General features: G+C 31.9%; 17 protein-coding genes across 31 annotated transcripts; 11 read left to right on the forward strand and 6 right to left on the reverse strand.

Annotated features, from left to right (window-relative positions):
• The first annotated feature begins 26,529 nt into the window (after nt 1-26,529).
• LOC126774123 (uncharacterized) lies at nt 26,530-28,650 on the forward strand. Its single transcript, XM_050495460.1, has one exon. The coding sequence runs from the start codon at nt 26,586-26,588 to the stop codon at nt 28,635-28,637; it is 2,052 nt and encodes a 683-aa protein (XP_050351417.1). The 5' UTR covers nt 26,530-26,585; the 3' UTR covers nt 28,638-28,650.
• A 204-nt stretch (nt 28,651-28,854) lies between these two features.
• On the reverse strand, nt 28,855-167,867 carry LOC126774017 (ras GTPase-activating protein raskol). Of its 11 annotated transcripts, XM_050495313.1 has the most exons (19): nt 144,541-144,616; nt 140,890-141,833; nt 119,091-119,212; nt 115,906-115,935; nt 108,196-108,379; nt 41,892-42,117; nt 39,824-39,893; nt 38,379-38,506; nt 38,013-38,156; nt 35,787-35,932; nt 35,141-35,380; nt 34,563-34,971; nt 34,088-34,200; nt 33,415-33,581; nt 33,036-33,272; nt 32,766-32,860; nt 30,690-32,688; nt 30,469-30,584; nt 28,855-30,304 (listed from the first exon to the last, which is right to left on the reverse strand). In XM_050495313.1, exons 2-19 carry the CDS (start codon nt 141,707-141,709, stop codon nt 30,055-30,057), a joined length of 5,496 nt encoding a protein of 1,831 aa, XP_050351270.1. In that variant the 5' UTR covers nt 141,710-141,833; nt 144,541-144,616; the 3' UTR covers nt 28,855-30,054. The 11 variants fall into 11 exon arrangements, with proteins under 11 accessions (XP_050351270.1, XP_050351293.1, XP_050351278.1 ...); XM_050495336.1 differs by lacking the exons at nt 140,890-141,833; nt 144,541-144,616 and adding an exon at nt 167,537-167,867; XM_050495321.1 differs by lacking the exon at nt 115,906-115,935 and having other exon boundaries at nt 144,541-144,615.
• Nucleotides 167,868-168,967: 1,100 nt separating this feature from the next.
• LOC126774156 (protein ROP) lies at nt 168,968-177,770 on the forward strand. Of its 2 annotated transcripts, none has more exons than XM_050495518.1 (15): nt 168,968-169,040; nt 170,675-170,824; nt 171,072-171,227; nt 171,353-171,456; nt 172,171-172,319; nt 172,511-172,571; nt 172,877-173,031; nt 173,209-173,360; nt 173,489-173,643; nt 173,760-173,840; nt 174,032-174,199; nt 174,612-174,701; nt 174,919-175,016; nt 175,764-175,846; nt 176,811-177,770. In XM_050495518.1, the coding sequence occupies exons 1-15, from the start codon at nt 169,013-169,015 to the stop codon at nt 176,942-176,944; spliced, it is 1,764 nt and encodes a 587-aa protein (XP_050351475.1). In that variant the 5' UTR covers nt 168,968-169,012; the 3' UTR covers nt 176,945-177,770. The 2 variants fall into 2 exon arrangements, with proteins under 2 accessions (XP_050351475.1, XP_050351484.1); XM_050495527.1 differs by lacking the exon at nt 171,353-171,456 and adding an exon at nt 171,578-171,681.
• Nucleotides 177,771-179,052: 1,282 nt separating this feature from the next.
• LOC126774171 (argininosuccinate synthase) lies at nt 179,053-182,102 on the forward strand. Its single transcript, XM_050495565.1, has 10 exons — nt 179,053-179,191; nt 179,325-179,430; nt 179,570-179,730; nt 179,932-180,016; nt 180,147-180,292; nt 180,412-180,533; nt 180,768-180,919; nt 181,228-181,319; nt 181,517-181,665; nt 181,888-182,102. Exons 1-10 carry the CDS (start codon nt 179,127-179,129, stop codon nt 182,049-182,051), a joined length of 1,242 nt encoding a protein of 413 aa, XP_050351522.1. The 5' UTR covers nt 179,053-179,126; the 3' UTR covers nt 182,052-182,102.
• A 2,992-nt stretch (nt 182,103-185,094) lies between these two features.
• On the forward strand, nt 185,095-187,044 carry LOC126774238 (mediator of RNA polymerase II transcription subunit 22). 2 transcript variants are annotated; one of them, XM_050495670.1, is made up of 4 exons: nt 185,095-185,218; nt 185,295-185,451; nt 186,266-186,367; nt 186,457-187,044. In XM_050495670.1, exons 2-4 carry the CDS (start codon nt 185,355-185,357, stop codon nt 186,672-186,674), a joined length of 417 nt encoding a protein of 138 aa, XP_050351627.1. In that variant the 5' UTR covers nt 185,095-185,218; nt 185,295-185,354; the 3' UTR covers nt 186,675-187,044. The 2 variants fall into 2 exon arrangements, with proteins under 2 accessions (XP_050351627.1, XP_050351620.1); XM_050495663.1 differs by having other exon boundaries at nt 185,137-185,451.
• Nucleotides 186,841-187,862, reverse strand: LOC126774227 (NADH dehydrogenase [ubiquinone] 1 beta subcomplex subunit 8, mitochondrial). The gene is made up of 3 exons (XM_050495652.1): nt 187,689-187,862; nt 187,395-187,612; nt 186,841-187,147 (listed from the first exon to the last, which is right to left on the reverse strand). The coding sequence occupies exons 1-3, from the start codon at nt 187,777-187,779 to the stop codon at nt 186,935-186,937; spliced, it is 522 nt and encodes a 173-aa protein (XP_050351609.1). The 5' UTR covers nt 187,780-187,862; the 3' UTR covers nt 186,841-186,934.
• A 534-nt stretch (nt 187,863-188,396) lies between these two features.
• Nucleotides 188,397-192,772, forward strand: LOC126774132 (protein-associating with the carboxyl-terminal domain of ezrin). Its single transcript, XM_050495474.1, has 7 exons — nt 188,397-188,843; nt 188,930-189,115; nt 189,214-189,353; nt 190,242-190,351; nt 190,436-190,765; nt 190,938-191,125; nt 191,200-192,772. Exons 1-7 carry the CDS (start codon nt 188,631-188,633, stop codon nt 191,986-191,988), a joined length of 1,956 nt encoding a protein of 651 aa, XP_050351431.1. The 5' UTR covers nt 188,397-188,630; the 3' UTR covers nt 191,989-192,772.
• Nucleotides 192,773-192,820: 48 nt separating this feature from the next.
• Nucleotides 192,821-194,248, reverse strand: LOC126776046 (1-acyl-sn-glycerol-3-phosphate acyltransferase alpha). Its single transcript, XM_050498308.1, has 5 exons — nt 194,057-194,248; nt 193,855-193,988; nt 193,474-193,655; nt 193,239-193,404; nt 192,821-193,157 (listed from the first exon to the last, which is right to left on the reverse strand). The coding sequence occupies exons 1-5, from the start codon at nt 194,245-194,247 to the stop codon at nt 193,003-193,005; spliced, it is 828 nt and encodes a 275-aa protein (XP_050354265.1). The 5' UTR covers nt 194,248; the 3' UTR covers nt 192,821-193,002.
• A 375-nt stretch (nt 194,249-194,623) lies between these two features.
• Nucleotides 194,624-197,436, forward strand: LOC126777018 (60S ribosomal protein L5). Its single transcript, XM_050499841.1, has 7 exons — nt 194,624-194,718; nt 195,179-195,292; nt 195,366-195,515; nt 195,734-195,894; nt 196,086-196,244; nt 196,546-196,663; nt 197,214-197,436. Exons 1-7 carry the CDS (start codon nt 194,716-194,718, stop codon nt 197,400-197,402), a joined length of 894 nt encoding a protein of 297 aa, XP_050355798.1. The 5' UTR covers nt 194,624-194,715; the 3' UTR covers nt 197,403-197,436.
• Nucleotides 197,437-201,158: 3,722 nt separating this feature from the next.
• On the forward strand, nt 201,159-203,349 carry LOC126775831 (zinc finger protein 660-like). 2 transcript variants are annotated; one of them, XM_050497968.1, is made up of 4 exons: nt 201,159-201,639; nt 202,005-202,268; nt 202,341-202,656; nt 203,060-203,349. In XM_050497968.1, the coding sequence occupies exons 1-4, from the start codon at nt 201,216-201,218 to the stop codon at nt 203,304-203,306; spliced, it is 1,251 nt and encodes a 416-aa protein (XP_050353925.1). In that variant the 5' UTR covers nt 201,159-201,215; the 3' UTR covers nt 203,307-203,349. The 2 variants fall into 2 exon arrangements, with proteins under 2 accessions (XP_050353925.1, XP_050353916.1); XM_050497959.1 differs by having other exon boundaries at nt 201,160-201,639; nt 202,005-202,656.
• A 49-nt stretch (nt 203,350-203,398) lies between these two features.
• LOC126775822 (ATP-dependent helicase brm) lies at nt 203,399-219,653 on the reverse strand. 2 transcript variants are annotated; one of them, XM_050497935.1, is made up of 30 exons: nt 218,862-219,653; nt 214,419-214,948; nt 214,186-214,332; nt 213,845-214,004; nt 213,678-213,764; nt 213,497-213,597; nt 213,285-213,423; nt 212,942-213,131; nt 212,710-212,848; nt 212,455-212,629; nt 212,338-212,358; nt 212,009-212,116; nt 211,802-211,919; nt 211,524-211,662; nt 211,240-211,321; nt 211,009-211,166; nt 210,195-210,372; nt 209,777-210,019; nt 209,310-209,476; nt 208,918-209,106; nt 207,324-207,482; nt 207,042-207,213; nt 206,568-206,677; nt 206,164-206,284; nt 205,890-206,075; nt 205,507-205,703; nt 204,826-204,954; nt 204,532-204,658; nt 204,220-204,400; nt 203,399-204,060 (listed from the first exon to the last, which is right to left on the reverse strand). In XM_050497935.1, exons 1-30 carry the CDS (start codon nt 219,318-219,320, stop codon nt 203,924-203,926), a joined length of 5,049 nt encoding a protein of 1,682 aa, XP_050353892.1. In that variant the 5' UTR covers nt 219,321-219,653; the 3' UTR covers nt 203,399-203,923. The 2 variants fall into 2 exon arrangements, with proteins under 2 accessions (XP_050353892.1, XP_050353903.1); XM_050497946.1 differs by lacking the exon at nt 212,338-212,358.
• A 467-nt stretch (nt 219,654-220,120) lies between these two features.
• On the forward strand, nt 220,121-222,751 carry LOC126775983 (protein-serine O-palmitoleoyltransferase porcupine). Its single transcript, XM_050498232.1, has one exon. The coding sequence runs from the start codon at nt 220,411-220,413 to the stop codon at nt 221,734-221,736; it is 1,326 nt and encodes a 441-aa protein (XP_050354189.1). The 5' UTR covers nt 220,121-220,410; the 3' UTR covers nt 221,737-222,751.
• On the reverse strand, nt 222,745-224,070 carry LOC126776001 (DNA repair protein XRCC2-like). Its single transcript, XM_050498255.1, has 2 exons — nt 223,887-224,070; nt 222,745-223,577 (listed from the first exon to the last, which is right to left on the reverse strand). Exon 2 carries the CDS (start codon nt 223,562-223,564, stop codon nt 222,767-222,769), a length of 798 nt encoding a protein of 265 aa, XP_050354212.1. The 5' UTR covers nt 223,565-223,577; nt 223,887-224,070; the 3' UTR covers nt 222,745-222,766.
• Nucleotides 224,071-225,380: 1,310 nt separating this feature from the next.
• Nucleotides 225,381-227,672, forward strand: LOC126775992 (torsin-like protein). The gene is made up of 6 exons (XM_050498243.1): nt 225,381-225,719; nt 225,787-226,058; nt 226,167-226,318; nt 226,635-226,780; nt 226,965-227,112; nt 227,263-227,672. Exons 1-6 carry the CDS (start codon nt 225,587-225,589, stop codon nt 227,390-227,392), a joined length of 981 nt encoding a protein of 326 aa, XP_050354200.1. The 5' UTR covers nt 225,381-225,586; the 3' UTR covers nt 227,393-227,672.
• Nucleotides 227,673-227,677: 5 nt separating this feature from the next.
• LOC126776012 (autophagy protein 5) lies at nt 227,678-230,627 on the reverse strand. Its single transcript, XM_050498266.1, has 5 exons — nt 229,946-230,627; nt 229,579-229,784; nt 229,381-229,505; nt 228,017-228,217; nt 227,678-227,935 (listed from the first exon to the last, which is right to left on the reverse strand). Exons 1-5 carry the CDS (start codon nt 230,099-230,101, stop codon nt 227,829-227,831), a joined length of 795 nt encoding a protein of 264 aa, XP_050354223.1. The 5' UTR covers nt 230,102-230,627; the 3' UTR covers nt 227,678-227,828.
• Nucleotides 230,628-230,918: 291 nt separating this feature from the next.
• LOC126775766 (ribosomal RNA small subunit methyltransferase NEP1) lies at nt 230,919-232,586 on the forward strand. Its single transcript, XM_050497857.1, has 3 exons — nt 230,919-231,247; nt 231,583-231,826; nt 232,194-232,586. The coding sequence occupies exons 1-3, from the start codon at nt 231,104-231,106 to the stop codon at nt 232,514-232,516; spliced, it is 711 nt and encodes a 236-aa protein (XP_050353814.1). The 5' UTR covers nt 230,919-231,103; the 3' UTR covers nt 232,517-232,586.
• Nucleotides 232,587-244,989: 12,403 nt separating this feature from the next.
• LOC126775628 (proline-rich protein 36-like) lies at nt 244,990-246,068 on the forward strand. The gene has a single exon (XM_050497688.1). It carries the CDS (start codon nt 245,085-245,087, stop codon nt 245,775-245,777), a length of 693 nt encoding a protein of 230 aa, XP_050353645.1. The 5' UTR covers nt 244,990-245,084; the 3' UTR covers nt 245,778-246,068.
• Nucleotides 246,069-266,678: the final 20,610 nt, after the last annotated feature.

A 266,678-nucleotide genomic window follows, 5' to 3' on the forward strand; every position in this document is an offset into this window, starting at 1 on the left:
CACTAGTTAATCGATTAATACTAATCACGGAAGATGAATCTCCGAATTAATCTACGGAACATCGCGGAGAACAGCGCGCAGTAAATAAACGCACACGATTCGGAGTTCACTCGCGGCCGACCGTGGGGCCAACGACCGTCCTTAGCACGGCTGCGGAGCTTACAGACGTATACCCGTCTCTCTCTAGCGGACATTGCGCACCACGTTCCACGCTATTACCTTTATACGAACCAATTGATGTTTTCGTACCGCTAATTTATTCAAAAGTATGCATAATGCAATGTTTTGAGTCAATTATTTTTATTGAGTGCATTTCTCGAGTCGATTTTTATTTATGTTTCATATTTGAATATTTCCAGCTTTCCTTTCCGCGTCATTGGACGCGTTCATATGAAATCATCAGTGCGTTCGGTCAAAGCATTGTGCGATTATTGGACGTCGAAATTAAATTTGTCTGTCATAAATCAATAAACGAGCAGCAAAACAAATATCCTAGTATACTAGTATATGATGCTACCTACGTTGTTTGCGATGGGCCGTCGCGTCATTGTTTGACTGGCGTGTATTGTGCAATACCGTAGAAATTTAATGCATAATATTAAAGCAGAGAAATCAGCAGATCATTAACTTAAACGATTAATTCCGTCCTAACTTTCATTGATTCTTTGATACAAGATTTGAAGAAAATATATAAAAATATAATAATTGTGTTATTTTTTTAAAAATCCGTTTAGCATATTTTTAGTGAAATAGACACCGAAGCATAATTTTAAAATACACCTAGAAGGGTTTCATAATAAATCTCGAAATAGCTTTAGGCTTATGTCACGCTAAGGATGTGTTTTATTCAGTGAAATGATGAAATCAGTCTTTGTGAAAGAAGTCTGAGGCGAAAACATAATATAACAGTATAATTATAACTCTATTATTTATCCATTTCACAGTTATATATGGTTTTCTAAAATTCTGTATATAATTGCTTTAAACAGATATAGAGACATATAGGGATATCTTAGTGCTTCGTGTCGTGTAAATGTATTATGTAAGTATATTTTTAGTATTTGAATATTAAAATAAATGTATGATTTAATAAATATTGTACAATCAGGTGGCATCTAAAAGATGTGAACAAAAAAGGTTCTATAAGTAAAAAAAAAATTCAAATCACGTAATATGCTGAATTAGTGTTTAATTCCTTGAAATTTCATTATTGATGTCTAGTTTCAAGATTGTTCTTATAGAATAAATCTTCAGTTCCTAAATTGCCAAAATCGTGGAAGGAAGTCGTACACCTGGCGTAGCAACACGTCATCGAGGCATTGAACCACTGACGTCGACTTTTTAAGATTTTTACTAGACGTCACATTGCGAGACAATTGGCTACTTGTAATGTCATTGGGCATCAACGGGCTTCTTATATAGGTATTATAATATATACTTACATAATAAGACGTTTACTTATATATTACTTATTATATATATATATATATGTTTTCAACATATATATATATATGTTGAAAATGTTGGTGAAATTGTATGAATAGCTAAATTATTAAACTTTATTTAATTTTCCATGTTATCAAAGTATATTGATAAAATATTTTGTTTGTACGTAAAGCAATAAAAAGTAATCCAACAATATGTTCTAAAATCTAAAAGACTCAAAATACAGCTCAGTCGCGCGGCGACGGAGACGCGCAGTGCATTTTAAACATTTTCTGAATTAAGTTAAAATAGGTTCAGGACAGTAACACAATAATAATAATAATAATGTCCTGGGACATTTTTCACACACGGCCATCTGATCCGAAATAAAGCTTGCACAGAGCTTGTACTATGGAAACCAGACAACTGATATACTACATATACTACTTTCCTTTTGTAAATACATACTTATATAGATAATTACACCCAGACTCAAGACAAACAGACATGTTCATGCACACAAATGTCTGTCCTGGGTGGGAATCGAACCCACAATCTTTGGCGTGAAAGGCAAGTATCTACCAACCACGCCAACCGGCTCGTCAATAAATCATAACTACGTGTATTTTGTTTAAATCGGATTTTTAAGGAATTTATTAAATCGCAAAAATTAAAAGCAATTCAAGCGTTTCAAACTAGAAGTAGTACAAATATATGTATAGTACGCATATAACGGAATTAGAGACGAACGTTTCCGTATGTTCCGCGTTTAACTTTTTGTTTTGATTAATGTGTTATTTTGTTGTTGTTGTTGTTGATGATGTTGTTTTGTTATTTTTAGTACATATTGTGGCGTTCGTATAGCAATTTACATAGCACATAACTTTTTAACAAAGGAAAGTTGTAACTAAATTTATTATTTTATATTATTTATCTATAAATAGTAGTAGTATAAATAGGTCAAATATAGACCTCAAGGCGAACATTGTTAAATATTGAAATTTTTAACAAAATACAATTTCTATAAATAACTGCCTGTTTGACAGATAAAATTGTTAGATTGACGTCACTAAAATTTGCTTTATACTTCAATCTTTCTTTAGTTTCATACCAGTAGTAACACAGAAATTAAAAAAAAAATAATGGACTCGAGTTTAATATATTATTAAATATTTATAGTAGAAGGACCATACGCCAGTAGTAAGTAATAATCCGGCTTCGGCTTAAATTGCTGTCTGAAAAATATTCTATGAAAAAAAAACCAGGTTCGATATATGACAGAGGTACGAGCAGTTACTGTTCTACGCTAAGTTAATGTGTATAGGATATAAATATTACATTTAATCCCGCTCCAGCAAAAATACTGTGATTATGTCTTTAGGTATCGCATCAAGGCGGTAAAAGAAACTAGAGTTTTACTAACACATGCAAGCACTTGAGTATCTATTGACTCTAAGAGCTTGTTATTTAGAATTTTAGTTTGTAATTATGTACATTGTTTGATCTTTCAAAACAATCTTTATTCCGAAGTTTTAAACCGATCTGAAATGTTTTTATTAGGTAGCCATGTCCGCGAGTTTCCTTTTGTGGAACTCGAAAGCTGCATGTAGATAAATGTTACGACCATCTCCATGTTTTAAACCTTTCGTGTGCTGAACACAACGAGTGGAAGTATTGAATGTCTAAGTATTGAAGCGTAAAGGCAGAACAAATAAACTGTCTTTTATATTTACGATATTGGCGTTGTTTGTTTAAGTTAACAAGTTCTTGTTAGAAATGTGAGTAAGCAAACGGGACTTTGGAGAGGATTTCCTTAGATGCTAAAAATTTTAACGGATTTCAAATATGAGAGCTACTCAAATAAAATAAATTCCTGGTTGAAAAGATGTTATAATCTATGGCACTGTTTTCCCTTTTTTACAAAAAGTTATTTATATTTTATAAATGCTGTGACTGAAAACTTTTTAGTTTTAAGCCAACGATTACAGTATTATGTGATTTAAACAAATGCAAAAATCCCTAAGTAAAATAATTTGTTGACGTTTATATGTTCTATCTAAGGAAGCCGCGCTGACGATATCCGCATTGTACCTGATATGAACGCAATGACCAAGAAGCAGGAAGTTACGTTTAATATATCGCTTTACTGCAATTACGTGTTTAAGAATCCTGAAGACAACGAAGACTTTAAATTGTTATAAATTAGTGCACAGATTATCAATTTTTAATAAATTTATTTACGATATATTTATAAAGTATGTTTTTTTTTAAAATCAAGTTTTAATATTAATAAATTGTGTAACATCTTGAGGTTTCTATATAAAACTCAGTTTTATGTAATAAGGTTTAATTCAGTAGTAGTTTTTAGTTAAATAGAAAATCTATAAATAGTAACTAATCAATTTAGTAATTTATTAACAAAATCTTGATTTAAAATCTTTTTAAGGAAGCAAAATATTTATCATTATGTCACATAAAATTATTTTAAACACTATGTTAAAGGTCCATCTGTACATATTTTGTCGAAGCCAAATCTGTATTATAATTAATTCTGTTACAGTTTCAATGAATCTGGACGTGGAATATCAGGTCTTTTAATCCCATTCCGAGCAGATTATCAAAGCAGATAAGAAAATAATGAAGTACTTATGAAAATTAGACCATTTATTTTTTCTTTATATATCAAAACTTAAGCTCGTAACTTCCATCAGAATAGAGCCATTCCAACCTAACCATGTGGATGTTGGAAGAGTCGAATTTTAGAACACATTAGTGATGTTTTTATGTTACATTAATTTTATATCATCACCACTATACACTATTAATTATAAACAAAAAAATATTTGATATCTCAATAAATAATATTGATTATTTGTCACTTTATGCGTTTAACACTGTACACTTTTTAATTTGAATATCGCTATAGTAAAGTAAGAAATTGTGTTCTTTTTGATTGAATATAAGCCGGACACCAGTTATAACCATCAAAATGCATGCTTGTCATGTTTAACAATTACACGATTATTTTATTATTTATTTCATTGATTTACCCTAAATATAATAATAATATAATAATTAAATATTATAAATTCAATTCGCAAAAAGTTACAATATGCATAAGTGTCGTTTACGAATGAAATAAAATATATAACTTTCTCAAAAAGCTTCGTGGCTTGTGATTATCTGTATATATTATCAAATGTCAAGTTCAGGTGAAATCTCGACCTCTAGTCTTGCTACGTGGTTTCGAAAAGGCGGAGAAAGTGCATCCAATGCGGAAGAGTTAATCCTCAGTGCCGCTAGACGGTCCTCTTAATAACTACACACCCCCCTTATTAATAAACGTTGTATATAGCTTATTACATCATGATTTGTCTACTTTGTAAAAATGTGTGTGTTCAAATTAGTGGTGACAGAATAGAGAAATCAGTGTGTAGCTATTCAACCGCGATACGACGTTTATTAGAAAAGATATATATATAACAAATACATACCATGTATAATTCGCTTGTTTATTTACAATGATGTAAAATGCTTCTTTTATTCTAAAATTGATATTTCAAACAAAGAATGCTGATTGATAGCAAGCTAGCGGATGTATTTTTTTTTAAATACTTGCGATACCTTTTTCCTTTTGATTTTCATATTTGATTTTTTTTTTATATTATAGGTAGGCGGACGAGCATATGGGCCACCTGATGGTAAGTGGTCACCAATGCCCTTAGAATGCCAATGTCTATCATTGGCATTCTAAGAAATGTTAACCATCGCTTACATTCTCAATGCGCCACCAACCTTGGCAACTAAGATGTTATGTCCCTTGTGCCTGTAATTACACTGGCTCACTCACCCTTCTAACCGGAACACAACAATACCAAGTACTGCTGTTTTGCGGAAGAATATCTGATGAGTGGATGGTACCTACCCAGACGAGCTTGCACAAAGCCCTACCACCAGTAAATTTCTATTTATTAACAGCTCTGATATCTCATACACAACAAATAGTTATTGATATATTTATTTTATCTTATTTAATAGAAAAAAACACTTTTAGACTTTAATTTTATTTCCAAAGTTCCAATAACAAATTCGCAGATATTTAAAACGCTATTTTTTATCAATGACATCACGTTAATTCAATGTCAAAGCTGTTTATTTGTTTTTACTCCTCATGTGGTCGGAATAAGATATACTCACGAGAACATCCAGTTTATCCTCAAGTAGACTTTAGAGAATATTTAAAATAATATTACATATATGCGATACATTATCGATTCTAGACGTTTTTTTTAGTACTAATAATGAGTCCTATTATTGTAATTTATGAAAGTTATAATTTAAATTTCTGTATAAAATAAATCCTATAGTACTGATACTATTCGAATTACATATTCACAGCAGACTTTAAAGACTCAAAAAATAATTATACTATTCTATTAATTATTATTATTTATAGTATTAATTTTCTATTGTATTATTATTATTGATATGATAATAAATTAACAAAACACTGGTTAACTTTACTTATTCAACAACATACAGCGAGAGTAACGAACGTCATCCGAAAGTAAAACTGAAGATGCATCCGGGTTTACTATCACAACATCTGAACGTCAAGTTAAGTAATTTATAAGTATTACGAGTTAGCATGTTGTACGTAGACGGTTATAACGCGGTCTAGTGACAGCACTTCCGCATCAGTAAGAGCATTATTACTCGTGTACTGTCATTCATGTTTTCAATTATCATTAATTATTTTAAAAAACCCAGTTAAAAACTTTGTTAGTATACTAAAATGCAACTGTCATGTGGTCATTTGTTAATATGTACATTTTAGTTTATTACGTAAGTCGATAACGTTTAATGACCCTGAATTGTTGATAATACTTTGATACAATTAAGCAGTATTTCGATAATAAATTATATCTGTATACTACGAAATACATATATTAAAATAACAAACAATGCGTCTACGATGGATGATGTTGTAAGTGCAGCAGAGCGAGCGGCGTATGCGCATGCCTCGTCGCGAAATGCAGTTACGTATAAGTACCAACTAATAGCTTCCGCGTGCGAGCAGGAAGCGAACACTTTCCCTTTTGCCCGTGCGCAGCAGCCCACCACACTATGCATCACTATAACCCGACTAGATCAACGCGACCCTTTTTAACTTTACCGGCGCGAAAGTGAACGGTTCATCTAACGTAGCCGCTTTATAATGCAGTTAACCAACTAATGAGGTTAAGTATTCGCTGCTCTGTAATGCATAGCAGCTGCATTTAAATAAGGATATATTGCCTGTCGAAGGAAGAGTAGAGGAAGCAACATCAAGGCAGCCTTAATTAGCAGCAGCGAGTCCTTCGGTTATCAAGCCGATGGAATTCGCGCATGTATCAAATGTTAGGCCTGTCTTCTATAACAATACACGTCACTGTCGCAACTAAATTTTGACCTGGCGAAATGAATTCGATTTGCATAAGCTATTTTTAACCCTTTTCACGTTTATTATGGACTATTGTTATTGCGATATACCGGTTACGGCAATAAACTTGTAAAATGATGAAAGAATAAAAGAATGAACTCAAAACTTCTGAATGCGATACCAGTTTAAAAAGTAGTCTATGAAATTTTAAGTGATTTGCTAAAGCACAATACAGACGCCAAGGCGCCTTTAGTTGACCCATATACCATTCACGGACATTGACTCCATGGCGTGGACTCGCTTCACCCGCAACCGGGTGGCCGGGCCTTTAGAATTAAATCATTAGCGCCTTTTTAACCTTTTCATCGTAACGGTTTTTGCAATTCATTCAGATGAAAGTTTCACAATTTGCTAGGGTTAACCTTAATTATGAAATTGCAGAATAAATATCGATGTTTAGAAGTTATATTGAAGTAAGCAACTTGAATAGAACTTCTTGAGTCATTATTTATTATCTAGAATGATTTGTAGTCTTTTGCTCCATTAAAGCCCAAAGTATTTATCGATTTACTCTAAATACTATCGACTAAATACTATCTATTTAAAAAAAAAAATCTTATACAATGTTACAAATATCTTATTCTTCAATCTATAAACATCGCTAGACTTAACTAAATATTCTTGTAAATAATTGACGTCTAATTCCTATCGAGCTTCGATATTTAGAGTGATACTAAAACAAACATGAACATTCTTTGTTACGCTCAAGTAAAAAGTGTTGTGATACGGGCAATGCAACGTTATTGTTTTTCAGCTGAATTCCGGAAAGGCCAGGAAAAATGGCGACGATCGAACAGTGCAGAGTTCACGATCGGGCGGTGACCCCCGAAACTGGGGCGGGCCTAGTCTGGTCTTTGCGGACATTTTCTAGTATAAACTCTTTGGATACAAATCTACAACATAAGGTATGTTTCAATGTATAAAATATGTAAATGTAAAAAAATTGTAGTTTTTTTTGGATTCAGTAAATTATTAACTCTTTCACATATTTTGATAAAAACACTTTTTATTTCATGAAAAATATTAGTAATTCTTTTAAATTTATAACAAAAACTAGGAAATATATAATTGCTTTATTTTTATTTTCTCGGTAAAGTATATAAGATAAAAGTACCGATATAATTATAAGTACCTGCATACAAATAGGTTAATATAAGATTTTTTTTTATATTCACCGGGACCTGATCTAATACTAATAGGGAACTAATAGGGAAATGACTACTCCACCTAATGGTAAGTGGTAGTAGAGTCCAAACGCGACGACTGCCAGTACAGACGGGAAAAACGTTCTGCACTAGGAGCCTAGGCCTCGTTTGAAGGAACCCGGGTTGTAAGAGGAGGGGAACACGTGAGTTGGTAAGAAATTCCATTTTTTGGAAGTGCGACAAAGAAAGGAGTTGCCAAATTTCTTTGTTCGCGATGGAATTGATGTCACAGTTAGGCGGTGACATCGAGAACCAGCTCGCGTGGACTTAAGAAGGAAGGGGGAAGCAAGAATTTAAAAAAAGGGGGAAGAAGGATATAAATTTCACAATGGTGTTCTGCGGTGAGTTACGAGATTATTCTTCTACTAATAGCTCTACTGGCATCTACTACTGCACGAATTCATTCTTCAAATTTGTTCATTATTTCCGAGCTAAACATATTATCCTTTCGTATTTATAAAATATAATTGTTATCGCCGATTGAGACAATATATCTATCTCAGTAAATATATATAAATATACAAAGGAACTAATTGTATTCTATAAAAAAAATATTATGAATGTGTGTAAAAATGCTCATTTTTATAAACATCGAGTTTGCAAGTCATAGAGAATATTAGTTAGTAGTAGTAAAATGTACATAAGTCTGATGACTATGTATATTTTACAATTATAAGTTCATATTAAACTTGTTTAAGGTGAATGACATTTGAGTTTAATGAAAATTTAAAACAGAAAAACAGGAAAATGAATGTTCTAGATGGAGCGCAAGAAAGCCGTAAATTAAAATAACACAATATTACGATAACATAACAATACTTGCAGTATTGAGGCCGCGAGACCTTAGAGATTACCGCGCAAGGAAATCGTTAACCTACTAATACTGAATTTACTGCTATTTTTATTTTAAAGTATTTATTAGTATGGCAATATGTTAAGAAAAACAGTATAAGACAACGTCTATACAATTTTCACTTAATATAAAAATACAATCAATAGAAAATACAAGTTTGATTTAGTCTTGATTTAAATCATAAAAAGATCAGTTGGTATTAAAAACTCCTTATGATAGCGGTAAAATAAGGCAACCTTAGCACAGTTTGAATACTTTAAAGTTATAATTTTAAGACTTCCTTGGTCGATGTAACAACAAGTGCAGGCCACGATTTCGATCGATCGGACAATTCGCGTGAACGCGAGCCGCGAATGAAAAATAGCTTAAAAGTCATAAGTTCGTTAGTTGTGGCTACGGAGAACGTTGCTAATCTAACTGACCTATATTATGTGGGTGAAAGACCTCGTAAACTACTGCCGCCAGTGCATTATTCCCGCTACAATACTTTACAATACGAACAACAGACGATTTTGCCCTGTATTGCCGCTGTAAATAGGATACAGTTGTCTGCACCTAGTGAGCTACGTAACTAATGCGTTTCACGGAATCATTTTGTTTAAAGCTCATTTATAGCTCAAATAATATCTAAAACGAGAACAAGCAATTACATCAATGAGCACATTTCACTTTTGCACACCATATGTGCTGAATAATAATGAAATGAATGAAATAATAGAACCGCTGCCTTAACGATATGGACAGTGTTTTATTATGCTTTTAAAATCCAATAAAAACCTATAATTTTAAGCGGATTCTTCAAAATCGGTTCAATACTTATCTAAAATAAAGAAATATGTGGAATAAAAATAAAATTAGTTTTCTTATTGGCTCTACGATATTACATGATGACTACATTTTATAATAATGCATGTTTGTATGTTTAATCAATATTTTCCTATTAAACATCATCTGTTGTTGCATTTTCGGAATTTTCTCATTAGGCCACTAACCCCTTCAACGTAAAACGAGGTGGTAGAGAAAATTTTCCAGAGTTCGAAATTTTGGTGGTGATGAGTCAATGTATGTATGGTTTTCCACGTATTTTAATATAGATTACGCAGGGTAATGGCCTGTGTGCTGCGATACGAGGGGGCGGGTGTCAACATACTGTTGCCTAAAAATTTGTCATTATTACTTCTGACAGTAAGCGTGTTTGTTTCTTTGAAATTAGTTTTAGAATTCTTTTTAAAACGAACTTATTTATGTGAACACAATATATAGATAATAATGAAAAAACACATTACAAATAAACTATTAACAATTATAATATTCCTATTTTTTTGTCTTAAAATCATTATAGTGACGTAGGTATTGAGATTATCAAGGTTGTCATAATATGCAGTCGTATTATGACAATTAATCTTAACTAATACTAGTTCAAATACAACTTACATTTTTATTTGTAGACCGTTTGTGTATCTGTTCAACCTTTTTCCTTCATTTCTACAGGAGGGAAGCGAAGACAAGGTGATCCCGCGGCTGCGAAAGAATAGAATTATTCAATATAAATTATACTATTGAAACTCACATGAGTGTATATGTACAAGTTTTTATTCCAATATTGTCGATAAGCGATCAAATGAACGGAAAAGAAGTTTGATCCTATCTAGCGGCGAGTTATAGCAAACTGAATAGTATGAAATCCTTTCAATTTAAAAATTTATACAAGTTTATATGCCAACCGTCATAATTGACCATTCAGTTTATTAATCAATCAATATCAAATAGATAGATATCCTGTACTTATTATATATATATTAACGAAGGAAACGTATAAACTTGGAAGTATATTTTTTATGTTACAAACTTATAATTTATGAAATTGTAAATTTCATCTACATTTAAACTCCACCTTGAATAAAGTATATTTTGATTTACAAATTTTATTATTCATCATTATCAATGCTGTCTTCTTCTTTCGAACGTAAAATCAATAGTAACAGAAAGAGCGAATTCAATGATTAACTAAACAGTCGCTAAGCAACGTTTACAAGTCTCTGTTAGTCAATATATTAAAAAATCGCAAAGATACCACTGATGGTAGGGCTTTGTGCAAGCTCTGGGTAGGTACCACACACTCATCAGATATTCTACCGCAAAACAGCAGTACTTGGTATTGTTGTGTTCCGGTTTGAAGGATGAGTGAGACAGTGTAATTACAGGCACAAAAGACATAACATCTTAGTTCCCAAGGGTGGTGGCGTATTGTTGATGTAAGCGATGGTTAACATTTCTTACAATGCCAATGTCTATGGGCGTTGGTGGCCACTAACCATCAGGTGGACCATATGCTCGTCCGTATCTCTATTCTATAAAAAAAAGATTGATTTTTAAGATATAATAAACAAACAAACTCGTTACACTGGTAACGAGTTTGTTTGTTTTAATTCATATGATAACAGTTTATCACATGAATTAAAATAAATGTTTGTTAATATCCTGCGTTTCTATACAATTTTATACGATTGCTATTGATAGTAACGTAAAGATTTTTGGATTTTACCAACAACGTAAAATAGAAGGCGCGCGAGTCTAAACAGATAACTGCTTACAATAAAAGCTGAAATCATTAGCAATTTAAATGTATTAAATGTAAATTGTCAATTATTTATATATGGTTATATACGAGTATGTACGATTAAAAATTTTCCTATTGTGATACAAAATTGCAAGCAAAGTTTAACATCGGAAGTTCAGAAATCCGTATTAAACCTGGTTCGGATTACGTTTTCAGTAAATATATTCAAAATATCCTTTAATAAAATAGTCTTAACAATAGTTTATGAAATACTTGCATGCGTTTAATTGAACTACCAAATTATTATTAATTTGTTCTTAAGATATTTACATCTCTGATTCACATTCCTCTGATTATGGACAATGTAATATAATATACTACAATAACTAACTACATAATTTTTAAATTACTGCACTGGTTGCTGCTGCCGACATTGCTCAGTGGCAACTTGTTCTTAGCATGTGAATCTTAAGCAAAGATTGCGGGTTCAATTTGTATTTATATTTCATCAAGTACTGAACGGTAAACGAATATATCGTGATAAAACATGCTTGTGTAGCTTAAATTCTGCTACATGTAATCCAGCAACCCGCAATGGGGTAGCGTGTAATAAGCTCCAAAACATTGCCATAAAAAATAATTTGCAATTAAATTGTCATGAAGCCTAAGAATAAAAAAAAATAATAGATTAATATCTATATTTTATTTTAATTTTAATTATTAGATTAATATTGCATGTGCAGTCTTATTGTATAATCCTTCATACTGAATAATCTGACTATATTTTAACAGGCTTATAAAATTATTAAAATCGAATACAAATTTGATTGTCGTGTTAATTAAAATTAAATAAAATGAATTTGGCTGCATATTTAAGTCTTTCGCAAAATCAATTAAGCAGCTAACTCACTATTAATAAAGTAAAGTAATACTAAGCTATATATATTATATACGAGTATAATTCTAGCTTAAGCTTTTGACCGTCGAATCTTATGTAACGATGCATTTCATCTTTCTTCCGGAGTTTATCTGTGTTGAGTTAGATTGGATTGGAATATTTTTAGTAATTATTATGTTATTAATAACGTTAAATATAATGATTTATTATCCAAAAGTTTTTTATACTAAGTACTTTTATTTTAATTATTATTAATAACTGTATTTTTGCTTAATTTATTCAACTTATTATTATGTGTTATAGTCATAATCTCATAATTATAGTGAATCTTAACCGATGATCGTGGGTTCAAACCCGGGCAAGCACCACTGAATTTTCATGTGCTTAATTTGTGATTATAATTCATCTCGTGCTTTACGGTGAAGGAAAACATCGTGAGGAAACCTGCATGTGTCTAAATTCACTGAAATTCTGCCACGTGTGAATTCTACCAACCCGCATTGGAGCAGCGTGGTGGAATAAGCTCCAAACCTTCTCCTCAAAAAGAGGAGAGGAGGCCTTTAGCCCAGCAGTGGGACATTCACAGGCTGTTACGGAAATAGTCATAATCGCAGTAATCATTTCATTGTTTCTTTATTTCATGTTTCAGGGTTTTCCATAAATTAAATAAAAAAGTTACTTTTGTAAGCTATTCATAAACAGACGAAGTCATAAACATTTCAAAGAAAAGTCATATTGTTAAACTTACAACAATCAACAGAAACAAAAGTATAAAACAAATTATTAACAAATTATTCAGTGCACCGAAAAATGACGATGAAATTTAACCTGAACTTCGTTTGATTCGGCAACATGTAAGAGGTTTCTTTTTATTGTTTCAGTTGTGTTTAAGTACTAATTCTCATAAGTTTCTTAATTTTTAATTTACAATTAAAAGGAACATCTCACGCATCGCAATTCCTATAGGTTGATTAACAAAATTAAACAACTTGTATTGGAACTTTAATAGCATAGTGGAAACTATTAATTTATTTCGGAACAAATTTTTTCCAACCTGAAGTATTTAAGGAAGCGAGATCCTCAGCAGCAAAATAGACCGGAGCCTTCAAAACAACAATCCTCGCTAGTAAGTCACTCTTCACTATCGTACACATAAACGTTCACAATCCACTGAAAAACGTATCACCATGAAAATCAGGAACACGTCAGTTCATCCGAGGGACGTGTCTACAGACCGGTGTATACACATGGAGGTGTCGGATCGGAACGATACGGACGTGCGGCGCAGGGGACAGCAGCGAGCGCACGGCGCGCCGGCAGAGCGGTGACTGACCGACACACTGCCGCACCACCCCGCCTGGATCGCTCCTCCGGGACCGTTCCGCCGGGAATCGGACCCTCGAGGGCCGCTTTCCACACGCGAACTAACCACACGTGCTCCCCCGGATCCGTGACTCATGCTCTCAACAGGTTCTGCTCTTCATTGCACCTTTCCACAGTTCCATCTCTGCGAATCGTAAGTGTCTTTGACCTTTTCATATATTGAGACAGTGCATCGATTGTCAATATAAACCACGTGTGTATACAATGCAATATTGTATTCACGCGATGGTATTTAGTTGGAATTAAAATCTGAGCAGTATATTGAATACATAAAAAAATGTATATGAATAAGAGTGTTTTGTGGAACTCATTGAATAAAACTTGAAATATTTGAAGTTATAATAAGAGTATGAATAACATCATAAGTATCGTACATACGTTTACGGTCATTGGTAATCGTCGACAGTGAAAGTGCCGCAGAATAAGCGAGCTCACTTTGCAAGGCAGTTGCGCCTCTTGTTAGATTTTCTTCGTTATTAGAAACCCTACCTTCAGTGCTTTCTATTGTTACGAACAATCACGATTCCAATAGTAAACCAATATACAAGCGCTTAAACAATAAATTTATTAGCTATCACTGAGTCGGGCTGCTCGATAATTGAAAATTAACAATTGTTTAATGAAAGTAAGGCTTACAAGTTAAGATAATACCTAGCACTTTATAAGATCGTCGATAAATATAGGAAAGTGTATAAACTAAACATAACATAGTTGTGACATGATCTCGTGTATTATGTAGTTTTGATCATTAAAGTAATCATATATTTTTAACCTCTATTAAGAAAAGTGTTAGGAAAACCGGACCACATTTTTATGGGTAGTAGAAATGTCGCTGTGCAAATGAGATGGTAAGTGCTACTTCGACTATTAATATTGTAAGCGGGAATAGCCTTATGTGCTGTCAACCGCTATCTACCGTAGTTTTGATTCTTGCAACTGTAATTATGTACTAGTTTTTATCCTTGCAGCTTAAGATGTAGAATATATAATTACATTCATATTTTATACAATAAAGAATGTATAAACATAAGCATTTAATCGCGCATCGCGTACAAAATATTACGATTTCTGAGTAATATATTGTATTTCTGAGTAGTTAAGTGAATCAAACTTGTATGTATATAAGATAATATCTTTAAAAAATAAATGAATATTATTACTTAGTAAAATAACAAATTGTTAAAAGTCACTAATAAATTGAATCTATGTCTAAAGGGTCGCATATAAGTGTAGCCATTGTTGCCTTGTCACTACTGTCAGTAGCGGCATATATGAAGTACTACTGCAATGACAATGTGATTCTAATTTCCTGTAGCAGTTCATTCACACATTTAGATTTTTTATCATTTAAATGTAATCCTTTAATATGTTATGTTAATATATGTTATGTTAATATATGTTATATAAACTTGGGACAAATTTAACAAAAGTTTCATAAACTTTTATCTTCTGGGCAAAGGTGTTTTTTTCTATTTAAAAGGTTCGCGACAGTATAACGCTATGTATGTTTTGGCTTCTTTTGCAAGCTTTTATGGTATGGATGCCACTAATAATAAATTCGAATTAGAAACGATGATAGCCTTAACTAACGGACGAAGTAAATCTTTTCTCTGTTGCCATAGTAGTACTATATTTAATTAAAAAAACCAGCAGCATTAAGAGTTCGATTGTTTATTTTCACACTCAATATTCTAAAACAAATCAAATAAATCATACCGCTTTTGTCAATTTCACATCATAGCATTCAAATTTTCGTTGCTTTAAATAAAAGAAGATTAATTCTACATACATATTTTATATACATTACCCTAATAACATAATTTTATTTAGTACAATTTCCTACTAACCGAGGATATTTCCGTTACAGCATATTTCCTGACATTACATATATTTAATATGATTCATTATAAACAACAGACACGCTGACTATGATTTATCGATACGAATTTTATAAATACTTTAAGCACATTTGACGGGTCGGTTGGCGTGGTTCGTAGATAATTGCCTTTCACGCCGAAAGTTGTGGGTTCGATTCCCACCCAGAACAGACATTTGTGTGCAGGAACATGTCTGTTTGTCCTGAGTCTGGGTGTAATTATCTATATAAGTTTGTATTTACAAAACTGAGAGTAGTATATGTAGTATATCAGTTGTCTGATTTCTATAGTACAAGCTCTGCTTAGTTTGGGATCAGATGGCCGTGTCTGAATAATATCCCAGAATATTATTCTTCTTATTATTATTATATTATACGTTTAACTAATTAATATTCTTAGGTCTAAATGGTTACCACAAATAAAATGGAAATTACAAATAGATGGCCCGTTGGGGGCCCGTTTCTCATATCTTAACCGAATAATGCAGTTTTTATGCGTGAAGAAAAGCTTCATGAGAAAACCCGGATGAAAATCATTGATTATGAGTATTCACCGCATTACAGCAGTGTGGTGGATTATCCTCCGAAACTTAAGCAGTGTGTGGTCAACATTTACTGACTGTGACTTTACTTTTTTTATTAAGTTTTAATTTTTTTTTAATTTAAATCCATTTACATACCGCAATTTATGTTACATCCATTTACCGTATTTTCTGAAGTGGATGGGCGTGGCAATCCCTGCCTCTACCTACGTTCAAGACGTTAGACGGATTACTGAAATGTATTCGAAATGTCAAAAGTTTTTAAAGGAGATTAAATTTGTTTCAAGCAGTCAAAGGTAGTTCACATTGAAGTATTTTATTTGTAACAGTAGCAGAAATTCGAATAATATTAATTTTATTCGTTGTTATTTTTGTATTTAAATACATAATATTACTATATTTATTAATTTTATTATACATAAAAAAGACAATTATTTAAAAAATTTAGTCTACTAACATATTACATTTGAATTTGATACTCAGTGGAATGATGGCCAAATTGCACTGGCAATTCCCTTATGACATGACAGTTTCAATTTCATTGTCGTAAAAGAAACCAGTCACTCTTAGTCCGTACTCTTATTTTATTGTAAAAGTCAAACAACCAATTTGGGTACCGGATGATAAAACGTTGCTACCTCCCCCCTGTTTGTAGTTTTCTAACGATTGGACTCAAATTATATATTTAAATAAGGTTTCGCCTTCAAGTTTTTCATGTAAGTGTCTTTCTGAAAAAAAAAAACGCAGATTATAACAAAAATATATATTTTATATAACCGTTTATTAGATCCAAGCAGAACTCGGTCACTCAGTTACTATTAGCCAAATGAACTGAAATGTCATGTCCCTTATGGTAGCTCATAATGACACAGCTTTACTCACCCTTTAAACTGAACCACAACAATACAAAGTATTGATGTTTAGCTCTAGAATAACTGATAGTGTGGCTGGACCTGGAAGTTCTACCCAGGCTGTCATGCACGAAGCCTTAGCACTAGTATTTTGTATCATCTTAAAGTTTTCCTTAAAAGGGCATACATATAAGGATATTTTTATTTTATGGGTTATATATATTATTTAAAAACAAGCTGTATATTAAATTGTCTTTTGTTTAACTTAAATGTAATTATCATCATCGTCATTACTAAACTTTGATTCAACAATAACACTTCTTGTTATAGATTTGAATACTAACAATTATTTATAATGATATTAACTCTTTATATTTGTGTTATTCTAAATTAATGATTAACAGGGAAATTACTATTATGCTTATCTTCAAAATTTAATTGACTTTGCTTTCTCGACAGCACCGATTTTATGACATCGGCAAAATAATCTATGCCCTTCGTCACAACAAAAAGCCATTTAGCTAAGAATTGAATTTAAAATTCTTCATTTAAGTTATCAACGTTTAAAGCTTATGTTATATGCAACAGAAAAAAATTTCTCTTTTTTTTTAACTGTCAAATACCATTTAATAACATTGAATAATAATTATTGTAAACATTATCGAGAGCAAAGTAACGATCCCACGACGAATTTTAATAACATTTTTCATAACAGTGTCTCACATACCGGGTAATATGCGGTACTGTTTATTCTCTCAAATTGAAAGAAAAAACAGTACATTGTATTAATTCATTTTATTTAAAAACTAAATTTACCTATTTGTCGACAAATATCTACGAAATCGTAGAATTATAATATTATTCATAAGCATAATTCTAAAACAAAAAAAAAAATTCTAAATATTGCAAAAACTTGTATACGTAATATAAATAGTTCTCTTGTAATTCAGACTCTTAGGCTTTGAGCCCTTCGCTTATAGTCAGAGAGTAATGTAATTAAATTTTATTAAGATTTGTTATAAATATATCCTTTTAATACTTGACCTTTATTTTGGTGCATAAAACACTTAACAAGAATCACAGAAATTTACAGAACAAAATAAACAGATTCCTATAAAATTAAAAATAGAATGAAAAGAATGTACATTCAGAACATTTATGTTCATATAAAGAAAAATACTTTATATAGCAGCGGTCTTGATTTTAACAATAGGAATTATTAATTATAATCTGTATATTTTAAGTTCAACAATTAATATTATTTAATGAATTAATATAATTCTAATATAAATAAATTTATATTTTATTATGACATTGATAAAGAAACTCTAAACGTATATTGATTATGAATAGTTCGGTAAGACTACTATGAGGTCATATTATCACAATGAAGGGCGTCTTTAACATGATTAATATAGCGAGCGTACATGCGCCTGCACTTCCCCATTCCTTTACGTGTGTGAAAGATTGACTGATTGGTGATAGATGTGCGTGTGTGCGTCGGGTTCGATGTTGATGTACGCAGGAACGATTACGCAAACCGCGGAGCTTCCCCGAGGAGCGAGGTCGTTGGCAATGGACTCAGTTCAATGTCACCAAATATATCACCGAGCGGTGCACAACGGGCGTGCGCTCTTGATACTTGGATAAGAATGGAGCGATGTACTGTTGAGTGATTTTAATCGTAATACTGCTGATTGATGTTATTACTTGTATCGCTTAAAAGTAAATTGTACTCATATAGAGAATGAGATGATAATAAAAGAATGAAGTTAAGTACATTTTCTGAATTTACATATGATTTACTGTATATTATTTAAATTTGAATTGGAAACACATACACAACATACTATAAAAACAACACAAACACAGACAAATTTACTTAAGTTTTATAAGAAATATTTTATAATAAAATTAAATTTTACCTGAAGGCCATTCTAACTTTACTCCCGTCCACTGAAAACGTATAACGTGCAATTAATATTAATTCTGTTAATAGTATTATCAGTAATAGTATTATCAGTAGTATCTTTCAAGTAAAAATCGAAGAATATAATAATTATATAAAACTTGTATTTTTAGCTTCATAGCTTATGAAGCTAAAAATACAAGTTTTTAAAAATACACACAATTTCACTATACAAACAAAAACCTTGTAAAGAAAATAGTTAGACAGAGTATCAAGACGTAACTAGTGCACTCTACGGCCGGGCTCCTGACCGGGTCGATGACCGCACTTTTCGGCAGGCGCCCTGAGTTTCAGCTGTAACGCGATCCTGCGCGCACACAGACACTCTACGTCCGTATCTACAACGTTCTCACGCATACACGGCTACACCGCGATAATATGGAACCGGAAAACCATTGTCGAAACGTCATTCGTATCGATAAATAATCAAGCGTCGGAGTCTCTAAAACGGTCACGTGACTTGGAACTGAATGTATTAATTCAATACATATTAATGCTTACAGAGAGTACCTAAAATATGAAAAACAGATTAAAAATTATAAAAATAATATCGAAAACAAAATCTATGACATTACATAACACTAAATTTGAAAATTGTTCTCTTATCAAACGAGTAAATTCACCCTAGTGCGTCAGACGAGCTAATGTTAGTGTAATTTTTATAAATTTTTTATTTATAACATTTTTCATTTTTAATTTTCTATAAAATATAATTATTATATAAAAACCGAGACATCTTATCACAAATTTTTTGACTACATAGGCGTTTTGGAAATTTACTGTGATAGTTATCTAAGCATCCTGACTAAACGTTTACTCTACGCTAATATAATCATATTACATATAACAAAAAAATTACATTATGTAAACTTACCCCTTATATATTATATATATACCCTTTATCCTTCCTGAATATAATCTTTTATAATGTGCAAATCCATTTTAATTAGATTAGCAGTTGTAGCGTAAATCCAGAAGCAATAAATTTGCATAAAAACTAACCTTTCAAAGGTTATTATGGTTTTGTTTTGTATATTGCTAAAGTTATGAATATGACGTCACAAAAAATTCTGTATGTGTTTTTTGGACGAATACATTTACTTTTAAAAGGTTTGTAATTTAAGATAACGTTGAAAAACGTTAATGCAGTTTTAATTTTGGTTTTGGCTAATTTTGAATCAATGTTATTTTATAAAGCTCTACCCAATGAAGGTATTTAAGAAATTTTATAATTAGTTTGTCTTGTATTGTTTGATTAAAGTTATGTCTGGTTATTGTTACACGAGGACTTTACTTGTTTTTATCATACATACATATGTATGTATCTCGCGTGGACTGAGATTGGTAGATAGCTGATAGGAGAACACGTGGATTGTAAGTGATGTTTGTCAGGTGAAAGTGCTTATAATTCATCTGAGAAAACCTGCATCTATTTGAATGCAGTCTTAAACATGGAAATCCACCGAATTGCAATAGAATAACGTGGGGGAATATAATCAAAAGCCTCCTTAACTGTATTTAGAGTTAAGAAGGATGGATAGCCTATCAAAATTACAATTAAGAGGTCTTACTTCTAAGAATATGTTAATGCGGCCTTCGAAATCGATTTGTATATCTCACAGCAATAATCATGGAATAAATATTTAATCAACAGACATACAGTTACTGAATCGTTGTGTTTATATAAAAATATTTCAAGAATTACGTTTTCGTAAACACATAAAAAAATATGAACGCGTCTGACAAAATGATGTCTAGGCATTGACCTTCATCGATCGGCTGCTTCAAGGCCAGTCTGCCAAAACCTTCAGCCGTGAACCTTTGAACTTGAAGTGAATGTACCCTTGACTGGAGCAGCGAGGTCTTTGCCCGGCTATAATTAAACTGATAATGATAACAACGCTCGTACGAGCTACATATGTCGTAGAGATATGAATGCCTACATACTTTTATGTTTAAGTATTGAATGACATTTATAATTCACAATCGTAGGTCTAATTTAGAAATAGTAATAATGTTTAATACTTTATTACATAATGTACTTAATTTAATATAATTAATAATATATATTATTTTAAAAGGGTTTTTATTTAAAAGGCACCAATTTCAAACCTTTTTGTAATGCGTAAAAGTCATTGAACCTAAACTCCAATTGAATTATTTTTCAATTTTGAGTGTATATTCTGTTATTTTGAAAGTCGGTTTATTGTTTTTTTATTTTATTTGTGGTTTTTTACGTTTCTTTTTTTATTAGGTTTCCGTTTTAAATTTCCTGTGCACTTGATTGCGCTGACTTCAGAGACTATCTCGGCTATCCAAGTATTGCTTTGAGGTCCTAACGGAGAGGAGATCATTTAATTTAATACACATACATAATAATAACATATTATTTCTTTAGTTAATCTTGTATTTTTATTCTAACTTCTATGATCACACACTTCAATTAAAATATTCAAAGTGGGCTCCAATAACGGCTCAAAGTACAAGGGCTCATATCACTAGAGGGGATCGAAATTAGTGGCCATTATATACAACGGGTAACGTTTTAAAAATAATGGAATTTCATTGTTTCTTTGAAAACAATACAGGATTTCTTTTATTCTTTCATGTTGAAAAAAAACTTACATATGACTTTTTGAATTAATTGATAAAATATACTATTTAAACTCTTATATGAATCAACCTTTTACTGATATCCCATACTACTGTATTTTTTTTTCTATGATTAATTTGCATTTTGATTGAAAACTTATTATTTTACCACAAATTTAACGAAAAGTAATTAAAAACTTGTTTTACTCATAAAAATATGAACCCAAGAGTTGATTGTTGGAAGCCACTTCCGGTATTTAACTACATATATAGATTAACGATATATAAATACATATCTCCAATAAGAATAAAACTCTTTTTTTTTAAATATAGTTTATTTGTTACAAGATGTTGCTTGTAATATTAGGTATATATGTACCTCTCAGCTGCTTACAAATTTTCTTTGTCAAATGGTCACATTTGAGAAAGAAAAATGGTAGGCAATTACTCAATAAATCTACGTTATTAATTAACATAACTACTAAGTTTCTTATATGTTCATCTCGGTAAAATCCACATTTCGAATCAGTGGTAATTTTAAATTTAATTTAATCTTGTCAAATAACGATTCAAAAGTCCTTGTAAGAGCCTACTTAAAATAGTATATTTTGATTTTTGAATAAGTAACATATATTATTTATTAAGCTCTTTAAAACTATCCAAAGGCGAACATAGATACGTGGCTGGTTAAAAATAAAATGTCTCCTCTAAGCATTAAAAGGTTGTTCACCTAATATTTGGGCATCGTTCCTCAGTTAAAGGACTATATATCAATGAAATCCCGTTTATCTAGATTTAATACGCGAACTTCACGGCTCTATCGAGAACTTCCTTATTGTATTTATGTAAAGGTTAAATACTTTTGAAATCATTTTTAGTGTTTAATAATAATATATTTCCAAATTGTTTTAAATTAAATTTAATGATTTTCTTTTCTTTAAATTTATTTTTTTCCATATTTAAGATGCTTAGGCATGCAAAAGAGTTGCATGTCGTAGTTACCTACATAATAGTATGGCAACTTGCACTCGTAGATCTTATTTGTATACTGTTTATTTATAATTATTAATGTATGTAATATTCGTAATCCTGAGTAAATAAAAAACAATATAATAATAATAATAATTCTTTAATATCCTAGGTATAAGTATATTTTTATGTAAGTGTATGCTGCAATGACTTTATAATTGTGACATCTAAAAGAGATGGTTGCAATTGGATATAACATGTCCATAACATATATTATAATTACCAATGGCACTAGTCCATATATTGCACACAATATACAAAAATGTATGCTAGAAAAAAAAGTGATGTACAATTGTACATAAACTATAAATAATAATACATTTATGTTTAATTGTTATGCAGATGTTGTATTTGATAATAAACTGATGTAGCCGTCCATTGCAAATGGAGAAATTTATGTTTGGAACGATGAAAGTTACTCTGCTGTATATCAAAGTTAAATAGAACATGTTTTGTGCGTGGTGTACTGCTAGTTACATTCTCACGACATAATAACTATCTCCCTTCCTTATATATTATAGTTATTATATTAATTAAGATGTATCATGCGCTGCGATATGATATGATTTAAGCACATCGTTATTACTTCTAAACGTAACGGTCACTTGTTACTTCCTTTCCATAATAATTTTAAAAATCCTATTCTCTATTCGGTTGAGGAATTCACGTAATTTTTTCTATCGAGTTGCTATTTAATTTTTAATATCCCATTAATGTTCCATCAATTTTTTTTTCTTTTAGATCTTACTTATCTTAAACGTGAATGGACGACATCGTAACCGCGAAAATAAAACATTACCTAAACTATATGGTATATTTTCAAATTTTTATATGCTCTTCGATATGCTTATCCGCTTCTCAGAGTTGCATAATAATGTGCGCTTACGCTTGCATGTATGTACATACATAATAGACGCAGGCGCAGCACTCACACTTCCAACTGGCACACGTGTACGCTCACATGCACACAAGATAAGAGTCCGGTCACTGACCCTGGGGAAATGGCGCCTGAAACCGCTCTATGAAAACAATCGCTGAAACCGGTTACATTTTATGTAAAAACTTTCGTACGATAAATAGAAATAATAATTAATTTTATTGTATTATAGTAACAATCAACTATAACAATTTAAAAAGGACAGTGGTTTTCAAAGTTCCGTTTGTAAAGCCGAAGCTCCTTTCTGAGTAGTTACAAATAATTTAATATAAGACTATGACCGATGGAGAGTACCTAGGTCGTAAACAATAATATTGAGTTATTGTTAGGAGCAACGCTTGGCGGAGCGGTCTCTGATCTTGAATGGAGTGAAAGTGCTGCAGATACCTACTTCCTGACACGTGGAAAGTGAACGTCGCATGCGCCGGTTAGCCCTGCCTAGGCAATAGATAGTATCTTGTTCAATAGAAAACCAAGAAAGTCGGGTTCAACGCACCCAAAAAGGTATTGCTACGGCAAAAAATTATACGTAATACCACTCCAATGGCATCGTGTCACTTAAATAGACATGGCATTGCTATTTCTCTTGCGACTTACGGCGTTTTCGGAAAATTATTAGATGTTACGTTGCCTTATATAACACGTGAAATATTAGATTGTTCAAACATTCACATATCTTACACAAGCAAAGATTTATCAAATTCTCAAGTGAGGTATTTAATACATTTACTATTATCATTTTGAAATTTTGATGTATTTTTTATTTATTGATTCAAAAATTTTTGATACTGCTGATAAGTTGAAAAGTATAGATGATGTTTTATGGTCTTACAACGAATAAGCCCCCATCATATCAAGATCAAAGCTATCATAATTCATAATTAAGACAATGAGCATCACTCAAGTGTATTTAAAATTCTTTCCTACGACATATTGAACAGTTAGTTCGGATAGTTCGGACATATTGTAACTTATGAACTACGATTAAAGGTCATACAACGGAATTTGAGAACCAAATACAACTATTAAAATTATATTGATTTAAGAAACGATAACGGTCTTAATAGAATTGCTAACTCGTGAAGAATTTTGATTACTTTATACCATCGTATTCACTTTATATTACGCCAAAACCGTAGTGAGTAAGAAATTTTCAGTTATTTAATTAATTACTACATACTAATAAAAACATGCTCGCCTGTATTTTATTTGTTTAGTAAATTCACAACTTCTTGTAAGATTTCCATAATATTGTATATATTATACTAGAAATAAAAATTATCCTTAAGTAATTGCTTTAAGTATAATTATTATAGCGCCTTATTATAAACGATCTAGCTAAAGAAGATTATAGATTTTTCGCTAACTTCTTCGCTAATTCTTTAAAAATTCCTACAAACCAGACATCCTGTAAAATGCAAAGTGCATTTAGTAAAACGTTCATTGACAAGTGATATTTACGTTATCTCAATAGATCGATTTTACATTTGCGGTAAGAGTTCCTTTGATTGATGGTTTCCGGATCAATGTATGGACTTAAATATTGAGATGAATTCGCCGGTGCGTATGAATGAGGTGAGGAATTATTCAGGTGATGGATGGCAGGGCGTTCAACCCCGCGGGTCGGAGACCGGCCGAGTTTCAGACAGCTGATCGCGACCGCACGTCACCGATGTGTATGACTAACAAATAGTTTCGCTCCGATATCGATGTCCGTTACTTGTTAATTTAAACGTGATTTATTGACGTAACATCGACGAGTAAGTGCGATTTTATTTTACATAACTGAATTGAAATTGTTTCCATCTTTATATTCAAGTTTTATTTTTAGCTATTAGTAATTTAACTTTATATGGTTAGCTTTTAAACTACTGTTCCTTTAAAAATGCTTATATATTTATTTTAATGAGATTTTTCCTTTGACAAAAGGTATGTAGGGTAAAAAAAAAACAACCAATACCTACAAAAAGCATATTAATAGAAATGCTAAATCAAACTTGTGTATTATTGTTGCTGATTTATTCTGTAAACGGCCCAGTTAGCGCAGTTGTCGTGTTTATATCATTAAAAACATGTTTCCGTATCCGTAACAGCCTGTGAATGTCCCACTGCTGGGCTAAAGGCCTCCTCTCCTCTTTTTTTTTTTGAGGAGAAGGTTTGGAGCTTATTCCACCACGCTGCTCCAATGCGGGTTGGTGGAATACACATGTGGCAAAATTTCAGTGGAATTAGACACATGCAGGCTTCCTCACGATGTTTTCCTTCACCGTAAAGCACGAGATGAATTATAATCACAAATTAAGCACATGAAAATTCAGTGGTGCTTGCCCGGGTTTGAACCCACGATTATCGGTTAAGATTCACGAGTTCTTACCACTGGACCATCTCGGCTCTTATAATAATCAGAATTATTTTTATTACAATTGCAAGATAAGGGTTAACACATAGCAAGTTCAGCTATGCCTATAGTTTTAAAGTTAACTATATTATATATAAAAAATGTTATTGTTTTGTATACTACTAAGTATGATTCGTACTTATCAGATTTATTATTACCACAGTACACAGCATCATATTTAACTAAAATTTTGGGATAGAATAATTAATTTATATTTTATTATTGGGTAAATAAAAAATATAAAATATTTTACAATTATTTTTAACACTTAAAAAGAATAAAACTAAAAGTAGATTATAAAAAAACGTAAAGACAAAGAAATAATTTAGTTCTAGCTATTCGACAACAGGTGGCAGTAATAAAATAATTAACGGTAATTTACCGGAAAGAAATTAAGCAAATGAACAATTTTAAAACCATTATACCTATTTTGTATTTGTATTAATATGTCAATTTATAAAAAAAAATGTGTTGACATTATAATCTTCATTTTTATAGCATGTGTATTTTTATGAATATATTATTTTTTTCAAAATTTTGCTGTTAATTTAAATATTTTGTGGTAAAATATAATTTTGCTTTAAAATGCAGCATAAAGGGAGCGGTCCTGAGGAAAGCCATGAGGTGCGAGAGCATCGCCACATGCAAGTTCTATATTCTAGGCATACTCAGGAACGACAAATTTTTATGCAAGAACTTAATGACTTCCGCAGACGAAAAGAGAAAAATGTGTTAAAAACTGTTAAGGAACTGATTGGTCCGACTTGGTTGCAAGCCCTTAGTGTGCCTCAAAGAAACGCATTAAACTCTTTAGAATTCTCTATTTATCAGGACATACTTGAAGGTCGTCCGGTAAGAACTGCAAATGTTATGCGTCAACTCGGATTATACCCAAGGCCAAACAATGTAGAACTTATGAATTGTATTATTGTTGGTCGTAATGACCCGAAAAAAATGTTAGCTCAACTGTTCCTCATAACCTACGGACATCCAATAGAAGGCAAAAGAGCGTCTTACTGCCTTAATTCAAGACTTATCTTATCGGCTATCCTTTACCTGGGTCTCGATAACTTACTGGATCTGTTAAAAAAAAGATTTCGTCCGACAGCTGTAAAAGAATCTCCAGAGAAAAAACCAAAATCGAGGAATCTCACTCCATTAAAATCACCGTATTTACAAGATATGATTGCAGTTTTATATTTGCCCCCTAAAAGAAAACCATTTAAACCACTTCCTCTTCCAAATTTAGACGATCTTAACAAACCATATGAAGAAGAAGAACCTACAATACCCAAACCTCCTCCGTCTCAAGGAGGCCCGCCTCCGCCACCTAAAAAGAAATACCAACATTCGTATTGTGATAAGTTAGCAGGCTTCGTAAAAATAGAACCATACTCATCAATCACTACAGTCGCTGTAAAAACGGTTACTCAAAGAAGCCAAATTCACAAACTTCGAGGATCTAAAATGTGTGTAGAGGTAAAGAAAAGTTACGGTATCAGCTTGTCACGCCCGAGTAAAAGTGTTAAACGAAAAAAACTTGTTGCTCCTAATACTGGTATATCAAATGCGCAATATCAAATTAATGGAGTTTATAAAATAAACGGTAAAACAGTATTCGTACTTGGAAATGTTTCTATATTACCCCCAGGTGGTGATCTGATTAATGGTGGTTATAGATATATCGGCGGAGAATACATTAACATACATTGTGGTTTTAAAGCGAAACCACCACCTCCGAAACCCGACCCTTGTGATTGCGTCAAGCAATGGCAAAATGCCGTGTTTAAATATATGAAGGAAAATAAATGTCAATGTGGACATCATTATGATTATGGAAACGAAGGCACATTTGGTCCAGAAGAACTCCCATACTTTCAAAAAGCAACGAAATTTTCCCCTTATCAGTTCAACTATCAAACGATTTACAATCTCGATCAAAAGCATCTTTATATCGAAAAAGAGTTTAAGAGAATTTGGGACACAGACAGCGCGCTTCATGTAGGTGATGGTGTTATTCTCGAAAAGAAAGATAAGAAGAAGAAAAAAACGAAAAGATCTTCCGTGACTTGTCTCGGTGAATCTCCGAAACCTGAAGAGTATTTAAAATGTGCCTTGCGACAAATGAGGCAGTTAAATATTGCAGCTAAATTACCAGATATTCATTTAGTACCAGAACTGAAGGAGTGGATGAGAATGCGCATTTACGGTCCCTTCACGCGATATGCGAAAAGAGAAATGTTACGCAAAAGTACAGTTTATTGGCAGACGTTCTTGACGCTTGCACAAAAGAGTTTCGGGCATGTTTCTCCTAAGAAAGACCCAACGTATGGTGGTCACACCAATTGGATACATAAACAAGAGTTGAATGATAAATTTCGAAAATTTACTTTACAATATAAATTGGAGCTATATAGGTCATATGCAAGAATAAACAATTTGTTGTGGCCGACAATGTGCCAAGCAGAATTCCCAGATAAAAAGTTTCGTGAAATATATTTTTCATATCTTTTTGGTCGTTTAGAAGATTTGCATATAATGCATCCCTATAGCACAAAAGAGACGATGGAACGTAAGCGTACTATAGCCAAGAAGAGATATTGTTGTCCTCCCAATGGTGTTGAGCCAGAAGATTAGTTTCTTGTAATTAAATCACTGGATATTGAAATGAATTTTCCTTTTAACTCTTGAGTCAAATTTTTAAATATAAATCGTAAATCGGTTAACATTAAAATAATTAACAAAATAAGCATTGGCTTATATTTGCTGTTAATTATAATCGCTAAACAGTTAATTACTTATTAATATAGATGATTATGTAGGACCATCGAAAAATAAAAGTCTTCCATACGTAATCCATAATTTAATGTGATAAGTATATTATAATAATATACCTATTTAGGTATTTTACAAAGTTATGGCTTAAAAATAATTTTCAATGTAAAACAACTAAGTTGTTGATTCCGTATAAATTGCAATGCATAAAATTAATTTAATAGAAAATAATGGTTATCGAATTTGTTCAAAGCATTTCCAAAATGCATTAATTATTCAATCATAATTTTATATCAATTTAATTTTTACTCTACACTCATACTAATACTCCGAAACCGATTAAAAAAGAGAGTATTAAAAATATCTCTCTTTTTTAATCGGTTTCACTACAAATAAGCATATTTGCTACAATATTATGATACAAGTCTTACATTATTATAAAATCTATAACATTTTAAATGATAAAACTAGAACTTGACATAGGGGGTGCTAATGTTCCCGCTACAACACTAGTTTAGAACATGCATAGATGCTAGTCAGGACACTTTCCAAATATGAAGGAGTAACGTCAAAGTTACAGATAATATCTCAATAGCGACTTCAGTATGTCATCAATAGGACACAATCTTCCAAAACTGTCGTAACTAGCAACTCTACTGTCCAGTGGATATTCAACGTCTTTGGTATCATTGTTACAAAAAAAAAAAAACAAAACAATAATTGTCACTTGTGAAAACATTAAACCAGAATTAATCTTACAGAATACTGATATAGAACGAAATGTTAATGTCATTTAAAGCATTTTACATTAAAACTAAAGAAACAACGTTCAACAAAAAAAGTACACGTAAATGGCAGAATAAATGGTTGTGATACAAAAAATATAGTTTATAAAAATGACATATATAACAAGAATCATTGCAAATTACACGAAAATATATAAGCTTATTTTAATTGTAAGATTTATAAGAAATGCTAAAATTCAATCGAATAGAAAGTTCTGATTTGTGCAGACGCTTGTTTGTTAGTCTGAATAATAAATATATCCTGTCTATCGAGGAAGTTAACCACATCTAGTTCTAATGAATGCCCTAAAAGTTTATCGAGGGGCAAGCAATCATATAAAAACTATTTTCATATATTGCAATCCATTATTATAAAAAAAATCGTGAAGGAATAGCCTATTTTATAAGTCAGGAGCAAGGGCAGTTGTACCAAAACCTACACAAACTTCAAAACTACAAGATACTGCAATACTATCTCATCTCTAACTGTAATTTCATATCTGCAATTCCTGATGCGAATGTTGCGAGTGGGGTGAGTGTGAGTTGTTGTGGTTGGTGTTGTGTGCGGGGGTGGGGTGTGGGGCTCGTTGCTGTAAATGTACGAGTGCGGACAACAGCCTCGTGTTTGCTTCGTCGAGAGCTGCGATGCGATGTTCCTGCGCCTCGATGACGCGCTGCTTGTGTGACAGCGCGGCCGCCATCTTGCGCTGTTCTCGCCGAAGCTCCTCTTCGACACAAATCAGTCTGGAAATATACATACACACTTACTTCACTATCATAATAGAAATAGTAGCTTCGGTCCGAATTATAAAGATCACTGGTATATCGTATTATAATTTAACTGTTGAATAATATCGACACTTCATATTCGGATCAGTTTCAATAAAATATTTATTCTTTTATCTTACCTGGATATGATAGCCTTCATCTTGGCATCAGTGTGGTCCTGGCCAGAGTCAGTTGGCCCCAGACGTCCTCGCAGCATCTCCACTGAACATTTTAGCCTCTCTATTTCGCGTTCATACTAAAAGATAATATTGTTTTATTAATATTAATAATATTCAATTCACAAGCCTAAATTGCTCATGTTTTTCAGAATACTGATAACTTTACTTAAAGATAAACCAACCTGTTCAATGGTTCTGTGGTGCTTAGTGCGTCGTCTACCAGTTGTACTGTATAACGTGTCGTCCACTTCGTCGGAGCTGTCTGTGAGTTCCCTCGCAGACTCTAAGCTGAGCCGTCGCTGCAACTTATCTCTCGCTGGCAAATCCCTTTCGGTCCTCACCGGCGCCCTTTCACTAGCCTCACTAGAATGCGACTCCCGATTAAACATTTTGGAAGGCGACTCTCTTCTTTCTCTCACCCCATAGTAATCCTGGTGTCTTTCTAAGTCTTCATTCAACCTGCTACTCGATACTTTCGCGCCAGAGTACGTTCTATCCAAAGGATAATTCGTTTCTGGAATAGAACTCTCCGTCAAAAACTTTTCGGGTGAGTTTTTCGAGTTTTCCATGTTGAACAACGCCTTTTGACTTCGTGATATTTGAAGTCGGTACATTTCTTTATTTACCTCCTCCACGTTTGATTCAGATCTACTCATTGGATAACCGGAATCCGTGGAAATGTGGTGTGGTTTACTTTCATACAACGACTCACCTCTTTGGCCGAAATGCTTAAGGTTAAGCTGATTTTGATTAGTTGAGTAGGAAAGCATAGGATTTGTTCGAGGCATTCGTGTTTTACTGCTTTTTCTTAAACTTGGAGAATTACTAGAAGATTCGTCTTCCCTTATCCTGGGAGAGTGACTTTGATTACTCCTCTGGTACAAATCTTCGTAATTACAATTATCTCTGGTAAGTTTTCGGTGGGTATTGTTGCGATTCTGTTGGTCATAATTTCTACCATCATCGTTGAAGTTGGTAGAACCCTCTTCAGAGTTAGTCTCCACGTTGTCAGTGCTCAAGCCCTCCTCATCGATGGATGAACTGGATGAGCCACATGGACATCGTTTGGAGTTTCTGTTCTCATTGGTTTTCTTGATTTCCTGCGATTGTCGATTATCCTCCATGTTGTAGACAGGATTCGTGAAAACGAGAGGAGCTATTTTAGTGTTGGCATTTGTGTTACTTTGTACGTTGTCAGCTGTTGTGAAATTTTGTATACCATATTTCTGAATATCGTATTCAATCTTCTGTTGCACTGGACTCTTTGGATAGAACTTTTCATTTTTACTGTCGTAATACTGTTTATCCCGCTGTTTTTGGTAATTTAGCTGTGAATAACGACTCATCGGTTGTCCGCCGTTTTCGTAAGGCTGGTGTAAGTGAGCTGTGTTTTCGATGGGACTGGAGCTTTGGCTATATGTTGCAATACTTTGATATCCAGAGCTCGCAACATTCGATAACCCGCTGATTGAAACGTTTGAGCCGTTATTTGTATAAGAATTTTTGTTTCCGTTAATAATATTATTGTTGTTTGACTTGGATTGTGACATATTTTTCTTATTCATAATTTTTTCATCGACTATGTCAGAATCATCCGCGTACTTCAAAAGATCTGACAGCTCGTCCAACGTCGCAGTTTCCTTCATAATATTTTGCATATCGTTGGCGCAATAATTATGATTGATACTGTCACTGCTCGGAGATCTTTCAGTACTGCTATAGTTAGAATTATGGTAGTGCGTTTGCTGGTTGAAGCTATTTGGTTTATATCTCTCCTGGAATCTCCTCTCCAAGCTTTCGTTGATGCCATTGCTGATGCCTTTGGGATACTGATCAGACCCGAAGCCGATCTGAACGACCTTTAAGTTAACACAGTGCTCTTGATTATTGTACTGAGAACTATATCTGTCCGGGTTTACGTTCTGACTGACAGGACTCGATCCGTATCCATTTCTCGGAAGCGTCGCTGAGCGTAAATTGAAGCTAGGCGATTTAGATACGGTTACATAAGAACCTTTGTACTTAGATTCTTCAGCGTTAGATTTAGATGGACTTATATTGAACTGAACGCCGTTTTTGTTCATTATGGGTGAGCTGTGAGCGAAGTTGTTGTTCAGTGGACCATTAGTAGGTACATCGACGTTTTGTTTCGTTGGTGTATTGCAAGTGGGGTCGTTGAATCTGAAATAAAATGAAAAAAAGTTTATTGATTGCGATAAATTGTTGTTAAATAAGGTTTGCTATTTATAAATATTTACCTAAAAATATTATCACCTACGGGTGTAGGTCCGTTATCATTGCTCATCAGTCTCTTATTAAGGTCCTCTAAGATTTCAGACAAAGGATCCAGCTCCTGCAAAAAAAAAATAACATTAGTCTCTTTTTATTGATAATTTGCTTGGTTTCCCTTTATCATTTTTTAACTTGGTACTTCAAAGAGTAGAGAATTTTTGGTTTTATATTTTGGGTCAAAATATTTTATGTATTTCTTTTTAACGTTTTAATAAGAACATAGTATGGATATAAACCTGTATCTTTCCAGCAGGCAGTTTGGGTAAGCTATCAGCCAACAATCCATGCAGCGTTGCTAGTTGCTTCCCCAAGTCAACATGCGGTGCCCATTCAGGATCAACTTCTACTGCTACTTCGCTTCTAGAACCTTCTGAACCAGTAATGGACCCTTGTGATGCTGACGAGTTACGTTGGCTGCCATCTTGTTGTTGTTGAAGTTGAGATTGTGACTGCTGTTGTTCTTGTGGTCGCGTCTGGAATATATCAGATATTTATAAGTTAGTCTTATTTTTACAATTTCACACATATATTTTTTAATAAAAAAAGACACCAAAAAAGCATTACTAAGTTTAAATTAAAGTTTAAATATTTAGAATATAAGTCAAGAGAACTTACAGATATCGCTCGAAGGAAAGCTTTCATATTGGGCGCTTCCTGTTCGAGGAAGTCGTTGAGGAACTCCATAAAGGCCTCTTTGCCTTGGAAGCGCGTGAAGTTAGCCAATGTTTGAAGTGTCTTCGCTACCAACGTCAAGTTACGCGCTGCTCGCTCGTTCGGGTATTCTGATAAAAATATAATGTAATTAAATATTACCTATATTTATAAAAAGCCTAGATGGCCTGGTGGTAAAGCCGAGATGGCCTAGTGGTTAGAACGCGTGAATCTTAACCGATGATCGTGGGTTCAAACCCGGGCAAGCACCACTGAATTTTCATGTGCTTTATTTGTGTTTATAATTCATCTCGTGCTTTACGGCGAAGGAAAACATCGTGAGGAAACTTGTCTGATTTCATTGAAATTCGGCCACATGTGTATTCTACCAACCCGCATTGGAGCAGCGTGGTGGAATAAGCTCAGCAGTGGGACATTAACAGGCTGTTATTGTATGTATGTATGTATGTATGTGCTGATATTTATACACCGAAACAACACCAAAATCGGACAAAATAAATAATTATGTAGAAAGGATTAAAGATTTATATATATCATATAGAACAATTAGTGTTACTAAATAGTAATATTGCTTGGTAATATTTTTTATCGGTTCGATAATATACAGCTTACTTACCATGAGTTATTCCAAAAAGACTTGGAGAGAGAATAGCGGGGCAGAGGAAACGAAGGAAAATAGACGCGCTGATTAAGTTATCCGATATGTCTTCACGGCCCATAGACGATAGCCTGTAAAAATATTTTTAAAGTTAGTAATAACATTCTCGTAAATAAAATTAAATAATTTAAAATATATTTTAACATCAAACAAACAGAAAATATTTCAAGTCGATAGTATTCAAGATATATCTTACTTATATTGTTACATACTTTTTACAGTTTTCTACTAATTTCATCTGACAATAAAACCGTTCATTATTTCATTAATATCTAAATATTAATCAAAGATTGACACTATATGGAGTGCAGTTTAGTAGAAAATTGCCTTTGGTATTTTTATCCTTGTATTTAAGAAAATAAACTGAATCATTAAATTCAGTCTATTAACTTTTGAATTAGTATATAAGTCGTCCTCGGTATAACGGCATCACCTCTCGCGGAACGTGGCGAAGCAGTCCCGGAGCGGCGGCGGGAAGCGCGGCGCGGAGGCGGCGATGGCGCGCCACGCCAGCGACACGGCGTCGCGCAGCGCGGCCTGCTGGCGCCGCAGCGCCGCGCCGCCGCCCGCGCGCAGCGGGTCCACCTCGCACTCCGCCGCGCCCGCGCCCGCCGCCGCGCACACCGCCTCGCCCAGCGTGTCCTGCAGGTACTGGTCGCCCACGAGCTTCAGGTACGCCTCCATGCTCTTGGTGGCCAGCGAGTTCCCGCGGAACGTGAGCGAGTGGTCGCCGGTGCGCCGCACGTCGAGCGCCACCACGTCGGCCAGGTAGCGCGGCGCCAGCCCCGCGCCCGCCATGCACAGCACCAGCGCGCAGCCGATGTCTTCCTTCGCTTTGACACCTGAAAGTAAGCCGCGGTATTAATGACTGAGACTAATTTGACCATATCGTCAGTAGTCATCCAATCGGTCAACGTGAGCACAAACTGATACTGTATTTATTTTCTCACTCACGCGGCAAATTAAAAACAAAAATGATATTAAAAGAAAAAATACAGTAGCATAACTGACCGATAACGGGCTCGAGGTACTCGCAGAGTCGGCGATAGTTCTTCTTGAGGTAGTCGAGGAAGCGCGCGTAGTGGTCGAGCGGCAGCACGTCGACGCACTGGTAGCGGCACTTGATGCGCAGCGCGGGCGGCGGCGCGGGCGCGCGGCCCGGCGACTGCGGCTTGTCGCCCTCGCTCACCGGGTACCAGCGCTCGTTGAGGTAGCGCGACGACACGTCGTCGACCGGGATGCGGACTGTGCCTGTTCACGCAAAAACATTTCATGTTAGTTTTTTTACAAGCTCAAATATTTTGAATAATATTAAATCAGTAAAATAAAGAACGTCGTCCAATGTTTCTTCGATTATATTGTTTTGAAGCTCAAATTTTTAATAAGTTTCATAACTACTATGTATGTCCGCTTTGACCGTAATCGTGACCGTATCTACTTTTTTAGAAATCTAAATCAGGAAGTAAACTAATCGCGTCGCGTTGTATGATAGTTAATTGACGGACACAAATACGAAGGAACGTGCTGAAGGGTGCTGTCAGGCTTCTGGTAGGTTAAGTATATACTGAAGTGTCTAAACATCGCAGGTATTTTTAATTACCATTAAATTTTAATTATAGACGCGAAATTTTCTTAATAAAGTCTGAAGAACACTGACCGACGAGCGCGTGTTTGTCCCGCTTGCGCGCGCGCCGCTCCGGCTCGCGGTACACGTTGACGTGGATGGCGCGCACGGCCGGCAGCGCGCTGAACTCGTACACCTCGCCCCAGAAGCACAGCTCTGTCTTCAGCTTAGATGATGATCTGAAGAAAATATATTTCTTATTAAACACTAGTAAAAAAACGCACAAACTTAGTTCAATAAATTTAATTAAAATAAAAATTACAACAATTCGTAAAAATTGAACTTCCTTGTTCTCTTTATCAAAATTCATACGTTCACGAAAATCATATTTTTAATACATGTAAATATTATGCTTATGTAGGGCTAAGCCACGTTGTTACTCTTTGAGGAAATAGCACAGATGTACCAACACATTTCCTTTAAAAGAATATTAATTAATTTTAACTCTTGTACATAAACTGTAGAAACATTTGTTTATAATTTAGAAAATTATACAAAACGCGACGACAAAACTATACACGCTCAGACATAAATTTCGACTTTACATACCAACCCGTCAATTAAAAATACCTTCTACAAGTCCGTACGGAAAGTCGATCAATATTCAATAACAAGTTACAAACATAAAAAGGTAGATAAAATTAATTGAAACAAGTATTATTAATTAAATTGCAGTACACTATTAGTGATTATTTTTAAATGATAGAATATAATTTGATTTTTGTTAAATAATTATAATGGAGTTTTTAAAAAAAAAGCTTTGAAATGAGGTTGAAGACTAATTCTAATATAATAAAACTTATTCTTACCAATGTATGCGTTATATACACATTGTTGATTGCAATAAATGATCGAGTATTGAGTATTCGAAGATATTTTTTCTTTGAATTTAAATACCTAAATTGATCTTGCAATTCTCTTAATCGATCTCAATTGGTTAGTCAGACAAACAAACGTTATATTATAATAAATTCGTAATTAGCTTCTTCCATACTGTAACAATCAAAGCGAAGAATAATTTTGTAACATGTGAGAGGATGATGGGATGGAATTATTCATATATAATATTTAAAAAAATTATTGTTACAAAATTATAAGGAAAGCTAAGTACTTTTAAAATGAAAAAAATAGTGTTAATCACAGCTACCAAAACAAAAGACGCGGTTCCTGAAAGAGCCGTGCCTAGGTTTATAAGTTTGGCCTATAATATTGTAATTACTGAAGTAGCCTAAGAGAAATAAGTGGAAAATGAATATATATAATATGCGCAATTATATAGAAAATTACAATTCTGTAAATTTTATCTAACTAACATTTCCATTATACACTATTATAATTATTTATTACGGAAATAAAACACTACTGTGTTTAATAGTCATCATATTTGTTCTACATCGTATTTATAGAAAAGCAAATACCGACCTTCTATCAATTAGACTTTTACATTTTTACGTTTATGGCTTTTTATATAAAAAATATTTTTTTTTTATATCATTTTGTATCACGGCGAGTGCTCTGAGGAATTATTCTCTCTAATTCTTGCTTCCCCCTTCCTTCTTAAGTCCACGTGAGCTGGTTCTCGATGTCACCGCGTAACTGTGACATCAATTCCATAGCGCACAAAGAAATTTGGCAACTCCTTTCTTTGTCGCACTACCAAAAAATGGAATTCCTTACCAGCTCACGTGTTCCCCTCCTCTTACAACCCGGGTTCCTTCAAACGAGGCGTGAAGAGGCATCTTGCGGGCCGGCAAGGCGGTGACGGCTAGTACAGAACATTCTTCCCGACGGCCAGTAGGCCATCGTCACGTTTGGACTCTACTACCACTTACCATCAGGTGGAGTAGAGTCATTTCAATCAATCCGCAACCTTCAACTAGCTTTGATCTGGACGTTGTCCAATCAATCAATCAACAGCCAATCGTTGTCCACTGCTGAACATAGGCCTCTCCCAAGGTGCGCCAAAGCTCCCTGTCCTCCGCCTTCCGCATCCAGTTGGTGCCCGCCACCTTCTTAAGGTCGTCGGTCCACCTGGCTGGAGGGCGCCCTACGCTGCGCTTGCCGATTCGCGGTCTCCACTCTAGGACTCGTCTGCTCCAACGGCCATCGGTCCTACGACATACGTGACCAGCCCACTGCCACTTCAGCCTGCTAATTTTGCAAGCTATGTCGGTGACTCCGGTTCTTTTCCGGATAATCTCATAGTAGAGTCATTTGCCATCCCGGAATTAAAAAAAAAAAAATCATAAATGGACTGACCTAGCATATAATGTGTCATCGAGGAGTATTTCACAGTAATATCGTTTCTTAGGAGGAATGGCTTTCGCTTCCAACAGCCATAGTTTTACTGTCCTCTCACATCTGCGAGTGCGAATTTCATCCGGTCGCGCCGCTTGCCGTAAGCTGAAATTGGAAATTATTGCTTTAGTATATATTATATAAAGATCAAAAATAACGGTTTATCAAATACTTATTTGTATATTCACCAACCTATATTGGTGCAACTGATATTTTTATTTAAAATAGTATGGCAGTCGGCATCGGCTTATGGTAAATATCAACCTGTTTTATATATTACATACAACATTGTTTTGTTATGTTAAAATCTTTGTAAAAAATATATACCTGTATATCCAGCGGTCTCGTTCTTTTCGTGAAGCACACGCGAAATATCGCGGCGCGCGATTCTCGGCGCTCAATGCGAAACAGTGTGGCCTGCCCAAAACCGACGAGTGTAGAGCTCGGATCTCAACCTATAATTTAAAGACAAAACATGATTTTGATGAAACCAATGTGTTACCCAAACGAAGTATTATAGTACACATTTTCTTTCTTATATTAACGTCATAGTTTATCTACAAAATATACCGCATTGTTTACTAATTTAATTTGGTACTACTAACACAGAACTAATGGCATTTAACCTCGTTCACCTTAAAGAGCAAATCACTAACTTTTAAGATAGATAATCTTCGACTGGCAATTGAACTCTTTGGACCTTGCCGTAACGAGCAACCTGGCGACTATTAGACTTAAAAGATCTTCATAAATTTACTTATTTCTGTGAAAAAATCACTCACAGGTACTAAGTATCTACTGAGAAAATAAAATAACAATTAGTGTGTTTGATTGCAAGCTGAGTCACAAATGTAACTCGTTTTAGTTTTTTACAAAATTGAAACTATGCGTCATATCGAGATCCAAGATAATGTTGCGATACAGCCCAGCTATTATTTAAGTATGATTCAGAATTTCGAAAGTGTCTGTGTGAGTGTCATGTTTAATTGTTACCTATAATCCATTAAAAAGATTCTGAAGATTTTTTTATGTATTTTGTTCGGTTGAATATGTCTGCTCTATACTTTAAATATGGACAGAAGATAAAGTGTAAGGAGCTTGATGTTAATAATAGACTGTAGTGTATTAAAATTAATGCATGGATTGGAACGTCATTTCTTAGCCATAATTTTTTTATGTATGACGTACTTCCTCCCTTCTCGTGTGGGCTGCGTTTATGTTACGAGCGCCGTGTTTTAAAGTCAGCTAGTTTAACAACAATTATCCTTCTCCTATCCCACAATACTATCACCCATTCCTTGACTTGTGTTGTTCCAGTGTGTGTTACCAAAGAAGTGCTCCCAAGAAAAAATGTCTTCACAAAAAAGAGCAGGGTTTCGAGGAAATCCTTTTCTATTCACCTTTATACAGTCCACTTACCCACTAATGTTCTACGTATTGGTAGGTAAAAGTAATCCAAAAAAATCCAATTTTTAAAATTCAATTTTTATATATAATATTTTTCAAAGCCTTTGCACAGATCACACCGAAAAAAACTCGCCATCGCCACAGTCACAACTAACGGAAAATTTAAATATTACCTTTCATACTTCTTATGAATGATTTCATAGAGATCAGGCAAAAAAATTAAACTTCATATATTACCAGTAACCAACAAATTAAATTTAAAATGTAACAGATTATATCAGTGTCATAATTTAGCCGCACATTAAGTAATCATATAAAGTATTCTTAATGTTAGCTTTGATATTTGTTGTGATCGGATCATTTACCTGATTTGGTGGTCCGAGGTCCATTGTGGAGACAGCCGGTGAATGTGCTGATAGAAGACTTTCGTGAGATCTGAAACGTAACAAAACATTATGTTAACATTTATACTTAGAAATTACAATATTTTTAGTATTTCAGTTTGTTAAAATTTATCATCACAATATAATGTAACTTGCTCATTTAATTTAGCATAATAGTTGCTAAATAAGATAGTAACTCTTTTAAATAGAAACTATTTCCTCTATTCTCGCGAATAATATTTCGCCCTTTTCATTACTTAAATAACTTGTGCCGTGGAAGTTTGCCATTTGCATATTGTTCACTAATTAAATATAGTAACATACAGCTACATTCCCTTTCTCTAATTAATTTGTTGGTACATCAAGGTAGTTGTTTCGTGTTTATTGTCGAGCGAATACGTAGAACGCCTCGTTAAGTAAGGGGGGGGGGGGGGCGACACTAACTAAATTACTACACCCTGTCTAACGTTTCGGCGTCACGACATAATACTCTAAATAGATTTTTATTTCACTCTATTCAAATGAATAAAGTGAAGTAAATACTTTCGTTAAATTAATATTTCTATTTTATTAATTTTAATTTTATATCAATTAAATATAATATATTTTCATTTTATTATATATTTTTCTTTCAATTTGAATTTAAATATTTTAGTTTATTTTATAATCATATGCATAATGACGAGATGGCCTAGTGGTTAGAACGCGTGAATCTTAACCGATGATCGTGGGTTGAAACCCGGGCAAGCACCACTGAATTTTCATGTGCTTAATTTGTGTTTGTATTTCATCTCGTGCTTGACGGTGAAGGAAACGCATTGGAGCAGCGTGGTGGAATAAGCTCCAAACCTTCTCCTCATAAGGGAGAAGAGGCCCAGCAGTGGGACACTAACAGGCTAATACTTGTTATAATCATACAATTTGCTTTGTATGCATGTTGTAATTGCATTTAAATGATATTGTTTGTGTATTTAGTACCTTAACTTAATATCATTGTACGTCACAATACATATGTTGGTGGTTCTAATAAAATAAAAAAATATATGAGACAGATAATTTAGTCCAGTCAGTAGGGATAAAAAATACCTTTAGTTTGCAAAATGTGGTTTAGTAACAATTTTGAAATATGTCGTTTAGGTTTGATTGATTATCAAAACGTTATATACAGCAGGTATACCGGCAGGGATACCTATAATTGAAACCTTGATGCTGAATATCATATTATTTATCAAATAATAGCCATTTCAATTTCGGAAAAGCGGTAAGAATAATATAATGTTATTTATTTAATTGAAATTTTAAGAAAAACTAATTTCACGATTTTATTTACAATTTTTCATCTTTACGCTGCTATTATAACTCCATACATATGAGATTTACAAAAAAAATTTTGAAACAAAAAATGTGAAATTTTATTCTTTTCAACTTTTATGAACGTTTTTAAAGTAGTTAGTTGTAGGATCAACAGTATTATATTAAAAAAAATAGTTTTTGGCGCCTTTCATACAAGATGGCGGCGCGAGCAGCAACTCCTCAATGTCACAAAGTTGGATTTTTCTTCACAGTACAAACGTAAACGACATATTTCAAAATTGTTACTACACCACCTTTTGCAAGGTAAAAATCTCCACTGACTGGACTAATTGTGTCGCATTATCGCTAGTGCTGTGTGCGCTGCATAGAGGTTGTTTATATATTAAGCGTATTAATAAATAGGTATTACTCAAGTCAGTAATAACACTGGTTTACTCATTGGTAAAAAGTATAAAATCTCATTGTACAGCGATAGAATAAATTGTATCGTCTATCCTTGCCAAACTGTATACACACGATATAAGGCTAAGATATACATCCCTCAAAAGATACATTTAAGGATTGAGACACAACAATGAACACGACTGAATTGATAACTTTCCCGCTCGTTAAAACATTTTAAAGCGAACTGTACTTGGCATTAGTCGGATATACATTTCCAGTAACAGTATACAGCCACTGTAAAAATATTACTTTTTAACAGACGTGACCTTTCATTGTTAGAAATTACAATTACCTTGAGGTTCGTAATGCGTGTGACGCTGGGTGCGTGGGCACGGCCGCCAGTGCCCGCTCCCTCTCCAATTTTGTTGCTGATTTAGTCCGTTTGAGAGGATTACTTCTGAACGATCTCTTGGAGAAGAAGAATGAGGCGAGACGTGAAGGACTGTGTTGCGCCTGCGCACCGGGGACTGGTGTGCTGGGCGCTGAACCTCGCCGACATGCCTTCTCGTATGATGTGTCTGTAGAAGATTAATAATATTAAACATTTTATAACAGGTACATTTTGGCACTTGCACAGAAGAAAATCCGGCCTACAAAAAGAATACAATATTTAAAATCAATATTGACAAACTAAGAACAATTACTTAAAAATATACAGTGACAAATCACACCAAGCCGTTTGTTATCGATTGTTTAATGCATTTTACTTAATACTCAGAATGCGGTTATTTGCAATAACACAAATATTAAAATATTATAAAATAAATATTTTGAATATTTTTCACCCCAGCAGGACAGCACTGAGCGTAGGTAAAATTTCATAAGTATTCCTTTCAGTCGTAATCAAAACCGATTTAAAGTAACCTTGTCAATAAAATGGCCGTGATCAAAGCACGTCGGTAATATTGTTTATGATGTATGAACACAATAAGATTAACACAATACTCCACTGCCTAGCGAAAAAATCTATCAAGAAAAAATATTCAATTAATTAAATGTCAACCTGATAGATAATGTTTATAGAACCGATGATATTTTCAATAGATGAATGCTTAATTAATATGAAGTAAATTTCTCATTTATATTCTTCAATTGTACGTTTTACCGACTACTGATAAGAATATATCATGCGATGAATTAAAAGCTACCTAGATATCTTATTTGCATTGCAAAGAAACATCAAAGCATACCTTGTTTCTTAACATTATTTATTGAATATGATTTTTGCGTAAATTTAGCATTCGCTATGCTACCAGTAGCTATAAAGTTTTACGTCTCGTATTACACACGTCATCAAAACGATAGTTCTCTATCGCTAACACAGCGATACTGCAGCGTGGTTTCCGGCGGACGTTGCGCACACGCCGGCCGTGACCGCTACACATGCACCGTTGTAAATAATTTAAATATGTACTTAGAAGAAACTATTTGTTGTGACATCAATTTTTCGTTAGATCACACATATGTTTACTGTGGTTAACATTAAGAATATGATGCTTTTTATAACTATAAATCTAATTTTTTATGCCGATATAGAAATTGGCACTGCCAAACGAAATCTAGTTTAATTGTTTTTTTTTTTTTATTAGATCTTATAAAATCTATGACGTGTGTTAACTAAATAAGTCCTGAAATCTCTCCCACGTAGCTTAGATTATTTAAAGTGATCACACCAAAAGTTATTTTTTAAATATTGTTCAATAGAAGTCTATACTCGATCTTGTTTACTATATTAATGATAATAAATAACTTTTTTAGTTATATTGGAGCACAAATGTCCCTTTTTATGATCATACATTTATCTTTACTCAAATACAGGCTGTTATGGTACGATAAAATAAATAAACACGACTTTTTTAAAGAAATATCCGATAACCCGACTATACAATAATGACATGTCAACACGACGACGTGTGAACGAAGCAGATGTGCTTCAAACCTATTACCATTATTACTTCGGTTGTGGGATGTATTGTTGAGTTATGGCCGCACCCTGTTTACAAACGTTTTTAGTTGTTTTTTATATAAAATTTGATAAATCCTTTACGTAAATAGACTTTTAAGAATGGTTACTTATGTATTGTAAATACTTCATTGTTAATTATATTTATAATTATTCCAACTGTAATTATTTCATTATATGTAATTATGAATTACACAAAGTTCAAATTAAGGAATATGTTACACAAAATTCAGTCATTGTAATTAACGGATCGTAAATTGTTTTTGCTGGAGTTAAAAGCAGAATTCGAATACTTTTAATAAGAAGCAAATGTTTATGTTATATAGGCATGTTATAATCGAGTGGTAAAAAGTCGCTAAAAAATTACTCGATACATAAAAAAATATCGTTGCACCCCTCCAAAGGTGAACGACCTAAAACCAATAAACTTCCACATTGCTTGGTTCCAGTGAGTCATTGCAACATAATTATTGCAGTTCGCCGCGCAACACGGAACACTTGCAAAGGGGTTTCTGGAATTTTAAGCAATTTGAAGAGAAAACATAATAAACTACATTATCTGTTTCGTATTCTAGAAATCACGATTTTATTATCAAAGTTAAATTGTAATCGCTGTAGTGTCTTTTCATATTTCGTCTAAGTAATTTTTATTTTGTAGTTCTACAAATTGTTATATTGTCCTATTCAAGGATATACACCACCCGAACTCTACTTACCCAAGTAGTTCAATTTAAATATAAGTTAATAAACTGGTAAACTTATGTACTAAGGCATAACATATTAAGTAGCATTAACAAAAAAAAAATTGGTTTTGATTTTATTTCATTAGATGACTGGAATCACTATTCTTTATGGGTTATTTGGACAACCTGTGTTAAGGATAGCAATTTACCAACCCCCAGAATGAGTAAGTATTAGCTTTTTTAAATCTTAAGCAATACATGTAAATAGCTATTTAAATATATCAGGCATTTACACAATTCAAGGATAACTTTCATTGTTTAGATATTTTAACTGGAACGTCAATATTAATGAAAGCAATCACGCCTTTGTACTGATAAAAGCGAGATAAGCTCGCACGAGGAAGCACTACGATATAGTAACACCGCCAAATGCATTTTATTTATAAATATTTATGCAATCAAATAATGTTATGTTATATGTAATTATGCTATTGTATTATGCTATTATATTATATAGCTAACCATTTAGTTTTATGTACCCTTATTAAAATAAATGAAATAGTTAAAAAAATATTTATATTTTCTTCTTTTAAAAAAACATATTTATCATTGGCAGTACATTGATTTTAATACACGAGACAAATTGAATTAAATTTATGGTTTATGGGAGTCTTGAATTGTGCAAAACAAGATTCAGCCGAACACGTTTTATGGGCTTTGAAAGTAAAGTATTGGGACGTAACACGAACAGAATACTAACTTTGTAACGGTGAACGTCTGCAATTTAGGATTCCATACATCGTCCTTTGGTCCGTAAATTTAGTAAATACTGTGCCAAATTTCAAAAACTCTATCGCATATTCATCGGTACTGAATAAAAATATTTCCTAAGCTTGTTTATTTAGATATCGATAATATTTTAGTCTTTATCAATATTTTTATTTGAATATTTTTTATAGATTGCGGTCATCATTATCCGATATAGCATATTTCCTAATAAAAAGAAAACAAAGAACAAATTTATCAAAAATTTATCTTTAGACAAGTATTAACTTGTAGCTTTATTAATCTCAAAACACGATTTTTCGTTTCTTAATATTATCGCCTGGACATGACATAATGCTTGTTACAAAGGCGCTGTTAGCGTCTGCTCTTAGCAGAACAATTAGTGTGCAAGTACCGTCTACCATTTTGAATAGTTGAACAACAATGCGGATCAAAAGCGGCAAGTCATTCTCATTATCTTCCAAGGCACTAGGATGGAGTCATATGTCTACTACTTTAGATATGCATTTACTTACAACAAATGAGGTTTGCAAGTCAGTCCAATTAAACAACCGAAACATAATAAATAAGTCCATTAACTTTAAGGCTCACATTTGACAATCCTGCGTCACTTGTTACCCTTGTATGTACATAAAATATATAATCTTGAAGAATATGACATATTTGTTACGCTGTACAGTAAATATATTTTGGATTGTTCCCGTGACTTAAGTTAGCCTTAGAAAATGGAGATCATTTCGTGAATATTCCCAGTAGTCGATACGAAAAGTATTATTTATGTTATGTAAATAAACGAGCTATCGTAGTTCTATCATAAATTTTGCAGTCAAAGGTACGTGTACAGTTTTTACATATTTTTGACAATTGTATTTTGATATTAATATTCCAGAGAGTAGCGGACAACACTGCATTGTTTAAGATTGTTTTCGTTTAAAAAAATGCATATAATATAAGTTGCACATGGCCTATTTTATTATATACAGTAAATAAGAATCTTACATAATTTGTTCGCATATATATATCTGCATTTATTAAAGTATATAAATTAAATATACTATATCTAAATACATAGTTAATATAGACAGAAAAATAGTGAGGGGTCGTATTACTTAAAAGTAAGTAAAGAGAGCCGCAGTTTAATTGAATATTGATGTTCAATTGGCATAATACGTAATATCAATATTTTGCATAATGCGGTTTAACGACCTCTTTTGTAATGCAAAATGATGAGAGCAAAACAATGTGAGACTGAGAACATAGCAATAAATTAAAATAATTCGCGTCCATAAATCTATATAAAATTAAACAAGTTTATTGATATGGTTAATTTTACACAATTATCTTACCAGAGTGTACAGCCACGTCATCGTCGACGTCTAAGTACGCCCGACGTATGCTAAGAGGACTATTTGCAACTTGTTCATCGTTCTTCTTAATTAGGGCACCAATAACTTCTTTATCACCGCCGTGATTACCAACAAACTTATCATAATCTTCAGTTAAATCAGTCACTATAGTGACATTATCTTCAAGTCCTTCTTCAATATGTCTTGCAGTTATACTTCGAAGCAATGAATTACTTCTTGACAATTTTGTACTTCGTGATCGTCTTATGAAATTAAGGCCTGACATTTTTCCCGGGCTTTTATTTGGACTTTCAGGTGTGACAGTTATTTTTGGAGTTTTAAATATCGATGACGAACTGCTGCTCCCTCTAATTGGCGTTGGAGCATTAAGATTTTGGGGTAAAGTTTTAGACTTTTCTTTTCCCGGTGTTAAAAGTTTTGGTGAATCAGGAATCAAAGAAAGATTCGAAGTTCGTATTGGATGTTTAGATGGCAATCTGGCGGTTATACTTGACGTTGATGTATTGAGTCTGTTCGTAGAAATAGATGACCCTATTGGTGAATATATTCTGTCATAACGTAGTTCAGATGATGTGGTACTCCGTAATCTTGGTTTGGAATTTCTTACGAGACTGCTTTCTGCTACGAGCTTTGGGCTCATGAGATCGCGTTGACCTTCTCTTGTTAAGCCCTCGCTGGAATTCATTCTTGATGACAAAGGTCGACGACATCGCCTTATTGGACTGACAACGCTTATGTCACTTTCAGTTTCTATCAAGGATAGATCTCCGTGTGAAGGGATTTGTAATATTTCCAACTCTGTATTTCTTCGTTTCGGTTTTATAGGAACATCGTCTATATGCTGTCCACATATTATCGCTTCTTTTTCTTCGGGCGTCAAAGGCAAGTAATTGTCAAAGCTTTCGAACAATGGCACATAAAATACTGAGCGGCGCCTCCCCTGTTCGTCGCAGGTGGCCGAAGAGTTCGGAGACAACGCTCTAGGCATGGTGGTCATCCTGTGTTAGCGGAAACACACCGAGTTACGGCCTTTAGCCTTTCACACAGCCGTCTCGCCGCATCACTGCAGCCATTCGTTTCACTTTAAGTAATTTCTTAAACTATCCTTTTTTTATTTCATTTCACATAAACAAAACGGATATTTTTTCACATTTTATTAATTTGATATACGAAAAACCTAAGAGAACATTTATTGTTGGAATATATACCCAAAACAAACATATGCGTGAAAAGTTTGTTTTTAAATTGGATAGCCCATACGAAATCTTTGCAGGGTAGCAAGTTACAACTGTTTATTGATCGCGGTAAAACAAGTACTGCGAACAGTTTCACTTTATCACGAGGCGATAAGATTATATCGCAAAAGAACCAATCAAATATCCGAATCCAATCAAGAAAACAGGTCATCGTGTATTACTTAATCATCAATTTTTCTTTATTTGAATAGCTAATAGGAGTACCTCCTCTAGATAAATTTAAATCAATCGAGTGCGCCTATTGTACACTTTATACATGTTGTATTCATCAAAAATATTAATGTAACCTACAGGAAAATCGGTTGAAGATTAATAAGGGACATAAAGGATTTGAAAATGTTAATTCTTAATTAGGTTCTTAAAACAATAACTACTATTAAAGAAAACTATTCTTTAAAATAAATGATAACCTTTTTTCAAATTAATGATGATGTAAGAATTATGTTTTTTTAAGTGTTCTTTAAAAAAACAATTACAGAAGTGTGTAGTACACCAGCAAGTAATTCAGTGGAAATTTAAAGTTATAACAAAGCACACACATGTGTTTTTTCGGTAACAGGAGCGGCTTTCGTGCTAAATGTGAACATATTTAAAGCAATCTCATTAGTCTGTAATGTTCGAGACATGGCTGGCTATCACGTTTGCGTTACCGAAACTTTGTTTAATGACGTTTCTTCAGAAATTTTTTTAGGTAACGTAAATTTGACGGTTTTGTTAAAATTTCGCGCTGATAGCAGAGTGTAGTACGTTAACACGAGTACATTGCATTACATGATTTAAAGAGTTTTTTTTATTTATTTTAATGAATTATTAATGCAAACATTTCGTTATAACTTTCACATATTAGGTCTGATCTAAGATAATTTACGAATATGGCCACCACACCAAACAAACATTTGTTTTATATTTAATATTTGACTTGTAGTTAAGATCACTATTTTATGATAAATCACGAGAAATAATGTATTATTAATTAAGTTATTATGTTACAATACTGTTATCCTTTAACAACAGTCTGCATTTTGCTGAGAGCCAGTTTGCTGAGAGCAAAAAAAATAAAAAACACGGCAATTTTAGCGTAGATTAAAACGTCTTTGTTGTGTATTCATAACGAAATAAAGCACCGGATGTCGTGATACAGAGAGATCCAAGTAGTTATATAGTGCAAGACGAAACGGAGCAAACAAAGCTTGCGGAACGAATGTTGTTAACCCGCCACCGCTTAAGAGGGCATTTATAAAACGTGTTCTCACACAAACATTAGACAAATGCTCAATCAACTTTATTGCTATTTTTCGTTCCGTTACATAGAGCTGACTAATAACATATACACTGATTTGCTCTATCGTAATATTTAAAAAAAATAATTAAGCTTTGCACTTATTTCTTCTACATAATATAGTTATTACAAATAACAAGGATATAAATCAATCCTTAGACAGACTCATATTGACCATTGGCATGTTCAGAAATAAAATTACACGAAAAAGAAATTAACGGAACGGCGAAAGTATGCCTTACTCGGTATGATTAAAAATAAAATGAGAGAAGAAACTTGATCCTTCATGGCGTTGATGCAGTCTGTGGCGTGACTAACGCGCGCAATCACGATTCAAGGCAGCGCAGGTGATCGAGACTGCAACCGTGCCTACGGCCTAGGTCCTTCAACTTACGATTTTATTCTTAGTCAAAACATTACTTTAATGACAATTTTTAAATCACAACACTTTGTAAACACAACTCATAATTTAATAAATGTTAAATTTTGCGTTCTGTGATAGTCAATTACACTCAAGAGATCTTGACAATTTCTCATAAAACGAAGTATAGAAGTCGATTAGGTTGTTAGCGTCAATTAAGTAGTTATTATTAAAAATACTTAATGCCGAGTGAAGCGGATGAGTAATTTAAATAATTTGCACCGTAATAAATGGATTTTAAAAACAATTAAATGGCCTGCTTTTGAAACTGTTCCTATCAATTTACAAGCAAAATATTTAAATCTAACAATATTGCCACATGTTAAATAACAAATGTCTCATATCCCGACCACAATATGTCGTCTCCAAGTGTGCCGTGTGTGAAGATAAAAATAAATAACTTATTGTGGTAGCGAGGAGATATTTTTCACACGCAATCCTCGCAAATTATTCAAGGGAATTATGAATGTTCTTTACTCGCCGGTCGTTGAGTAGAATGATAAATTCTACGCGATCCCATACCAACCCCTGGCGCCGTTCTATGAATTTTTATTGGACATTAAATATATTACGCTTATGTTGCACCCTAAAATATTAGTCCTTTTATGTTACAAAATTTATCTTTGTAATCATCAATTTTTTCCTACTTCTGATTTGTAAATGACAAAATCATGTTGTAAGAGGTAACAGCTATCTATACCAGCTGTTGTTCAACGAAAATAATAGTTGTGAAATTTGTATGTCTTTCGCAAAGTAATTGTGACCAAGCACGCCAAAAACTTGTATGACTTGGAATAACATATCCTTACCAATATAAATGCGAAAGAGAGTTATTTTGTTTGTAACACTTTCACGTCTTAACTACCCAGCTGATCATGACGAAATTTTGAATAGTTTTATTATCAAAAAGCCCCCGGAGATGTAAGTCCTGATTGTAGTGTGAAACAATTTGATATAATATATATATTTTTTACTCAGTATGTACAGTTTTCTCTTTAAATTAATAAAAACGTATACTATAATTATACATACAGTTAGAATACAAATGAAAGAGAACTAACACAGAGTACTCGCAAGTAAACAAACGAGTTTTCTAAGAAGTAATCGTAACAGTTGTGTTTGCGGTCGTCGCTTCTGTTTTTATTATAAAAAAAACATAGATCTCTACATTATTAGCTTGACATGAAAGAGATTGTATAATTGTAACATACAACTGCAAATCAAGGAAAACTAGCATTACAGCACATAATATCTGCAACACGTTAATAATTACATCCGTCGTTAATATCAAATCGTAACAGAAACTATCTACAAGATCATGTTTATTTAACTCACAAAATATAAAACCTTTTCTTTTAATTTATTTTACAAATTAAAAAATACAAAGTATTGAATTAAGCCGGTGTCTGACTATACTAGGAACTTCCTTCTATTTTCAAACCCTACAGACACACGGAAATGTATATAAGTAAGCTTCAGTTTTAATATAGACGCACCATTTTGTCTATAAGCAATGAACAGTGTTCAACGGATGTGAACATACTTCCCTTGCGAAGCTGGACAGACGGGTTTCCTAGTCGGATACAGGTTCCACGACCGGACCCGCATGGCATTATATAGGTTTATTTGAACAAGATCCTATCTAACTCTTAACATTATAAATATAAGAGCTTCGTTAATGAAACGGAAATGATCGATGTGTAAACGATTAATGAACATCTAATACGTTCTATGTAATGTGTATTAAAAAACTTAACTCCTTTATGGTTTTGAGAAATTGTAAAAAAAGAATGGGACAAAATATTCATTTTGTTTTTTTTTTATCCAAGAGTTGTATTGCAGCCTATATACAAACATTTTATATCTGTAACGATAAAATTGTCCCTAAAATTTGGCGTTATATAAAAACATTGATGTTATATTTAATTATAAGTGCAGATAAGCTATAAAAAACAATATGAAACTCCTATCAAAACTTTTGACAAACCGTTCCATTTACTTATCAATTCCAGTAAATGATGGTTACAACAAAACACATTTAGTATATTAATGCCCTAAAATAAAGCGGAGATTGCGTTTGTAAGTACAAATTAACGATAATGAACTGTTAGGGAGAACATTAATCAATCTCAAGCAAAAGGGATCAATCCAGTCAATGTGTCAGAGCTTGGAATCACGAAAAGGACAGCGATCATTTAGGTGAGATGTTTTAAGCGCTTTGTTAAGACTAATTTAGTAATTTAATCTTTACAATGTAATAACAGTAAGTAACCTTATAATAATTGCTAATTAATGTTTTTATTTTACGTATTTTTAATTAGTTAGAAGACGGTTAAATGAATTCTAAACAAATATACAGCGGAAAAATGACGATCCACAAAATGCGTAAAATGTCTGTTTTGAAAGATTTATTTTTGATTCTTTTAAGAAACGATTTAAATTTTCACATTTCGTCTTGTCTTAATACTTATTGCCTTCATATTAGTTCAAATGACAAGTTGTTTAAGAACATAAAAATAAACGCTATTTCGTTTTAATAAAAGATTAAAGGATTATAAAGGAATATTTACAATATTTAAAGTAATCTTCGAACCTTTATAATCAAAACTCAAATGTTCGAGGCTACACGATGACTAATATAAAAAGCACTGGTCGGATCCCGTTAAGGGAAATACTGTTTCACGATTGACCTGTATAGCTCACTTATCATGAAGCCGTGCATAATTACAATAACTAGTTGATTGTATTACAGAATGTTATATTATATATATATTTCTGGGGGACAGATTATAAAATGTAAACAGGACAAATTGTAGTATATAAAATCATAAATCATATACATACAAATATAAAATATTTTTTAATTGTTGTAAGCACATTTTAAGTAGTAGTATAGTTTCTCAATGATATACTATACAACATACGTACGTATATTTGTTTATACCTGTACTTGTTATAAGTTCAATCAAATGATGAAGGTAACATATAAAAACTTGGTGTGATTAAAATTAAGATACTTGTGTTAAAATAAATCAATTTAACCTTCCAGAATCAGAGAAGTGGCAATAAAGATTGTAGGATGTATATTTCAGCAGGAATCGCTTACATTCTTAAATTTATGTCAACATTACTGACCCTTATAAGAATGATGAGTTACGCAAGATTTATGCGACACTAAAGTTAATGTAGAAATGATCGCAGAAGCAATAATAAATATATATTTATTAAATACATCAAAAATGATTCCCTCTTGAAAATTAAATTAACAATTTAAGTACTTTGTAAAAAGGGTGAAGGACTATACAAATTTAATAGCATATTGTTATCTCTCACAACGATACTCCTTCAAAAGTACTCGAGTACTTGATTTGGTATCTTTTGGTATAATACAATCTAAACCAAGAAAGGCAGTTACTATCAAGATCAAAAGAATCGTGTGACGCAACGTCAAAGGGAAATTTTTGTAGAGAAGCGGCTAAGGTCAGATAAACTAAACGAGAATGAATTCAAAATGATGCAAACATTGCTACGGACGGAATGTTTATGAGTAGAACACAACTATATTTATAGTACTACTGTAGAAAATGTTCAATGACCCATTCCTGCGTATATAAATTCATAATATAGAATTTGCTTTTGTTCTCATATATGAGTTAAAGTTAAGAAAGTAAGCGAACATGTTAAAAGATATATATTTATATATATTATTAATTCCAATCAAGCAAAGCTTAAATATTATAAATATTTTGTTCAAAATAAAAATATGTTATTATGACTCAATTCAAACTCATTTTATTCTGGTATAAAATATCAAGAGATTTTCATCGCTACCGAGGCTGGACAGACAAAGAAAACTATTAAAGGCAAACGTTTAAAGTACAGTGTCTCTTTGTTGAAGTGATATGAGCCGTGCTGTTTTGTCTTACTCAGTCTACCCAGCTGAAATTACTAGTAACACCAAGTATTTAAATATTTTGTTCTTCAAATATCTTTATATGCATCATTTGCAATGTTATAGTACTGATCATTATGTATTATTTATTAGGACAATCGATATAAATGCAGTAGCGAGTTGGAAATCCTAGTACATTCACTTTACCAAGGTCATGTGCGTTGGGACGAATATTATTATCCATAATGTCTCTTTGATCTCTATTAAAAACCATTCACCATACACTTATTTCAATAAAATTATTTTAAATTTAAATTTTATTAACTTTTAGAATTATTTTAGTAAGTGTAGCATTCCTGATCGTCTTTCTCCGTAAAGATAAATTAGCTTAACAAAGCTAATTCATAATATCATCTTATGAAGACGCTTTAAAGTATCAGTTTCGTAAGATCGAAACGAGTTTCAAATACACAAGTAAGGAATGTAAGCTGTATGTAAATTGAAGCGCCTTGATGTTTAAGATAAATTCTGAATATATTTTTTTTCATAGCAATTAACAATATAAATGGCAGATAGATAAATAAATGTATTATAAATGCGAAGGTAAATTTTTGTTGGTTACGCCTTTACGTCCTAACTGCTCAACTGATCATCATGACATTTTGCATACACATTGTCAAGGAGACAGAAAATTACATAGGGTACTTAACATCTGGCCCTCACACACAGCCTAAGCCGAGGGCGGACAAAAATACTCCTAACACTACTAATTACAATGATGCAGTTAATGTTTTAGTATCAGATAAATTAAAGAAAATTTCATATTTTATGGTTATTATGATATCCTTTAATAATATACTAAGCTAATTTTCTTAATGTTTGTCATTAGCAATTCTATAGTACAAATATATAATAATGAGCTTATGTTATTATAAGTACTATTTGAACAATTTTTAATTTTTTAATTTATAAAAGATACTTTCTTAATAGTTATTTGTATTCAAGTAATAATTATAGAATAAATTTTAGATTATGTTAGTGTACTCATTTAACAATCTATATTTAAGTAATTTTTAAAATATAATAGAACGAATATTACATAAAGTACATAACACTTGAGGTTTCATTTTCGCCGTCATGCTTCAACATAACATTTGTACAACTGAATTCAAAGAAAATTACCAATTAAAGATAACTAGGAGAAGAAATATTTGTTATATTTTGATAAACACTAATAAACGTTAACAAATATATACATATAAACGTCCCTGGTTATATCATTAATCGTATTAATTTGTCAATATGTAAAATGAAACTAACTAAGAGCATGTTGTTTGACATTCAGATAAATTTATTTCCTGTATAAAATGATTTTACATCAAACTCCAATGTTAAAGATAATGTATGTTATTTTATATAAGTACCAAAAAACACAGTAATGACAATAAGTAGCACTATTAGATATTTTTTTTAATTTTCATTTTAAGTATAATAAATATTAATGTTTATTCTATTTTCAAATTAAACTTCTTTATATAATTCTTAATTCACGAAGAGTAGCTACTGAACGTCGTACATATTCTAGTCAGTAGCGTCCATTTTCCATATATCGAAGACCGACGAAGTGTTTGTAGCATGTGTTGTTACAAACTTTGAAAAAATGATTTCAAAATTATTATCATAACTTATCACAACATGCTTAGTTTTTAACCTTCTGATATGAGTTGTGTGAAATAGGATTACAGATTTGGTGTTCTTTAGAAGTTAAACGAAAAAACGTATTTCATAAACGATTTTTATTGATCGGGTCTCTCCCTTTTCACTAAGCAATCCTATCAAATGAGGCGTAAAATAGAGACAATGGGCAATAATTTACTTGTTATATGCACTATTGCACATTGATTTCCAAACGCTTTTAAGTTGTGTACTAGGGGCAGACCACAGATGCGCTCGTGTATTTCATTACTTATATAAAGATATAACTTTTTATCCTGTTCAAATTAAAATCAATCATAATATATCTAGAATATAACAAAACAAAGTTTCAAAAGACTTTTTTGTTGATTTTTAGTTTAACATATTTTGTGATGAGTCAGTGCGTGGAATAATTATTGTACATAGTTTGTATTTTATTTATTTGATATTTAATCTGAATTATCTATTTTTTTTTTTCATTTAAATCAAACACTAATAGTAAATAAATAAATAAAAAAGTTGTGACCCACAACAATATGACAAATTTTCATGTCTAAAGACTTCTTGTCCCAGATGATTTCTAAGAATTTTGCACGTATACATTATGCGTTTTAATTGGACAACATGATTAAGTATAATTTACATAAACAGGAAAAGTGTCCAGATGGTTCTGGAACGATAACCCTTACTTTGAAAATATAACGTCTACAGCGGACGTGAATATATAAACATAGGACCGTAAATGACATAATGAGGGTGATATACGAGTTTATTATACTTAGTGGACGGGAAACTTGAATCTATATTGAACTTAATTATTGATAACAAAGCATATATATATAATATAATATATTCCTTTATAATAATATATAGGAATAACGTTTTAACATTATTAATAATAGGGCGCAAAATATCAAAAAATATCACGTACACTTGGGTTATAATAAATATTCAATCATATATAAAACATTTATAAGCTAATTAAGTTTAGGTTTGTAAACGATTTTGCCGGAGTTAAAACGTCACGGACATCTCATACCAAAAACATCTGTTTTAATTTTTTCAAATCTCAGAACCGATGGCCATATGTTGTAAAAACATGCTAAACATGTAAAATGAGTAGAAAGGTGAATTGAAATCACCTGCTTAGTATGTAAAGCAACACCTGCATACCGACAGATGGTGGACAAAAAATATACGACCCTCTCTGTCCGGAAACTGGCATATGAGAAGCGAAACTCGTAACCCTGCGAGATTTCAGAATTTGTTGACTTGCTACGAATATAAATTAAAAAATGATTTATTAACAAACAAAATATTATATTTCATCAGAACTGGATTTTTTTTTCCTTAAAATATTGCCTGATTATAGTAATTATTTTAAAGTTTATATATTTACATAATCGAACTCCATAATATGTTTTTAAAACTTTGAATGACCGTTGATATCTTCATGTTTTCCAAAGCGTTGTAAAACGAACTAATTTGCATCTAACAAGGTATTTATCAATTAGATCTTGATGTAATCACGAAAAACATTTTAATAGTTTAAAATTAAATTTAAAGACAAAATATAAATATCGTTTTTAACATACATTAAATAACACTAGCGATGCTTAAACCATAAAGTTGTCAAAGAAAAAAAAAAGGAAGAGCGCAAGTCGCAGAGCTATAGAGTCCGGTTTCCAGCGGGCAGGCCTGGAATGTGACCCACACGGGAGACTCGAATCAGTGACTCACGTGAATTTACTTTTTAAATAACACGATTCAATGACTGTTAGAAAGTCCACTGACTGCGTGGGTGCTTAGAAAAACAGGATTATTTGACGCCTACATCACATTACATATAATTCACTTCCCACATGTGTAAAGCATGTGAGATTATATGAATAAGTATCCTTGCATTGTAAATTATTTTGTTAACAAAACAATCGTTATTACAAGGGACTTCAAGGCTCTGCGCGGAGCCGTAATCAACGCTCCACAAACAACGATTATATATACTAACTCGTAACAATATTTTTTGTTACGAATTCTTAATTACCATATATATAAGTTTTATAAATGGAAACTGTTTTGGTTTATGAATTGTTTTATATTTTTTTTTTTTTTATTGTAATTATTTCACTGTTTGTTTCCTGTACACTAAATAAATAAATATTTTACACTCTTCCGCGTTTACTACTATTAAAATATCCTAAGAAGTATATAATTTCTAAATTGCATTTTAATTTATATGTGAATTCTTAGAGAGATTATTTTTTTTGTTGGCCGACATAGTTATAATAGACTAGACTTTATACAAAGATGACGCAGAGGCTGCGGATTCTTGGAGCGCCAATGAAATAGTGCTCTGGAAGGGTAGTTGAGGAATTCTTGTGAGGTTCCGATTATTAAACCTAAGCATAAATAAATATGTACGACCTTACTTATAGCCGTTGCTTAGCGGCTGTTTAGCACTGATTCCTCATTTTCTGTCATTATTGATTTGACATTCGCAAGAAGACAAGCATTGTTTACCGATTATTTAAAATTATAATAGTGTAGTTATTAATTATAATAATTAGTGTGTTTATTAATTATATATTTTATTGAAAATTTTTATAATTTTTTTTTTTTATTCTCTCCCACAGACAATAATGTTTACATTTTCTTTTTTTATAATATATATATATAATATAAATTTAATATACATAGAACATATTTTTTTATGTTTTTTTATGATTAGTATGATATAATTATATACTAGACTAGACGTGATTAGTGTAAGGTTTTAATTTTGTTAAATAATATTTCACTAGCGAAATAAATATTATTTGTTCTTTATACAAAATATGAACCTTAGCTAACAGATTTTTGTCAACGTACAGTATATATAAAATACTTATTATTTGATTATGTAATTTTGTTGTCTAAAAATGTAAATAAAGGCCTCATTACGATATATGAAAGTGCCCGTAACATATTATTTTTTTAATAAGCTACGATATAGCTATACATCATAAGTTGTAAGCCTTTGTCTGGGACAAATCTTTTGAAACCTTGGTAACTATTGTTTGACAAAACTTGTCTAGTTTCTCTCGCAACAAGTTTCAGCACGTGCAGCATTTAACTGAGCTGGTTCAAAATTCAATTCCTAATATTTATTTTAACCGAAATTATATTTATCGATTTTTTAAAAACATATAAAGAAATGTTTATTTGTATGTTGCTAATGAAGACATTATGGATAAGATTTGATGGACCTTATCTTTGCGTAATTAGTCGTTAGGATGATTAAATAAAGTTATGCTAAGACTATGGATAATACACAATAAAACAGAACTTAGTTCGATCAAGCGAAGTCGCAGGAATGATTCCATATTCTATGTCAACAACAGTAAAACCTTTTTACCTATAAATTAAATTATCTTTAAAAAATGTATAAAGGAAAGCTTTTTTTATTTTAAGACTCAAAAAACTACTAATTTATATTGATTTACATAATTTTAATTTTATTAACCTTATTAATAGTAATTTGGTTTGTTTATTTACAGCTTTTGTTTGATATCGCTAAGAGGAGAAACTTTATATAGTCGATTATGGCGTAACGTATAAAGTTGTGATATTATATAAGTTATGTTTCCGGGTAAAACCTTTGCCTCGAATAAGTTTGTTTTATTGCAGTACAATGCACTCGCTCTGCTACTACAATACTTAATATATATAAATATAAATCGTTTATAATTAAGACAATCTACCGACCTTAATAGAAATATAAACAAACTCAATAGTAACAAATAATCGTTACAAATTATCCATGGGCATATATTCCAACATTACACTTAAATAAAACAAAACACAGCTTAAATAACATTGCAACATTCACTCACTTTCACAAAGTCACTTTTACTTAAAATGACATTTTAAAACGTATTGAATGTTTGATCGTAAAGTATTTTCGCGGTACGAACTACAAATGCGCGCGACGAGTACACTACTCGAAGTCAACTAGAAACTTTGTTGACAAGCGCTCCCGCTGCCATGTTTGAAAACCTTCGGCTGTCTTCGGCTAACGTCGACTATGTTCGGAGTATCACACCACTCTTTCTCAGAACAAAAAGCTCGCGAGTCCCGACTCGCGATTAGAGTAGACAAACTTGTAGAGACACGATCGCATAATATAAACGTTTTATATATTCATTTGATGATTTAAATCTGAATCATGTGTTTTAAAGCAAATTAAAAAATATTTGTTTATTATCCATGAATTCAACACTCAATATTAAAAGTTATATTTTTAATAAGTTATTTTATAAATATATTTTTTATATCTTTCGTATGACTTATAATTAATAATATATATTTATAGGTGATCTCATTCATCATTAACGTATGTATTTTTTGTATGCTCATATAAATAGACAAAAAATACTACAACTTACCATAACCTAAATTTAGTAGAAACAAAAAAAAATCGACAAAGAAAAAAAAATCATTAAATAATTACATCTATTGAGTAAATTACTAACATGAAATCATTTTATGATACGCCACGAAAAATTATTTAGAATAACAATCGCAATAATATGCAATAACAATATTTTTTATTCAAGTAACGGATGTGCTTTTACTAGATATCAGGGAACTGATTCCAGCAAAATATTCCATTTGTTTATTGTAAAAATAAATATGTTAATGTTACTCAATATTAATTGTAACCACACGTTATTAATTACTCTAGAAGTGCAGGCGATAATTCACTAATTTGTTATTAACATGTATACAAATTATACACCTTTAAATACCATATCGATGAATAAACCAAATCATTAAGTAACTGAATATTTAAGTATGTCGAATTGCTTAAACTTCTTTATTAAGTGCTTAAGTAACCTTAAATTAAAATTTTAAAAGTTCTGACGTAAATTACACAACTGTATAAGCTATGATTACTTCGTTCATTATTAAAATTAATGCAAGAGTTAACCTTTACGGAGTACATCCTATATTACAGTTAGAACAGAATGGAGGTCGCTGGCAGATCTTCACAGCCTGAAGGCATACCATGTTTTAAAACGTAAACAAAGCAAATTTATCCCTTATACCCAAAAGAATAAGAGTCAGTCCTATATCATAAGTACATTGAATAAATCACGATACAAAGTCTCGGCATTACAAGGCGGATTGGTCGTGAACTTACAAAACTGGTTATGGTATTGTTCTGAACTTCGATTGAATAAGTAGAGGGCTTTATTATTAAACATTGTACTTTTCTTTACATTACCTATTTTACGAATCATATTAAATCACAAACAAAAGCATATTAGTCTAGTAAGGACAATTTTTAAATTGTTACCGTAATCCTTACTACTCACTTTTATTTACAATATTATAAATGCGAAAGTGAGTTTGTTTGTTTGTTACCCTTTCACTTCTTAACTACTCACCCGATTATCGTGAACGTTGTTAGGGGCACAGAAAAGGACACAACCTAACACATGCCTCCGTCTTTGAACTAGAATACAATACATTTACTAAAAGCTGTAGTTTTTTCATTTAAATATTATACGTATTCTATATTCCGTAATGTAAATATTAAATATAAAAACTTGTATATTTATATATTAGGTATATTAAATATATGAATAACTAAATAATAAAACATAATTATAATGTAGTAATTAAGAATAATTATATATTATGTGAAAAGACACAGAGCGACCTCTTGTGGCAAGTAGTAGAACTGGAGTGAACTACCATGTAGTTAACTTTACCATTAGACAGAGGGCACTGTTTACTGAGAGCCGTTACATTATCATTAAAACTTTTTATTTTTCAATGATTCACTATTTTTAATTTGAATTAGAGAATAATTAAGAATAAACTATACAACATTGTTTTCGTTACTAACAAAAAACATGGAATAAAATTAATTAAATACTAAATTTTACAAAATAACTAATTTTGTCGCTAATATATTTAATATATAGAAATATACCTAATTACTATTATAAAAAATATAATTTACGTGTTGTTAAATAGAACTATCATTTCCTGATCACGGCATACATTTTACAAACGATAACATATTGTTGCCTACGCTAATTTGCCTTCCGTCTTTTAAACATTCAATACAAACAGAACACTATACGATATTTCTATTAACTTTTAAGTACTTAGAACCCATGACTCATACTTAAAGTAAAAATATCAGCGGTGATGATAAATTATCGCATGAAAGTTAAACTGATAGCATAAAATGTTACGTAAGAAGTTTAAAAATTATGAATGGCAAAAAGTGTCGTTAGTCAGCTCGGTGGGGAATGATTGCCAAGAACGTGTCAGAATATTATCGATATAAATAGACTTCCGAGAGTGCAATGTACGGGATAATTCAAGCCGGCCACCTTAAGTACATACACATGAGCGAACTTTCCACTCTTTGTCATGAAAACTCTGTACAAAGAGCGAACTCTATAAATATTAACCGCGTTATCAAAATTTAGGACAAATACTAGGTCGCGAATAAGAATGTCTTTTTTTATTATTGGTGCCGATTCTGTCGTAGACAATTTCTAGACTAAACTAATTTGTCGGAACTAAAAATATTGTTACTCATTCATGTCTGGGTTTCAAAAGAATAGAAAAGAATAAAGTTTGCCTGTTAAATTTGTTTCTTTTGTAATGGTGCACAGAATGAGCGCTATATTCGACATTTTTATCCATGTTAAGGCAAACAAAAATGTTATTTTCAAAGACAATTAACGACAAGTACATTTACATTGAGAAATTAACATAAAAATAACGGTTTAGTGCATCCTTTATTGATATACACCTACAATTAAACTAATTGTTATAACAAACATTCCCAGATGCGATATTGATAATTTGATGCTAATCGACGTTGTGCAGCCTGTAGCGTAATTAAACACATTGGTGAAGTCATCAATGATCTCATGTCATCACAAACGAACCGAACACTAGCATTAATAGTCATTATACATGTATGTTTGCTAATTAAGAAGTACCGAGTACTGTATATAAATATTTACAACTATTTATATGCTATATCATCTATTGTGATTTCTTTTTGTTAAAAGCTTTTAAATCAATGAGTCGCCTTATTAAAAGTAATCATCTTCGCTTAAATGATATTGGCAATGTAAGATGAACTATTTCTTACACCACCAATGCTTAGCCAACTAAGGGATCTAAAATGTTAAGTCCCATGTTCCTTTATTTACGCCGGCTCACTAATTCTTCGTTAAATTGGAACACAGCAATGCAAAGTATTTCCGTTTCGCGTAAGAATAATCACTGCGTTATTTTAACTATAATTGTTATTATTTGTTTGTATATTTAACGCTTTGTTAATGCCCCGTGTTTATATTTTTGTTTATTGTTTAAAATCGAAGTTGAAATAAGCAGATCGTTTTGATTGGCTAACTTTAGCAAACGCCTTCTCTATTTGTTTGAATGCTATTCTGTTAAAATGTTTTAAACAACGTCCATTGTGATACATATTACACGTGTTTAATCCGAAAAATTAGGATTACAGATTTTAATGTATAACACAAATATTTTCAATGGACAATGCTATTTGATTAAAATATTATCACGTAAAATATTTCCTGCTCCTCAAAATTTCATTCACCCTTCGTACTACAATAGGAAAACACAATGCCCCTCAACCTACTCAACTTCCGTCCGTGGGGATGCTGTACACAATGCAGTCAGCGAGATCACATTCCAACGGAAAAGTTTAGAGGCGATAAGATACGACGATAAAGCTGAGATTTCAAAAGATGACGTTTAACTTTGATTTATTCATATTTTAAGAGAAGTATCTACTTGTCTTTATGTACATACTAACTCTTACTGGTATTACCCGTCATTTGTTTTTGCTGCATTTCGTCTTCCACATATTAATAATAATATATAATATAAACTAAAAAATATTTTAAATATTAATCTGAATACAATTATTAAATAAAAATAATTAGTTACAAATAATTGTTTGCAAACGTTAACATTTAAAACCATTTTAACTTTAGATTAATTTTAATAAATATTCATATATATATATATATATGAATATTATATATTTAAGACGTAAAATAATTGAAACCAATTACTAACGTAAAAGTTAATAAAAGTAACTTTGGTTTGTATTATATTACAGCATGGAACGGAAGCATCTAGTGGAACCGAAAAGGGTAGTAGTTCGTTTGTACGGGAAGCGGATGCGAGCGGTGACGGTGGCAAACGCACAGGTGTGTAGGACACATACTGAATAAACTTAACCGTGATACAGACGTAAACAATCAACTTTTGAAAACGTGCAGGGAATTGTTATAATTATCGTGTCGCCTCATTTTAACCCGGAAACCATTTCAGATATATTTTTTTAAACAAAAAACATCTTAACACAAAAAAAAAACATATTTTAAAATTTCAACAATAAAACTTTTTACGAAAAAATGCGTAATAAGCAGGTATGATTTATCTTTTCCATTATTTGTTTAAGTCATGATCAAAGTTCTTATTTCTTTATGGAATATGTATGTTAATATATCAAAATTAAATTCAGCGACGATATTGCTTTATTGGCAATGCCACGATTGTTTAGGTATTCCATAACACACTGTCGAGAGGTATTATGTATCCGGCGATATATGACTCACTCGTTGAAGATATTACGTACTTTATCAATGTCAAGATCAAATCAAGAATCATATACTTTGTGCAAGTTGTCATTTTTGTATTTAAAATAACTACTACTCAAAAGAAATAAGTAATGAATATCTATGTAAATACATAAAGGAGGTATACAGGATATATACACACTGGTCGTTTCTAACGTACAAGCTGCTCCGCTACTTTCACCCACGGTTAACGTTTCTGTTCCGCCCCCGTGAGCCCTTGCATGATGATAACTAGCCTAACCTTCCTCAAGGATTAGGCAAATTCGACTGGTAGTTCCAGAGTTTATTAAGTATTTTTATTGTTAGGATTGTACAGACGAAGAAACTGTTGCGGTGTCTTTCGAGTAATCTTTGTGTCATGAGTATTCAAACTTTCTGAATAAGTTAGTTTAAATTACTCGTGGTGATCAGGTGATCGTACGATCACCCAGAACGCGAAATTAATTTTATTAACAAAGCCAAAATAAAGTTTCAATTGTATTACATTTTCATTGTATTTTTTATGTCTAATCATCGATAAAAAATGCGTGTTTAATTCTTAGTAAGAGCGCATTATCATAATTTGTTACTTGCAAGCGATCTCGAAACTGACGTCACTAATGTATTCACTCTGGTTAAGGATATATGAATTACACATTTCTATCCTCCTAGCATTATAATAAATTATGGTTTATCATAATATTATACTAGCTATTATAATGGGTTTCAATGCAAAGGGTACATATTATTTCAATTTCGATATTTACATGTATCCTTTAAATGTTACAATTATTATAGTCAATGTCGCTTATTCTTTCTAGACACTTCAAGTTCGTGTGGTCGACTTCGTGTTTCGAATTTGTGCTTCCAGAATAGCTCTACTGAACGCTAGCAAAAACTTCTTATTGTCAATCTCAATTAATTTGACATTAGACATAACAATGTAATTTGTGTACAGTGGACATAATGAAGTGTTAAAGACAATTTTAACCATCACAATGCCGATTTATCTGTATTAGAGAAAATGACCAATTAAATACACGCATACTTCAAAGACGCGTGATGTTATGTGCCTGTCAACTTCATGAATGACATTTGAAATTATAACAATCACAATTATTAAGTTAATTAATTTGACGTGATAAACGTCTAGTACGTTTAGGATAAATATAACTTTCCTAATAACTCTTTAATTAATCACAATAATATATTGTAAATACAACAATTTATCATGTTGCGTATTTAATTTTTATTTTGATTAATTAGTTTTGTAGAATAGCATCTGTTAATTTAGTTTTACATTAATAAATATACGTACCGTCGATTTCATCTTGCGAAGTATCAAAGTCGGCGAGAGTGATGTTGGACAAATCTTCAACATACACTTGCGGCTGTCTATTTAGCGTGTGGCGACCACCGAGGGAGTGGTAGCAACTCTCCTCATCGTCCGCTGCTTCCTCCGTCGAGGAACCTTTCAGGCACGAGTGGAAACTCCGAGAGAGTCGTCGCTCCGTGCTCATTCTAATTCATGTCCCAATTAACTAACAGTGTTAACTCCACTAACAACAGACGTGTCAAAACGTGTCAACCAATACAAAACTTCACCACACTTTATTCACTTTAAACCTTTCACTTTGATTGTCACTTTAGCTTAAACACTAATTCATTGATTTTTTTTTCACTATCGTAATTTCATCAAGGTAAATATTGCCATTGGATATATAATGTTATTTTAAGTATGAAGTACTTCATATGATTTATCGCATCACGTGACGTACTCGTCTATCTTATCGAAGAATCTGAGATTGCAAAGTAATAATTGATATTAAAAAGTTGTGTGCGTATTGAATAAATAAACAAAGGTATAATGATTTATATGATACAGTAGCGATTTCGGTTTTGTAAACAAGTCACCGTTACTTTTTGCTATTTCGCCGATTCATTCGTTGCCGCCGGTGGCAAAAAAAACTCTGTTAATGATTACAAGATCCTGGATAACCAAAAACACGAGAGCACAACTCGTTAAACACGTTAGCGCAAAGCCTCGTATGACGCCTGGAGATATGACAGCGTCGGTTCAATGCACTCCCGAAGAATGGGGTCTACCAATGTGACATTCGACTAATGAATGGCACTCGAACAAAAGAAAACATCTTTGTAAGGAACCGGGTACATACTCACGTGTACCTGCCATTTGAAACGAATGTTTAAATCTCTCACTTTAGTCTAGCGACATGTATGAAATAACGCTCGATAGATTAAAAAAGCCTAAACGTGTTTGTAATTAATAGTCAATAATCACAAACAACAACCATTATCCAAATTCATTATCGATCAAATATATTTCAACAACCGCAAATATAAGCACTTTTTTTCATTTTGTACAATGAAAAAAAAAGTGCTTATATTTGGAAAAAAGGACTTGTTACTAATAACTAACTGTTCACTGGTGGTAGGGCTTTGTGCAAGCTCGTCTGGGTAGGTACCACCCACTCATCAGATATTCTACCGCAAAACAGCAATACTTGATATTGTTGTGTTCCGGTTTGAAGGGTGAGTGAGCCAGTGTAATTACAGGCACAAGGGACATAAAATCTTAGTTCCCAAGGTTGGTGGCGCATTGGCTATAAGCGATGGTTGACATTTCTTACAATGCCAATGTCTAAGGGCGTTTGGTGACCACTTACCATCAGGTGGCCCATATGCTCGTCCACCTTCCTATTCTATAAAAAAAAAAAAAAAAAAATAATAATTAATATTTATAAATAACTATAAAAAATTTCATTGATTAAACAACTTTAGAATGTTTTATTTCTAATTCCTAACATACTAGTATATGAGAATAAATTATAACAGTAATTAGTGCCGACAGATCAATATTGGACACGCTTAAAATTTGAAGTGAGCTGTATTGTGTTATTACATTACGAAGTATATAATTATTTTAAGTTGCAACATTTCACTAATTAATAAACGACAATGTATCTTCAGTATGATTGATTGAAAACGTCACTATAATGAAGGAAGAGGAAAAGTGTTGTTTTGTATAGTTACATTTACGTGAGCTTCGTTTGTTGACAAAAAAAGTGAAATCTCAAACATGCTATTGTTTAATGGAAAGTTCAGCGTGAGAGAATCTCCGAGACGGAGGCTCGTCAGGAGAAAATCGCGGAAGCTGTAAAGTTTTATTTGGTGTGAATGTTTTAGTATTCAGTAACTTATACGACCTATTGAAAATAAGTTTATACGAAATGCGTTTTTACCAGTGTCCTATTAGATCTTACTCAAGAACAATGTGGAATAAATAGACCAGAATTAATCAAATTGTGTTATTTTCATAGTGAAACCATTGGTGGATTCACGTGTAAAATTACACATTTTCGAAATACGTATCACTATAATTAATTCTTCGCTTCTGTTATAAAAAAATTATATACATTTATCTCGTAAAATGTTAACCGGTTAAATCTGATGGATACAGTTATAGTAACGCATAAGGCCAGGCTTGGCAGATAGCCAGCATTTTCCGCCACGAGACTGATGTTTTCTCAAGATAAGCCAAGGCTCCCAGTGGGACCAACACAGTGGCGCGATAGCTCCAAGGAATTATTTGCACGCAAGATTTCAATTACATAATATTAAATTATTTACTCGCGTTAATGTATCATTCTTACTCATATCAAGTGACCTTGTCTTGAAATCATGATAAGTATATTGATCGCCTTAACTCCCTAAACCGCTAATGTAGGTCACAATCATGACTATCAAATTAAATTCGTTTTATAAGTTAATTTTATACATAGCAGTCGTTTTACTATTTTTCAAGTATATACCGTATATTGGAAATGTAATCCAACTTCATAAACATTAATGTTATTTAACTTAATTAAAATGTTTAAGACTTCTTTACCCCCTTACAGTTAACTAACAGTGTTAAGCCGCTTGAAAGCTTTTGTATCAAGTAGTGTCATTAAATAGGCTGTCGAGGCAAATAAACGCATCCGCCAGTGACAGGCGTTGACATAAACTAATGACGTGGCAGGTATAAATCATGTTCATGAAAGACTCGAGCGACCATCTTCGAAGGAAACCGTCGATTTGCAACGGATATGACCATTGGGACTAGTACAGACTGGACAGATAAATCGAGTTAAAGACTCATTAGACAGGTTAAACTGGATCTTGTGATGGAATTAAAGGTAATGTGTAAAACAAGCCAGTGGTGCTCTTCTAACATTCTCGCCTATAAACGAAATCGAATATTCGATATTTGAAATCCTACAATAAAAAAAAAAAAACATTTTTAGTCCGCCAGTTATTTGATTATTAATATGTTAAATAAATATTATGTACATGTATTCATTCTACATTATTTACTATAAAACGTATAATCAAAAGTGAATATCGATTATCAAATCGATGTATATACATTATCGTGTCAAAAAAATAATTCGTAACATTTCGTATATAAATTAGTAGTTTAGTTTTTAAGGTAATATAAGCATTAGTGCTCAATACTATTTAAGAATCTTACTCAATAATAATTAAGAATGAAACTATGTTGCATATTGAAAAAAACTTATTTATAACTATTTGTCATCGAAGGATATAAACACCGTTTGTATTATTCCGAACATGCTGTTTATCCACACAGAGAACATATTTACTGAAATAGCACGACATCAAAATAAACCTACACATAAAAACTATTAGGAAACAACAAATAATCCATCACAAACTTCACTTAAGTAAATTTTGAATAATACACTATATTGTAACTGATATTGAAATTGCAAATAAAAATTAGGTCATCTTTGTGTTCGTAGTACGTACGATAAAATATAAAGAATGGAAAGCCGCGTGACTGCCTCCATTCAAAGACATTAACACACTGAAGCGAGTTACAAGACGCGAAGCGCACGCGCACGTTCGCTCCGCGCCGCCTATGTCCGTTTATTTACTATTCACAGTTTAAAATTCGAACGTGCTCCAATAATCCTCACCGCACAGATGAGCCAGCAGTAGAACAGTGATTAGCGAATAAAAACTAATTTACACAACTAGATTTGTAGACAATTTATAACTGTATGTAATATAAACTATATCATGTAGTTATAATATGGTTATGTCAATACAGCAAACAAAGAAAATATTGAATATTTTATATAAATATTCTTTACGTATTTTAAAACTATTTTTAGAAATATTTTCATTACGAAAAAGTTAAAAACAAAATATTAAATAAAATAAAACAATATAAGCCCAAGGTAGACGACGATCGAGTAATACGAGCTGGTTAAGTCAGATTATTTTCAATGCAATAAGAACACTTTCAGCATCGATCATATTTCATAGTTAAAGTATATCGAAAATTGAATCGAATTTATAAATTTTTTAAATAGTACAAGAAGTAAATGTATGTTTATTAATGCGCACATGACGCGTAAGCCCTGAATGAATTTCATTTAGCTCAGCTTAATGACGTGGTAATACTATCTGTAAGTAGGTAATCTGTTTGTAGGGTAAGCCGTAAGTTATATACCACCACCCGCAAAACAATAATGTTTCCTAAAGTTGTATTCTAAAAAAGCGAGCGTGGTAGTGTAATTACAAGAGGCTTATAAGGGTAATATAATGACTTACTAATGTCTCTTATTTGGATACAAGTGTTACTTGTCATTAGGTAGTACATGAATACCCTTTTCTTTATAAAAAGTAGAATGAAATAAGCAACCCGTCGCAAATAAAACTTGTTTCTTTATAACAATATATTCGAAGTGCAAACCATAAGACTGTATGCGAAGATAGGTAATCATTATATAAGAGAAAGTGATCATTCGTCGTTCGCCGCAGTCAATGCGATTCAGAAACCTGTTAAAGAAGAACTTTTACTCTCCAATGTTGAAATCGAGCAAGCAAACGAAGGAACAACGAACTCCAGAGGGTTGTCTTAGCTCGTAGTACACTTGTGTAATTATTTTAAGCCCGCTAGACGGGCCGAGCAAACAGTACGACTGGAATGTCGACCGCGTGCTCGGAGTCCTGCGTATGTACAACTAGAGTTGAGCTATTACAGTTCCTTCTCGTATATAAATATTTTTTACAAAAATACATTTTTAAAAAATATTTTTAATTAGCTTATGAATTTTTTTCATAAGGGAACTAAATTTTCAATTGATTTTTTTTGTCTCTATGAAAAAGGTATGTTATCCAATACGCAAAATTGTAAGCAAACATGTTTTATCATTTCATCTTTTCAATTAATAACATTAATACCTTAAGTGAATTCATTAATATTGGGTTAACCATGTATACCTCTAAATTAGATTATAAAACGAAACTGTTGTGCTTAAGTCTCATTCAGTAGTTACAAAATGTAAATATGCTTAATTTTTTTATCAAATTCATATCTATTCTTGGTATTTAAGCACTTACTTCTTATAATTAAACAAAATAATAAATAAAATGATAAAAATAACGAAGGACGACCTTGAGTGTGCACATCGTCTTAATGTTTCTTAATTGCTACGGTTACTTGATCATAGCCATGGGAGAACGTAATGTACAAAATTAATAATTAACCACTTCTCGTACATTTTGAATCATGACGCGACTTTAGTGTAATATATTACTTTAATTAAATTAATAAATATTGTATACGGTAACAGCCTGTTAATGTCCCACTGCTGGGCTAATGGCTCCTCTCCCTTTTTGAGGAGAAGGTTTGGAGCTTATTCCACCATGCTGCTCCAATACGGCTTGGTAGAATACACATGTGGCAGAATTTCAATGAAATAAGACACATTCAGGTTTCCTCATGATGTTTTCCTTCGCCGTCAAACACGAGATGAATTATAAACACAAATTAAGCACATGAAAATTCAGTGGCACTTGACAGCACTTGAATCCACGATCATCGGTTAAGAGTCACGCGTTCTAACCACTAGGCCATCTCGGCTTATAAATATTGTATAAAGAGCTGATTTCTTAGAGAAATTCAATAAAAATAGATATATATATTTTTTTTCGTTTTTTAGGAAGTATCACATATACATGGGAATAATGCCAATACTTATGTTATTTATTTGTATTATTTTTAACCTTTTCATAAAAAGGAGGAGGTTCTCAAAACAGTTGTATATTTTTATATATGTTTGTTACTTTATATATATATACCTGTAACCGATTTGGATTTTTTTTTCTATTTGGGAGGGTGACCTCCTATTGAAATCTGAAAATAAGTACCACCCCTAAGGGTTAATAAATTGGTATCAAATTATTTATGCGCTCGAATTTTTATGAATTTTAATTTTTTTAGGCAGATTATTATTCAACACATCATAAGCCGCAACAAATAAATGATCGTGTAAGAACTAGCATTCGGAAAACTATTTCAGTGTTTATCACTTTACTTAAATAATCAAGGATCGCATCATAAATTTTAAAAAGATCCATCTAAATTTAATACCTATTACTAGAGTTTGAGATTATATCATTAGGTATTGTATAATTGAGTCACAATCACTGATTGCAGTTTGGTTTATGTTATGAATTCTGCGTAGGAGCTGCTAAGGCGGGCGGTGGGCGAGTGATCTTGGAGAGTTGGCACGTCGCTGTTTTGCGCAATCTGCAGTACACTGCCCTTCTATATTGATAACTGGACGATTGCCTATGTCTACATAAATTTGGAATTCATATTTTAGATTTATCTTATAATTATTGCAATTATACCGTAACCTCAAGAAATTACCACGTAAATATAATTTTTTATACTGCTTTATTAATGAAATAAAACATTAATTATTTATGTTTTATTTCATTATTTTTATATTTTTCGCTCATTAAACGACGAATATTGCTTATCTCAAAATATAATTTCATAATAATTTGTTTCTAAAAACGTTGAATACAAAAACAAAGGCCGTTCGTATAGCCTTGATCTAATGACGTACGAAAGCGATGGTGAAAACATAAGTACCCTCTGTTGCTTCATTTGCTGTTGGTCTGTTTATTCATTGTTTCGATTTATTAATAATAACAATACACCATGCACCTTAAATAAATACAGCGGCGTGAGTAACAATACCATTAAATAATATTAATTTTGTTGATTAAAAAAATCCTAATTTTCTTGCACAAATAAAAGTAAAAACTTTGCAATTAAAAGTTACTTTTGCAGTTGATGTTTTTTAACTTAAATTAAAATTTATTCTATCTTAAACTATTTGTGGCTTGTGGTAACAAAGTTTAATCGTTTTTTATATTAAATATGGATACGACCTTCTAAGCTACTCGCTACTCAAATGAGACAGCTTACTTATCTTTAGAAAAGAATACTATGTTTATTACATTTTTATTCTTTGGTTTTGGTTTGATCGGTCCCATATTATTTGATATGGAACCGACCAAAAGCTATAATATATTCAATAAAAAAGAATCATTAAAATGAGGAGAATATCGGGAAACAAATACAAATAAGCCTACATATAACCTTCTATTTAGAGAAAAATATAAATCACAAAATAAAAACCAGTAAAAACATCAATTAGGTACTTACATAATCGCAGTATGTTTCTCTAAATACTTAACTTTTATTAATTTTGACCAATGATTATGCAATGTGAACAATATGGCTTTCAGATTTGCGCAACCGAAGCTGCAACAGGCCCGTCACTAATTTTATTACCAATATAATATATTTTTAATACTATCACAGTTATATCGTTAGTCTAATGATTATAACGTAATATTCAATCATTATAATGAATAAGTCCGTTCACCAGCTATAACGGTAGAAGTAGCTCATCATAACGGGGTAAAATAATCAATAGCATAATTTCGTTTTATTCAATTACAAGCTGTATTGGCTTCTTCTAGGAAAGGTTCGGAAAATAATAATACAATAAAATGAATATTTTAAGTGTTGGGGTGCATTTTCATCATTTTAGTTTATACTAAGATAATATTTAATTTATTTTAAATTTATGAAATTCATATTCACAATCATATTTTACAAGGTTAAAATACTACGAGTATTTTCGTCACGCAAGATAAGGTTACAGATTAGGTATCTATCACAAAATCTCAAGGAAGCCGAGCCACGTATGAAAAATTAAAATTTACAAGTGGTTGCGCAAACACAGGTGCATTTTCTATTCTCTCACTCTCATAGTCCGATAATACGCCAAATGAGGGTTTGCGACTTTACGTGCTTTCCGAGGTACGGATACATATAAACACGGCTTATCTTAAAAAAATCCGGGTTGATGAAAGGAATTTCTGAACAAAATAAATCAAATATTTTGTATTGACCAGATCTAGGATTTAAAAAAATAGCATCGGCTAAGGGCCATTATTTTATAATATTTAAAAAAATAGTCTATTTAAAATAGGCTATTTAAAAAAATAGTCTTGGAACTTGGGGATTTTCCAAAGAGCGTATACAGTGTGTTTGACTTTTATTAATTATTTCAATTATATGCCGATCGCATAGAGTCCGTGGACTTAAAACATATAATACCTAACTGTGTATAATATTACAGCAATTACATACAGCGCTCGTTAATGAAACCGATAGTACTTGCTCGATTATTTAAATAAATTCATTTTATTTGATATAATACTGTAAAAATTCGCCTATAATAGTATTGTGATATATTTGTTTAGCATTTAATGCAAATATTTTGTTAAATTTTGACACATTCCTTCAGACTGTTTTACGAGATAAAGCTATTAGTATACCAAATACCTAAGTGAAAAAGATATATCGTCCAATGTCTCACAAATGCTCAATGGGCAAGATTAAGCACGCAGCGCGCTCACAACGGTGCATTACCAGCCTACACATACTGACATACTTTCCGGCATCGATGTAATGAGATCATGTCTCGCTAAAAGGAATTATGGTCTCAGCTTCACAGACGGGTAAAGAAAGGTAACGTTTCCAGACATATGGGTCTCGACCACGATCGTGAGAAGATAGTTTGTTCGCCAGATGGTTGTAAATTTGCAATTAAAAATTTCAACGATTTTAACGTATGTTAAAATTTGATACCAAATACAGTCAAATTGACAGAACATCACAATAATCACTTATATTTATTCAATCAGTCAATATATTCTATTATAACGTTAAAAAAAATAATTATACCACTAGTTTTGTCGTTGTTGCACAAGTTATAAATCCCACTATGGCTCGACATCGGGAACATTAAAAATAATATTTATTTAATCAAAATTGCGTCAATTTTCACTACACAATTTTCATTCTAAAACTGACCTTGTGTAGAGGTATAAATAAAACGTCATATAAAAGTTACAGAGTGCGCTTAAAAATTCTGGAATAGCTAGAATACTGCAGAGGCATATTTCTGCTGCAGCGGATCAGTAAATTATGCTATAAAGCACTGTTTGGAAGGTCGCCAGCAATCCAGATCACAGCTTCCACCGCGTCCCGTTCTAGAGAATCGTTATCGATAAACGATTTCGTGTATATCGTTTAATATTGAATAATAGATGTTTTGAATTATAAATGGTAAATATCAAAAATTGTCCAACGGTTATTTAATATTTATTATTTATAAAATATGTTTTTATAATAATAAATTTATTATAAAAACATACTTTTCACTTGACAATAAATTAATCAAGTAGAAACTATCTATGCAGTATAGAAAGATATCTGATTTACTATAAAGATAAATAAAAATAGCATAAAAAATTAAATTGACACTCCGATAAATTTCTCTTGAAGTAATACTCGCAAGTACTAGTACTGGATAAGTAGTACGGTATGTCCATCGTAAACATCGAATGCCTTACCAAGTAGCTACCGTCGCATTGAGTTATATTATGTAGGGCTATTTCCGACATTTACACAAAGAAACCGGGTTACTGCTTTCTGCCTATCCCCCTGCGACTTTGTGTTTGTAACTTGTTTAGTTTGTAAATATCTTTGTGATACTTTGACTTTTCAAAACAAACAAAAATATTTAGCATTTCTAAAATTAATCGGTACATTATTTTCTGTAATTAAAGATGTTTTGTTCAATTATTTTTTATGTCATAAAGTTGATTATTGCATAAAAAAGTTTATACGGGTTTCGCAAAAAGTCGCGTGATTAAGAGAAAGTTATTGCGTAAATCTCGGAACATGAAAACAAAGCCGAATACATAAAAAAACATCGTAAATAATCTAATTAATATATTTATGGGATAACTTTCAAATTTATATTACATCATCAAAAGGAAGTTTTACATATTTTTATACTAACTAATTAATATACCTATGTTGTATTTTCGAACTTAATTAAAAAATTTAGAACCAGTCTATATAAAGCGTAGTTCCATCAATATCATGTTTTAAAGAATACTTATACTTTCTAATCATTTAATGCAATAGATTATGTGTAAGCTCTTATTGGTCTATAATACAAGCCTCGACTTAATTCGATAAATTAATACATAAACTATGCTGTATATAAACTGTGCATTGAGAGAAATTTAATTCAACGTAACGATATTTATAACATTATATATTGCTATGATAATTTGTATGGCATACATGATGTATGTATATGCTTGCTTCAATTTCTATGAAACGCATTGTACGTTATGAACATTCAGTATACGTTTGCCAAAGTATTGGCATTTGCGTATCGGTTTCCGTCCCCTTAATTGGCACCGGAAGTGTGAGGGAATGACTGCGGATATGCAGACCACTTAATGTTTTGTTGGCGGAGTAATGAGAATCAGTACCTATAACAATACACTAGTTTTGTTATTTGCCTTCAAATTTATGTCATGCAAATATTGAACTCTTTGTTCTTTAACTACGAATTTGATCTATAGTTGAAATACATGTTTAAGGACACACTTTACTATAAACTACATTGTTTTTTGTTATGTGACAAGACTGTCTATCTTTTTATATAACTTTATAAGTTAAAAGGTCACCGTTTTTTTTACAGATATTAGACACTTGAATTGGCAGAATTAAATTAACTCTGTACAAACTCGAACAATAAATTGAGGAATTTGAGGACACGTCGCCACTCAACCGCGAAGACCACCTCTCAAACTGGATCAAGTGTCGCTTACAGGAAAACGCTACTTAAATTTATATTTAACAGTGTCGATTTACTTATATTCTTACATATTATTAAACTCATATCTACAATAGTTGAAGACATGCCATATATGTATACAATTTTTGAGATCATATATCAAAACCTCAGTGTGTCCGATATGCACAGATAAATCTTAACAAACGTTACCTTTTTTTATATTATAGGTAGGACGAGCAAATGGGCCACCTGATGGTAAGTAGTCACCAACGCCCATCGACATTGGCAATGTAAGAAATGTTAACCATCGCTTCCACCGCCAATGCACCACCAAACTTGGGAACTAAGATGTTATATCCCTTGTGCCTTTTTATTACACTGGCTCACTCACCCTTCAAACCGGAACACAACAGTACTAAGACCTGCTGTTTTGCGGTTGAATATCTAAAGAGTGGGTGGTACCTACCTAGACGAGCTTGCACAAAGCCCTGCCATCAGTAAAGCCCTATCACTAGTAAGTCCTATACCTACCTAACTAGACGAGCTAGCACAAAGCCCTACCATCAGTAAAGCCCTATCACTAGTAAGTCCTACCCTTAAAATATATAAAAGGTAAAAACACAACAAATAGTTAGAACTTAGTACATAGAAAACATTCTCTAACACATTTTTATATATGTCGTTCATTTCATCTTGATATAATAAAAATCAAGATTATTTTCTTCGTTGAGTATTCTCACGGGTCGTTATCGGCTTCGAGGGGAATTCGGAGATGATAACCGTTAACTTATCAGTCGCCAACCAAGTCCCTGATTTATAGCAACATGTTGACTTGACTATTAAAAGCATAAGACTATTAAAAAAAAAATAGCTGAATCAAAAAAAAAAGCAATAAAAAAAGATACGCAAACCAGCTGTAAATAAAGATATATACAAGCATGGTTTGACATTTATTTGACGCTCTGACGGTGAATTCCGATGACTTAGCCACGAGAAGTTGTTTTCTCATTTTTTTAAAACCGGAAGTCAGTACTGCGTCTAACTAATCTACGTAATATATCAAATAGGTTTTGTATTTTCTATATTAATTACCTATTTAATATCATATGCTTTATTAATTCCCTTTTGTCGTGTAACGGTGATTAAAATTCCAGTCCACGGGGCGCTTGAAATCGAATTCTCATCGCATTCAAAAGCTGATGCACGGTGTGTTAGAAACGTGGTCGGGGTTACAAATTTTGCATCAACATAATACAGTCTGTTATGAATCGTTTACCTGTATCATAAATTTCAATCGATATTCTAAAAATCTGTTGCTATGTACAATTTTCTTTCAAACATGAGTTTTGTTTTAGGACCACTGCACATATAAATTGGAAGGAACGGGGCGAGGTGCATTTATACTTAACATTCCCAACTCAAGTGCTGCAATAAGCGCACTTGAAGGACGACAAAATGTTATTCTTGTTCGTGGAACAAAACAGGGTAAGCAAGTCTATTGTAGTGTACAAGGGTACAGGGTAACAATAGTTGCGGGGCAGGTAGCGGGATGCGGGCTCCGAGACAGCGACATGTGCGTGATTTCTTGCCACCCGGCCAGGCAGATGCTCGAAATCCAATTTTGTGATCGGAATTTGATAGGCGCCTGTGGTAAATATCGATTACCCTGCAGGTGTAAGGATAATCGTATTCGTGTATCGCAATGTACGCAAATATTACGTTTTAAGGGTGACGATATCAGTCAAATGCGTTGGCGTATATATAATTGTTACAAATATATTATTATTCCCCTATTTTTTATTTACCGTAAAATAAAAATACGTTGATGTCTAAAACATTTATAGTAATGATTATAAATATTTCTTGTTACAATTTTAAATGTATGTAAATGTAAATTTCAGCCTTTAAACTTGAATATCCTTTGATTGTGAACATGTAGGCCAGTGCGAATAACGCTCATTAGGGTAACAGACACATTTTTAAGGAGTAGGAGTACCCTCTTTTAATGTGACTTCATGACTTGTTAATGCTGACTACGAGACACCTGCTTACAACAGTTATAAAACAATTTATATTATTATGTATAAAAAAAACTAAATAAATTAGTTTTAACGTTTATTAATATCGCGACACATAATCGGAATATTTATTTTAATTTGTTATTGCAATGAGTGTCAAGAATTTGTTTATTCTGATCTAATTAGGTGTGATATGAAGTTTATGGTTATCATCACAAGGGTGGCCTGACACGCGTTGGAAAAGCTATATTTAGGTATCTGCAGCAGCGGTTCACTGATGTGTGATGGGCTAAGGCCAAGTTAATCAATAATATACGAGATTATAATAATTATTATAATATTATATAAGATAACGTACTTCATAAACCACTATTAAATAAACGCAATTTAAATAGTTTTCGTAGTAACTCAAAAGGTAGACTTGTTACAAACCGTTTTGTATACGTTAAATTTAAAATAATATTAAAAACTCTTACGCACACAACTTCAACAGAACACAATCTCACAATCACAAAAAAGGATACCTATTGCACTGAAACACAAAAGTTCACGCTTGACTCGGAACAAGCCGCGGAGTTCCTGCGTATTGTGAACTACTAATGTACACTGAGGTAAAACTGTCACTGTATTTTAACTTTTTTTTTAACGCATGCAACGCTGCGGTACGACACGCGCGCTGCCCGGGCACGTAGAAACTGTTTACAAACTAAACGCTTCGCTCGCTGCACCCACCACCGTACACACGACAAAATCTTACAGTTCACCTGTGCCTTATTTCTATACAAATAAAGTCTTTTTTACAACTGCTTTTTATCCAAGCTTCGGCCTACCGTACTGCGTACAGAGTCGCTTTCATAGAAAAAAACGGGCACGTAACGATAAGAATTATCATATCGTCCGGGCCTACTTGTGTCGTGGATACTAACTTCAAGTATTTTTATTTTTTGTTATTTTAAACAAATATTAAATGTGCTTAGTGATAGTTATACCAAGTACATAATATTTACAAATTCGACAAAAATGCATGCATATAATAGAAGGCGCGGTAGGTACTTAGTTTATATTAATAAAGAGTAGTAAAATGATGTTAGGGAAAGCCATTATTTTAGAATTTCACTAACGTACGTTTCGGGGCATAATTAATACAAACTAACATTTATAAAAAGTACAAGTTAGTGAGTGTTACGATAATTTACTGAATACATTAACACTGATAGCCGAAGAATGAGGGCAAACGTACGCGATAATTCACAACATACGCTTCCCTTTCGTTACAATATAATAGTACGAAACAGTTAAGATAACATCTATAAAAGTTAAAACTTTCTATTTTGTAATGTGACAACCTGAGCCTAGAATAAGTTCTATGAAACAAAACTATCCTTAAAATAACGCGTTACTATATCCATGCAGTACTTTGTTTAAACCTTAATGCAGCAATGGGATATTTACTAATGTTTTAACTGCTAGTTAATGTTTTATGTATAATTATTAATTTTAGTAAATTATAGCCCTTAAATTTCTAAATTCTGGGCATTGGCAAACGTAGCTGTTACGTCTCATATCTTGTAGCACTAATCGTCTATTTCTCTCGGTATTTTCCTTTTCATCGCATACCAAAAGCACAAGCGTTTGAGCTTGAAGTTTACTCAGATTCGATATTCTACGAGGTAAGCGTATTACGAACTCCCACAAGTTTATCAATATTTTAAATTTAAAAAAAACATCTTCTTTGAACAATGTTTTTTGAGCACAGAGCAGTGTTGAATTTCAATTATTGTATCAAATTGAAAAAACTTAAATTTTGCGCTTATAAAACAAAAAGAGCCTTGTAATTTAAAATCTGGTACGGTTCTGTATTCTCGCTTGACTAAATATTTAAATTTGCGTGACTAAATTTAAATTCAAGATACGCGGTGAATCTAAATAATCCATAATTTTCGAAAAAGTATATGATGTAGTAGTATAAATTTGACTAGGTGCTATTTTTAAAGCGTGTCAGCGTAGAACACTCGCATGTCTATGTTAAAATCAAATGTTTTACTACCACGAGTGCAATTATTGAGCAATGGAGATAGCGCGGTTACGATAATAAAAGTAAGGCAGCTGTCACGTAAATATTTATTTACAATGTGATTTTGATTGTACAACAAGAACATTCATTATTTTATACTGCTTGATAAAAATCGACTAAGGTTCGAATATTCTAATCAAAGTCTATTCATAATTCAATACACTCGACAAACATGTGTGTCAAAAACAAATGTTCTTGAATAAGATATACGTTTAGGTCACAAATCGATTTATACATAAAGAATGTTTTTCTAACTCAATTATGAAGATAAAAACATTCGAGTATAGAATATATTTTAAAGGGTTGCCTCATTATGCCCGTAAACACATCTATATAAAAATAGATCAACGACTAGCGTGTTGATGTTAACAGCGAAGATTGAATGCCAACAAGATATAGAAAGACTGTTTAAACCTCGGCGAGATTTATCGCGGCAACCACCGGAAGAATGAAATAAACAGAACACAGAGCTATTATTAGCATAGTAAAATTTAACTTTGTGTCGTTAAATGGAAAACGAAATAGATAATCATAATGGCGATATTGTATATACGAGCGTCGATGTCGCACGTGGGCACGGCAAAGATAAAATACGGATACGTGATACATGACACTCCTAACATAAACATGCAAGTAGATTCTTAGCAAAGAGATAAGCAAAACTCGCTTTGAACTACGGAGAGACAGAAATGTTACACGTGTTAAAAAAATAAATAATACAACAATGATATGAAGTAAAACAAAATGTTTATAATATTTTATTCATTCTTTCTTTCTCTCTCTCTCTTTTCCTGTTGCTAGAATTGTTTATTTATCTACTAAAATATTATGTAACGTATATGCTAACCAGTGATAGTTAATCGTTTATCTCATTTAATTAAATTAGTATCTGTGATCTTTACATAAATTTATTTAAATAGTTGTGATATTTTCAAAATAAATCAAAAGTACATGTTACATATGAATTGATGTAAATACATTATGTAAACTTAATAAAGCTTTTGGCACAAACATTTAAGTTGCTTTTAAAAAAGACTTTTTCAAATATTAGTTCAGAGCAACCTAAATTTTGTTTATACGAACAAACACAGATTTCATTTGCCTGTTCTGGTATACATAAATACAATTTAATATCTACGCAGTGATAGAAGCTGAGACATTAATGGTTATTCTTGGACGTTTGTTTATTAATAACAAAGAAAAATTGGATATTTTAGATTTTTAATTTTAGTTGTTAGTTAAAAGTTGTTTAAGCTGATGAGTAAAAATAATAAGGACTTCCTAATTGATTGTGTAACCCAGAAATCGTGACGTATCGGCCGATAAGAAAAAAACATCTCAGAACGAAGGCGTCGAATTCAAAATAACTTCATAAACAAACAATGTTCACGCGTTCTGAATGGATTTTAACAGGGTTGTCGTAATTTAAAAAAAAAAAACTTTTTTTGAATAGAATAGGAAGGCGGACGAGCATATAGGCCACCTGATGGTAAGTGGTCACCAACGCCCTTAGACATTGGCATTGTGAGAAATGTTAACCATCGCTTACATCATCAATGCGCCACCAAACTTGGGAACTAAGATGTTAAGTCCCTTGTGCCTGTAATTACACTGGCTCACTCACCCTTCAAACCGGAACACAACAATACCAAGTACTGCTGTTTTGCGGTAGAATATCTGATGAATGGATGGTACCTACCAGACGAGCTTGCACAAAGTTCTACCACCAGTAGAGAGTATCGTTGTTAATACGAAAAACTATAATTATTGTTCGCAGAAATAAATGTGCAAAATATATTGCTTTGATCAATAATTTAATAGCATTTCATTGTTTTCAATCTTATATATTAAATTTAATCTTAACATTGCAATTAATTTATTGCTTAAAACTTCTAACTAACAAAAACAACGTGAATTTGTACAACTTAAAAAGCACAATTTATATTGAAACAGTCTATTAAAAACAATATTTATTGATTACATTTTGTAACTGACGTGAAAAAATCACAAAAAATGGCAATATGAGGCAACCCTACGCTAAACGGATGCACCGAAGTCCGCAGTCCGTAACGGTTCACGATGCAGCATCAACATTAACACCAGCATCCGGTGACCACTGTGCGACGGTCAACTATTGTGGTACATTCGGCAGACATTAATCAACTAACTAAAAAACATTTCCAGCATAATTCCGGATCAGTGACAAATTTTCTTCAGGCAATTCAGGAATTCCAATCTTAATAGATTATGTTACAACGAAGCGTGGGCAGGATTTTATATGAATGACCTCGAATGAATGAGATTCCGAGTTTGTGAACGAATGAATAGATGAATGGTTTAAGCATCACCTTTAAGAATATCTTATATAAAAAAATCATGATTGTTTTTATTCGAATTCTATTCATCTACGCACCATCTATAGCTTTGAAACTATACAGATTACAATTGTTGTTGGTACTTTTATGAAGGTTTTTGGTTTAGTACCGTATCAACCTTATTACACACGTGAGGCGAGCGTCGTATGTGATATTTTTTTACAATAAATTACAACACTTGAACGCATTAGATAGGTTTATGGTACAAATATTGCATATTTTAAGTGCTCATGAAATGTACTTTGCCAACGTATTTAAATTGAATTACAAATTCAAAACGTTACTTTGTCCTTTATAAGAGGTACGGACCTGTACCTGTGCAATGAAAACATCATACTTAATTATTTTCACTTTTTTATCTTTTCTCAGCCGTCCTCAATGAGTAATAAAGCGAATAGATATGTATCGTTGTGTTAGACATTCGTGTATTTAATTGTTTTATTTTAATTTGATGGTGCAAAATAAGCACTCAGAACTTACTTTACATATAGAAGTACATATTAGCATAATTAATAGTTGAACTTGCTTTCGAGAGCGTAAAATTAAAATGAAATTTTGACGTTTCCAGTAGTACTTACCTCGTTTCTAATTAACTTAAACAAAACGCCAATTCACTTACCTGAAACAAAAAAAAAAACAAAACACATTAAAATGTTTATCACGTAATGTTTATTGAAACTCATCGTCCTATATACAACCATTGCGTCTTATAATAAATACTGAAACTAAAGCTATTCGCATACAAATGATGACAATAGCAACGTATAAACCACCTCGCAGAGATGGATGAAAGGCGTATTTTTAAAATGGAGGAATACGACAGCTCGTCTGTCTCACCAGAAGTAATCCGGCCTCCACAGCGAGTCAGTGACTCATTCACTAACGAGCACTCCGCTGAATCATTGTTTTCATCGGTATAATGGAAAGGTCTATATTAGCAACGAGACGTGTAGGCTGAATAAAGATGGCTACGAGACAAGACGAGCGAATGTTAATCGCAAATTAACTTCCAATACTTAATATTCTCTTGTACGATCGGAGAAAAACTAGCGAGCACTTCCAGCTTTTAAAATGACTTCTCAGAGCTTTGCAGATAAAAAACATCGAAGAATTTTGTAATGGTCGCTTTCCGAACGCCCGAGTAACTAGTTTTTTGTAAAAACTTGCACGCTTTCTGTCTTCGACGTCGACATCCATACCGAGTTCCAGTTTGTCTTTATATATGATGAATGTGCTATTAAATACAATAATTACATAAATTAAAACACAAACTATTCAAGATTCAAACACCCTATCTTAGACGGGTTACGCGGAGGTCAAGTACTAAGCTATTTTATTCTAGGCACGTTTCTCTGCATCTATGACTATGTATAAGATGGAAATAAGTACTTTAAGAACGTTGCTAGGAAATACGATAATTCAAATGTCTTCATTCAATTCTCATATAGAAAACGAAACGTTTAGAATGTTAGATTCCGCTTAGTAGTGCCATAAATTTAAATACGAGTATACAGAATTACGAAATTATATTGAATTGGCAACTTTTCAGATTTACATTTAACTTTCTATATGACGTCATTGCACATATAATCTAATAGAAATCAAAGGTACGAAATTCCTACTTTATATATTTTACAGATTTCGATATGATTCATACAGATGATTTCATTTTCAATAACAAATGAAATATTCAGTTATGAAACTTTAAATAATTTTGAAAATATGCAACGTGCTACCATCTCAATTATAAAAAGTATTTCGGACTTCAAGGTCAGTTGTAATAAAGTTCTTAGAAGCGGATGCAATGAATTGGATCAATTGATATTAAGGCCAGGATTTGTTAATTGTCAATGCCGCGTTGCCAACGAAATTTTTATATCCAGAACTTTCTTTAAATAATAGGTGTAACATTAACATTCTATGTATTAATATTTAATGTGTATTTTTATTGTTTGGGCGGACGTGCCACATGTTGTGACAGAATCCAAGCTTATTGTTATTTAGACAGGGTTGCTAGATCATTTAACATTTTTTGGAAACATCCTTTTTTATTTGTATTGTTATTTTTTTTTTGATAAACTCACTTTCATCTTGAAAAATAGATGTTTGGTTTGTTTTTTATGTAATAAAACAGCTTAAAATAAAATATATCATCTATACATTAACTACTACATTTAAAAATAGACAATTATGTCTTTTCCAAAAAAACGCGTATAACTCTGTACACAAGACATATAAATATACTTTCTCAAAAACATTTCGATTTCGTTTCTCTCTTTACTTTAAAATGTTACTGTCAACTCACCCAAAGTGTCCCACCCAGTTTCTTATCAAAAAGAGCGCATGCAACTGAGAAAAAGTCACAAAAGTGAAACTTATAACAGTTCTATCTTCTCTTTTTCTCTTTTTGGAAAAGTCGCTAGCTTAGTATTTTTGCGCAAAAACCTTTTAATTTTAAAAATAACACACAAATACGAACTTGAAATTTCAACCATATCGCACCCAAAAACGTTTCAATAAAAAAAAAAGTATTTAATCGTGTGGTCTCTATGTTTAAACCTTAGATAACCCTACTACAAGTAGGCCAAACCTCTAAAGCATCTAGCGTCGCGGTAACGACATTTGTTCCGCGTGTACACAAACTGACACGCTGTTTACCTCATAGCATATGCGATTTATTTGAAATTCGAATACATGGTATCGTACCGAACATCATTAAGTAACAAGCAGATATCTAGGTGAGATAGCAGTCATTTCTCTTTTTGATGTATTTTTTTTTTGTCATTTATTATAACGACTTAAATGAAAATCTTATAGGTATTATTATTTTCAGCGAAAGTGGCTTCCTTTACATTGTTTTTGAATATTAGGAGTTGGAATGAAATTATATTATTTTTACTTGGATATTTTAAATTTTATTACTAATTTATATAAATAAAAAAATATGTTTTCTTCACATAATTACGAAGTCAATAAGTTGTCATAATTATTTTAAAAGGAAAAACCTTGTAAAAGCCGTAATTGCTTTGTTGATAGGTTAAAATTTTGTTATTAAGATCTTTAACTGCTAACAATGCATTCAATACAATAATTATTTAGGAGGATTTTTCATAATGTTTACTATTGTGTACGTTGAGAGCGGAAATATTTCGTAGAGTTGAGTAAATTTGTTGTAATTAGCGGATTTACGTAAAGTCATGGAAACTGTGTCGTGAGACGTGCATTGTATATATTAACAATGTGACTATAGATAAGATGGAATAAAACATCTTTTTACATTAAAGAAAAGAGTAATAATATTTTGTAATAAAAGAAATAAATTGAGTTTTTTATAAGTAGCGGACGGGCAAATAGTCACCTGACTGTAACTGGTCACCACCGGCTATAGACATTGGCGCTGTAAGAACTATTAACTTACATGTGCCAATGCGCCACAAATTTTATGCCCCTTGTGCCTTAGTTACACTGGCTCACTCACCCTTCAAACCGGAATTTATTCCTGTTTAGCGGTTGTATTAACAATATTCTCGAGAAGTAAAGATATATTTATAACACCACTTACTGGTGGTAGGGCTTTGTGCAAGCTCATCTGGGTAGGTTGGTACCTATCATCAGACATTCTACCGCAAAACAGTAGTACTGGGTATTGTTGTGTTCCAGTTTGAAGGGTAAGTGAGTCAGTATAATTACAAGCACAAGAGACATAACAATTTAGTTCCCAAGGTGGGTGGCGCATTGGCGATATAAGCGATGGATAACATGTCTTTCAATATCAATGTCTATGGGCGTTGGTGCATACTTACCATCACGTGATCCATATGCTCGTACGCCTACCTATTCAATATAAAAAAACCATGTTTCCAGCTCCACATGAGGACTTATTGAAGTCCTGCCTTAGACAAGGCATTAGATTTTGTAATAAAATTCCTTAGACGTTTTAAATTTTGCCAGTGAAATTAATGCATTTAAATCTCACATTAAAGAAGAGTTAAAATTTATTATTAGGCATATTATGCACAATACAAAATTATAAAATTATAGATGACAATAAGCATTGTTTAGAATTTGTTGATTTTCATGAAAGATATTTATCATTTTATTTACTTAACAAATAAATCCATGTAATTTTATTATTGGAAAAGAATAATTACCTACTGTGTTACTTGACGGTTCTTATAATTTCGAACAGGAAGTAGCTTTCAACTTAATTTATCTCAGAAAATGGAGATTCAAAATTGTTGATTAAAGTATGTTTTTGATGTCATTTGTTGTTGATAGTAATAGTCGTGGATGTCATTTTATATATTTTATTCTACATATATTTTATTCTACATATATTTTATTCTAGATTTGTTTATGGTCATGTCATTGTTTCTCTGTTTTACAAACAGGGACTCTGTTAGTGCAGGATTGCCAGCCGTTGTCCTTTCACGCTTTTTGCTTTAGACAAAGACAATTGTGTTCGTATAAGTTTTCAAGGCTTATACAGCGGCTATTTGAAGCGAACGTCATAATTTGTAGCAGATAGGCATATTTGAAACTTGATTAGGGTATTCTGATTACTATTAAAGGATTATCAATCCAAGTAGATAACGCCGAATCGTATAAGGCTTTGTATACTTAAATGATGTAATTGTTTTTATTATATTGATAATAAGAACATGAAATTCACGCTTCTCCATTAATCTGGTATAAGTTTTATTTATATAGATTTAGTAGTTTTTTTTAATTCTCATTTATTAGTACGAAAGCCCACAATCGTTTTTTTTTGTCTCACAGTATATAATAAGTCAATGGATTGAATTTCTTTAAGCCCTGATATAAATTTCAGACATTATCATAAATAGAAGCATGAAATGGAAATCAGGATATAACGAGTACGGTTAAAACGTTTAGCGATTTTTTTCGAAATTGCTCATACAAAATTTTCCATGTATGACGACAAAATATATATTTACATTTTGAATATCAGTCGTATTATGATAATATTGACAATTTTCATTACAATCACAATAAGTTTTCTATGAAGCTGCTGTTTCTGTCTGTACGTTTGGCTGTAAAACAGAAAGACCTTGTGTTGGCCCTTGTACTTGTTATTAGATAATTATTAATAAGCCAAGGTGAATATTTGTTTTACTCTGGTAAAATATAACTATTGTTATAACACGCTATTTTCTACGATACTTCTTGCTATTAGAGGCTAAATCTACTTTTAATATTTTTTTCCAGAAGCAAATTGTAAATAAAAATACATATATTATTATTAATATATATATATATATATATATATATAAGGTAACTCAAAAATTAAAACTTAATGAAATATTTGTTACAATAACACAATTCTTGATAATATTTATTAAATGTAATTATGTTTCGTTATACATAAAGTAATGAACATACTAATTAATAAAAATATTATACTTATATTAACTTACGAATGAAAATGTTTAAATAATCCAATCCATTCCGTTATGTTCGCAAATATTGCGAGTATTTGACAAATACCTATTGGTCATCCTAATAATATAGACTCGTGGCTCACGAAGTCAGACTCAACAAATGTCACGCAGATTGACCTTTACCACAGGACAGCTTTTATCGTGTTCAACACCATAAACACAATGGAGTGATTCATATTTTTCTAGTTTTTAAATTGTAAACACGAATAATTATTTAGCTTTTGCCAAAGGCAGCGCTAGTCGTGCAATATTGAATAGATTCGCCTCTGACTATTTTAATTAACTTAAAATAACATAACTGGAAGTAGACAACGTCAATTAACTTTATGCATACTTTCCATTTATAATTCACAATCGAATAAATTAATAAAATTATTAACTGATTTATTTATTAAAAATGTATCATATAAATCAATTAAAAAAACAAAAGTATTCAAATTCTCTTGTTTGCTTGTAACTTTTTCTATAATACATAAATCTTAATTTGATTTTAACGTGCCTCGCACCTTAGTTATACGAATACGTATAAAAGTATTTCTTTATAAATTATTGAAAAGTGAAGAAGCATTTTCTGAGAGTATAGTCCGGGAATAGATATTATTATTTCATGTTACATTACATACATTAGATACATTTTACATGTATCAGTCAAAACATTTAAATGTAATAAATAAATTTTGATAACGGTTTTATGTTGATGTAATTTGCGCCATCTATTGATGAGTAGTCAAAATACTTACAGGCTCGTAATGCGTCGAGAGATGGCGGTAACGTTGCAGCGTTGCCTCCCTGCATCGCCGCTAGGGCGGCGTATGACTCAAGATCGCATGGAGGTACATCACTATATTTTCTTTTCTTGTTAATGATTGCTTTCCACATTTTGAATTTATTTTTTTTCGGCCTTTGTAAACTCATTTACATATTTGTCACAAGCACTCACAATTAATCAAATACAACAAAACTACGTTGTTTTATTTATCTACAAAAAACATTTATCATTGATCATAGAATTTGGATTATTACTGTTCTGTTGCATGCGGGGACAGTTGCGATTGAGTGCGTTACCGACAATTGACGAGTAAATCACTGGACATTGGAGCAACAAGACGTAACGACCTTAAATGAATATAAGGGGCAGTGCCCTTTTTGACATTTGCACACATTTCCTTATACTTCGTCTATCAAGAACTATTATGCAGATTTATTTAAAAATTAAAATCCTGTATTACACAGCCCAAAAATACGATCTATATTGAGCTTATAGTTATTCGTTCATGCACACTTTAATTAAAACTATTAAAAGTAAGCGAGAAAAATCCCAACCAAAACTGATAAAATGTTGAGCTATAAATCAAAAATCAATATTCCTTGTCACAGTGCTCCGTTTTTATTTAACAAAACGGGCCCGCCTCCTTATGGAACTGTGAAATTGGAGTCCACCGAACGGTTCGTGATACTTTCAAAAATAAAGTACACGTGCTTTAAATGTTTTTAATTACAAGTCATTGTTAATGCGATAAGAACAGTGATTTGACTTTCTTTAATATATTTGTCAGATGCATAAAACTATTGTAACGTATAATTTTGCTAAATTGGTAGGTATATTTTTTAACCTTAATAATGAATAACTCAAAGGAGAGTAATCGCTAATTTTAAATCATGTTTGATCCAATTACAATTTCAACTTTAATACATTTTATTAATAAAAAAATATAAAAAAATTAAGAAAAAATAATAACAAACAAAGTAATAAACAAGCTAGTATATGCAAAATTTTAGATCAAATAAAATTTGTTAAAAATGCAGTTGCAAGATTTGATAAGTGAAATTAAACCATATAAAAAACTAATACAATTTACCTTATAATCGCTGAATAAATAATACAAACGTTTTTAAAATTAAAATCAAATTTTCTTTTCATGTTCAATGGGAAAAAGATAATATCAGAATTATTGTCTGTCTATCACAGAACATAGTTCTTAGACTGCGTGTTCCGTAGATAATATTTAACATGGCTAATTATATTTTATGCTTAAGCAATAAATGTGATTTTTTGTTGGCCTCTGATTGTTGTCTAAACAATGATGGGAACGTAAGCTCGTGAATTTTAAATGCGCACCATTCAATCCCCGTTATACATCAGCAGCAGATTTCATTTGCACATGTTAAAAAGTAACAATTGCAAATTAATTTAAAAAATTAAAAATATTTAAGAAATTTTGGTACCACTTTTGATATTTAATAACACAGAAATCATAATAGATATATAATTTTATATTAAGGACTTACTTGAAAATTTAGCGATTAACATTAAAAGAAAGTACTGTAGAGATCATAATTATTAGCAACTACTATACAAATTATGATCGCGTGGAACGGTGGAAAGAATGCTAACAATAGCTTCCCATTGAATCACAATTTCTATTCTCTGGGCAAAAAATAATCAGCTGTCCTATCACCAGTACGACAAGACATTGAGGATGTAAGCGATTGTTTTCTGTAAATGTTTGAATTAAATATGGAAACAATTTATTGATCTGTTAGTATGCCTGATAACGTTAAAACGGGAGCAGGCAGGAGAGGGAGGAAGAAGTCATGTCGTTAATCTTTTTGCAGTTACAAATTGAGGATATGATATTCATTTGAAAGTATGATTAAACAGAGAAATGAATTGAGGTTAGTTATAATACACTTATACCTACGAATTTGAGCTTTGCACTAAATGTTTGATATTATATTCCGAACAAATGTCTTCGTTGAATTAAAATAAACAATATAAGCATATGTAATAAACAATAATAAACATAACGAGCAATGCTCATGTTTTCCTTAATTAAATTTTAGTTATTATATTGAAATAAGAATAGTTTTTCTAAAGTATATAATTAGTATTATTCGCATTTCACAGATTAGTTCCATCGCCGATATGTATTGACTATTTGTTGGTTTATTGTGCCGTGTGCGTTATACATACGTTTCGAAAAGAAATTTGTACATATGTATTTGAATACTCTATACATAAAACTATTTTAATATTATAAACATAAATAGTTCGATTTTTTTTATGAAAACGCTTATCAGAATCTCAAAATCTACCCGTATGATTTGATATTTTGCTTAAGATATATTTATTGAGAAATGTTACTATACAACGAGAGCTCATGTGTGAGATGCAATATTTGGGTAGCCATTTCAAAGCGAGCATTACATCTAGTGCAATAAATAAATTAAATTTGATTAAATAATTGATTTAATCTTATCGACTCGAGGTATAAGACTTTAATGGTTTCTAAAATTATTTTTAATTATTAATATTAAAAACGAAGACGATCAAGTAACTTTAAACATTGGCATTGTTAGGAAAATAAGCAGTTCCTAACAAACCCAATGCGCTGCCAATCGGGATCTAAGATGTTATTATAACCTGCGCTGCAATTATACTGGTAACTATACTCCTCATGTAAATTGGAACACAGAGTATTGATACTATTCATGTTTATGACAACAATTGGTACCCAATCTCATAAGAATTCTAAAAATATCAGCACAAATACAGAACGTTTTTGTCATCAAAGACCAAAAACCAAATACAGGGGAATAGAAAACCTTGTTTTGCACCGAAAACGTTTTATACATAAAACCATCTTAACTCTAACTACACTTTAACGGTTTTTGTAATGCGTTTATAAGTGGCACGATTACATTTAAATTTCACGAATTTCACTTTGAAAGTGTGTCAGGTATAGTAGGGCATAAATCGCGAATGCATCAAGTGATCATGTTTTCAGCTCTAGGGATATACGAGTTACTTCTATCGACATGTCCCTATTGTTTATTGAAACGTAAGCTAAGTTTGGCTAGCACGCGTCACTGGTGAATACAATAGCATAAATTATACGCTGATTCAACGGTAACTTCATACAGTCATTGCTTGCAAGTCCGACACATGACCCCAGGATATTACTAACGTAAGTCCATATTTCGTACCTATTATATATATTTAAAGCCTGGATTCGGGGAACTACATAACTCGTATTTTTTGTCTCTTGATAATCAATTATTTTTCGAATTGTTTCGCAATTATTAAAAAAAAATGATAACGTATATTTTATTATTATTTTACTGTGATTAGCAATACATACTAGTTATATATAAAAATATTTCTATGCCATTACATATGTAATAAAAGTAAAAGTGAGATAAATTATAGAACGCGTTTTCTAAATAAACGAAGTAATTCTAATCTTACTAACGTTATCTTATCTTTATTTCCAGCATATAGCGAGGGTTATCCACGTCTTAAGTTCCAGCATCGCCTAATTAGTTTTGCTAAATTTAATCTTGGCTAATTTCATGTAATACAAGCTGCGCACTATTTGTATTTACCTTACGTTAGCTGTACATTACTCATCTCGCCTTCGCACGTGGATGTAATCTTAGCGCTCATCCCACGCGTAAGACATTCAATCACTAACTTGTAATACGAGAATATTCTTCATTTAAAACTAGATAGTGTCAAAAGATCCGACTCGTCATGAAAAAGCATTTGTACGTCAGCAAATAAATCATTTAACAGTAAACTTCTGATTAATTGCGCACAAATTGACTCAAATGACGGTTAGCCGATTCTTTCGTTAAAAATAAATTTGTAAGTACAAAATATATTGTTCATCATGTACATATAACTTTATTTATTGCTATTATTGTGATTAAAACATATTATAAAAATTTAGCCTTGATTTTGGTTCTTTTTCGATCTATTATGGATTGAGGCCAATTTACTTCAGTTATCAAGAAAACTTAATAAACTCAAAAGTATTTGTTGACGTATAGAGAGAGACCGTCATTTTGTGAAACGAGCATTATAAATACACTCGATATTTTCTAAACATTTACAAAATATTTAATATAACGATAGCAGTAATTAAACATGATTAACCTTGCATTGCTCATCAATATAAAATACATGTCTGAAGGTGGCAACGGGTGGCAATATGCCAACTCCATTGTTTACACCGTCACCAAATATCGTAAGCTTAGGGCTGCGATCTGAATTGCCTCGGATTGGATTGTCAAATATTGACTGAGACTGAAGACTGAGAGAACATTTGAACGTGGTTTTGTGCAGACCAGAAAATAAACTTAGAAAACGTCATGAATGAAATTGCAGTTAGACAAAAGTGTAAGTTTCCATCTCAAAAATCCAGGTGTTTTGATCTTTTGATGTCTTACAGAAGGCAACCCTACGTTTACTCCATATAAACTATTAATAGGTCTGCGCAACAGTTTAGTGTGAAAAGAAACCTAACACCGGAAGAATCTTGACGTAATCACTAACAATTTTCTCAATTTACGCAGATTAAGACTATTAAGAGGTAAATCGCATGTCTTTACCGCGTGATTCATTTAGGAAACGAAATCCTACGACGACAACAGGTCAACAACAATATCGTACGCATAGCAGTTATCCTTGATCACTATTTAAATTCTTGAAGCAGTTGTGTCATGGGGAGATAAGCAAAGAATTCTCATAAAAAACATCCATTATATAAATGGTCTCCGGACACACCCTAAGCTTAGTAGAAATTAAACTTTTAACGGTAGATATAAAATAATGAGCACTCTACCTTAAAAATGACGTGATTGGAGAGGTCTGTTGATACAATAAGCATATTAATAATTTAAAACACATTTAATAAATAATGACTCATTAACTCAATAGATATATATTTTTGAATGATGATATCTTAGTCCATGAGTAGGTTTGGCATTCTTATAAAATAATAATTTAAGTTTAATCGTGTTCTGGATAGGACAGTAATACAATTTAATTCATAAAAAATATTCCTTTTAATATTTAAAGATAATAATTATAAAAGTAAATAATCATCTTTACACGAAAAAAAACTAATAAATCAATTATTCTGTCAAGTGTTTAGTAAAGATATGTCATGTGTGAATAGCATGAGCTATTTGGCAATTATAATTTAATTTAAAAAAAATAATAGGTGTCACTTCAATATAGCTACGCCATAAAATATATATATATATATATATATACACACACACATGGATATATATATACATGTGTGTGTGTATTGTATACACCGCAAATACGACCTCGTTGCTTTTATAAAATATATCCCAAAAATAAGTATCACATTAGAATTATCCATAATTAACCTATAATCAATTTATAACCATAACCTATGACAATATGAAAGCGAGTGTCAATGAATCACTAGTAGTTTTACATGTATCAGTTAAAACAAACAAAAGCTACCTTTTTATTTACCAGTATAATGTAGCGAGAACAAAAAAGGCAGTTTTAACATTATAATATAATACCACAATGACAGTTTTTAATGTGTTGGTTAATCAAATAATAGATCTATGTAAGAGGTTTGTGTCCTCATTCATTTTATCATACAGAACACGTTTTAAATGCCTGTAATGACATCAGAAAAAAAATTCTATATCGTGTTATTTACTGGCACAAATTTTCGTTGTTTATGCAAGATACATTTGTTCGATTGTATTTTACCAGAAAATGTTAGTAATTTTAGATAAAAAAAAAACAAACAGTACCAGTGTAGATAGCTTATGAAACAGAACGCATTACGGACTGGCAAAGTTCGTAGGAAAAATGGAGTTTAAGACGCATTGTCATTTTATTATACCTACCAGGAAGACTTTCTTATCAATGTTTATGAAGATAGTAGAAAGATGTTCAATTAACGCGGTATCATAATAGACTTTATCAATGGCGAAGACTGCTGTTATCACCACTCGCAAGTCAGAGGTTTGTCAACTGACTAATAATTGAAAAGTTAATAGATATTAATATTTGTTTACGACAATGTGTGAAAATACATTATACGTAATATTAACGACTTTGCTCGGTTTTCATAATATTTAATACTTATAGTAAGCATTTACGGATTTACTTATAAACCTCGATTAATGAGTGTTTAGTTAAAAACACATTTTTCTCTTTTTGTCATAATGGATGTGACATTCAAAAGAAGAGGACATAGTATTCTTTATCTAATCCCTAAATAAAGTTCATAGGTAGGTAAAGTCGTTAGAGATTATTCTAAAGACAAATACAGACGCGCACAAGAAAGTGTTTTGTTTATAATATAGTATATAACTACTGAATACTCCTGAATACCTCCGACCTTAACAGAATGGCATATAATATAACGGCATAATGAACAGATTCGATTCTGTTTCTTTGTTAAATAGTTCTGTTGTAACCTTTAACACACGAAACTTTCTAAGTTTTTTTTTTAAATTATAATATTGGAAATTTTTGTACAACGACAAAACGACGAATTTCCCTTAAATTTCAAACTAAATTACTTTTTACAATTTTATGTTTCTTTCTTGTTTTAAAGTATTAAGTTTATATAGTAAAGTGTGCAAAAGGATGTGTGTGTATAAAAGGGGTAAAAATAGTTTAAGCGAAATGCCAGCGAACACGATCCACTTCAGAACGAAGATGTAAATTAAAGAGGTGAAAGATCGTTCAGAAAATTTTAAATGATCCTTGAAGTTAGCTGCGGAAGCGAACATGACGTTCACGATGACTAGATAGGCCATCGATACTTTCGATTCTATTCGACTACTTCGGTAGAACAAATTTATTCGATTTACACATTACTAAATAAACAATTTTGCTAAAGTACCTAAATGTACTTATAAGATAATTTATAATTTACTATTTTTTTATAGAATAGGTAGGCGGACGAGCAAATGGGCCACCTTATGGTAAATGGTCACCACTGCCCATAGACATTTGCATTGAAAGAAATGTTAACCATCGCTTACAACGCCAATGCGCCACCAACCTTGGGAACGAAGATGTTGTGTCCCTTGTACCTGACCCTTCAAACCGGAATACAACAATACCAAGTACTGCTGTTTTGCCATAGAATATATGATGGTTGGGTGGTACCTACCCAGACGAGCTTGCACATAGCCCTACCACCAGTGTGACTTCGTCGTTAGGGGATTGTGGCGGGCGTGGTCAGGTGTGAGGTATACAGAAAAGTATATCTTTCCTTGAGGTTCAAGCTTGCTTCATACTCAAATTTCATCGCAATCGGTTCCGTGATTTAGCCGTCAAGGCGTAACAGGCAGACAGACTTTCGCACTTATTTTATCATTATTTTATTAACATAAAAAAATTGTGCAAAAGTGTATAAATGTTTTTGTTTAGGTAGATACATGCTATTGTAATTATTTAAATGAAATACATTTTGTGTAATATATTTTTAGAATCGCTTTTCTAGGTTCGAGAAACTATTATTAAACTTCAAGCGATTCCATATAATTTCCCATCCCTTTACCGAGCATTAAATTTTTTTAAGGAACGTTGCTTTAAGATTCACTCGTTCAAACAGTAACACCTTTTAAGGAGGCTTGTATTTTTAATAATATTGCTATCTATATGTATACACGATTCGTCCGGTGCGACCTTGGCATCATTATCTCACTATACTGCTGAGTTTTATTATTATAATTAACATAACAATGTAAGTGCCGACGCGACTACAATTATATTCTAAGTGTATAAGTAGATCGCTTAAAAACAAAAAAAAAAACAATTAAACTTAGTTGAATTTAGCTAGTAGTACGTGGGCGACCGAGCTTCGTTAGGCTCTAATAATTAGATTTTTTTTGTTAAAAATTGCGTTATTCCAGGAAAAACCTATATAGATAAACTTAAAAAGCAAAACCTTATCTAAATGTAAAAATTAAGTCAAATCGTTAGGTCCGAGTTCGAGATACACGAAATAAAATTATATTTATAATCCAGGAACCCACGCCACCGTTTTTCATTCATCAGACAACAATGTTTTGTATTGTTGTGTTCAGATATTAAGGTGGGTGAACTGACACACTAATAGACCCAAGGGAAATTACAACTTACTTTACGGTTGGCAGCGCATTGGCAACGCAGTGTAAACTTATACAATGCAAAAACCATCGTAAGGTGAATATTTACCAGCTCGTATTTTTTATATAAACGGGCAGGAGGCTCACCTGATTGAAAGTGACTATATACTTATATAGTATAGGTACACAGTTTCCTATCTACTAAAAAACCTTAACTGACATTGTAAGTCTATGTGTATATAATCTGATATTTCATCCGATCTGCCTTGTTGGATTAAATAGATAAAGCCAAAGAAATTCTATTACCATTCGGATTTAAATAATTATATTTGCTTAAGATAATCATTAAGGTATTTTATAGGCTATATACTAACTCCATGCTACGACTCTAAGGATTGGAGCAAAAATTATAAACTAATAACGTAAACTTATGATGAAACCAAATTTAACCCGAGTTAAATACTTCTTTTATTATATATTAAGTAATTTCTCTTTAGCTATATTTCAATAATCGTAAAATGACATTTTCAATCTAAAAGTCAAATCGATACACATGTTTACAATACACGTACAGAACAAAATACTTATATTTATATCCAAGCCAATGAAGCGCCAATGAATGAATGCACATATATATCAATATTTATAAATTTATGAAGTGTTACAGATCATACATATTTCAGTTGATCAGTTGCAAACATTTGTTAGTATATGTTTGACTATTTACGTCACTTTTGTAGTATAATATTTATGTATTGTAACACGTGTCGTAGGGTTTTTAAAACCAAATTTGGTCTAGCGAGCCACATTAGGGCTCATGCTAGAAATATTTAATTTCTAGGGTCGCCGTCATCGAATGAGGAGGACTATATATATATATATATATATATATATATATATATATATATATATAGTATAATATTTTCTAAATATTGTTACAAATTCCTTTATAACTTTAAGTTATTTATTTTGATAATACATGTGTATTGAAAGTTCAATAAGGATCAAATTAATACTTGAATTGTTTGATATACAGAATAAATTATTTTTGTTTATTTCCGAGCATGAATTGTGTTACAACATGTACAGTATAAATGGCATTACAGTGTACACGTACGTCATTGTTTTCGTTACCACAATTCTCGCTCAACAGCGACCTAGCTAGCTTTTAATAATACATCACGTCTTATAACGTTTTTCAAAGTATCTCAGTAAGCAATTAAATAAAATTAATTAGAAATAGCATAATCTAAAAACAAATGAAAAGGAATTTAGAATAAAACTAAAAACAGTACATAAAAACGTCACAAAAGAAAAATTAAAGTACAAGTAAAGTAAAAGTAAAGTAGTCATGTCGGCAGTTGACAAATAAACGTCTAACTCTTCGCACTATTCACGAATAAACGTATGACCCTTAACGCCCATCTCACCGACTGCACTAATGTATTCAGAGCCCCCTTTAACAGGACTTAGTACGGGGGAAGTCTAGCCCCTAGCTTTATGGATAGTACCTAATGAATTCAGGGGATCTGCCGGAGGGTTCAAATGAGCTGAGCTCGCAATTTAGACGCTTTATCCACGCATTCATCATGCCCCTGTTTAATTAGTGCACAGAATCACCTAAACGTTTCACGGGGCCAGCTTATATTATGCTACGGTTAATATTTGCTATACATTATTTCATATTAAACAGGGATTTATCCTGTTTCGAAAAAGTTAAAACAATGTTTATAGATAAAAAAAAATCTTTAAAGTACAATTCTTGTTTCTTTTACCGATGAAAAAAAATGTAGACTTATCATCTCAATTTACGTTCACAAACATATCCTTATCCTTAATGCAATTTTAGTTTTTTATATGCATTTTTAAAGCTTAAGGAGAATCTTCAAAGCATTATAAAATGAAAATGATTTTTTTTTTTAAATACAATTTAGATGTAATTTTTATCATTAAAAATTACATAATTTGTAGCCCATTTTTAATTGATATTTTTCGAAAAGCTTCCTTGACTCTTGACGAATATTTAAGAATAAAATTCTGCGCTTTTACAATGTCAATAGTTTATGTACATCTGCTTTTTAAGTTTTACGAATCCCTAAAATACAGAACATAACCTTTCTAACATAAGTATGAAGCTTACTAATATAAAAAGTCGAAATGGCCCAGTGGTAAGACCGCGTGAATCTTAACCGATGAACGTGGGTTCAAACCCGGGCAAGCACCTCTGAATTTTCATGTGCTTAATTTCTGTTTATAATTCATCTCGTGCTTTTCGGTGAAGGAAAACATCGTGACGAAACCTGCATGTGTCTAATTTCATCGAAACTCTGCCACATGTGTATTCCACCAACCCGCATTGGAGCAGCGTGGTGGAATAAGCTCCAAACCTTCTCCTCAAATAGGGAGAGGAGGCCTTAGCCCAGCAGTGGGACATTTTACAGGCTGTTACTTTACTTTACTTTTACTAATATAAAGTCGCGCAAAAAAATTAAATAACTAAATGAGATGAATTATTATTTATACCATGCTTAATTTTTTATAAAATGCCTATTCCACCTATTTACTATAAATACAAACATTTTTCTTCCCCAAAGAAATAAATATTAAACCAATCGTTCATTGAAATAATATAATAAAAATTTCATCTGAATTTAGAATTAGGAAAATAGTTTAAATAATAGCTTGCAACTCGAGCCCTCTCGGCGCCATCTTTAATCGTCACACATCTTTTAGTTTGGCAACCTCCCAAATTGACCCCACATAACGTGCTTTACAAACTCAAGCTTTGAATGTTTTATATGCACATACATACACAACGGCTTTTATATTTTACGATCCTAACTTCAACAAATCGTGCAATTGAAATACGAAAAAATGAGTTTTCCATTTTTAAATATTAAAACAAAAAATAGTTAATTATCGGTCCGTTAAAGACTTTAGAATCGTTTAAAATATGACAGCGTTATAAAATAGTGCTTTGGACGCTGTATAGGTAGGTAACGTAGAACCAGGAAGAATTAATTAATTAGTGTTGTTTTTCTACTCCGATTAAACGCGGTTACCTCCATCATGGCATTGAGATGGCATTCCGTTTCAAGAAAGTTTAATCAGAGCCGGAAATCGTATGGAAAAGAAAACAGGAAAAGTAATCATCGAGACGCCAAAGAATGTTATAGAAGGAGCGAAACTATAAAATGGCAACGTCGATGGGAACTATTGAATCTTGTGTTGCAGAAAAAGGAAATTGAAAGCAAGACAATTTGAACTGAAGGATTTTTTGTTTTAAATGGGCTTCGTATTACTACATCATTGATTTTTCTATTTATTAGTTCGAACGTTTCGACTACATCGTTTCAACTGACTTTTTTATTTTTGATACGTATGTACGTAATTAGAATAATGTGACAAAATATGGCTACTCGATTCTAAAAATATCAATTTCATGAGTTACAATACCAGTCTAGATTGCAGTATCAAATGACCCTGTTCAGACATCACAAGGACATACGATTATCCGTAAATCTACCGTCACACATCACTTGACGTGAAGCATTTATTTGTTACGCAATGATTGAAAACCGTTCACAACAATTTCCATAATATTATCGTACATCTAAGAAGTCAACTTTCGCTCGTTTGAGTTTCACCGATTTTGTAGTTTGACAACTTTGAATTACAATATTTTCCTCGATAGTGTGGTCTATTAATTATTGTATTCTATTATTTATTGTATCTACTGGTGGTAGGGCTTTGTGCAAGCTCGTCTGGGTAGGTACCACCCACTCATCAGATATTCTACCGCAAAACAGCAATACTTGATATTGTTGTGTTCCGGTTTGAAGGGTGAGTGAGCCAGTGTAATTACAGGCACAAGGGACATAAAATCTTAGTTCCCAAGGTTGGTGGCGCATTGGATATGTAAGCGATGGTTGACATTTCTTACAATGCCAATGTCTAAGAGCGTTTGTGACCACTTACCATCAGGTGGCCCATATGCTCGTCCGCCTTCCTATTCTATAAAAAAAAAAAAAAAATTGTAGATCCTTCAATTGTATTGTTTCCGTTTCATCATTATAGTGTAAACGTAGCTTGAATGAAGAAACTCGAAACTAGTCAGCGGATTAAAATTGAATTGGTCAAAATCGACACGTTATTCTTTAATTTTATCAAGATTGATTATAAAGATCATTCGAAAAAAATTGTAAGAACTTAATATGTACTAGCTACCCGTTGCGCATTCGCACCGCCACAATAAAGTACACATAAAACGTTTGTATTGTAATACATATTATACCTAACTTCAATCATGTTTTTTTTGGACATCTTCAACATTTATCATCATATTTTAGCCATTTTTCACAAAAACTTAATGAATTATACACCTACACTTTCTTCATGAATCACTTTGTCCGTTGGTGAAAACCTCATGAAAATCCATTCATTCCGAGTGAGTTTATTGCGTTCAGACAGAGAGACAAACAAGCAGACGCAGCCGGGGCATAGAGCAAACTATTGAACGATAAGTAATAAAAGAGGTTTATTTATAATGTCAATTGAATATAATACTTGTGTATTTAATTAAATTCTTTTTGTACAAAATAATTTAAAATTTATTTATTGAAAAACTTTTTAAAAAAACATTGTTATTTTATTAGAAATTTACAATGTTCTATACTTAACCCTACAGTTTGTACGCGCTACGCTGTCTCTATCGGGCCCTCGCATGACCGCTGTCCGATCGCCATTACAAATGCTTCCAATAAGTGATAACTTGACACCCACATGATGTGCCATCAAATTTGCCCATTGCATCACGTGTTGCAGGAAATAACCAGAACTATACCGAGCTATTCCAATCTATATCGTCTAACGATAGCGGCACGGAATTTTTATGCAATACGAAAGTAATCTATATTGCATAACTGATGTATGAAATCAATAATTAACAAAACCGTTTTATCTCAAAATCGAAAATCTGCGGTATTCGACTAACGGATTTGTCCCGTAAGCGATGAATTGACGATTTTTTCGCAATAAAAGTAACAGTTCAGATTCGTTTATCACTTTAACTATTCTTTAAATATATATTATAGAGCATTATTTTTACATCTTATGTGTTTAAATACGTTCTTGTCTTTTGTTGCAAAGATTTAATTAATTTATGAAATAGTTTCAATATACTTTTATTGAGTATAATAATTTAAAAAATATATATTCAAATCGTTATTAATAACCAATAAAAATGCAACGTATTATTATGGTTGCTACTGCTAGGCTCCTACGCATATATAAATACCTATCGGATGTTTGTAGAGAATGATGCATCACTAATTATTTTGTTCTCAAAATAGATATTTATCTTTAAAACAAATTTAGGAACATATAACTTAGAAACATATTTTATTTTATAATGGTATAATATTGTTGTGCAACGTTTTGAATTTCTAATATTGAATATTAAATATATGTATAAGTTATGTAAAATGTATATTAATATGAAATTAGGTTTATTATTATGATGTATTTAAATTTTTTTATCGAAACTTCATATAAACGAATATATAAAGCTTAAAATCTCAAACTATTTGATGCTAATTCAATTTTTTTTATATTAATATTTATTGTTGTGAAAGTATATACGAACGATGTTTAAATTTTATTAATCAAACAAATATAACCTCATAACCACAGAACAGTAATAAGCCTTCATAATTATAATCGTTATTCGAAACAGCTGATTTCGTACACGATCACAGCACTAGCCACTAAATAATTCACCTTAACACAAAATTAACGCACTGCGCAAAACTTTTTTCGAAAAAGTAACGCGTGCGGATTCAACGCGATGTATCGATACTCGAATTTCGAATATACCGATGTGTTGCGAGTCGGAAGCGGCGTAACGCACTGGCGCGAACGCCACGCTCCGCTCGCAGACACCGGCTGAGAAATGTAGGGGCGTCAAAATATGTTATTGTAGTGATAAACCTGCGTAATTTTCCGCTTATTAAAAATTAACATGCAAACCGTACGAGGGATATGAATGTGACGCCTATTTAACATGAGCCTATTCATAAACATTTACATTTTCCTAAGAGTTAATTTTCACATAACGATCTGTTACTATTTTTCTTACACCAAACTTTCATTATAATAATAATGTTTTTATTTTACATGTAAGTTATTAACCTCATGTAAAATCTGATGATCACTAATACGGGTGGTATTAGGTACCTAACAGTTCCCAAATTAAATTTAGATTTTACACTTTCTATTAGTTGGTAAGTTACTGGGAGACATCCTAGTTTCTAAAATAAGTCCGCCTTTGTACACGTATAATTTAAAATAACATTACCATTTTTTGTGTATGATTATTTTTCATGTTATGTATACAATAAAGATAATAAACAAACAAACAATTTTGATAATATAGTTCTACCAATAGTCATAATTATTTGTTTTCGTTATGTGAATTCCGACAACCCTGACTGCATTTAGTAGAGACAATAGACAGTAGCATCAACGGCGCGCCAGTGCTGTCACCAGCTAATATGGATGAACAGCACAATTATATCAAAATAATAAATATAATATTATTTGAACATACATAAGTAATATTTACGTAAAATCTATGATTATAATATTATAAATTTTCTTAATAATAAATAAGATTATTTGTTATAATATGTTAGAAACGATGCTTAATCGTAAAAAGCTACCTACATATTTGATTAACAATTTCATAAACTAATTGTTTTAGTATTTTTGGTAGAGATATTATAGATTGAGGATTTATATTTAGTCCTTGATTATTCCAGAGAGTATTTAGTACTGAGAGCCTGTATCGAATGAATGATGTTAGGTGCGAAGTTTATAATATCCATATTATGTTGACAGACCGGATGATAAAGTAGAATAAATTAAATAATCGAACTAGCACGCTCAAAATAAACGCGCTTACTTTAAAACCATGCTCACATAGGTACGTGCACTACACAGAGACACAAGCACACATGTACAAACTACCGCAATGCTTATATGAAAGTTAATACTGTCTGGTTCACCTTTAAAGGCAACTACTTCCATTTCAACTATAAAATCAGGTGACATGATTCATTTAATTTACGCTTTATATATTTTTCGTACTTTATGAACAGCAAGAAGCCGAACGAGGTCGTCCACCTGATGGCAATTCGTCTGCCAATTGACATTGCAAAGTACAAGGTGAATTGCACTTACTAGGTATATTATTATCCCTTGATCACAATGTTTTGATTCATTCATTAAAATTGCTCGACGGTACTTATAGTACGTCAAATAGTTAGTACATAACTACAATTATAATTGTAAACAATTTAAAAATATTTTATTTACAATTATAACGGTACTTTCTAAATCATCAACATCACGTAACGTAGCTTTCATATCAGCATGGAAAATGGTTAAATTTTCCCATAAGCATTTGCATTATGAGAAGTATAACCAATTAATTATACCCAATGCGTTTCAAATCATACATTCATATAATGATAAATATGTCTCTGTGACTTGTGTTCTTGACTAGCATACCCTTTAATTGGGAACACAGTAATAATATTATTAGTAGTAGTAGTATTACATATTATTAAATGATAGAATATCTGATAAGTTTCCGTACGTACATAGCGGACTTGCTCGTAGCTCTAACACCAGCCAGTTGTCAGACGGCAATACGATATATAATAAATATTAATTGTTTACAGTAAGGCTCCGTGTACGAGTACATGACGCTGAACCGCAATGCTATGTAACCTGTATAAATATCCCACCAGCACCTTATTTGTGAGGTGCAGTAGCTAGAAGGACAATGATCTTTATAATCTCAATTGACTTGGTAATAGGGCCCTGTGCAAGCCCGTCTTAACAGGTATCACCCACTCATCACATACTTCGAACGGCAATAGTATTATTTTTTTGTTCGGGTGGGAAGGGTAAGTAAGCCAGTGTCACTACCGGTAGATGGAACATAACATATTAGTTCTCAAGGTTGGTGGCGTATTAGTGATATAAAGAATGGTTATTATTTATTTTTTCGGCGCCAATGTCCATGGGCGGTAGGAATCACTTACCACCAGGCCCATTTGCCTGTCCGCCTACCTCGATAATAAAAAAATATCCCAACTAAGTAAATATCGACGTACGTTAATTATTATATCGTACATAATTTTACTAGATGTAGGGCTTTAATATGTGCTAGCTCGTCTGGGTTGGTACCACCCACTCATCAGATATTCTACCGCAAAACAGCAGTACTTTATTTTAGGCACAAGGGACAAAATGTCTTAGTTCCCAAGGCTGATGGCGCATTGGCGATGTAAGCGATAGTTAACATTTCTTACAATGCCAATGTCTATGGACGTTGACGACCACTTACCATCAGGTGGCCCATTTGCTCGTCCGTCTTAACCTTTACTACAAAAAAAATAAAATAAAAAGTTGATTAACTCAAGCAAATTAGAAATAATATAAAAAAGTTATAATTAATCTTATCTACAGACTATCAATGTCAGTAATAATGTTACAAACGTACAATAATGTTGGATAGATTTTGTTTTAACCTACAGTGAGTTCTTATTGAACAGATTACAAAGATTATTTGAATATATACAAATAAGTATAAAAAGCTCTAATACATATACTAACGTATAATGCACAGGTCATTGTGTCACTGCAGCAGTACCTTACATGCGTTTTTATTCATCTTGTGGTACGTCACCGGCATGGCTGCGGCGACATCCAACAATAAACTTCTACAAAAAATCTCGCTAATCAAAATTATATCTTAAAAACATATCATATTTCTTACATCACACAATGATTATTTATTTGCCATGACATAAGTTTATTTCAACAGGTTTCAATAACAGTGACTCAGTAAACGATAAAAACAAGGCTAGCTGTCTGTTGAATTTATTATGGTATTAATAATCTCATTATTCTGGTAATTACATTTTACGGTAAAACAATGTTAAAATGAGGAAATATAATAATAATAATAATATCTTGGGACATTTTTCACACACGGCCATCTGATCCCAAATTAAGCTTGTACAAAGCTTGTGCTATGGGAACCAGACAACTTATATACTACATATACTACTTTTTCCTTTGTAAATACATAATTATATAGAAAATTACACCCAGACTCAGGACAAACAGACATGTTCTTGCACACAAATGTCTGTCCTGGGTGGGAATCGAACCCACAACCTTCGGCGTGAAAAGGCAAGTATCTACCAACCACGCCAACCGGCTCGTCTATATGCTCTAATACTTACTAAAGTAACTTTAGTTTTCTTTTGTCGATGTTTTTTTTTATTTTAGGTTAATTATATATTAAAAAAATTTATAAGAGCTACAAAAAATTCGTCGAGAAAGAGCATAAGTGTCAACTTAATAATATATGACACGTCCGAAACTAATCAGAAACTCCCAATTCTTTTGAATTCTTACTAACCGCATTGCCGTTCATATGGTTAACCACACGCCGTTATCAGGTGTCGTAATGACCTTTATTTTCTGCTACATACGACTCATACCTTTGTTTACCTACATTTTCTTCGGTACATTAACATTCAGGTCGGACGTCTGTACGTTCACGGGAATCGTGATGTGTGCAAGCGTTAGCCACTCAATTAGATCATGACTCAAATTTTGAGGAAATCACAAATAAACATTGTAGGTTAAGCAATTATCAACGTTTTATTATGCGAAATTATATATTTTCTTTGTTTCTTTGCTCTACATACTTTGTGAATTCTTGTCTTTTAATTGTCAATTCTTTCAATGATCTTAATATATTTCCCAGGAAGCATCTCATTATTTTACTGTCATTTTATTTTTTTAAACAAAAATATATAAAATAAATTGCGTTTTTTATAGTTTAAAAAAATAAAGAAAGCGCCGGATTCACATACTTTGTATGAACAATAAATGAATAAACCAAAAAAGTTCATCTCATTTTGATGCAGTTGATTTTACTGAACATAAAATATTATATGGAAAGACAAAAAATGGAACTGGTTTCTAATTTAGAATAGCTCTTTCGTCGCACCCCGTTTACATTTTCTATTTCGAACTTGTCAATCGATAGTTGTTTGATCTGAAAAATCGGTTTTACTGGTAAAGCCAAGTTTAACATATGAGTTGAAGACGCGTAAAACTAAATCAAACGATCATTTTAAGCGATTTAACTAAAGTACTAAAATATTTTTTTTTACTTTAGCATAAGCGGTTTTCATTAATTTTATATAATACAATACAAAAGTTCCACAAAATTCATTATGCTACGCTGTACTCATTAAACAAAGCTACAATGTTATACAAAATAAAATAGGTTTTAACACGATTAACGTTTTCATTTCACTCAATTAACTAATCGTCTGGAAGTATATACCACGAGAGGGATTGAATGTCACACTGTCCAAGTCAATGGGCATCGCTCAGGGGGCAATGTCAATTAAAAACGGTCGAGCCCTAATTGTCTGTTTGTTTCGATTCAGGGAAGGGCGAGACTATCAGACGGTGAAAATAGGCCTGTATGGTTTCTGAATGACTACGTGTGCAATTTATTTATAATGCAAAAATATGCGTTTATCTGTTTTTCCGGCAAGATTACAAAATTCACATAAAACAAGTATGTTTAAGTAAAAGAATAGAAGAAACTTTACAAACTCCATTTTAATAAAACAATATATGTATACACGAAAAATATAAACGCACAGAAATGACAGGCTATTAAATTTATTTTTCTACAAAAACGTTTTTAAAAAAATTGAAGCATTTGATGTTGTACATAAAAAAACACTGTCCACAAGAAACTAAAACGCATTAAAATATAAGCAGGAGTAAAAACAGTCGCAAGTATGCAGTTGGTGCGTGAAACTCGTTGTAATCGATTGGTGCCGGATGGGTGCGCGAGCGTCACCGCGTCATTCGTTAGGGCTGGAATACTGGGTTTAGTAAAGATTTATCATCAATGTACCGTGCAATCAACTCTATCACTAAGACATTGTTAAAAAACTACAATGTTTTTTAGCGATACTTAATGTGTCACTAAGTTATGTTATGTTTCTACTTTTTAATCTTATTTTAGTGTGATTTCTAGGTATTGTTTATTTTAACAAAAATATATTAAATATCAACAATATAACATGAAATTAATAACTTTATTTAGCGTTCGCTTTAGTCTATTAAAGAAAGCATAAAACAATTGAGCTTAATTGCTACTGTTTTTGTTCTCTTCCATGAAATTAATAATAATTAGACAGCAGCCCTACATACAAACCGCTAATGATAGTTTAAAAAAGCGTCACCAATTGTTTCCACTAATGCCCTTTAATTAGGACACTCGAATTTTTTGATTCATATGTTATAGATATATAAAAGAAAAATGGTTTAAAATATACACAGTAAAAACCATACTGCATATTGTATATTATTAAAATATTTGCAAATTGTTTCGAATAAAAACACTGACAATATATCTTCTTACGCAATTGTACTCTGCCACCTAGCGTTAAATAGAAATACCACTGAATAGTTCTTAGTTCTAGCAACATAGATGTCGCTTTGTGCTATTAGTATTACATATCATCACTAGATGCCGCTTCACTCTTTAAAAATAATTTTAACTAAAAATATATTCTTACCTTGAGATGGTAACGCTCGTAGTGAAACAGCATCTTCTTCTATTTCATCTTCAACTTCTTCTTCAGTAATAGATGGAGGTGCAGCCCAACATCGTAGTCTAACTCCATTTCCAACGTTACTACCGCCATCTATTCTCACTCGAGGGAGGCTTCGCGTGGCATACTCTCCATTGTTATTGGACGTCTGAAAAGTTTAATGTAAATATAAATTACCTATTTTAAAAATTAAAACGGTTGACAGTGAAATCGACAGAAATATTACCTATAGAACTTTCTGATAAATTTCAAATTTATTTACTTTTAAATTAATAATCATTGATGTCAGTTATATTAAAGTTATTTTATTTATATAGTGTAGCGTTAGGTACAGTTGTAGGGTAGATACTTCTTTCGTCATTTACATAACATAAATTTATTTAAAGTTAGTGGAGATTGGATATTAGAAAACTCGTATAAATCTGGTCAAAACAGTTTGCAATATTTTGCAATAAATTATCACTTCAAAAATCGGTTAGTTTCAAGAATGAGTGAAATATACAGCTCACAATTTATAATATGTAGTTGTATATGACGTGTCATAATCATTATTTATGAATTTGTTCAACGGCTAGATAAATCAGATTTTATATATTTATGAAATGTAGTTATATTTTAAACAATAGCTATATAGAATAACTGTTTGGTTTCGAATAAAAGATTATTTTAACAACAGTTATCAAAAATAACTTATTAATTTCCAGTTTCTGATATATTTATAATTCAGGAATCAAGGATTATTTTTGAAAGAGAACTCAACTTAAAATTTAATAGTTAACGTTACATAATTTGTCTACTGCAAAATCTAAATGTCGAAGAACGTGTTTTGATGGTACTTTCACTCAAACAGCTTAGTTTAATCAAGAAGAAAAAAACACGCTACATTCTTTTAATAATAAAATAATCACCATGTATTACCGTAATGTTGAACAAAATATATAATAAGAAATAATAAAAACTGATACTTTAAATATTATTATAAATAAACTCCAAAACCCTCTCCTGAAATGGCGAGTAGGCCTTAACATGCCAGGACATAATTTACTCTACTTTAATTAAGTTCTTTAAATATTCAATTTTTTTACGTAGTGTGCAAGTAAATAACATAAATAGACGTGTTTTTAAATAATTAATTAGAGTGCAAGGTTATTCGAATTAGATAACAATACCATGAATGGGTCAAATAACTGACGTTTGACGCATAGAATGGTAATATCATCTGATATAACATAATTCTTTATATTTATAAGTCATAATCGTAATTACAATCATTATGTTCCCACGTCCTTCTATCTCCTTTCTAATATGCCCTGAATCATTCCTATCGACGCAATGTTTGAACGCTATCTCATCTATACTCTAGTTTTCTAGATAATAAAAAGTTTTATCGTTTTAGTGTTATGCAATTCAATGTTAATTATAAAAAGCAAGAAAGCAATACGACTACCCAAAATACACAAACACACACATCATTCATAAATTAATTAATTAAAAAGTGTATGGAAATCATTTTGATAAAATTAATAAACATGGACATGAAAATAATTTAGTTTTGTCTTATACGGTCATATAAATTGTAAGTTTACATGAAACTTACATTGAAGCAAATTAAGTGCGGGTTAAGGGAACTAAATCATAAAACTAATTCTAACGAATCTGACCCAATTACATGTTTCGCCGAAGCGCATGTGGAGAAGACAAGCAAGCAGACCACCATGCTAGTGTTGCTACACAAATTATAACTTTTAAGTATAAATTTATTTACAAAATGATCTTCTATATGAAAAAATATAGTATGTTTTTGTAAGCATAGGACATTGTAAAGAAATAAAATATAGCGGAGTTGCCCATGGAGAATTAACCCTTATCCAACAAAAAAGTATGCCTTTTGCATTTAAAAGCACTAACTAAACATGTTATGTGATTTGTGTGAATATTAAATTATCTTGGTATTTTAGATGTATAATTCAACTTTTTTAACGAAACATACCAGCCTAATAAGGTAATTTTCTATACAGTGTTTCTCAGAATGACTAGTGGTAACATCAGTCCACGTATATTAATAGAAGCCTATTAATAGGTCAGAGAAAGCACGTCGGGCATGATGGACCCCTCCCTTTATGTTATTAGATCTTACAGTGTTATTCCGTTTTATTTTTATGTTAAACAATTGACTGTGTTTTAGATAATGGTCTTTAGTAAAATGGACGCTTCAAATAAAACATCGCTTCCTTAGTCATAAAAATAGTTTTACGCGAGTATTTGATTTGTTTATTTTAAATAGTACTGTAATACTCATTTCGTGCACTGCAGACAATTTATTTGCTTATCACAATCAAATATTCTTTCATTCATACTATTAAATAAGAAGTGTTTTTTTTTTGTTTACTATAACGACTTATAAATCATTGTTAAAAAAATATTTTTTTAAGAAAAAATACCTAAAAACGAATGTAGTAATTTTTAAAACTGTTTATAGTTAAACAAATTATATTGACTATCTTAATTTAAGCTTGATATAAAAACTATAATATAATTTTATGTATACTAATCGGTGCTCATTGCAATAAAAGAAATCTCGATAATATTTGGTTTAGATACAATTTTAAATTGATAGAAAAAAAAAATAAAGGAAGTCCATTGTTATATGCTACAAAAAATAAATTCCATTTGAACAGTGAACGCGTAAGGAACGTAGCACACTTTTTACTTTGTACTATGTATCATTAACTAGAACAGCGTAATAACATGATGTCATCGCTTGTTCCAACAGATCCTGTAGGAGTAATGGGGTTACAAAGCTTCATTGTAGCTTATAGCGTGTTATATGCTTTCAATTTTTAACGACTACTTCCTTACTGATTTGATTAATAAAGGATTAAAATGATAAGTCTACAAGACGAGGACCACATAGAAATGCATGCGTACCTAATCTAATTTTTTTTTTTATATGAGTAGTTTCCGACCGCGGAGTGGAGGTGTTAGGTACCCTATGTCATTTTCTATACTCCTGACAAGTTTATGATGATCGGTTCATCAATATTTCTATATATAGTAATAAAGTGAAATAATGGCTTATAAACGGCACACTGGCTTCTCCTTTTGAGGAGAAGATTTGGTACTTATTTCACCATGCTCCTCCTACTCAAGTGCGGGTTGGTGAATACATAAGTGGCAGTTTTTAAACGCCCAGGTTGTACTATTCGTGAAAAGACAACAATATCCCAATTTCTAAGGTATATTGGACCTGTGGCTTTCACATCGCTCGACAGCACGTATACCGTTGATTTATTAAGGTTACCAATAATTCCAATACACCAATTGAGTATTAAGCACAACGAATACCACTAAATTGATAATAATTACATATTTTACATATTGGGTAATTTGATTAATATCTTTAAAGTTGTTCCTCAATTAAATGTATTTAATTTAGTCATTGCTCATATTCCTTATTACCTATAACTTCCTATACTAAAACTAAGTAACGTCCATGAAATTGCTTAAACTCAATATCAACTAGTAAAAGGTTTATTTTTATTAATCTAAAAACTAAAAGGATTACAGATGTATTGTAGCAAACTAACTAAAATTTGTATGTAAAAATTGAGATATTTTAATGTATTTGAGCTCTGCTTTCAGCAAGAAAACGGAACATCACGCACAAATTGAAAATCAAACGCATTCATTGTGACGCAATTCATTCATCGAATTGATTTCAAGAAATTCTTGAAGTGTATTGGCGTTCAAGATCGTGCAATTAGACCCTGCTGGATTTACCTTAGCGTTAAATCTTTTCGATTTTATGTGTGAGTGACCCAGTGTAGTAATTACACGAGGGACATAACATCTTCGTTCCCATCGTTGGCGGCACATTAACGGTGTAAGAATAGTTAATGTATGTCACAGTGCTAATGTGTATGTGTGGTCGTGACTACTTACTAGGTGGCCGATTGCTCGTTTGCATTCTTACTATAAAATAAAATTTGTATGTAATATTTTTTACAATTTTTAGATCTAAAGTCGACAAACTTGTAACAAATTCAATAATGTTAAAAATTTCTATGAGTAAACATTCAAATAAATAACTATTTTCAATGAACTGTATCGAAAATTAGATGTGAAAATTTATTTAATGCCAACAATGTATACTTCATTAGATACAAAATCTTGTATTTTGTATCTAGTAAAGTATACATTGCAAAGCTCATGAATAAAAGCTCGTCAATACAATTCAAATCAATACAAACAAGTTAGTGAGCAACTAAGCAACGATGATAAAACATCAGAACGAAGAACAGGTACAATGGAAGTGGTGTGTGGCAAATGTTTTAAATCTATGTGTGCGAATAAAATATTTATTATTGTCTTTTGTCCGTGCAAGAAATAAACTTTTTCAAAGTACAAAACCCCTTGTTTTGTGTGCAATATTTGTGACGCAAAAAGATTTGCTTCTATCACGCGTACTGAGGTGCCCGCTCTATATATTCTTTATTAAATTTTGCTGAGACATTAAATATACAAATCATGAAGAAAGTGATAACTCTGAATTTAATTACTTTAATACCGGGACAGCATACAGAAAACCTCTGACTATAAATAGGTTTCAATCATTGTCCATGTTATATTATAAATATATACATGTTCTATGTACTTCTATTAATATTATGAATAAAACCAAAACCTTAAGCTACAGACCAGGTCGTTAGGACGGGGAGGGTGGCACATCAAACTTAAGCTGACAAGACTTCACGTTTTTGACAGACCTTTCTAAAAACGATCGAAAAAAAGGCACAAAGTAATTTGCCACACTAATAATTCTTGATCGCACTTCCATAATACTCTCGTCTAAGGGAAGTATAAATCGATAATTGCTTGCATAATACACATGTGCGCGTCATGCACCTTAGCGTACATTGGCTTCGCATAAATACAAGTACATTGTACTTAGCCCAATATACTTAAAGGACATAATGCAATGTCAAATATCTACGGGTTGGAAACTATTGATCCGTAACGTTTTCAAATGCTAGTTCCGCTAGAGTTACTTGTAAATCATTTTCCTATGCCAATATTAAATTATCTTGTAGTATTACATTTATATAATCTTGTAAAATCGAGATTTAAAACGACTTATTAGGAACCTACTTTAATTTAGTACGTTTATTCTGATTTTTATATAAAAAAAGGATTGACAGATAACCTTTGTCAAATGGTAGTATACTACTACTTATTTCGTCCTAGGATACAAAAGAATCAAAAAATTTCATTGATATTATATATATTTTTTTGTTTCTAATAGAATACTATAGTAAAATGATACGATTGCGATGCTGGGACTATAATAATTTGGATGGGATTTAAAATATTCCCGAGGATTTTATTCAGGTGCAATCGATACGTTTACAAACGTGTCGAGTCGAATGCTCCAAACTAAATACAAAGATCCTCTTTGAGTGAAACACAGAAATACGTACAAATGGTACTTAGCACGTAAATAGCCCGGACCGGTAACGAGTCGCTGTTACTCGATACTCGTTGTTCGTACTATCTGCGAGGCGTTCCTCTCCTCATTGTTTTATAGAGTCGATTCGATAGAGCCCATTGTTGTTGAACTATGAATAATGGACTTACTATATGAAATTAGTACTTATTTATAGATTAAATTTCGTACTGAACTATCCTCTGTGTAAATACACATTTTTTTAAATATATAATAATAAATATTTGTATATCTGTTTGAGATTAAAATACCTCGATACCGTTTGACCGATTACCATTATTATGTGTGTATCAACTCTCAAGGTGCCATGCAATTAACGTTGTTAAGATTGGAATAGAATTTCTTACAGTACCAATGCTTATGGGCGTGAATACCATTATCCACTCTGCTTTCCCATTTTAAATTAAAAAAAAAAGCCAAATAATAAGACGGTAAAATATATTAACGGTTTTACATTCAGTTATACGATATATTTATAAGCACTAACATTACACGAAACAACTAATTCGTTTTACACATATACTCGAAAGGTTCAGTTCAATAACCTTTATGATAAATAAACAGCCAATGGTTACAATAACTTCTTTAGACATACAAATCTCAAGCGAAATAATAACCTTAATATTGTTTTCGAAAGTTTAAATACCTACAAATATAAAAAAAAATCCTCTCAAAAGGGTCACGTGTTACTTAAGTTCACCGACATAAAGTCATGAGTCAGAACGATTTGCCTTAAACGTTATATTCGCAATGCTAATAATAAATCGTTTTCAAACATATGCTATTCACACTCCTGTTTTTAGGATGATTTAATGAACTACATCAGACTTAAAAATTGTGTTATAATAAGATTTATATAACAAAATTTATGAGAATATGTTTTTATTTAGATTATTTTGTTAGGATTTATAAAACTTAAACTGGTCTATGCATGTTCGAATGACTGTTATTTAAGTTGAAATAATATTTATATAATATTTTATTATTTTCATAGTAAATAAAAAAGTGTAAAAAATACATTTATAAAACATTTGCCTAAAATATGACTAAGTATTATTAAATCGAATTGGTTAATTAAAAAAAAGTTTAATATACCAAAAAGGTTCTGAATTCGCTTACTTATATGGCCAGTGACATTAGTGAATGGGTTTCCATTAAGAACACCGTACACTTCTAAGAATCTGGATAACCACCGACAGTAAATACCTAAGCCAAGTTTATATCTTTATTTAAATAAATACCACATGTTTCAAATATGTGTTAATTGTAGCCTATAAAGCGAAACACACACGAAATTAAATGATTTGTGTGTTGAACTAGATAATATATGAAGTATTATTACAGACACAAAGATTAATACATTCGTATATAATAGTATATAAATTGTAATAGTATTCAAAATTTTGTCCTGTGATTGATTCAGATTAACACTTGTTTTATCATATGATATGTCTTAATTATTATTGGTTTTGTCATTTTCTATAACGAAAATAAAATATAAATTTAAAATATATGTTATTAAATTGAGATTAATTTAATTTCAAAATATCCTGTTTTTAAAAGAAAACGCTATTTCAATAATCGCTCAAATTTAAATTTCAGAAAAAAGCCGATGATACCGAATACAGAATAATAGTTGTATATTCATCGCAACTGCGTCAGTTATACAATCTCTATTATATTAGTTCTCGTGTGATATACGTTTTGATGTTCACATTATTGAATAATGTTTGCAAAGTAACTAGATTTAGTTGCTAAAATTATTTATTGCTCTGTAAAACCGTGACAGGTCGATACACGAAACGTGCAAAATAACAAGTAAATCAACAGTACCTTATTGCCTACGAAATAAGGAATAGAATGTCTTATCAAACAGCGGTTATAACTATCAACGAATGGATTTAAGTACTACAATTAGACCACAAAAGGAAAGTAGAGCACATGTCACTCTCAACAACAAAAACGCAATGCTTTATAGTGTTAAAACAACTAAATAAATCATTGTGACTACGAAAACAATCAAAACAAGATATGTTAGGTCATTTTAAAATGACTTAGCTCATTAGCAACTAGAAAATATACTAGTTTTAAATATATAAGGGCGAGAATTACTTAATAAATATAAAAGCAAAACCAATCACAATTTATAAGACTCTCACTACACTTCTTACCTTATAGTCCAAATAGAAGCCAGGAAATGACTGGTGGATAGCGTGTAACAATAAAATGATTATTAAAAAAATAAAATGTTGTTATATTACAATAAATGATGAGTTATTATTCCAAATAACAATATAAATTATACGCCTCGTTTTGTATATCTCATAAAAGCAACGACCATGTTTATAGACATAAACTGTTTTAATCGTTAATGTAATAACGAATAGTGAAAAGAAACTGAGACAATGCTTCCGATGTCATAACTAACACAAATTGCTTTGAGAAACAAGTTGATCACGTGAAAATATCATTCTTCTGCACGCTGATAATTGGCGTCACACCTATTATATAAGTAGCGTACAACAATATCTCTTTATACGATTATTAAATTGAAATAGTTGATCAATACTAAATAGTTAATATATAAATAAAAACATAATAGCAGATTCCAAACAACAATCTCCCTTCTCCTCAAAAAGAGGAGAGGAGGCCTTTAGCCCAGCAGTGGGACATTCACAGGCTGTTACGGTTACGGTTGAAACAACAATATTAAAAATTAATCTTTTTAGGAATTTAAATAATCTCAGCCTGTTTTTCAAGATGAAAAATTCTTAACCATAAGAGTTAAATTTCAATATCGATTTTGAACGCATTTCTTTGTAAAGTTACAAAATGAAACGTATTTAACGCAAATACTAGTTTTATTTCTGACATGTACAAAGTTCCGCTTAATTTTTTGTGTCAGTATTAGACTCTATTCTCACTAACACTTTGCCAATACCCATTAAATGATATCGCTACTGCAATGGACATTAAGATAAGATACTATGTAAATACTACTGGACTGGTTTCCAGTTTCGTCGGCGTGCAAGGAGTTAGAATTCAAGGAGTTGAAATACATCGCATTTGTTTTATCTGTATTTGAAATTTTAGTTAGAGCTTTTAAGTTAAAAGACAAACACATCTTTTCAATATTTAGTTAACAGTATCTATACAAGAAAAGGTTTTTTAATGTGATTATTGGGTATAAGTTGGAATGATAATAATGATTTTTTATATAATCATGAATTAATTTAGTTATTTAAAAAGAAATGTTACATAAAATAAATAATTTAAACATATGTAAACGACATACTTATTTATTCTTATAATGCATAATATAACAATAAATATTTCCAGACTATCATTGTAAAAAAAGGTTAATCTATAACAACAGTAAGACCGCCTAAGCATAAGTGGAACGTCTCTTTTGTTAGGGCGTTTGGCTTCGATTTATGCATAAAACCAGCACAGACGCCCACGCATCAAGTCTCTGTTTGTACTTTGAGAAATACTCAAATACGTTATCTTTACATACTGAATTCTTATTAAATGTACGTTGCGAAGTGTTAAAGTAAATAGTAGTAAGAATATTAAGAAATAGTTGACGAGAGTATTTCTTATATAAATCATAATAAACAATTGTTTCTGCCACATTTCTTTTGAAATTTATTTAATAATAATAACATTTAAACTACGTGCCACTCAAAAGAAGTAATCCTAATAAAATTTTGAGACAAATTTTATCACTCAAATGTACAGAAACGCACTCAAATTTATGTTTTAAATTTCATTACTATTGCACCCCTATAAGTATCGTTTAGAAATCTGATTAAGACAAGAGCAATAGTTCTGAATAAACGGTGGACATTTTTGTGATACTCATCTGTTAATAATTATCTAAAATTACAGTTACGAGTATGATGAAATCAGAATTAAGCTACGCAACATGTGCACGCGATACACTAGTATAGAAACATAAATTTTGTCGTAGTCACTATTTAATTTAAAAAAAATAAGTTCAACGCTCTTTTATATTTGCACAGAGTAAAATACGGTAGCAAATTACCGTTATAGTAAACAAAGTTGTCTATTGCGTTCATATTCAGTTGCCGATTTCAATAATGATTTAACTCGTTTAAATTAAAAGTTCTTTGTAAAATTTTCAATATTTATTTTATATTACTTATCGAAATATAATATTTTAAAAAAAAAATGCACCTTGAAATCTATACTAATAAATGAGGAGTATTTTTTTGTAAGCACTTAACAGAAAAACTACTTAACCAATATATGTATATAAAACTTTTACTAGAAGATGCAGCAAACTTTGGAGAAGGTTTAAATATATGATTTTGTTATATAAGAAGATCCGCTTCACATTTACACCCCCTTTAAATTTAGACTATTAACGTGACAAGTGTGATTTACATGTTCTTGTAATCGATAACGTCTTCAAATGTCAAATCAGTATACACTAAAATTAAAACGACGCACAAAAGAATCTTTACTTTATTTGTATTTAAGTACATTATTAATAGTGCTTTAGTAAATGTTAATAAGGAAAACGCCAAACCTGTATAGTAAATGGAAAATAAATTATCTCATCTAAAGTAGTAGCCTCTGCTGTTTAGACTGATATTTACATACTGATTTTCTATGTTAAATATAGAAGTTTTATTTATCACAGAAATATAAATTCAAGCGTGGCTAATAAGTGCAGAATAAAATGGATCTGGACTAGAATCTCACACAATAACAGATTGAAAAAAATCACAACGTACTTTTTGCAAACGAAAATACCCGTAATCCGCATTTTCTATTCAATTTCTTTAAAAGTTTTTGCAATAAGTGAAAATCGAGAGTTTCAAGTAAAAGATAAATTACCTCAAAGATCAGGAAAGCGGAACCATTGACCTAATATAGCTCAAATTTATAGACAAAAACAAATAACAATGTCTGCTCAATATTCAATGTTCCGTGCGATGCATTGGCTATTTTGTAAGTTTTCAGTCAAAACTAATGATGATCATTATTTGTATCGCGACGTCCTTGCGCTAATTGTAATTACAAATGTAATCGTATGAATGAACAAATCGTGCAAAAAATATTTTCAACCGACAAAGTTCCACATTTGATTGAAACAGCTCTAGTAAAGCCGTTACGCTCTATTGATGTCAGATTTAATTACGTTACTATGTCCGGCTTTATGCTATTGATTACAAAATATGAAACAATAACCACATAACTATAAAAAATAACGCCAATCTTGGAATTTTAAATGATGATTTAAATTAAATGTTTATCGGCAACAAATCGAAATACCAGGCTATCAGAATTGTATTAAAAGTTGGTTGAAGCTGTCTGGCTTACTTACAGCTAACTCTTCACTAGTATACGCCGTGAATGTTCGTCGATCTTGCTGGAGAACACAGTAGAATGGCTCCCAAGAAAGAGGCACACCAACAACGGCACCACTAACCGCACTTGTCGCTACATCTGAAAAAAAATAATTAAAAAAATATTTTTAATTGACTTGTTAAATAAACCAATGAACACGACGGATTTAATTATATGATTATACATATACGAATAATTATATGACTAGATACTAAAATACAACAAGCTACACGATATAATTGTTTTTTTACACTAACACTTTTCATATATATCACATAATAAAATATAATATAATATCATATAACATTTTCATCAGTATAAACATTCTCAAATCAATCAAAGTAATATGACTGACGATGAGATGAGCTTTTACAAGTTACTGCTCAATAGTTACTTGCAAATACACCACCAAGAGTAGCAAAATTAAATGTCATAGAGACAGCGTGTGTACTGTTATATTAAGTCGTTACCAGCGCCTATATAAGTATATAATTAATAAGTTATTAAGTCTAATCGACTTAACCTATTTTCTTATATAATTTAATTGCATTTATAGCAAAGTAACAGGTGTTCCTGCGATGTATTATAATGTTTTATACTAACATCTAATACGATACATGGAGATTACTATAATTTGTGTTATAAGTCAATTACATAATAACTAATTTATATCGATAATTTAACGAAGTAGGTATGTGGAACGATAGAGGTAATTTATATATGTAATTTGTGCCTGCGTCTTTACTCGCGATCAATTTTATGTTAGTTTATAAGTCTAATCATATAGCATTGCAGCCGTGATAGTCATGATAGATAGTTGTTGATGAGTTCAAACCCGGGTAAGTACCACTGAATTTTGTGAAGTAAAGAAAATGTGCACTCCAAACCTTTTGCTCAAAAAGGAGAGGAGGCCTTAGCACAGCAGTGGGACATTTACAAGCTGTTGTTTTACTATAACATATTTATTTATTAAATAATATATCAAGCGAAATTGAAAACATGAATTAATTACATGCGAGGCACCTATATATATAGATAGTACATATGGGAGAACGTCTTTAAATGGTTTGACCATTATGATGCTGAAATTTTTTATACTCTTTATAACTCAATTATACAAAACTTCGCGGCTTCGCCTACTTGTTCAAATTTCATCCAAATCCGTCAAGCCATTTTTGTTTGATTAATTAACAAACATACCAAACTTCAAATACATAATATTAGATGCATTTATTAAGTTTCTCATACTTTTTATTTTATTAAACATTCATTTTGAACAATTATTTGGTAAATCGTAATAAAGGAAAATACCAATACCCTATTACTTTAAAGAGATTCCTAGTTGATACCGATTGTTGTCTCTTATAAGGCGATAAAGCACAACTTTCCTGTACCATATACCCGTATTTATAGGAGTTAATTCACAAAGGCCTTGACGCCTTGTGTCTATAAAAGGGGAACAATAATTGTTACCAATTCTTTTCAATGCATATGCGCAGTCGTGTTTACATATTGCGTTTATTGCGCACGCAGTAAATATGTTGGACGCAAACCAATCCGAATTCAACCATGAATAGGTACCATGGTACAATGTTGCATTTATTGCAAACGATAATGCTAACAAAACAAGCTCTGAAATGCGAACTCGTCTTTTATTGTCAGGTCATAGACAAAATTATAATAAGCCCTCGTTGCGTACATTTGAAATATTCCGCTTTGTGAAACAGACGACGGTTCTACAGTTATTTAAACCTAGTTGCGGTCAGTGGAACCTCAAGGCTGCGATAAATGAAAAAAACAAGAATGCTCTGTACGATTGGACGATTGCATTGGTATTACAAGTCGATAGGATATTGGTAATAAATTTTACACCAAAATGGATACCTGATTGTTTTGAAATACGCGAATTAACAAACACTTTTAACGGTTATTAATGTTTAAATTGATTCTGTCTGTCGAAGCATCAGCTTTGATATATCTTCTTCGAAATATAAAAATGTTAATAAGTAATCACATAAATGGTTAAATATTTCACATACAAGATCTATTAGGTAATATATAATGGTCTGCAAATATTATTGTGTCGTATGCATATTCTATACACGGTTCTTGTGTACTTCTTCGCATAAGAGCTTATGTCCTTGTTATAACCCTGACTCACTCACCATATTATATTACAAGCTCGATCAATTTTAATATAAAATGAAATATATTCCTTTTTTTCTTTATCTGTGCATATACATTTACTATAAAAGGTAAATATTATTAGTTAAAATTAATGTTAGTAGTTATTATTCAATTTATTCACTACTAATTCTAATAACTCTACCTTTTTTGTAATAACCTTTTTACTGAATTTAGAATTTAGGATGTGACTATTATGTTGATAAAAATAAAAAATATAAAACACAAGTTTGGTGAAGCTTTGGCTGTTATCTAAATTCTAAAAATAATTTTTTATTAAAAATTAAATTTTGTATTATTATTAGTTGCTACTTGGGATACCGAAATATTTTTAAATATAAAGTATCTTTAATAATTCTTACATCATTCGTACGAAGTCGAGATTGGCGGCTAGTAATTTATATATTTTAATATTTGTCTAGGATTAACTGGTTGCATATAAAATTGATACAAAGAATTATATTTAAGTATCAATTAAAAACCTATGTCCTTAATTTGTATAAATACCCAGAAATATACAAACACACATGAGAACAATGGCAGCAATTGAAGCACTTATTCAGCTAATAAAAGTCGTTGATGCGACGCCGTACGTTGCAACGTGGATTAATGCGTTCCATTTAATCTATTAAACACTGACTCATGATACCATCAGCAGAAGAAAGCACAACTTTTTCTAACAAATACATCTTTTAAAAGTTTTGTAACTCTTACAAAAAACCTTCTCCAAACCGTTACCATTTCTCTTTAGGCGGAACTCTCCTCTCGTTTTAGATTATCAAGTTTAATAGGTCTAATCTTTGTAAGCCTTAATTTTGTATAACTTACAAATAAACGTTGATTGATTTTAATCGACTTTATTTGAATGAGGTATCGTTAACCTTGGTTTTTCAAAAATATGTCCATACCCAAGACATGCAATAATCAACTGATGCAGAAACTGATGCATGATGCTGATCAATATTCGTCATATATTTACATATTTTGAAAATAATGTTGATGTTCTTGTAATGGAAACTCAATCAGATGATCAGTATACAATTACGAGTCGGATGAAATTGCTTTCGAGACTCATTGAGACATATAAGAAAACAACACGAACATAAGCACATAGGTATATATATTGCTTACACAGACGCAGTACTACGCAGTACTACATTTTACTGGTGGTAGGGCTTTGCGCAAGCTCGTCTGGGTAGGTACCACCCACTCATCAGATATTCTACCGCAAAACAGCAATACTTGATATTGTTGTGTTCCGGTTTGAAGGGTGAGTGAGCCAGTGTAATTACAGGCACAAGGGACATAAAATCTTAGTTCCCAAGGTTGGTGGCGCATTGGCTATAAGCGATGGTTGACATTTCTTACAATGCCAATGTCTAAGGGCGTTTGGTGACCACTTACCATCAGGTGGCCCATATACTCGTCCACCTTCCTATTCTATAAAAAAAAAAACCTACACAAACAGACATTCTAAAAACTAAAAATTAAACTCTAATCTTCAAAAATCGTACCGACGAAAAAAGTCTAAAAACTTCTAAAAAGAACGTAAATAATACTCATAGTAACGTTTGTCACACCATGTTGTTTAAACCGTACTTTGTAAGGCAATGAAACGGATATGTAAATTTAAATTTATCTTTAGATTTAATTCACCAATTACATTTTTAGTAGTGTTCTCAATGTGTACACTGATGATGACATGAAGTATCTACAATAAACATAACATACGACTTAATAAAAGTTGTGAAAAAGCACTATGAAAAAGTTTAAGCGCTTGTGATTTGTACCCGTCCAATAATAATCGTTTTAAAATTTAAAAAGAAAACCTTTGGATTCTAACGTACAATTTTATGTACTTTAAAATGTGGGTATATGGCGTATTATTATAGTTCATTAAGCAGGCATAAAATGGATCCCGCTAAAGCGATGAGAGCAATCGAGGTCCATCTCCGAGACGGTCAGGCGTTCCGCTTTATACTAAGAAACACGAACTTATTATATTTGCCGCCATTATAGACACTACATAAAGTCGCGTAGTATAAATGCATGAAAAATAATAAATAATAACAATAATGTATACAAAATTATTTTTCTTTTTATTCAATTTTTTTTTCATATTTCATATCGATTAAGTACGAAGAAACATTTTCTTTCACTAAAAGGGAAAAACTTATTCATTTTAAATAAATATAATTCAATAACTTACTTTTTATTACCTTGAGAATTATGTCAATGATATGAGAAATGCTTTAACTTACTCTTAAAGACTTAGTTTTAGCACATAAAGGTTTTCTTCCTGCAGACGATCTTTACAAAACCGGCTATATCCTAGAATTTAATGTTTAGAGCCTAGTTAAAGAACGGTTTACAAGTCTTTATACGAACGAGAAATACTCGTCTCTCTTATAATAAGTTTATGTGTGGCTCTGCGGATGCGGCGGCGGGATGTGATAAGTTAAAGACTTGCCGCCACTTGAAATGCGCATCAAATTCAAATTTAATCAAGTATTCAATGAAATAAAGTATTATTATCATCCCCGTAACAATCGGTATCACAAAAACAATTTTAAGTCTTGGGTATATAATAATTAAAAGCTAGTAAAAGATTGAATAAAAGAAAAGTATAATATTATTATACTTAACAGTGGCTTATTTTATTGTCTTTATAATTATTTCTTCCGCTCTCGCGCCCGTGTTTTTATGAGTTTATTAAACACAATGTTTTTGTCGTAATACTATGCTCGGTTACTTACGAGTTCCAAGTTTTAGTACAACTAATTTATGCTTAATTTATATAAATTTACATATGTAATTATGTTTAGTATTCATAAAATTAGTTTTTCTGTCTTTTATCTTCGAGTCATTGTAAGCAGACATCCCATACCAGCAAGGTTTACGCGGAGTACCTCAGTTTTAGTACTACTCTATACTCGAATACTGGCATGCTTTCTGTCTAGTGAAATACTAAATACCTGCTTATAGCTAGGTATTAATAAACATTAAAAAAATTTATTCCACATCATAACGGACTGATTTAGTTAATTTCATAAGATGTTCTAGAAATTCAATTTATCTTTTTTATTATTATACGAATTTTTTTAAAACAAAATTTAATCGACTTCGCTTGCTTAGAAGTTTAGGAGCATCGCTACATTTACAAACATTTAAATTGTTATAAGCAGCTGTGTAACAATTATCAACATATGATATGTTGACATTTACAATAGCATGCAATTAATAATACCAATTATGTATATTTACGGACTGGTATTACGACACATTATACTGTTAAGCTTGCCATCCATTCCGTCTTTCACGGACTTTGCCTGACAATGCCCTCTTGGGTATATTCGCCTATTAACATATTGCATTGGGTCTTAGACTACACTGGAAGTTATTCTATAAACGGATATAGATATTTATGATTCTTATCAAGAATGGGAAAGTAAAGAAAGTAATATTTAAATCAAGTTTAATAACAATTTATGTATTTTGATTATGGTGTTGCATATTTAAACATACATATAATATATAATTTATGATGACTAAGTCCTGTGAGCAATGATAACAGCAAATGTCAAAAGTGAATGGTTATTTTTATATTTATTAATTGCTAGGAAGTATGCAGTCGCCAGCCGCGGGTTACAATACTGGCAGCCGAGACATTTCATTAACGCGAAATAAGCCAGTGTTCATACAAGGCCTAGTTGTCAAGTTTCGCATATTATAATTAAAGTAAGGAAACTAGCACGCTCTTAAAGTAATTGCGATACGGTTAACGGATATTGCTGATTAAAGTCGATTTATTTTTATATATACATATATATATTTTACAGTCAAATGCACCTTTTTTAATATTAGATTTATATTTCATTTCATTTTTAATTAATAAAATTTAAGTTAACCGTAAATATATTATTATAACTATTAGTTATAGAATTGCATGACAAACATTACCCAAACGTCCATTTGTTTAATCCTTCACAAATGTTATATTATAAATGGTTTTTTTAAATAAATTTATCAATATTAAAATAAAGATAAGCTTTTTTAATTAATATGTTTAACTAACGCAATCTGCGATACATTTCAATGGATATGTAGAAATACAAAAAAAAAATAATTATTATAATATATCGATTATATTAGTTAAACATTTCCAATCCTATAAGTGTATTCTTATACGACCCTATATTATGTAAAATCAATTTCATAATTCTACATATTACTTAATAATACATGTTTTTCTACACACCATAGTGGTAGAGCAAGTCTTTAACAAAAAAGTAAGTTCAATGTATTCCTGCACGATCCCTAGACAGGGTAAAATTAAAGGTCACTCGTCGACCAACAACAAAGGCCGTTTAGATGCATATAATATACCTATGGCATTATGCATGGAAGCAAATAACACGAATATATATTGCGTTCATAATATAACGAGTAATGCAATCATTACATTTTTCATTACCATAAGAACATTCTAAATAATACGTAACGGTTTTTTTTATCTTGTTAGTTTCATCTAGATTGAAATACATATTTACTACATTAGTGATATAGCATCTATATGCTAAATTGTACTGACATTGAACTAGATCAGTAACATCGTGAGAATATAACGGCCAATTCAACGTCAAGCGGAATAGCGTGTTCGGAATTTATCCATTCAATTATGGTCTTTAAATTAAACATGGCGTCTTTTGTAACTCTTTCGTGCTCAGAGAACAATATGCATGATGTGTATTGTAGCTTCCTGCCGAGTGATTGCTGCGTGGGCGACAGTATTCGTATAACAAGTAACTGTACGCTTCCCAACTGACTGATTCTAGTTTCGATTTCTTTGAGCTTTTCTTATGACACGAATTAATAAACATTAATATACACATACATTTCTCATAATCATTACTATTAATATTAAACGAGGCAATATATAAATAAATAAAAAACAATAATTTAATTTGTAGTATATACATATATTTAATATCGGCAAGCCTTTGTAAATGAGCTGTTCAAATAAGACGGCACCGTTTAGATTTAGAGGGTCTAGTGAAGAACCCTTATGCCCTAACATCTGTAGGTGCTTTCCACCCTTAGATGTTTATTATTTTCTTTGAATTTGAATCAGATCAACCTCGAAGTAAAGCCTGTGCAATAAAAAAGGTATTTCTAAAATCATTTCACAATCGGCGAAGATTACTCGAAATCTTCGTTTAAAACAACTTCTGTTTGAGACACCCTAAGAAAAAAAAACTTTTGTATTGTTATTGGCTAAAGCTAAACAATATTTATAACAATTTAGACGTAAAATCATATTATACATTTGATCTTTCTAATATAATATAGTATAATTTATATACATATAATATTTATATTTACTAATATCCGCCGCGGAATGGAAAACGCTTTGACAGCTCTAGTGTGAAAATATGTTTTATAGAAATTACCGGACTATAAATTCGAGTATCTCGTAGACATCGTGAGTGATTTTCGTGCATTGAATATAAATAACATACTTAATGGAGATGGGTCGCAATAGACGGCTCCACACTTTTATCAAAATAACGGCCACGCGTCATGTATTGCATTCTATCAACGTAGCCGACGAACGTACTTGTATCTGAGATTTTTCAAACTTGTTGGCATTCAACTTTACTTTCTATTGTGAAAAAATATTTTAGTTGTTTAATAACTTTTTTTATCATTCATCAGGAAAAATGTAACCTGGTGGCAAACCGTCACTACGCTGCAAAGACTTATTAAGAATATGTGTACATACGTATGTAGGTGTGTATATTGTTTTAATATGTCTATGCTCAACCGTCAAAATCAACCGCTGTATCTAAGACGTTTGGCGCTACCACATACTTCGACAGGTACGTCACTGTAACACTGCTTCCCTCACCCTTTTATCCAAAACAGCATTTATTCTATGCAAAGTATTAAAATTAAATAGAATGAGTGATTAATGGGTGATAGGTACATTTAATATCGGATTTTTAAAAACCTTACTACTAATAAATTATTTTTTATAGGAACGTCAACAATTGGTTACATTTTAATTTTTTATATTGCAAAACCTAATTATGATGTAAGAGATATATGTACATATAACACGTAACTGGCTACATATATGTATGTAATAGTTTATGTACCACATATAAAATTTTCATAATGCGTAGGCGCAACATCCAGCACAACAGAGCCCGCGACAAACGTCGAGAAAGCCATACAATTTGACACAATTAACTCGGTACCACTTCTAATACACAATGTACACAACAGAATGAATTATTATTCTCGACAGCCGTTGGATTGAAATAGATAAAATTTTGACATTAAAATATTAAGCGGCCCTTTATTAGAACGCTCATGGGCTCATATAATTTATAACGAGAGCTTGATCAAATTTCAGTAAACCTATATTGGTGTACTTGATAAAAAATAGGTCAATTGGGTCATCAACACACCCAGAGTGCTTCAAGGCACTTCTTAACTCTCTTCTCAACGACAATTACGGATAGAGCACGTTTTACTTATAAATAGCTTTCAAAATACCTTAAAATACGATTTAAGTTCGTTACTACATATTCGATTAAATATTTCAATCTCACATTCGAGAGATTTTAGATTATTTCTTTCAACTGAGAGAACCTCTCTAAAACAAATATTTACTCGTATATATCAGTTTTAAGAAAAAAATTAAAATGCATGCAACTTAGTGCAAGTGACCCTTTTTCATTACAAACGTTACATTCAATTGCGATCGGGTAATTAACTCTCAAAAAGAAGAAAGCGCTAAACGTATTTTCACTCCAAAAATATAGGCATTTATTTACCGTACTCCAAAGTTATATTTTACGTTACGAATAGCAACACCAAATAATAATTTATTGCTAAGAACATCAATTTACCATTTTTTTCTTAAAATGTCTGCTTCAATTGACTCACACTTTTGAACTTAACTCATCGCTCCGCCTCTTAAAGCAAGTAAATATTCATTGAAAGTATATGAATCATTGCTTGAATGAAATGGAATGCATAACACAAGCGTAAGCAATACAGAAGCACGCTCTTATTACCTAGGAATCATATTAAGAGCGATAACAAACAACACAAAGATTCTCACTGGCTGATGTAAGTGTTATGGAAACCCTTCGACTTCAAGCCGATTATTGTGCCTACTTAAACCTTAAGTCACAATGCCAATGCTGCATATATAGAACTTACCTTATAGGAAAAGAAAATCATTGAATCATTTTACATGATTTGTACTAAAAAAACTTGTTGCCTACCGCGAAAAGTATAAAATTAAATTTGATTAATATCCACTTGGCAATATAAGAAAATAAAATATTGATTCTCTTTAATCGTGTCTATATGATTGTAAAAAATGGTATTTCAACGTCTATTACAAAATGATGCTCTAATGAAACTACGAACCGAAGATCGTTTAACGGTTCCCATAACAATTTACGTAATGACTGTTACAAGACGAAGATGTTAGGCAGGAAAAGATTAAACTTTCTCTATTGATGTTTGTGCGGCAGGAGGTACGGATATCCGAATGCACAGGCACGCGCGAGATCTACATATTTCCATGAAGCAAAAACAACTTCCTTTGCGTTTTGAATTGAAATGAATCAATACTATGATTTATAAGAATTGATCTCTATGTATTATATTATAAAATATTTGAATTCAATATCTAAACAATAATCTATATTTTTTAAATTTGTATTGTTGCTTGTTCTTTTGTTTCATGTAATTTAATATTTTGAAGATTTGGGGTTATTTTACTTGTAACCAACGTTATTATTGTTTGATAAAAAATGCTGAATTAATAATGTATAGATCGAGTTTAAATAATTTTTTATAACGAAAACACATTAAACTGATAGAAAGATATTATTTACGTAAATAAAAGTATATCCCGATTACAGCACTCTACTACGATATAAAGATTTTTAAACTTCACAACTAAATAATAACCTTTTCAAAATATTTTATTTACCTATAAATCATCATTAAATACGGGTAACGTAGTTAAAAATAACGTCCTTTTAATTACTATTATCAAATAAAAATTGAATATAATCCTAGTCACAATATCCTATGTAATTTAGAAGAAAAAAAAATCAATTACAATTCTATTCAATAGCCAAATATGCGCGACTAAATGACTCAATATGAATTAAAATGTATGAATCGGTTCTCAGCTCAAGTCACGAATTCTCTAACATTAAATAGAATTAACGTGGTGTAAGTCCTTTTGTGTTGACGAATTAAATGAATTTCAAAAGCGGTAGCATAATTGTCAGATAATATTAGGGACGGGGAGTTCTCAAAGAGCCCAGCAAAAACCTATTAACATTTGAAATAAATTTTTAATGGAGTGTTTTAGCTATTCTTTATGATTTCAGGCACGTGATTTTATTACAGAATATGCTTAAGATTATTACGTAATTTATAATGTAATTCAAAAAAACTGGGTAAATAATAAGTCGTCTAGGTAATAATAATTTTTAACAGATTTTTGCATTGTCAGATTTTATCTCATACACTACAAATTATACTTACTACATTTTCTATGTTTAAGCTATATATAAATACAGATTTATATTTTAAAATTATATATAAGAAAGCTTTTCATAATATTCCATCTCAATCCTAAAACTCAATCTCAAACTCACAGCCAAGTAAGTGATATTTTCAGCCACATTTTACCCGCCCTGAAATTGCATCCAATTTGCCTCTAAGATATTTTCGTTCGGGATTGCCCTTTAAAATATTTCATATTTAATTTATTTATTCAATATTAATACCCAGACTAACAGAAATAAAAAAATAAATAAGTTACAAAAATCTATGATTGTATCTATTGACAACAATTACAAATTAATATTTTATTATAACTAATTCAAAATATGCATAATTTAATAATATATAACACACATAATATAATTGATGTTCATAATAAGCATTCGTAAATTAATAAAGTGATGTTTAACTTTAAATAACAATAAAAACATAAATAATGAATTATCATATTAAAAAAACTTTTAGACCGTTACTTATTATTATAAATTAAACATCGACGCCCCATTGGAATGAACCTGTCATCGCAAAAACTCAAATTTTACAGGAAATTGAGAGAAGATATAACTAAGAAACACCAGTTTTTAGGTTATACATGTTCAACAAAACATTATTATGACAACATTGATATGTATACATAAAAATATATATTATGTAAAATGTCATATGTATTTTTACTGTCACATTTTAACAGAAACTGTATCTTACTTTAGTATACTTTTAAAATAAATTAAGGGTTTCTTACTATAGATTTATCGTTGCGATCAAACTTCGTTTTTATTTGCTCTATTAGTTACAATTTCATCGTTTCGCTATAACTAAGTACTTGAGAATAATACTTTTTTACAATAATATTACTAAACTAAAAGGACAAATACGAAATTTGAAAGTTAATACTCGTAACTTTATTATTGCCGTTAAAAGGTTTGTTTAATAAAAGCAATAAGATTTTTCTATTTAATATAAATAACCATAGAAAAATAAAAAAAAAATTGCAATCAAAACATACAAATAATTTCTACTATATTAATAATCTAAATAAGTACATTTATTTAGATTATTGCCTTGGACAACTTTAATTATAATGAGTATAGATGTATTAAAAAACAAACATTTCTTGCCAAATGCCTTTAAAGATTACGATTGCGAATTCTATTTACATCCGCCGTAAACTTTTTTGATTGAATCTTAAATATTTGTCTTCATCCTTGCTGCATGTAAATTATCTAAACTGGATTTAAATGTCATATGTATATATATACAAGCTCTATCTGACTCTCGAAGTAAAATATGTTTTAACGTCAGGTTTAGCGTTAAGACTGGTAATTTATTGACTATTTTTAAAACTGTTATTTGTATACTTTTACGAAATACTATTACGTGAAATAAAGGCAATATTATGTATATGATAATTTTAAATATATTTAATAATAATATTATATATATATAACATTGCTTCTATTTCACGCTCTTATGATTTGAACAGTAGTTATTTTGAATTTTATTATCTGTATTTATATTATTTATCTTTAAGTATTATTTATATACAAATTGTTGAGCATTATGATGTATAAGGAAGATAAAATTACATCTTCGAGTGTATTAGATAATGTATTTATAGGTAAATGTGTGTGTGCATTTAGAGACGAGAGTCACCTATAATAGTAATATTATGACAGATAACGGTGACTTAATTTAGAAAAAAAACTAACGAAGCCCTTTTCAATAAACGTACGATACGTACAAATAAATAATCTATCTCTCAATCTTATCGTTTATATTTAATTTAATACGTTATTGATATTATAATAGTTTACATTGAAATAAATTTGATTAAAAAAAACACATTTAAATAGTAAAATTATAATTGAAATACGAATTGGTTACCAAAGAAAAACTTTAGTTTCAATTTCATTCCAGAATCGTAATCGTATTTTTTTAAATTAAAGTAAGCTATTGTTATCAACAACAAATAACAGTTTTTAAAATAAAATTTAGACTTGGTGGTAGGGCCTAATGCATATCCGCTTGGATACCACCGACACAACAATTATTTTACCGCCATACAACAATAATAATTGGTATTGTCGGTTTAAAAGGTAGGTGATTTACAAAAATACCCTAATATCAGCCCTAATAATCTATTTGTAAATCATTAATTATCCAGTTTTTGTTTCAAGAACCTGTTATAGAGAACATGTCTGTTATTTTTTTTCCATCGAGAATATTTTATTCTCTTATGTATTTGATCAAATAACCCTTGATGTCATTATAATATAGTTATGAACACTATTTTTTTTACTTAAAACGAGATTAAGTAAAATATTAGCAATTTTGTCCTTAATGTAAAAAAAAACTTATGGAAATAAATACTTATTTACTTGTTCTTAATAAAGCTATAATATAAGTACTAGACTAGATTACTTAGGCACTATTTATATATTTATAAATTAAAAAAAAAATAATAGTGTATATATACTGGTGGTAGGGCTTTGTGCAAGCTCGTCTGGGTAGGTACCACCCACTCATCAGATATTCTACCGCAAAACAGCAATACTTGATATTGTTGTGTTCCGGTTTGAAGGGTGAGTGAGCCAGTGTAATTACAGGCACAAGGGACATAAAATCTTAGTTCCCAAGGTTGGTGGCGCATTGGATATGTAAGCGATGGTTGACATTTCTTACAATGCCAATGTCTAAGAGCGTTGGTGACCACTTACCATCAGGTGGCCCATATGCTCGTCCGCCTTCCTATTCTATAAAAAAAAAAAATATACAGTATTCATATAATGTAAAAATATTAATTGCAGTTTTCTGATCTTTACACAAGAATCACGAATAACAAAGTATTTAAGAACTCATAAAAATTACATAACAAATAGCAACATTAGGCGTCAACTAATTCTTATATTTTTATCTTTTATCTTTGCATAGGTTAGAAGATTGTTAGTTTGTTTGCTTTCACTTGTTTTAAATTGCTTTATGTAATACCTTTTTCTTTCTTCCTTCATTAGCGCTTGGTTTGTAATAATCCAGTGACATTTGTTCTGAAACTTTTCTCACATCGAAAACAATGTTTATAAAAGATTTACAGCACATTTAATGCATTATAAATAATTATTTTAATCCACTTACAAATAGCTTTTATCTCTTATGATGTCATTTCGATTTCGTGTGAATCACATTATAAATTGCAGTGCCCAACTGCGTCCTAATTAGGTGAGACAAACACAAATATTATATCTTAATAAATTATTATTAATAAATGAAAAACGCTGGAGCTCTGAGGTTGCCTTCATATACCTATGTCATCTATTAGACGTAGTAGTTTCAATTTTGTATTATATTAATAATATATTGTAATACCTTTTATAGTTACTCGATATTTGTGTCAGTGTCATGGTTCACGACCATTTTTAATGTTTCTTTATTTATTAAATAGCTAGACTATAAATCTCTGTTAATATATAGTTTGTAAAAAAATCAACAACTGCGCAGCGCGTTAAGATGTCATACTTATATTTGACATATAAACTATACATTAATGAACAAATAAACTTAAAGCTTAAATATTTTGTTAGCAGATGAAAAAAATTCGAGCATACGCACGAAATGTTCTTATTACATTTAAACGTTTACTTAATAAAAAATATAATATTGAAATTTTTTGTTGAAGGTATATATACAGCCAATTTTTTTAAAGAAACAGAGAGAAGCTTATTCAAAGATGACGTCAGAGACGTGTGAAGCGAACCGGGAATTGAACCAGTCCGGCGGGTGACCGGTACAGGTGTACGGCGCGTGCGCATGAGCTGCAGACTCCTCTCGAATATGTACTTGTTTCATTAAACTCGAATTATTTATTTGGTATGAAGAATGTCCATTTTTTATAAATTCTTTTTTTGCAATGCATTCAACTGCCAGTTGAAAATGCACGCGAAGTTTTCCAATTGAAACTTGTCTCCTGCCACAGATGGCTTCAAGTAATAAAAATAAAACCAAGAGAAATAAGATCTTGTCAATTAAAATCATCACCAGTTATACCATCAGTTCCGATAAAATATTTATAAAAGGAAAAAAATCACGTTAAATTTTTGAATGACAAATAACGTAATATATTATTTAAATTATAACGAAACAGAAACTAGATTCGATCTATCATTATTAAATTTTCCCACGGTCTTTAACACCTTAAAGTAAACCTTGAAATCTTGTGTTATTCAACCTTAGAATTAAGAAACGTAATAGTTATCGAAATACAATCAACCAGTCGCAATATTCTTAGCTATTGTTGAAGTCCAATTGTTGAGGTCACAAATTCAATATAGATAAAACAATTGAGGCAGCCTTAGCAAAACAATATCCATTAAAGAGTTTTCAAGCAAAAGGTGTTATCCTTCGACACAACTCAAGTTTAGATGTTGATTAGAATCACAGTAATATAAAATAGATTTAGATACTTTTTAATCTAATTTATAATTCAGGCTTTAATTTTAATAACCTTGATAATATAGAAGTTTAATGTAAAGAGAAAAAAATATAAGCATATCCAATGGTTTATAATTCAATCCATGATATATTATAATTATGTTACATGAATATTATTGTTGTTTGTTAAATAATATTTGAATAAATTGACTTTATTATAAATGAATATATATTTGAATATAATATGTACCTTCTACGCATAACTAAGATTTCTGTAATTTAAGATTACTGTCAGCTTACAAAATGTTATAAGATCTTGTTCTATGCCAGTTGTTCCACTTACTTAAATAGTAATGCATTTTTATGGATCTTTTCATTTTATAAATAATTAATTTTTAAAATGCTTATGAGCTAATAATAATATTACTAATAGCACCAGATGATGGTAAGTGGTCGTTTAACCTTCGACCATAGACATTGACTCTATAAGAAATAATAACCACTCCTTGCAACGTCCAAAGACCTTATATCGCTTGTTGCAATGACACTAGCTTACTCACTTCTTACCGAATTTTAATGTTTGGTGGTAGAGTAATTGAAGAGTGGGTGGTACCAGAACAGACGAGCCTATATGAAGCCTCATTATTTTAAGGTTAGGTTATTTGCTACTCTCATCAAACACTTTTACCAATTATCATAGGAACGATTAAACTTGTTAGTTGCTAAGCGACCCCACGCACTGCAGTGAGCGATACGTTGTCGCCCAGTCTCATTATTTACAATTGTAGAATATACTGGTGGTAGAGCTTTGTGCAAGCTCGTCTGGGTAGGTACCACCCACTCATCAGATATTCTACCGCAAAACAGCAATACTTGATATTGTTGTGTTCCGGTTTGAAGGGTGAGTGAGCCAGTGTAATTACAGGCACAAGGGACATAAAATCTTAGTTCCCAAGGTTGGTGGCGCATTGGATATGTAAGCGATGGTTGACATTTCTTACAATGCCAATGTCTAAGAGCGTTGGTGACCACTTACCATCAGGTGGCCCATATGCTCGTCCGCCTTCCTATTCTATAAAAAAAAAAAAAATATTAAGTAGTTCTGATATCGTTTGACAAATAGAAATGCAGAGCTAAGAAGCTTCGATTTATTTTAATATGCAAAAAACCTGTATTATATATTCATTTCCAGTTTCTATAAAACTACAATGTTAAATAATTATTTATATTATATAAAAATTATAGTCACAATATTGGGCTCTTGGTTATAAAAAGTGGTTAAGGCGTCAAAGGTAACGCGTTCGATAATACTCATAACAAATGTACAAAGGTTATACAAGTCGTTATTGTGGTCCAAGTTACACTTGTGTCACAGATTACCTCACACATGAAATATGTGTATCTGGAAACTTTTATAATTTAAATAAAATAATAATAACAATAATAAAATATTGACCTAAAAATAAATTGAAAAATGATCATTTGGACATTGGAACGATATTATGAGGCTCAACAAGCTTCAGATACATTTTTATCTTTCTCTCCGCCGAGTTGATTTTATAAAAGATATATAAAGGATCCTAAGAAGATAATAAAATAAATTGTATATCCAGTTAAGTATATCATAGTAAATAATAAATAAAAAAATTCAACCACTTATTCTCTACCGAAATTGAGTTAATCGCCTTACAGCTTTATAACCTACTTAATAAAAATATATTGACAAACATAATGGACTTATAACACTTGATTGAACTTTATATCCATCAATATGTTATATTGGCTACTAATTCTAACATTGTTCGACGAAATGTTTTATTCGGACAGCGACAAATTTCACCAACAACTCACGTCTTTCTATTCAAACGTTGATGCCAATGACCGCACCTCAATCAGAACATAAAGAGAATACTTATGCAATCAAAATAAACTTCAATACTTACTATTTATACGCCTTGTCCTGCTAATAAAGCAAAGCAAGAAATATCTTATACTGAATTATTTCGTTCGCTTGGAATTTGTGTTGGTTTTGTTTGCCTATTGGCTATTATATATATTATCATAGAGAAAAAACAAATTAATAGTTACGAGTTACCTTTGTATTTTCCAAGAGGACAAATTAAAAATAAAAAATAACTTATATTAATAATATTTAGTATAAGTGATTTAAAGTAAATATTAATATTTAAGCTGTCTAGTTCCTTTACAAAGTTTATTTCTTATCAGAAAGTGTTATTATAATATTAATAATAAGTAGGTATCTAAGCTTTGCCTTGACCTTATCAGAAACCTTGGCGAGACGTAATCTTATCTCAACTTAAATCAATAATCCCCTTGTATTTTAATCGGAAATTGTTAGGTAAATATTACTTACATCTCTATTGGAATATGTACGTACATACATACTAAAAATAATATAAAATATTATTCAACTGTTTTAGAAATAAATATATCAAACACAAATGAAATTGAAATTTTTGGTGGAAGCAATCTAAATCTTTCACATGGTACAAATTAATTTAAGCACGTACACAAACATTATAGTCTAATTATATACCGTAATCTCAATTCCATGTCCATATTGTTTCCCACACAAATTGGCCGCCATTAAACCAAATACCACCGCAATAATGCTCCGTTGGTTTTATTATGTTGTTATTTGTCATCACTCGTGGAGTACATTTTTCTATTATTGTAACTGTAATGTAATAGGTTCCCCATTGAAAATAACATTCTATTGCTATTGCGATCACTCATTATATTATTATTTGAAAGGTTTATAAGATGTATTGTAATCGGCATAAGACAACGGTTGATTCTGTATGATATTTTATAAATATAATACGTAGCCGATTCCGAGATTGCTATTTTTTTCTCTTAAATTCCTATTTAGTCGTTATCAAGGTCTCAGTCTACATCGATATAAAATTTCATTACGATTAATTTAGAAAATTAATTTACTTTTAATATTATACTTTTTTTACTTTCTTTAAAAATAACTTTGTGGCCCCCAAAACGATTATGATGAAAATAAAATAAATACACACGCTGCGTGGTCTTAATCGTGTGTTATAAAAAAGATTAGGTGAGAAATAATACATATTTTTGAATTTATTCAGACATATGTTATGATGTTTTAAGGAAGTTTTGTTTGAGAATCAAAATAAAAGAACCCTCATGAAAGACCACTTAGGTTTACAATGACGATGGTATAAGTGTAAAAATAAAATAGTGTTTATTAAAATATAAATCTTATTCATTTAATGGCGGTGTAAGGGAGCGTGTTTTAAGCAAAAGTTAAAATTTTAAATATTTTCTTACATTTAATATAAAAAAACTTTTGCATTTAATTTGAAGATCTGAATTTTAAATAGAATTTGATTTCAAAACGAAATTTTGAAAGTTTTAATCTCAGTCCCCAACGAATATATGTATAAAACTTTTTGACGTATTGTTAACTTTTGCTTGTATTTTATTTATTTTTTATCGGAATAATTATTTAAAAAAAATATCGTCTATTTTTAAAAGTAGGAAATTGAAACGAGTAGTGGTGTAGGTTAAGCAAGCTATTTTACTATTATATTAGTGTATGATTTAAATTTTAAGTATGTGTTTAGGGCCAGCGTATGAGCATGGCAGTTGGTAATTTAGAACCAAATAAATTACTTAGAAAACAAGTATAATGATCTATCCGCCTATACCAATTGTGTTAAGCGCCAAAAAAAACACCTAACCTAACAAAATCAGGCAACGTGTACCTTTGAGTGAGTGGTGTGGTGTTTGTTTGTGTGGATGTATGCAAACTCCCTCCTTTTTTAAGTCGATTAATTAACATAATTTAGATGTTACACTAATAATTAAAATACTAACGTTAAAATAATTACATCATATGCATATTTAACAATACCAGCCCTATCAATCGATAAAATCTAAATAGGAAATCACCTCTCATACTTTTGTGTTAATTAAATAACAGTAAGATAGAATCGGATTGCTCAACTGAGAAACAACATTCGTAGATAAATCTTTATCCGTTATATCGCACAAGAAGCGCTTCTAAATGTTATAATAATAATATGTACAAGGTCTATATAAAAACCACATCTTGCCATTGGTGTATCTTCCATATGAAACATATTCAAGCTATCACAAGAAACAAGCTAAGAACAAGTGTTACAACATTGATTGGAGAGGCTCTATACAGGAAGGGAATAGCCATTTGAAAGTATAAACAGATGATCAAATGATATTACTGGTCGCGTCTTATGTTCCTTTAAGAGGAACTCAATTGGACACCATTTTCAATAATACCTTAACTTTACAAATTATCTTTACTTATATGATAAATGCAAAACCGAACCGAACACTGAACCGATTTTGATTAAATTTCGCATAAAGCTTGAACTTCAATAAAGGATAGGTTACTTTTTTATAAATAACATCTGCCTTGCTAAAACGCGGGCACCTAATTCGTTTTAATAAATTATTATCTTAAAATTTAATAAAGGTATAGTACATGAAAGCACATATAATTTTCCCAGACGTACTCGTAACTGCATATAGAATTCTTAAGAAAAATCCAGAAACCTGAAACTGGAAATAACTGCATGTGGGAAAGGGAAGTAATAGAAAAACTATAAATTAACAACTTGGTCAATTAGTACGGAATAGATTAGAAACAGCAGACGACGGGACATTCTTTTCCATATCAGTGTAACAGTTACAAAGAACGTTCATTCACAAGTCACGGAGCGGACAGAGAAAAACTATTTGCTTACACGATAAAATCGTCCTTATAAACTTTTATACGTTTCATGTCCATACTTTAACTCAACATCACTTATCTCAATTTTAATGACAATGTTTAACATGGAAATGCCTTTATTGATGATGATGACGAAGGGTTTATTAAATGCTTTGTTTATATTCATGTTGTTTATTGTACGAATACGTCTGCAAACTGCCAACACAAGCTCGTAAACAATTACGACTAATTGCGCCCTAAGTGATTGTGTTAAAAGACAAAACATTTCCTGTTATTTAAAGTTTTAAAAATAATGTCTATTTTACAATAAAATAAGGTACTATTATTGGTCACAATGTCGATGATGTCATATTGTCGACAGGTAAAGTTCTTTAAACCGCAACAAAATATCATAAAATATGCACCGTATTGACCCTGTAACTTTCTCGGCGAATGCGTAAAGCACAAATGTTTATACGGTCGGCCACGGTCACTCGTAATTCTTTTTTAACAATGAGTATACAACACACGTTCAATTGTTACGGAATATAAATATTGTCACGACATGGCAATTTTTAAAACGTATATAAATGATTCAGAGAACGGATATACGAAAAATTGCATATCGTTTAACTATCATATATCTAAGCTACATAAATTTGTAACTTTTGGAATTGATTGTTCAATGTTAAAGATCACGGAAAGGAGATTGTAGCATTATAGTATAATAATAAAATTTGAAAAAATAGAAAAGATTATTGATTTCTTTAAGATTATTTATAGCTTTAAGTTACAACTTCTTGTTTGCTGTACCCTTGTAGAAGGTTCTTAAAACTTGTAAAATTTTACACATTTTAAATACGAGTTAAATTTATATTTACGAAAAATCACGTGTAAAAAATACTAAAATTATAAATACAATAAAATATAAAAACATCGTAATAAAGTATTTAAAACCAGATTTTGGTCAAACGAGTTATTTTACTGCATATTAAAAGCATATTTAAGAGAAACATAGGCAACAAAGATGATTCGCACAATATAATATCCATCTTTTAATTTTTTTACACAGATATAACAAGTTTTAAATTAGCATTTACACATAGACACTTGATGAAATTCTATACGTTAATACAATACATATTTACACATTGTGTATCTCGCTACCGTTAAACACATACTTATGTGCTCGTTTGTAAATGAGGAACTTAATAACACATGCAAGAAAATAGTTTTGTATTCACTTTATCTGATCCAAAATCTATCGGATTTGCATGTGAGCTAACAATCGTTCTCTATCTACACCGGGTAATTAGAAACTTACGAATGGGTAACGGTATGCAATCTGTAGAGCAAGATCACCTACAAAATCTAATCTTCCATCGTTTAACAACTGTACATTCAATCGTATTTATTTTATTTCGTAATTATTATAAAATATTTTATTTTTAGAATAACATTAGAAAACATCCTTAAGTAATCTACATAAAGAAATAGGATAAGGAAACTGTTTTTCTGCAAAATACCATAGCTAGACGAGTAACATACATTTGCACTAATACTTCGCTTCTTTATGGCAACAGCCGATATATTCTTGTTACCGCTGGTATGACAATGACTCCTAGTGATTGATGTGTTAGTAATTTCCTCGCACCGTTGTTCGTATCCGATACGAATAAGATTAAAGTTGACCACATGATGGTCAAGTGCACAGCTGAGCTGTTCAATATGTTCCTAATAGATCACGATAACTATAATTTAGTAAACTAGACTATGTAAGTTTGTTATGTGTTAATTATTAACTTTAGAATAGTCTTACCGTTTTCCGTATTTGGTAGCGAATATAAAATGCCACATAAAGTGGCTGTGGCAGACGCTGAATTTTGGTCTGTAGATTCATCTCCACAATCATTAGAATCAGTTTGTGCTGGTTCGAATAGAGTTAAATCCAGACCATCCATGTCACTCCGTGCTGACACGCGATCTTCTTCCACAACTCGATCACAAAAGTGTTCGGGGGAGTCGACCTCCTTGGGACTACGACTGCATACTCCATCGCTAAGCGGATCGCAACAACACGTATCCGAAAATGGTTCAAAATCTCTACAATCAAACTCGCATCGTTCGAAACTGTCGCATGTACAGGAAGACAAGGCGTCCGAGTCTGATGCTTCACATGGAAATAAATTATTTCCCGGTACATCTTTGACAGAGTCAGTTTTAGCCGCCACATAAAATACACCAGATGTATAGGGCACTTTTTGAACCTGAAGCGTTACACTTCCTTCTGTTTTCTCGCTAGGATAAGCGTTTTCTCGTTTTGGTATTAAGGTACTGTCCAATTGTGAACGACAATCTTCGTAGCGAGCGAAGCTTGATGTATCCGTGAGATTAGAGGATCGATCAACTGAGTATGCATCAGCATATAGGTCACCATTCTCACTTTGCAGAGGCGTTAAACGGTAAGGCACATGTGTACGTGTTCCAAGAAATATAGTTGTATAAGGACAAGTATGAGGTGGCCGAGAGCGATCGGCTCGACGTGGATAACTAGCGGCGAAGGGATCGCGAGGAGGACCCCCTTCGGCGTCTATGTACGCCTCGCTCGTCGACAGAACGTTGTATCGCCAATCCGGCATCGCAAATAAACACCATCACTATGTTAGAACACTAATATTGTCTCTGGCTTCACACAAGAAAACATAACACACTTTCAACATTGAAGATGAAAATTCCGAATTTCACTACGGTCGGCATCTGCACCTATACGAATATATTATTTAAGAAGAGTTTGCACATTCATTTAATTACTACTAAATAAACTTTATACTTCAGTTTAAATTGAATCACATCCAAGTTTATCATCTACATAGATACAAATATATTTCTTGTTTTATATTATTTTAATTTATTTACTGTCGCAAAATGGACTAATTGCTTGGAAGAAATGCAAATAATTATTGGGTTAAAGATATATGGTACAAAATCACCGAGAATGGTGGTATATCACCCCTAACTATGTACATGTATCATAATTAAGTATCGTATATTTTATTATCGTATCGTATTATAAGTTTAAAAATTTTTTGACCACTTCTACGATTTTGATATTAAAAAAATATAGTAAATGCATATTTTAGACTAAACTTACATTTCTTCACTAAAATATCGCACTAAAGGAATAAAAGTTCATTGCCTGGGAGTCGTGCTTAGAAAACGCAATTATTTTGTAAGTACTCTGAAATTGTTAGTGCGGCTCAATAATAACAGATGCGAGCCCGTGACGGCTACAGCTTGATATATAGGAAGTATTTATTAATGTATTTTAAGACGCCTATCGTCTTATAATATGATAAGCTTGTATTTACAGAGAATGAAAGCCCAAACCAATAATGCGATTAACTTCGTGACGCCCGTGCCGCCGGCGGCGCTGGCTGTTTCGAGACAAGAACGCAGCAAGACAAATCTACGCCTTTAAATAAAATTTATAATCATTCTCAGTTGTGAAATAAACGCCTATAACTAAGTAGGTAGATAATTCTTAATATATAACTAATAATAAATAACTTAAAGAGTTAGGATTATGCATTCTAATTGTATCTCTTCACATAAGAATGTAAACAAAAAATGCGTGATATTTGCTTGTGTTTCTTGAATCAAGTCGAATTTGAATTTATTATTCCAGCAAGACAAAAAATACAATTATTTACGAAACTTCTTCAAATGTATTTTTGTGCAACTAATAAAGTCACAAGTCATTAGTGCCTCGTTGGTCTAGTGGCTTGATATAAGGCCGCAGACCCGGAGGTCCTGGGTTCAATTCCCAGGTCGGGCCAATAAAAAGTTATTGGGTTTTTCTATCAGAAAATTCACAGTAGCAGCCCGGAGTCTGGAAGTTGGAAGTGTGTACACTCCCGTGACTCGGAAAGCACGTAAAGCTGTTGGTCCTGCACCTGAACTCTTTCCGGTCGTGTCGGATTGCCGTCCCATCGGATTATGAGAGTTAGGGAATAGAGAGTGCACCTGTGTTTGCGCACACACTTGTGCACTATAATATCTCCTGCGTAGTTGGCTAATCTCACTTGAGATTGGCCGCCGTGGCCGAAATCGGTCTGGAGGACATTATTATTATTAAAGTCATAAGTTAAGGGGACTCAATATTTCATACAACATTCGTTCGTTATATTCTCTCTCAAAGATTATACTATAAAATAATATATTATTTACGAATATGTTTATTAATAGGCGTTAGTGTAACGAATTGCATCTGTTAACCAACTGATATAAAAGTGATTTATGAAGCGTTGAAAGATAGCAATTTAATTTTATATTTATGTACCTGAGGTACACAAAAATACTGCTAAATTCGTGCAATGAACGAAAATCGGCAGTATTTTCTTGCTCCCCGTATGCGTATCTATGCCCTACAGCCCCTACATTAAATTAATGAAATAATTAATTTAATTGATTATTATATACTGTATAAGTTTGTTACATAAACATAATTAATTTTTGTTATGAAACTGACTTTTTCGAAGAGTTAATCAAAATAAGAGATTCATTAAAACTGTTGAGTAAAATCATTTAGAGTTCTGTAATGGTAAAGTTTGGTAATAAAATTAATTTGTCAACAACTACTTTAGCGAACTGAAATCTAAACATATGATGGAATTTGTATATTGTAATTGCTAAAACATTAACGTAATGGTATAATAGTATCGACTATTGTATAAGTTAGTTAAGTACATAAAAGTAAGTACGTACATTCAAAAGAACGATTGCTACAGGTTTTCTCAGTCGAATGCAATTTGAATAGTAATTCCGTGAATACTGTATCGGAAAGTCGGCCTCATAGACATTATGGAAATATTCCCCAGAGATTTGACTCGAAAGTGCCTGAGTGCCTGGAGGCGGGAAGCTTCGTTGCAATGGATAAAGGATTTTAAACTAAGTTTATTGCCATCGAACTGGAGCGCTTAATAAAACATAAAAGAAAGACTTCACATTGTTTTCAATTAACTACATACACGTTTCAGTTATCTATTACGATAGTTATATAAATATACAAAATTCTAGTAAATCAAACGATAGGCTAGTTATAAAACGGTTGAATTATAGTAATAATTTAGTTTAGGCATACGAATGGTTAAGATTTTGCTTTGTAATATTTACATACACAGAAATAATTATGACAACATGAGTATCACTTTTAAAGTTCCCAGAAATGAGGAAAAGTAACAATAATTATTGCAAACAATTAATACTTTAAGGAAAAAATATAAATTAAATTATATCGTTTCAGTGTAACTGGACCCACTAACTAACCATATATTATTTTCAAACAAATCGACCGGTAATCTAACACAGCTTTATCGATTGCAGGACAACGACCGTAGTAAATACAACACAGATATTATATAAACATAGAACTGACACTTGCACACAATAATTATTATGTCACTGTTTTTACCGTATTTTGTTCGTATGTTTTGGTAAAATCGTATCGAGCACGCGCGTAGAAGTGCGCGTGGCGTGTCGCACTCAAGCCGACTGGTACAGGCTGCGAGTGCGCGGAGGGCACAAGCCGCAACTGCCGAACGTTGAGTATGAGTCGCTCATCTGTTCGACTTCGCAGATGTTCGCCAACCAAAGGACCGTTACCAGCGAAGTACACCACGACTTCTTCACTATACTCCTTAATACTGACATTGTACCTTCAAATAAACGTAATGAGAAGTTTAATGATTAAAACAGAAAATTATTTGCTTAGCTTAGCTTTTATGTTTGTCAAAAGTTTTCACTGTATAAATATATATTTGTTGAAATTGACATTAACTGATTAAGACCTTTGTTTAGTAATAAATTTGACTACAGCTATTACCTGAGTTAAGTTTTGATTTTATTAAATATCCAAGAGATAGGCAACGGTATTAAAAACTAGGTGTACAATAAGTTGGGGTTAACGTTGCACCCGTTTAGTTAAACAGATGCCCCTCCATAAAAGTGCATGATCGTTGATTTACAGTCCATCCTAGACAACGATAGGGAGAGCACGGAGCGTTTTATATGAAGGATGTCATCGGTTTTTTGTGAACATTAACGTAAAGTTAACATAGGGGTGGGTACAATGCGTCATCGCTAATCAAGTCCCATGGAGATCATATCTATTAACAATCACATGCGAGCGCTTTATCGTTTCGAACGGACCGGTTCGAGTCAGTCGTATTTGCATTTCGCAGACCCGCTTAGCTTTAACGACTTGAGTTAACCATAGAGCGGAGTGTATTAGAAATGATAACAGCTTTAATCTTTTCAACCAACTCGTAAATCATAAATATTCATTTAAATAAATATATAAATAGACATTATCGAAAATCATTACTTTGATTTTATTTAAAATAATGGTGACTCGAGTGTCGTGTAGTTTCTGGAGAAAAATGAACATTTCAACCCATATGAGATCTATCGTCTAATTGCAAATATTATAGTAACTTTGTTGGAATATTATAAATATATTCGACTAGCGCTTCAACAAAGTATGGGAGCCTGAAACCAAGCCATAAAAGTATTACCAATGAGAAATGGCTTCATTCAAATCCTTCTTTTGAAGTGTTTTAAACGCAGTGCATCAACCTACAGGTGAAAAGGCAAGAAAATAATGCTGAAGAAGATGATAACGTTTCGTTATCTGAGTGACAACTGAGTGGAAACAGTACATCTACTAACTACAACTACAAAATATATTTTAAATCTTTACATTATTATTATACCCACGGAGATAAATATTTTCATTTCACTTTTTTGTCAATGCCGGTTACCATAATAAGATGTATGAATAATTGTTTCACAAATTATAAGCCCAGATAATATATTTCTAAATCACAAACACTTAAGATATATATCAAATATCTATGCCGAAACTTCAGACTTCTACTTTTATTGCATTCAATTCTTAGGACTTTTAACCATTTAACGACACTGCAAGCGTACTGAATAAATATCTTTATCATAAGGCATATTTAAAATTGCATAAAACTACGGTAGGTAAAGGTTATAATTACAGTACGTAAACTCGCAAGAGTGTACTTAATGAGTCAAGGGTGTACTTAATCTTACGCCATAAAGTTTCGACACAAATATATTGCTACATGTTATGTCATAGCCTTGAATTTATAGTAAAATGATCTATCTAGTGTAATTTATTTCATTTTAAATATAGGTTTTCCCTTTAAATAAATAGCTTAAAGAGAACCTTTTTAGGATTTATAAATATATATAATAGTGTATATTTAAAAAAAAATTTCGTGTATCGGAAACGGCTCTAACGATAAATCGTTAGATCGTAAACTCAAATGTTGTGCTTAGACAAGGTTTTGCTTTTTATAAAGTAATTATAAGGCAATTTTTAGCAAATAAAATAAACATCTTAAATACTTTAAATATGGTAAATAGATTAAGGTATAACATTAAAATTTTCAATTGTTAAAGTGGTTTGGTTTCAATGGTTAATTTTTTTTTTTAATTTAAAAATATCAAAATGGATTTCTTAAGCTTTTCTACGGGAAGCCACTGTTTGCAGTAGGTAAGTCTATAGCTTGCTAACAGCTCTTACTAACCGTTGCGTTCCATAAATATTGAAACTGAGAAAAGATAAATATTATCGAATTGTTGGCTTAATCAGCTAAATGTCTTAAGTAGTTAACTAAACATATCATGTAATAAAAGAAAATACCTTGGTTGCTATAGAAAGATAACTAAAGAATCTATTAATCAAAAATAACATACAGATTAGAAGTAACGAATTCAAGAGAGCTAAGAAATCCTCTAACTTATAAACATAAATAACTAGGTATAAATCAACTCCTAATGTCGTACGATCGTATTATCGCCGTCGCATCAGTATTCCTACAATATGGTGAAAAAGAAACATTCTTGTTGTAAAAATAAATCAAACGTTTTGTGTTAGAATATATATTTTTAATAATTTGTATACTCAATGTAATAAATAATATTCCAATAGATAAATACTGCGTATGAGCCAACGATTTCTGTAAATGAAATGCAAAATGCGACACGAAGTTCTTTAACCCTTCCGCAATTAAATAACAATGACACCCACACCAGCCTTCCAATGTAGGTGTTACTGAACTCTCAATATAGAAATGTTAGAAATATTTTTTTTTATTTAATAAGGAATTTCAAAATTTATTTCATACGCTTAAAAAATTGATACAAACTTTTTTTAGCACTAATTTAATACTCTTTTATAAAAACATCCACTTTTCACAGCACTTATATTTGTTCAAGAACCAGCGTTAAAAATTAAAATATTTTCAGAGCCATCTAGTGGCGAATAGAAAAAACATTTGATTGGCAAAACCTATCATTTAATGTATTTATAGTTGCTTCAACCAGATGGCGTTGTTTCTACAAAATGATTTATTTTTAATTCATGATTCTTTACACATTTTAGTTTGTTTTTGCTCTGTAACAAAGCAGAAGGTAAATAATTACGTGTTATTTGTGTGATTCAAATAGTATTTAAACAAAATTTAAGAAAGAAGAAAATTTTAAATAAATCCGTGTTCGATCCTTTTGTTGTTTGTTGTTTTAATAATAATTGTTACTGCTGCTTATAGATAAACTGCCCTTAAACCGAAGGTTGATTCATCTAATATAATTAGACAATCACAGACACCTTGAAACATTGACAATGCGGGGAGCAGTTTGTTCTTTTTTCAATGCTAATGTCTATAGGCAAATATGACTACCGAGTGACACAATGGCCCGTCTGTCTTCCTTTTACGAATAATTAAAAAAAGTTTTATAGACTTTCCGTCCTTTGCTTCACTCTCAGATCAAAAATAAATAGACTTGTAACGAAGAGTATATACCGAATATTGAATATTCAAGCAAGCCCTGCATTTATGCTAAAATTGCATCGCGACCCGCAATAATGCGAAAATGTTGATTTAAATGTAACCTACGACGACTTTAACTTACTTAACTTGTGTTATTGTTATTAATAAAATAAAAATAGTAATTCATAATTTCATAATATTCTATTATATTATATATATTAAGTTCATTTTGTTAGTGCTTGTTTAGTCATAACTAAGCAAATTAATAGCTACCTATTTGTCTTTACTGGTTACATGTTTTTCATTTCTAAAATATATTTACATAATATGTGACTTTCCATCAATATTTTCACAATATCAACAACTATTTAAAGCGTAAAAAAAGTCCGTTATGTCAAATCTACATCAAACTTTAGTCATTTCTATAATTTAAATAGCTTCAACCAAATAAACCTACTAGGTACATAGATATTACCGCTCATAAATGTAATATTTTTATAGAAACCGTCATACTGATATAGATTATAATGTAAGAGAAAGTTGGAAGGAAAAAACCCGCTAGTTCATATCTCATTTAATCTAATATAACATGAATTATTATTATTTAGCTATTAGTCAATTATGAATACATACATAATACCGGTACTTAACAATAAATTAATTTATATACGGACAATAATTATTTTTTATAAAGGATCAATATAGACACATTTTAATAAACAACAATTAAGACTTTAATTTTTATTATAATAGTTTTCACTATTGTAATAAAAATTGACTGTAATCCTGCATTCTAAATAAAGGAAAGAAAAAAGCTTTTTCTTTATTGAAAAAAAACCACCACTTATTTACGCATTCGCAGCTCTTGATAATTTAACCGAAAACAAAAGTAATGAATTTTTTTATAATATTCAAAAATTTACATGTGAAATGTATAAGTGCATTTAAAGAAATACATTGACATAAACGATTTCAGATTTCAGCTGTTTGTTGATACGTATACGGCTGCTGACATCAACGAACAGTTCTGTACGGATAAAAGTACGCAAGTTCCAAAAATTTTCGAAATTTTGAAATTTTATAAACACACTAGCAACCGGAATAAGTGTCTGCCATTGAATTTATAAATTTAAAAAATATATACTATAACATATTAAAACAGCAGACATGCTGCGATCACGTTTTAAAAGTCAATTTTGTCAATTTTTGACTTCTGGACACACCCTAAAGAACCATCGACGGTAATAGTGAATACCCATTTCACCTACGGCAGGTGTAATAGTACATCTAGCATCAATATGGAGTTTGCTAAAATACCCTAAGTCTGCCGATCGCTGGCTCTTAGACGATTAAAGATCTATATATATTTTCAAATTGTCAAATAAAATTGACGGAATAAAGATACTACCTCTCACCTACTCCGTATTCTTAAAAAATTAATACGTATCTACCAAACAAAATAAAATCGCTTACCTACATGCATTACATAAAAACTTCATCGATATTATAAATATCTTCAAACTTCACTTCTAATTATGTAGTAGTATCTCAATTATTAAAGAATCGTGTTTGATTTTTAACCAAATTTAACCTTTACATACGTTAGTGTGTAATAATGTCAACAAAACTAAAATACAATTAACTTCGATTTATTATTTATTATATTAATAGGCTACAACTGATGCAACATATATTTTAAAGACTTTTTTATAGATTATTCGATGTAAAATCTTAAGTTTCTATATGTTTATTAAATATTATAGTATATAAAATAATAAAACGCAACTTATCAAGGCATTTATCTGTTCTATCTGTATTGTTATAGTTTATTAATAATAATTAATACCAATTATATACAACCTGACTCGTCTTAAGCTAAGTGTTCGATCAAAAATCCCAACCAAAGTAAAAATTATTATCATGTCATACCGTCATAAGCTAGTGTTCATTGGCATTTTAGTTGACATGACTCAGATGAATGTTAATCGCTTGTAAGTTTTGACAAGTCTAATACTTATTAACGTTGTAGCGAATTTGTATACTGATTAATGAATATTTTGCCCATTATAAAAATATTAATAATAATAATTCACTTTTTTCCTATTCATTTAATTGAAGTTCGATAAATTACAAATTAAATTAAATACAAATGTGAACATTTTTACTTTTTATTGAATACTAATTTAAGTATTTCCAAACTGACAAATAGACGAGGACTATTGCATTTATTTAATAGTTAAATATTCAGTGCGGTATTGAATGTATTGATTTATGATGAGATCACTGTTTTGGTGAAGGCCCATACGTCCGGCAGGACACGCCGCGTCCTTCCTCACCCATCCGGTACAAGCGCATATCAGACAGCGGACTGGCGGCAGGCGGCCTCACGCTGACAGTACCGTTAACGAATTTGCACATCGTGACTATCATTTTTGGAACGTTTGCTTTTTACATTTGAATACATTTAGTCCATTGAACCGGAATTATCTTTGCGTGATAGAGCTACCGTTCAGCGTTTTTGTTTGATTGTCAAAAGTGTATGAGCCGTATTAAAACTTCCCTAAAAATACTTATGACTGATACTTACGATTGATGAGTGTTGATAGTATGCGAATGGTATTAAGAACTGAATTAGTAATTTACATTACGTAGTGCTTATATAATATTGTATATATTATTGTATTATTTGTTAAAATATTGCCAATAACCAGAATTTATACGAATTTCATTATGATTTGTAAGCGTTGAATTACAAAATTCATATTTAGCATAAGCCAATAACACACTTTTTATTCATAATCGCTTTCTTTCGTCATCGATATGATAATTAGATTAATTACAAAAGTTTTGTTATGAAATGCACAGCCAACTTACTAACCACCGCCCACATTCGTTAGTTGTTATCATAATGTAATCATTATGTATTTATCACATGAAATGAAGTAATCATATCGCGAACTCTACTCGCAGAGCTCAACAGTTTATATAAGATTCTTCATATGTAAAATTAATTTATTTTATTTTGTAATTGTATTTTATAAAAGTATTTATATAAATGGATAGATAACAAATTGGTCACAAAAATAAAACGAACCTAAACTATTATTACCTTATAACTTTAATCAAACTAACAACTTCTTTTATTTGATGTACTCAAAAGCATTTCATTATACACAGGCGTATGTATGTCGTATGAAAAAACATTTTTTTTTCATATATTTACAACATATACCTATTCCTTTCCTTATTCGAAAGGTACTATTGGACACTTTTTTCAAATTAACATTGAACTAACCTCGAGACTATCGATGAAATAAATTATTTTATCAATATCGGATCAGAAAAATAGAGCTGAGCTATATACCGTTTCAAATTATGTATTCTACAAAGCCAGCAATTACAATGTTACACTATCTTTTAATAGATAATAAATATTTTCCTAAACACAGACATTTCAGGATAATTTAATAAAAATGCAATTGGCAGTAGCATGGCGAGGGTAGACGAAGGGAATGAAATTACGGGGGCGTCGCATCTGCCTCCGGGAAATAGCGCGCCGCCGCCGGACGCAACAGCCTACCTCTGCGTCTCGATACATTGACGAAGTGATTTATAACGCTATAACCAAGCCAATTTGAGGAGACAACGATATTGATTTAAAATATTTTAAATTATGTATAATACGATATAGAGTAAAAGCTTTTATTGACAGCTTATAATGAGAGCTTTCCATACATATCGCTTTTTTTTTAAACTTTGAATAGCGTTAATTAATATTACTTACATCAATCGAATTATCTTTGTAAATACAAATTAGAAATCGACGAAACAAGTAACAGGCAATTTTTTATTAAATTTTTAATCTAAGTATTAACAATGCATATAAGATGAAAGAATTTTTGAAAAAAATCCGCCAGGGCAATTATTAATAATAAAATAATAAATTGAAATCGAAGGCTAAGACTACAACATTAAATATTTATTAATATAGACTTTTCTGTCTAGCGAGGCTCCTATTTCTGCAAACATATAAGTAAATATATGAGAGTAGGCTGCTCTTCGCGAGATTGGCAGGTGAATACGTGCACTAGAGTTTGCACACATATTTTCATCTTTTATACACACATTATTTTCAATGATTTTTGTACCATTAATAAATTAGACATTTCTAAAGAGGCCATCTGTTTTTGTATTTGATGGCACAATATAAGTAGGTTAGGTAGGTTAGGTACATTTATATTGTATACACATATACATATTTTCAACGTAAAGTAGATTATATTACTAATATGCAATGTCCATTTGATTATAATTTGTAGGGCTTTTTAACATTGCAATATAAGTGAGGAAAGAAACCTTAGCAAGTTGTTTTATAACCTCGCTATTTAATAAAATTGTAAATGTTGTACCATTTCGAACAAAAATGACAATAAAAAATATATAGTTAATTATTTTTAATGACAAAAAGCCGAGATGGCCCAGTGGTTAGAACGCGTGAATGATGATCGTGGTTTCAAATCCGGGCACTTAATTTTCGTGTGCTTAATTTGTTCGTGTTCATAATTCATCTCGTGCTTGGCGGTAAAGAAAAACATCGTGAGGAAACCTGCATGTGTCTAATTTCATTGAAATTCTGCCACATGTGTATTCCACCAACCCGCATATGAGCAGTGTGGTGAAATAAGCAAATCTTCTTCTCCGAAAGAAAGGGGAGGAGGCCTTACTCCAGCAGTTGGACATTCACAGGCTGTTACTTATTTTTTAACTGCTTCAAGTACTATGATTACTGTGGTAATAAGTATTCTAAATACTAAACTTAGTAACCATTCTGAGTTTAAAATTTGCCCAGTAACTACTGGGTGTTGCGTGCTTAGATGAATACTTGATTATGGTAAATACTTTTAAAGTGAAACTTCTTTGAGCTCGATAGAAATAAAATTTCAAGATCCAATTTAAGTGCAACATTTTATATAAACCATTTCGAAGCAAAATATTTCTTCTATGTTTACTGAAGATTTTTACATAGAAACGATCACTTACGTTTTACAATTTTACAGCAAATAAGATATATTGCAGTTTAGAGTACAGTGCAGTGTTCACTCGTACACCATTACAACGATTTACCATTAAAGGATTTTCTTAATGTTTACACCACCCTGAATCAATATTAACTATAAGTACGTTTTGCTTTTATTGTTGTATTACATGGTCATTTGTTTGTAATAAGCAGTGGGCAACTTGTTGATTATGCTGGAGGTCGTTTTGTATCTTGTTTTCCGTCAATAATCCATATTCGGTAGAGCAAGGCGCTGACGTACTTTTATTTACACCAATACGACCAGTATTACTTCACTTAAAACTTTTTATGTCAAGGTCACATTCATATAAATATCCGCTGATTGACTCGATGACACATTCGACAACGTAGAACCAGTATAGTGCTTCTAATATTAAGGTAATAGTGTCTATAAATACTTTCTATAAATCGAATAAATTGAATAGGGAAGCAATGTGTTGAACGTCTCCATTATTACAAATGGCTTTATTGTATGCCTACAGTTATATACGCCCATTTTTCTATTGTTATTGCGAACGAGCAACACACGAATGATTTTCAATACGTTCGTTCAACGAAATAAGTCTATAGAAGGATAAAATACATTAAAAGAGAGAAAAAGAAATGCGATAAAACGCTGTTAAATTAATTCAAGCTAAAATTACTTAAATGAATAAATGTCCTGATTTTTTAATTGACCTTAATTTGTCTAAAATGTAGATAACGAGGCACGTCGCTGATGCTCAGATTAGTGTTACCAATTTAATTCTGGGTAGACTGTAAATGAAGTTGTCGTGACCGCGAACTATAACTCAACATGATAGAAGCAAATATGTTTAGTCACTCAGTTGTTTACAAACTTCGTAAAGTACAACTATGCAAATTACATAGCGTTTAAGTAAATACGTTTGGCATAGTATTAAGTTCCTTCGTGCTTGTATTTTTAAGCATTTTTAAAAGGATAGGAGATATCTCTGATACAATATTATATGCCGTACCCGCTAAAGAGAAAAATACCTTGTTATGTTCTTAGTATCCTATGCTTTAAGCCGCCCTCTGATACTTTTTATTACACAGGTATTATTTTTTTACATTTCTCAGCTAACGTGCGTGGGCAACGCCAATTGTATGTCGTGTACACATTTAAAATGCAAGCAGGAAGTAACCTGATGCCAGAATGCGGAACACTGAAGCATTATTAGAATTGAGTTCAATATAAAAATGATTATTTTGATCATTTGTGTTGCGTGCTTAACCTAAAAGTATTTTTGAATGTTCATTATAAATTTATAATCCTTAAATAGATTCATCGTTTCTCGATGAGTGCAGTCGTCACGTCGTTTTTGTGCTATACGGTTTCCTAATTTTTTCAACTTTTTTATTTATTTTACAGTTATTTAAGAAAATAAACAACTTAAGAGTGATTATTATCACGAGATTACAAAATTTTTATGTCGAGATGTTGAACAAAAATTAATATTTTTACAGTTCATTCTTCATAAAAACAAATATGTATACTAGTATTATTTTAACATATAAATAGGATAATTGTATTTGTAGAAGTAGCCCCAGTTCAAATTAAGTTTAATATAAAATATAATTAACTCCACAAAATTTTCGTATAATCACAAAGGTTCCTTATCGCTTGTAATGAGCACATTATTTTTGCGGATAATAATCGTAAAATACATCACGATATATGCACGCGTCGTAGCAAGGGCTGCTTCCCCGTCTGGACCATCGCCGTGTCAATATTTTCGCGGGAACAGGCGTTGTCATGGCAACGAGGGTGCACTCTTGTTACGGTCGCTGCCCTCCTTGTACAATGCATCGAAAAGAGACGGAGGGCGAAAAGTAAAAGAGGCCTCTGTTGTCTAGGGTTTAATGCAAGGGACGGAGTAGATTGCACTACATTGTACGGTAATATTCCATAAATATAGAATGTCGGCAAGATCAAGAAATGTTTGAATTTAGTTCTTTGTATATAAACAATGTTTACTTACATTTTGCTAATTTATAAAATATTATTGTCTGTTATTATATTCACTGTCACGGTATCTATATATATTTGCTAAAAATATGTATTTAATGAAAATATAATAGCGACGCATTAATTAAAATAGGTACACATAGTGGTCTTATGTAACTCTGAAAGAAACGGAATACCAGATTCATCACAACTTCGTTGATTATAAAAATAAGCACGTATAGATTAAATACGTTACGCGCAAAATATCAGATTCTTTTGATTAATTATTTACTTTCAGTATTTAACTGTGCGATATAAAAACGCTATGAATAAATAAAAACGTACACAGTTAGTTTTTAAAAAAACGTTATCATTGAATCTAAGCGCAAAATATTCTTGCTCAGTAGTAAAGTTCAGATGTTGTAGTACTTGCACTGTTTTGTAATCAATTCGCAAGCAATATGTTGCGATAACGCACGATTCTGTTAACATTACATCTTGGACTAACATAAGCTTTTATTGGCAGCGTGTCAAGCACTACCGAATTATGACTTTTGTCACGAAATCCCATGACGTGTCACCATGTTGTGGGAACGTAATCGTATTCGGTATGAACAAGTAAAAAATTCTGTGCGTGTCGTTTGATTTACATTTAGATAAGAACGACCTCAGCGTATCTACTTATAACACACTTCATAATTACCTAGATTCCTAATTTCAGACGTATACTTTATGGTTATTTAAGGTAGTCTGCTAAAATAAATCACATCATAATTCCGTACATAAAGCTATTAGTCGTTAATTGGGCAGTCAACCTAAGTAGTCATCAGTCTTTCAGTAATTCATAGCAATTATGTTAATCCAGCTTATTTGTGTTACTTGAAGTTAAAGGCCTCTCACGTCAAATAATATAAAATATTCTCACAGTAATGTGAGAAGTATCATCCAGCGCCCGCAACTGGTCGCGCTCTGCTGCTCGTTCTCATCCGTTGAGATAATTTCTTGTCTCTAAAATGATTATCTTAAGATTTTTATAATTAACTTCCAATTCTCAGTAACGGTGTACATAATTCATTTGATATATCATTAATTCTTTTCTCCCTAATCGTCACAATGGTACATATTTTCCAATGTAAATAAGTTGCCGCGACTTCGCCCTCTTTTTGTGACAAGTCATTATTCGGCTATTTTTTATAATGATGGATAGATTTTTGTTTATTGCGAATTAATTCCAAAAATCTTGAAATCACTGTTTGTTGTGGGAACCTAAAAGTCTAATTATTCTAGGTCCAACTATTTTCCATGCCATATGGAACTAGTTTTCATTTAAATTTCATTTTCGACTTCAAAATTAAAGAACTTTCACACAAACCATCGCCCTATTTTACCGCCCTCAAGGAGTAAAAAAATACAGCTCGTGATCTTTTATAGGGTTCAAGCATACTCCGTACCAAATTCTGAAAACATTTATTAAAAAAATAATTGTTTACTAATGAAAGCGTAATAGACAGACAATGTTACTTGTGCATTTATAATATTATTATTGACAATTAAGCGGGACTTTTACTTACTACAAAGACTCGTTCCATCTGGTGCTACTGCCGTAACTCTTATATTTAAAACACTCAAAGCCACCTATTTAAAAATTAGATAAGTATTTACTATTTTAATATTATTAAAATATAAATTTAATTTAAATTATTTAGTGTAAATTTAGAACAGTTCGAGAAGTCGATTACAATAATAATAATAATGATGATGACGATAATCAATACTATGAAAATGATACAGAAATAAGTGGAATTTTAGAGCTAGTTGTAGATTAAAAGTTTTTCGTTCAGGGTTCTTTATAGTAGAAAAATATTTTATAAGTACCTAACTGGTTTATAATTACAGCTATGACGTCACAATATGGCGAAAGGCATTCTTATTCTTAGTTGGGTCGTTTTATATATATTTTTTTATGTTATAGGTAGGCGGACGAGCAAATAAGCCACCTAATGGTAAATGGTCACCACCGCTTCTAGTATACATATCCATATCCATAGGCAGTATATCTGATACCCATCCAGACGGACCTGCACAAAGCCCTACCACCAGGTGAAAATTCTTTGTACAACAGTATATATTAATATAGTCACTTTTTTTTTAAATTAATCAATTCTGCGATTAATTTTTCAATATATTTTACAGCTAGACATAACTGATAAAATAATATTGGATTTATTATTTTACGTCTTTCCGACTTTTTCACATCAAAATTATAAATTGATGATATGTGATAAATACCGCGACACTAGAGGCAAAAAATACAATTAACGCGCATTAGCTATTTCCCGTCGTCTTCGCCAGACTTTAATTTAAACGTATTTTTTTAATAATTTTATTTTATATTATAATATTTTAAAAAATGTATCCTAATTTTAACCTAACCTTACTTAAGTGCCAAGTTTTATTCGAGACAGTAATACAATTTAAGTAAATTATAATCAAAATTCAAACCGATCAAAATACAAACTTCGGCATAATCTTAAATATAAAACAAAAAAAAAACATTTCTGAAGTTCTTATCTACCAACTATTTAATTTTATTTTATTAATAAGTTATAACTTTTTATATTATTTAATTTTGGGATATATTTAGATATAATTTTTAGAGAATAGCTGTGTTTGTAATTCGCATGCTTCCTTGCCTTGAGAGCCTTAACGCCTCTTAATGTGACGTCACATATCCTATAATCAACGGACGATTAGGACCAAACATATCTGACTCAAGACGTTTCAAACGATACTCATTGGAAAGCCTTCCTGCTGAAATCATTTACACTCCCTAGTCGCGTAATAAATGTCAAAGTTGAATTTGACTTGTTTGTGTACCGAAAAAAATCATAATCATTGATTTTAAACATTACGTATCATAAAAGAAAGATGTACGTAAGATTATATAAAGACTGAGAGCTAAAATTAAATTCAATGACCTGCTACTTTGTAACTTCGCTGTTCCATACTAGAGATAGCTTCCCATTTCAATCTGATTTGTTACGTGACGGAAACAAATCATTTAGAAGTATTTACGCTGCTAAAGCGATTTGATAAGGTGCCTTTACTGTACTTTCTAAATGTAGATCGTACAATAACAATAAATGCTATTCATATAAATTTATAAAAATAAAATAAACCTAAAATCTATAAGTGGTGCACTAAAAAGTTAAAAATAATTAAATTGGTTAAGGTTTTATCCTTAAAACTCAGATTATAATATAATATAATCTGAGACTTAGCATAAAATTATTTAATAATAACGGAATATAATTCAAACAGTACAGTTTACAATTATATTACTGATTAATAACAACGATAGCTTGCAATTTTGAAAAATTCGTCATACAGTTACAGTCGTGTACAGTGTGACCTAAGAAAGCTGTTTTATCCATACTATGTATAATAAAGGTGAAATATTATTGTAGTAAGTACATGTTGTTCTTGAGCAAAATAAAATGGCATTGCAATATAAACATTAGAACCAAGTAAATTACTTAAAACAATGATAATCCATCCAATTGTATCTTTTTTTATATATTTTTTTTATCTAGGTACCTAGATCCCATGGAGGGAACTGGGTTTTACCCACTAAAACCACTGCGATGGCCACCCTCGGCACGGATTGAAGAGGCTGCGGGATCGTGTTGATATAACGCATCCGCGTCCTCTCCCGTGCTTTGCTCCGCTCGTGGGTCGGCGGAGCTCTCCTCAGAGGGCGAAGGTAATCTCGCCCGCCGCACTCCTCGCTAGTGCGTACAGCAGCGCGAGGCCATCCCGGCTGCCGTCCTCCTCAGGGCCGTCTAAAATAAGACACGCGAGGCCACCACTTCACGCATCCACGGCCCTAGGTTTACGCCCTATCTTTTAAGCTCCGGGCCGGTGCCGGGGTTGTGAGACGGCCGAGAGGTGAGCAGGATCGGCCCTTTCCCGTTCCCGCTCCACCGTCTCCCTCTGGACTATGACGGTCTCACAGAAGGAGGCTACGGCCCGCCGATTCCCTGCGGAGCATCGCCGACACGACTGCTCGCAGGGACAGGTCTTGTCCGACTTCTTGGACCAGGATCTCCCTCTCCGCATTCCACGCGGGGCACGCCTCCAGCGTATGCTGAGTGGTGTCCCGCACCGCAGTGGTGGCACATCGCCGACGATTCGCGTCCGATCTTATACAGGTATTCTCCAAAACAACCGCGACCGGTCATTACGTGCGTAAGTCGAAAGGGACTCGTCGCTTTCGTCTCATTTAGGCTTCGAAGGCTGGCAGGATCGGTCCGACGACGCGTTTGCGCGCGTAATGCGCGTTAATAATTGCGCGTTCTTTGCAGAGACGGTCGCGCCATGTCGCAAGAGCCCTTCCGTGTTCCCGCCGCTTTAACTCCTCGAGCGCACTCAGAGTGGGCGCGTTCCACTATTCTGACGGAGGATGCGGGTCTGGTGATAGACCTTCGCATCCATATCCGCCAGAATATCCAAGGGCGGAAAGCGCGCGATCCACGTGTATCTATGCTAATACATCTTACTAAAAACCCCACATATATTTTCTTATATGTAAATTATAATATCTTATATTTTGAAGACTAAAAATCTAACCTAAATATTTTATGTATAATCGATAGGATAAATATGTTTTAACATAATCAGCTTCAATCAAACCAGCGATCTTAAAGTACGGCCCTCTTCTTGTTTTTTTTTTAAACGTAACATATCCAAAAGTACTCTTCACAATTTATAAGAAATAATTTGAACTAAAATTATCGAAAAGTGAGCGAACTTCAGTAAATGAGCGGCAATTTAAGCTACTTTATAACTAAGAAACTAATGAAAACTAAACTTTCGATAAAAAACGTAATTCGTAAAAATAATATGAGTTAAATTATCGATAACGGTAGTAGTATTATTTGATGATCTAATAAAAATATAATGGAATGAACGAATAAGTGGACGTCAATGGGAAATATATGAGATCACCTGGAGAAAAATCTTAATAGAATAAAGTTTAAATCATTCAAATCGGTCCTCGGTAAATATAAAAATCGTCGAATTTATTGAAATCGGATAAAAACTAAAAGAATTGATCTGCATGCAGTTTGCACCCACACTAACAACTTTTAAAAACTTCTCATATAACGCTAAATCTAATATTTTTTAAATAAGGAAATATATAATATGTATAAAATACAAAATATATTTAATTGTATATCATTTGAACACAAATTAAATAGTAATTAACGGCTTGTGATTCGATTACAAATAAAAGAGGTAGAATTGACAATAATTATTCTATTAATGTTCATCAAGTTATTTTATATATTATATTTATTTTTCTCAAGAAGAAATAAAAAGTACAAAAGGTTGTTACTACAGTTAATTTTGTATAAATTAAAAAAAAAATACGTCTCTATTCGACGATTAGTAAATGGATAAGTAACAGACATATCGCTAAAAGGCTTACGTAAGACATATTCTAAGCATTATGAAACTATTACCGGGGGACATAGCAAAACGTAGGTTCACTTGCACACACATAATAACGAGTCGCTTGTCTCATACGTACGAAATAATTCAGAAAAAATTATAACCTGTAACTTATGAAACACCTTTCTTTAAACGAAGTTCTAATATAAATATGTATTAATGTATGATGTACATATCAACGTGACGTAGTTTAGTGTGTAAATAATTTCACAATCCAGCAAATGTATATTGTAAGCAGCTGACACAATAAATTTGCATAAATAAAAGAACGCTTGCATAAAAAGAAACAGAATAGAAAGTTTTTCTCGCATTATTAAAAGAAAATAACTTTATAATAATGATATATATATTCATAATTATTGTTCACATTAAATACTATTACTACATATTATTTTTGTTTATTGTGGTGTTCGACACATAATTCTATATTTTGCGAAAATAAAAAATAATAATTTAACAATTTAGTTTTTTTTTTGTTTGATTTTTATAGTCTGACTGAGCAATACAGTTAAAATTATATTAATTGTTAAATATATTAAAATGCATTCTATAGTCAGAAGATCAGCGTTTATCTATCATCTTTTTTACTCGATATTTTGCTACAAGCAACTACGCAACAATAACAAGGTTTCGTATCATTTTTACAGCTCTAAAGTAGTCTCTAATTTAATTTTGAAGAGTTTGTATTTTAATTTCCAAGAGCAGAATACAACAATAGCGGCGCAATGCGGGAGCTTGCGACCCGTTCCAGTTTGTCCGATAAACCGCTGACCGTGGGAGGAATGCTTCCCTGACCTCTCGGAACATCTAATTGAATGATGGACCACTAAATATTAGTTACGCAGTACGCTCTGACGAGAACAAACACCGAACAACAATGTCGATGAACCTACTATTTACTGCTAGTTACCTTCGTTAAAAAGCCTCGATAATAATGTATGTTAAGTGAGTTTCTGAGTTCTTTATTCAACTTGCAATTTAATTAGTGCTCAAATAAAACCTTTTTACATAACCTCTTAAAATATTTTTTTATTCATAGGTATCAAGTTTTTTTTTATAAAAATAGTTAAAAGAATCTTATCATCTAACTAACATTTGCAATTGTAGAATTGTTATTAATCCAATCTAAATTTATATTAGTTTTAATTTAATTAACTCGCATATTTGTAATAGAACATACAATTGCGACTACATACAGTCCGTAACTCTATTGTGGGGCAATATGTTATATATACGTATGTACAACAAGATAGCAAAAAGAATCCAAAATGCCTTTGTTGCTAAATAAAAAAATATGCCTCTGTTGCTAAATAAAAAAGTGTATTTGTGGCTGAAGCTTTTTACTATAAATAAAAACATATATTTCAGACTATTTCGTATGTTGAAAATTGTAAACGTTAGTAAAATTTGACAAAAAACCGCTGAATTTCTTTCGCGATTCTTTAGTTTTAATCGCATGCTCTCTTGCTAGAACCATGCTAGTTTTTACTTTTACTATCCAAGTAACCTGGTTAGTTATATAAAATAAATATATAATTAAAATGCTATCACAATATTACACCAGCTGCATTGCAGAGTTGCTATACGGTGATAAGTTATTTTAAAAGTAGAACTATTATCAGTACGAATTATATACATCTAAATTGCATTATATATGCATACAAAGACATATGCTGTTCGTATTTAAGATCTTTCTTTAAATTTAATATTTAATAATACACTCGATTGGAAATAGAATACGGTAAAAAGCAATAATCATATGATAATATTTATACAGGTTTACAATAGATTCCGCATTGTGCAAGACTTAATGTATACCTACTTGTAAATACGTAACACAGTTGTGCACATAAAAAAATGTTTATTTTTATGAAAAAAAATATACAGGATGTATCCTACATTGTTCCAGTATTCTAATATATGTGTTCAAACATAAACAATATGTATGTTATAACATGTGTATATAGAGAGGTATGTATGCTACACTGCAAAACCACTTTGTTACATAATGAAATTGTAATATGAATAGCAGTTATTGTATCTCGTTAAAAAAAAATTTACCATATTTTTCAATTGAATGTTGCCATACAGATAGATTGCCCAATAATATATGGATATACCACAGCTACTGTTCCGTCATCGAGTATCTTGCACTAAACCGCACTCTATAGAAGTACTACTTTATTTTTATTATAATTATTTCAGCGTTATTTATAAATGTTATATTAATAATGTATAACACCAAAAAAAATCTTATTAAAAAAATTAAGATAAATCGTCTTGGATAATAGTTGTTTATGTGATATTGGCACAATTGGTTTCCCTTTGGAGTTACAACACAAAATCGTTCGACTTTTGTACATACTACGTATTATGTGATGCAAGTCTGCAAGATACACATACATAAATATTAATATTCGACGAGTCGATTCGATGCATTGATGTAACAAGTTTGTATTGTAAAATATATATATAGTCGTATCTTAAGTAACATAATAAGCACGCACTTATCTTAAAACTCAAAAATCTAAACATCAATATCAAGCATACATTGAGTTTAAAATAAGTTAATATAATTATTTTTATGAACAGATTAAAATGTTTTTAGCCAATGGAATTAATGACAACCTTGGAAATGAGAAGTTGCGATAGCAGGATTTTATCCTTCATTGCCCGCGCAAAACAGTTATCTTGATTTATGGCGAGGCCATCGTCTATCTCATTCCCAAGAGGCACATCATTAGATGCTCACGAATGACCGAAAGTGCCTTCGAACTCCCTTATTGACACTCACCCTTGTATAAAGCTGAATTCGCTAAAGCCCCTCATGTTAAATTATTACGTGATAAAATTGATTATTCCTTTGAGTGCAATATAAAAGTTTCAGTTGTACATGGGCGACTTTTTTGTGTCTGTTTATGAAAATATACGTTTAAAAAAAGAAGTATATTGAAAAATTTAAAAGCCAAATCTTATCCGAATGAAATATTTGAGCCAAACATAACAATTTAACATTTTAAAAATAATTTAGGTAAATGTCAAATTAAGCGGGTAATATGAAACTAAAGTATTCTTTTTTTTTCAGCTTTTTGCCGTCCACTGCTGGACGACAGCCTCCTCCATAGAACGCCAACCATCCCGGTCTTGGGCAGTCCGCATCCATCCCGTACCTGCAACCTTTTTTAAATCGTCGGTCCACCTTGCCACAGGGCGCCCTACACTAAGTTTGCCTAAGCGTGGTCTCCACTCTAACACGTGTCGGCTCACCCACTTCCACTTCAGCGAGCTAATTCTACGCGCAATGTCGGTGCCTGCAGAGTCTCCGCCATGATGACAATGTCGTCGGCAAATAGCAGATGTGTTATGAGTTGGCCATCTATATTATTTAAGTATTCGGTATATAAAAATAGCATAAAGTGATATATACAAATAGAACAGACTTTTAGACTTGTTAGAGAAATACCAGGTGAAGGACTTTAGGTGCCCTCCGAGGGGTGACAATGAGTAGCTCGGAGTTATGATGCTCTATCGAAAAATCGTAATATCTAAAGCAATATGGAAAACAAACCCAATCAGTTATTAATGACCCGAACTAGGATGAACCCAAGACTAGGTGAACATACCCATCTACTAGACTAGACAGGATCTAGACGTAAAGTGAATATTATTTTAATAAATATTTTATAACACGATAATAAAATCGATAAGGTGTATTTTTAATTTGGTCACTTTCTACAAGTAATTTGTAAGCACAGCACGCGTCGACTCCGGTGTCAAATCTAACGGCATCGTACGGATATAACATTCGTATTTAAAACCTACAAAATGTCGCCATGTTTGATTAAGGATGAGCTTAAAAGAAAGTTATAATTAGCGACACAAATCGTAATTTTTCTTACGCATATTTATATGAAACAGAGCGTTTTTTATTATAAAAAAAATTCAATCATATCTTCTTCAGGATAATGTAAGTACGTCAAATACAATTTTTATTATTATATTATTTATTATGTTATTTATATTATTTATGAATGTTAAACTATATTCCTATATCAATACTGTTTTAATTTATACGTCAATATTTATTACGTTTTGAAAAAATAAATTTAAATAAATAGCACAATAAAAGATGAATGAAATCCTAAAAGCGGATAAGAGACGTCTCTCAGATAAATCTGTTACACTTTCAGTCGCAAATGGGCTTAACTGACGGATGTAGTACGACAACGAGTGTACGCTTTTAGAATTCTAAATACTTTTCCTTATTTGATTTCTTCTTAAAACAAGGCAGGACGTGCTCGCCGACCTAAACTAAGCTTCCACCTGACACAGTAATGACATCATACTCACGAAAGTCCGCAAGCGTTCATGCAAAATTGAGAAAATTCAATACACGCTTACAATACAAGACTAAGAAACAGTAAAATGCGCGTAAAATTTCGAAAATGGTAACTTTAGTTGTAGAATTGTAGACTATACTCAGAGGTGCGGCTGGGTGCGGAGCATACGCATTTACTACATATATAACTACGCACACTTAAGCTATTTGACGTCGGTAACATATTGTCATATAATATATGTTTTGAATATTTAAGATAATTAAATTTAATACGTTAAATTGGAAGCAATCCTTCACTGTTAGGAACCCAAATCAATTATACCACGTCGCGTTATTCTAGGTATACTCAAAATATAGCAAGCTATTATTTTTATGAAATCGAATGAATTTAAAATAAGAATACAGGATATGCAGTAATGATCTGCTTGGATAGGCAAGCCATCACTAGATATTCATTGGCCTACATAATTGAATTATTAGTTCCAGTACATATGTAAATCGTTAATTCATGCTATCAGCACATGAAACTTTAGATGGAAATATGTACTATAAATAGTAGATTTATAACATTTCGGATAAATAAAATAAAAAAAATAGTTTCGGATATCGTCTGAAATTGTTTTTAATTTAATCTTAACAGTATCGGCCCATACATTTATGGGTGTGTGTATTTCCCAGCATTGGAGCATTCCTTTGCTAGATAAATTGTAAATACCTGTTTTTCTGTCTTGTCTTTGCTCCAAAGCAAGTTTTTGGATATAAATGGCAGATGACTGATGCTCAGATTTTCTTTAGTGTTTTTTTCACCACCAAAAGCAGGCGGATATTGGATTATAAACAAAATTTAGAAACTTGAAAACACAGTCCTTGATCAGATTTAAGCCCGCATCCTTTGGCTAAGATTCACTTACTCTAGTCACAATTTCAATATTTTTTATTCAAAATAATCTAATCAAAAATAGTTTTGCATATTTTAAATTTATGTGCGATAGCAAAATATTAACATGGCGCAAAAAATCCTAAGATACTTCATGCTAACTGTAAGAATTAATTTGTGGTAATCACGGCAGAAATTATTATACTATGTATAATTACTATATAGATACATACAACACATACAACGCTACGTAAATAATAGATAACTATTAGCCAATAATTCCGTGCATAGTTTATGTACACCATCTTTAATAAGCAATACTGACCATTCAATATACCCCGTTTTAATTTCACCTTCGTGGGAAAAATAAAACCTAATATGAAACATTGGAATTATTTAAAGACACACAATTCCATACAAAATAATTCTTTCCTCTTAAGAACCTCAACTAGAAAGCAAGTCGTTTAAACCTAGGCTGATGAACCGAAACTCGATAGAAAACCACAACATCGTATAGTTTTCACTCTATCTAGGGCATACACTGCTAACCTGCTGGACAAAGAATTTAATTCAGAATATATTTTTTGCAACTCATTAAAGCACTAAGAGTTTAATCAAATTCATTTTTTAACGTTACTAGCGTTTGATACTCTAGTCTTACATTATCAATGGATTTAGAATCTTTTACTCGGTGAATTGCAGAATCTGGCGGGAAATCCGCTATATTTTTGTAAAATTTATATTAAAGCGCCAGTCGATTAAATAAAACACTTGATAACTAAGATAAGGTAAGAACTGCCTATAAAATTAAAAAAGACGCCAACCAAACCTTTTAAACCAAGACATAGTAATTGCTTGGGAGCCGAATCCACTGATGAGTTTATTGTACTTACCTAGATTGGCTTGCAAAGCCACAAAGCCCTACCAGCTTTTGCAAGTTAAAAGATTCTCGACTAAAATCTTTTATACAATTGTTTTCATTTAACTTATTCAAAGGTTTTCAATAGCTCTTGCAACATTTTCTTTCCAAAACAAAATATACTGCTTGATTTCGTCACTTTCTAGATGATCAAGGTATCGTAAAGACAAATTAACAAGGTTAACAATTAAGGTTTAGCGAAAAAAACGCATTTTGAATGTCGCCGAAGTTGGTATCGAAACTTTGGCAGTAAAATTGAAGTGGATACTATTATATTCAAGAACTATTTAAAGTGCATAATATACCAGAGCTATTAGCAAATCGCATGGAATATGTAAATCTAAGGTTAGTTTATCTCCACTCCTTTAATTGGAACAGGCTATAGTTTGTTATATATCTGTCCATACGTGATATATATAAATACAAAATGTTTTAATATGATAACTTTTCGTCCGATTATTAAAGGAAAATTAAATCATATATTTAGGACTAATAATTTAAACAAACTTTTCTCAACTCACGGAACAGTAATGTTAACCCGACTTAGAACCCTAAATTAATGAACATTATGTATATATAATAGACCACTTCTAAAATTGAACTCGAACGGGAAAAAAAAAGAATTCTTTTAAGGATGCAATTTTTAATGGGAAAAGTTTGTGCATAAGTTCATACTTATTATTTTAAGAAGAATTAAAAAGATCTATAAGAAACCTGTTCAGTACTATACAGCGTCCTTTACACATATAAACCTCCATACATTTTTAATTACCAAAACAATACGCTTGATTTGCACAAAAAATGCATGTCACTTGTTGAGCGCTTACTTAAAACGCCCCAAATAACTCGCAAAATATACAAGTAGCAAACTAACACAAATATACAAATAAGTTGTTCAAAAATATTTGCAAAATTAAAACGAAAAACTTACCACATCTATCCAACCAGCCTTCAGCGCGGCAAGGGTAGGAGATCACAACAGGCATTTCATCGGTCATATTGCACACAATCACGAATCAAAAACATTGGCTAAATATTTGAGCCCAGCGCTGTTAGCACATACATCGCCCATTTGTCACTACATTTCACTTTAATATATTTATAGTCACTACCACACTAGACACTAGCTGCAACTAATCAGCCAGCCAGTGGAATATACAAAGTGACTCTTCAAACACCGCACCTCACTTTCACCAGCGACCGATAAAAAGACAACCACGTTGATCAATGAAAATTGTTTGAATCAACTTATATTATAGTCTCTGTAATATTTTTAAAATGTTTAATAAATATATTTAAGTACTTATCTATAATATTATTTCTTATAGCTACAATACAAATTCGCTATTTAAGTAATATTATTTAAAAAAAAAAAAACGAAATTACGATGAAAAAATATTTTATAATTAATGCATGAAACAAATTAAAATAATAATAAAAGTAATCTACTTCCTAATTACTTGCAGTCGACACTCGCCACTCTTTGTATTCATTCATTTTTAATTTTATTATATAATTAATTTTAAAAAACGTACGTTATTAATCAATTATTATATTTTAGCAAATAAAAAAAAAACAAAATTAGTGCAGATTACAAAAAAAAAACATTTATAAAAATACCGCACAATTACGTACACGTGATTACAGTAGTTAACAACCTTGCGCGACATCCATCACCTACGCAAGCATATAAAAAACTAAATCTAAATACCAAATAGCGAATACACTTCTCTTCAATATTTCGTATGATCGAAGAAAAGAGGAATATGTTGTTTCTCTGTCGTCTGTTATTGACGTGTTGAATAATGCGCGCGCATGTTTTTATTATGCCTAAAAACTATTATGTCAAACCAAAACAGAATTTTAAAATTAATTTAGTTAAATTAAATACATTTTATGCTTGTCTGGATAAATATTGGTATTTTTAAGTGATTTTCAGTTTTCGCATATAAGTACCATAGATAAGATTTTTCTTTAAAACGCTTACCGTTACACATAAATCTTTGGCACATCATATTTAACAAGTTGTTTGTTAAAGGTAATATTTACTACCGAGTTTTTGAGAACACTCATATTTATAAATCTGTATATGTATTTGTTATTACTGTTTTACAAATACAATATTATGATATTGTATTTGCAAAATAATATCTAGCAAAATAAAAACCGTTTCAAACAGTCGGACGAACAAGAAATCATACACATGTTAACTGTTGGATATAATTTTGCCCGACCTAAATTTAGAGTTGTCTTCTCCTTACACTCAATACAACTTAAGCGTGTAGAATTTTCGATGTGTATTACCTACCTTTCTCATACATGGCAATTCCTTTCATACTTGTCAAATGTCAAAATTCTGGAGTCTTATTTCCGAGTTCCGACAAATTTAGTTAGTCTATGGAACAAGATGGCACTAAAAGCACTTGTCGGACAAAGTAAGTAAAAATATTAAATTAATTTTCTTATTTCTATATTCGCTTTTAATCTCATAAACATATGTGTTGTATTTTATGTCTACGTAAAATATGTAGCACAAATATTTTTATGTTACTCATATGTACAATGACTAATTGTAGATTTAATCTTATCAATGAGTAATGTTATTATTACATTTTAGTGTTTTCGTTTTCTTCACAAATCAAACTAAATCTACTATGAACGATTAATAAAATAATAAAAAGCTTTGCAAACTTCATCCGGCTACTACCTACTAATGCTATATCAATTTCACAATACACATACAATTTTGTAAGGCAAATAATTTACAATTCAAACTTAAGTTATTCAGTACCAAGTTATTTATTTCTATGCATCAAATTATAGCTTTATGTATGAAGAAATGATCATATTTTGTGCATTAAATACAGCCATAACTGGGCTAAGTGTTTGTTATTGATTTTTCTGTCACTCGGCAGTGGGGTGGGGAGGTGACCGAGTGGGCGATGTACGTACGTCATTCGTTGCGGTCGATATAGCTTCCTATTTTACGAAATACATAATAGAAAAGAGAAAAATACGACTAATATATATAAATTCAGGCTGTTAAAGGAACAGCTTTCAATTCAGTTAAACTAAATAAATTTATTGTTAAAGAAATACATTTGCAAATGTACATCACATACATTACAATACTCTATACTGTCTTTGATCCTGCTAAATATATTAATTCTATCAATGACTAAAATTTTTTATTTGATTGTTATCAATTTAATTGGATAATATTCAATGTAATGAGAAAAATCTAAACTGTCATAACCTATAAAATGACCTTAGTTTTTAGGAAATATGTTAATATATATACTTGACAATGTATTAATATAAAATATTATATAGGAAGGTAGGTATATTTAGGTAAATAAATAAAAAAAGATGTAGAGGGGTAATATTATAATACTTCTATGCACTCCAACTCCCAAGATTTTATTAAATTTGATTGAACTAAATGTATTAAACTAGCCACTCACTTACAATTTCAAAGGGCAGTTGCTTTATACTATAAGGTCATTGCTTTGGACAAAGTAAGTAACAGTCTAAGAATGTCCCACTGCTGAGCTAAGTCCTCCCCATTTTTGCGGAGAAGGTTTGGAGCTTATTCTGACATGCTGCTCCAATGCGGTTTTATAGAATACACATGTGGCAGATTGTCAGTGAAGTTAGACAGTTCTTTAGGTTTCGTCAGAATGTTTTCCTTCACTATCATGCAAAAAATGATTGAACTTTTAAATAAGCACAAATTAAGCACATGAAAATTCAGTGGTGCTTGCCTGGGTTTGAACTGCGATCATCAGTTAAGACTCATGTATTCTAACCACTGGTTCTCCTCAGCTTTAAGTGGTTTATAATTATTCTCATAATTTTCTTTATAAATTTTTGTCAAATCTGTCTTTCAAATTCATTTAATTGCCTAAAGATACTTGGATTGTAATAAAAATAAATTAAAACTATGGACATACTATTTAGCTTATCCATCTTGCAATATAATGTGCTTTTATGTGAAACATATTACATTTTGTTTAAATCTTAAATAAAAAATTAGCAAATTATAATTATATATTTTTAAACTCTATAGAGATTATGAACGAGGTGATCCGCTATCGTGGTCCCAAAGGCAAGGAATCACAGCGCATAGAATGGCGTATCCTCATTGTGGATCAGCTATCTATGCGCATGGTATCAGCATGTTGCAAAATGCATGATATCTCCGCAGAAGGCATAACCTGTAAGTGTTTTACAGTTGTTAACATATGTTTATTTAACAAGAAAAAACTTATGAAACATTATGTAAACATTGACTATTGTAAAATAATATTGTTTTATGGTATTTGGATCAATCACATACTGTCATACCTTTATCTCTGTCTTAATCTCATCTAAATATAATTAAGATTTTGTAAAGTTGAATGCAGGATTTTGTTCAATTTTAATAGCATTATTACTTTATGTAACTGTTTGACCTTTTTCTTCAGTGGTTGAAGATATTCACAAGAAACGTGAGCCGCTCTACACCATGGATGGCATTTACTTGATCACACCCTGTGAGAAATCTGTTCATGCATTGATTAACGATTTTTCTGTCGGTAACCGCATAATGTACAAAGCTGCTCATGTCTTCTTCACTGAAGGTAAGACAAATGTTCTATATTATATTGTTTTACACTCTTTAAATATGTTGTAATTTGCATTTCCATTTTTTTTTGCTTTGTTTATTGCATTTAAGTTGCATTTATTATTTCATTTCAATTTACAGCTTGTCCTGATGTTCTCTTTGATGAATTATCACGTAGTCAAGTAGCTAAATATATCAAAACATTAAAGGAAATCAACATAGCTTTCATACCATACGAACAACAGGTTTGTTGGTTTGTAATATTTTCGAATAAGGCGGTCATTTAACTTTTAAGACGTACTATAAACATCTCTACCTAAATTAATAATTAAGGTGTAACATTATTTTGCACGCTGCCATTATTAGTATGCCCAGAGGAATTGTTCAATGAACTCTGCAAATCATCAGCTGCTAGAAAAATCAAAACTTTAAAGGAAATCAACATTGCTTTCTTGCCTTATGAGAGTCAGGTAATTTATTCTTACTGAAGTTAAAACCAGACATTTTATGTTTTTCTTTATGTTATTTCTATGCACAACACGGACATAACAATGTAAAGTTGCTCATTTTGGTTTGTAATATTAATAATGTAAGTTTCAAAGGAATAATTAATTAATAGAACATTGGTAATAATTATACCTTTAACTTAAAATAAACATACAATTTTAAAGGACATAATAGAAAACAAAAAACACCAACAATCTAAGCCGGTCAGTATTGTGGCTGTCAATCTGTAATTAATTGGGACTTTATTTTTTTAGTAAAATGTTGCTTTTACTTTTATTTATTAATTATTATAAATTAATTATAAAACTTAATAATAATTAATAAAACGTCATATATATATCATTATATAACATAAATTAACAAATAGATGCAATGATAATCATATGTTAAAATTAGCAAATATATGTATGTACTTTTTGTATCTATTCATGAATTCTACTGTATGTTTTCAGGTATTTTCGCTGGACTCGCCGGACACTTTCCAGTGCATGTACAACCCTGCACTCACACAGACTCGCAACGCAAACATGGAGCGAATCGCTGAACAAATTGCCACTCTTTGTGCTACGCTTGGAGAGTACCCGTCTGTTCGTTACCGCAGGTGAAAAATCATTTTCAAGTTGTTAATATTACAACTGCAGTAACTGCAATTGAAAGCTCTATAATATTTTTTCAATAACATTAAAAAAATGTTATACATTGAAATATGAGGCAAGTCGCTTCAGACTATGTAATATGTGTAATTCATTACAGTCATAGATTTTATTTATTTTAAAGTAACATTTATTGCAGCGATTGGGAGCGCAATGTAGAACTAGCGCAACTCATTCAGCAAAAACTCGACGCATACAAGGTATTTATTATTTTATGCAGGAGTGAGACAAGCAACAGAAAATATTTATGAGCACTTACTCAAATAAATATTTTGTATAGTAGTAAAATTGTAGCTCAGTCAACACTAATCATTTTGTGGTTCCAAACTAAATAAAATAAATTGTATATCCATAAACTATCATCATCATATTTCACAATCACATTAAAAATATTTGGTATATAAGCATTAGCTTGGTATGGGCCTTATTGTAATTCCTTTTTATTCTTAAACATTGTCAGTTCTTTTGTAGCATTCAAAATGATTCCATTATCGCTGCTTTCCAGGCAGACGAGCCGACCATGGGCGAAGGTCCCGAGAAAGCGCGCTCGCAGCTGCTGGTGTTAGATCGTGGCTTTGACTGCGTGTCGCCACTATTGCATGAACTCACATTGCAGGCCATGGCCTATGACCTACTCCCAATCGAAAACGACGTCTATAGGTATGTATGTGTAAAATCCGTCACTTTTGTATAAAGAAATCGCTAGATTCTTAGAAGTTGTATTAGTTTACACTTTAAATAAAAAAGAAATTATAAACTGTTGTAAGTATTTTTAAATAATTATTATATATTATTAGCATAATATTATATTATTAACTAATGGTATTTTTTTGTTAGATATGATGCGTCACAGGGGCACATGAAGGAGGTACTTTTGGATGAAAATGATGAACTTTGGGTCGAGCTGCGACACCAGCACATTGCGGTCGTATCTACGTCTGTCACCAAGAATCTCAAGAAGTTCACTGAATCTAAACGTATGGGAGGAGGTATGTTAATAATGACTAGGAATATTATCCTTTTTCGTATTCCTATTTCATAAAGAAATAAAGCAGTTGCATTAACAACCCGTTTATGATTAGCCTTCTTTTCTAAATTTTTAAAATTGTTTTCCCAGGTGACAAACAGTCGATGCGTGACTTGTCACAAATGATCAAGAAAATGCCGCAGTATCAGAAAGAGTTGTCTAAGTACGCAACGCACCTGCGTCTCGCTGAAGACTGCATGAAGTCTTACCAAGGCTACGTCGACAAACTCTGCAAAGTTGAACAGGTGCAGATACGATTATTTTAATATTTTATTAATTAAATCATTTTGCTCTTAGATGATTCCATAAATCCTTAACAATTGTAGAAATAGCAATTACAATGTCGTTATGATGGTTTCAGGATCTGGCAATGGGTACCGACGCTGAGGGCGAAAAGATTAAGGACCATATGAGGAGCATTGTACCTGTACTACTTGATCAGGTACAATTGTGCTGCTTATAATTTCTTAAACATTTTGATATACTTCGAACAATTAAAAGACAAGAGGTCTAGTCTATTTAGCAACTGTATAAATAAATACTTTTTTAATACAAATATACATTAATTATTTAAAGTATTACTTAAAAGATGGATTCTGATTTCTAAGTTATTGTTTATGTACCATATTTCAGACGATCAAAAACTACGACAAGATGCGTATAATCGCTCTATACATAATGTCGAAGAACGGCATATCTGAGGAGAACCTCAATAAGCTGGTGACGCACGCGCAGCTCGAGCCGTCAGACAAGCAGGCGCTACTCAACCTCGCCAACCTCGGCCTCAACGTCGTGGTCGATGTTAGTACCGAGTAGTTACATTAAAGTAATATTTTAAAAATGGAGAGTATGATCGTATGAACGTGCTAATCTCAAAAATAATTTATGGAGAAAAATTATAACCTATAATTATGTTATGGTCTTATAACGTAATTATAGGTTATAATCTTCGAATTATATTCAAATTACATAATGTGATCTACAATAAAGAGTAAAAAATAAATGACATACTAATATGTATTGTATTAGTTTTCAAACAGTGATGCGTTACTATTAAATTCAAATAGTCGTAAATAAAAAAATAATTTATTATGTTACCGCGCGGTAAGAGAATTAACTACGCTCGAGCAAATTAACGCATTGGTAATACGGTATGTAATAACGTGGGTGAAATTAAGTTGGCCCGATGAATTTTTTATCATTTACATTGCAGGGTAATAGAAAGAAGCAATATCAAGTACCACGAAAGGAGAGGATCACTGAACAGACATATCAAATGTCTCGTTGGACTCCAGTGATCAAGGTATATAAATATTTATAGTATATATTTAATACAACCATTTAAAGGCACCAATGTTAACACTTATTGAAATGCTTTAAGTTTAATTATTGAGTGTCATTTTTTATGAAACATTTTTTTTAAAATAACATTCTGCTTGCAAAACTATTAAATGGTATGACAGTATATTTTTAGATTTTTTTTTTAAACTATTCAATAAACTTAATATTACTATTAATAGGACATCATAGAAGATTCGATTGAAGACAAATTGGATCAACGCCATTTCCCATTCCTCGCAGGGCGCGCTCAGACTTCTGGATATCAAGCACCAACTAGGTAATTAGGGGTACACACCTAGTAATCTATTTTCAATTCACGGAGTTTATTTATTATAATTATCGATTTAGTTGCCTATCAAAAATAATTAAATTACCTACAAATTATGTACGGTCTTCGGGTGCTATAATTATTCTCTGATAACATTTATAGTACCGACCAATAAAATTCACTTAATTCCATATAAAACAATTCTTTGTTTCACAAGTGACGGAATTGTGTATGAAATTTATCTTACAATGGTGTAAATAAGAACATCGCGACAAAACCGATGTCAATAAATAAACTTTTATTTCACGTGTCTGCTAACTTGCCATGTGGTGCAAGAAGATTTTACTAAACACCTTTACACCTTTTGTCAATTACGCGTAAACTCGTGGTACTTGTGATGATCCTGTGTGTCCAGCTGACGTGGCTCATCACGTGTTATCGCGTGCTCCTACCTCTCTAAAGAGAGCGCCGCCGTCCCGTCCCGCCCGCTGTCTGACATTAACCAAAAATCGCGTTTCGTATCGTCAAACCCTCGTCTTGTATTCCATTTTTTTAAATTATATAATGTATTCAATACAATTCTGCAATTAATTTGTCCAATTCACTAAAAGTTTAGACTGCGTGATAATGAACATGTTAACCGAAAGTATTATTTTTGTCACACGTTAAGATTTATATTATTATCCCGGTGTATAAATAAGACAGAATACTCTGTTTTATTTGTTACATTGATTACATTGTTTTATTTTGTTCTAGTGTGCGTTATGGCCATTGGCATAAAGATAAGGCGCAACAGACTATTAAAAATGTTCCGCGATTGATCGTCTTCGTGGTTGGAGGTAAGTTTTATATTTGAATTTTTTTTTTTTAATAATACTTGCAGTATAATTCAGTTGGTAGGGTTTAAAATTTATGTAATGTAAGGACTCTGTATAATAGCAGTTATTATTATATTAAAGCTCGTAAACAATACATTACCAGGAGACTTTCTTTAGCTTATCGCCTTCCACTGCTGGATGAAAGCCTCCCACATAGAACGCCAACCATCCCGATCTTGGGCAGCCCACATTCATCCCCTACCTGCCACATTTTTCAAATCGTCGGTCCACCTTGCCGCAGGGCCTCCTATACTACGTTTGCCTAAACGTGGTCTCCACACTAACACGTGTCGGCTCCATCGGCCACTTTCACTTCAGCGTGCTAATTGACCACATTTGCGCGATGTTGACCACATTTTAGTTCTCTGGCGAATGTTTTTATTTGTATTATATCTGCCAGAAAAACCCAAAGCATCGCGTGCATGTGTGTCCACGAGTACGTGTGTACTGTGAGTGTCCACGTTTCGATACCGTAAGTCATTACAGGTAGGACGCACTGATTAAAGACTGGTTTTAAACGACTTGGGGATGGACGATTCAAAAATTTGACGCAACCTCCCGAATGCCACCCAACCCAAACGTATTCTTCTTTTAGCCTCCTTCTCAAAGTTGTGCCGGCCAAGTTGTAGTTTTGCCCACGTATATATATTCTTGCACAACTTCGATTGGAGCCATTTACGACCACAGGTCCACCAGACCTGTGGTCCACCAGACCTCAATGTTCATCCCGAAACCTACTTGTCTTGAAGAATTGCTCAGGCTGCTTAAAAGTCTCCTCCAAATCCTGCAGGATCTCCTCCATGTTGACAATGTCATCAGCAAATCGCAGATGTGTAATGTGTTGGACATTCATATTAACCAGGAGACTAAAAACTATTTATTGAAAAGTAATATAACAAATGTTTACTATAACAACTCTTTTAAGGTGTTTGCTTCTCCGAGATACGCTGCGCTTACGAGGTGACGGCTGCACTTAAGAACTGGGAGGTGATCATGGGCTCATCCCATATCCTCACACCGGATAACTTCCTCTCGGATCTCAGCTCTCTTACCGCTTAAACAGCAATATAGAGAGAAACCTTTTAGGTTTAGCTGTTTCATTAAGGTATTAGGAACTACCAATGGGCAAAAATGTTGTATTTTATTAAACATCTAGATTGGATTTTAGTTTAAGTAGCAATCCTTGTGGAAAACTATGTTTATCGACTCTAAAGTTTGTACATTACAATTATTACAAATGCTTTTAATAGATCATCTAATCATAAAATAATATGATTGCGAGAACAGAAAGACATTAAATTTGCTTTAAGCATATTTAAAAAATAAAAACTTGTTGAAAAGAATTATATGGAAAAAACAAACAAATTTTTGCTTTAAAAATATTTAATTATTTGTTTTAGTGTAATTGTGATATTGTTTGCGATGAATTGTAATAACAATTCAATGTTATGTTTGTAGATTTAAGTTACTATTTTGATCAAAATATTTATATTGTTGATGTTTTACAAGTTTTAATGTTATTATGTAAATTCTCATAATATGTTGACATGAAATTTCTTGTAACAGATTAGTATTGGTATTCTTAAACATAATTAATATATTAAATAACATTACAAGTATTATTTTTTTATGATTTTAATAGCTACTAATTGTAGTAAGAAACTCTAGTTCCATATATAATTATGGCCTCTTTCAATGTCTTAACAATGTTTATAAGCTGGCAAAATAAAATTTAGCTATAATACATATTTTAATAATAGTTCAAGGTCTTAAGAGATTGCAATTCGAATTCTAAAACGCTCTTTCCATTGTAGAAATACATAAACACTTAAATAGTTTTGTCAGTGTGTGCAAACAAAAAAAAACAGTATACCTTCTTACATATGTCTAGGGTTCAAAGTTATACAGAATGAATAACAGAAAGTTAAATATAATAGAGGATTTTGATGTCGTCCCTGTAAAACTGCTAGCAATATTCACATATTATATATAAATAATATGTTGTAGCAATTGGTGTTTTAGTTATTATCTCTACATTCCAATAATAGTAAATTTATGCGCTCGTATCAAAGTATAGATATAGTGACTTTAAACATACTAATTGATACTTAATAACTCATGTTAGGTACATTCTACACACATTTGATAGTTGTTAGTAATATAGAAAAATATGATTTATATTTAGCGTTTAATTAATATTTGTTCTTAATTGTCAATATTTGCGGTATTATAACATTTACATATCGCATGATATGGATTATTAGAATATTAACAACAATTTTACTTCCTAATCATGAATATAAATTCCTAATCATAATATACGAATTTTCTTTAACCTGTGTTAACTTGATTATCAGTATTGAAGTGTTACATATTAATAAAATATTTAATCATCTGACAGTTGTTTTAATTTTCATCTAACTTCTAGCGGCTATTCATTGGCTAATCGAAATGGCAATTACCTGACTTGTTGTAGAATTACTTACAAAACCTATAAGGTGATATTTTTACTTAGATATTACATTTCGTTGAATAATATATATAGTGAGCCGAGATGGCTCAGTGGTAAGAACGCGTGAATCTTAACCGATGATCGTGGGTTTAAACCCGGGCAGGCACCACTGAATTTTCATGTGCTTAATTTGTGATTATAATTAATCTCATGCTTTCGGTGAAGGAAAACGTAAGGAAACCTGCATGTGTCTAATTTCACTGAAATTCTGCCACATGTGTATTCCACCGATCCGCATTGGAGCAATATGGTGGAATAAGCTCCAAACCTTCTCCTCAAAAAGAGGAGAGGAGGCCTTTAGCCCTTTTGGGACATTCACAGGCTTTTACGGAATAATATATAAATACAACATACAGTATGTACATGCTATAATAAACTTGGTCAATGATAATTTTATTTTACATTAGTAAGTAGCTAATACCGTTGACAACACGACGCGAATAGACATCTTACACTAGTATAGTTTTACAATTAAAGTTTTTTTTTTAACAGGAGAATTCCGAGTGGAGAGATTAGGAGAACTCCGACTAATTTCATATTTTTGTATGTACTGATGGATACGATAATGTGATAATACTGAAAATAAATAATAGTATGTAAAATGCGATTATTACAATTATCTAACTGTTGAATGACCCATAGGTTATCTAGTTTAGTGTTATAAAGCTACGAACATTACTCTTCAGTTTTAGTAAATTTCTGATTCTGATTTATTGTGTTACTCAAACGATGGCAAAGGATCTCATTATATTAGCATATTCTGGTGGATTAGACACTAGTTGTATTTTGAAATGGTAAGAATTTGCTCAGTATTAGGATCTTATTATTTCTTTATAAAAAAAAACTGGTAATAACAACTTAGGAAACTGAAGTCTAACCAATCAGTTATTCGATTTTCACCTAAATTATGTTTTTGCATATTTTTAGGTTGATTCAAAAGAATTACGATGTTGTTTGTTACATGGCGGATATTGGTCAGAATGAAGACTTTGAAAAAGCCAAACAAAAGGCAAAGCTTATCGGAGCTAAAGATGTAAGTAATCCAAATACAGGTGTATATTATGTTTATCTAACATCGTCATATAACAGCTTCAATATAATTGCGTGACTATATTTATTATATTTTTGTAAACTTATTAGTTTATTTTTCCTTATTTTCCTTATTTATTTAGGTGATAATTGAAGATTTGCGAAAAGAATTTGTTACCAACTACATGTTACCCGGCATACAAATGGGCTTAGTTTATGAGAGCCGGTATTATTTAGGTACATCTTTAGCGCGCCCATGCATCTCCGTAGGAATCGTTAATGCTGCTAAAAAGTTGGGTGCCAAGTAAGTATTTTATTTCTATTGCTGTTTTACATATATATATATATATATATATATTCATATTATTTATCGAACATGCAAGATTTTAAATATAATTAAAAAAAAAATACTTTTAACTTTTGTAGATAAATAAAATTAACTTTTACAATTACAGTGATATAACTCTTAACTTAAATGAATACAATATCACTCAATAAATTTTAGGTACATTTCACATGGAGCTACAGGCAAAGGAAACGACCAAGTTCGTTTTGAACTAAGTGTTTATTCATTATGGCCAGAAGGAAAGGTAAATATTTAATACTTTTGGCAACATAACATACTTTCTATAAAATTTAACTGTAATTTCAGCTTGGCCGCCTCACCCGTCCAAGAACTATTTGTACCTAATAATATTTATTACACCATAATTGTAATAGGTTATTGCTCCATGGCGTCTACCAGAGTTCTTTAATAGATTTCAAGGACGAAGCGACCTTATTGAATATGCAAAACAACAGAATATACCCGTTACAGCTACACCTAAAGCTCCTTGGTCTACTGACGAAAACATAATGCATATCAGGTAAAAACCTTATTTATGTTAACTTATATAACCTGTTTATTAATCTTGATGTTTTACCTGACGGTTAAGCGATCCCTTGCCTCATTCTTATAATATTTATATACTTTAATTTTTATAAGCTACGAATCGGGAGTATTGGAAGACCCTGGTGCTATACCTCCAACTGGAATATATAAAATGACCCGTGACCTACAAGAAGCGGATGATTATCCTTGTACTATTGATATTTCGTTTGAAAAAGGTTTGTTCCACTAAATATTATGCTTATTAAAACATTTCGATTTTCGTTAAAATAAATACAAGTTAATGAAACTAAAACTTTTTAAAATAGCAGATCAAAATTAAGATAAGTAGGTAACCGTTAGGTTTTATACCCCGCTTTTAAATTATTTTTAGAAATTTACTATATGTATATTTGAGCTATGTAATGGCTGGTACAGATTTTTCATTAATTTTACTACAATAAAAATTACAGGTTTGCCAATTTCTGTTAAAATTCCAAGCGGACAAGAAAAGGCATTGGTTATATCTGATCCTCTAGCTATAGTGGAGACATTGAATAAAATTGGCGGACAACATGGCGTTGGTCGCATTGATATAGTAGAAAATCGTTTTCTCGGACTTAAGGTGATATACTTTAAATTGTAACTTTAGAATGTAGTTGTAACAACTTTAGAATCGGCAAGCTGTAAAAAGACAGTTGCCTGATTTGTTTTACAGTGTTTTGCAAAGGTCACTTTTTATTATCTTATTGTTTGATTTATTATCAGCAGCGTCTTTTCGACTTTATCAGCTAACCCATGTCTACAGCTCGTCATTTGCTGATACGTCATATAACATTGTAAACATATAACTTATTCATAAGCATACTTATTTAGATTCTTTCATCAAGGGTTATGATATATTTTTTTTGTTTAAAAATTACGCTTTTTCAGTCTAGAGGACTCTATGAAACACCAGCAGGGACTATACTGCATGCTGCTCATTTGGATTTAGAAGCGTACGCGCTCGACAAGGAGGTTTTCAGGTAATTTAGATAATCCTAACTGTCGAAGTTTTTTAACTGACATATAAACGTGTAATATGCCTATATGAGTAATATATATGTATATATTATCGAAAAATATACCTTGTAAACAAAAAATTTAAAGGAAATGGATGTTTCTGATGCATAAAATGAAAAAATTCTAATGCATATATAAAAATTAAAAAAATATATTGCAGGCTTAAAAAGTATCTCCAAGATAAAATGGCTGACTTTGTGTATAATGGTTTTTGGTTTTCGCCTGAAGCTACATATACAAGAAAATGCTTGGAATTATCACAAGAATCTGTTAACGGCACGGTTACATTGCATATTTTTAAAGGGAACGGTAAATATACCTATTACATATAATGCTATATAATTTTTCCAGCAAGTTAAATTTTTGATCTGGTAAGTAATTAAAATTTGCAATATATACATAATAAATAATTTATTACTGTAAAACTAATACTCGTAAATTCTTATGATTCAATTCAAACAATTTGGTAATTAATGCTCATAAAAAATTACATGTTATATTTATACACCTATAATTATTTCTTCGTTCCAGTTTCTGTACTAGCTAGAATGAGCAGTACAAGTTTATACAATAAAGACTTAGTTTCTATGGATGTTGCTGGAGGATTTTCTCCCGAAGATAGCACTGGCTTTATCAATATCAATGCAGTTAGGCTCAAAGAATACGCACGATACTCTGCTGTTACAAAGTTTTAAAACGAATATCTACACTTATTGTGTTGTTCAAATATAAATATGTAGACATTATATTATCTTTTTTTGTGTTGCTTATTAAAAATATGCCCTTATATATCTATTAGCGCAAAAGCTTATGGGCTCTGGGGGCTTTATGCGTGATTCTTATCCACTAAACCTCGTCTTCCGCTCGCTCAACGGAACTCTCCTTTCAAAGGTTAGCATAAATTCTAGCTTATGCTAATTATATTTATTATGCAGCTTATTATATTTATTATTAGGAATAAATAAACGGTTACATATATTCGCGACAAATGGATATGCTTATGCATTTTAAATAGTCCTAAAAATAATACATTGACCTTTCTAGAATACGACCAATATCTTTAGTTTTATGACTAGAAGTTTTGATGTCAATTATCATAATCCAAATTATCTAACTATTCATTGTTAATTCAAGATTATAATTTTAAAACTAAAAAATTTATAATACGTTAAAAAATTAATAAATACATATTATATTACGCAATTCGGTGCCACTTGATGGTAAGGCTTTGTGCGAATCCGTCTGGTTTTTTGATACCAGACACTCATCGGATATCGTATCGCCAAATCGCAATATTTGGTATTATTGTGTTACGATGTGAAGGGGTTAATATTTCCTACATCGCCAATGTCTATGGGCGGTGGCATATATATTTTATTGGCGGCCCTTAATGACATTTAATGTACGATAAAGAGCTTTTATTCATCATTCGTACCTATTTCATCTGGTGTACCACATGGTTCTCTCCTCGGTCCCTTGACTAATAAAAAGAGGTAAAACAGAAGGTACAAGTATTTTATGCAGTAGGTACTATGCTCTTTTAAAATACAAACATATTACTTCATTTTAAAACTAGTTAGATGGTCGTATTATTGTTGCACGACTACCTAAATTATTCAACAATCTAATAAAAAAAAATTCAATATTATATATATTGTAATCACATTTAGTTCTACGATTAGAGAAGTAATAGTGTGATATTTTTTCATGTAGTTGTGATTGTTGATTGTTGAACTTCTCAAATCTAAACAAATATTTTCATGTACTTGTAGTTATCGATTTAAGATGTTTCCTTACCGCCCTGTCTGGTGCGGGAGATTCATCAATTCAATTTTATGTTTTTCAATTATATATATATGTTAGAGATAATCAATTTACGACGTCACTTATTTTATTAGAATAGCAACACCACACAACGTGATTGATGTCTTATGCAATCTATTTAAATCTGCAACATATATTTTTATAGAACAATATAAAAACGAAATCAAGTATGGGGGAAATAAAACATGATAGCAAAATATATTTATTTTGTATTACTTTCCTCTTCTTTATCTATGGTTACGATGTCGCATCTGCATTTTATAATCTATGTTTGGACATGTCATTCGTACTAAAAAAATCGTAGAAACAGAAACTAACAGACGCAATTCTATCGACTGTATCACGGCGAGTGCTCTGAGGAATTATTCTCTCTAATTCCTGCTTCCCCCTTCCTTCTTAAGTCCACGCGGGCTGGTTCTCGATGTCACCGCCTAACTGTGACATCAATTCCATCGCGAACAAAGAAATTTGGCAACTCCTTTCTTTGTCGCACTTCCAAAAAATGGAATTCCTTACCAGCTCACGTATTCCCCTCCTCTTACAACCCGGGTTCCTTCAAACGAGGCGTGAAGAGGCATCTTGCGGGCCGGCAAGGCGAAGGCGGCTAGTGCAGAACGTTTTTCCCGTCTGTACTGGCCGTCGTCGCGTTTGGACTCTACTACCACTTACCATCAGGTGGAGTAGAGTCATTTGCCCTCCCGGCGATATAAAAAAAAAAAAAAAAAGCAATGACAATTTCCTTCTCACTTACACAAGAAAGAGAAAAAAAATTACGTTAAAAAATAAATATTAAAAATAAATAAAAATAAAATAGTTTAGACAGAGATAGAATTATCAAATATTTTGTCCCAAATCGCGTAACCAGTTTTATCAAGGTTGGCTACTCAAGTAGCGAAACAAACTTGACAGTTGGCGCGTTCATTGTGTTTATTGTTCAATTTTTGCTTATTTTTATGTTATTATATTAAAAAATATCGACTCGTCGACAATGTAAACAAATAAATACGGAGTCCAATAATAGCCTAAAGTGCTTCGTTATATATAAATATCTTATTAGAATTTATTCGTTCTCCTATTTATAATTTCTTAATGACAATGTTGTCAACATTTAACATTTAACATTCTTCATGAATTTATAATATTATTAGTTTAATCAAGAGGTTAATATAGAAGTATACGTGGCAACCGTTCTTTATTAATAATTTAATTGAGTGTTATAGATTTCAACATCTAAGGAGAATGCTAATCCATATAAAGATGCTGAAGTACTATTGATAACGGAAACAAAAACAAACAATGCAACGATTCTTGGGTGTAGTTGGAAAACAAAAAAAATATTTTAATTAAAAAAATAAATAATAAATTTAAAAGTAAAATTTAATAACCTCGATTTGTTTTAATTAACCCTGAAAATTATTTATTTCCCAAAACAGGGAATGCCTGAGGTTTTATAAGAATAGGAGGGATTTTTATTATTCTAGCCACTCTAGTCGCTTTGCTTGTTCTAACAAACTAAAACCGTCCTAATTAAGGGCGCTGGTAACATACCTTCTATTTTTTTGTAAGTATAATATAATTGCCGCGTTTCGTGATCGTCCCACCCCGTCCGCTATCTGACCAAGACTGACTAACAGTAATTTATTGTATAGTCCCCATTAATAAATATTGCACATCGACCTTTGAACCTACTATACTACCTCATATAGGTATTCACGTTTCTAAGTCATATATATATCTTTAATTGCGTACTTTTAATTACCAAGTTTATATATATACTTTTAATTGCGTTAATTAATAAAATTATTGACATGAAAAAATAAACACGATGATCGAAACTGAAGAATGAAAAAAGGTTTGCGATCAAATGTGAAAATGAATATCGAATAATTCAACACGATTTAGATTTTGAACTTGGCAGCCCTAATCATATGTGACACTACAATTGTCACACTTGATAGTCTGAAAGTGACATACGCCTGCTCATGAGAATTTACATGGTTATTGTTTCCAAATAAACCAATTTTTCATCTAATAATTCGTAAAGTTTTAACATATTAACTTTTAATCCAATTCCAATATATTTCAAGAGTATACCATTCACTTTTCATTTGCAGTAAATGGGTTTCTAATCAACCACTTTTTTATATATAAATAATTTCTTTAATTAACCAAAGATGCATCGAAATTTACCACAAAATAAAGAAGCTTTACTTAAATCCTACACAACACGGCTTAAAGAAGATGTTAAAAGTATGTTAGAAAATTTTGAAGGTATGTCAAGACAAAAACAAAGAACATATTAACTTATAACTTCCTAGTTTGTCTCTCAAGAATTTGGATTACCAAAAAGGCCCTATGTAGGTCACAATGTTTTGCAAGTAAAGTAATAACTTATTTTATTTTAAAGTAATTATTACATAATGTATATGTGTGTCTGCTATTCAATATTTCCACTATAAAGCATGTGGAGCAAGTTTCTTACATTTTCATAAGTCATGACTACTTTTGACACTGTAAACTTTCATATCTTTAAGAAAGAAGAGTAAATAATTGTATAAAAATTTTATTATCAGAAAACTAAAAGGCCTGTTTTGCTTAAAAACTGCAACACCTCTATACAATGTTTTTAAAAGTTGCCACTTAATTATTCTCTTGATATATTTAGTTTACTGGTTTATTATTTAGTACTGTTGAACTGTTTGAATGTGCATTGTTCAAATTTAGAAAGTTTTTAAGAATACAATATTAAAACAATAATGATTTTCATCTTAAATTGTTATATTGTGGAAGCAAAACTATAGTAACATTTCAATGTAGTTATCATACCTGTTAAACTAATACAGTTTACTATTAGTAATAGTATAATGTGAGAATATTTTTTTTAAGTGTGTCACTTTACTGTATAAAGTGATCGATCTTAGCAAATAAGACACAGTACTGGTAGTCAGATTACATTGATTGGTCATGGTAGTCAAAGGATTGTGACTTTATGATAATCAAAAAGAACTTTTGTCTTAATAATTTGTGTATGTGGTATGTATCCTTGTAGAATTTTAAAATATAAGAATGTACTTTAATTTTTCAGAAATAATAAAGCTAGCTAAAGGTGAAAATGAGTCCCAACTTAACAGAATGACACAAATCGAGCAAGACACTTTCGAAATGCAAGTCAGAGCTGCAAATATTGGTACGACAAAGAACAAAAAGTTAATTTTATGTTATGTTTTTCCTATTGTTAGAAGGATTACAAAAATAATTATTATTCTTTCTTTTCAGTTAGAGCAGGAGAGTCACTCATGAAATTAGTTTCAGATATAAAACAATATTTAATTCTGAATGATTTTCCATCTGTCAATGAAGCTATAACTCAAAATTCAAAATTGTTTCGTACCAAACAGCAAGAATGTGATCAAAAATTGATGTCACTTCGTGATGACATAGCAGCTGACCTTTATGATTTAGAAGATGAATATTTTACAAGCATTTATAAATAATATTTTTAGGCCTTTTAAATATTCTATAGCAATAATAATTTTATGTTTTTTATATAACTACATGAATTGTGTGCATTGATATTTTCTATAGTAATAAAAGGAGTTATTCCTTAACATTTTGTTATACATATCTATATGCATTTTGGAAGGTCAGAAAAAAATTCAATAAATTTATAAAACAAATCTATTTGATAACAGAATTTTATTGATTGAACTATAATTCAAAACACTACACTGAAACCTGTTACCTACTTATTTTCCTACTTTGGGCTGAACAAGTAGTGTGGACCATCTTGTGGATATTGCTTAGCAGTTACAGGTCTTCCAAACTTATAATCTTCTAAGTAAAAGTACAAAAGGAAACTGCCTGTGACTGTACACAAAAACCATGTCAATTGTGTTAATACAGGAAGTCTAGGCCTCATGCTTATATCATAGCGATCCTCTCCAAATATTTCAGCTTGTGCATGAAACTGAAAAAAAAATTGTTTAAATTGATAAAAATTTAATCTAGCTTCATAGTTTGAAATAATTATCACATAAAATAAATTATATCTATAGGGGATTTTTTAATCACCAGTTAACTTTTAATATAAGAACAATTTTTTTTTTATAAAACAGTGACATTTTCATTATTAATAAATTGGGCTGATATTAAAATAATGAATAACTGGCGATGGAAAAATCGGATCTTAATTAATTATTTCAAAATATCTTAACCGTTTCATTAAAATTTCTTTTTAATTCCGGCGAATCATAGGGATACGATGGATCTTTAGAATCGGCACCAATATCTGGCATTTTTGGATAATCTCCGTAACACATATCTTCAGGATAAGGTTGATATTCTTCGATAGTTAGCCCATATTTCTTTGCAGCAGCTTCTCTTTCTGCTTGGGTCCTAGGATATGGTCCAGGCTTGTATTGGTAGTTCCAATCTAAAAGTTTTATGACGTAACGACCACATTAAAATATATTTATTTATACAATAAAACGTTCTAATGACAGACTTACGGTTTCTTGCGGCATTACAAAATATTCCAACAGTTTTGCGCAAGGAACTGGGATTAGATAAAACGGCTTTTCTTATTAAAGCCAATGCCATTTTTTAACACAATTTGGCTTAAAGAGTACCTATCAAATTTATCCCGACAATAAGTAATTTGACATTGACAATTCATTAACATTAATAAAGATGTAGAATATATTTTCAAGGCGAAAAATCTAGAGCAAACATAGCTTTTCCAAATTTTCAAAGATGACTAAGAGTCCTAAGATAATGTATGAAAGTTATAATATACAGGAAGTCGGCTTTATTTATAAATTTTGCAAGATGTCGTGAGCTTAAGCAGTATCGATGGAGACGAAGCTTAGTCTTGAATTTGATGTTATGTAAATGCATTATCAATTTCAAAAGATTTTTAAAAATATAGTGGTGATTTTATTCTTTACAAAGATTTTTAAACGCCGAAGTTTTTAATATTATTTTTAATACCAATAACAGAACATGAGATTTAGAAGACTCGTAAAAGAATCCAAAATGGAAAATGTATTCTGTTGTGTGACTTACTGAATTTTTAAAACTTAAAATTAAATTCTGAAAATTCTAAGTATCTTTATGGGTAACACGTATTTACCCATAGCATAACTCAACTCTACCAATAATTTGAAACTGCGTGTCGTCACATGTCACTTGTCAAAATATTGATAAACTAATTTTTTTAGGACCTTGTCAGCAGTCAGCTTACAATTTTTAACGTTGTGAGAACTTCAAGAATAATAATTTCATTAATGTTTTCATTTGTAACAAGAAAGAAAAGAAACAATATATATTCATACTGTGTCATATAACTAATAAATACTTTGGTAATTAATGAAAATGATTATTGTAATATCCCGAATGGAAATGGCATAGATTATGACCAAAAAAATATTTATATGATATAAAATATTTACATGATGGGTAACGAGAACTCTCAATTGAACGGCCTAGAAATAGAAGAAAAGGCCATCGAAATAACAGATTTTTGGTCGCATTATCAGGCTACCATTAAAGACAGTTGTAGATATGTTAGCTTAAAGAGTGATGGTTCAGTTTCTGTTTTTAAAGGATTATCAGTATTAGGGCCACTATGGACAGTGTCAACACCGTTAGAAAAGTTTTCAAATGTAGGTATACTTTCTTCTTTAGTAGCAGAAACAAACAAACAAACATTTTGTAGTTTTTATCTTATCTAAATTTAAACTGATTTCAGAACCTTTTAAAGTATCGCCATCCATGCATAGTGAAATACTTATCAGCTTGGCAGCAAAGATCTACTTTTCATTTAGCTACAGAGTATATTCAGCCCTTGGCACACATTTTAAATTCGCAAACACCTCTTCAAATTTGTATAGGACTGAATAATATTTTGCAAGCCTTAGTTTTTCTTCATGAACAGGTTAGTGAGATAAGAAAATTGGTGATACAATTATGATTTAATATTATCCTCTTAAAAATGCTGTCTTCATTAATATAATCATTTATGTATAATTACAGGCAGGCATGTCACACAACAATGTCTGTGTATCATCTGTTTATGTATCTGGGGATGGCCAATGGAAACTTGCAGGATTACAATATTTATGTACATTTGCTGAATTAAATGTAGCTTATTTAAAACATGCTAGAATACACAGGTATGTTTATAGTCTTTTTTAATGGAACAAATAACTTAGTAAGAAAATTAATAGTTATATTTGTATAATTAAATAAAACTATTTGAAATTTAGTATTTATTTAATAATAAAATGATGAACATCAAACCATCTTTTTAAATGTGACTTTCAATTACGTTGATATGGAAAGGATTATAAAATGTACTGATTCACTTTTTACATAAGTTAGGGTTTAAGGATTTTAAACAAATTAGTTTCTTATTAATTTGAATATTGCATTTTTAATAAAATAAGATTATAACATTATTGAAGGTTATTATCTGTCCCTTAGTTTCAAACAGGATTTATTTTTAATCTAGATAAATATCCATGTATTTTAACATTGTTTATAATATGATATAAGAGATATTACGCAGGATTCAAAATATATATCCAATAAGCACCTCTTCCACATGCAGTCACATCTTGTCACAGTTGGAACATGGTAAAGTTATATTAAAATAATTCTGCCACAATATGATTTACTACACTTGTTCCCTTATTCTACCTGCATTCAATTTTAATTATACATGTATTATTCATGTAATTTACAATTTTATTATTATATCTAAATAAATAACATTTATACAACAATTGAGGTAATTATACTTAGCAATTTTGACTGGTAAATTTAGCGATAGATATTACAAGGGATTTGTATAAAAACTATGTGATAAGAAAATGTGAGGCATGTGCTATGGGTTATTATATTAGTGGGTTCAAATAAAATGCTTGGATTAATAAAACAATAATGTAAACACATTATTATTATATTTAAAAAAATATCAAGAAAAAAAAACACCGCACACTTTTATGTATTTTAGAACCAAATCCATTAATATGCAACCCATGCATTATGCATATTTTCAGGTATGACAAAGCAATTGACCCAAATGAAGATTCACATGAAATTACCTCCAAGGTAGATCAATATGCCTTTGCCGTTTTAGTTGAAGATGTCTTTCAAGGCCATAGTGATGGTAACTTTAATTATTTTAATGTTGTTCTATAAAATTTCTTTATATTTATTTTATTAGATAAAAAAAGTAAATTTTTCATTGCAGATGAAGTCCCCCATTTGAAGGAATTTAAAACATACTGCAGAAATGATCTGCAGAATCCAAGTCCTGAAAAAAGACCCAATTTATCTGAAATATTAAAAGACAACTTTTTTAATCATGAATTCATTTCCATATATAAATTTCTCAATTTCCTACCTCTAAAAAATGAAGATGAAAGAACTGAATTTTTCTCAAACATTTTGAGTCACCTAAAGTGTTATGATGAAGAAACTGTAGCTAAACAGCTTGGAGGATTGTTACTATCAAGACTTACTCTTCTAGATCAAACAGCTCGAAAAGATGTTTTACCATTTATATTGAAACCTAAAAATGGTATGATATTTAATTTCATCTTTTACAATTGAAAGACTAATATTTAAATACTGTTATGTTATATAATAGCCTGTTAATCTTATTGTTACTATTTATATAAAGAGTACTTATATTTTAGTATTAATTTATTTTTCCCAATTATATTATTTATAGCATTAATTTATGTTCACAGAGAGATTGCAAAATGGCGAATCTACTGGATTCTTTAGTCTTAACATATTCAAGGAACATTTAAAACCAAGACTACTTCAGTTGTTTAGTGTAAGAGATAGTCAAATTCGTATGCTGTTATTGTCTCATTTTACTAAATTTGTCCATGTGTTTTCTCACGAGGAACTCTCGCATCAAATTTTACCAGAGGTATAATAATATATATAATTTTATATTATTTAACAACAGTTTAAGTACACTATTAATTTTTTTTTTATTTACAGTTACTTTTAGGTATAAAAGATACAGATGATAATCTAGTAGCTGCTACTTTAATCTGTCTCAGTGAATTAGTTCCTATATTAGGTGCTGATACAGTAGTTGGAGGAAAAAGATCAAAACTATTTACAGATGGTAGACCCAAGGGAAATTTAACAAATACTTACACAAAAATTGACAATGACTTCTTTTTGGCAAACAAAGTACTTCGAGATTTTCATTGCTCCCAACCTATTTTCCCAGTTGATGTAAGTACACCGGTATTTGAACAAACTATTACTCTAAATGAAAGACCTTCTCCTGTTGGTGGTGAAGCAATAGAAAATGATACAATAGCAATAGATCCTCAGAGGAATAAACTAATTGAATCAGAAGATGACTGGGATGATTGGGATAACTCTAACCGACAATTAGTAACAATTAACAAATTACAAGATGATGACTATTATTTGAAGAAAGAAATACCACGAGAAACACAGTTTACAGAATCATTACCACAAATTTCAATAACCGATAATGAAAAACAAACATCTAAATCTGCACTGCTAGAAAAAGCTGCTCTTGAAGCTAAAAGAAATATATTAGATATATCTGAATTGGATATAAAGACTAAAAAGATAGAAATTAGCAAGGAAAAGGACGATTTTGACTTTTTCGCTGATATGATGCCAGTTATAGAAAAACAAAAAATAGTCACTATTGTTGAAAAATCGGAAAACTTCAATAAGTTAAACTTTGTACCCGATGAAGAAGCAGATGAAAATGATGGATGGGGAGATAATTGGAATGAATGAAATTATCTGTATGGATGATAATAATGACACGAGTGTATTCTGTATGGATATGAAATGTATATTACTTGTATAAAGTAAATGTATGTAAAAATCATTGATAGAAATAATCATATCATATTTTAATCACACTCAATATAAACTTTTGCATTTTAAATGTGAGAATCCAGTCTGAAATATGATGTAAAATAAGGTGTAAAAACATAATATTATATTGAATAAGAAATTATTGTTTAGTCCTTTTTGTACCTAAATAGTTTATAGTAGAGGTTGTGTATTATATATTTATGTAAAGCAATATTAGTAAAAAAAAAAATTTATCACAAATTTAATGAAATGCTTAACATAAGATTTGACCAATGGGGGGAACGTAGGAGACTCCTGACATCTGACGGTGATGAATTTTGTACATCTTCGCTCAGTAGCTCAATGCCGCGCTGGGTCTGAGCTTGCTCCCTGCATTACGAGATTTGCTGCTTAAAGCATTGCTGCTTTCATTTTTACAATTACAAGTTAATCTGTAAATAATTATATATATATATATATATATATATATATATATATATATATATATATTGTATTAGATGTATCACTGTTATGTAAACCACAAAATATTACAATATTAAATTAACATTTGTAATGTAGTGATTTAAGTTTAACAAGATGGCTTGGCCTAATAAATCTGACATTAATTGTCTTTAATGTTTTATTTAAAATGCATGGAATAATACTTAAGTATATAAAGAATACTGACACATTCCAAATCAAAACAATCTATAACAACAACTAAGATAAACATTATTATCTACATTACTAGCCTTCTAAAATAAATAGAAATGGAGTATGACAAACAAAATATCAGGAAGATATTCTTTTTGACTAGAAATAAATAAATTAAATTTATTGTTAGTGCAAACTTAACAATTTTAAAATCTTTGGCAAAAATTCACATCTCAATAATATAAATATCTATGATATGGAGCAAATTATATATTATAAGGGTGGAATTCATATTTCTTAAATGGCTATTTTCCTTTGTTTGACTAAATCCTTAGAACTTTCATTGAAAACTTCAATCATTTGTTCACGAGCCATATCAGATAGAACCTCTAAATCATTTCTTGTCATTCCTTTTGTGGGAATAGGTGGTAAAGTTGTTATAACTACTTTTCCTAAAAAATAACGTAATATTTAGTGGAAATTATAATTAATAAAAAAAATATATATTTTATTTTTTTATATATTACAGGTACCTGGTTCAAAAGTTTTAGTCTCATTATCAAGAAAATAGTACTGGCTAAATACAACAGGCATGATTGGAATTTGAGCATCGATTGCAAGATAAAATGCCCCTTTTTTGAAAGGCTGTATGCTGCCTTTATTATACCGCGCTCCTTCAGGAAAGACCCACAGCTTAGTCTAAAAACAAAGTATCATATTTTAAAATGTTATTTTCTATAATATCTCAGTAAGTTGATTTCATTTTACCTTGTCTGCTATAACCCTTTGAGTAGCCTCTCTCATAAGTTGTCGAGCTTTCGCAGTCCTTAAGCGATCAATAAAAACTAATCCTGAGAGCCAAGCCCCAAATCCAAATGCACCCGCAAACATTAATGGTCTTTTTGCGACCACAGTACATCGCTTCATACGAGGCCACATTTCGAACATACCTATTTACCAATTTAAATATTTAAAAAAAAAAACATTAATTGACACTTTAATTAGGTAAATTTAATTTAAAATGGGGAACTGATTTGGTTTAAGATTAAGCTATTTTTAACTTACTTATATTTTTATAGTACTGTATGTTTCAAAAATATTTATTATAAAAGTAAATATAACACTTAGTACTAATAAAAAAATACACACCTAAAATATCTAATGAACTTTGGTGATTAGAAATTACGATGTAACATTGTTCATTATCCCAGTGTTCCAATCCCTTTAATTCCCACTCTATTCCAACAATATGAGAAGCATAACGGCAAAACCGCGAAGCTACACTGTAAAACATAAAAATAATTCAAGTAGCTTAGTAAAATAAGACTGCACAAAATAATCAATATCTTACATTAGATTCGTAACATCGCGGGGATATAACAGCACTACAGGCAACAATATTGTACACGTTATTAATACATAAACATAATACAAGAAAAACTTTAAGTAATATCGGAAAACATTGCTTTTTTCATAAAAAAACGGCAAGGTAAATATAAAACCCGCCAAAAATAATTCAGGATATGAATAGGAGGAAGCCATAACGAACCATAGACAAAAAGAGATATAAAATATAAATAAAAGAAAAAAGTGTTACTACCCTATGCAATGTAATAATGTTTTTTTTAAATATGAAATAATCTAAATGAAATATAATTAAATTATTTATTAGTTGATTAGTTTCCATAACATAATTTTTAATATATTTCCTAAATTTTAATACTTTTAATTCTTATTGTTATATTAGCATATTTACAGTGATTAAACACTCATCATTAAACATATTAAAAAATAAAGTTTATTTCATATTGTTTCATGAAAAATGTTATTAGGTTAAGTATTTAATATAAAATCACTTCATATCTTATTTTTTTGTTTTTTTTTTTTATTTATTTAATATGTCAACACAATTTTGTATATAATCTGTTTAGGATATGACACAAAAAGTCTTTTTCGTAGGTTACTGTTTGAGACGTAACCTATTTGCCGGATTGTGATTAAAATAATAAAATGGTGAGCCTAGTGACTTAAATATTATCAAAAGTGTACTGTTCTATAATAATGCTCCTTATCTTATTATTTATTTTAAAGTTTTAAGCTACGATTAGAGAAATAAGTCTTGATAGTTCTTCGGATGTCGTGTCTTCATTAAAGTATTTGCTTCTATTTACTTTAATTTTTATAAATAGTTTGCAACTAAAGTTAGATTATGATTAAATAAATGCTATTTATTCTGATGAAATAGTAAAACGATGTTTTACTACTATAACCTAAATGATGAAAAATCGACACATGCGCGTCATCTGATATTGTCGAAGATACATACTTGATAAGCTATACCATGTTTTATGTGTATAGTCATATCAATATGTTTTCAGAAGCAATAACTATGATTATAAAGTGTCTCTGATTTTCTCACCCAATACAAACGATTTGACTCTTAGTACAATTTCTATAGCATTGTTTTCATTAGGGCTTCGTGAAAGTGGTGAAGAACAAGCAGTACTTTAAACGCTACCAAGTTAAGTTCAAGAGGCGTCGTGAAGGAAAAACTGACTATTATGCACGTAAACGCCTTGTCGTGCAGGTACGTACCATTTTAAATAAATTTAGTTGTTGGTTTTTAATGTACTTTGTTATATGTTTATACTCTATTTTAGGATAAGAATAAATACAATACGCCTAAGTATCGTCTGATCGTCCGTCTTTCGAACAAAGATGTGACATGTCAAGTTGCCTATTCTAGAATTGAAGGGGACCACATTGTTTGTGCGGCCTACTCACACGAATTACCGAAGTATGGTATTAAAGTAAGTCATGTTACTTAAATTAATTAGCTATAATTTAACTAATAAAAACTTAAATTTTTCAATATCTAATAATTGTATATGATGATTTTGAACGGGCGGTCTGAAGCAAGTACAAATGCAATCACCATGTTGATATATGTTCAATACTGATAAATCGAATGTGCAGATATAACTATCAAACATTCATTTTCTTTTTATTTAACAAGAAGTTTTTGTAGGTTGGCCTTACCAACTATGCGGCTGCTTACTGCACTGGTCTTTTGTTAGCCAGACGCCTGCTTCAAAGGCTGGGTCTTGACTCATTGTATGCTGGAGCCACAGAAGTTACTGGTGATGAATACAATGTAGAACCTGTAGACAATGGACCTGGTGCATTCAGGTAAATTGTTTTTATATATTACTTTTTCAAATAACTTAATGTTCTTATGATGATATATTACGGGCGGACAGACTGCACACCATAAGGGACAAGTGTAAAATGTTGTATTGTAATTTTCTGAAATTGTATATCTATCTAGTAACTATGTTACTCAAAAATTGTTTTTTTAACAATATTTGTTAACTTTTTAGATGTTACTTAGATGTTGGTCTTGCACGTACAACCACTGGTGCCCGTGTGTTTGGAGCTATGAAGGGTGCAGTAGACGGTGGGCTTAATGTTCCTCATTCCATCAAGAGATTCCCTGGTTATGATGCAGAAGCTAAGAAATTCAATGCTGAAGTACATAGGTATATTAATTTTATATCATTTTTTAATTTAGCAAATTTGCTCCTTTCATCCTTCGAAAAATAGAATATAATTTAATCGAACAGCCTTAAAGGAGCAAAAACATATGTAAGACTCTTGGTTGTCAAATAAAGTGTAATATGGCTTTATTGAACCAGTTTTACTGACAGTTATACTATGATTATAAATACAAAAGTAATTCATGTATATATTTTCTAATAGTTCTTAAGGGCAATATACAAATAGTTTTAAGCAAAGAAATTTATTTTAATAAAGTACTTTATAATAAATAACAACTTGCAGGTCTCACATCTTTGGTCTTCATGTAGCAGAATACATGCGAAATCTTGAACAAGAAGATGAAGATTCCTACAAGAGACAGTTTGGCAAATACATTAAACTTGGTGTTGCTGCTGATGCTGTAAGTATACATCCATTTTATCTGACGTCCAACCAAATTACTGCCTAGTATTGTATTAAAGCAGTGTCGAAGTTGGACAAAAAGAATGCAAATTGTTGATTTTATTCTTTAGAACCTTTTATTGTTTCAAAGTTGACAACAATTCAGCTACAAGCCTATTATTTAACATATTTATCTGTTTCATTAACATTTATAAAAGTTGCTGCTACTAATTTACTGTATTAATATTTTTAGAAATTATTAATTATTTTTATTCACTAAACAGTAAAAATTGATTACTAGAAAAACCTTATTGTATACAATTACTCTTATTAATTGGTTTTTGCCAATGTTGAAGGGGGTGGCAGATGTTTATTTATATATTTATTTATAGACATTATTATGTCCTTTCCTGTACCCCTATGACAATGTGCAAAACGTCAAGCTGGTTTGTGGAGTAGTTTATATAGTTACATGAAAGCATAACAAACAAATTTTGCATTTATAATATTAGTTAGGATTAGGATAGTTTTTTTACAACCATTTTAAATTATTATAATAACCCTGTTAGATCGAATCCTTGTACAAGAGCGCCCATGCAGCAATCCGTGCTGATCCATCTCATAAGAAGAAGGAAGCAAAGAAAGATCCTGCTAAACAAAAGCGTTGGAATAAACGTAAGCTTACCTTAGCTGAGAGAAAGAACAGAATCAAACAGAAGAAAGAGTCTTTCATCAAGCGGTTGCAAGCGGAAGCTTAAAGGCTCTCAAAAATAAAAGCCATTATAAATATAAGACTGTATATTATTTAACCACAAATACATATGTACATACATATTTTTTATTTCTTCTATAATAAAACTAAATTCTATAAACCATTTCACAATCAAAATATTGAATATATTGATGGATAAATAAATTGTTTATTAAAACTATATCATACATCTGTAACAATTTGTGTATTGATATAGATTGACGGTACCAGTACTTATTAGATTTAAAAAAAAATGTTTCCACAGTATTAAGGATAAGCTTAAAGCTTTCTCTTACATAAGTGAAAGACCTATTCATTTTGTCGTCTATTATTTTATAAAAAAAGAAAGGTATCTATCTAAATAATAATTTATTAAAAAACTGTCCCAATTATTTTTCGTATCACCATTTTAGCAGGGAACACGAGCAAGCATTTAAATTGTAGCAGGAATTCGCCCAGCTATTGAGTAGCTTAGTGTGCCTATACTTATTAGGGGACTCCCCATCTTATAAGGCTGTAGGTAGGTCAGGTATTTTGCTATTAGTTATTTAATTATTCTTTCGGATTAAACTTTAAATCCAATTTGCTCCATGGAACTTATTAAAATAAATGCATTTAAAGTTAACCTCCAGTCTAAAAATTATTTAAAAAAAGTAGAATTAGTAATATTAAAAAGAAAGTTGTAACAAAATAAACGAAAGAAAATCCGTGACAGTAACATACACTTTATATTACATTGCCGTGTCGTGTGAAAGAGATGTACAGTAAAATGGGGTGAATAGATACGATTGAAAACTGAAACCAATTGTTACAAAATTTTTTCTGGTAAAAAAATATTGTTCCGGCAACTTATATTTAAAAATGTGTTAGATCCGTAGACAGAGAAACCACTCCTTATTGATCCGTAAACGGGGTCATAAGGAACACTTGAAGAAAGAGTTGAGAATTCTGTTAGGGTTGTTACTTTCTGAATTTTGAATGTGAACTTAAGCAGAAAGTAGGTCAATATCTACTTCTTACAATGTTATGTACCTGTCTAATTGAAAATATTTGTAAATATGAAAAAAAGGATATTTATAGACAAGCATAATATTCCACCGTAGACAGAGAAATTAATAGACCAAGGGACCGTGAAACCGCGGTTGAGATAGATAGTTTGTCAATGTGTGCGTATAATGTTGCCATAGTAACTGCATTACCTGTTATGGGTGATAAATAATTTTCAGGATTTAATGAAAACAAAATGAGGTTATTAAATTTTACTTTTTAATATCTATTATACATTTTTTCAATTAAAATAGTTTTTTGTTTTTCAACTACACCTATATTTCTATGTTAACCTCTCGACTCGGAATCTAATAATATTATAAATTCATAAGGAATGTTAAATAAAGTTATCATTAAATAAATTAAAATAACATATTTATATGTAACGAAGCACTTAGGCCTCTGCCTCGAATCTCGCGGGCAGCGGGGCGGCGGCGGCGGCGGCGCGGGAGCGGCAGGATCTTACGCGTATAATCAAATGGACCGGCCCTCGAATACAGCGGTGCAGGAGCGGCGCGGGGGCGGGCAACGAGCGGTGCACTCCAGTCAAGCGTTGACCGCCCGCGTTGCGCGTCTGCATTGTAGGTATAGTGTTGTACATTTTTTTTGTGACGTATCAAAATGTCTTCGGACGTGCAAGAGCTAATTATTTCGGCAATCTTTGAGAGGACACCCATATGGAACAGCAAAGATGTGAACCATAAAAATAGAAGAATAATTAACCAATTATTAGTCGTAGAATTTGTCGGGATTTTGTCTCTGTTCTTCATAATTTCGATAAAACTCGCCATTTATTTTCCTTGCCCTATAGTAGGGATCCACTTCTTCTTTTGCCCACAATAAATCGAGCGTTAGGAATAAATTTGAATCAAAAAGATGTCGCCGTTTTTCAGACATTTCGTTCGCGAATAAAAACAAATATCTCGACAACACAACCACGAACACAACACTACACCGCTATAGTGCCGCGCGATCTGCCCGCTAGTTTGGAGAACAGGTATGCGTTGCCCGCTCCGCTGCCGCGCCGCCGCCGCCGCCGCCCCGCTGCCCGCAAAATTCGAGGCAGAGGCCTTAAGGCTATTTTGGACTCCGTATTTATTTGTTAACATTGTCGACGAGTCGATTTTTTATTTATCGAAAATCGGGACTTTTTTTAGCTAACACTGGCAGCACTTACGTAATTAGTCATTATAGGTTATGAATGATAAAAACTGGAAAATACTATTATCTTCAGGATTTTAATGCAATATAAGGTTCCGTCATGCTATGGCATAAATAAACATCATAGAAATTATATTTAAGGACAAAACGCGTGGCAATTTTCTTCTTGTTTTAACATGAAATAATACGACAATGTACCATTGTATAACCTATGATACGATATGATATAAGGATTGTTGCTCTGTCTTTTCACTGAATTAGAATCGTTTTCTCACATAAAAATAAGCAAAAATTGACCAATAAACGAAAAGCTTGTTTCGCTATTCAAGTAGCGATAGTCAATTTGATAGTTGGTGCGTTCTAAACACTAAAACTGGTTACGTGATAAAGGACAAAAGAGTTTATAATATAAATTGAAAAACTACTTTGAGAACAAAGTTACTTAAAAATACTTCTTTTCAAATGATTATTTCAAAAACCAACATAAATATTACCTACAATTATAAAACAATTATACCTATAGACTAAGTTAGGAACCTTTTTTTTCTTCTCAGATTTTATTCTCATATCTTTCTCTAATCAGACTTTTATTATTTTCCGAATTTTTGCAACTGGCTTAGGTATATAAGCCCGCGGGATCCTGTAAAGAAAAATCAAAATTCCGTCATTAAAAATATATATACTTATATCTTTTAATTGGATATTTATATATAAATTTGGAAATTATAGACATAGCTGTTTTCGAATGCATAAAGCATAAAGTTGGAGAATTAGGTGACGTTTGATACTACTATCACATAGCTCAATAATAAATAACTCTTTACATTTGTTTACTTCGTGCTGTTCTTGCTCTGAGCAAGATATAAAAGAACGATATATATCTTAGAGTGAAAAGATATAAAGGTATCTCTCTTTTCTTCTTAATGATATGTTTTCCGCAAGTCTTTTTCACTGCAAATTAACAAACCTACGTAGTCTCCTCTTACGTCCCTAGAAGACTCATTCTCGAACCAACTCCCCCATCATTGCCTATAAGAAACCTCCAACCAGCGGATATCTATGCAATTAATTAATATAAAGTTTTTAATGTCACTTACGATAGTAACATAAAATTGACAAAATACTAAAATGGTCGACCACCATTTTGAAGTAGAAAAGCCTGGAATGCCCGTAAACGTAACCAGTACCCAATATCCATATTAAAGCATGCTTTTATAGGTTTTAATTACATAGTCTCACTCACATTGATGTGAAAGGTGATTTCTCACCGTGTAGCTAGGATTTTAATTTAGTCTATGGTCGGTTGATATTCTGGGCTCACGCGAAAAAAATGTGTTCTGTGGCTTAGGCTCTCATTACAATATCTAATTGACAATGATACAAACCAAACAATTATTTCAATAATATTGTTGTGGTCTTTACGCTTATTTGTGTAAATATTGTATGAGATTATACAGAGATAATTTGAATCACTTTACTTTTTGTATCTCCCAGGAATTAAGTTTACTTATATTTCAACAAGCATATAAAGTAAAGTATAACAATATACTTATTTCCTATATTTAACATACATCGGATAATAAAAAATTAAGTTTGGATTATTATACTACATATGAGTGATAAGCACGTTAAGATGGATATTTTAAATTATTTTCTCGAAACTGAAAACACAAATATTTGTCGAATTTGTTTAGAAAAAGCAACACATGCAAAATATTTATTTTCCGAACAAGAAGAGTCGAAAAATATATTAAACAAGATATACATTTGTTTTCAATTAATTTTAAATTATGATAAATACTTGCCCACAGTTATTTGTGTAAATTGTATAGAAGAACTAAACGTTGCCTATAATTTTCGTCAAAATTGTGTTACCTTTGAAAAACGATTTGCAATATTTTATCAACAAGTGTCGGCAAAATGTAATTTTGAAAATCAAAAAGTTGAAGCTGAAGATATAAAAGACGTAACCAATATCGGGAGTCCTATTTCACTGCCAGAGAATTATAATAGGGATGCTAAAGTAAAAATATCAGGTATCACAAAAGTTCTATGAAAGTTTTAAGTTTAAATATTCATACTTAAACACTCATGTGTTGGCAGCATATGTACAAGGCGTAGATTGAAAAGCAGCCTAGCTGACACAATCTTTTCAACAAATTATCAAATATCATATTGTTAACTCTGTTTATGGTTTTGTACCTTAATTTTGTCTTTGTTTCTTTTTGGTGAATAAAGTTATTTGTTATTATATTATTATTATTTTTATAATATTTTATTATTATTAGGGGTTAAAACTGGAAATGGTTTAAACAATTTCAATAGTAACATTTTTTAAAGTTCATAATAAAAGCAGTAATTTTTTTGTACAAAACTATTTTTTTATATTCCATTGTTTTAGATAAAAAAATCAAAGATGATGTTACAAATATTACTCAAGAAAAAAGGCTACATACATGTACGATCTGCAATAAAACACTTAAAACTAATACATCATTACTAAAGCATAAATATTCTATGCATCAAAAAAGAAAACATCTCGGCAAAGTCACAGGTTTTGGAGTTGATCGCCGATATCATTGCCCTAAATGCTTGTATAGTACTCCTCACAGTCAAACATTGGTAAATCACATGAGAAGACATAATGGAGATCGTCCATATAACTGTGAGTGTGGCAAAAGCTTTACTCAATCTTCTAGTTTAACTGCTCATCGTAAAACTCACACTAATATTGCAGATTATACTTGTGCAATATGTGGGAAACAGTTTAAACATGCTTTTTCACTAAAAAAGCATTTAGATGTTCATGAAACAGGAAAATATTCATGTGATATATGCCATAAAGAATTGAAATCTAGACAATCTTTACAAGACCACATGTATCGCCACTATAACATTCGAAATTACAACTGTGAAGACTGTGGTGATACTTTTGTAACTTGCTCTGAACTACTTAACCACAAAAAAAAACACAGCAGAATAAAAAAAGTTGAGTGTCATTTATGTGGCTACAAAACACATACAAAAAAGAATTTAATTATTCATCTTAAGAGGTAAGAAAGCTTATCGATTTAATGAAAAATGTCAACTCAAAGTAATTTAATAACAACCCAAAATAAAGTGAGATAATGATTGCTCATTTCAATTAACATTAAAAGTCACTTTACTAAATGTTTATTGTATGGTATATAACAGCTTTTCTATAGTATTCAAACTTCTTTTCATTTCCTTTGAGGCTAGTAGTTGCTAGTAACCTTGGATTCATAATGTTTACTGAGTTGATAAATTCTGACTGCCTATTCTTTATATTATAACTTTTTCTTAATAACAATAAAAGAGCAAACACTATCTGATCTGAACAGGCCAAAACAGTACAGTATGTACTATGCTTGATAATTTGTGTATAATTAACTGAATAACAAATAATATATGTGTGTACATTTTTTTTAATTTTAGGCATGCTGGAGATAAATCCTACAAATGTGATAATTGTCATATGTCTTTTTTTACTAATGGTGACCTGCAGAGACACAAACGTGTCCATACCAGAGATAAGCCTTTCCCCTGTCCTTCTTGTGCTCAAAGGTTTACACACAGTACTAGTCTTAATAAGCATATGAAATCTGTACATGGCATAGACTGCAAATGGGCTGATATTAAATGTAAACAGTTTCAAAAACAAAAACTAAATGCTGATAATTAATGTACAATTGTTGTGAAGAAACAATAAAAGAAAAAAATATTCATTATTATTTTATTTACCAAAACATCTCTTCTACTACTACTCTATATTTTAATTAAAATGTCCTTTGTTAAAAGATTGTTGAACCTAAGAAATATCCTTAAAAATCTATTTACCATTCAATTTATAGTTACTTTTTATGGGAATTTTTATTTAAATGTCATGTCATGAATGTTACAGATGTATATTAAAATGTTAAGATTTATAAATTTGTAATATTTAGATGATCTGAGTAAAAGTAACTCTAAAAAATGTTTAATTTGATGCTTTAAAATGAAGTCTTATAAGCTTCATAAAGAAAATGTTTTACAAGCACATTCATGTTTCTCTGGTTAGTTCTCATATTATATAAACTTGTCCTTTAGCTTATATGCTAAATTGTATATTGTCCTACTACAAAGTAAGTTATCGTTCAAATTTCAGACAAATCAATTAATAAATAAGTATTTAGTTCTTTTTAAGCTTGATGTTAATATATAAAATATGGATACTGTTCAGGTAGTATAAAAACTAGTGCAACAGTTTTAGATCTAATATTCACTTGTTCAAGAAAGGTTTTGTATTTAAAATATGTAGATCTAATCTTCCTCATAATCTTCATCGTCCGAGATATATTTGCGCTGTTTTCGCTTCCTTGGAGTGTTTTTGCTCTTATTTTTTAATTTGATTTTCATTTTCACCGAACGATTTGATTCTCCATCTGAATCTTCATCTTCTGTAATTTTTTTAAAAAATATATATATGAAATTGGACAAAATATAACTAACACTTCATTAATTATGTATACATTATATTAATTTGTTTAAATTTATTGTTTTTAGAAATAGGGTCTTGACTTTGATTCATATATAATAATTTATAATTCGATATTTACCTTTATCATTTTCATCAGAATCTTCAGAATTTTGTCCGCTCTCGGAGCGCCGTCTAATTTCTATAAAGACATTACGCAGGCGCACTGAATCTGCGTAAATTAAAGATGCTTCTTCATTATAAGTTTGAGCATTTGCACATAATGTGAAAAAATCACGTTCCAAATCCGAAATGTCAGTATACTGAAAAAGATAAATGAATAAAGATAAATCACTTGCTCATTACATGATTAAATAAAGCGACATTTTAATGAAATATGTATTAAAAATCCATTTATTAAAGTTTTCATTTTTACAATCTAAGTTCATCCTACCTTTCCATCTTCAATCCTATTCATAATTTTCTTGATATCTAATGGTTTCTTGATCACATCATAATAGTCAGGGAGTTCACGCCGTGAGGGTAGTTTCATAAAAGGTTCTGATAACACTCTACCATTTCTGAGAAATAAAAGTTAATATTATGTAATAAGAGTATTTATTTTATTTATAATAAATATTTGTAAAAAGAAGATATTGTTAGTTATGCCGCCTGTGAAGGCATCACATAGAAACCATGAAGTTAAAGCCAAGTGTTTCTGTTCTTAGTAATATGAAAATGCACTTACTCATCTGAATAGTCAATTACTTTCTTCATGATGTTTTTCAACCTCTTTTTGAGTTGATTTAATTCAGTTTTGCTTTTCTTTTTGGAAGAACATGGTACTTCATCTTCATCAGAATCGTCTTGGTTACGACTGTAAAACAAAGCAACAACGTAACAAAGATACAGTACAATCAATATTATTTAATTTTTCAATTAAGAAGGATTATTTAGCACCACTGAATTTTCATGTGCTTAATTTGTGATTATAATTCATCTCATGCTTGACGGTGAAGGAAAACATCGTGAGAAAACCTGCATGTGTCTAATCTCATTGAAATTATGTCACAAGTGTATTCTACCAACACGCATTGGAGCAGCGTGGTGGAATAAGCTCTAAAGCTTCTCCTCAAAAAGGGAGAGGAGGCCTTAGCCCAGCAGTGGGACATTAACAGGCTGTTACTGTTTTTATTAATTGTTTAACAAAGTTATAATTTTTTCAAACTAGAATATTACAATTGTTTATAAGCATAATAATTTTTCGACATTACTATTTACTACATTTCAAATAGTTATTCAATTAAAATCAAATTATACAAAAAAAGATAAATTTTGTAGCCGGGGACAGAAACTTCTGTCACTGTCTTCTGTCTGTGTGAAACTTTTGTGTTGCGACACAAACGTGCAATCGTAGCTTAATACTTACCGCCGCTTTCGACCTCTCTTTCGCTTCTTATCAAGCACTTCATCGTCATCATCTTCCTCCTCTTCCTCTTCGAACTCTTCATCGATAGCCTTCAGCCACTCTTTCTCGGTAAGTGAGTCCGTGTAGTCTACCTCCTTACGTTGTCGCGACCCGCGCCCTAGTGTCTCGTCCTCGTCCAAGTAGTTCCAACCTTGTCCCTGATAATATTTTTATCACTATATTAAAATGAATTGAGTAGATTGATTATTATATCTTTTAAAAGTGCATTCCGGATGGAAATTTAAGACGATAATGTATTACACTTAAATAAAATAAATAGTTAAAACATATGTTAATTTTAAAAGTTTGTGGTTGTAATTGAGAGGTATGAAGTTGAATGTTACCTTGTTACACACAACCTCGTCGTCATTCTTAACGAGCCAGTCGGGCAACTCTGACTCATCGATGAGTCGCGATCGGGTTTCGACCTTTTTTCGCTCAATGTCGATTTGCTTGAAGATCTCCAGCTCTTCCTCCGATCGAGCTATCATCTCATTGATTAAGTCATCGTCCGGAACTTCATTCTCCTCCTAATTATTATAAACAAAGAATAATTTGCAACTTGGACAAAGTTGTTGAAAACACATTAGGCTGCATATGTTTAAAATATAGTCTTACTTCTTCATCATCTCCATCTTGATGTAAAATGCTTTGTAAGAACTGCTGCCGTTCTGAACCAGTAGATTTCTGGTCAAACATGCCAGCTTGAATAACTTTTTCGTCCATATTTAGTTTGTACCTAAAAAAGTTTTTATTATAAAATACATCTGTGCTAATGGCAAACATGTTTGCAGTATAAGTTTATTTATTTGTTGTTTTTTTTTTAAACTCTTCTTTGCACTTTGTTCTTTATAGTTAGCTGGATGTAAATACCTTTTGGTATTATGTTACCCTTAGTTTTATTAGAGCAAAGAAAATAAAATAATAAAAAACAGGGTAAACCATTATAATTTTTTTTTTTAAATTTAGATAAATACAATTATATATTTTCTTATAAGAAAAAATCTGTTTATTAAAATTACCTGGCAGCAGCTAAAATTCTTTCTTCCACTGAATTGACAGTCATCAAACGCAAAACACGAACTTCATTTCGTTGTCCGATACGATGCGCACGATCTTGAGCTTGAAGATCCTAAAATTTGTAAAATACATATAAAAATAACTTCGTTTTAAAATACTTTATTTTTATTTTAGAAAGATTTAAAAAAATAATAATTAATTAATTAATTTTACAAAGTATCGGTCAATCAGAACTAGTAAAATACAAAACTGTACATCATTTAACTCATAACTTTTTCCACGAAAAGTGTCCATTTTTCGTTGCATAACGATTTGGTAAAATAGTAATATTAGAGTAGAGACTTAAAGCATATAGTTGCTGATTATATATGAATAATGGAATTATTAGAGTTTTAAGACTCTTTACTATTTAATTCACACATTTAATATCATTACGCAACATCTGTGAATGGTTAACAATCAATATCCATAAGCACCTGGTGCGGATTCCAGTCGGAGTCGAAAATGATGACAGTATCTGCGCTCTGCAGGTTAAGACCAAGACCACCCGCGCGCGTCGACAGCAAAAAGATAAAATAGTCCGAACCAACGTCGTTGAACTTCTTCAGCAGCTCGCCACGGTCCTCAGCCTTTGTCATACCATCCAGTCTGCAGATGAGGAGACAGTTCATATAGATAAAAATAATTCACTCATTAAATTTATATTCATGATTCGTATTTAGCAAATTAATAACAGCATAGTATAAATATTTTTATACCTTAAGTACTGGAAAGCCCTCCACGAGAGATAATCTTCAATAATAGTCATACACTGAGTCATTTGACAGAACACTAGTACTCTATGTCCTGTTCTCTTCAGTTTGGGCAGAATGCGATCCAGAAGTTCAAATTTTCCAGATGCTCGATAAAGATCAGGCCTAAGTTAAAAGAAATACGAAATGTAATATGCATTTCTATTAAGTTATAATTAATGTTCATTGAAGCAATTCTCATTACTATCTTTTACAACCATAAAAGTGTCAAAGTGTTGGTACAATATTAGTCCGTTTGAAACTGGTATCAATAACTAAAAATGTGTTGTGTTGATTATAGAAAAAACCTGTACATCAAATAATAATTATATCTGTATAGCACTATTGAAACCTTTGTAGGTTTATGAAATTGCTATCCAAATTAACACGGGCATAATATTGATAATGATGATCATCATCACCCTTTTCGCGTCCACTGCTGGACATAGGTCTCTCCAATGGCACGCCACTGAGCTCGATTTTCAGCTCTTAATCTCCAACAGCTGCCAGCCACCTTGCGTACGTCGTCACTCCACCTATGGCGTCCTACGCTACGTTTGCCAAGGCGTGGTCTCCACTCCAGAACGCGTCTACTCCAACGGTCGTCGGTTCTGCGACATATGTGTCCAGCCCACTGCCACTGCCACTTCAGCTTACTAATCCTTTGGGCTATGTCGATAACCTTGGTTCTCTGTCGGATCACTACATTTGGGATTCGATCCTTCAGAGAAACTCCGAGCATAGCCCTCTCCATAGCTCGCTGAGCGACCTTAAAATGGTGGACCAAACGCACTGTCAGTGTCCACGTCTCGGCTCCATAGGTCATAAACGGTAAGACGCACTCGTTGAAGACTTTTGTCTTCAAGCATTGCGGTATTCGTGACGAAAAGACTTGACCGAGTTTTCTATACGCTGCCCAGCCCAGCTGTACTCTTCTTCGTGCTTCCCCCTCGAAGTTGTTTCGACCCAACAGCAAAGTTTGCCCAAGGTATACATACTTCTGAACAACTTCGAGAGGAACTCAGTTAAGAGCTATTGGTTCCGGACTGACGTGTTCATTGAACATTGTCTTGGTGTTTTTCCAAGTTCATCTGGAGACCAATTCGAGCGGAAGAATCAGCCAGGCTGCTCAGCATATATTGCATGTCCTGCACGGTTTCTGCCACGAAGACGGTATCGTCTGCAAATCTCAAGTGCGAAAGGTACTTGCCGTTTATGTTTATGTCCCACCCTTCCCAGTGCAGCGTCTTGAACATTTCCTCTAATGCATTAGTGAACAATTTCGGTGAAATGACATCCCCTTGTCTCACTCCTCGATGCAAGACGATAGGGTCAGACTGCTGATTCTGTACTTTGACGGTCATAACAGCAGCGTCATGCAGGCCTTTCAGCACTTGGATGTATCGCCAATCGATTTGGCACCGTTGTAAGGACTCCAGAACAGACCAGGTCTCAATAGAGTCAAAAGCCTTCTCATAGTCCACAAACGCTAAGCACAGGGGCTGATTATACTCTTGATGAATGATGATAGAAAACTTAATACAAATATAAGGTTTCATACCCTGAAACGACTCCTCCGCCGGTGCCTATGTGGTCACAGAACTTTTCCTCGATGTGCTGGAACATGAAGGGGTGATTGCAGAGCTTACGAAGCTGCACGATGGTGTTCATCAACGCCTTAGCTCCGCCCTTGCCTTTATTACCTTTTTCTGACCCATCTGTTAGCAGCACGCCCTTCGACTGCATGTGTCTAAGAAAATGATTTTGTAATGGTAATACGAAATTTACTGACGTTTGTATTTAATTTAAATAAAAATTACCTATAAAACGGACCAAAGATCAAAAGTAAAATATTAATACTTTTCTTTATAGCAAATACGTAATATTTAAATTGAGTTATTATTCTTTCAATTTAATAATTTATTTTTTTGCTAATAAACCACTGAATATTACTTGTATAGTACGCGTTGCAGACCACTCATGTCGCACTTAATGATGTATTCCACTTTGTCCGGTAATTGACTCTCCACTTCCTTTTTAAGTCGCCGCAATAAGAATGGACGCAGAACTTTATGTAGACGGCGAATGATAAGGATAGTTTCTTCCTCGTTTAGTTCCACCTTTTAACAAAGTTATTCTTCATTTTATTATTATAACACAAAGAAATCAAATCGGTATCGAAGCTATTAAACATCGATAGAAAGTATACATATATCGAGACCTAAGATGATATTCTATATTCTAGAAATAAAGTTTTTTTTTCTAAATATTTAATGTTTCTTTATTGGGTTAGGTACTTTTGCAACTACCCTCGTACGTTCTTTGTAAATAATATGTAGAGAATTAAAAATGTCAATTCGATTAGGATATCGATTAGAGAACCAATGCATATAATTATGTGTATTCATTGGTAAACTTACCTTTTCACCGGTAGTCGCGAATGGAGCGTTGAACCACTGCTCGAAAGTGGAGCAGCTTTTGAATATGGAGGGAAGTAAGAAGTTAAGCAGCGCCCACAGCTCCGGCAGCTTGTTCTGCAGCGGCGTGCCCGTCAGCAGCAGGCGGTGCGGCGCCACGTAGTGCGTGTTCAGCACTTGCGTCAGTTTGCAGTGGTGGTTCTTCATGCGGTGACCCTCGTCGATTATCATGTATTTCCATTGCACCTGTCGATCACGAGTAGTTTGACTTTAATTTTTATTTTATTTTTATTTATAGGTAGGCGGGTATATTAGATGTACGTGATTCCGAACACCCGTGACTTTTTTATCTGGTTGCATTTTGTGAAGGTGGTCAATTAAATACACTATTCGGTATTTTTTATCCAAGCAATGGCCTTACCTTTGCCAGGACGCCCTTATCCTTGATGACATATTCGTAAGTGGTGAGCAGCACGTTGAACTTAGTGGAGCGCATTTGCGTCTGCACGAGACGACGCGACTGCGGGGAGCCCTTGTACGACACCACTTGCACGGTGGGCGCCCACTTTTCGAACTCCAGCACCCAATTTGATAGTGTACTGGAATTTTAAGCATATTTTATAGGAATAGTATTACACGGACAGGAGTTTCAACCTGGATTTTACTATATACTATTACTACTATATTTTTCCCACATTTAGATTGTTCTGGCACATCATTTATCATGAAATATATTATTTTTAATTAGTGTAGATAGATCTCATGAATTGTTAATTTAATGTTATGTCTATGTATCAACCAACCCGCTTGCGCATCATGGTGATATAAGTTCCAAATCATCTCCTCAAAGGAAGAGGAGGCCTTATCCCATCAGCATTTACTAGTTGTGATTTTACAATACTTTATTGTAATTTAGATCTATATCAGTGTCTATTGATGAACATTTTTACGAAAACCCATAAACCTCTGCAGAAACAGATTTTCCAAAAACTCTTACTTAATAATACAGTACAAGACTCACTTGCTATTGTGTACTATATAAAGTACTGAATTGAAACACAAACAAACATACCAAAAAAGAATCAAACCATTTTAAAATTCTACTTTTTAACAGCTCAAGTATTAAGACAACACAATATTATTAAAAACATAATCAATTCATCTAATATAACATTAATAGAAGTTTGAATGTAACTAAGCACTATAACTTTATATTCCATAGATGAAAAAATTACCTGAGTGGCACAATAATTAAGAATGGCCCATTTACTTTCTTCTTTTCCATTAGATAGGTCACCAAAGCAATTGTTTGGATAGTTTTACCAAGACCCATCTCGTCAGCCAAAATTCCATTGAGATTGTTGTTAAAAAGAGATACGAGCCATTCTAAGCCCTACAAATAAACAAAGTATGTCATTAGTGTAACAAAAAAATAAAATAGTATATATAATTAAAATATTGCAAACCTTAATCTGGTACTCTTTTAGGTTTCCATTGACCAAGATGCTAGCTTGTTCGGTGACAGATTCGTGAACTGTATGAGCGATGCTGCACATAAAGTATATACATTAAACTTATTTATTATATTTCTAAGTTCTTAAATCTATTAAATAACTCAATATACTTTGACTTATATATATATAAGCATTTATAATATAGTAAATTGCAACTTTGTCGCTGAGGTCTATGAAAAGGACTTATAGCTCTGATGTTCTCTATAAGTATTAAATATTTATTATATATTATGTACCTGTAATAAGTTTGTTCTTCAGTCTTATACTCATCATCCTCAACTTTAGCTTTCTTGATCATATCGCGCGCTCTCTCTTCGTCTGTCTTCTCTTTGTCACTCTTCTCATGGTGGTGCCTCTCCCTCCGCTCTCTCCTTTCTGAAAGGCAATAAATTAAACAATACAATACATAGCAACTTTATTAAACAATACAATTTCTCAATAGGTACTGTGTGTAATAAAATAAAAATTTGTCTTTCCTTATAAAACATTTTATGAAAAGACATTAAGACATTACCATCATCTTGACTATCGTCTCCAGAATCGTCAGAGTCCGACAACACTTCCCAACCAGGATGAGTATCCATCCAGTCCTTCAGTTGGGACAACAGCGGAGCCTCTTCACCTTTCAGCACCTATTACAGTACAGTGTTACAGTGTATATAATGACACTGAAAAACAAGAACATTACTTAGTATTTTTTAATAAACTGCTTAATACTTACTTCTCCAGTCTTAGGATCCATAACACTAACACGAGAGTCCGATGTTTGTGAGCTGTCATCCATTGCATCTATTTCACCACCTTCGAGAACCTTCTTCTTGCGCGATTTCTTGAGAATTAAAAATACAATAATTTATTTATGAGATCAAAGTAACGAATAATATTATTAAATTTTAAGTAAGTTTTGTAGAGTCAAGATTTATTTTCGAATTAAGTGTCCCTAATTTGGACAATCAAATATGAATATTCAAATAATATTATAGGAATTTAATGATTATTTAATATTAATGCAATATTTTAACTTTCAATGGTATATCAAATCTATCTCACCCTTTTCCTACGCTCCTCTTCCTGTTGTTAATAATAATATAATATAATATTAATTTAATGATCATTACACATAATTGTATTATTTTAGCTTTCAATGGTAAATCAAATCTATCTCACCCTTTTCCTACGCTCTTCTTCCTGTTGTTTCTTGCGTTGCTCCTGCTTGTGCTGTTTGACCATCTCCGTGAGACTGGCAATGTACTCATCAGTCTGTGACAAAAGGAATGCTAGCCGCTTGTCTTTCTTCTGATCAATAAGCTTTCTGTATCCCTCTTCGTCTTCCGCCATCAGGCTAAAAGTATTAACATATTGTTAGTTAAAATGATTTTCTAATGAAATACCTTCATAACAGACATAGTTTGTAACACATACCGTCTCATACGTTCCTTTTCTATGCGCTCTTGTTCTTTTTTCTGTTCTCGTTCAGCATTGGCGTGGTAGTTCATTATGGCTTTATTCATACGTGACAACTTAGCGACATTGTTGCGATGGTACTCTTTGAAGTCCTTGGCTGTAAATATAATCAAAGTATTTTATTATTATTATACTATACTTAATTTTTTGTGGCATCTGTTTAGTAGACAGACTAAATACTTAGTCTTACCATGTTGCAACACAGTTTGTAGGAATTCCTGGTGCTTTTGTCTGCGCTTCCTTTCGGCTTCTAATTTTTGTTGCTTCTCGAGTTTCTCAGTAGCACGTGCTTCGCGTAAACCTTGTCTCTTCGTGCGCTTGTAGGCTTTTATGTTTACAGCCGTCTCTAAAGTCGTATCCCGACGTACTTGTCCAAGAATCTAAAGGAATTGCATCGAATATTAAGTTTCAATATATTGTAAAAATAAAATTTTATTTTTTGTTACATATATTTGTTACTAAATTTGTTTTTGGTACGAAATGAAGATAAGAATCATTTATATAACATTATATTGCTAAGAAATGATAATTACCTCAGCGCGTAGTTGCTTTTGAAAATTAAGAACACGGAGAGCCCGCAGTTCTATTTGTGCCTGCAAGCGGAGGTCGTCTGATATGTTCGCCGGCAAGTTGGAGAGGACTTCAATACGATGAGCGATTCGTGCCGCGATTCTATAAAATTATTGACGTGTATATCATATTCCAACAATAATATTTATTCCTTTATTAAAGAATTTTATCTTGCCTGTTTTCTCTTTCATTTAGAATTTGTAATGGATCAATCCCAACGGGTTTGGGTATAGAGGTGATACGATTTTGTTTTGCTCCTGGAGTTGGGACACCCGGCTGAAAAATAAATAAATCGTCACAATATAAATAATTATTAATATCATAAAGCATATATTTTGTTGAAATTATTATTTAACCTGTTGAGTGGGCGGCCCCGTGGGAGCCCCCGGGCCTGGCCCACGCGGCGGTGCGGGGCCTCGCAATGGCGGCGCGCCTCCCATTGGCTGCAATAAAAATATATTTCATGTTAAACATGAATTATGCAATATTCGTTAAACATTATATTTATAAAAAAACATTATACCGGATTCACCAAAGGCGGTGTTGGTTGAGTCGGTGGGGCCATTTGTCCGGTCATAGGTAGGGGTGTGGGGGGCGCCCCACCACCACCACGAGCAGCATCTCCACCGGCAGCACCCTTGCCTCCTGAAACTCCTGCACTTTGTCCCCCTGCTTGAGGTTGCCTAAGGGAGTAAAACAATCATGGTTTTTTTTTTCAAATACAAGCAAATTTTTTTAAAATTATAATCTTGTCAAGAAGTTTAAAACCATTTTACAAATAAACCTGACGCTCTCACATAAGTTTATAACAGTATTACAATCGGACTAATGTCATTGTAATGCACTGGGCGCACGTTACATTACCCTTGGCTGTAGGGCGAGGGCGGCTGCGCGGGCGGTGTGGGGCACTCGGGCGGCGTGTCGCCGGTACGTTTGCCCGCCGCCATCAGAGCGATTTGTTGGGTTATGGGCTGATTGCGCGCCAGGTTTCGATACGCTGCTATTTGAGCTCTACAACATACGCAACATTAACTTTATTCAACTTCACAAAATTTGATTAATCTTTATCAAAAACACTTTTAGAACATGTAACTTACTTTAACTGCCCCAGTTGTATATTGGAAAAAAGTCCTTTATTCGGATCTTGAGAATTCGTGCGTGCACGTATAGCCAGTAGCTGAGAGTATCTCGGATCCTCTTGTAAACCTTTCTCTTCCATTGAATCGATAGCTCGTTGCAGAGCATTTAGATTGTCTGGACCCGACGCAGCGAGGGAGCTCTGCATCGGAGAAGAAGAAGGCGCTCCATTTGCGGAGGAAGTAGACGGTGGTGGGACAGAGCCATGTGGAGGGGTTTGAGCGGCAGGGGGCTGTGGTGGAGCTCCAGAGGGCGGTTGGCTAGATGGAGGACCACCGGGAGGAGTCGGAGCTCCACTGGGGGACGAAGCAGCATGAGAGTAACCTCCTTGTGATGACATCATACCATGATGTGGTGGCATAGGAGGCATACCTTGTGCATGCACACTGTGGGGTGGCGGACCACCAAGTGGGAGTGGCACTCCTGGTTGGCCTGGTGGCCCCTGTGGTCCGTTACCGGGAGGTGGAGCGCCAGTCAAAGCCATTGGACCCTATGAATAAAAAATTACATTAAATATAATTTCACTCCAACTTAAGAAACCTTTTTCATTGCATATAAACAATTAACCATAAAGAGGTAATCAATATTTTAGGCACGACCATACTGATAATTCAGCACTAACATAAAATTTCATTATGAAAATGTCATTTATGTTTTATATGTTTTTAAATATCTCATTGTTATATACTCATATTCTAGAAAATTATACACTATATGAGGTAACAGCATTTAATGCTTATGAAAGAGCTTTTTTATATTACTTGCATTTAAAAACAGAAACAATTACTTTTTTGAATGGTGTGTCAAATGAGGCTGCAATACCCATGGATGTGATGGTTAGAGAAAAGACAGCACAAACATTTGAAGACAAAATGGATTCTTTTGACATACAGTATAATCTTGTTTCAGAAGTTCAAATGTATAACATTTAATTTTTTATATTTAAAAAAATATTTTTTAATAAGTGTAATAATTAAAAAGAATCATTACAGGAAATCTATGCTCAATGAAAACAAAACATCCTTCAATATTTTTTATGATTGGGAAAGTATTTTGAACTTGATAAATAAATATGAAAAAAAAACTAAGGACTTTAAAAAAACTGTTATTGCAAAAACATTTGAAAAACGTGATATTTTTATTCTCCATTTATCAAAAGGGAAGAGGAAGCCTATTGTTTTTATAGTAGGAGGGGAAGATGGAAAGGACTGGATGTCTTCGGCTTTGATTTTGAATTTATTTTCTGAATTATTAAACAGTACAAGTAGCCTCCATATTCTGTTAAGCAAATTTGACTTTTACCTGTTGCCCATTTTGAATCCAGATGGATTCGTCTTTAGTAAGGAGCAGGTTTGTTGATGTTGTTCGATTCTTTCTCAAAGAGAACGATAGGTATGTAGGTAGAACTTTTCAGTACTCTTTCAAGAATTAAAATAAATATCTCGACAACAAATACTTTGCAATTCACAGCTAAAAATGTGTTAAATATTTCCTTAACAATTATAGATGAAAATTGAATTGAGGTGTTTTCAAATTTTTCCAAGTTTCCATTTGAGTGAGAATGAAAGAGAACATTTATTTTTTAAATATATATTTTAATTACTAATTTCGTAGTATTTGAAGTAAGTATAAAGAGAGCTTAATTTAAGAACTTAATTTTATAGGATAGGTTGTGGTCTAAAAATAGGAGAAGTATTTATCCTCAAACGAAATGCCACAATGGAAAAATTGCTATTGGTGTTAATATTGCTAGAAATTGGTTCTTTGAAAAATCTTCTAAAAGTGAGTACTGTGATGGAGAAGTTCGAAAAAATATTATTTACACATACTACTAATAGATCAAAATTATTCTTATTTTAAGTAAACATAATTTTTCCTATTGTAGTGATAGATGAAGAATGTAATGCTATTTATATTGGGCATAAGACTCTTTCAGAAGAAGAAAGTCAGGCTTTATCATATGTTCTTAATAGTCTTGCATTGGATATGATTGCGTTTATAAATGTAAAAGGTTTTGGACGCTATATAACAGTACCCTTTGGACTCACTGATACTCATGCTAATAATCATGATATACTGGTAGGTGTATTACTTGTATTTTTTTATGTAATATAGTATTGTTATATCCAAATTATGTTATATTTTTTAGTATATGATATCTAACACTTTCACTGCCATGTGCCCTAAGCCATATCACATATTTCGTCCAAGCTAGTAGGGTTAATAAAATAGATATAAATTATAATTTTTTCCAAATAAAACTTATACTTACTTACAATATTTAAGAATAAAATAACTAACTGTATCCTACTGCAAATACAGCTTTAAAAATAACGTTCAATAGTATTTGTTTGTGCTTTTTATCAATCTCTAATAAATAACTTAATCAATACTAGATTTTATATTTTGAAACCACATTGTACCTAATTAAACTGATAATAAATCTAACATTATATTATTATGTCCTGCTATGCAAATAAAATAGTAAAATAAAGGACAATGTATTTAGTAGTTACTATGTTATTTATAAATTTATAAATAACAGAGTTGCATAATAAAATTCTAGTAATTACGACTGGCCTCCCCACCAGCGTATGATCCCAGTTTCACTATGTGGCATTAAGTGACCATGTTACACAATCAATGTGTCAATGGACTTGAAAATTTGTCAATTTTTCGCAGCATATTATGGTTAATTTTTAGTAAATGAGCTTGGCAGTGAAAGTGATAAAGATCATAGATATACACCACCTGTTTATTAACATTTATGTACTTGCTGATATCAATGTTATATAAGTAAATAATTTGACTGGTCTATACAACAATTTCACAAAGAAATTTTGAAAACCTTTGAAATTTATGATCATGAAAATTGCATGTGTCATGTCTGATACATGTGCAAATATCTGTGGTGGTTAATGTTAATAAAAGAAACAAAACTCAACAGCATTGAATTAAATTAATGACTTAAATTATAAATAGATATTTGTCCCCTACAAATATTTACCATTCACATTTGGTACCAACATCAGCTATTCTAATTCTAACATTATAATCTAATAACAAAACTGCTTAAAAATGTCATATAGTATATTATTTGGCAGACTAACTACTCTTTGAGAGTTATGCAGTTTACTAGGGTGTCACTAAATATTTTTTGTTTTGACAAAGCAGATTCATTACTTACCAACTGTGTATAAAATTGTGCATTCAAAATGTTTAAAACATGCAAACTAAATAAACTTGCATTACCTATCACTAGTTATACAGGTTTATACAAACATGTGAAGTCAGGTCTTTGAAACAATTTAAACTACGCCTTTAATTAATATTAACAATACTCAAACTCAATTATTCAGATAGAAATACTAAGATCTACATGTTCCAAGGTTCTTGAAAATCATAATATAACATACTATGTAGGAACAGCAGCAAGCTATTTTTGTAAGTATCAAATAGTGCAAAAATATTCATCATTAACAAATTCAATTTTTTTTATGTACATGTAAAATATCACTTCTTAATAAGTACAAAGTTTATAGTTTGATTATAGGTTTTTTGTGAATACATTAATATTAAAATCAAATACTCTATTAGATTTCTAATATACTTATGCATATATTTTCATAATATATATGCATATGCATACAATGCGTGAATCTTAACCAATGATCGTGGGTTCAAGCCCGGGCAAGCACTACTGAATTTTCATGTGCTTAACTTGTGTTTATAATTCATCTCGTGCTTGAAGGTGAAGGAAAACATTGTGAGGAAACCTGCATGTGTCTAATTTCATTGAAATGATGCTACATGTGTATTCTACCAATCCGCATTAGAGCAGCGTGGTGGAATAAGCTCCAAACATTCTCCTCAAAAGGAAGAGGAGGCCTTAGCCCAGCAGTGGGACATTAACAGGCTGTTACTGTATGCATATATTTGGACTTTTTAAAGCTGTATTTTACATCTATTTTGATGAATTTTAAATTTCTTGTTTTCTTTCCATTTTAAGACAACATTTCAGGGAATATGGCAGACTGGGTAAAATTTAGGTTAAACACACCTGTTGTGTATACTGTATACTTAGAAGATGAAAAAACAGTACTTCCTCTACCAAACCAAATTAATCCACTTAAGGCCCAGTTCTTTACTATTTTAAATGAATCATTGCTCATCTCACAGGATATATATGGGCCCTTGTTTAATAATGAAGTTAATATGTTTTCTTTTTATCTAAAGCATAAATATAATATCTTAATATTTAATTGTGCTTGGAATATTTACTATATGAGAAAATTAAGATTAATCTATGCTTAATACGATCAAACTCTTTTATGTGCATGATTATAATATTATTGTGAATTATTCATGTTTGTTTTTGTTACTTAAAAGTACTCTTTACTTACTTGATTTGGCATATGTCCAATTTGATGTTGCATATATCCATGAGGAGGTCCTTGTCCTGGCATGTTGGAATGCTGAGGATTATTTGGTATATTACTGTGGCCATTTGGACCAGGTGGATGAGATCCAGTAGAACCCATAGGATGTCCAGGTGGTCCAGGCATGTGCGGTCCAACCATATGAGGTGGCATTTGATGACCACTAGGTGGCATTCCTGGATGTTGCTGTGGTGGGCCATTAGTATTAGAGGCAATTGTATGAGGTGGACCCGATGGTGGCATGTGATTTTGCATGGGTTGCCCAGAACCAGAAGGATGTGATGGAGGTGGACCATTCACATGCTGTTGGTTGTAAGGACTATGAGGTGATTGTGGCGGTGCTGGACTTTGCGTCGGCGGTCCCATTGGACTAGGCGCCTGTGGCGGAGGCATAGGGCTACTTTGTGGAGATGGACTTGCCATTTTTCAAATTCGAATACTTTTCTTACAGCATATCAAAAATGTATATACACTAACACAGTACACAATCACAATTGCTTCATGGCGGAATGTAACGCGTATGTCACTACTGTAATTGATATTTATAACACAATTCTACATTGTTTAAGTACTTCCTATAAATTACAAACCAATGTTGTAAATACCACATACGCTGTAGTACAAAACAAGGCTATTTCTGAAAGTAGAAACCAATTCACTGATATATTTTAAATGCCGCAACTATTAGAAAACGACCAAACGTGAATACAACGCGAAATAAAATATTCAGTAGTGTTGCCACTTGTCACTTGCCAAGTTGCTAGTACCTACTGCCCAGTTGCTACTTACTTACTACTTATTATCAATAGGCACTTCCAGTTTATAAATAAAACAAAGTGATATGGAATAGACTGCATGTTACAACAATAAACAATCATTAATTTTACTATCCACATCATAAAGAAAAATGTAAATAAACCTCAATTTCATAATAATACAAATTACTAAAATTTTTTTTTTATTTAAACTATGAAATAATAAAAAATCATTCAATATTATTAAATTTATTGTTACTATTAACATAAATCGCAAATAAAATGTAAAATTGTATTGTAAATATCTTAAAAACATTAAACGTTAATTATTTTTTCTATAAAATACCAATAATATTTAATTTAAAATATTATACATGTATTGTAACTTTATTTTAATTTTATAGATATATTTATTGACTTGTCACTGACCTTTTTGATTTTAATTTACTGTTTCTCCAACAGCGGCAGCCAACATCCAGTCATTATAGAGAAGTAATACCTACAGTACCTACTATACTTATAGGGAAGGGAAAGGGTATCCGTCATCCAACATACAGACTATTCTTATGTCTAAATTTCTTCTAAACTTCGAACAATAAAAAAGTTATATGTTATAAATACACTACAGAGCTTAGATAAATGAAGGATATATATAGAAAAGTGCAGCTGATGGATATTCCGATAATTGTAAAGCGAGATGTAAAATATTTACTTCCAATCGGCAATCACATGTAGCACATTAGGCGGCGTGCATTAACATGGATGAAGAAGATGAATATATTGAAAATACTTGGACTTATATCACATTGTGCGGTGAACCCACGCTATATGATGGACTCAGGTTCGCCAAAGATTTAATCATAGCCAATATATTTTTACGCATTATCATACAGTACATTTCTATGCCTCACAATGTGAGACACAGTTTGTCTTTCGTTTTTGGAAGTTTTCTTCTTTATTACAATATTGGCTGGGCTCTTATTTGGATTTATGGCCTTACCTTCGGCACTTATGTGGTAATTCTTTGTTTATCAATTTTAACAAAAAAATGTAGAGGATTTTGTGTATCTTTTTGTGTAATATTATTTTTATTATTATGTGAGTTATATTTAATAAATCCAAAAACTTGGCAACAAATAAGAGGTATTCAAATGATAGCAGCAATGAAAGTAATTTCTGTAGCTATTGAGTTAGACAGAAATTTGTTTAAACAAATGTTAAATCCACTTGAATTTGGTGGGTATATACTATGCCCTGCTAATTGTATTTTGGGTCCATGGATATCTTTTCACTCTTATGATCAATATCTTAATGTAAAATTTTTGACTAAGAGATGGGTGCAGATAATTCTATTTAATCTTTTTATTTCAATGTCGTGTTTAGTTTTATCTAACTGTATAGTGCCTTGGTACATAGATGATAATGTGAGTAAATGGTTAACTGCTTATCGTGATGCTCAAGCATTCAGAATGTCTCATTATTTTGTTTCAAGTATGTCAATTGTTTCAATGACAAGTGCAGGATTTGGATTAACTAATAATTGTCACTCAGATATACAAGTTACAAAACCATTCTTTATTGAGCTACCAAGGTCACTTGTCCAAGTTGTTATATTTTGGAATATACCAATGCATCAATGGTTAAAGAATTATGTTTTCAAAACTTGTCAACCATATGGTCAATTTATGTCGATACTTACAACTTATGCAGTATCATCTTTGTTGCATGGCTTTAATTTTCAATTTTCGGCAGTATTACTCAGTATTGGGACATTCTCCTATGTTGAGTATAACTTTCGTTATAAAGTTGCATTGGCTTTAGAAGTTTGTTGTTTAGCTAACCCATGTCTCAAACAATGTGAACACAAATATAAAAAGAACAGTCTCTTAGCTGTCTTTGTAAACACATTATTTTCTGTTTTAACCATCATACATCTAGCTTACCTTGGAGTTATGTTTGAAGCCTCCTTTTCTGTTCAAGAATCAGGATATTCATTTTATCATACTATTAATAAATGGGAAAACCTTAATTATTTTAGCCATGGCCTTGCGGCATTTATGTATTTAGTTTTTTTAATGATGTGATATTAATTATATATTATCCGATAATAACTAAAAATCTTAATCTCTTATGATCTCTATGATGGTATTTATAGGTTAATTTTAACACATAAGCTGAAAATAGATTAAGTTTAAAATGAAAGTTTAACTAGCATGCTAAAAATATGAAATCACTCATTGGTAAAATATAAATATGTACTATTTTACTTTAACTTTATTATTTAACTCTGAGAAATTTTAAGTTGATAAAAAAATTATAATGATTATAAGATAATAGATTTTTAAAAAAACATTTCTTGTAACTATGTGGTATACCTGAACCTACACTGATACTGTAAGGCTCAATGTGAATTTCATTTAAGAATGAACATGAAAGAATGTTAATGTTTCCAACATATTTGCAAAATTTTGTTACAAGTAACAATAATACTTTAATTAAATGCACAATTAGGTATAGACTATCAGTATTTTTAATTCTCTAATATTCTATTAAAATTTTACAATTGTAACATAATATTTAAAATCTTATTGTGTTTATATAGATTGGATAATTAGATGTATTAAAAAATAATGAATAATATTATGTTACATATGTATCTTTCAATCAAATCCTAATTAAAAAAAAGTATTTTTGTTTATGTGTTCAATGCAACATACATTCATCAAGCTATTGCCTGGTACATGTGTTATTTCTTTAATTTTTGTGTATATTGTATGAGCTTACATATCATTTATCACATATTTTCAATAAAAAATAAAAGGAATGTCATTATAATTTTGCTATTATCTGTGTTATGTTTTTTATTAATGGCAGGTTACAAAAGTTGGTGTAATGTATCAAATACTTCCAGTTTATTCTATACTTATATAAGTTATTTAAAAAAAAAACACTTCTCTTTATCTACTAAAAAATAAACTGCACAAAAACATAGACATAGTTTGTATGGTAAAATCTTAAGTAGTTGTTTTTGTCTAACATTTCTACCATTTACAAAATAGTTGATTCCTCTAACTGCCAAATAAAACAATTGATTTCTTACATTGTAGTAATTTTTTACATCCACATAATCTCACCATTGTGTATATTAAAAAAAATTTTAAACTCCTTATCATATGTCCTCACATGAATGTGGTTCTGGCCATTGTCATTATAAACTATCTGTATTCTATAATTGATTTGCTCAATTACTGGAAATTCACAACAGGGTTCCAGTTTTTCTATAGGTTCTTTGCTAGTGCTAAAATATTCTGGTCTGCTATACATAACTGTAACTTTAAAATCTTTAACAACTTTGTATATCATACGAAGTAACTTCTTTAAATACAAATCCATTTTGCTGACTTTTTGTAAATTTTGTTCTTCCCAATAAAATGCTGTCAGTGTATCAAATATTATCAAAGATATATTTGGGTTCCTAATCAAAAAAAAATCTAAATTCTGTATACTTATATAAAATTGTGTAGTTTCATACGTATCTAGAATAAACAAATTCTTTAATATTGAATTAAGTAATTTGTTGGTATCATTTGATGACTTATTAGTGTTGTCTTTGGATAATTTTAAAATTTTATTCTTTGCTACATTTATAAGATAATCCAATGTTAATTTTCCATCAGTATTGAAAACTATAATACTAGCTTCTGGTCCACCTAATTCATTAGGAATTAATGATTCACATATAAATTCAGCGAGAAGACAAGCTGTACTTTCTTCACTATATATTTCAATAAAATCTCCATGATTTGGTCCATTTCCAAAAACAGTGGGGTAAAATCTTTCAATTCCTGATTTTTTTGTTAATCGGACTAGTAACTGAATACCTGATTCAACTTTACACTTAGTTGATGCCATAATTGTTGATAACCTAGAATGATTAAATTAAATCTAAAAATGAAGTATAACACTTTAAAGTGTTTGAACGTCATGAAATGATAAAAAAAAATGTTAAAATATACGCGATAAATCCGTTCATAGTTGTTTAATTATAATAATTATAAATATTATAATAAATAATTTATTTTTGAGGCCCGCGACACAAAGACTAACACGTGATTGTAGCCCCTATAAAGTTAAGTATCGCGGTACTATATGTTCAATATTAATAATAGCAATGAAGAAAAATAAAATTATAGAAGTCAACGAACAATATTATTAAAATAGTTTAGAATTTTACCTTTTGTATAAACTGTAATTTGTAGGTAATACTGGTCACTGGTAAACGTGACACGCATCCTATAAAACTAATAAATTAAAAAATATCAATGTTTACTGTTATTGAGTTTTAATTTTGCCGCTCAAAAATTATGATTGTGTTTTGGCAATTGGCAAAGTGAAAATTTGTATTAAATATTACTTATCTATGAACTCTACGATGTCAGACGTCGGTTATTATCACATTGTCATAGTGTTCATACTATAAACTTTTTTAAATTTTTTGAGATCATAAGAATGAGGACAAGCCGAAGATATTTTTTATAAATTATGAAAATCAGTTATATAACTATTGATTAACTAATTGCAATGCAGTGTTGCTTTGGAGTAAGGATTAAAGTCATCCAGTACACATAGGGTCAGTACGTGTAACATAATAATTAATGAATTTAAAAAGTATTTTACAACGATATAAATTATTATTAAGAACATTGTGTATAATTTTATTGAAATATAATATTTGAAACAAATTTTATATGTAAAATAATAATAATTTACTGGGAGGATATTATTATATAGTGCGCTAGTAGCTACGATAATTCAATAATGTTACCATCTTTTAATATTATGTATCAAAGTAGCTTTTTGCCTCTAACCTGTTGTTCACTTACTTCTTCTTAACTTCGCGCGTGCGGTTTTAGCGCATTTTTTTATCGTGAGATAAAAAAATCTAATAAGGGACATGCGGCAAGATAAATACACAGAGTACATAAGTACCAGCGGATATATATATGTATATCAGCTGGACTAGTCCTGATTGTATAACTATCAACATTTTTACATATCTCACTGCTTATAAAAAAAAATCAGGAATGGGATTTGAGCAAAAATTATCTATTAATAGTAATTAGAACACGTAAACTTTAGTCCTTAACCAACGAGTTCACAAGTATTACAAGCCATATTCAATAATGGGTTAATACTATATATAGACTTATAAAAAGATACCATTCAAAAAACCTCGTCAGGATCAGCAATCGCATCGGTTGATTTTTTAGTTGCGAACATCTCGTGGCGCGCTTGGGGGTAACATGTAAGCTATGACGGCAAATGGCATGGCACTCTCTTATGTCTTCATACCTGCCTCTGCCTATTTATAAAAATAAATGGGCGTTATGTTATACAAGTGTTATCATTTTAATTTACCTTTTTATTTTGATTTTATAATATTAAAGTAATAATGTAAAATTATTTCAATAATTGAAATTATTCATATTTAAATTAATTATATCATGAAGTGGCAACGGTTTATTAATGTACCTATTAAAAAATATGAAAAAAATATTTTACTCAAATACAATATTAATTAAACTTGATTTATGACATTTAATTATCGATATTATCGACGAACATCTTTATGTACACACTTTTGGATAATAGATATTTTATAGGATTTTTCTTTTTTAAGTGACTGAATGTATATTTGTCTTTTTCAGGACGAGATACTAAAGAAAAAAAAATATTTTGTAAATGTCAAAAATATCAATGTAGGTACTTGATACTCGCTACTTTTAAAATTTATCAAACAAAACAAAGAGAAATAATTATACGACATAATTAGACGACGAAAATAAAATCGATAAAATTTACGTCACACAAAACTTATAAAATAAACAATAATTTTTTTCTATTTGTGTCGTAAAAATAATAGTTTTTAAAATTATGTTATTAGAACTTGTATTTGGAGCTGCTGTTTTCGGGAGTAGCTGGCTTAAGTGGGATTCAATTAAATCAAATACAATATGTCGTTTCACAGAATGTTGCGATGTAAATCATGTTCCATTCGATATCGATAGTGAGTACATTAATTTTTAAATATATGAAAATTACCAACTCAGTACAAAATTAATAATCTTTTTCAGAACTTAGACAATCATTTTCACAGAAAATGTTTGGGCAACCTTTGGTAAATGAAATTTCCAATATACTTGAGGCTCATAAGAATTTATATAATAATAGTAAAGGAAGTAAAAAAGCCTTAGTTTTAAGCTTACATGGTTGGTCGGGTGTGGGAAAGAATTATGCTGCAACAATGATAGCTGAAGCTCTGTTTCAAAAAGGAATGCAAAGTAAATATGTAAAACTTTTTATGGGAAAAAAAGATTTTGATTGTTCTGATGTACATAAAACTCAGGTTAGCAATTTTTTTTAATTAATTTTACTAGTATTTTAATATATATATTTACTTATGAGGGGGTTATGAATAAGCAGGATTATTAACATAAGTTTATAAATGTTTCAGATTGATTTAATAAATAAGGTTAATGAGTTAGTAAGAAATTGTCCTGTATCATTGATCATATTTGATGAGATTCATGAAATGTGTCCATCTATTTTGGATTCTATAAAACCAATGCTAGATCATCACCATGCAGTGGATGGGGTTGATTACAGGTAAGTTTGTAAATGTTAATGTTTTTTGTTTTAACTCATAACAAGTATAATTATTGCATAATAACAATAGCTAAATACTGTACATTTTTGTACAATTATTATTCTGTCCACTACACACAAAATAGGTATCCATTAATTTTATGGGGAAATTAGTTTTAACAATAAATATAGAAAAATGTAAAGGCAAATTTATATTTTGTATTCATTATTAATATATTTGAATGAACTTTGTTTTTTTCTGAAATTCTTTGTAGTAAGTTACGTAACTTAACTTGCATTTTTTCTAATGCAACTTCAATGGTAAAAATATTTTCAGGAACACCATTTTCATTTTTATATCAAATATTGGAGGAAAAGAAATAGCATCTAACTTATTAGACTTATACAGCCAAGGTTTAAAACGAAATGAGGTTGACTTTCACAACTTTGAGCCCATAATAAGAAGAGCAGCATACAACACAGGTCAGTTCTCTTAGCATTCTTTTAAATAATTGTTATACTAGCAAACTAATTAATTCTCATTTTTCTTCTATAAGTATTAATTATTATTACATTATATTGTTAATTATTATATTTTTTATGAAACATTTAATAATTTTAAGTAGGTTTTGTTTTACCTTATCACAAAACTGCATTTTATTCTCAGGTGGATTTGAAAAATCCTCAACCATTGCACAGCATTTGATAGATCATTACATACCTTTTTTACCCTTGGAACAACATCACGTAGAAATGTGTGCATTAGCAGAGTTTCGGGCTCATAATATTTATCATCCCACTGAAGAAATGATGGCGTAAGTCAACTTAGTATCATATCAGTTTAATTTTGTTGACATGTCTCTACTGAATAAAAAATATATAACTAAATAAAGATTTCAATATAAAAGAAAAAGGGTATTTCAATATTTTAAGAATCTGTTTATTAATAATTTATTTTCTTTCAGAGATGCGCTATCTGTAATTACATATGGACCTACGGAAGAACAGCCCATTTTTGCCAATAATGGTTGTAAAAGGTTTACGAAGCAAATTCCTTATGTAATACTTAAACATAAGAGTAAAACTGAACTGTAATCATTTTAAATGTATTGTGAATATTATATATGTGATAATTTATGAAGTTGAATGTCAAACTTTATTTTTTAGGAACCTTAGATGTACCTGTTATTTATCATGTCAATAATTCCTTTGAAGGAATTAAAAATTTTTTATGGCTGTTGTGTAAACAACAACTTTTTTTAGATATTTTAATATTCTTTGTACTATTCAAGTTCTCTATGTATTATAAGACTTATTATATTAGTATAAAACTAATCACATTTTTCAAAAATGAGTGCTATTTGGAATAAAAACCGATAGTGCAGGAATGTAGTGATTTTATTAATAACTTGTCTCATAAGATTGCAGTTATAAATATATTTCTTAATTTACATAGCTCTACACGACAATTCTTGTATTTTCTTGATAAACTTTCCACTCTTATATGATTAAAATTAGGTAAACAATAAGCTTAGCACATGCAAATATGTAGAAAATTGTCAGGGTAGCTCATATGTTCTGAAAGCCACTGAAGTGGTGTGTCCAATGGGATAAGGATCCCATGTGTTCTAAGTTTAACTGTAAAAAAATGTAATGAATGTTTTTTTAAATAGTTACATAGTAATCTCAATATAGATAACTCTTTCAAAGAGAACTAACCGTCTGGTTTGTCAGGATATAATTCTGACAAAAGTTGTTGGATAATCTTACGACTTCCATCATTATTTTTGGGGCTTATTAATCTTTGACAGCAAATACCATCATCAGAATACATTCTAATTGGTATATGTTTAAAACCTTCATTGTCTCCATGTGATTCCATTAGTCTCCTGTTTATAGCCCAAAATTGGTCAAATTTATCTACAAAAGAATCATTTCATCAGATCATGAATAAAAAGTGTTGTAATAATATAAATCTATTATTTACTTATTTCCTTTTGTACAAAAATTTTTTTTTCTATGCTAATATAACAATATAGTAAGGAAACACTGAAGACGAAAGTGGTAATACAATCCTACTCTATTGTCATTATTGTCATTGTCATATTGAACTATATGTGTATGCACAGATTGTAAACTTTTATGTTAAATAATAACGATCAAGAATGCTTATTCTTGTGGATTGATCAATTAACACTTCAACTGCCAAGCCTATTTACTCATAATTAATCTAGGCAACGAACAATTTTTGACAAATAAACTCTTTCACTAGTCACATCCATCAATGCAATAAACATGTAGTGATGGCCTTATCCCTCTGCCCTAACTTAGTAACTACATTGTCCTTTGTTTAAGTGCTAGACACTATAAATTTATATTTAAATTTTTGGTATAATTATTTAAACTACAAAAAAAATAAACTAAATCATTTAATCTTAATAGATTTTTCTTATGTTATGACTAGATAAATAATTCCATTTATAGTTAGTTTACCAACCCTATTAGCTTGATTCATTGGAACAAGTGATGGAAGCTCTCGGCATTGTGTTTTATTATGTACAGTACAATAACAGCCTGTTAATGTCGCACTGCTGGGCTAAGGCTTCCTCTCCCTTTTTGAGGAGAAGGTTTAGGTTTCCTCACAATGTTTTCCTTCACCGTCAAGCACGGGATAAATTATAATCACAAATTAAGCACATGAAAATTCAGTAGTGCTTGCCGGTTTTGGACCCACGATCATCGGTTAAGATTCACAAATTGTGTAATATTATGTATAGTTACAACTCTCTGGACGAATATGCATAGTGTGGTGCATGGTAGTTAAATTGTTAATGGTCAATTCAAATTTAATATGTTTGTTAGATATTTACAGTAACAGCCTGTGAATGTCCCACTGTTGGAATAAGGCTTCCTCTCCTTTTTTTATGGAGAAGGTTTAGAGCTAATTCCACCATGTTGCTCCAATGCAGGTTGGTTGAATACACATGTGGCAGAATTTCAGTGAAATTAAGACACAGACAGGTTTCCTCACGATGTTTTCCTTCACTGTCAAGTATGAGATAGCTTTTTTGTTAGATATTTACCATTTTGCAATCCTAGCCATAACTGATTATGGTCTTTCTTTTGCATTGTTGACATTACTTGTCCTCTGTGTTTAAGCACATCAGCCTCTTTTACTGTAGACATGTAATGTGCTTCAACAATATCTCTGAAATGACAAATGTAATGATTTAATATAAAATATAAAACAAGACAGTTGTGACAAGCAAATAATGTCATACTTATTGGGGCAGCGTAGTAAAATATTTTCTGGAAACTTTGTAAAATGTACAGTTAAAGTCCAAGGCAGCTGAGGGTCGTTTCCACAAAACAGATCATAAAGAAAACCAATTGGATAGTGCCACTTTAGAGGCTGTCCATTATAGTCAAGCCACATCTCATTGTCAGCACTTTCTTGGGAAATATAACGTAAAAAGTGTCTTTTCATCTGAAATTAATAGGTTAAAAATTTATTTGCAACAAATAGTTTTATAATTAATATTTCCACTTTATTGTATTTTGATTCCCTAAATGTACAATAGATTTTTTAGGTGATTTTATTTTACTACTTTTATATCAAGTTATAAGTACACAAAAACAATGGAATACCTTATCAGTAACTAAGGGAAAATAGCTCAATCGTGGTACCATTACATAAAATGGGTCAGGCTGCTGGATTTCCATTATTTCTTCTTGGTGTAATTGAAAGCAGATTGGCAACTTCCCATCCCATATTTCTCGTAAAACTTCTCTATCGTTAGCCATGTTTATTGATTAAGAAAATCTTTAAACCTTTTAGCTAAATATGAGGTAATAATATATTACGTATGCTTACTAATCTATTATACCTCATTACAAAATAATTTATGTAATAACATGTTTTATTTAAATTTAAATGTATTAAATTCTACGTACGATTTACGTTTTGTAAAAAGGAACCTCAAATTTTATGACACTGACAAAAAATGTCATTATTGTTTTTCAATTTTCATTTTTTATAAACGGTAGATGTGAAAAGAAAAAAATAGACACTAGACGAATAAGGAACATATTAAGCTACAACTCTACAAGAACAATATGACTAACAAAATACACTTTGAACCACCGTGACTGTGCTGGCTTAGGCTAATCAGCTAACGGTAATGAACTGAGTTTCAATAAGACTGCGCTTACACGTTGGCCGGTAGCGCAATGTTCCTTCCAAATAGGCCATTTGATTGAGATGGCTGTTGTAATAGCCGCCAAATTACATTTTTATAACACACACGTACATACTATTAATTAAATGAGGGGTATCGCACTTTAATTTGCGCACTAGCTAATGCTTTTTAAAATACAAATAAATGATAGAACTTCAGTCTAGTAGCGGTAGCTAGTGAGACTAGAAACTATAGTCCTCATTAGAGGTTCAACATATTTTTTTGCAGAGAATAATATAATTACCAACACATATACATTAAAAATATTATTCAATTTATATTTTTTATTTGTCCTTATAATTATTTAAGTCTTAAGTTAATATAATTTATTATATTGCAGGACCTATGTAGTAACATTGACAGCAACTGTCAATCAGAGCAGTCAAATATATTTGTTTGTTTGAATTCTCTCAAACATACATTTTACATCAAAATACACGTGGTTTAGTTAACCAGTTACAATAAAACAAGTTAACAATAAATAAACGATTAAGTATTAAATAAGTTCAATTTTAGAAGTAAATAGTACATTCTCAAGGTTGTAAAGCAAAACGGTATTATTTTGATCATGGGTAAAAAGAGGAAACTTGGAACTAATAATGATGATTTTGAATTTGATCCGATTCCAAGGCATTTGGTTACATCGCATATCAAAAAGCAAGAGAAACGACTAATAGTTATTTTAGAAAATGCTCAGTTAGAAACAGTAAAGGTAAGATAATTATTTTCTTTCATTAGCATTTTGATAAATGTGTAACTACACTCTACTACAAAGCTTTACTGAGATTTTAAAAGCAAATAGAATACACATTTTATTTGGTTAGTGGTATAAATTATACACTACAATTTTATCGCACTATTTCCTAACACAATGTTTCTAGACCAAAGTGGCAGTTAATTTCCATTTATCCATTATTTCATCTTCAGAATCTTTAATTAGAAATTGTTTTATAAGTCTGTATTTATGTGTTATATACAAAACTCAATATTCATAGTATATTATAATATATAATCAATTAGTATAACTTCATGTTTTTGTGTTTTCAGTCTGGAAATAGCTTTGAGCTCTTAAACTGTGATGACCATGCCCATATTCTGAGGAAAAATGATAGAGATCCAGGTTCATGCCGGCCTGATATAGCACATCAGTCATTACTTATGTTAATGGATTCACCTTTAAATAGAGCGGGCTTGTTGCAAGTGTATATACATACAGAAAAAAATGTTTTAATTGAAATCAATCCACAAACAAGAATACCAAGAACATTTAAAAGATTTGCTGGTTTAATTGGTAAATAATTTCAAATAATTAAGTTATTTAATTCTTATTTTTGGTGTTGATTTTTAATAAACATAGCCTATAACAATGGCCATAAATATGGCTAATAGTTATTCGAAAGCCAAAAAGCCACTTAATTTAAACATACTATGCTTTTTAACTTTTACGTGGTGGTAGGCCTTGGTGCTACAGGCTTAAGAGACATAACATCTTAGTTACTGAGGTTGGGCACACATTGGTCATGTAAGGAATGGTTAATATTTCTTACAGCGCTAATATAGGCAGTGGTGACCATTATCATCAGGTAATCTATTTACTAGTCTGCCTACCTAATAAAATATAGATACTGTATTTTTAAAAACTCGTTTAATAATTTCAGTGCAACTTTTACACAAGTTTTCAATAAGAGCATCCGATGGCCCAATGAAGTTATTGAAAGTTATCAAAAACCCTATTACATCACATTTGCCCGTTGGTGCTAAGAAACTAACCATGTCATTCAGTTCAAAATTTGTGAAGAATTGCCGAGAATTAGTGCCTAAAGACGAACCTATTGTATTAGTAATTGGTGCTATGGCTCACGGTAAAGTAGAGGTAGATTATTCAGAAGATGTCATCTCTATCAGCAATTATCCACTATCAGCTGCTTTAACTTGTGCAAAGTTGTGTTCGGCCTTTGAAGAAGTTTGGGAAGTTGTTTAAAGACAAATATGGTATTACATATATAATAATAATTATTATTATTATTAAAAACTTATTAAATACAGTCAAATTATTCTATTTTTTCTTACGTAAAATATACCTCTCTGTATTACATTATTAGAGAAATGCTAAAAAAACTTGTTTACTTGTTTGTGTTGTTTGCTTGTAATTTGTAAACTTTTCCTATCAATTTTAAGCACTTATTGGCCCCAATGACAGGAGCTTTCCGAATATGCCACCTCCCTTGATGGCTAGGGATCTGGTAAGCAAATTTTATTTTTATATTTTTATTATTATGATTTGCTTGTGCTTCACACATTATTAATAGTGAAGTTTGTGTCTTAAAAAAAAGAGCCACATATTCCGTTTTTTTGAAAATGACACTTGCGCAAAGCATTTGACAAAAATTCCATTCCTTAAAAATATACCAAAATCTCTGACAGTTTTTGTTTTGGTTACCTGTGATTTATTACTAATCTGTTTTTACACAATTCAATTCATGAGCAAACGACTTACTAGCTTTTTTACTAGTTTTTTTTTACATTATCAAAACTATCGCTCGCAATAATGTAGAGCCCTGGATGTCAGCCTTATGAATTTTTCTTTTTAGGATGAGTTTAATCATCAATCTCAGAGGCATGAGTAAATAATTAGTACCTTTTTTATTTTTAAAAAGAAGCCTTTTATAAATGGACTATATCGATTTATATTGATCAAAACTATCAATGGTAAAGATATAAAACATGAGCAATTCATATATGAAAATGCTAGCCACTAATGACTTCACACTAAAGTAAAAAGCGACATAGTCACTTTTGTAACAAAGAGGTGAAGCAGGTGGCTGGACGCTAGTATCAATAGTAGCAGTAGCCTAAAGTGGTAGTTTTATAGAACCTTTCACTCGAGGAAAGCTTGTTTCGCTAAAAGCTTTCAACTTAAGCTTTCAGGTTGAGGTTTTCGAAGTGTTTTTCTTCAGATAGTATAATATTATAATTATCGTCATAATTTAAAGTTTTTATTTTTTTAAAGTTTCTATCGATTTATTTATTAATTTTATTTTAAAAAGACTGTACATAAAGTACACAATAATAATCAAAATTTATTCAATAGACAATAAATGATCTGTATTTTATAAATGCGTTTAATATTGAAATATTTTTGAAGTATTGTGTTTTCACTCTATACACTAATAGATGGCGCTGAATGTTTTTCACTCGTGCGATGAATGTATGATTATTACATTTTATTGAAATTACATTGCATATTGTATAATTATCTTAATTATATGAGAGATTAGGTTTGTTTGATAATTTTGCGTAAAGCAAAAACAAATAACAAATATTATCTATTATATATTGCTGAGAGTATAGAAATAGCCTAAGAAATTAGCAAATATATAAATAGATGTTCCTTCTGAGAAACGTGATTGCAAAAATGTGAACTATAAGCAATGATAATTGGTTTTTTTAATTTTATTTGTAAGATATCTGATCAGTATGAAATGCCAAAACAGTAGGTAAGCCGTAGGTAAAAGCTAGTATTACAAGGAATGTAATGTGTAGTAAAATTGACTGTGTCAATAACGAATAAGGTTAATTTAAATGTCAGGTGCTTTTAACTACATTTTGTACACAGTTATAGCCCTTGGAGTCCAGGGGATTTATTAAAATTTAGATAAGACTGAAGCAAATGTAAAATAAAACTAGTTGTCAAGGAATCCGCTTTTTATAAATATATTGATTATTGATAATAAATAATATTGAATAATATAAGTAAAAAAGTAGGCAAAGATTTTTTTTAAGAATTTATTAATAATTACATAAATTGTACTACTAACCCTAATTAAAATATATTTGAAATATACCTACCATTCTCTACGATTACGTTTTTATTATGTGTATCTTGAATTTCAAGAATACTCTATTATCTCTACTACTACAAGATCTATAATTATTCAATTATAATAATTGCATTCAACCACTTTATTTTCTCTTACCCGATTTGATTGCCATCTTTTCACCATCCATTCATGCCATCGATCCCATTTTTAATGGAATCGATATAATTTCACAGGATCTTTGACCACCAAACCATCCAATCATTAGGCAAATTAACCAGCTCTTCGATGTATAAAAGTAGGCTTGTGCCTAGTTTTTCAAATATAATTACCTACCTATTTGCAAAACTTTTGTGATTAGAGCTTCAAGTGTACTTACTAGTATTCGAATTATTTGCAATCTTCTTCTTTCTTTGTTCAAACCCTCTTCCCAGTTCAGCTGGGGTCGGGTCTCCTTGTACATCTGCGCCAGAGAGCTCTGTTCTGGGTTGTCTGTGTACTCAGATTCTCTTTCTGGGCCTCTTTTTGTATGTTTGACCACCATTCGAATTATTTATATATCGTTTTTGAATAACTTAGTAATTATAATGTCGGGCTTACGATTAGATTAAATTGCAGAAGAAAATGTTTTGCCCAATCAATTGCAAATATGAGATTAAGTGATTTTTTTTTAGTATAGGTAGGCAGACGAGCATATAGGCCACCTGATGGTAAGTGGTCACCAACGCCCATAGACATTGGCCTTGTAAGGAAAAAATAAACCATCGTTTACTTCGCCAATGCGCCACCAACCTTGGGAACTAAGGTGTTATGTCCCATGTGCCTGTAATTACTGCTGTGGTACCTACCCAGACAAGCTTGGACAGGAACCGAGTAATAATTATTGCTATACTAGTAATATAAGAACCGTTAAGCGACAAAGTAAAAAAAGACGGTAGAGGTAGATGATCAGCGTAAAGATCTGTGGATTTTTTTTCCGACGATAAATTATATATCATTGCATTATATATTAATATAACATACACTCTATTTATATCGTGATACTATAAGCTGTTATAATATGAAAGTTCAAGCGGAAATAAAACAAAGAATAAAACTCAAATTTTATAATACTCTGAAATATATTTCTCAAAAATAAACACAATAAGTGTTTGTTAAGGTTGCTTCGAAGAAAGGCAAATTATAGAATACATTTTAAAAGCTTGTTAGGATAAAGATACGACGGCACATTCTTTTAGTATTCGCCGAATATAAGCAAAAAATCGCGGTCCCCTCGCTGTGGCGGAAACGTCGCGACATCCGCCAAATTAGTAACAGCCGTCTTCTAAATGATACTCTCAAGTCTCACGACGCTACAAATTTCCAATTAGTAAGAGCAAGAATGCTGACCACATTTTAAGGAGTTTTATTTCCTTGAATGTAGAAATACTCTTAAAGCTTCGATCCAATCAAAATTATTTTCTTCGAACTAAGAGGGTCTTGAAAGTTGCACCAGGTGCTGAAACAGCAGAGTTACGCTATTATTTGTTTATGTTTTTACAGCTTGGAAAGGACAACTTGTTATAATCATGCATTAAAAGCGGATGCCATCAACAAACGAGTGCTTGTGTAGCTCATGTCTAGATTCCCAACAACATGCCATAAATGGCTTATGGTCTTACTCTAAACCAATTAGTTCCACGTTAATAATAAACAACGAAGTCTTATTCACCTTCACAATAGTTGTTTTATTTAGGAACCTATCATATGCCAGCTATTTTATTATACTATCCTATCCTATCATAGCTATTTTATTAAAAAAAGTTGTTTTTTTTTTTAATAATAAACGTTAACCCTCTACTCTACATATATAAATGCAATAGTTTTACTAAGCTACAAATTATGTCACAAAGTACAATATTTATTGTTTAATTACCTACATAAGTAAAATCATTTGGTTTAAGTTTATTCGATATAACTTAGTTGGTTAAAACATATTCTAAAAAAATATATCACATTTTTTTAAATAATATCGTGAGCTCTATCCTTTGTAAAACGGTAACGCGTTTAATTATATGTTTACAAGTTTAGTTGTATATCTGTTTACTCTACATGTGAGTGTTGCCGGTGGCGGTTGCTGGTAATTGAAGATATATCATATACCTATCTGTATAGATATCTAGGCTATAAAAATACCTATGCCTGCGTCAACGCAGTAGAGGTGGCGTGATGTATGACTAATAAGTACTTTAGCGCAACTAGCGACTTAACTCTTGACTAATAGTGCATAATTATATTATGTAGAAACCTTTTTATAATAAAATTAATATTGTTAAAACAAATTAGGTTTTACGTAGGAACTTTTAAAACACGTTTTCATGTGTTAAACTACTTTTTCTTCATTGAATTATCAGAAATAATATTAGATATTATTTCGTAAGTATGTTATTGTTATTATATATTACTTATTTATTAAGTAGTATATTACATTATTATGCTAGTGTTTTTTTACTAAGATACAAATACCTACATTAGGTAAATTCCATGCCATATTACTTTTTCAAAATTACATTCATAAAGAAGTGTACAACGATAAGTTAGTTACAAACTACAAACAGTAGCGTGCGATTTCATTGTGTATATACCGGATTAATTTTGTAATCGGCTATCCTTAGTCGGAGGTGGCAAGGCGGGCGCCGGGCGGGATGCACGCGATTATTGTATGCAGATAAAGCGCGCGCACATTGTGCTCCTACGAGGTACACCCGCCATATTGAGATTCTGGAAATGTGTGTGGAAGAGCGCTCTAACAATAATATCTCAGTATGAACGTATAGCATAAACAGAATGTGTACGATTTTAACCTTTAAGCGCAAATGCGACATACAAGAACGTGCAAAGCGTTGAGTTGAGCGAACCAGACGCAGCGGCGGCAGCCTCGTGCGCCGCGCCGCGCGGCCAGACCGTTCGGCGCCTGCGCTCACAAAGGGCTCATTGTATTCCATACCGCCCATTTCTATAGAAAGGTCCCTAGCTTTTTTTAAGAAATTCCCAATGCCAGAATGACATCAAACAATGGGTTTCCGTCCTTTTATTGGCACCTTATTTTTTGTAGGCAGTTAAACGGACCTGCCTAAAGTTCCAAAAAAATCTCAACCTGTTTGGACGCTTGTGAAGATTTTGTGCTATTTTTATGTATATTGCATGCAATCCATCCATTTATAAACTTCTATTATTTTAAATTTCCTTCTGTTAAATTTTCTATTTATGATGTACGTAATCATTTTTAATCAATTTATTGATTTATTTATTTAATTCATATTCGTTAATACAGAAGTGACTAATGAAAGTACCTGCTTGAATTGTTATCGTTATTGTTGCTGTTTTTTTATAAACTAAATATAACATAATATAAGTTATATACTTATATTTCTTATTTAAAAATAGAATAATAACTATAACTTATTAGTAAATAAGTTTGTATGCATAATATTAAGTGAAACACTGTGATTGGTTATAATTATTAGATATTTCATTTAACTATTATAGATGTATGATCCTATATAACTTTTATGAATTAAAGTTCTTGGAAAATTTGATGTGCTGGTGTTTGTAACTACACGTAGGTATCTTGACAAGCGAGTTCCGTGTGTTAGGCGCGGCAGGCGGCAGACGCCCACGGTCGGGCGCGGTCAAACAGGTTTCCTCTCACCATTGCCACCGCTGCCCGCGCGCTGCTTGACCCAAACTCTTGTCTCGCCAGAACACCATCCATACAAATAACCGACGCTTAGCTTAAGATCAACGATTCGATTTTCGATTAAAATACAAAACGTTTAACCATATAATCTAAATAAAATAACTCGTAATCGTACCTATAGATACATTTTCGACTTCTCAAATATTCATGTTATATTAACAACATATTATACAAATACCAGTGGTTGATCATTGAAACATAAATCATTAAATTGTACCCATGTAAATACAAGTTGAGAAGTAGTAATACTAGGGTTCACAGTAGTATATGATTCAATATAACTTTCAATACGGACTGTAATTGGAATTTTCCCACGTTATAGGTATACGTGTGCGCTACAGTTTGGACTTTAGTGGTACTTTATTTGTATGATGTCAACGTAGCGTAATGTTATCTACATCCGCCTGGGGCGTTGGGGTCTTGTCCGATGACTCCGCTACTGCGTTATACATTTTATATATTTTTCGGAATCCATATGAAAACAAGAAATTGTTCGTATATCTACTTATTTCTTAACGAAAAGTGTATTAGATTAGATAAGACGAGTCATGAAGGACATTGGTAATTTTATAAATAACAAGAAATATCGAGTGTATTATAGATATGATTCATATTTGGTTGCAATTCTTAAACAAATTTATGTTAACGTAATATTAAAGCAGATCCGGCGGAGAAGTGAAACCCAAATAGAATGTTCATAAATAGACGGCCGTGGTCCGCTGGCTAGGCGCCACCGGGCGCCCGCGCAAGTTGCACAATGCATGGCAACTACATGCAGTTCTGATGCCTACTACTTATTTTATATACTCATACATACACTACATTTATTTGGTTACCATTACTAATATACTGGATATTTCTTAAAATGGTATCTTGAGTCTAATTGCTGATGCTTTTTATCATAAGGTAAGCGTAAAATTAAATATGAAATTCATAAAAGTAATTCTTATCCCGTATCCCTTCGCTATATGTATTTTAATCTATTTATGAATGGCTCTAGAGTGAAAGTACAACTGGCACAATGTGAAATTTGCCTATTGACAAAACTAGTTCCTGTCTCGTTCCTGCATACAGTATAGTAGTAAGTATTGAGAGTGAATGAATGGTAAGTCTAGTACTAACTGAATTATGAAGCCCCTTTTTTAAATAATGTATATAATATATAAAATTCTCAAAATAAATAATTTAATGTATGGGAAATTAAAATATAATAATGTTCATAATCATATGAATAATATTGAAGTAAATACTTACTAGCTAGATTAAAATTTTTCCATTGCAACTTTACTGTTATCAACTTAATGTAATCGATATTAATTTATTACTTAACATCTGGTTGGGCGCGATTATTATATCTGACGTTTAGGTATTTTATTCTAAGCTTAGTTATGTTTAGATTATAACTTCTATACAAAATATATACCTGATCATAAATAAGATTTTGTTATAACAGCCCCTGGTGGTTGATACCTCCATCAAACTACCTAATAATTACTTAAATTGTGATGTGTTGATTGTCTTACATTTATTGTAATTTAAAGTATCTTGAAATAAATAAATTAAATGAATTTCAAGTTATAAAAATATGATTTTAATGATCATTACTAAAAAACATAAATAATGTATTAAATAGTTGAAAACGCGCGAAGCAGCACGTAGGCGCCTTCGTCCTTAACTCGACGAGATATGAAATCAGCAATACTGATACTGCACACGCATAACTTGCGCATAATATTATTTGTGCAAGTGACTGCCTATATTGTTTATTCATGAAACGTACTCACACGTGCGATCAACGAACTGCGTGATATAACAGAACATTACTAACGCACACTCGCAAAATTATTATCAAATGTGTGATATGAATGTATTCGATACAAGATGATCGAATACTTTCGCAGATTATTACTCGTTGTTCCATATTAGAGGTATATAATGTATACATAATATATGAAATTATTAAAAAGGCAATATATTACATATTTATAAGTTATTTAGGTACCATAGGCTATCTGAAAGTGACGATAATAAAACTCTATCTTTCTTCAATACTATATTCGGAGATGACGTGATTGTATGGCCCCACTTCGCTTATGTTTGATGATAAACATCTACTTATTTTTAATCAAGTTTACCATATATAAGTATAGATACATTTATTGCTTTCTATGTTATTAATTTATTAATTGATAATAAGAAGTTTCTGTTTTTATCCAATGCTACTTGTTACTATTATTATTAAGCATAATATAATTAAATAATATTTTAGTAACAATAGTCAGACATAACAAAAGTTACTTCAACAACATTACAATGCGTGACTAGAATAACAGTAAAAAAAAATAATAATATATACGTATATATAATTATTTATCACATTAGAATCAGAATATACATTTTGGATCTGGTTTAAAGCTATTCCGATAATTAACTCGGCGTGGGTCGGGCTGCGTTGTTGAGTAACGGTTGTTGGGCGCCAGCCCGCGTTTGCTGCTACTTGTCTCCACGCATTTGACGCATTTTAACACGTAAGCAGGTACTTATAATCAGTAACATTAACGATCAATACTGATTTTTTTAATTGACTTTCTTCAAATAATCGGTTAAAAATATGTATATTATGTATAGTTATCTAATAACGTGTTCAATTGCTTAACGTTTTATACAAATTAAAAAAACTACAATCACGGTTATTTATTTTACTTATAAAATCCAAAAAACAACTTTTCGCAAATCTGTTAAAATTTTCTCAGTATAAGTCGTAGAAAGCTTAATTTGTAGTAACGATTAAGGCGAGTCGTATCGCCTACAACAGAGAGTGGTGGCGGCAGGTGAGGTGAGATGACTATAAACCGGTTGTTGCGAGAGCCACCACGTGGATGGTATAATAATCGCTCGAAATCATTACATTTTTAAATATCCACATTAAGAATATGAGATTTTACAAAATTTTTTACAATTTTTTATTATTCTATATCATTTCATTGTATAATTTTAACTTTTTCTAAAATGATTTACCACTATAAAAAATATTTTGTATATATATTACTTAATAAACATTAGTGCCCTTTATTATTATTATTGCCCTTAAGCTTCTGTTTAACCAAGAAATGGGTAAAATTAGAAAATTTTATAAATGCTGTGAAAATAGCTCTACTTATCAAAATAAATAGCAACTTAATGTTTTTTAAATGTAAATGTAAAGTAAACATTTTGTGACGAGTGGGGTGCAAGTTGCTAATAATACTCTTCAAATTTTATTTTATTTAAAATATACAAAGTTTCTTAGTATTTTTTCTAAGCTATTACAAAATATTTATTTTAGGGATAAAGATTTAAAAAACTAAGACAGTTGGAATTTGACGCCAGCGCCTTAAGGATCATTACATTTCCCAAGAAACTCATATCAATGCTACGATCTCGGGAGATATACGGCCGAGTTGAAACTGGTCCCCATTTGGGTGACGTTTAAACGCACGTGTGCTTCACACTTAGCCTCTATTACCTCTCCTGAGATTTCAAGTTCGTACGATTTTCAGTTTTATAAACAGTACATTAGAACCAAGTTCCTATATTTGATTTTCACTAACCGTCATTATTGATATACGTCGGTCACGAGTGAAGTATGTACCTACTTGTTTGTAAAACCTTTTCTATTTTAGATCTTATAGCAAAGAAGATAAATACGATTATAAAAGGTAAGTGGTTTAGACATCATTTTGATTCTGCGTAAGAATCATTGGTATGGCGAGCAGGCAGTGGCGTCGATGTGTCTGTGGGACTTATTAGCTCATTTTACGATCGGCGGCCTCTTGTCTGTTGATTATACACACACATGCGTATAACAGCGTTAAAGAAGTTTTACATTCTAAAAGTATTTGTTAAAAATATATGATATATATTACTTTTATATATACTTTATTTTCTTTAAAAAATGTGTGTATTGGTTTTAATAATATTTCATTAAAAATGTGTTGATATTATGTACCCTCTTATCTAGGAATACGTATTATTCCTAGATTGTTGACATAAATAGCGCTAGCAGCGTTCCAAGGGTACTTCGTCAGCTTGAGCAATGTGTGAGACTCATGATGCAAATATTTATTATAAGTAACCATATAAAGAACTTTCTTTATATAGTCATTGGAGCACATACCAGAACTGCGTAGTAATCTAAGGAAAATTATTTGCAACTTCATGTAATAATATAAACTAAGAGAGGTATCATATTTTAAAATATTATAGCGTAGTAGTAGTAGAACAGTTTTTTCTTTAATAAATAATACTAACTTGTTTTGGAGGAATTATAAATATGTATTCCTATTTTTCCTCTCCAAATAAGGAACACCTAGTGAAAAAAGAGGCCAATAAGGTCATCAAAACTACGACGAGATGAAAATTGAACCTGCGACTTTTACATCGTTTTATGATCCTTATAGATCACCCAATATCCATTGAGCTGGTGAACTATAATTTTTAGATACTTGGATTTTATTTCTAAAAAAAGTTTTATCGTTCAGATGATATTGCATTGTTATTTGTAACTTCGCATTAAATATAATTAAATTGATTGTCAAGTAAAGCGACCTTGTTATAATCCCAGCTAAGACACCATAATCATGCAAACCTCGGCAAAAAATCTTAGCTATCAAGGCATGGAATATTTTACAAACACCATGATGTCATGGCGCATCGAATTACCGAGTGCTATGACCTTGCCTGTCACTTGTTCGTACTTATACATGATTGATATTAATAACAATACAACAACCACCTCGTTTGATCTTACGACTTAGGAGTGACAAATAATATATGCCCACTCATTCGGTCTCCACTATTATTGATGTACAAATTCTCATTAAATTAGAATTATGTCATTAGTTTGTTTATATGTTTGCTTGTTCGTTACGCATTTAGGTATTAACTTCTCAACCGATTATCATGAAATTTTGCTTAGGCACACCTTGTCAAGGATACAGAAAAGGACATTGGGTACCTAACACCGGTCGAGATCGAAATACTAACGTTTTGTCAAATGGTTATTATGTTAAATATAGCTAGACATATCGTTTTACTGAGCGACTTTTTGATTATTAGATAATATATGTGTCTTTAGGTGTATATATATATATAGAGTCAATATTCGGAACCTGTTTTTTGTCGTCAGAAGCAGCGAGGGCCCCAAATTAGCATGGATTAATTTCAATCAAGTGTATTTAGCCCGGAGTGGAATGAACGCTAGAAAATATGAACAGAATGCTGTATAAAATCTTATAATAATTATAATTGAAGTTTTATTTTTAAATAAATGATTAATTATATATATTACTAGACTCGTATTTAATGTTAGGTAAAATAAATAATAAAAACTTTTCGATTTTTAAATATCAAAACACGTTTATTTCTATGTTATTAAAATCATATTAAATAGAGCATAAGCTGCAATGCTTCGAGATACGCAATATCTTATAAATTGATAAACAATTTTTCAAAACTAATAATTTTTAAAATTATTAGCAGCATTGGAAGGAATAAGGAAATTATTAGACTATTTCTTATAATAGTGACTTGCAATTTTATATTCCTTTATAATCTAAATATGCACATCTATTTTATATATACAAGTAACTATTGCAAGTAAAAAAAATTAAAAGCACGGTCTAGCTGAAAATATAATATATAAAACAACATCCAAAACAATTAATAAACTTATCGTTAGCTTAAACTAATTAACTTTGTCGCTGCACCCTTTTGTCAAGTACTTAACGCCTATTTAATTTAAACACGTGGAAATTATGAATGTTATAAAATGCGCGCAAGGGAGTTGGATCGCTGTTTCATGGTCGCCGGACGCGAGGCTGGCATGGCAGGCGGCCGTCGCTCACACAAAAAATAAACAACTTTCCTCGAAACGGCGATGGCGCTAAGTCATCGCCTCGATCCAAAACGTCGTAAGCACACCGATGCAGTGGGTAACTTGAGCTCTTTTGTGGATGTAAAAGCCTGAGCCGAAATAACTTGTTGATGTTCATTGCGGCAGCGCGGGTGTGAGCGGACAGGCGCGGGTACGGAGGGGCATAGCGCCGCTGAGCGACGGCCTGTCTACGGCGGCGAGCCGGCGACACCCTGTCTGCCGCGGACGGCGGCGTTGTCGCTCAGTGCGCATTCTTGTCCGCCCGCACCCCTTCCTCACGTCCCACAACCTCATGAACCGCCCGCGCGCACAAATTGGCAACGTCGCATGCAAACTTGTTTCGTAAACGGATGTGGCTACGACCGAGGCAGGGCACTGGTACTGTCTCGTTTGCTCTTTCAGATTAATATACGAAAGAACAAGATAGCAACGGTGGCGCTACATGCTATCGGCTCCCACTTGCGGCATTTTTTCACGCCGAGAATGAGGCGAGATTAATGCCTAAAGCTTTGTTCACAGCCAACAAATAAAATTGTTTTTTTTTTGTTCGAATAAAAAGTATTTTGTATATAAATATGTTTATAATTTCTGCAAAATTATAATAATATATCTATTTTTTTCCTAATGAATGTTGGAAAAAAATTAAGAATTTTGTATATAAAAAAATTAAATTCTGCAATACCAAAATAGAAATCGTATTTTGTTGTTTTGATTAAACTCTATAACCATAACTAAAATATGTACGAATACTTTTTGAACTAGTCACGCAAATACTTTTATTCTCATTAAAAAAAAACACAAGATTATTGAGGATCTATTACTTTTTTTTAAATAACACAATTTTTTGTTCATACAGCCTTTGAGGCTGGCTCAAAATTTTGAAATTATAATACATGACTAGAATAAAAGTAAACAGTATGTTCACTTCTTAATGGATATACGCGGCTTGCTTCACGCGCTCATGTCGGAGCGGTATGCGCTGCGGGCAGCGAGCGCGCCGCCAACATCCGCGCCGCGCGAGCGAGCGACAGTCAGTTCGGCGCCGACAGCCATCACGCGCAGACGTTTTCTATAAAATATGGCCGCCGCCCACACGCACTCGGCCCCCGCGCCCTCAGACCGTCGCTCAGAGGGCCGCGCTGGATCTCGTCGCATCTTCCCACCACAGTTTAAGTTACAAGTCCTCGATGCATATAGACGGGATACGCAATGCCGCGGCAATCAACGTGCTACTGCGAGAAAATTTGGTATCCACCGCCGTCAGATACAAAAATGGCTTCAGGCTGAACCAGCCCTTCGAGCAGCTCTTTTAAGACGAGCGCCGCAGCCGGCACCTTCACCACCACCATACTCCGTTGGCTCTCCGGAAAGTGCGCGGTTGCCATCGCCACCACCTGCACCGACAGCTTTACCGGCTTCAGTTCAAGTGCATACACCGTTGGCGGTACCAGTACCAGTTATACCGCCATCGACAGAACCGATAGACTTGTCGGTACGGCGTCTTTCACCAGCTGCGACACCGTTATCGTCGTATGCACCGCCCACCGTTCCGGAACAACCTCCACCGCGAAAACCTTTCAAGTTATTCAGGCCTTACCTTTTAGAAGACGAGGAAGAAAAACGGCCGTCATTGGCATCATTACCGGTGTCAAACGGGGTGCACGTGTCAGCGTTTATGCCAGTGCAGAGCGCAGCGGGCTGCGCTTTTGCCGCTTGCACAGTGCCCCGCTGGTGTTCGCCTGCTCCCTCCTTTTCGGCTCCGCTTAGATGAGAAGCAACCACTGGGGCCTTACCCCTATCTTCCTGTGATCTAGTCGCCGACGCCCGCCTGGCGCCGCCTGGGGCGTAGCCCTCCATCACCGTGCCTTAACATACACGTCGCCATAGTGCATTATGCCGTCATTACGAGATGACTGTCTATTTTTGTGTATAATAATTATAAGAATAAGAATGTATTTTTTGATGTGGGGTTTATAAAGTATACCTACATTTACGCAGATTATAATGATATAACAATATTACTATTATTATTATTATATTAATAAAGAGAGTTGTTTACTAAGATGTATTTTATCTTATGGCGCTACGTTGTTCTGTAAGGGACAGGTAGCGCCGGCGCCAGTCGACTTCCCTACCTGTTTTTATCCCCTTTGTAAGTTACGCGCAAAAATAACAAACTTCATTCATTTGCTTAATTCGTAAAACGGTAATTGTTCCAAATTAAAAATAAATTCATAGTTAAAAGTAAATTTAGAGGTAATTCATATATATATATTAAATAAAAAATATATTTATGAAATCTTATGATACCTGACGCTCATTAAAATTTGCTAAAAGAAATTTTTAAATCAACGTGTTCTTACGTCGTGCATATCAAACTAGAAGAGGTAAGTAAAGGAGTACGATAATATGAACACGTCATTTGTATTATCCAGCTATTTATACATATTTAGGCATTATTATACCACATTTAATGCCTATTTGTTATAATTATTATTTATATTTTAATATAATATATATATAAAAAGTATTTTAGTTTATCTATTAAAAATGTCGGATAAACCGTGTCTTATAACTACAATGATATATATTTTTATATATTTATATATAAAAATAAATATTTATTATATAAAAATATATATTTTGCGTATGAGTCAATAATTTAACGTTACCGCCTGTGAATGTCCCACTGCTGGGCTAAGGCCTCCTCTCTTTTTGAGGAGAAGGTGGTGCATAATTGATAAAAAATGATATAAACTAATATATCTAAAAATTTACACATTTGTACATATCATCATCCTTATTACTGAAGTATTAGTACAGACTATAATGACTATACAGTTTATGTAATAATCAGTAGGCGCGGCCGTATACAATAGTTTTAATGATGAATCCTCAAGAACGCCCATGGAAATTTCTCATATATATTTTTGAACGTTTATAAAAGGCCTTATAAAAGTTGTCAGCTATGAACAAACATGGTTAAAATATATGTTAAAATCACTTGAAAATGTCAGGCACATCACAATAAGCACTCAGTAATCACTAATCAGTATTGACCGTCATTTGGAGTTGACGTCTGAGGATGACGCACGCATACAAATAGAAAATGCTAGTCGTTGGTCAAGACGCACGCATGTAAGTCTATGCTATAGTTAAAAAATAAATAAATAAAGTGGTGGTCCCTGAAATACAAATATGTGTAATTAAAACTGCATGCCTTAAATATTCTTAGATACTATAACCGATTATTTGGCATCATAAGAGCTTGTTCTTACATACAAGAATGTCGTGCGTCAATAGCGGAAATAACTTGAACTTAGGACACGATATTTTAGATTGGTAGAAATGTCTTAGTCTTATTTTTAAAGAAAGATCTAATTTTATCAATAGCTTAACTGTACATCTACGGTTCAAATGGAAAACGAAACTTAAATGCAACTTATTTCGTTACTTAATAGTATGCGATGGTATGTGCAATTTATTCGTAGGAAACTTGTAAATTAACCCTTTGTATGGTAATGTCCGTTCCACAAGCGTCGATCAAAACAATCAATCACTTAATATCTCAAATAGTAATTTTAAGATAATTATATCTCACACAGTAGGTAATCTTAATATTATATGTGTATCGCTTTATAAAATATGTAGAGTGAGCTCTACATTACTAAGCGCTCCCCACTTGTAGGTACATAATAACTCTGTAAGTATGCAATTGATAACAATTATTATTAATTGTTTTGTATATTGTGATTGTGCATGCCAATCGAACCCAATTGCGCAATTGCGTGGTCGCGACATCTCCGCTAGATTCACGTCCAGCTTTGATTGAATTGACGTAAATTATATAGGTAACAACTATAGCTATATTTTGAGTTGAAATATTGTCATGGGACTATAAAAATGTCGCCATATGGCAACAAAAGACAATAAAGGCTCGTTTACTGGACGGTTATGTTCATAAATGTGCGACGTACTCAATGCGGCGACGCGCAGTCTGGCGTGGCGCAGGCAAACATACGCGACGTTAAGTCTGCTCAACTCATTGATTTGGTATTATAAATTATTATATATATTTCGGTATTAATATTGCCACTTAGTTTCACTTATTAGATATATAATTAATATATAAAATAATAATACCTTATGTTATTTAATTTTTATAGACTTGAGGTGCACGATTTAGGTTTGAGACTTGATACTGAGAGAGAACAGAACAACAACAACAACAGAACCTCAGTAATTTTAGTTTACATTATAAAAATAATTACTACTATTGTTGTATAAAGTTGTAATTAAAAAAAATATTATTCTAATTTTAAAATAAGAGTTCATAGCAGCTGACTTTTTTGATCAAATGCCTCGATTAGGCAATTACTTATTACACATGTATATTTGAAGAATAATGGATCAAAATGACCCCTTTATAAACAGACATGAGACAGAGTTATAGAACTTTCTCTTCTTCTAAATGCATAATCAACCGACTACCTGCACCGGTTTTAAAATAGTCACAACATCGCGTTGAAATAAAATTTTGTTTCTTTTCCGTTAAATGGCTTACTTTATAAAAGTGATTATAATATAAATTATTTTACCTTATAAAATCGCAAGACTGTAAATTATAATGAGAGCACGATCAGTGTAAGCGACTTGATAAAATAATCCCAAATTATTTTCAAATAGAATATTCAATTCTCATATTATGTAAAAATATAATTTGCTACTACGCATTTGATTGATTTTTTTTTATTTTTTGTATATTTTGATTGATTTATTATTGGTATATGGACCATAATTTTAAAACGATTTAAATGTTCTTCGAGATTAAAAGAAAGATTTGCTTATATATTATTATTATTTACATTGCTGCACTTGCAGATGCCTGCAGTGATATTTACGACGTACAGCCGGGCGAATGTGATGCCTCATAAAACCCAAGCCGTAGGCATAACACCAGCGCTGATGTCAAAAGTATTTTTGGCACGAACATCGGCGTCAGTCCTCCGTTATGGGTCATTAAAGGCAGCTTATCGCTCATCTATCTATAGCAATATGTAAGGGTTAATGTATATATGGCAAATTAAATTAATTCCAGTTGCAGTATACCCTACTAGATAACTTATATTATTAAATAGTAAACGTATCTGAATAACATCAAAAAAATAATAAACTTCAAACGTTTTGGTACGTTCCTTCTTATAACTTTTTTTCAATACTTCAGTCACCATCAATCACACAAAGTTGTATGACATACATATTTTGTTTAAAACTTAGCGTAATTATTAAAACATTAATCATATGTTACAAACCAGGTTGCCCAACTCCTTGGCGGTGACGCAGCTTTCAGTCAGTAAAATTATTATAGATAAATTAACATAATAAAATTTAAAGTTTAAAGAAAACCGAAAGAAAATAATAACATTAATTTACTAATTATTGCTTAAAAAGCAGATATGTTATTCATCATTATAAATAGGTAGGGATGTCCATTGAACTAGATAACCATATATTTTACTGGTGGTAGGGCTTTGTGCAAGCTCGTCTGGGTAGATAGCACCCACTCATCAGATATTCTACCGCAAAACAGCAGCACTTGGTATTGTTGTTTTACGGTTTGAAGGGTGAGTGAGCCAATTACATGCACAAGGGACAAAACATCTTAGTTTCCAAGATTGGTGGCGCATTGGCGATGTAAGCGATGGTTAACATTTCTTACAATGTCAATTTCAATGGGCGTTGGTGACCATCACTTACCATCATGTGGCCCATTTTCTCGTCCGCCTACTAATATTATAAAAAAGGACGATATGGTCGTATGGATGACGACGATGGATAGCCTTTAAAGCAATATTGTTAAAATTATTATTGTTAGTTTTTTATATAAAAACAAGGCAAACGGCATTAGGTCACACGATGGTAAGTACAGTTGTTTATGATATAATATTTAAGCTTCATATATATTTTTGTATACCTAACAGAAGAACTTTCGTTGGTAAGTTTTGTTGGAAATTATACTGTGTCGACGTATTTATATATATAGTAAGTTATGCAGTATACTGTTTGTCACGGAATCTGTACATTGTACAAAAATACAATAATAAAAAGCAATGCAATTTGTACTAAAGTTACATTTGTGGTAAAATTTAATTCTAACCAGATAGGCAAAAAAATGGGACGAAAAGATGAATGGAGGTTGCTATGGTCTATTTTGATTATTTATAATCGCATTGTTAAGATTTTAAATTGAATCAGTTACCTACACTGTGAAATGCGAAATATTGTAAACGATATGAAAAGTTCCTGTTTCACCCATTCATAAAATCACAAAGATTAGAGACTTATAACTTTGAGTTGTAAGCAAAATAATACTTTTTGTAAAAGTAACTCCTTCATATCTCCTAGTTACCTGAGAGGACAAAGGCATATTAAGTTAGACGGGTCCTTCAAGTGAATTGTTTCCTCGGTGCAAATAGAAAATAATTTACCGTGGAACCTTTGTTTGTTCATTCCAGATTCCTATATATATTTGTTCTGAACCGACAAAGGCTATGAAAAAACTTATAGAAAAATAATGTAATAGTTTTATCCTTAAAATTTATTCTTATACCTACTAAAATAGTACTAGATGTGAGCGAAACCTAGGAAAATTCATTCAGTATTTTAAATAAAATGATTTTTTTAAATTGTTGTATATGATAAGTTTTAAACAAATAAGCTGCATGTAAGCGGTCATCATGAACCATGACAATATTATATTTTCAATGTGATATAATCAGTAAGTTACACCCACTTTTTAAAACTAGCGTAATAAGAGCATAGTTTTAAAATTAAATTTTGATAGTGATCTTAATTAATATAAATGGCCAACACATTACACATCTGCGATTTGCCGACGACATTGTCATTTTTATCCGTGCAGTGACGGAGAAAGAATACATTTCACTGCCCCTCTCTTTCCCATGGGTGTCGTAAGAGGCGACTAAGGGATATCTGAGCGACCATCTGCTCATCTGGTGGTAGGATGCTAACATCAGCCTGGCTTGTTACCACCGTACGCATGGTGAAAAACTCGTGAAGTGGCTTGCAGCCGCGTTTCGAGGTCAGCCAGCGTACAGCCAGTGCCCGAGCGAGTATTGCCGCGATGGGTGTTGGTCCAGTAGAGACGGCTGTTGAACCAATGCCGGGGGAAACTGTATTGACCTGCCGGACAGGGAGACCTGAAGAAACGGCTGTTCCGCTGGCCGCCCGTGGCATAGTACAGGGGCCCGAGCGTGCCTAACCAGCTCGCGAGGCTGCCCCACCAGGCCACGCATAATCTCGGGGTGGACCGTCGTGCCGGTTGGTGACCGGAAGGTGGGGTCCCGGCGGCCACTTCCGGAGGGGTTCGGGGGCCCTTCCGTCCGGCGGATCAGTATATTTTCCCTTTTGGCAACCATTTGGGAAAACACGCCTCCATACTTTGCCCATCCCTATCGTGGCAATACGTCGCTCGCTTCACGTCTCTTTTCCTTTTTTTTCCAAATGGTTGCGCAACTAAGAAATAACGGTCGTTCAGCGGTGCACACCCCCACCATACCCACGCTGTTTGAGGTCGAGTTCTCTAACATCCGAGGACTCCACGCTAACCTCAACGCTGTCCACCACCATCTCGAGACAGCACGGCCAGCAATGTTGTTTCTCATGGAGACGCAAATACTCCGCCCTGCCGACACCAGTTACCTTAACTATCCCGGCTACATGCTTGAAGAATCTTTTAAAGCGAAAGCCGGAGTATGCTTGTTCGTCAGGGCGGATGTTTGTTGTCACCGATTGCGCTGCTTGGAGGACCACTCCTTCTCCATGTTGGTGGTACGTGTGGACCTGGTTCGTCAGAGTCGAGTCTACGTGTGCCTCTACAGATCCCACAATGGTGACTTGGAGACAAGCCGATTATTTGACCATCTTAGTCGGGTGGCAGATGCTGCGCAAGAGCAGTTTCCTAACGCGTAATTGGTGTTTTTGGGGGATTTTAATGCTCACCATGAATCATGGTTGAAATCCCTCAAAACTGACCATGCTGGAAGAACTGCTCATGCTTTTGCTCTGACACACGACTTGACCCAACTGGTTGATCAGCCCACCAGGATCCCAGACATTGATGGGCAAGCGCCTTCTGTACTGGATCTTCTGCTGACTTCTCACCCGGTGGAATATCAGGTTGTGGTTCAAGCTCCACTTGGTTCTTCACGGAAACTCGGAGTTCTGAACAAGGCGCGGCGTTTTTTCACGCCACAACAACTGTGCCTGTTATACAAAACACAGGTACGGTCTTGCGTTGAATATTGCTCGCACCTTTGGGATGGCTCCGCTAAGTACCTACTGGAGGCCTTGAACCGGTTGCAGCGACATGCAGTACGCATTATTGGCGACGTAAAGGTCACAAACACCCTTGAACCTTTACAATTGCGTCGTGAGATAGCAGTACTGAGCGCTTTCTATCGACTGTATCACGGCGAGTGCTCTGAGGAATTATTCTCTCTAATTCCTGCTTCCCCCTTCCTTCTTAAGTCCACGCGAGCTGGTTCTCGATGTCACCGCCTAACTGTGACATCAATTCCATCGCGCACAAAGAAATTTGGCAACTCCTTTCTTTGTCTCACTACCAAAAAATGGAATTCCTTACCAGCTCACGTGTTCCTATCCTCTTACAACCCGGGTTCCTTCAAACGAGGCGTGAAGAGGCATCTTGCGGGCCGGCAAGGCGGGGACGGCTAGTACAGAACATTCTTCCCGACTGTACTGGCCGTCGTCGCGTTTCGACTCTACTACCACTTACCATCAGGTGGAGTAGAGTCATTTGCCATCCCGGGGCATATATATAAAATCATGGCGGAGACTCTGCAGGATTTAGAAGAGATGCTAAACAGCTTGAGTGATTCTTCAAGACAAGTAGGTCTCGGGATGAACACTGAAAAGAGCAAAATTATGGCAAACCGTCATGTATCCCCGAGACCAGTGGTCGTAAATGGCTCTTCACTTGAAGTTGTGCAGGAATATATCTACTTGGGCCAAACTATACAACTTGGCCGGCACAACTTTGAGAAGGAGGCTAAAAGAAGAATACGTTTGGGCTGGGCGGCATTCGGGAGGTTACGTCATATTTTTGAATCGTCGATCCCACAGTCGCTTAAGACCAGGGTCTTCAATCAGTGCGTCCTACCTGTAATGACTTACGGTGCCGAAACGTGGACACTTACCGTAGGACTGGTCCACAAATTTAGGGTCGTTCAGCGAGCAATGGAACGTGCGATGCTTGGGGTTTCTCTGGCAGATAGAATCCGAAATGAGGACATTTGCCAGAGAACTAAAGTCACCGACATCGCGCTTAATTAGCTGAATTAGCTCGCTGAAGTGGAAGTGGGCTGGTCATGTCTTCAGGCGCATTGATGGCCGATGAAGCCGACACGTGTTGGAGTGGAGACCACGCTTAGGCAAACGTAGTGTAGGACGCCCTGTGACAAGATGGGCCGACGATTTAAAAAAGGCGGCAGGTTCGGGATGGATGCGGACTGCCCAAGATCGGGATGGTTGGCGTTCTATGGGGGAGGCTTTCGTCCAGCAGTGGACGGCAAAAGGCTGAAAAAAAAAATAGTGATCTAGGGTTAAGAGCATAGATATCCGAGTTAACATTTATATATGACTATTACTAATATAAGTCGGGTCTTATATATGTATGGGGTGCATGTCAGTCACCTCCACGTGGTGCACCCTGGGCAACGGGGTCGACCAGCAATCCGATGATTTTCCGGAATGCTTGTCGATCGCGGCTGAGACTGACGCGGCGGAAGTGTCGCGGACCGCTCCTGGGACTTCTCTGTTGCGCAGAGTGGACCAGCGAGCGGCTTCGTGGCAAATAGGAGGACTCCGGGGTCCTTTTGGGCCGCCGGAGAGAGGAGGAGTTGGTCGGCCGGGCGGCAGGCGTAAATGCCTTTCCTCCTCGAAAAAAAAAAAAAAATTTGGGTCTTATATATGTATCGGAATATTAAACAATATAATTCTATTCTTATATCACTTTTATTGTTATTGAATTCCTACTATAAATTGAAAGTACACGAACTACTGTACTGCTCATGTTTACACTAGAGAATATTTAAATATTTAGCACGTAATAGTTGATAGGGTTTCATATGTCAGGCAGCACAAAGTAATACGATAAGAATTTAAAATGGTTGAATTACCCACATGATACCTGGAATTCTTGAATATATGTTTAATATTTTACAAACATGAAAGTAAGATGGAGTAAGTTAGGTAGTAACATTAAATATATTACATTCTATTGCTCCAATGAGATGAAATAGGACTGTGACAGTGAGGCGATTGTTAATATATCAGCTCAAAGTTATTTGGTCGCGTCATAAATAGCTCAAGTCCATAAGACAGACGGACCGGCGCGGGTGTGGCGACGGCTCAGGGCGATGGGACGTCCGCGACCGGTCGAGCGCTACGATCGCTGATGGCGTGATGTGATGGCCGCTCGCTTGGCGCCAACGTCGGCAGCGTGTTATTTCCGACACCATTACTCACGCTGGCTTCGACTAATTATAATATCCAGCAAGCCCGCATCGTTCACGTCACTGACCGCTTGCATATCTCGTACCAAATAAGCATTGATAAAACTAAATCTGTATAAACATTCACAGAATTATTTTAATAGATGTTATAATTAATAAGTCCAAAACAGATTCGTAACGTTCTTTTCCGAATATCTTTAATGGATGCCGGCTCTTTTCTTTTCATTTATACCGTAATGATTCGGTGAGATCAGAGGTGTCGGCGTCGTCGAAACGAACGGCTTCGTAAACATACAATATAATTATGCGAAGACATGTAATCAGCGCGCCCTCTGACACCGTTAGCGAAGTTCGTATTGATATCGCTCTGCTTAGTGCAAAATTTTAGCTATATAATTTACTTTTTTGCTTACGTTACAATTATACGTTTGCGTCCTTTTTGCTGATAGTAAAGATATCAAAGGAATATAAAAAATAAAGATATCAAAGGAGTAAAGATTAACGAACCTTAGATTTATGTATTCGATCCACTATTGATACACTAAAACTGATCTTGATTAATAATATACCTTTTTCATAGTACAAAACTTTTCCACTGATCTACTTATATCAACTAAATATTACTTTCAAAGTTTCGATAACAACTTCGCCACATTCAAGACGCCATTTCGCTAATCCATAATGTTGTTTTAATGTTAAAGTTGTTTTATTGTCTATACTCTTGTTTGGGTTGGAATAGGCTGTACAAAATATTAACTATTATATTACTTTAAAATGTTTAAACACCACTTCTCTTATTGGGGAGTCTCAAGTTGGGACAAGTAATATCTAAAATACATACGCTAGATTAGTAGTTTTACTCAAGTCATGCCAGATTGTAATGATGACATCAAAAGGTAAGTTGTTAGTCACATTATAAAAATGTGGAAAGTATACTGTAATTATTGATAAAATATAATGTTTCGTAATGGACAGTTTTTGCTACAATATGTTTTTTATATTTATACGGTTTACATAAGTTTTGTACGTTGATCTATCGCTTCTACGTTTCGCAATATCACAATATGCCTTGAATTCACTGATTTATATATATTATTCCAGCTATAGGTTACGTAAGTATTATTATACACGTACGTACATATACATTAAGTTAATATCTTTTACCATATCACTGTTTAAAAATTTTGTAAAAATAGTTTAGTTAGTTCTGTTTTGTTTAGCTTTTTGATTGGTGTTTTATTCCGTTTGTTGAATATATTTGTATTATCACATTTATATTCTTGTTATCCAAAATTTCTAAGGTGATTTCAATATAAATTAAAGTAAGTTTATTCATACTATATTTTATGTGAATAAAATGGTATATGCATGTACAATGTTCTTTGCAAATAATATTGTACTTTACCTTCACGGGAGGGTCACATTAAATTTTCAAGAACGACGACCGACCATGACGCAAATGCTGTTTCTGGCAAAGAGAATAAGCGGCTTGTCCATCGTTGCCCCTGAATTAAGAAATTTGTTCACGCCTTTTGTTTTTCACAAGAAAATATGATGAGATGCCAAGTCAGAAATTTGGGTAGCAACGAAGACTTACATCACATAGACATTGCTATCTTCGGATTTAAATAGGACAGATTTTATCCATTTTAATCCGTTACTAGACACATCTATATTAAATATATTTTTTTACTTGCCTTACTTATGTTACATATTACCTCTCTAATTGAGATACTTATTTGTAAGTATGCGTTTAGTATGATTAACAATACATATAATAATAATAATGTCCTCCAGACCGTTTTTGGCCATGGCGGCCTTTCTCAAGAGAGATTAGCCAACTATGCAGGACATATTATAGTGCACAAGTGTGTGCGCAAGCACAGGTGCACTCTCTATTCCCTAACCCTCATAATCCGATGGGACGGCAATCCGACACGACCGGAAAGAGTTCAGGCGCAGGACCAACGGCTTTACGTGCTTTCCGAGCCACGGGAGTGTATACTGAATGTATTTCCAGACTCCACTTCTTCTGACTTCCAGACTCCGGGCTGCTACTGAGAATTTTCTGACAGAAAATCCCCAATAACTTTTTATTGGCCCGATGTTACATAATCAAAATAAAGTGATAACGCTGGTTTTAATAAAAAATAGTCGTTTTGTTTGTAGATGCATCATCTAAATCTTAATTAATTGCAACGAAAATTAGTACGTTTTCCCGGGTAAACGTACTAATGGGAAAACTTGTGAATGTATAACAATTTTCTTCATTTAAAAAAAATTAAATAAATAAAAATAGTTATTATTTTATTACGTTATAAAATTATGCAATACGTTCGTGCAGTCTTTGGACGATTCTGAACATCACTGTTTTTTTGAGAACGAAAGAATTGACGCACATAAATTCATTGCCAAGGTAACCTAAGTCACTCAACTAGTTTCCTATGAGTGTTCATTGTTAACAGGCACCTGCCTAACTATATTACTTGCCAAGTCAAAAATACATGTTGTAAGATGCGACAATGTCTAATTTAATCTCCGGTGTGAGCTGTTGTTTCAACTTGAGTTCATTATATCGAGTTTCCATGCGGTTTCGGCGGTTGGCCTCTTGATAAACTTTTCACGATTGTGGGCCACCCGAGTTTGTGGACCACCCGAGAGCGGCGTGTGTAATCGATGTCGTAAATAATCGTGGCGCAATAAGATCATCCTTACCGTGCTACACTAAGCCCTGATAAGACCGAGATGCTTCATAGCTTTATACGACAGCACATTGTTTGACTTTATTAAGTAATCTTCTTTATCAAACGTGATATCAGTGGTTTTTATATAGAGATCTACTTGAATGATAATAATCTAAGTACTCGTTTGATTTTTAATTAATATTTATTGCATATTAAAGTTATTTTATTATTATGACACTATCTTCACTTTGTTATAAGTTTTATCAATAGTTGCAAAATCATCATAAAGTAAACGACCCACTTTCAGGATAGAGTGAGTCAGACTCTTGTATTTGTGGTATGCGTGACTATATTATATTTTACAATAATTTAGCAAGGTCCTGACTGACTGACTATCAACGCACGAATAAAACATGGACATAGAGAGTTAAAATTTGAAGGAGCCCTACGTTTCGTAAACCAGAGTTTTTTTTTAATTATTGAGGTGGACGTTACAGTCCTCAATTTTCATCTTAATCCAATCGACCCTTTCAAAGTTGCATTTTTGAGGTTAGACAATCGTGCTGCATGAATTAGTGTGCATATAACGAACAAATATTTTTCTTCGCGACGTTTGTCAGATTTAGTGTTATTTAGTGCTAATATAATATAACAATGTTAAATATTGTTTTAGTTTTTTTAATGTAAAGTTATTTTTATTAATTATTTAAATTCCATTATTATATTATCATTTGAATGAATAGCTGAAGTCGTAACTAATTTTATCAATCAATAGATTAGTATAATTAACATTTTTCTTGAATGTTAGTAATATGTAGTATAATAGGTAATTATGTTCAATTGTTTTTAATAAAATTATTTCTAGTGTCTTCTTTAGAATATATATTTATACTATTTATATAGGTTTTTTTAAATTAAAATATTTCGTATGGTACCTATACTTTAGTAATATAAGTATATATAGCAGTGTTCTAACCGTATGTACTTAATATTGCTTTAGTTATTTTCATTAATTTCTCTGAACTTTAGTAATTATTGAAAGTGTAAATTGTAATTTATTTCTTATAAAATAAATACATATTTTTTTTATTGTAAATTCTATCTTTATTAATGCTTGTACATTCTGTATATATAATTCATCAATTGTAACTAGTTTGTGTACTTGTGTCAGCAGTAATGTTTAGTTGTAACTTGTAGCATGGATTCAGCGACAAGTTGTCTGGCAGGGCCAGCGGCGCCCGGCACCTCCGCCCTCCCGCCTTTCCCCCCTCGAGATTATATTATGGGCTTGACGCCGGCCGTACCTCCGCCCCTCGTCCTCCACCTCTGCGCCCGCGCTGCCGCTTCTCAGAAAATGATACCACCGAGCGGCGATATTCTAACGCACACACTTGCATCAAAATACGGACGGATATGTCGATATCTCGGACGGAATTTTATTTATGAATCGTTGTCAGACGATTTATAAAGGTTAAAAGTAGATCTTTTGGTATTTTATTTTGAAACTCATTACACATTAACCAGGTAGGTGTCTTTTAAATTAACAAAAGTTGTACCTAATTATATTTGTAGGGAACATATCATCATATTTTTATTGCACTTTTTATGTTAAACTTATGAATTAAGTACAATTTGCCAAAACTAAAATAGTTTCATCTAAATTTTCACTTTATCAATAACATTGTTGTAGATGTATTATTACGTGAAAACAAATTTAAATAACGTTATAAGAATGTGGAATTTGCTATTTGGTTCTTGTAGTCCGTTTATTTTTGTCGAATCATACGAAGACGGACATTTATTCTCATTTCATAACTACTGTATAATAAACCTCAGCGATATAATGTAACAGTAATCATGCTGATGGATTCGTATCATCTATAGTTGTATTTATAATAATATTGTATGTGTAATATGAATCTATTCTATGAATAATCATCCACAAAGGAAATAAGCGCCCGCGGTTCGTAAATCGTGAGCACACAACACGTGCGTATGTGTACGCGCAAGTGGGTCCATTCGAATGGGTGTGAGGTCGTCAAGTGGGTTAGTGTGCGTAGATAATTTATCGGCGAGTGCCGCTTGGCCGCTGCGTGGTGACTCGGCCGGTGAGGTGGGTCACACTTTATATGGAGACTTGTCTAATTCACTGAATAAATCTACTGGGTCTAAGTTTCTACTGAATAATGAGTGTACATTGAAAGAATTAGCACAATGCGTGTTGCGTCGACACGCTTTCCTATGTAATATTATGCCGAGACGTATTAATACGCTAATTAACTTTACAAATATTTAATTTGTTTATTTACAATTATTTAGATATTCATTATGTAAAAACGGTTCATTATGAAATGGCTTGATAGATTATAATATCTAAGTAATGAACATAATGTGATTCTTTTCACTTCTACGACTCCTTATAATCTCAAAGATTTTTTGCCTCATATGTGGTATTGATAATGAATTCGGAAATCTCTAACATTTGTTATTTTAAAATCAGACGCGAGAAAGCGAATTATGTTTTATGTATATTTTTAATATCATGATTGTATTATTTTACACAAATATTATTTATTTTAATAATAAATCTAAAGATATTCTTCTTTACGTGTTCTTTAAGGTTGATTGGGATAAGGCCTTTGTACACCATTAATTTAAAATATCATCAAGTCTTGTAAGTTGTTTTATATGACTGTTTTTTTATGTTTACAATAAAGAGGTGCATTAATCAAACGTGACACGTAAAAAACAATTTATGTAGAGCATATGTAGCTTAAATGAAACAAGACAATGTTATTATTAAAGGAATTAAAATTATGTATAATAGAAAATGTATACAAAACGCCATTGTATTTTTTAACTTTTATAAAAATGCCGAAAAGTTCAACTTATACACAAACATTGTGATGTTAAAATTTATTGTAGGTATTTAATGTGAATAGTGATTTAACTACGCACTTGTTAATTCTGCGCAAGCAGTCAGTTTATCTGCAATGTAAACATCTGACCTTGCCTCCTTAAGGGATAGGATGCACACAACATACATTCCTATCTTAATTACATTTAAAGATAATACAATTTATAGCTATTCATTACATGTATAGTAAACATAGTATACTATACATATAACTGCATAGCTACACAAATATGACATTAATTGTATTTTCAATTTATAAAATACTAGCTTTTATCTGCGTCTTCGTACGCGTGGAATATAGAATCGTATTTTTATTTTCGCAGATAAGCTTAGAATTAAATACTAATAAAATTGTCCTGGATCGGGTAGGTAAACAGTGTTTATTTTTGTGAATCCTATAAAAGGTGTCTTCTAGTTCTTCTATCTAATTGAACTTTGCCAAATGAACAACACATTTCTTTGGGTTCTCTATGCCAATTCAAGGTACGGAAATGCGCGCATATTTCGATCTTTGAGCCAAGATGAATATAAACGGCATATTTTTTTTGGGACATGATAAAATTTTGTTTTTTCTTTTTCGTTACAGATAGTCTAAGAACGACATGGCGCAGCCGGTCTTTTTCTAACTGCACCGTTCAGATCTCACTGGATTGTGTTTGCCGCAATTTTTGCACACGACTCCTTTCTTTCTTTAAGATAATGAGTGGTAATTTCCTGTCTATCACAGTAACGACTGCGAGTAGCCGATAAGTGCATGGTACTCATCTATTTCCTACATCCATGATATTTCATGGCGTTTATGGCCAAGAGACAAATGCAAGTGTTTCTTTAGACAACGCATGATTTCATATTGGGTACAATCAGCCGACAAACGCAACACTCATTCCTCATACGTTTCTACAGAACGCGATATTTCGTGGTAAGTACAATCAGCAGACAGACATGACTCTTTCCTCATGCGTTTCTGGAGAACGTTAAATTTCGTGGCGCCTGCGGTCGGCAGTCAAAATTGATCGTCTTTCTTGAATTGACTCTAGAGACCGTGAGGTTTTTTGACGGTAGCTAAACGCTGTTCTTGTTCGTGAAAATCTATTGGTGCCTACGATCAGAGCTTAATCGAATCTCACATTCTTCCCGAGTTTCCGCAATTCGTGCTTCAGTGTGGCGAGACCGGTCTGCACTCAATCGACTTTCACGTTGTACGCCACTCTACGATATCGTAACGCGCGTTATGACGTCTACAAGCATTAAGACGAAGACATTTCTAGAAGGCTACGATGCTAGACACTCTTCTCGCTCCTGTTGACTTTTTGTTAAACTTCTCAATCGTTCTTTTTTCCTATATATTATGCTATAGAAAAATATCTACAGAAAAGTAATGTCTTTGAGGTAGTAGTGCGAATGATACCTTTATAAAAAAATATATATATTATGCTATAGGAAGAGCCACCTAGCAATAGCCTTTTTTACATTGTTCTTATTGATTGTAATTTTTGTTTAACTTTGCGGGCCATTCCATTCTATTATCTTCTATTCGATTGGCTAAATGGCTACATTTTTTTCGACTTTTGCTTTCGATGAAACAAATCTAAATAATGTTTTGTTTTCTATTATTGTATAAGATCGAAGACATGTAATCGGTTGAGATCGGTTGAGATCAACCTTTAAAATGATAAACAGCGCCATCTATGTAAGTGTGGCATGAGTTTCCTTAAAATCTGTTCAATAAAATATTTTCCTGCGGTAAAATGGGGCCTATATTTTAAGTTGGACCTCTAAAACTGCATTTAATTCCATGCAGTAGTTTTTGTGTGGTGCGGGTACAAACATACAGATAGAAAAACAACAGACAAAAATTCAAAAATTGTTGTTTTGGCTTCCGTTGGTTTAATAAAGACCCCCTATTAGTTTTTTTCAAATATCTTCAATGTACAAACCATCAGACTGTTACAATTTTATTATAATAATAGAGTATATATAAAATTTATCACTTTTGTTAATTTATATTATTGTTTATTATTATAATCTGTTGTGACCATTAAATCATTTGAAATATTATATTTACAATTATATGCCTGTATACACTTTGTCTGGTGTGCCGTAGTTTACCCATTCAGTGCCATTTATCACAACATCGTCGTTGTCCTCCTAAAACTGATGTAACAAGTTTTAATAAAATGATTTTCTTTTAAAATGAATATTCATTCGATTAATGTTAAAGTACTATATATACAAGTGTTGATGTGTATGCTGTGTATAATTTATTAGTGTGATGGTATTTCCGTCAGTCGACACAGTTGCGGTTTCTATACGACGCGCAACGCGACGCTCATGTCCCTGATGTCATAGCGAGATGATACACAATTATTATTACTCTTGACATCTTAGTTATACTAAATTTATGGCTTATATTTTAGGTGTAATTATATCTCAAATATATCTATATATTTTAGTAATTTTATTTTACTAAGTACATATTTTAATTTTATTACAATTAGATTCAAATCACATCTTTTAAGTAGGTGAATAAGTCTACACAGGTATTTACACAGTTTATAGAATGATTAATAATATTCTGTATCTGTTTTTTTTTAAGAAAATCCATACATGCAGTGAGAGGTTAGTGTCAAATCAGTAAAAAGTAATAAATTGTCTATGGTGCCTTAATATCCATGATTAGTATTAATAGTATGAGCAGGCAGTTTCCTGACCGGGGTCTCATCCGGTGCGCTCGATCGGATAATGGGTGAATCTGTAGACCTGCGCAAGAGTATCATCGCAGTTAAAAAATTACCACCGATCATATTCTGAACCCAACAAACACCTCCGAATCCGCCAGCGCCAGTAACACCAGACGCCCGGCTCCCTCAAAGAGCCGCACCCAACGAACCGGTCTGTTAAAACAGTGTCTTGCTGTAGCTGACCGTAAGAACATTCCATACGGGACAGTTCTCGAGGGACACGACCACTTAGATTGCGTCCACCACTCATGAATGCTGGTCGCTCGCTGGACCTCCCCAAACGAGGTCTCATCCGGTGCGCTTGATTAGATTATGTGACGATACGCAGTCACAGACTGGATCGCCAAACCTCACCGCCACCACCACACACACATCGACGCCAATCAAAACGCTGGAACACCATAACCTTAAGACACCATCTTCTTAACGCATCTTCTTCTCACTCTAGCCACCTTGGCGCTACCATTGGAAGCAATAAGTATAACGCGCGCACTAACAACGCAACAGCAGCAACAGATGTTCCTAAGTTACTCATTCTGTACCTACACATCTGTCAGATACAGACATTCGTAAAGCAGGTCGTTTGCTGGAACTCCCAGAACGGGGTCTCATCCGGTGTGTTTGATCGCCCTGCGAATGAACGGAGAAGCATTAGAGACATCTGTTGCACATACCAACCCTCGGTCTTTCCCGACCCAACGACCGAAGACACCGCAGTCAAAAGGGCACAGCCCTTGGAACTGCCGTCACCAGACCCCACTACAAAGGGGGATAAGTGAAGTCACGTACGGAGTAGGGCTTATGCCGGATATCTATGTTATAATGAATACGTAAATAGTTAATTCGTAGAAACGAGAATAAAGACCTACAGTGATAATAATACAATAAATAAGCTGTTTACATTTTGTAACTACGATTTCAAAAATTGTACTTTTTTTATATGTACTGCCTACGACTTCCTTAACATTTTTGGTCTATACTTCTTTTTTTTCCTATTCTTTTCGAATTATTTAAGTAAGTTAAGTTATATTAAGTATTTAGTCTGTTAGCTCAAATTTTAACATATATGTTTTTTTGACTATACCTACTTCTATAATTATGTTATATTCTTCATATAAAAATCAACGAGTACTAATTCAATATTTTTTCATCGTCATAATATATAATCATGTAATATATTATCATCTTATTTATTATTGTTTTATTTTTACATATGTAGCTATTTTATTTATTAAATGGTTACCACGGTACATTTTTTAAATGATTATTATGGTAGGGTAGTACATTTTGTTACTAATCTAGAATTTCGTTACACCTACTCAAGATACACTACTACAGTAAACGATTTTCATTGAATATACTATTTTAAATATTTTATTGGGTAATATACATCACATAGGGTAATATTTATTGACAATTCTTCCCAAATTATTATTGTATATTTATTTATTGTATTTTCTTGTCAATTATAATCGCGAAGAGTATTATGCGTTTTATTAAAATGAGAAAATGCAGACAAATTAAATTTAACTGAAGACAAAGCTCTTTTGAATATTTTCCAGTAGGTCCGATAGCAAGTATAATAAATATACCTAGTACCAAGTGTTATAAAAGAAGATGGGTTATGAGTTATTATATATAGATTATTGTCCGTTCATCCTTCCGAACAGTTACTTGATAGCAGACACAGTAGAAGTATTCCTAGGTAAAAAATAATAAAACCTCATATCTCGCCACAGTTGTGTCATAAAAGTAGCAATCTTTACATATCGTTTATGTTTATACCATTACCTTTTATAAGTAAAAAAAATAAAGATCATAAAAGATTAAATGATGCAATTATCGAAGAAAAAGTGGTTTATAAGTAAATGATTATGGTAACAAGGTCAAATAGCTGGTATGCTCATATTTATTTCCACAAATGTAGATAAAAAATACCTTATTGAATCGTGAGTATACTAATATAAAACGTATATTAGATGCAGTGGCGTAACTGTACCAGCCGAGGCCCAGTAAAAATCGTTATGTTGCAATTTAATTTTAATAAATCAATTTTATTTTCAAAAGCAATATTACATAATTTAAATACATTTTTTTATAGACAGAATAGCCAAGTTTGTCGTGCCACATAGTTTCTTAAATAGGTTTTAATTAAAATTTTAATTTAAAAAATTATACTTCAGCACTAGCTGTAGTCACAGGTTCGGCCACGGCGGCCAATCTCAAGAAAGATTAACTAACTACGCAGGAGATATTATAGTGCACAAGTGTGTGCGCAAAAACAGGTGCACTTTCTATTCCCTAACTCTCATAATCCGATGGGACGGTAGTCCGACACTACCGGAAAGAGTTCAGTCATAGGTTTCATGTGTTTTCCGAGGCACGGGACTGTACACACTTCCAACTTCTAGACTCCGTACTGCTACTGAGTATTTTCCTGACAAAAATTCAATAACTTTTTATTGGCCCGACCTGGGAATTGAACCCAGGACATCCGGGTCTACGGCCTCACATCAAACCACTAGACCCACGAGGCAATCTAGGGATCTACGAGTGACATTTATTTATAATGAGCACTAATTCATGACAGCGCAAACTTATTTATGAAATTATAATATGTCCTCAGTTGACTAAACTCACTTGAGATTGGCCACCGCGGCCGCAATCGGTCCGGAGGACATTATTATTGTTACTCGTACCTATCTTCAGATATGTCGGATGCAAAAAAATCGTTGTTGTCGGATTTTAGACATTTGGAAAAGTCATAGAGCATTTGGGTGAATTATTTTTAATTATTTGCCTCCATATTTGAAAAGTAGTAATTAGCCGGATGTTTTAGAAATAATACACTCATTGGTAATACATGTCATAAAAATTTGACTTGTTTGTTGCATTAATTAGAAATAAAGTCTAGTTTATCGAAGTTGCATATAAATTAACAATGTAGACACTTGATATTCATTTTAAAGATTTTCCTCGCAGAGTGAATGGGTATACTAATTCAAGGTAATCGGGTGGTCCAACTCAACGCCGCGAAGTCTAGTGTGATAAATGCATGGCAGACTTCAAAGTTATTAAACTTTACTAATATCAAAACGTTGAGCAAGAGCCGAAATCGCTCAATGAATATAAAGAAGTGTAATATTGATTCGTGTACTTAATTTATATGTACATTGTAAATAACCACATCATGTTTCAACACGAAAATAAAACTAAAAAAAAAATCAATAATTATTTAAAGTCGAGCTGTGGGATATTAGTATTTATTCGGTTTTTGCCGCACCCGGATCTAGATAGGGCAACATACAATTCGAATCAAACATGTGCAAAACATCATTCCCATAAATCTATTTCGACATACTTGAATGTCTTTCCCTGTGCTTTATTTATTGTGACGGAATTGCGATCTAAAGGGGTTGAAAACTATAAAAAATAGTAAAAACTGTCTATGGTCTTATCTCGATATATTTCATAAGAATTTATATTTTATAAAAACAAAAAAGCAAATAATGCATTATCTTAGAACAAAATTCATTACCAATATATTGATAGTCTTAACGCCGAAGGTTGTGGGTTCGATTCCCACCCAGGACAGACATTTGTGTGCATGAACATGTCCGTTTGTCCTGAGTCTGGGTGTAATTATCTATATAAGTGTATTGTGTATTGTATGTATTTACAAAAGAAAAGTAGTATATGTATATATACCAGTTGCCTAGTTTCCAGTTGTCGCAGGATATTATTATTATATTATCATACAAAAGGTCAACCTTA

This window comes from Nymphalis io, chromosome 2 (genome assembly GCF_905147045.1).
Source record: "Nymphalis io chromosome 2, ilAglIoxx1.1, whole genome shotgun sequence".
Lineage (NCBI taxonomy): Eukaryota > Metazoa > Arthropoda > Insecta > Lepidoptera > Nymphalidae > Nymphalis > Nymphalis io.

Coding starts and splice junctions, on each gene's coding strand:
- LOC126774123 (XM_050495460.1), top strand. CDS start 26,586: ATGCAGCATAAAGGGAGCGGTCCTGAGGAAAGCCATGAGGTGCGAGAG.
- LOC126774017 (XM_050495313.1), bottom strand. CDS start 141,709: ATGCCGGATTGGCGATACAACGTTCTGTCGACGAGCGAGGCGTACATA. Junction 119,213..140,889: donor GCTACCAAATACGGAAAACG/GTAAGACTATTC, acceptor ATTTTTTTTCAG/ATGTAGCGACAAGTGCGGTT. Junction 32,689..32,765: donor GTAGGTGATAATATTTTTAG/GTAAATATTTAT, acceptor ATTTTATTTCAG/ATTCAACGACCCCACTTGCA.
- LOC126774156 (XM_050495518.1), top strand. CDS start 169,013: ATGGCACTAAAAGCACTTGTCGGACAAA. Junction 169,041..170,674: donor AAAAGCACTTGTCGGACAAA/GTAAGTAAAAAT, acceptor TAAACTCTATAG/AGATTATGAACGAGGTGATC. Junction 173,032..173,208: donor ATCGAAAACGACGTCTATAG/GTATGTATGTGT, acceptor TTTTTTTGTTAG/ATATGATGCGTCACAGGGGC.
- LOC126774171 (XM_050495565.1), top strand. CDS start 179,127: ATGGCAAAGGATCTCATTATATTAGCATATTCTGGTGGATTAGACACT. Junction 180,534..180,767: donor TGATATTTCGTTTGAAAAAG/GTTTGTTCCACT, acceptor TAAAAATTACAG/GTTTGCCAATTTCTGTTAAA. Junction 181,666..181,887: donor GCATATTTTTAAAGGGAACG/GTAAATATACCT, acceptor TCTTCGTTCCAG/TTTCTGTACTAGCTAGAATG.
- LOC126774238 (XM_050495670.1), top strand. CDS start 185,355: ATGCATCGAAATTTACCACAAAATAAAGAAGCTTTACTTAAATCCTAC. Junction 185,452..186,265: donor TATGTTAGAAAATTTTGAAG/GTATGTCAAGAC, acceptor TTAATTTTTCAG/AAATAATAAAGCTAGCTAAA. Junction 186,368..186,456: donor AGTCAGAGCTGCAAATATTG/GTACGACAAAGA, acceptor CTTTCTTTTCAG/TTAGAGCAGGAGAGTCACTC.
- LOC126774227 (XM_050495652.1), bottom strand. CDS start 187,779: ATGGCATTGGCTTTAATAAGAAAAGCCGTTTTATCTAATCCCAGTTCC. Junction 187,613..187,688: donor TTGTAATGCCGCAAGAAACC/GTAAGTCTGTCA, acceptor TAAAACTTTTAG/ATTGGAACTACCAATACAAG. Junction 187,148..187,394: donor AAAGAAATTTTAATGAAACG/GTTAAGATATTT, acceptor TTTTTTTTTCAG/TTTCATGCACAAGCTGAAAT.
- LOC126774132 (XM_050495474.1), top strand. CDS start 188,631: ATGATGGGTAACGAGAACTCTCAATTGAACGGCCTAGAAATAGAAGAA. Junction 189,354..190,241: donor AAACATGCTAGAATACACAG/GTATGTTTATAG, acceptor GCATATTTTCAG/GTATGACAAAGCAATTGACC. Junction 190,352..190,435: donor CTTTCAAGGCCATAGTGATG/GTAACTTTAATT, acceptor TTTTCATTGCAG/ATGAAGTCCCCCATTTGAAG.
- LOC126776046 (XM_050498308.1), bottom strand. CDS start 194,247: ATGGCTTCCTCCTATTCATATCCTGAATTATTTTTGGCGGGTTTTATA. Junction 193,989..194,056: donor CGCGATGTTACGAATCTAAT/GTAAGATATTGA, acceptor TATGTTTTACAG/TGTAGCTTCGCGGTTTTGCC. Junction 193,158..193,238: donor GACTAAAACTTTTGAACCAG/GTACCTGTAATA, acceptor GTTATTTTTTAG/GAAAAGTAGTTATAACAACT.
- LOC126777018 (XM_050499841.1), top strand. Junction 195,516..195,733: donor TACCGAAGTATGGTATTAAA/GTAAGTCATGTT, acceptor AAGTTTTTGTAG/GTTGGCCTTACCAACTATGC. Junction 195,895..196,085: donor AATGGACCTGGTGCATTCAG/GTAAATTGTTTT, acceptor TTAACTTTTTAG/ATGTTACTTAGATGTTGGTC.
- LOC126775831 (XM_050497959.1), top strand. CDS start 201,216: ATGAGTGATAAGCACGTTAAGATGGATATTTTAAATTATTTTCTCGAA. Junction 201,640..202,004: donor TGCTAAAGTAAAAATATCAG/GTATCACAAAAG, acceptor CCATTGTTTTAG/ATAAAAAAATCAAAGATGAT. Junction 202,657..203,059: donor TTAATTATTCATCTTAAGAG/GTAAGAAAGCTT, acceptor TTTTAATTTTAG/GCATGCTGGAGATAAATCCT.
- LOC126775822 (XM_050497935.1), bottom strand. CDS start 219,320: ATGGCAAGTCCATCTCCACAAAGTAGCCCTATGCCTCCGCCACAGGCG. Junction 206,678..207,041: donor CCGACTGGAATCCGCACCAG/GTGCTTATGGAT, acceptor TACAAATTTTAG/GATCTTCAAGCTCAAGATCG. Junction 205,704..205,889: donor ACGAGGTTGTGTGTAACAAG/GTAACATTCAAC, acceptor AAATATTATCAG/GGACAAGGTTGGAACTACTT.
- LOC126775983 (XM_050498232.1), top strand. CDS start 220,411: ATGGATGAAGAAGATGAATATATTGAAAATACTTGGACTTATATCACA.
- LOC126776001 (XM_050498255.1), bottom strand. CDS start 223,564: ATGGCATCAACTAAGTGTAAAGTTGAATCAGGTATTCAGTTACTAGTC.
- LOC126775992 (XM_050498243.1), top strand. CDS start 225,587: ATGTTATTAGAACTTGTATTTGGAGCTGCTGTTTTCGGGAGTAGCTGG. Junction 226,059..226,166: donor CTGATGTACATAAAACTCAG/GTTAGCAATTTT, acceptor TAAATGTTTCAG/ATTGATTTAATAAATAAGGT. Junction 226,319..226,634: donor GTGGATGGGGTTGATTACAG/GTAAGTTTGTAA, acceptor AAATATTTTCAG/GAACACCATTTTCATTTTTA.
- LOC126776012 (XM_050498266.1), bottom strand. CDS start 230,101: ATGGCTAACGATAGAGAAGTTTTACGAGAAATATGGGATGGGAAGTTG. Junction 229,785..229,945: donor TTCCCTTAGTTACTGATAAG/GTATTCCATTGT, acceptor TATTAATTTCAG/ATGAAAAGACACTTTTTACG. Junction 228,218..229,380: donor ATGGCTAGGATTGCAAAATG/GTAAATATCTAA, acceptor ATTCTTTTGTAG/ATAAATTTGACCAATTTTGG.
- LOC126775766 (XM_050497857.1), top strand. CDS start 231,104: ATGGGTAAAAAGAGGAAACTTGGAACTAATAATGATGATTTTGAATTT. Junction 231,248..231,582: donor CTCAGTTAGAAACAGTAAAG/GTAAGATAATTA, acceptor TTGTGTTTTCAG/TCTGGAAATAGCTTTGAGCT. Junction 231,827..232,193: donor AAGATTTGCTGGTTTAATTG/GTAAATAATTTC, acceptor TAATAATTTCAG/TGCAACTTTTACACAAGTTT.
- LOC126775628 (XM_050497688.1), top strand. CDS start 245,085: ATGGCCGCCGCCCACACGCACTCGGCCCCCGCGCCCTCAGACCGTCGC.